The following is a 243,793-nucleotide window of genomic DNA, read 5'->3' as shown; positions in this document are numbered from 1 at the left end:
TGCCTCATTCATGACCTTCTGGCATTTTGGCCATTGTTCTACTTAGAGTAAGATGAACTCGTGGATACCATTTTTATGCATCTGTGTGCAGTATGAAGGAAGTTTGCGGTAGTTTCACGAGCCAATGCAAATGACGAAGTCTACAGGTACAGTAGCATTGCTCGTTAAACTAACGCTAAGCCAGCAGAGACATAAATTACATATACGAGTTCATCTGACTCTGGGTAAGTAGAATTGAAATGGGCTGAAATAACAGAATCTCACAGTCTCTCTTTAAACAATATCTAGAAGGCAAAGATAGAGCAGAATTATAAAGTAAGAATCTCCATGATCTTAAAGTAACAAATAACAGCAGACATTATTGTTTGTCTTCAAGTTGTGTTCATGGCTGAATTCCTTGACTATGATGGGGGCATTTGAGGATAGAGCCTCTTTTAGTGCCGTTATCAGCTAAATGCTGCCACCTTCTGATACGTTTTATTTAAAAGGCACCCTGCTTTATGTCTATGTACTTTATTCACTACTGGGTAGAAAAAGCTGATAAGCCTGTATAAATTCTGCAAAATGGTGTACGTACAGTTTCAAAATATATATATATATACATGTTTTACCAAACTGAAACATCAACAACCAACATACAATATCATCCATTGAATAGACATCCATGCCAGGTATTTTTATATATACAAAATTCCCATATAGACAAAATAACAAATGCATTGCAATTATCAGCAACTAAGTTGTCTAGTGAAATGTCTTCACTTGATCCCTTACATCCAAGGAGCGTAGAATTAAGTGTTCAAGTAGTTGTCCGGATATCACTCTACTTTCAATCTCTGCGTAGTGTCTGATGGTTTGTAATGGGTTATAATCTGTACCATTATGAATGAGTTAATGATCAAGAACATCAGTCCAGCCAGCCAAATGAGCAGAAAGGTGTTGTATCCCTCAAACTCCAGGTAGTACGCAGGGGCCAACCATATACCCTGAGACAAAAGAAGAAAACATTCCCTAAATACATTTTCCTAAGTATATTGCCTATACAACTTCAATGACAAGTAATTTTATATGATGCAAGCTATAATCTGACACATTATGTATTATTTTTATAAATATTATAATGACTAACTTTGGGGGAGTTTTTGAGCTACTATTTCATTTGATAATATTGGAGCCATGTTAGTCTGGTAATACTGAATAGAGTAAGTTAGATTGGGTCTCTTTTTGAAGCCCTTTATGTTCATATAATGGGACTAGAACCAGGTTTCCATCCAACCTTTTTATGCAAGTAAAGTACGTCGGATAAGAAATGTCACTACAGACTTGATGGAAACAGCTAAATTTTGTCGACAAAACAAAATACGCTAGAGAAAGTGGGATCTTTATTTGTGTCTGTAAAATTCAGTTGTGTAAAGTAGTTAAGTAAAAATAATTGAAAGTACTATATTAGGTAGTTTTTTAGGAGAATCTGTACTTTACTATTTAAATTTTTGACTACTTTTACTTCACTGCATTCCTTAAGAAAATATTGTATTTTTAATCCATACATTTTCCCTGACACCCAAATGTACTCGTTACATGTTGAATGCTTACCAGTACAGGAAAATGGTCCAATTCACACACTTATCAACAGAACATCCCTGGTCATCCATACTGCCTCGGATCTGGCGTATTCTAAACATACATGCTTCGTTTGTAAATGATGTCTGAATATTGGAGTGTGCCCCTGACTAGCCGTAAAAATTATATATATATATTATTTTTTTAAATGGTGCTCTCTGGTTTGCTTAAAATAAGGAATGTAATTATTTATACTGTTACTTTTGAATACTTAAGTATATTTTAGCAATTACATTTACTTTTGATACTTAAGTATATTTTAAACCAAATACTTTTAGACTTTTACTCAAGTATAATTTTACTGGGTGACTTTTACTTTACTTGAGACATTTTCTATTAAGGTATCTTTACTTTTACTCAAGTATAACAATTGGGTACTTTTTCCACCACTGGTCAAATTAATTGTGTGAGAAATGGCAGTGGAAAGACTATATGCAAATATTGATATAATAGCCGTCATATCGAAGTAAACTAGCTCTGACTGGGAAAAATGTTAGTGAACGGAATTAAGTCAGAAACTCTCATCTCTGTAGAGAACTTTCCGACCTTAATACATCTGAATTCATGCCCCCCCCCCCCCCCCCCCCCCCCCCCCCCCATTTTTCCATAATAGCCTCATCTCATTGTGTAGGGCAGGCTATACCCGCACTGTATCTACGAGCTGTTGGCTAGAGCGCATGTCCCAATACCAGAGGGAACATTCACTATATTACGTAACATTTTGTGACAAAACACCTCAGAGTTGAAAATGTGAGGAAAGCCCATTTAACTTGGATTTTTTTATTTATTCGGTACATGGGAATTTAATGTGAAATGAATGCTTTATGTGCACCACGTCAACACGCACAGCCTTTTATCTGCAACATGTCAATTTGATGGAAACATATCTGGTGGGAAAATGTACATAGTTTTTTTATTTGGATTTTAGAATATTCACATGAAAATCTGTCGCCAGTTGGACATAAATCTAGATACAATCAACCAATGATGCTGCACCTACCTGTCCTGCAAACCAGAGAGCCAAGAGTTCTACTCCTTGTTTTGGTGACAGGGTCAGTCGAGGTAGGACGAGAGGAAACAGACATAGATACCATAGGAAGTACTACAAAAAAGACATGACACAAAAAATACTATCAGCATCATAACATTCCCACAAGCTGCATTCCATGGATTTGATGTTACAGTATGGACGCCCTTGGTTTTCAACCAATATAATGCAACAACAAAAAAACACTGCACCAGCATGATACAGATTGGGGGAAAGGTCACATTCAACACAACAGATAACACAACACAAGTGTCATAACATTTAACCTAACATATTCTACCATCCATGTCATATCAGTGTCACAATACCATGTTAATGGGTTTAACGTTACTTAACACCTAGCAACACTTTCAAACATGATACAGATGGAGGAGTGTCATGTTCACCTGGGAAGTGCAGACTTTGTTGAAGGAGACAAAGATGGCGGTGTGGAGGAAGCAGCAGAGGGCCAGGTCTGTGTGGAAGGCCAGGGAGACCAGGAACAGCAGCAGGGCCTGGGGCAGGAAGGCAGCCAGACCCAGGGTCAGGCTCCAGGGGCTGTCTGCAGTCAGGTACAGCATGTAGAAGTAAGGGGAGAAGTTGTGGCGGATGTCCCTCCGCGTCAGGTGGTACAGGTAGGTTTCCTGGAGGAAGTCCCAGCCGTACCTGAGGACAATTGTATTGGTAACATGATTTACCATTAGCAAACAAGCATCAAACACATGACATAACAGATTTCACAACTAGTTTTAAGTTCCTCGGCATACACATCACAGACAAACTGAATTGGTCCACTCACACTGACAGCGTCAGGAGGCTGAAGAAATTTGGCTTGTCACCAAAAGCACTCACAAACTTCTACAGATGCACAATCGAGAGCATCCTGGCGGGCTGTATCACCGCCTGGTACGGCAACTGCTCCGCCCTCAACCGTAAGGCTCTCCAGAGGGTAGTGAGGACTGCACAACGCATCACCGGGGGCAAACTACCTGCCCTCCAGGACACCTACACCACCCGTTGTTACAGGAAGGCCATAAAGATCATCAAGGACATCAACCACCCGAACCATTGCCTGTTCACCCCGCTATCATCCAGAAGGCGAGGTCAGTACAGGTGCATCAAAGCTGGGACCGAGAGACTGAAAAACAGCTTCTATCTCAAGGCCATCAGACTGTTAAACAGCCACCACTAACATTGAGTGGCTGCTGCCAACACACTTTCATTGACACTGACCCAACTCCAGCCATTTTAATAATGGGAATTGATGGGAAATGATGTAAATATATCACTAGCCACTTTAAACAATGCTACCTTATATAATGTTACTTACCCTACATTATTCATCTCATATGCACATGTATATACTGTACTCTACATCATCGACTGCATCCTTATGTAACTCATGTATCACTAGCCACTTTAACTATGCCACTTTGTTTACTTTGTCTACACACTCATCTCATATGTATATACTGTACTCGATACCATCTACTGTATGCTGCTCTGTACCATCACTCATTCATATATCCTTATGTACATGTTCCTTATCCCCTTACACTGTGTATAAGACAATAGTTTTGGAATTGTTAGTTAGATTACTTGTTGGGTATCACTGCATTGTCGGAACTAGAAGCACAAGCATTTCGCTACACTCGCATTTAACATCTGCTAACCATGTGTATGTGACAAATAAAATTTGATTTGATTTGATCTGAACTGACAATGAAAAGCTTTTCATGGTCAATGACCAACCAATCTTTACTAGGAGTATCGACAACAACTCAAGTATGCATTAGCCCACTGAGCTAGCCCAAACTTACATGTTATAAAACAGGACAGTCAATCCACAGAACACCACTCCGGCCACACCGGCAAACAGAAACAGCTCCTTATTCAATAGCCTGAGGGGAAACCCAAGAGCTCTCCTCCACCACCCCACTCCCCTCTCCTCCGCATTCTCCTTTCTCTGTAGGGATAGGGCAATAGGCAGGGCATAAGTCACCGGGTAAATTTTCATGTGGACGGCCAGGCCGTACAAGATGGCTGCCATGGGGAGTTGCCTCAGCTCCAGGCAGAGCAGTGTGGCCAGAACCAGGGCTGTTAGGACCGACTCGGCGTTGCCTCGGCTGGACACACCGGCCGGTAATGGGTTGAGTAGCCACAGGGAGCAGACACGGCAGGCAGCCTCGCAGCTAAGTCCCCGCTGGCGAAGGATAAGGTAGATCAGGTGGCCTGACAGCACGTCACACGTGATGAAGAGAAGCTTCCCGAAGACATGGCTGAGGTAGACATTAGGGGTCAGGATCCATGCTAGTAGAGGGGTGTAGCGGTAGGTGGATCTGTGGTATGGAGATTGGCCCTGCAATGACAGGAGGACAGAATGATGCAGGTTACACGACATGTAAAAAGCACTGTTTGCTAAAGTGTAGCTTTGCAGGAACGCAAACTTATCACCAGCAGGGACTCACAGCTGGTAGGTTCTTTCAAACAAAGCAAAATTCTCTCAATTCTCTCAAATAAAGCAAAATTCTCTCAAATGAAGACTTGGGCATGGTAATAGAACATTGACAGATCCAACCAAAATGTTATCCCATTGATTCTCAAGCCAGTGGATCAAGGATAAAACTATCCAGAAGATACCGACCCTACTGTTACGCTTGTTTACACTGAACTGCATTGTGCTCGCAATGCAATCATGGTTACTTTAAGACACCGTGGAGCTGGCGCGAGATATGGGTCAGAAAACGTACATCAATACAGGGATGGGATATGCATCTGTACTCCAAATTTGACCTTTATCCACACTGCTCCATCGAGAAGATTGAAATACTGCTAGTTTCCGGAACACTGCCCTATTTCGAACTCATGCTAGCCAGCTGTAGCCACAGTAGCCATTATGGAATGGCAACATCACGTTGAACAACAAAAGAGATGATTGGTGTCAGAGGAAGGCCCTGAAAAGATTTGGCATGGGTCCTCAGATCCTCAAAAGGTTCTACAGTTGCACCATCGAGAGCATCCTGACTGGTTGCGTCACTGCCTGGTATGGCAACTTCTCCTCCTCCTACCGCAAGGCACTACAGATGGTAGTGTGTAGGGCCCAGTACATCACTGGGTTCTCACTGGTTCTCTCTGCTACCGCACGGCAAGCGGTACCGGAGCGCCAAGTCTAGGTCCAAAAGGCTTCTTATCAGCTTCTACCCCCAAGCCATAAGACTCCTGAACATCTAATCAAATGGCACATTGATTCTGTACCGGTACCCCCTGTATATAGCCACTCTACTGTCATTTTACTGCTGCTCTTTAATGATTTGTTATTTGTTCTTTTTTACTTCACACTTATTTTCTATTTTTTCCTTAACACTTATTTTTCTTAAAACGGCATTGTTGGTTAAGGGCTTGTAAGTAAGCATTTCACTGTAAGGTTGTATTCGGCACAAATACAATTTGATTGGCTGACATTGCCATTCCAAAATGGCTGCGGTGGCTACTGCTAGCTAGCATGAGGACGAAAAGGGTTGTTCTCTAAATTCAGATTCAAAATCAGAGACATCCTAGTACTTTGCAAGACAGGAAAAGTAGAACAGATCTAATTAAATATTCACGGTTGTGAAGAGAAGCCAAAGTGGCATTTTGAATTTATTTTCTTCCTATGAATTTTGCTCTATCTTTTGAACCGTTTTGGCTATACACTTATGACCCCATTCCTGAAAGCTAGGACTCTCTGAAATATCGATGTCACAAAAAAACAGTTTGGGACTAATTGCGTTCTGACCCCAGTGCAGCTCAGTGTAAACAAGCCTAACGGTAGGTTCGGTATCTTCTGGCAAGGAAAAAACACATTGGAATCAACACATCTCATGGCAGAACTGTCTGACAGGCATGTATATATTTATAATATTTAAGGAAATGGTAACTTACCTGCGTGATGAACTTTGACGCATCTGTAAACACGTGATAATCAACATCGGTGTATTTCACCACCATAGTTCTGTCCTGATAGACGCCAAAACTGACCAAAACAAGTCGTACGAGAAACGACACAGTGAAAAGTACATTTTTATTCATAAGCTTGGACAGGACACGTTCCATGATAGAAGCCATAGCGTTAGTTGTCCAGCCTGTTCGACAATAAGTCAGCTAGCAGCTAAGCTAGCTACTGTAATTAACGTTACACTATTGCTAGGTAGGTAATGCAAGGGATAAAGCCATGCCGTGTCATTTTCTTATCATGTAGCTAGCAAGCTGACGTTAGATACATTCACATCTTACTAGATCGCTTGCCCATTATCAATTGTATAATACTTTTCACGATTTGACTAGCAATAGAAGTTGCTGCTGCTCCTGTTGTTAACTAGGAAATGTTTTCTTCTTCGTGTGGCTTTCCCGGCAGACTAGACGTTGTGTTGCTGCCTTTCGTAGTTTGGAGTGCAGAATGCACATTTTGGTCCCAAAAAGAAAAGGGGAATGGGAAAATCCTAAATTGTACCACCATCTAATCCTGCACCTATACACTATCCCCAAAAACCCAGCACCCTATCCCGCTACTTTGGCCCTAAACGATCCTACACTAGGCTGTCGGCCTGGGAGGATGGCACCACCTCTCAAAACGCCCTGTAGATCTAGATTAAAATCTCTCACCCCAAAATATTTCTCTGCTGCTGCAACTACCACATCTATTTTATGTGATTTCCGCTGCATCAATGCAGTGCAGTTGATCACCATGGCTATAAACGCAATAAATCCAACCTTGCTAAAACACATCCTCTCTGGATCTCTCTCTTCAGGCCTACTCACTGGGGGACTCCCGGCGCACCCTTGCGCTATCCTCTAATCTCTTCACTGCCTCAGCATAGAAACTTTCAGCCCCACTCGAATTTTGGCAATCTCAACCTGTCTCACAGGGCACTTCGGATCCCCAACTGCATGGGTACAGACACAGTGTTTTCTCTACCCCCAACTGTACACTCCCTCTGACTATGCCCATCTGCACATTTATCACATCACGGGATCTCAATTCTACACGCTGCTGCAACATGTCCGAATCCTTGTCATTTAAAACTCCGTAGCGTTTTCGGAACATAGGCCCTCAGCATAGAAATATAGCAGTAAAGCAAATATAACCTAATATGAATTTATCAGCTAGAAACTCTGTGTCAAAGCTTAACAAGACAGACGGTATTGTCATTCTCATTTATGTCTCAACAAACGGCGGGTGTCACAAACACCAGGAATATTATTTATAATTTGTTTAAAAAAAATAATTTTACACTCAAGCCTACCCCACTAATCACCGATTTGAGCGGTGCCCTGTTCCGGAGAGCAAACCACGTGACTCGAAGAGCCCGATTCATCAAGGCGGAGGATGCACAAAAAATCTAAACAATTCTACTTCTCGAAACTTTCACAGATGTAACCATTCTCAGTTTGTGTCAAGCTCGGTAAAGGACAATGGGTAAAGCATCATTTATGTGTCAGCCAAAAAGCAGGAATCCACTCTTTCCAAAAATCTCATTCCCACTGGAATTCTGTCTATGCTTAGCTCCATTCCGTTTTATTTTTATCCTGAACAATTCCCCAGTCCTTAACAATTACAAGCTTATCTGTATTACCGTTCTGTACTTTGTCATATATTTGTAGGTTTTATGTGGACCCCAAGAAGACTAGCGACTGCATGAGCAGGAGCTAATGGGGATCCTAATAAACTAAACTAAATACCATGAACATATGCAGTGATACTCAGTAATGTTTGGGGCAAATACAACACATAACACTCTGTATTCAGAACAAAAAAGTGAATTGCTTTGCCACATTTTTTGCAGTATTACTTTAGTGCCTTGTTGCAAACAGGATGCATGTTTCGAAATATTTGTATTCTGTACAGGCTTCCTTTTCATTCTGTCAATTCGGTTAGTATTGTGGAGTATCTACGTCATTGATCGTTCCTCTGTCTTCTCCTATCACAGCCATTAAACTCTGTAATGTTTAACCAACACCGTTGGCCTCATGGTGAAATCCCTGAGTAGTTTCCTTCCTCTCCGGTAACTGAGTTATGAAGGACGCCTTTATCTTTGTAGTGACTGGGTGTATTGATACACCATCCAAAGTTTAATTAATAACTTCACCATGCTCAAAGGGACATTCAGTGTTAGCTTTAAAAAAAAAAATCAATAGGTGCCCTTATTTGCGAGGCATTGGAAAACCTCCCTGGTCTTTGTGGTTAAATCTGTGTTTGAAATTCACTGCTCGACTGAGGGACCTTACAGATAATTGTATGTGTGGGATACAGAGATAACTGACATAGAGGGGCTGTTTTGAAGCTACTCCCCCACTGTTGTAAAACATATTTTGGAAGATATAAAAATGCATTTCGTGTATATATTTGTTTTTGCCACATTTATTATATTACAGACATCGTCATTTTAAAATGTGAGCTAAACATACAAACATGTAGTATAATTTTTTTGAAATTAGTTACTGTCCCCACTACAACAAAAATACTTAAAATACATGTAATTTTGTCCTCTAAACATTTAATTGAAATGCTTTAGAATTCCATTCATTCCTAGAGGACTGTTTCTTCTGGGGAGTGCCAATATGGCCGACCAGTGGCTCCAAAGCCTCTCATTGGTCAATACATAGCATTAGCAATCCAGGGTTTATATACATCATTGATTAAGACACCAGTGCATGTGCACACACAGGAAATGACACACACACACCCACACACTTATGATATCTTTATTTCCTGTAAACTTTCATATAGTTGCTTAATTTGAAGAAAAAAAACACCAGTATAGTATCAGAAGACTAGGAGAGTTCATTATCAGAACACAAAATAAAAATATGTTTGAGGATAATTGCACTTCAGTGTGTTGAAGTAGGTGGAAAGTAGAGAAACATTGATCATGATAAGGCACAATGTGTTGTTCGTAACATCAGGCCAGGAAGAAATGTATTAAACCTAATTTCATCACAAATACACTTGACTCTTCAATTCTTTGGTAAGGCATTGACCTCAAAGCATATACTCAAGCACACAGATGGGGTATTGATGTAGCTGCTGCAGTATATACTATTAAAAGCCCTTCCTCCCTCCACTTGGAATGTTCCTTTTCCTACATAGCCCCTAAGGGGAGCAGTAGCGACCGTAGAACAGAATGCTCTGGGTGGGGTTGTGGCGGATGAAGAAGAGGAAGGGGTGGTCGGCGACAAATGTGGGCGTCCTCATGGCACAGCGCATCATCATGATGGCGGCCGTGGCGCCCGCTGCCTCTGTTCCCTCCTCGTTGACCTCCACGAAGGCCTTGTGAATCACCTTGGACAGCACCAGGTCGTTGTCGGGCGACATGCCCGAGAAGTCGCTTTTGCAGTGGTCGAAGGCGTCCGTCATGCCCATGCTGGCCAGCAAGTCCTTCAGGTCCAGGCTCTCCTCCAGCTTGAACTTAGGCAGACCCACCTGAACCTCCACAGTGTCCATCATGTCAGGCCTGGTCCACTCCACAAGGTTCTTGTAAGTCAGCTCCTTCTCCAGCTGCGTTGTGTGTGTGTGTGTGTGGGAGGGGGGGGGGCAAGGGGAAAAGGTCGAGACATTGACACGTATTTCAGTGTGTGCTAACCCTAAAACAAGCTTTCTAATTGAAGTTAACTTTATACTCCATGTGTATTGTGTTGGCCACAAAACCCATCTTGTTGAATGTAAAGGTGAGTCCTACCTTCTTCAGGCCAGTGGTGTCATCCTCCATCTCATTAGGTAGCATGATGAGCATGCTCAGTTCGTTCCCTACGTAGGGCAGCTCCAGAATCTGGCAGTTGGCCTCTGGGATGAAGGTCAGGGGGAACTTGGCCTTCTGATGCATCATTTTCACTGGCTTACTCTCCTTCTGTAGTCAATGAAAGGAAGGAAGTCACCAAATATTTTGTTAACAGTTTCCTTCTTGTGTGTAATTTGTGACTACAAGGCATTTTCACCATTGTAGCAAAGGTTACTCACCGTTACTCATGAAAGTGAAGCAAGCTAGAACATTACTCTCACAACAGACTCAGAAGGGATGACTGGAACCGACTACAGCAACAGTTCAGTGGAAGTCAGATCTTTTCTTTAGAAGCGCTACTCTAAAGTGGTGTAACTACACATTCATTGTGCAAACGGACACAGCAGAGAAAAATAAGTGTAAAGCCACTCCTCAGATCTTGTCGGGAATTCGTTCTATACGTCAAGCCGGTTAAGGTAAACACTACCTTGTTTAATTTGAACAGGGCATCGCTGGTGCTGCTCTCTTTGAACTTCTTCTCCCAGTTGCCCTTGAAGTAGATGGCATTCACCAACACTAGTCTGGTCAGTTGGTCGACAACCCCCTCCGCCAATAGGTTCTTGATTTTCTCTACAAAATACAGAGGCCATAGAAATGACAGAGGTGATGGTAACATTGTAATAAGGTGTAGTTACATAACAAACGGATACATCATGGACACCTAATGGATTTAAAATCCATATGAACACAATGTAAGTGATCAATTCATACTCAATCCAGTCCCCTTTGATTTTTACACCGAATTTGAGAATATTAATACTATTGTGCACATGGAGACAGCTTGCGGCATCTAACCACCTGCGGTCTGCTTCTCCACCCAGGCGTTAATGTTCTGCCGGGCAGCCTCCGCATTGGACTTGAAGTCCACAGCCTCCAGTTCGGCATTGTAGTGCTTCTTGGTGTCGCCGAGGAACGTCTGTCACATTTACCAGAGACACAAAAATCAACAGTCAATATCCTTGCTTTATCAAACCCTAAGTACCTAAAATAATAGTGTATAGTCTACAATGATGTACAGTATAATTGTTTGTACAGTATAATGATAGTATTTTACAGGATACTCTATCCATTATCTTTTTTGTTGACAACTCTCTTCGTCATAAGGCTATGTTCCAACGTGTAATGAAATGCATAATGACCTTTAACCTAACACACTGTGATTCATTAGTGTCAATTCAGATTGAGCAAACATATCTAAATCTTAGACACACACTTTCTCCACCCACTGTGTAAACAATGGGGCTTTACCTCAACAAACTGGTAAGACTGCTCGCCGTACAGGCGATTGGCCAGGCTCAGTGCGTACGGGGCTCCCTTCTTGTTCAGTTCACTCATGAGTTTGTTGAAGCCGACATGGACGCTATCTGTAGCTTTGTGGAGGTGCAGACACTGCAGACAGGATTAAAAAAATAACATTTCTAAAATGTGACATTGTGGTAGAATCTTCCTGTGGCATCCATGACATGCAAACCCAGAGCCCAAACACGACTCCTACGTTGTTCGGCTAGCAAACAAACCCGCCATGGTTTACTGTATTCATCCACCACATCACCAAATAAAGAAATGTTTTCAGGAAAAAGTGCCAACATTAAAATGCATCGAAACAGCATAACTTGTCATTTTGACATTTGGTGGTTGGACATGACCAGCACAGATTACGTTCATGTTGCTCGCAAAGCGGATAAGGAATTCTTTGTTTGTGTGTGAGTGTGACCAGACTTTCCTGTTTATATTTCCGTTTTCAGACGGCAGCTTATCAAGAGTTATGAAGAATATAGATAAATGAAAAGAAAGAATATGCTTGTGTTTCCTCAAGTCCCAAATGTGACTACTACACTGTGTACATAGGCTATAAGATGATTTGTGTACGAGGCTTATATCCCTTCACAGATGTACTGTAAATAAACCACATAGACAACAGAAAACACAGACCCCACAACAAGGCTATCCAAACCTTTTCCTGGAGAGCAACGTGCTGTAGGTTTTCGCTTCAACTAAAGATGAGCTTAATCAAGTTAGATACATCTGGGGATAGAGCGAAAACCTACTAGAGAGTAGCGCTCCAGGAACAGGGTTGAAGAGCCCTGCCCCACACCAATAGTAGTACCTTGTTCCCACCAAATGGCTACCTCACCAACAGCCCAATGTTATCTGGAAACAAGCGCTCTTTGAACCCCCTGGGTTACCCATTCCTTATTATATACTTCTATTAGCACCTTCAGAGCCAGCGGAAGCTGGGGCTTTTGTACTTGCTGGAGTAGTCCTGGGTCAGCCTTTTTAGAGTTGTCCGCTTTGACAAAGCAGAGGACCTAGTGGACGTCAGTATGAAAATTGGTTATCATTTTTGAACAGCATAGATGTGGGTGGAATACAACACCGTGTGTGTGCTTGTGGCTGGCGAGCTGTGTAGGTTCCAGAAATAATCCTTCAAAACGTAATGTAGGGTGGTAAATTAAGGCCGTTGAGTCCTTAACAGGTAAAGAAATTGAGACTACCCCTATCGTATTTGTTCTGTGAAGATTGCTCAATTTTTTTTAATATCCTTTATTTAACTAGGCGAGCCGGATTGCTCAATAGGAAGGTATGCATTCTTGTCCCACCCTAGACTCGCCCTTTTTATGACTTCAACTTGACATTGCTGCTATTTCATCACTACCTACATGTTCAGTATATTGCAGAAAGGCTTTATCACATTGGACAATACATTCCATGGTTATTATAATAAATCTGCTGGCTGACAGCTAAATGGAGGTTGTACAAATTAGACTTAGTCCACTCTTATGTATTATCTAAACTGTCAGGGCCTCGCCCCCTGATTATTGACTGTACGTTTGTTTATCCCATGTGTAACTCTGTGTTGTCTCACTACTTGGCTTTATCTTAGCAGGTCACAGTTGTAAATGAGAACTTGTTCTCAACTGGCTTACCTGGTTAAATAAAATACAAATATTTTTTAAAAATCCCATGACACCATAAACTCTTATCTGGCACCTACATGTCTACTAGCTGTACACAGATAATGGGAACCGAGAGACTGATAAGAGGGATTACTTTATTGCTCTCCAACAGTAGGGCTGTACTCAAATAAAGCCTCATCTGCTGACTAAAAGGAAGCCTTCAGTGAATTGTCATGGACAGGCTACCAATTTGTCAGCCACACCCTTTCCTATTCATTTCAGAAAACCCCAGTGAAAAACCTTTCCAGTGTAAGGGAGAAGCTATAGTCAATTTAGGTGGAGAACTGCACTGTTAAATAAATGACCCTGTGCTTGTGACTACATATAAAAAATCCAATCTAGCCTTGATGCAAGTTTACATTAGACAGGGTAATGACAAAAAGTAAAGGCTACATTATCCAACCTTTGTCGATAGTGACTAGTCCATCAAACTATTTTATGAAATATATCTGTATTCATTCCGGTACCACTGTGCTGTCCGTGCATACTAAACAGGCTAATCAACATAAGTATAGTTGCATAAGAGATTAATGTGTGAGAGTAAGATGATTATGTTTGAGTGTATCTGTTTTTGGATGGATGGGATCCCCGAAAATGGTTTACACTGACTCACCTCTGACATCTGGGTAGCAGTGTTCCCTCTGGCTCCCAGGGACACCATGGCCAGGGCAGAGGAGATGCTTAGAGGGGAGTAGAAGACATTGCCTGTTTTGTTGACCTCTGTGATCTTCTTGAATAGCTCCAGAGAGAAATTGGTGTTGGCCACAGACACTGATGCCATTGTAACAGGTGGGAAAGGCAGGCTGGCAGAGCTTTGGAAGAAAGGTTAAGAAGTTAGTGTCCGTGGGCACTGGGTTTTAAACTTCATTGTAACAGAGCAGTCATATACAGTAGCCTATATACAATGACATGCAATTATCGCGAGCGCTATCTTGGGCTAATGCGAAAGACTAAGTAGGCTAAAGAACATAGAATTAATGTAGGCTATTTATTAGTCAACTTGTCTAATATTATTATATACTTGCAGCTTATTTTGGTCATTAGATTAATAGCCTATTTGTTGCCCTAGAAAACGAAACCTTTGCTCACCAGAATATTATAAATCGACATTATCAAAGTTCTCTAATCTGCTTATTTTACAGGGCAAAGACATTTAAGGATTGGGGAGAAAATGACATCGCTAATGTTCTCTGGGTGTCACTGAGTAGACTGAAACCCCATGTCATTGATCCACAATCCGGAGGTAAGGCTGTACAGTGAAATAAGTATGACCCCAATGCAATTCTGAAGTATAATACATCCAGTGTAAATTCACTTAGCATGATCTATTCATGGCATAATTCTACTCTTTGTATTCATTTGCATCACTGTCAATGACATACTTTTATTTTGAAGGCTAACCCGCAAAGCCCACTATTCTATTGTGGCTAATCCTTATTGTGGCTAGCTTCACATAGATGGGTCCGACCATCATTAATCAAATAAGAATTGTTTTATAAATGAGGGTTATTTTAGATGATGAAACCTAACTATAGTTGGCTAGCTAACTATAGCTTCTGCAACAGATTGTCGTTTTTCTATGTTTTTTGGGAAGAACATTCTTTGCATCCATGAGCTAGCTAGCTTTTTTAATGACCAGCACTTTAGGTGCGCGAGACAACTTTACCAGCATCACAGCATACGGAGCGATGAATCGTTGGGGACATATGAAATACGAGTGATAGTGTAATCAACGTGATCCAAATCAGTCAGGTTTCAAGACTAGTCATTCAACTGAGACTGCTCTTCTCTGTATCACGGAGGCGCTCCGCACCGCTAAAGCTAACTCTCTCTCCTCTGCTCTCATCCTTCTAGACCTATCGGCTTCCTTCGATACTGTGAACCATCAGATCCTCCTCTCCACCCTCTCCGAGTTGGGCATCTCCGGCGCGGCCCACGCTTGGATTGCGTCCTACCTGACAGGTCGCTCCTACCAGGTGGCGTGGCGAGAATCTGTCTCCTCACCACGCGCTCTCACCACTGGTGTCCCCCAGGGCTCTGTCCTAGGCCCTCTCCTATTCTCGCTATACACCAAGTCACTTGGCTCTGTCATAACCTCACATGGTCTCTCCTATCATTGCTATGCAGACGACACACAATTAATCTTCTCCTTTCCCCCTTCTGATGACCAGGTGGCGAATCGCATCTCTGCATGTCTGGCAGACATATCAGTGTGGATGACGGATCACCACCTCAAGCTGAACTTCGGCAAGACGGAGCTGCTCTTCCTCCCGGGGAAGGACTGCCCGTTCCATGATCTCGCCATCACGGTTGACAACTCCATTGTGTCCTCCTCCCAGAGCGCTAAGAACCTTGGCGTGATCCTGGACAACAAACTGTCGTTCTCAACTAACATCAAGGCGGTGGCCCGTTCCTGTAGGTTCATGCTCTACAACATCCGCAGAGTACGACCCTGCCTCACACAGGAAGCGGCGCAGGTCCTAATCCAGGCACTTGTCATCTCCCGTCTGGATTACTGCAACTCGCTGTTGGCTGGGCTCCCTGCCTGTGCCATTAAACCCCTACAACTCATCCAGAACGCCGCAGCCCGTCTAGTGTTCAACCTTCCCAAGTTCTCTCACGTCACCCCGCTCCTCCGCTCTCTCCACTGGCTTCCAGTTGAAGCTCGCATCCGCTACAAGACCATGGTGCTTGCCTACGGAGCTGTGAGGGGAACGGCACCTCAGTACCTCCAGGCTCTGATCAGGCCCTACACCCAAATAAGGGCACTGCGTTCATCCACCTCTGGCCTGCTCGCCTCCCTACCACTGAGGAAGTACAGTTCCCGCTCAGCTCAGTCAAAACTGTTCGCTGCTCTGGCTCCCCAATGGTGGAACAAACTCCCTCACGACGCCAGGACAGCGGAGTCAATCACCACCTTCCGGAGACACCTGAAACCCCACCTCTTTAAGGAATACCTAGGATAGGATAAAGTAATCCTTCTCACCCCCCTTAAAATATTTAGATGCACTATTGTAAAGTGGTTGTTCCACTGGATGTCATAAGGTGAATGCACCAATTTGTAAGTCGCTCTGGATAAGAGCGTCTGCTAAATGACTTAAATGTAAATGTAAATGTAAACGTGTAATAACTACGTAATTTAATGACACGTTAAATTATGTGACGTACAGTCATATTCAGGTCCTGATTGGTCAACAAGCTTATTTGACACGCAAAGACCCATCCGTGTTCTTGGCTTCTGCCTGCCTCTGGAGGCTCGTCAAGCGTCACACCCTCATACCGAGTCTCCGACCACATTTTCGGATCAAGCATAAATGTGATCTTACGCACTTATGCCAGTAGATATAAATTGCACAATAATTATACATTTATGGATTTTATAAGGTAGGCTAATGTTTTGTCTTTATTCAACCCGGCCGCGGAGTGAATATAAGCTCAGGGACTGTGGGTAGAGTCAACATAACAGTACATAATTTCGGAGGGCTGGTTTAATAAAGAGTTTGCGTTGCCACTAGCCAGGCAAAATTAATCAGCTATCTAGTTAGCCAGCTACATTGATTAGAATGATCAATGTCCTGTCCTCTTTGATGTTACATTTATGGTTATAGCCAAGCAAACAATAGTTCTTATGCTAAATAAGGATCACCGATTTAAAAAAAAGAGTATAGTAATCGCAACCAACCTGCAAATCCGTCTATCAGAATGGCAATAGGGTTAACAATAAATTAGTCAGTGCCTTTAGATTGAGAAAATATTGTATCGCAGCTACTCACCAATGAATGTTTATTTGTCAATGTCAGGTAGTTCTCTTTCTCTCTACAGCCAGGTGACTTCAGTGGGTGATTTGCTACAGACAAGTTTCAGCTAACCATCTGAAATATGTAATATACAAGACAGACACGCCCTGTGTGTGTGTGTGTGTGTGTGTGTGTGTGTGGGGGTAGTCACTAGTTACCACAGCCAGTCATTAACCCCACCTATTTCTACCATTTCTCTTCTTAAAAACGGATTTTAAACCTAACCCTAACCTCAACGATAACCACACTTGATACCCGTATGCCAGACCTGAAATGAATACCAAAAAGCACATTTTTGTTTTCACGAATTTTTACAATATAGATAATTCTGACTTTATGGCTGTGGTAAATAGTGTAAACCCCCTGGTGGGCTATAAAGTGCTCTTCCGCATACCGCACTCTTCCGCATCAGCTGACCACTACGGCAATCAAGTGGATAAAACTGTACTGAAGTTCAAAGTACAAACAAAGTACATGTAAAAAAAGTGTAGGAACTAATTACAACAGACAAATAAACAAGAATGTTTGGGCATTTTGTATTTATTGCTGTTATTTCCAGGAAAACATATCAACAATTTGCATAAAATCCAAATTCGTTCTAGAAATATATTTGACCTTTCCAGTACACTAAAATGTAGATATCAAAGAATACAGTAAACATACACCTTAAGGTAACAGTGAGTGTACCCTCTACAGTACAGCATTTTAACCATATATGTTCAACATGTACAACTGGCAGGTTCATATATACAATTGTCCTCCGAGCTCACATGGTTCTTCAAATCATCCAGCCGATTAATGTAAAGTGGTCCACACATTTTCTTTCCTGTGTTCATGTCCAAGTTTGCCTCAATATTTTAAGTAATTGTAAGAAAGTTCTGCTTACATCAAATCAAGCAGAAGAGATTTAGAGTACTTCACCGGTTGGTGGAAAGCTTTCACAAAATGTTTGGAGACCAACAGTACTAGGTGTGACTATTCATAAAAATGGACATAACTTCTCATATAAACAAACAAGTGTGTACTGTAATATCCCTATATGTAATTTTAATGTGTAGACCACAAAGCTTAAACAGACACGAAAGAGCTCTAAATGATTGACAATTATCTCAAGGGATATGCTGTCTGAGAAGGCCAGGGATTGACATTGAGGCATGAAACGCACTTGCCCATCGGGCAAGTCAGGAGTATTTTTTTTGGTTGCCCAAACATTATGATCACTTGCCTGAAAATGTAAATCTATTTACAGGCAGTAAGTAAGTGCCACATATTGCCTGCCTTTCACCTACACATAGGAATCAGAATGATTTATTGAATCATTTATATTTTGGAATAAATATTCTAATTCGTACATCAGTTAAAAAAAAAGTCTCAGAAGGCTCAACTTGCCCAACAGAAATACATTGTTTAATAAGTGAAAGACAGACAATGGGGAGGAAATGGAAAGATCAGCTTTTGGCTACTGGAATTCTTTGCTGTTTGGTTGTTTTCTCACACAACCACACACACACACACACACACACACACACACACACACACACACACAAAAATAACCAGCCCCATGGGGCAACCTCAGCAGGCTCAACTAGCTTGACTGATCAGTTCACTTTCCCCAGGCAATATGGCAACCCTTAATGTCAATCCCTGGAAGGCTACCAATCCTGATATCCAATAAACTCCAGTCAGACACTTCCTTTAGTGTTCACACTTTTCATTTTCATACTCCACGTGAAAACATACATTTATAGTGTGTATGTGCATCGATTTGAGTACATTTACCAATGTACAAACAAGATGCCTTACAGTTAGATCTCACTGCTGCATTGAAGGAAGAATAAACATATCGACTGTCTCAGTAGGCTACATGACATCTGCCTTTGCCACCAGTCTTGTAGAAATGGCTAAAGAAAAAAAGTTATTTTCAGAGTTATCAATGATAGTATTATCCCTCCTAACCACTGATGCTTCACATGGCACCACCTTGTGGCTCGACTCTGCAGTGCAACATTTCCAAGAGAATACTGGATGGAGGGACAGCAGTGTAGCAAGGTATAGAGCTTCACTGCTGCAATAACATCTGTCTCTAGGTTTGATTTAGGACTGTTTCAGTGCACTTGAGAGACTTCAGAATTCCTGGTAGCTATAGTGCATGTTACCAAAAATAAAAAACACAGCAGCATTTAACTTCTACATGACAGACATGATGATTAAGAACGTCTTAATATGCGTTTCACATTATATCAAGAGGCAAATGCTTTAAGAATTTCCCCCCCGATACTGCCAGATTCCTTAACATTAAGAAATTAAACATGTACATTCAAAAACACTGCAGCGAAAAAGAGAAAAATAATATTTTTTTATTTTTTACATTTACTTTTTTGTTGGTTTGCATTCATCTTTTGTAGCTGTACAGTTAAACAATAAAAATCCTAGTCGAATAACAATGAGGTATAAATATACCGTTATAAAAGACAAAGTATATGAAACTCTAATCGAGATCACGCAGGATCCCCATGTATTCTGAGAACAAAATAATTTTACGAAGCTCCCATGTCTTTAAAAAAAAATGTTTTCTAATAATATAAGAAATAAGTTAGTAAACATGAGCTGCTGTCCTGTGCCAGTCTTCAGTGCAAAATACCAAAAGCCACTGGGGGATTGGTGAAGGGGGGGGTATGCGTCTCTGGAAATGAGACAGCTTCACCCTCAGCTGTGATGGGGATGTTGGTGATGTCTCAGGCACAAGTACTTAGGACCCTCTTCGCACATGCTCGTTAAAAAGGTCAAACTAAAAATGAGAATAGCTAAATTTTCAATCAAATTGTCGACATATATTCAAGCGAATATTCAAAAAATCTGCATAAAGAAAATATGCACATTTTCCCACATCAGTGCATGATGATGCAGTATACTTTTTAACTTAAGTTTTCATGTACCAAATATAAATCTAAAGTTCAATGTGTTTCCATCGTGTTTTCAACTCTACTGATAGTTTTGTCACAAACCGTTGCGTTAAATAGAAAATGTGACTACTCCAGTCTTGGCACGTGTGCTATCTAGCCAACAGCTCGCAGATACAGTGCAGGTAGGCTAGTCTACATGAAGAGATTATTATGGATAAGAGCGAGAATCTTTTTATTTGTTAAACGGCAGTCAAACATCGATATTCCTGTCACCAGAATCTGACCTCCTTTATTGGAAAGGAGCATCAAGACCACCGTGCACTTTCACCACCCTGTGAAGTTCAATATAAATGATTTCATCTGTAGCCTAATAAACTGCATTGTTTCCCCGAGTCATAGTGGGAGGACCACACCATATCATAGCGTGACTCCAAGTTTACTTCAATATGATGGTTATTATATCAATATTTGCACATAAAAGCGTTACCATCGCATTTTACCGACACAAAAAGATCCCACCTTGTCTAGCGTATTTTGTTTTGTCAACATTTGGAAAGTTTACCGACACATTTTCTGTTTCCATCAGGCCTGTCCTTAACTTTTTATCCGACATGTACTTTACTTGCCTAAAAAAGTTGGATGGAAACCTGGTTAGTGACAGGGAAACATCGAGTGATGCTCTCTTGAAATGGAGGAGTCTCTTTGACCGCTCGTGACAAACAAGATGGCGGAACGAGAAGACTTCTTCAGTCGGCGTTGTCTAGTGCTTCGGAAGAGTGGGAGGCGGCGTACTTCAGCCGAAAGCCACCTGAAAAACAGAGAGGTGGGCGTCAGTCGAACAAATAAGAAACGAGAAACAATGAAAATAAACACAGAGAAAGTAAGCAAAAAGACAAGGTTCCACTGAGAGGTCTACAAATTCCCAACCTGCACCTAATCGTATCCTCTGCGTGACATGTGTCATGTCATTTGGTCTGTGTTTTTCATTTTTAACTGTTCTGCTGTGTTTTGTCTTTGCCCTGCTAACAGAGAGTTTGGGAGAAATGTCCACAGGTCTCCCGAGATGAGAGAGCCCTTTACAGCAGCTCCTGGCTCTAAATAAGTCCTGAAAATGGAAATGAAGGTGGCTAATAGTCTGTTTTTGGGGGATAGGGGGGTGAGGAAGGTTACTGCAAAGGTGTGCCTTCCCAAGCTTGATCAAGGGTGCCCTCTGTGTGGGTGGGTGTAGGGTACTGGTGTGTAAGAGAGAGATCGAGAGGGGTGGGATCAGTCCTGAGGGCTGACCTCTACTTGGGGGGGAAGTGCTGCAGGGGGGGCGGAGGGGGCCGTCCGAAGTGGCCAGCGGCTGCCCCTCCCCGCTCCACCCTGCCCCTGGCGGTGGCGTTATTACCTTGCTGTGTTGAGTCAATGGAGGGCTGTATGCAGTCCTGTGCGTAGTGGCCACTGACCCCACAGTTGTAGCACGAGACGTTGGCGTTCTTCTTGTTGACGCCGACTGCTACCCCCAGTGCACCTCCGCCTCCCGCCCCCGGGTACCATGCCCACACTGGAGGGGTACATGTGCGGGTAGAAGCGGTTGTAGGGTGCCATCTGCTGGAGGCTGTAGCCTTGCTGTGTGCCCAGTAGGTGGTCAGAGTGGGAGTGGGGGTGCGTGTGCAGCAGGGTCTGGCTGGCGTAGGGGGCCGGGGCAGATGGAAAGAAGGGTAACTGGGCCTGGCCGTTGCTCTGGAGGGGAGGCTGACTGAGGTAGCTGCTGTTGCACAGGGACGTCAGCTGGAAGATGGGCGGCACACCGAACACCTGCCGCGGCGGCATCTGGTGGGGGAAGAAGAATGAAGGCGCTGTGTGGCTGTTGTTGCTGGTGCCGCAGCCTCCCCGGCAACCGCACGCCCCGCAGCACATGGGCTGTTGCTGGGGAGTCGCCTGCTGCTGCTGTTGTTGCTGCTGTTGTTGTTGTTGTTGTTGTTGTGGTGGTTGCACTTGTTGCTGGGCGACGAGGTTACTGGCACAGCTGGTGCTGTTGATGTAGGAGGTGGAGTCGCTCTGTGCCGTGCTGTGGGTGAGGGCAGGGCTGGGGCTGGGCACAGGACCGGGGTTGTGGGTGGGCACGGATGGGGGCACCACCGCTTGAACCTGTCCAGCCGTGGGCACTACCCCTATTCCGGCTACCCCTGCCCCCAGTGTTGCCATGTTGGAGGTGGGGATGGGGGGCATGGTGTATGGAGAAGGCAAGCCTGAGGGAAGAGCCATGCCCGGGTGCTTGGCGTGAGGGATGCTAGGCTCCCCTAGGGGTACAGAGGGGTTTAGGGGGGTGAGTACAGAGGGTGTTAGGGGGTTGGCGGCAGGGTCGGGGTAGGCTGGCTGCAAGGGTGAGGCATAGGGTGGGCCGGGGGCGATGACGCTTATGGCTCCAACTGGGGGGTGGTGGGCAGTGGAGGCCGTGACACCCTCGGAAGTGACAGTTGCCTTATGAGGGGCCGTTTTGAAGCGCTGGATCAGGGGCTGCCCGGCAGGGCTGCCAGGGGGGTGCAAGCCCAGGGTGGGGGAGCCAAACCCTGGAAGCAGCACGGGCACTGCAGCAAGGGAATCCCTCTTTTCTGTGTCCCCTGGCACTGGGGTGGGCATGGGCTCTCGGAGGACCAAGGGCACCTGCATGATCAGTCCTCCCACAACCTTGTTGTCTACCAGGGCCGCTGCCACCTGAGGAGGAGGCAGGACTGGCAGAGAGGCATCGGCGGGCAGTGCACCGTTGGGCAGTATGTAGGGCAGGGGTTGCATAAAGGTGATGGGGGGAAAGTTGGGGGGAAAGTTGGGGATGGTCTCAGGGCAGAGGGGGTCCCCAGCAGGCTTGGCAGATGCCAGGGGGTGGATGGTGGGCAAGCCCTCCCCTGCAACCTCCTGGCAGGGGAAGAAGGTGTCCGCTCTACCCTGGCTGCTGGAGTTGTCTGAGTGACTATCTGTATCTGCGTGAGAGAGAGAGAGAGAACAAGTCTTAGTGCTCGTATCCAAAAACCTACACAAGCACAAACTCTAATAATGGTGTGTGTGTGTGAGCGCGTGTCACCTTTGTCCTTCTCGTCCTCGCTGTCCAGGCTCTCTGGCCCATCGTGCTGGGGGCTGGAGGGGGAGCTGTAGCTCTCAGACGAAGTGTCTCCGTACACGTCCTGACTGGAGCCTCCGACTAGATGACCGTCTGGACACACACAACCTGAACATTAATGACACTAGATTTAATTCAATATCCTTTGATTTAGATCAAATAAAACATAAGTGTGCTAAGGCATTCAAATAAGCAGCTCAAAAGACTAAAAAGCTATGCCCTATAAACTTGTACAACACTGCTTTTTGTTGGTAAAATTAAGTTACTTACAAGCCTCCATTTCACCCAGAAAACAAAAACACAATAATCTTTTTTCTTCAAATAGCATTTGATAACATTTCAGAGTCGACTGGGACAGGAAGAAGACTGCAGGGGCAAATTAATTTCCATCGATTCCCACCTTTCCCTGACGATTGTCGCGTTCGCTGAGAAGCCAGAGGCACTATGCTCCCGTTCGTCAAGTAGGCCGCTCTTCCTTCTCCTTTCTTTCCCTTTTCCCTGGAGGAGAGACAGACAGGCGAGCGGTTAGTCACAAAAGATAAAGAAGGGAGGATAAGAGAAATTGAGGCCTGTGGCTTGTCACATTAGTTGGTAGCAAGAGGAGACAGCTCTGTTTCTAGAATGCTAGCTAGCGCAATGCTAAACCCTATAGCCCAAATAGAAATGTTTCTAATAAGTAGATAGGAAGGAAAACTCCTTTATTTGAAGTCTCTACTAGTTCTCAAAAGCGCCTGTAGCAGTTGTCTGCCTGGGCGCTTGGCAACCACCCCTTATGCAGAACCAGAACTGTGACAAAAAAAAAGGAAAACAGTTTACCGTAATTTCCGGACTATAAGCCGCTACTTTATTCTCACACTTTGAACCTCGCGGTTTATACAATGATGCGGCTAATTTATGGATTTTTCCAGCTTTCACAAGATTCATGCCGCCAAAAAACTGAGCACCGTCACATAATGTGACGTAAATCGAGCGCGCTCAAACTTCCCATCATTCTGATTACGGTAGTCATTTTGTCACCCTCATCAGGGCAAAGACACGGAGAAATGCATATGATGCAGCTTTCAAGTTGAAGGCGAGTTGGATGACAAGTGGGGAGAAATCCTTCACTAAAACGGGCCGCAGGCGAAGAGAAACGTATGGTCAAGTCTGCCAGTGGGTCCTGACAGCGTGGAGCATTGTCAAAAAATCCACTATCATCAACGGGTTTCGAAAGGCTGGACTGCTGCGTGTTGAAGGGGCAGCATGAGCTCAGCGGGGTATTTGCCTCCGGATGAAAGTGACGAGAGCGACAATGAAAACGATCCAACATTGGATGAAGCAATTCTGAGGCTATTCAACTCAGACACCGAAGGAGATGACTTCAGTGGTTTCAGTGCACAGGAGGAGGAAGATAGTGACCAATGACTTTCTTGGTAGGCTACTGTTTTAATTTTTGTTACAAGCCGTGTTTCCTTTAAAGGCTGTGTAAAGTTCATTTGTTTCAATGTACCGGAAGGCACCTGCGGCTTATAGACATGTGCGGCTTATTTATGTACAAAATACATATTTTGAATAATTCAGTGGGTGCGGTTTATATTCAGGTGCGCTTAATAGTCCAGCAAATACGGTACATATTAAACCATCTCTGGCTCGGCTGTTAGCATGCTAGCTAGCAAAATGCTATGCCTTCTCTGTCAGGCCCCATGGTGGGGGTTCCTGAACTCAGTCACACTGTTTTAGCGTTCGTTTCCCGAGCCTGTCGTACCTGTCATGGCCATGTTTGTCAGAGTGCTCAGTGCGTGCTAAGCACTTATCACAACGTAGCAACTGTATGGTCAGCCGGCTCAGTGTTGAGGCAGTATGTCTGAATCGGGAAGTCTCTTAAATGTCAGTCAATGTTAGGACCCTTTTAGAAGGCGAGTGATGGTGACTGACTGTCTTGCGATGATAGATTATGAGCAGATTCAACCGCAAGTCAGGTTTGAATATTGATACAGGATGCATCCCAAATGGCACCCTTTTCCCTACATAGAGCACTACGTTTGACCAGAGCCCTATGGGACCTGGGCATAAATAATGCAAATAATGCACTATATAGGGAATAGTGATCACCTGTCTGGTCCCAGTGCTCGTGGCTTGCTCTTGGTGGCAGGGTGGCTGCTCTTCTTCTCACTGTCCTGATTCTGCAGACAGGAAAAATATATATTCAGACAACGGAACATTCAATGATACAAGCCTGTATACTCAGTTAGCTCTCAAGGAGGTGGGTTGGTATATCATGTTATATTCCTCATACAACCACAGGAGAAAATACATCTACAGACTGTGTCTTTAAAACCTATAGCTCCAACAATACCATGTGCCAGAGCAGGAATGCCATAGTGCTGCTGCCTGTTACACAACTGTCACATGATGAGGGGCACACCCCTCCCACTGTCACATGATGAGGGGCACATGAATGAGGCGGTGCTGGACACCGACCCAGAGCTATAGTGGGAGGGGTCAAAGGGCACAGCGCTTCACTCTGGCTAACGCTGATAGCAATCCTATTGCTGCTGAGCTAGACATGTTATTACTGCTGCTGAGGGGTGTGACCTCACGCACACACACACACCCTTGTATAACTAACCTTGTGGGGACACACAATTCAGTCCCATACTAAATCCCATTTTCCCTAAACCATAAACCTAACCCGTACCATAACCTTAAACCTAACCCTAGCTGCAAACCCTAAAACTAACTCTAGCTCCCAACCCTAAATCCCCTAAAAATAGCATTTGACCTTGTGGGGACTAACAAAATGTCCCCAGTTGGTCAAATATTTGTTTGCTTACTATTCTTGTGGGGACTTCTGGTCCCCAAAAGTATAGTCACACACACACACACACACACACACACACACACACACACACACACACACACACACACACACACACACACACACACACACACACACACACACACACACACACACACACACACACACACACACACACACACACGACCGATCGCCATGATTCAAGAAGCAAAATGTGAAATATTTTTTAATTTTGTTATTTAACTAGGCAAGTCAGTTAAGAACAAATTCTTATTTACAACGACAGCCTGCCCCGGCTAAACCTGAAAGATGCTGGGCCAATTGTGCACCGCCCTATGGGAATCCCAATCATGGCCGGATGTGATACAGCCTGGATTCGAACCAGGGACTGTAGTGACTCTTGCACTGAGATGCAGTGCCTTAGACCACTGTGCCACTCGGGAGCCCATTGGATAAAAGCAGAGACACAGAGCTACAAAATGGTATATCATACACTGCATTTGAGGAACAATGCTGCTCATTACAGGCTAAAGTGGAGCAGTGGAGCAATGTGTCAGCCATCTTGAAATGTAACATGTCTGCCTGGTCTACATGAACTACTTTGTCTGTGTAATCCAGGGTTGTCAGTCAATGTTCCCGAGGAGCCATTTTCAAAGTCAACAACAAAAACAACCAATCAGAATGTACTGTATGTTCATACATTGTAAACAATGATACAAAACTATCTAAATAACAATGCCCCAATCGCTTAGCGTTAACTCTAAATTCATTGTTTTTTGGTCAAAAGTAGTGCACTATAAAGGGAATAGGGTGCCATTTGGGATGTAGCCTTGTTTTCCATCTGTCTCACCTGTTCTGGGCCCAGCCCCCCAGAGGTGTCTTGGTTGGGTTTGAGCGTACAGCTCTTCCTCCTCCAGTCTGGCAGGCCGTTGTGCTCCGAACCGTGGGGCCCCCTCCGACTGCTCTCCCCCTGGGAACTTTTGGCATTGGGAATGCTGGGAAAAGGAGAGGCGGAATGAGAATAATTTTCATGTCTTCAGAAACAAAACTATTGGCACTTGTTTAGATCTGCACTGGGGTGGTAGGGGCTACTCATTTGAAGGAGGAGTCACTCCTAACCACAGATCTAGGATCAGGTTACGCTACCCTCATTCATTAGGTGGGGAGATGGACATGTGACTGGTAAAACACTTCAGGAGAGCAGTCCCGTGTGTTTGCAAGGTGGAGGTCTTGGGTTCGAGCCTCGGTGTGAGGAAAGTAGTACTTGTTAAGGAAGCTACGTGACGTCTGTTACATTAAGACAATAGGGTGCTTACTTAAGGCTGGGGCTCTTGCTGCCATGTTTCTTCCGATGCCCCTGAACGTACGGCTCCAAATCTGAAGGGTAGAGACATTTATTTATTCATTTATCTTTAGTTGACAAGAACAATACGATTTTAAATCAACTTTTCAGTTCACAAACTAATTTCCATCTTTATCAGTCAGTAGCAACACGTTTTTCTGTGCTGTCCTCAGTGAGGAACGTTGTAATGCTTTATGACATAAGTTATTATACTAATAGGACATTAATTGGTTTAGCTAAGCCTGCAGTGAGTGTATGCACTGTGGCCTGTGATTAGCCTGTGAGCCCAGTGCACGGACAACGGGCAACATATAGCCTCGAAATGCAAGGGATGGAAGAGAGGAAGAGAGAGAGGGAGAGAGAAAGAGAGTAAGAGAGGGAGAGTGACAGAGAGATGAGCCAGAGGGTGAGAAGGAGAGACAGAGATAGATAGGTAGAGAGAGAAAGAAAGAGAGCCCAGGCTTTCCGAGCATCCGACCAAAATAAACAGAAGTTAGCAACATAGAGCTACTTGTTTGTCCTGGAGTACAGGACTTCCTCTCCTGCCCTGCCGAGCCAGAGAAAGAATCATGTGCATTCCTCCCTTCCCCTCCCCTTGCTCAGTTCAAACTAAATTAATAGACACCTAAAACAGAGATGTGACGCAGTATAAGTGCCTTATATTTCTGGTTCACACATGGTTAGCTGGCGAGCTATGTGACATAACACAGGCTTTTCACTGGAGTTTAGGCAAACCCTTGCGAGGAATAGTCTAGGCTAAAGGTATCTGCAACAACCCTTCTTCAAATCAACGACTCTCACTTCTCTTCCCACCAGTTAAGGTGTTGGCTAACTCAAAACTACTTAGTCTCCCAGAATACACTTTTCTAGATTCTGCCTCTGAACTGGGGAGTAAACAGGGTTGGGATGAGGGGAGTGGGCTTCAGGTTGACCTGGGTTAAGGGGTTAACCATGTTGGAATGAGTAGGGTGTGGGGTGAACAGGGTTTGGGGGTGAAGCAGGTTGGGTATGGGGTACTCACACACACCTTCCTCCTGGCTGGATGCCTCTGAGCAGTCCTCTTTGTATGGCTTCCCTAGGACCACAGGGTTAACTGGAAAGAGAGGCACACACACACACACAGTCTAATTCCACGTATAACAACAATGTTATGACTTGGCCTCCCGAGTGGCGCAGCGGTCTAAAGCTTGAGGCGTCACTACAGGCCCGTGTTTGATCACAGGCTGTGTCGCAGCCGGCCGCAACCGGGCGACCCATGAGGCGGCTGGGTTAGGGAAGGGTTTGGCAGGCCGGGATGTCCTTGTCCCTTTGCGCTCTAGCGACTCGTTGTAATGGGCTGGGCGGCGCACGCAGACTTCGGTCGCCGGTTGTACGGTGTTTCCTCCGACCCATTAGTGCGGATGGCTTCCGGGTTAAGCGAGCAGTGTGTCAAGAAGCAGTGCGGCTTAGCGGGGTCATGTTTCGGAGGATGCATGGCTCTCGACCTTTGCCTCTCCCGAATCCGTACGGGAGTTGCAGTGATGGGACGAGACTAACTACCAATTGGATATCACGAAATTGGGGGGAAAAATGTCATGACTTGCCCAGTCGAAAACTGCTATTAGTTTAATGTGAACTAGTACAATGACACATCAAGTCAAGTCTTTTAGACAACATCACAAGTAGGGGAAGTCGAGCTAGGAGAAACACTGCTGTTAATCATGGAGCACCTGATCGGAGCTGTCTCTCTATGGGATGTGTCACCCTCTCCTTCTCTCCTTTACCATCTGGGCCTTGTTGATCACTCAGCCCTTCTGTGTGGATCACTCTGCGGTGACACGGACACTCGATCGGGTCCCCTACACCTGCCTCTCCCACCTAGGTTGTCAGCCATCTGCTGTCACCTGCCACCGTCTCTCAGGTAGGGCAGGGTAACCCTATATAGGGCACTACTTTTGATCAGAGCCCATAGGGAAAGGGGAGTCATTTGGGACGTAGCCTCTGATGCCAGATGGCTTCAGTAGGAGACACAGTAGGGAGTGTAGGTATTGGCAACGAAGTAGCATTGACAAGTCAGTTTGATGTCTCTGATATTAAGGGGAAGTATGGGGAGATATGCTTGTTTCCCATGCAGCTACATGATGCATAATCATTAACATATCCTATCCTTCATAGACAGTAATTGCATTGCAGTAAGGTCACTAAGACATCCAGGCAACACTCTACTAAGTGGCAGGTAGCCTAGTGGTTAGAGCGTTGGGCCAGTAACCGAAAGGTTGCTAGATCGAATCCCTGAGCTGACAAGGTACATCTGTCGTTCTGTCCCTGAGCAAGGCAGTTCCTAGGCAGTCAATGCAAATAAGAATTTGTTCTTAACTGACTTGCCTAGTAAAATATTATTGGCAGTAACTGGTGGTGTTGGCCAATGGTCTATCAACACCTCCACACTCCCTCCATATCTCCTTTCCTCCCTCTCTTCCACTCTCCCTTCATCCATAAATCTAGGGCTAGCTGGACCCTCTAATAAAATCTCCAGAGTCACTGATGCGTTTTGTTACCACAAATTGAATTCTCCCTTCTTGTTTCCCCTCTATCCTGCTCTGAGGGTACGAAATGGAACCCGTTTCATTTAGGTTGTGGAACATTTGTGCCTAATCCATTTTTACAGTGCTGTTAAAGATTTGGCTGCTCAAAGGACGTTCCAAAAACAGCTAGGTTTATAATACAAAAGGTTGGAGAGGGATAAAGGGACTGACATTTACAGGATTAACCAAAAAGGAGAAAATGTAGTGTCAAATTGAGCCACATTAACAGCTTTCAGTGCCTCCTCTGATCTAATGCTTCCTGTTATGGGGTTGCACAATTCATCCAACTGAGAATATGACGAAGACTGAGTCACAAATGGCAGCCTATTCCCCATATAAAACACTACTCTTGTCAAAAGTAGTACACTACATAGTGAATAGGGTGCTATTCGAGATGCATCCATAGAGTGGCGGAGAGAAAGAGGATGGGTAAAAAGAGGTGGATTGATAGCCATTGGTCAGTGGTATTCCTCTGTAGTGCCAGTACAGTAGTCCTGAGGCTGACTTATGAGCTGCCATTTGGGACACATCCATGGTGACGTGGCCCAGTTCTGAACAGTACATCCTGTTGTTGGGCCTGCCAGGGCATCGTGCTGCCCGCATCGCTCATCTCACCTCACCTGGGTGTCAATGTACAGCTACTCTGCGGGAAGGCTAGGGAGCTGTGGGTGAGTCGCGCCCACACACACAGCCTAGAGCCCACCTCAAGGCATGTGTTTGTATATGTTCACGTATACAAACGGTATGATTAGAGTACGCACGCACGCACGCACACACACACACACACACACACACACACACACACACACACACACACACACACACACACACACACACACACACACACACACACACACACACACACACACACACACACACACACACTCTATCCACAGGGCCTTCTCAACCCCCCTCCACTCCATAGCAGCCCCAGTCTGTTGATTTTGGATGATTTAGGGGCCTTCCGAGAGCGCTTCTCCCCGAACAGGTGCCTGGGGGACCTATTTATCATCCTGCTGTCCAGCCTCAGCCATGGAGAGAGGGATGGAGCAACATATGGATGAGCTGAGCTTGAGGAGGACGGCAAATGTGCCATGATGTATCGTGATCCATGACATGATTTAGAAGAATGACGGCATGGCCATGGATGGTACTGTATGTCATCTGCATGCCCATGTGATTATGGGTGAGGGGACGATATTATATCGCTACTTTGACTCCAAGTTAGGGATGGGCACGGCTATTTGAATATCCGAACAGATGTTAGTATTCGATTACTTGCAAGAGCCTTAATCAAAATAACAAAGACATATTTTAAAAGGCTTTTTCTAAAATTAGCTAAATACAAGGATAGATAATGACATTCGGAATGTTAATAAAACAATAGTTTAGATTTTTTATGAGCGCGCCCCATGAAAAACATACAGGTAGCCTACACAATTTTCACTGTGTTGCTTGCAGTGTTTCCCCTAGGATTTATTTCAGCAGCGGTGGCAAAGTGGGGGCTTGGTAGTGGGTGTGGCCAATGGCATGCTTTTATAGGCCATCCTCTTACCCGACGACAACATTTTCAGTTTTAAAGCCAATTTCCTGGAATTCTACACATTTTGCCATGGCTTGTTCTTGTGCTTTCTGAGTGACTCAAACATTATAGCAAAATCAATGCCATGACATTCTTTGAATTTTAGATTCTCCCTGAATGTTTCGTTTTATTTTGGTGATTGCTAGTTCTCAAAGATGAAAATATATTGCTCCATTATCTTTTCTAAATACTTCATATCTGGTTTTAGTCATTTACAGTTGAAGTCGGAAGTTTACATACACTTAAGTTGGAGTCATTAAAACTCGTTTTTCAACCACTCCACAAATTTCTTATTAGCAAACTATAGTTTTGGCAAGTCGGTTAAGACATCTAGTTTGTGCATGACACAAGTAATTTTTCCAACAATTGTTTACAGACAGATTATTTCACTTATAATTCATTGTATCAAAATTCCAGTGGGTCAGAAGTTTACATACACTAAGTTAACTGTGCCTTTAAACAGCTTGGAAAATTCCAGAAAATGATGTCATGGCTTTAGAAGTTTCTGATAGGCTAATTGACATAATTTGAGTCAATTGGAGGTGTACCTGTTGATGTATTTCATGGCCTACCTTCAAACTCAGTGCCTCTTTGCTTGACATCATGGGAAAATCAAAAGAAATCAGCCAAGACCTCAGAAAAAAATGTAGACCTCCACAAGTCTGGTTATCCTTGGGAGCAATTTCCAAATGCGTGAAGGTACCACGTTCATCTGTACAAACAATAGTACACCATTGTAAACACCATGGGACCACGCAACTGTCATACCGCTCAGGAAGAAGACATACTCTGTCTCCTAGAGATGAACGTACTTTGGTGCGAAAAGTGCAAATCAATCCCAGAACAACAGCAAAGGACCTTGTGAAGATGCTAGAGGAAACGGGTACAAAAGTATCTATATCCACAGTAAAACTTGTCCTATATCGTCATAACCTGAAAGGCCGCTCAGCAAGGAAGAAGCCTCTGCTCCAAAACCGCCATAAAAAAGCCAGACTACGGTTTGCAACTGCACATGGGGACAAAGATCGTACTTTTTGGAGAAATGTCCTCTGGTCTGATGAAACAAAAATAGAACTGTTTGGCCATAATGATCATCGTTCATTATGTTTGGAGGGAAAAGGGGAAGGCTTGCAAGCCAAAGAAGATCATCCCAACTGTGAATCACGGGGGTGAAGGCATCATGTTGTGGGGTGCTTTGCTGCAGGAAGGACTGGTGCACTTCACAAAATAGATGGCATCATGAGGCAGGAAAATTATGTGGATGTATTGAAGCAACATCAAGACATCAGTCAGGAAGTTAAAGCTTGGTCACAAATTGGTCTTCCAAATGGACAATGACCCCAAGCATACTACCAACGTTGTGGCAAAATGGTTTAAGGACAACAAAGTCGCCATCACAAAGCCCTGACCTCCAGCCTATAGAAAATGTGTGAGCAGACTTGAAAAAGCGTGTGCGAGCAAGGAGGACTACAGACCTGACTCAGTTACACCAGCTCTGTCAGGAGGAATGGTCCAAAATTCACCCAACTTATTGTGGGAAGCTTGTGGAAGTCTACCCAAAAAATGTAGCCCAAGTTAAACAATTTAAAGGCAATGCTACCAAATACTGATTAAGTGTATAAACTTCTGACCCACTGGGAATGTGATGAAAGAAATAAAAGGTGAAATAAATCATTCTCTCTACTATTATTCTGACATTCACATTCTTAAAATAGTGGTGATCCTAACTGACCTAAGACAGGGAATGTTTACTAGGATTAAATATCAGGGATTGTGAAACTGAGTTTAAATGTCTTTGGTTAAGGTGTATGTAAACTTCCGACTTCAAGTGTATGTAGCGCTAGTCGGGTGTATCTGCGCCAAAACCCCTGTGTTTTTCACCCTATGGCTTGTTCTCCATCTTGTTCCCACAATAATAGCAGACTATTTTGTTTCAATAACTTGTTTCTGTTAATGTCCTGCTTGGTCAATCTAGCACACACTTTGATTACTGATAACTACTTTATTGAGGGAATATACAATACCACTGTGATATGTTGTCTCACCAGCTATCTTAAGATGAATGCACTAATTGTAAGTCGCTCTGGATAAGAGCGTCTGCTAAATTACTAAATAGCGAGTCAACATGTTTTCAGCACTTGTATCCTAATGTTCTCTTTTTGCAGCAGACATGCACTGAGTGTACAAAACATAAACACCAGCTCTTTCCCTGTCATACATTGACCAGGTGGAAGCTATGATTACTTATTGATGTCACTTGTTAAATCCACTTCAAATCATTGTAGATGAAGGGGAGGAGACAGGTTAAAGAAGGATTTTTAAGCTTTGACACAATTGAGACATAGATTGAGTTTGTGTGCCATTCAGAGGGTGAATGGGCAACACAAAAGATTTAAGTGCTTTTGAACGGGGTATGGTAACAGGTGCCAGGTGCACCGGTTTGGGAGAAAAACTGCGCCGCTGCTGAGTTTCCACGCTCGATAGTTTCCTGTGTGTATCAAGAATGGTCCACCACCCTAAGTACATGTAGCCAACTAGACACAACTGTGGGTAGCATTGATGTCAACATGTTCAAGCAACCCTGTGGAATGCTTGTGACACCCTGTAGAGTCCATGCCCCGACGATATTGTATCGTGAGGTCCCTTGCAATTCCCAGCCCTAATTCACACCTGAAATAGTCTAGTCCCCACCACCACCACATGCACTTTTAGCACTGCTCTATGGCACGTCTCTGAGCCTGTATCCCAACATATGTATAAACACACACACTTTCCGTTAGCCGGTAATAGCCCCCCCCCAAAAAATAAATAAATATTAAAAGCCGATAAATTGGATGCCGGCCAATTGTCTGGGCGAATTGAGAAATAATGCATTTTTATCCTATTCAGTGATCAAAATATCAGTTGATGTAGCGTGAGAGCTGCTGCTACAGCTCATGAAACAGCTGTTTGTTGCTGCTGGAGTGAAACATGTGCTTTTATAAGCCCAATCATTGCGGAACAATTGTAAATGCAATCACATGTAAAAAACAATGGCTGACTGGTAATTGAAGCGCGCTTCATTCGCTATTCAAGTGCATAGGCAACAAGGCAGACTTCAGAATGTCACACACCACTTTGCAAGGAGCTGGGGGCAGTATATGCATTTTGAAAACATATTTGGAACCTGTTTGAGGCACGTCTTACGCCCCATGAGCCTCTCGGTCGCTGCCGCCTGGGCTCGAACCCAGAATCTCTGGGGGCACAGCTAGCACTGCAGTGCCTTAGACCACTGCGCCACCCGCGAGGCCTGTGAAGTAATATTTTAAGCTAAATGTTCTGATCTGTTGCATGAGCCTCATTTGCTTTTGAATGTTTCTTTTGAGGGAAGTAGCCTAGATCTACTGGTTGTATGAATTTGGGATCTATCGTCCCACAACTGTCCCAGAGTCTGTTCGGAATAGGATATTTCTTTCTCGCACAGAACGACAAGCTGACCAATAGAATAGGTCGACTTTTCTACTATGGGGGATAGTAGATTCACATAGGCTAGTGATTTTGCTGTTCGTTACTCGTCTTTCCGGTTGAGAAAAAGTAAATGTGGACAATTATTCTATTTATTTATACCCCAGTGCCTTAGGCCGGAGTCTGGATTCAAACCAGGGTGTCTGTAGTGACGCCTCTAGCACTGCAATGCCTTAGACCGTTTGGACAGTTATTTTAACGTCTTCAAATTGCGCATCGGAATTTGGTAAGATGGAATGCACGCCATTGTCTCCTCGAGCTGCATGTTTTGTTAAGATGAATAACCATAAACTAAATGTGATTTCTGTCATTCTGAGCACCAAGGGTGGATGACCTAATCAGGTTACGCACCCAATGCATATGGGTCCGGTAAATTTCTTAAATGTCCGGTAAATTAAAATGCTGCCGGTCAAATGCCCTGGCACACACACGCACACACAGCTTACATCTGCCGCAGCTGGGGCTGGAGGAGGAGGACTCACACAGGAAGAAGCCACAGACCTTGCTTGTCTGTCGGAAAGCTTGTGGAGCCGACAGAAACTTCTCCCTGGCAAGAGAAAAAAAAACATTTTTGCAATTTTACTTCTTTGAAAAAGAGACCTTTGTATATGGGTGAAAAATATAAAATTACAAGTTAGCCGAGGCCCAAATTTGAACTCAAAGCTGTGGGGTAAAACGTTGAACCAATACACCGGATGAATCGGATACGTTGACTAGTAATAACTTGACTGTAGTGTCAGTGTTGACCTACATTTTAAAGCTGGATGGTGTTTTAATTTAACATGGAAGCACTGGGACCATACTCAAAAGGATCAAGGATCAGTTTAGCCTTTTAGATCATAATGAATAAGATTAATGGACAGGGAGGATCTGATCCTAGATCACTCCTACTCAGACTTTATGAATGTGGGCTCTGCTCTTTTCAACAGGATCCATTCCATTCCTCAGGGTCCGCTCCTCAGTTTACCTCATAATTTAGGCATGTAGTTTGTTGCCACGCAACCTCTCTGAAGGTAAAATTGCCAGCCAGATTGGGAGATCCGTGCCGTCACAACACAGCGGGATCCCAAATGTCAAACTGAAATTCTATCCGCTTCAAAAATGCATCAGAGTACAAATTCCATTAACTTTGCAATATCAGTGCAAAAAGGACAATTGATGAAAGAAATACTGAATTCATTCCACTGTTTGCTAGCGCCTGAGAGTGGGCCAAGTAGATAGAGATCATATAACTCAATATGTTTTTAGAATTATGGATGTGTAATTTTATGGCACAGTAGACCTGTTTCATCGGTTGCGTGGCTGTGTTGTCAGGTTACAGTAATGTGGTCAGATATTGGACACAAGGGGTGTGACTGGATGATCTGGAAGGAACACCAGCCGTACCCAGCTGATTGACGAGAACTGGCCCTGGCCTCTGGATATGAAACCAAAGCTGAACCTGTGTGTGTTTCAACTCTTCACTGACCAGGCCAACATACACTTTGCCATTTCTTTAATCCAATCATCAGGTATTCTTGAATAGGCTTATATAGCAAAGGATAAATGCTTCAAACTTGTGTTGTTTGTTCATTGTTATCCTTCAGTTGAGTTAATAGCCCTCTAATCTTTCATTTTCCATTAAAACGAAACTTACTAGAAGTGGTTTCCAGGAGGGGGCATTGTTGTCCTCACAACAAGACACTGCAACTCAACGTAACCAAGATGATGTTCCATGCACACGCACGCACACGCACGCACACACAGTCAGTGGAGACTGTAAGCCAGTCTGCTTATTGCAAAGGGTTTTGGTCTAAAAAAAAATCAAAAGGGAACTAGTCTGCTTGCATTCCTCTGACTGAGAACACAGAGGAGGACATTTTGTTCAAGTAATCATGCAGTCATGTTGTTACAGAAGAGCAGAGGGGATAAACGTCTAATTAGATCAACATCAGTGAGAGGGAACAATTGAGACACTCTCCTTGGAGACTGTTTCTCATTTCACCAACGAATGGTTCAAAGGAACTGATGAGAAATGGCCAAGGAGAATCCCTTGGGTGTAAGTATAGCCTAGGCTGAGTATATGGCATCACTGCAGTAGGTACAGCACACACTATTCTATATCCTTTGCCATTTAGCAGACGCTTTTATCCCAAATGGCTTACAGTCATGCGTGCATACATTGTTTACGCATGGGTCATCCCAGGAATCAATCCCACTATCCTGGCGTTGCAAGCACCATGCTCTACCAACTGAGACACAGAGGACTACAAGTATTTTACGTGTGAGTATTGATACTGCTCTTCTGGTCTGTTAAGAGTAGGCCTCCACTACATCAACACCTGTTTTAATTCACAATCTGAGTCGTCTGTCATGCAGAAGTCGGGACAACCTGGGGTGCCTACTAGTAGTTTGTACACTTTTGAATGCTGACATGAAATGTAGCCGACAATCAAATGACGACAAAAACAATGCAATGCAAGACAGGCAGGCCGGTAAGCAGAACTCACTTGAGGTTCCCCTCCATTTCCCTGATCTCGTACTGGTCTCCCTGGTTGAGTAGCCGGAGGATGCCCTTTTCAAACGACTCGGTGGACTGGTCCTTCGGAAGCTGCTTGACGGGGGGAGGACAAGTGAGTCAAGGTTTAACAAGTCATGTACAGTACCATTCAAACAGATACCTTTAAAACAAGAGTGAGACTTAGTTCATTTTAATTAAGTAATTCACTCTTAATTAAGTAACTATATAAGCTAATTAAGTAACTCATTCATTATCCCTGCTCATTATGAGTGGATGAAAATCCAGTCGATGCTATGTAGGAAACTTGGGGTCAATTCCATTTCAACTTAGTCAATTTGGGATGTGAATAGGTATAGCGAACAGTACAGATTGCAAGGCTGATCATAGCTTCATTTGGATTTCTAAAACATAAGTTAGTGATTTATACCTTCAGCAAAAAGCTTTCCAGTTCAAGATGTGTTTTGGTGACATTGCTGGATGAGGAGTCGGACCACGTTACCTGAATGAGAAGTGAAAAAATGGTTACATTATTATTCAAGGGATGTACTGTACATTGACAGATATTTGTAAGGAAATGCAGACACATTGGGTAAGGACACTAGGGAATGAAAATTAAATTTTAAAAAAATCACATCATAGGAATGTTTTTCCTCAAACAAACAAAATCTACAAATCTACCATTTTGGCTTTGCTGCTGACACCATTGGTGGTAGTAGAGATGATCAAGATAACAGCTAGAAGACAATAATAAACAGTGTCACCCAAGCGCTACAACACCACTGCTGTAAAAAACTGTTTGGTTTGATCAAATCTTCAGAAAAGTCTTGTTTGTGTTTCTACAGCACTGCGTTTGTGCTTTGCTGCTTTCCGAACCTAATGACTTGGACTCACATTGGTATTCTTGGTCGGGTTTCAGGGACTTTTCCTCAACTGTAAAGTCAGTTCAACAGTTATTTGGCCTACAACAGGATGTGACTGGGTCATAAGGGGTAAGGACAACATCTGTGGTCATTTAGCAACCGCGAAGTGCCGTGGAATTTTCTCCAGATACAACAATAAGCACCTCGTAAAGCACAAAACGTTAGCTATGCTCCGGCACCATAACCAGACTGGCTCTGATGAGGACATAAAAGAGGGTGACGGGCTGCCAGGGAAGTGACATTTCGGGTCATTACTGCGCTGCTGGTGCTCCTACTATTATAAAATGGGCTCTGGACTCTCCCATACAGCCTCAGGTTCTTGGTTCAATTAACGACTGATATTTCCCATCATGGAATATGAATGGTTTAAGCATATTTTTTTAATCTCTGGAGATTGGTGATATTACCATAATTTGCAATGGTTGTTTTCAACTTCAGGTAGGGCAAGACTTTGGTTGACGTTTGGAAGTTTGAGGCCTATATTTTTAATGATCAGCACGGTTCCCCCTAATAGGATTGACTTGACCCAAATAGCTATGAAGGTGTTTAGGCTCCTACTGCATCACTTTAAATGAGATCATGCACCACTATTACTGTAACCACCATCAATGACAGGTTTACAACCAGACGAAGACATAGCCTAAAAGCCCCAACTACTTTCCCACTTGAAATAAACTTTTTTCCAATGAAAAGTTAATGTTCTCCCCACCTTTAGACTATGTCTAATTAGATGCTAGTAATGACATGTTGTAACGTAGATTGAGATGTTACAGATCTCTAACTAACGTCACGACAAGCCATTAGTTGGACTAAACTTGATTTATAGGGCAGTTTATAGTGCAAAAAATGTGATTGTCATTTGTATACTTTTTGGATTGACATGTTAGACTTTTTCTGACCAATGCTGGTCTTTTAAAAACTCCCAGCGCAAACCAGTGATTGGTCTAACCAACCTTACTGAATGAACTACCACCCAACTGCAAGCAGATGTTCACTTCACATTGGGCATATTCCAACAGAACAGTCAAGTGCAACCAGACAGATACGCCAAGAAGGCAAAATGTGCCGTGGTTTGCTTTTCCAGTGTGGAAAGAGTTGACATGGTCAACATATGACCCTACCTGTTGTCCGCCGCCGAGCTACACTGAAAAAAAGAGCAATTTGAAGAAAGTGCCAAGAGCAGTGACAACGCCAAGTAATTTTGCTCTCTTGCACTGCTCTCTCTATTTTCTGTGAACAATTGAAGAAGACTACAATAGTTCAATTAACTTATGCTAAACTCTTGGAGGCCATGTTAGCACATAAATTGTAATAACAATAGAAAATAGGCTAGCTCGAACGCTAGCCAATGTATGAATCTGCTTTTGGGGCACCTATAGAACCACACTGCTGACAGTCACGCCTGCTACGATAAACATACACGCACACACGTACACGCTCTGGGCTGTGCTAACCGTTTGGCTAGTCACCAGCACTACAATAGAGCTGCTAGAGCAAACCCCCAGGGTGACAACAAGCAGGAAAGGAGAGCGAGAGAACAAATAAACAAGTAGCATGGGCGGAGGGGGTGAGGAGAGAGAGAGGAGATAGCGAGAAAGGAGAGGGAGCGATAGAGCGAGCAGGATTCTTTTCAAATCACTGCTTCCTAATTGATGTTGTCTTGCAAAATATGATTATGTTGTCGTAGGGGCTATTTTAGTCATTAATTTCAGAAGCTGTGTATTATTTCTGAAATAAAATGTCTGAAATAGTAGGTGGTACTTTTATTCTGTCACGATTCATGAGGTCTATGTTTCTGTTTTTGTATACAGTCGGCTATTTGTTTTGCAACAAGGATATTCATGTTCTCTAAATCTAATCTGGGAACCATTTGTTCTTTTGACAAATTGATCTAGTCAATTAGGCAACGTATTCATGCTCTGAACAGAAAACACACACAGCTTCTGCCCTCAAGACATTTATGGGAAAGCAAAATAAAACATAATACCAATCGGATTACTAGTTTGGAAAAACAAACGAGAGAGCAATGGCTTGATTTGGGTCGCCTGTTCCAACTTGGGTCATGTTCATTAGGAATGAAACAAGGAGGGATAGAGTACCTGGACTTCTCCAATAAGTATCTCGACAACAAAAAAGCTGTAGCATAAATTTGCTAAACATTGTCTATTGCGCATCCAAATGAATAGGACCCTGGGCATATCCTGTCTTTTCAGAATGATTCCCATGACCTAATGAGGTGGAGACTGACAGACAGATAACGCCCATTGGGAGACTTTGACAGACCTAGTCAGCATAGCTTAAAAAAGGTTACTATAAGCTTCACTCCGTTGATCAAATCAAATATTATTTGTCACATGCACAGAATACAACAGGTGTAGACCTCACAGTGAAACGCTTACTTACAAGCCCTTTTTTTATTTTATTTATTTCACCTTTATTTAACCAGGTAGGCTAGTTGAGAACAAGTTCTCATTTGCAACTGCGACCTGGCCAAGATAAAGCATAGCAGTGTGAACAGACAACACAGAGTTACACATGGAATAAACAATTAACAAGTCAATAACACAGTAGAAAAAATGGGCAGTCTATATACAATGTGTGCAAAAGGCATGAGGAGGTAGGCGAATAATACAATTTTGCAAATTAACACTGGAGTGATAAATGATCAGATGGTCATGTACAGGTAGAGATATTGGTGTGCAAAAGAGCAGAAAAGTAAATAAATAAAAACAGTATAAAAACAGTATGGGAATGAGGTAGGTGAAAATGGGTGGGCTATTTTCCTATAGACTATGTACAGCTGCAGCGATCGGTTAGCTGCTCGGATAGCTGATGTTTGAAGTTGGTGAGGGAGATAAGTCTCCAACTTCAGCGATTTTTGCAATTCGTTCCAGTCACAGGCAGCAGAGTACTGGAACGAAAGGCGGCCAAATGAGGTGTTGGCTTTAGGGATGATCAGTGAGATACACCTGCTGGAGCGCGTGCTACGGATGGGTGTTGCCATCGTGACCAGTGAACTGAGATAAGGCGGAGCTTTACCTAGCATGGACTTGTAGATGACGAATATGTAATGAGGGCCAGCCGACTAGAGCATACAAGTCGCAGTGGTGGGTGGTATAAGGTGCTTTAGTGACAAAACGGATGGCACTGTGATAGACTGCATCCAGTTTGCATCCAGTTTGCTGAGTAGAGTGTTGGAAGCCATTTTGTAGATGACATCGCCGAAGTCGAGGATCGGTAGGATAGTCAGTTTTACTAGGGTAAGCTTGGCAGCGTGAGTGAAGGAGGCGTTGTTGCGGAATAGAAAGCCGACTCTTGATTTGATTTTCGATTGGAGATGTTTGATGTGAGTCTGGAAGGAGAGTTTGCAGTCTAGCCAGACACCTAGGTACTTATAGATGTCCACACATTCAAGGTCGGAACCATCCAGGGTGGTGATGCTAGTCGGGCATGCGGGTGCAGGCAGCGATCGGTTGAAAAGCATGCATTTGGTTTTACTCGCGTTTAAGAGCAGTTGGAGGCCACGGAAGGAGTGCTGTATGGCATTGAAGCTCGTTTGGAGGTTAGATAGCACAGTGTCCAATGACGGGCCGAAAGTATATAGAATGGTGTCGTCTGCGTAGAGGTGGATCAGGGAATCGCCCGCAGCAAGAGCAACATCATTGATATATACAGAGAAAAGAGTCGGCCCGAGAATTGAACCCTGTGGCACCCCCATAGAGACTGCCAGAGGACCGGACAGCATGCCCTCCGATTTGACACACTGAACTCTGTCTGCAAAGTAATTGGTGAACCAGGCAAGGCAGTCATCCGAAAAACAAAGGCTGTTGAGTCTGCCGATAAGAATATGGTGATTGACAGAGTCGAAAGCCTTGGCGAGGTCGATGAAGACGGCTGCACAGTACTGTCTTTTATCGATGGCGGTTATGATATCGTTTAGTACCTTGAGTGTGGCTGAGGTGCACCCGTGACCGGCTCGGAAACCAGATTGCACAGCGGAGAAGGTACGGTGGGATTCGAGATGGTCAGTGACCTGTTTGTTGACTTGGCTTTCGAAGACCTTAGATAGGCAGGGCAGGATGGATATAGGTCTGTAACAGTTTGGGTCCAGGGTGTCTCCCCCTTTGAAGAGGGGGATGACTGCGGCAGCTTACCAATCCTTGGGGATCTCAGACGATATGAAAGAGAGGTTGAACAGGCTGGTAATAGGGGTTGCGACAATGGCGGCAGATAGTTTCAGAAATAGCGGGTCCAGATTGTCAAGCCCAGCTGATTTGTACGGGTCCAGGTTTTGCAGCTCTTTCAGAACATCTGCTATCTGGATTTGGGTAAAGGAGAACCTGGAGAGGCTTGGGTGAGGAGCTACGGGGGGGGCGGAGCTGTTGGCAGAGGTTGGAGTAGCCAGGCGGAAGGCATGGCCAGCCGTTGAGAAGTGCTTATTGAAGTTTTCAATAATCATGGATTTATCGGTGGAGACCGTGTTTCCTAGCCTCAGTGCAGTGGGCAGCTGGGAGGAGGTGCTCTTGTTCTCCATGGACTTCAGTGTCCCAGAACTTTTTGGAGTTGGAGCTACAGGATGCAAACTTCTGCCTGAAGAAGCTGGCCTTAGCTTTCCTGACTGACTGCGTGTATTGGTTCCTGACTTCCCTGAACAGTTGCATATCACGGGGGCTATTCGATGCTATTGCAGTCCGCCACAGGATGTTTTTGTGCTGGTCGAGGGCAGTCAGGTCTAGAGTGAACCAAGGGCTGTATCTGTTCTTGGTTCTGCATTTTTTGAACGGAGCATGCTTATCTAAAATGGTGAGGAAGTTACTTTTAAAGAATGACCATGCATCCTCAACTGACGGGATGAGGTCAATGTCCTTCCAGGATACCCGGGCCAGGTCGATTAGAAAGGCCTGCTCACAGAAGTGTTTTAGGGAGCGTTTGACAGTGATGAGGGGTGGTCGTTTGACTGCGGCTCCGTGGCGGATACAGGCGATGAGGCAGTGATCGCTGAGATCCTGGTTGAAGACAGCAGAGGTATATTTGGAGGGCCAGTTGGTCAGGATGACGTCTGAGGGTTCCCTTGTTTACAGAGTTAGGGTTGTACCTGGTGGGTTCCTTGATGATTTGAGTGAGATTGAGGGCATCTAGCTTAGATTGTAGGACTGCCGGGGTGTTAAGCATATCCCAGTTTAGGTCACCTAACAGAACAAACTCTGAAGCTAGATGGGGGGCGATCAATTCACAAATGGTGTCCAGGGCACAGCTGGGAGCTGAGGGGGGTCGGTAGCAGGCGGCAACAGTGAGAGACTTGTTTCTGGAGAGAGTAATTTTCAAAATTAGTAGTTCAAACTGTTTGGGTATGGACCTGGAAAGTATGACATTACTTTGCAGGCTATCTCTGCAGTAGAATGCGACTCCGCCCCCTTTGGCAGTTCTATCTTGACGGAAGATGTTATAGTTGGGTATGGAAATCTCTGAATTTTTGGTAGCCTTCCTGAGCCAGGATTCAGACACGGCAAGGACATCAGGGTTAGCAGAGTGTGCTAAAGCAGTGAGTAAAACAAACTTAGGGAGGAGGCTTCTGATGTTGACATGCATAAAACCAAGACTTTTTCGATCACAGAAGTCAACAAATGAGGGTACCTGGGGACATGCGGGGCCTGGGTTTACCTCCACATCACCCGCGGAACAGAGAAGGAGTAGTATGAGGGTGCGGCTAAAGGCTATCAAAACTGGTCGCCTAGAGCGTTGGGGGCAGAGGATAAGAGGAGCAGGTTTCTGGGCATGGTAGAATATATTCAGGGCATAATGCGCAGACAGGGGTATGGTGGGGTGCGGGTACAGCGGAGGTAAGCCCAGGCACTGGGTGATGATGAGAGAGGTTGTATCTCTGGACATGCTGGTTGTAATGGGTGATGTCACCGCATGTGTGGGGGGTGGGACAAGGGAGGTAACAGGGGTATGCAGAGTGGATCTAGGGGCTCCATTGTGAACTAAAACAATGATAACTAACCTGAACAACAGTATACAAGGCATATTGACATTTGAGAGAGACATACAGCGAGGCATACAGTAATCACAGGTGTTGAATTGGGAAAGCTAGCTAAAAACAGTGGGCGAGGCTAATCAGCTAGCACAACAAACAGCAGGTAAAATGGCGTTGACTAGGCAACTGGGCCGACAGATAAACAAACAAGCAGAATGGAGTACCGTGATTAATGGGCAGTCCAGCGTGCGTCAGCTATGTAGCCAAGAGATCAGTGTCCAGCGGTGGATGGGCAGGGAAGCTGGGCTGGCGAGTGTTATCCAGGTAAAAAAAAAACTAACAATGACTAAATAGCTTGTAGCTAGTTAGCTGGTTAGCGTCTGGAGGTTCTTGAGTGTGTCATAAAAATAAAATAAAAATTAAAAGTAACAGAGATTCCGTATCACAGTGGGTGAGGCAGGTTTACGGAAGGTATAAACAAAATCAAAATCAAAAAGAGATAGAAAGTAGATGGGTTCAGAGTGTTTGGGATGCGGTGATTCAGATGGTTAGCAGGCCTGTGCTAACAAGCTAACAGTTCGTAGGCCCGGGCTAGACAAGCTAGCCGTTAGCAGGCCGAATTAGCAAGCAGGGAGATAGCGAGGGCTAGAGAGTTAACCTTTGGGGGACGTCGCGATGGGGTGAGTCTGTTTATTCCTCTTCATGCGGTGACATCGACAGACCGGTCGTGGGCCCGGGTAATTGTAGCCCAGGAGTATGCTACAGGTGCTCTAGTACGCTAGGTGAGCTGGAGACACAGCGTTTCAGAAAGCTCGCGGGCCTTGGCCAGCAGATGGATCTTTGGCGATGTCGCAACGAAAAAGCCTGTTGAAACCACCTCGGACGATTATGTCGGCGGACCAGTCGTGATGGATCGGCGGGGCTCCGTGTCGGCAGTAAAGGGTCCAGGCCAATTGGCAAAAGAGGTATTGTTGGGCCTCTTCGGCTAGTCGGGAGATGGGCTTAGCTCGAGGCTAGCTCAAGGCTAACTGGTGCTTGTTTTGGGACAGAGACGTTAGCCAGGAGTAGCCACTGATTGCAGCTAGCTAGTTGCGATGATCCGGTGTAAAGGTTCAGAGCTTTGCGGTAGGAATCCGGAGATGTGGTAGAGAAAAAGCAGTCTGATATGCTCTGGGTTGATGTCGCGCTGGTGTCCTAGTTAGCTTTGGAGACCGCTAGCAATGGCTAACTGAGTACTAGCTAGTAGCTAGTTAGCTGGCTAGCTTCTGATGGGGGTTCCGGTTCTAAAGTAAAGTATAGAAAAAGCAGATCTGTACCACATTGGGTGATGCGGGTTGCAGGAGAGTATATTCAGCTCTAGTTGGAAAGTGAGATTAAAATATGTACGAAATATATACAGAAAAAAAAACTAAGAAAACTATACTTACACTAGACAGGACGGGACAAGACTAAACACACGTCCGACTGCTACGCCATCAAAGCTTTAAAAACAAGTGTTAAGTAAAAAATAGAAAATAAAGTAACAAATAATTAAACAGCAGCAGTGAAATAACAAGCGAGGCGATATACAGGGGGTACCGGTACAGAGTCAATGTGCAGGGGGCACCGGTTAGTCGAGGTAATATGTACATGTAGGTAGAGTTAAAGTGATATAAAAAGGGAGTAGCAGCAGCATAAAAGAGGGGTCTGGGTAGCCCTTTGATTATCTGTTCAAGAGTCTTATGGCTTGGAGGTAGAAGCTGTTAAGAAGCCTTTTGGACCTCGACTTGGCGCTCGGTACCGCTTGCCGTGCGGTAGCAGAGAGAACAGTATATGACTATGGGTGGCTGGAGTCTTGACAATTTTTAGGGCCTTCCTCTGACACCGCCTGATATAGAGATCCTGGATGGCAGGAAGCTTGGCCCCAGTGATGTACTGGGCCCTACACACTACCATCTGTAGTGCCTTGCGGTCGGAGGAGGAGCAGTCGCCATACAAGGCAGTGATGCAACCAGTCAGGACGCTCTCGATGGTGCAGCTGTAGAACCTTTTGAGGATCTGAGGACCCATGCCAAATCTTTTCAGTCTCCTGAGGGGGAATAGGCTTTGTCGTGCCCTCTTCACGGCTGTCAGTGTGTTTTGACCATGATAGTTTATTGGTGATGTGGATTTCTCAACCTGTTCCACTACAGCCCTGTCGATGAGAATGGGGGAGTGCTTGGTCCTCCTTTTCCTGTAGTCCACAATCATCTCCTTTGTCTCGATCACGTTGAGGGAGAGGTTGTTGTCCTGGCACCACATGACCAGTGGGATTTTTGAAGCACCGGACAGCTTTTGATAACATGATATCCTTACCGTTCCCACACCCATTTACAAGGGGGCAATAGCACTGCTTTTTTCTCTTTTTGTCATTTAATTTTGTGAAACAAGTAAGAGTTGTCTTCCCCTTGCTAGTAGTAGCTATCCTTCTTATCTTCCAACATCGCCATGTGAAATAATCAGATGAATAAATAAAAAATATATGCCCTTGTACTTGCCGGCATAACCTAAAAGCATTATCCCAGTTTGATATGCTGCTTGTGTATTCATTCCGATATCAGCTAAAAATAGAACGTCATGTTTTGGTCAACAACAAAAAAAAAGCACATGGCCTGCTAGTTGCTACAGCAGGTTTGACCATTTCACAATAGCCTGGAATCACTAGTCATTACTTTAAAACAAAGCACCTTTTTGGGTGGATACTTGTTGTTTGGTTTACTGTTTGAACAGTTGCTTAGATTATATTTGGTTAACAATGCAAAATAGGCTACTTGGATTAATAGCCTATACAGCCAATAAATCAAATCAAGGAACCAAGCGACAACATTGTCCCCACAGCTACGGAAGGAGTGATCACGCTCATCTAAATTTTCAGGTAGTACAACGAATGCCGGAGAGTATTTACAAGGAGACGCCCCTTTTGTGACAAAAAACGTCATTGCAACACTGCGCTACGCTCAGTACTTTCCCTCTCCGTACTGTGCGAATTTACCTTAAGGGCTCATTACTCAAGTGGTGCTTCTACATTTACAATTTGACAATTGTCATTTAGCAGACACTCTTATCCAGAGCGACTTACAGTAGTGAGTGCATTTTGTACTGGTCCCCCATGGGAATCAAACCCACAACCGTAGCGTTGCAAGCGCCATGCTCAACCAACTGAGCCACACGGGACTTCTACCTCTCATAAGTAAGCAATAAAGGGACTTATGACAATTAAGCCTTATTTTCTACTTACCCAGAGTCAGACGAACTTATGGATACCAATTTGATTTCTCTGTGTGTAATTTGAAGGAAGTTGAAGCTAGCACATCGTTAGCTTAGCGCAATTGCTGGAAGTCTCCAGGAACTACGAGCCAGCTCCTCTCAAAAGCAGGGAAATACACCTAACTACTCCAACGCTGGGTAGTTGGTCATTTATAGTCTTAACGCTATACATAGTAATCAATATTTTATACATTAGTTAATTTGACTGGTAATAAGAAACAATATTCTACCCACTAGGAATGAGCATTTAAAATAGTTTAACTACTCAAATAACATCATGACATTTTTTTTCAAAAAGTTATTTTTTTTTAAATGTACTTTGTTTAAACTTGGACACTTGTTTGCTGCGCAGCCTGCGTGACTGGGGAGAGAAGGTGCACGCTGCAGCAGGGCACGGTGGGGTGTGTGCACTAGTTAGATAATCTATGGCATTTACAAATTTGTCTATCATCCCATCAGGCAGTGCGTCTTTACTGCCTCACAATCGATGTAAGAAGCTAGCTAAGATAGCTACCTAGCTGACATTTGTCAAACTAGGCTAGTTGAGGGCATTTTGTTGAGCTTGCCATTCAACAACAACTCCATTCAGATTAAACCTGACTACCTGTCGGTTGCTCGTTGTAGCATAGTCCTTCTCATTTGGTCGGTTTCAAGTTTGGGCTTTGGCTGGGCCACTCAAAGACAGTCACAGATTTGTCCCGAAGCCACTCCTGCATTGTCTTGGCTGTGTGCCTGGGGTCGTTGTCCTGTTGGAAGGTGGACCTTTGCCCCAGTCGGAGGTCCTGAGTACTCTAGAGAAGGTTATCATTTAGGATCTCACTGTACTTTGCTCCGTTCATCCTGACTAGTCTCCCCATTCCTGCTGCTGATAAACATCCCCACAGCATGATGCTGCCACCACGCTTCACCGTAGGGATGGTGCCAGGTTTCCTCCAGAAGTGACACTTGGCATTCAGGCCAAAGAGTTAGATCTTGGTTACATCAGACCAGAGAATCTTGTTTCTCAAGGTCTGAGAGTCCTTTAGGTGCCTTTTGGCAAACTCCATGCGGGCTATGATGTGCCGTTTACTGAGGAGTGGCTTCCGTCTGGCCACTCTACCATAAAAAGGCCCGACTGATGGAGTGCTGTAGAGATGGTTATCCTTCTGGAAGGTTCTCCCATCTCCACAGCAGAACTCTAGAGTTCTGTCAGAGTGACCATCGGGTTCTTGGTCACCTTCCTGACCAAGGCCCTTCTCCCCAGATTGTTCAGTTTGGCCAGGCAGCCAGCTCTAGGAAGAGTCTTGGGGGTTCCAAACTTCTTCCATTTAAGAATGATGGAGGCCAATGTGTCTCGGAGCTCTACGGACAATTTCTTTGACCTCATGGCTTGGTTTTTGCTCTGACATGCACTGTCAACTGTGGGACCTTACAGACAGGTGTGTGCATTTTCAAGTCATGTCCAATCAATAGAATTTACCACAGGTGGACTCCAATCACGTTGTAGAAACATCTCAAGGATGATCAATGGAAACAGGATGCACCTGAGCTCAATTTCAAGTCTCATAGCAATGGGTCTGAATACTTATGTAAATAAGGTATGTTTAATTTTTTCAAATAAATTAGAAAAAAGTTCTAAAAACCTGTTTTCACTTTTCCATTATGGGGTATTGTGTGTAGATTGATAAAGCATCCCCAAAGAATGATGTTTCCACCTCCATGCTTCATGGTTGGGATGGTGTTCTTGGGGTTGTACTCATCCTTCTTCCTCCAAACACGGCGAGTGGAGTTTAGACCAAAAAGCTCTATTTTTGTCTCATCAGACCACATGACCTTCTCCCATTCCTCCTCTGTAATCATCCAGATGGTCATTGGCAAACTTCAGACGGGCCTGGACATGCGCTGGCTTGAGCAGGGTGACCTTGCGTTTTCTGCAGGATTTTAATCCATGACGGCGTAGTGTGTCACTAATGGTTTTCTTTGAGACTGTGGTCCCAGCTCTCTTCAGGTCATTGACCAGGTCCTGCCGTGTCGGTCTGGGCTGATCCCTCACCTTCCTCATGATCATTGATGAACCACGAGGTGAGATCTTGCATGGAGCCGCAGACTGAGGGTGATTGACCGTCATCTTGAACTTCTTCCATTTTCTAATAATGGTGCCAACAGTTGTGTCCTTCTCACCAAGCTGCTTGCCCATTGTCCTTTAGCCCATCCCAGCCTTGTGCAGGTCTACAATTTTATCCCTGATGTCCTTACACAGCTCTCAGGTCTTGGCCATTGTGGAGAGGTTGGAGTCTGTTTGATTGAGTGTGTGGACAGGTGTCTTTTATACAGGTAATGAGTTCAAACAGGTGCAGTTAATACAGGTAATGGGTGGAGAACAGGAGGGCTTCTTAAAGAAAAACTAACAGATCTGTGAGAGCCGGAATTCTTACTGGTTGGTAGGTGATCAAATACTTATGTCATGCAATAAAATGCAAATGAATTACTTAAAATCATACAATGTGATTTTCTGGATTTTTATTTTAGATTCGGTCTCACACAGTTGAAGTGTACCTATGATAAAAATTACAGACCTCTACATGCTTTGTAAGTAGGAAAACCTGCAAAATTGGCAGTGTATCAAATACTTGTTCTCCCTACTGTATTTGATCTATTCCAGAGCTAGCACATCTTGTCAAGTAATCCTCAAGCTCTTGAATAGCTAGCTCAGAGCTACAGCAAAATTGTGAAATTTCTGGGGTCCCTGAGGAAAGGTTTGAGGACCAGTGAAGTAGAGCACAGCAGAATGCAGTACATTACAGTACAGTAAAATAAAAAGTAAAGAAAATATTTTAAAACATTCATTCAGAACTGAAAATGAACCAGATTTCAGCATCTGGAAAATATTTATTTTCAACTACCGGAAAATTCATATATTCAGCAACCGCAAAATTATTTTCACCTTTAATTCAGAACCTAAAATTAACCCAAAGTCAATGTATTATAAACCAAATTAAACCATTACTGGGTTCAGATTTGTGGGAACACACTGAAAAGTAACTTGACACTGTTGATTAGTCAGCGCAGATTTAGATTAAAATTACTTGAATAAAATGTCATTGAGAGGGTGTACTGAATTAATGCATCCTAAACAGCAACGTGTCTTTCTCGAGTAATGATCTAGCTAAATTGTACATGTGTACATTCACTATAATGCACAGCTGATGCGCTACTTGCATGTGCATTGGCCAGGTTTAGATTCAATATAGCCAACTGTTTCTTAGCGAGACAATTCACTTGATCATCTACAGTTTGTGTTGGACCTTCCCTTGGTCGTATTCTCGCGGGACAGAAATCTCAGAGACCAATTGGTACACTCTGATTTACCACACAAAGATATTCCTGAACAACGTCTCTTTGCGCCCCAAATGGATGGAAATTACAAGTGTAATGGCTGTGCTCAATGCAATGGCACTTATAAATGTAGATCCTTCAAACACCCACAAACAGGGAAATCGATCCCAATCAAAGGTGTTATTACATGCTCCACCAAGGCAGTTATTTATCTTCTAACTTGTCCTTGTGATAAAAATGATGTGGGTAAAACAAAGCACGTGTAGCACCATTAGGTGCAAAAACTTTACTTATCCAGTTGCGGCCCACTTTTTGGAGGCAGGCCACTCGATTTCGTCTCTGCGTTATATTGGCATCGAACATGTCACCCTCCCTAGGAGAGGGGGTGATCTTGATAATTTATTGTTAAAACGAGAGGCTGCCTGGATCTTTAACTTAAAGACCCTTGCTCCCTTCGGTCTCAACGTAAACTTTGATCTGAAGCCATTCTTGTGATTATTGTGACTTTGCCATTGTAATTGTTTGTAAGCTAGATTCTAAAATGAATCTATGATCGTATGCTATCCATTTATGGTTTGTATGCTGTTCTTTATATGCCATTTTAATATTTGAGAATTATTCAATGATATTAGGTCACTCTTGGCCATGATTACAGACACCTGTGTCTTTTGACACTATATAAACGAGTCATCCTGAAACGTTGGTAATTCAATTTTTGCATCTGAGCTCCTAGAGTGTGGGGCTCTCTTTCATTTTCAAGTTTACTCCGCTAGCCAGCACCTCGCCTAAATAGGTGTGTGGTTATTTTTCTTCTAGATTAGATTCAATATAGCCAACTGTTTCTTAGCATGACAATTCTCTTGATCATCTACAGTTTGTGTTGAACAAATGTAGGCCAGCTAGCAGTGTTTGTGCTGAAACTGACATTGTGCTGCACACTAAGCTATCTAGCCAGTTTGACTATCATACCGGAGTACCTAGATGAGCAATGCCCATTGCATGTATTATAAGTTAGCAACGTGGCAGTTTCCCGAAGTTTGGTGTTGACTATTAACTTTACTTAGCTAGCTAGCTATGCTTTATGGAAGAAATGTTACTTAGCTAGCTAGGATATATTGTCAATATTGAATTGTGGTGCACAGCTATGGTATTGTCTTGTTGACTTGTAGTTACTGGCTAGTCGGCTAGCTAACTGGCTATAATAGCAGCCAAGGACGTTCACTAGCTTATTTGTTTGATTTAGTTTACACAGATGACTTCAGCCATATGAAAAACATTCCACATCCAAATATACCTAGCTATCTTATTTAGCTTGTAGCTTGCTTCTCATCTGACTGGTGTTAGCAAGCTAGCTACAGCTGAGAGCCTGCTACTAGCTAGCTGCTGATGTTGTGCAGCAACCGAGTTGCTGGTCCCCGTTTTAGAACTCGAGGCGGAGAGTGACTAGAGATGGGGAGTGTGTTGTGTACCGCCAATCAAGTTGATTTGCAAAGTTTCATAGAGATTGATGTTATATTGGCTTAGAAAATATATATTTTAATTTCACATTGAGCTTCAACAAATGCTGTACTATTGTGGGGGCAATATAAACCAATGGTGAGTTGGAACTTGGTCCAATAAGGGGTAAAAGGTGTAAGAGAGACACCTGGTTGGCCAGGCCATCCTGTGTGAGTTTAGAAACGGGAAGAGGGGGCCATCAGCCGTGGCATGCCACACCAGAAAGGCATGGTCAGGGAGACTGGCTGGTTGGCTATCTGTTTCCCTGGCACAAGTGCCTTCCATGCCAGTCTGAGATCACTGTCTTCCATGTGGACAACCATCACTGATCACAACCTTGACCATGGCATGTCTGGGTATGTGAGACAACCTTGATTTAATAGAAGAATTAGAACATAACTGAGCTGTATTACATTACATATCTAACATAACAAAACACATTCAAAACCTTGAGCCCTGGGTTCTGGCTAAGCTGGGGCAGGAAAGAACACATCCCCCTAACTTGGAACCCAGCCAGGACATCCCGTTTTGCACACAGGCCCGGGGGTGGGAGGTTACAGAGAAGGGGGTGGGGGTCCCGGCGGGCCCGGTAATCTGCTCCACTGAAGGATTGGAGTGTGGGAGGAGGGTCAAACAAGCACCTCTTTCATAGCCCCAATTATTAAATCATGTCATTAGGAAGAAGGGCTGTGGCTGTACAAGAGGGCAAAGGGGTTGCGAGAAGGTGAGCAAGAGCACACAGCGAGTTCTGGTGTTGAGCTCTTTAGGCCTAGAAAGAGTAACAGAGAGAGTGAGAGAGAGGGGGAAAGAGAGGGCTATAGCTGCTTATCCTATGAGCAAGCAGAGGCCGGCTAAAGATAAGTGCACACGATACCTCTGAGTCAGACCCATTTCCCCACCGCTATTTATTTAGAGGGAGTCCCCCTGCTTCTCTGCTCCTCTTTCCTCTCACTCCTCACTTTATGATCTACACATGATGGAAAGGTGCTGGCCAGGTCAACCCAAGTGGGAGTGCATAAAAAAAATGTTTGGAGGAGAAAAAAAAAAGGGCAAAGAGTTACATTAGCCTTCTGTTTAGTTGACTGTGTTCGCTAAGAAAGGGCATTGCCAAAGGAGTTGCCAAGGGAAGGAAGTAAGCTAGATTACTAGCCTTGGACACGATTGTGTCTAGACTAGTATCAAAAGCTCTGAGTGTAGGCCCATGTAATAAATAATGATGAAAAAATAATATCTCAGACTGGGATCATGTATGTACACGATCTAATACTTCAAAAAGTGTGGATGACACATGACCACAGGAACAACATCAGTAAAAAACAAGAAGTTAAAGGGGTGCAGATTTTCTCACAGCATTACAGCGGGTGGTGGGGGGGTCATCCGGTTTGGGTGCGTGAAGAGATATGTCCCTCGGGGAAGTTATGTTACCACCCCTATTGTGGGAGGCAAAGAACAGCCCTTGGTGGCTAAACCAATTGACCGTGCCTATAGAAGAAACATGGATATACAGAGCAACATTGCCTGTCCTATGCAATGATATGTATTGATATTTGAATAACACAAGTGAGACAGGAAGTATACAAACTTACAGTCACCTTGAAGTAATGACACACCCTATCAAGATGTTGAAGGAATTCCTCCACCACAGCTGACTATAAAATCAGCTGCAGTTATGTTGACAAACAAGTAGTTGTTGTTGCCAAGAACATGATCATCATTCCAAGTCTATAGAAGACTATGCAGCTTGCTTTTACCTCTGCTGTTACAGAGGAGTCATGTAATAGAATGTGTGAGAGTCCATTGCTATCTCTATTGACAACCACTCGGCATCCTCAGTGGTTACCACAGAACCAATATCAACACAAAGACGAGTGGAAATAGTCTTGTGCATGTGCCTGATTTGATGTTTGTGAATGTGGTGTGTGTTTTGCTCTATGGCTGAGAAGATGAACGCCCTGTCAGATTCTATCACTTCACTCTGAGGCGACACAATGGATGCTGTGCCGATGCCTGCATTCCATGCTCATTCGTTCAGCCTTATCTGGAGGGCACTACCAGGGAACCAGGCTGCATTCTCCTGCCACTGCCAGGCAACAGTAGCCATACCAAACAGCCAAACACCCACACCCTGGCCCTACCTAGCCTAGACTAGAGCCCTATATAGACCTAAACTAGCTCAGTCCCAGTCCCTCACCAATAGGCCTATACAGTCACAATCATTAGGGAAAGTTTGATTTGTAGTAAATTGCCAAAACAATTTTTGGAGAATGGAGGGAGACCAGATCAAAAGACGAGGAAGAGTGAGGTGCCCTAATACCCCAAAATGTTTTGTTTCGTTTCAGGTCAAATGTGTTTGTCTCAATTACGGACAGTAGTAAGAACGTATAGTTTTGACATAATATCACAACTTACATTAGGACTGACCCCATTTAGTCGATTGTTTGGTCGATAGGCTGTTGGTCAACTGAGATTTCTTTAGACGAGCAGGCATTTTTTTCATGGTGCACAAGACACCCGTCTGTTTCACGCCTGTCTCAGTGGACTAATCCATTGCGGAGACCACGGAGATGGCACAGTTCATCACTCTAAGATATTGTATATGGTTATATTATGTAAAAAATAATGGTGAAACAATAATAAATCTAATATTTTATAACAGTTGTGATTTTCCCCGTTGGATACGGTCGCTGTCCTCAGTTCTGAAACAATCTTCAGTGTACCGTAGAATTGTTCGCCTTCCCTATGTTTCTATGTGCACAATAGCAAAGTTAACCAGCATATTGTGATTGAGAACAATGCGGCGGAGGCCTAATTGTCTAAGAAAATCGAGGAGAGGAAACCCCAATTTGGTTTAGGTCTATAATCAATACCCTAACTGTTAAATGTGCCTGGCTTTAGAAAAATCTGCCATTCATACTGTACCAGTCAAAAGTTTGGAAACAACTACTCATTCAAGGGTTTTTGTTTATTTTTTACATCAAAACTACGAAAGAACACATGAAATAATGTAGTATCCAAAAAAAGTGTTAAATAAATCAAAATCTATTTTATATTGCCCCGCCCTATGGGACTCCCAATCACGGCTGGGTGTGATACAGCCTGGATTCGAACCAGGGTGTCTGTAGTGACACCTCAGCACTGATGCATTGCCTTAGACCGCTGCGCCACTCGGGAGCACCCCCGAGTATCACTGTTCACAATGGACGACAAAATCAAAATGTTTAGGCTTAAATTATCGTCTAAACTGAAAAACACTTCAGTTGCTAAATGAAGGATGACAAACATCATTTAAGCCTGCGACTTTGTGTTACGGAAACAGCTGCTTCTTTCTCATCAATATCACTGTTCACCGTTTACTCCTGCTTTAACAGGGTGTAATTTGCTTAATAGTGGTAGTTGAGACATACAGTTAACAGCATTAGGAAGCTAAATTGCTTCCCTTTTTTAAGCATGAGCCCCTATGCATTTAGTAGTATAAACTTAAAATGACTAAAACCATATTTAAAGTGTGCAGAAAAGATAATGGAGCAATATATTTTAAATGAGATCATCTTTGAGAACTATCAATCACTAAAATAAAAACTAAACAGTCAGGGAGAATCTAAAATTCCAAAAATGTCATGGCATAGGGCCCCCCCATTGATTTGGTTATAATGTTTGAGTCACTCAGATGCCTTAAGAACAAGGCATAAACCATGCTCGTGTCGCTCAACGGCCCCCCCCCCGCCCACTCCACTTCTCTCGCTCTCCCTCCATTGAAAGTAAATGGCTTCCGATGTTTCCCAGCGCGATGCCGCTTCCTAGCAATGGGAACTTGTGTGTGATGGAGCGGTCGGAAACGAAATGGAGTGAGTGAGACATAACGGAGGGGAAAGGGAAAAGACCGTGGCTTGGTTTCTTTTTTTGTTTTGAGTCGCTAATGCACACTAACAAATGGAACACTAGAGTCAACACGAGTGAATTAACGGTCATCTTTTGGACACAATTTCCCCAGCCCGACTGTTTAGATTACCTGCCCCGGGCAAATCGGGCAACCGTTAATGTCAATATAGGAGTGTAAAAGTGACTGGTTTCTCTAGAAGCGAGCCTTGCTCACATGGCTGTCCTGTGCTGTCCCAGGGGTAAAGTCCACAGAGGGACAATCAGTTGTTTTTCCTACCTTTCACAAGGCAGTTTCACTAAACACATAAAACCCCACTTACTGACCCAAGCTTTGTGAGACAAGCCATGGATTAAAATGGCTTATTTTACAAAGCTATAGGTTGAAAGGGCAGTGGTGTGGAGTGAACGGACAAAAATCACCACACACTGAATAAAACTGCCTTGTTTAAAACCAAAGTGGCCAAGCTTTTAGTCCTCTTTCTCTCGCACTTTCATTCCCTGTTGACTTGTGTGTGTGCGGAGTACAGGGGGTGCATTGCTACTAGCGTCAGTGCAATGACATGCTAGCTGTTCCCGCAGACTTCCAGTCGTTGAGCCAACGACTATCAATTTAAATGCGCGGCCCGCCATAAATATACATATTGGCAACAATTTAGCAGCGGTGGGCCACAGCTGCTAAATTAATATAGGGGAAACACTAGGAGCCTCTATGGGCCCTGGGCTGTGTAGTGTTGCAGAGGCCTGTTGTCCCCCTCTCTCTTGGTCTGACTGGCTTGGCTGCTAATGCAGTCAGTGGATGCCCTGACGCGGGTTGATGATGCAAGCAAACCCTCTGGTCCCCAGGCCGGCGGTAGCCACAGCAGGCAGGCAGGTCTGGCTAGCTAGTACCATGCCAAGCCAAGTTCAGGGTGAAGTGATGCCTTCACTACCACACCGCTAGGCATTTTTATTTATTTTTTATAACAATTCAGAGTCAGCCAGAGAAACATATTTTGTAATTTTGTGGGGATGACCACAGGCTACTGAAGTCCATATTAAAAGAGATACCAGTACTACTCACAATACAAATAGTCTCGTTGTTTGGATACCTGAAAGTAGGGGCGGCAGGTAGCCTCGTGTTCGGCCAGTAACCAAAAGGTTTCTGGTTTGAATCTCTGCGCCGACTAGGTAAAAAAACAAATCTGCCCATGTACCCTTGAGCAAGGCACTGATCCAGAGCGACTTACAGGAGCAATTATGGTTAAGAGCGTCCACAATTTACATAAAAAAAGCAAAGTAAAGTAGTCCAAAACAGACAGCAACCCCATGTTCTTTCTACTTAGCTTCAGTACAGCTTAGCAATTCCATTAGCATGTGCAAAATAATGGGAGTGGCAGGCTTACCTTGGTCTAGGTTCTGCTTGTATGCTCCAGATAGTAAGCCTAAACCATCTCACACAGCAACATTACACACTGAGCATTTTACTAGTTCTACTAAGGAAGCCAGGCTACATTTAAAATTACACTGTTAGGGTCGGACAAATCAGCAACCAAATGAAACTCCTAATTGTCAGTTAACTTTGGAAGGCAGACAAGTGAACACTGGAGCGAAAAGAGAAAAACATGGCTGTTGGTGGAAACGAGACAGGATACGTGTGGTGGGGGCATTTAAGCACAACAGCAATGACACATTTGCTCGCTCAGGCAAAAAGAGGCATAGGATGAGGAAGAAAAAGATTCATATCTGGAGAATATTAACAACAGCCGGGCTGATACCACAGGCAAAATCCTAACACCATCGTCTGCCCGACTGTCCGAGAGTCTTCAGCCGTCCGTCAGTCACTCATCTCTGCAAACACCCATCACTCTGCCGTAAGGTGAGGACAGCATCAGAGACAGGCTGGGGAGTTATGACACAGAGTGAGCGAGAGAGATAGTGTGTGTGTGTGTCTAGCACAGCAGCAGTGTTTCCTCATCCCTCATTAGAGGCTAAATCACATGATCAGAGCGGTGAAAGAGGGGTGGTGGGCTGACAGGGGCTTGGCATGGGGCCTGGCTTGGTTAGGCTCAGGCAGGCAGGCAGGCTAGACAAAGGGAATCCCCCAGCGGAACACCTCTCTCCTGCTGCTCCACTCTCTCTGGCAAACCCTGCCGCCTGTCCCTGCCCTACCATGGCACCACCTGCTGAGGTAATGGAGTCAATATACTGACAACAAAGACTAAAGTGACATACTGTATTATGAGGGTCAGTATGACGTAGCTTTAAGGGACATAACCTCTGCTGTGCCAGGATAAATACTTTGTGGACATACAGAGGCCATATGACAGGGACACTAGCAAGAGAGCTGACTGGCACAAAGGACACTCAACCATATCAACATTGAGGAAAATGCAAGTCATCCCCCTCCATACATAACATGGAAGGAGGGAAGGGCTTGTCAATGTTTCCTCCCTTAGTTTGAGCAGCCCCTGTGCATTTTTACGAGACAAACACCCAACATGGGGAGGGGAGGGGGGGGCGCCTATCTAGCTACAACGTATCACAAACAACACATTGACAAAAACAAGCCAGTATGAACCCTAGCTGGTTTCCTTGTTTGGTAGAAACATGTGACAGTACTGGTGCGAGGAGGTGTGTCACACACACACAAACAAACACACACACACACACATTTATAGGAATTTGTCGAATTCCAGTCAGCTCCAAGGTCGTTGCCCTTGTTCCATTGCGTGAGTGGCGACCGCGGGGTAACTGTTTACACACGAGCCCATGGCAAAAGATCAGGAGGGATACACGGTGGCGGTTTCAATGCTAGCCTGGCCCATTGCCCCTGATGACAAGTCAACAAATCGTCCCTCATCAAAAGCAGTTGAGCTGTAGCTCATGTAAAACTAAAACCAAGGCAAAAGCAGGACAGTCATTACCCTCAAATAATATCTTCACATGTATCAACATAGGCTTAGTCGATGAGTAAACCAACATGCCCCCGCACTAACAAAACACACAGTCACACACAATGAATTCCTCCTCTACAGGTATATGGTTTACACAGCATCGCCTTCAGACCGATTCAGGATTATAGTCTCTGACTGTTGTGGCCATGCCAGCGTTCAGTAAACCAGCCCAAAATAATCTGAAAAGGAAACTGGCGGCAGAGCTTAAAACTTTGTGGTCTTCCTGAGGCCAGGCTGTGGTGTCTGTTTAAAACCTGTTAAATCGTTCTCACCGGACCATGAAGGAAGGTTGTGACCAAGACGAGAAGTCCGCTAGGAGATAGAATACAGACCCACTCTATCTGGGTTTTGATAGGCTAGCAGTGTCCTCAATCATTTAGTTTTTCTGCATTGTATAAGAAACAGGCGCCCTCCCACATTAAAAATAAATAAATAAATACTATAGTGTATACTATGGTAGGAATACTAAAGCATTCACTGTAGTGTTTTTACGGACTGAAGTCTTTACTGTAGTATACTTAAGCAATAAGGCCCGAGGGGGTGTGGTATATGACCAATATAACACGGCTAAGGGCTGTTCTTCAGGCACGACAACGGAGTGTCTGGAAACAGGCCTTAGCAGTGGTATATTGGCCATATACCACAAACCCGAGGTGCCTTATAGCTATTATAAACTGGTTACCAATGTAATTAGAGCAATAAAAATAAATGTTTTGTCATACCCGTGGTATACGGTCTGATATGCCACGGCTGTCTGCCAATCAGCATTCAGGGCTTGAACCACCCAGTTTATAATGTAGTATTTACAGTTTACTATAGAATATATTACTATTTTTTTTACTACAGTATTTATACAGGTAATTAGTGTGGTGTTTCTGCGGACTGTAGTATTTACTGTAGTGTTTTTGGGGACAATACTGTAGTATTTACTAAACTGCTTTTGTTTTATTATCTTTGTCATGTAAGTGGGGTTTTCCCCTCGAGGAGAAATACTAAAAGAGCAAATTTTTCATAATCTATAGGTTGGTAGAACTGGGTTGTAAACAGAGAGTTTAGAGCTTCTGCTCTTTTCTATAACCTGTAGAGAACACAATATATGGTCTATACTTGGCATGTAGGCTTCTCACTTATAGGTGGCATAAATTGGGATATAGGGGACGGGAATTGGCACGGTTACATGCAAATTAAATACTGCAGTATTTATTATCGTTTAAAACTTTTTTTTTTTAAATGCTGTGTTTTCGCAGACTGTAGTATTTGTGAGGACATTTCTGTAGTATTTACCACAGTGATTGTTTTGGTGTAGTATTCTACAACATTCTGTACTAAGTACTACACATGCTTGAGGGATACTACAGTGTGCAGTATAGTATTCTACAGTATACTACATAATTGTGACAACTACAAATACCTAGGTGTCTGGCTAGACTGTAAACTCTCCTTCCAGACTCACATTAAGCATCTCCAATCCAAAATCAAATCTAGAATCGGCTTCCTATTTCGCAACAAAGCATCCTTCACGCATGCTGCCAAACATACCCTCGTAAAATTGACCATCCTACGGATAGTCGAATTCGGCGATGTCATCTATAAAATAGCCTCCAACAGTCTACTCAACAAATCGGATGCAGTCTACCACAGTGCCATTCGTTTCGTCACCCATATACACCCCCCCCCCCCCTCCATTGCGACCTGTATGCTCTTGTTGGCTGGCCCTCGCTTCATACTCGTCGCCAAACCCACTGGCTCCAGGTCATCTACAAGTCTCTGCTAGGTAAAGCCCTGCCTTATCTCAGCTCACTGGTCACCATAGCAGCACGCGCTCCAGCAGGTATATCTCACTGATCACCCCCAAAGCCAATTCATCCTTTGCCCGCCTTTCCTTCCAGTTCACTGCTGCCAATGACTGGAACAAACTGCAAAAATCATTGAAGCTGGAGACCCATATCTCCCTCACTAGCTTTAAGCACCAGCTGTCAGAGCAGCTCACAGATCACTGTACCTGTAACATAGCCCATCCAATTACCTCATCCCCATACTGTATTTATTTATTTTGCTCTTTGCACCCCAGTATCTCTACTTGCACATTCATATTCTGCACATCTACCATTCCAGGGTCTAATTGCTATATTGTAATTATTTCGCCACCATGGCCTATTTATTGCCTTACCTCCCTTATCCTACCTCATTTGCACTCACTGTATATAGATGTTTATTTTTTCTACTGTATTATTGACTGTATGTTTGTTTATTCCATGTGTAACTCTGTGTTGTTGTATGTGCCGAACTGATGTGCTTGATCTTGGCCAGGTCGCAATTGTAAATGAGAAATTGTTCTCAACTCGCCTACCTGGTTAAATAAAGATGAATAAAAATATAAATAATTATATACTAAGTACTGTAGTATATTGTACGTGTGATCATAAAAGCAATGGCCTAAAACGTGATTCCCAATAAGCTGAACGACATGACCACAACAGTCTCTCCAAACAGATCTACATTAGGGGCTTTCTACTAGTGCTAACAGATAAAGAGGGAGGTTTGCAGCTCGGTTTAATTTGGAGCCTGGCGGGGGAGCCAGGCATGGTGAAATCACACCCAGCACCAGAGCCAACTGGCTGGCCCACTCCCCTCAGAGCAGAGCTGAAGGAAGACTGCCGTGGGCCCAGACACAGCTGTTGAGTGGTGTCTTTGACACAGGGCTGTGCTCTCACTCTCCCTTTCCCACTTGCTTTTATTTATTCAACCTTTATTTAACGAGGCAAGTCAGTTAAGAACAAATTCTTATTTACAATGACGGCCTACCAAAAGGCCTCCTGCGGGGACAAGGGCTGGGATTACAAATAAATAACTAAATAAAATATAGGACAAAAACCCACATCACGACAAGAGACAACACTACATTAAGAGAGACCTAAGACAACAACACAGCAAGGCAGCTGCGCATGACATCACACAACAACATGGTAGCAACACATAACATTGTACAAACATTGGGCACCGACAACAGCACAAAGGGCAAGGTAGAGACAACAATACAACACGCAAAGCAGCTACAACTATCAGCAAGAGTGTCCATGATTGAGTCTTTGAATGAAGAGTGTCATAAAACTGTCCAGTTTGAGTGTTTGTTGCAGCTCGTACAGAGTGCAGTGATGTGTACTATAAGGAGCATTGGTGGCAAATCTGATGGCCGAATGGTAAAGAACACCTAGCCGCTCGAGAGCACCCTTACCTTCCAATCTATAAATTATGTCTCCGTAATCTAGCATGGGCAGGATGGTCATCTGAACCAGGGTTAGTTTGGCAGCTGGGGTGAAAGAGGAGCGATTACGATAGAGGAAACCAAGTCTAGATTTAACTTTAGCCTGCAGCTTTGATATGTGTACAGTCTAGTCATACTCCCAAGTACTTATATGAGGTGACTACCTCAAGCTCTAAACCCACAGAGGTAGTAATCACAACTGTGTGGAGAGGGGCATACTTCTTACCAAAACACATGACCTTTTGTTTTGGAGGTGTTCAGAACAAAGTTAAGGGTAGAGAAAGCTTGTTAGACACTAAGGAAGCTTTGTTATTGAGCATTTAACACAAAATTCGGGGAAGGGACAGCTGAATATAAGACTGTATCATCTGCATATAAATGGATGAGAGAGCTTCCTACTGCCTGAACTATGTTGTTGATGTAAATTGAGAAGAGCGTGTGGCCTAGGATCAAACCTTGGGGTACTCTCTTGGTGACAGGCAGTGGCTGAGACAGCAGATTTTCTGACTTTATACGCTGCACTCTTTGAGAGGGGTAGTTAGCAAACCAGGCCAAAAATCCTTCAGAGACACCGGCCCACAATAATTGAATGGTCTACAGTACACTATCAAAATAGTTGGCCAAGTCAGTAAAAATAGCAGGACAACATTGCTTAGAATCAAGGTCTATGGTGACATCCTTGAGAACCTTTAAATTTGAAGTGACACATCCATCATCTAAGCGGGAACCAGATTGCATACCAGAAGGTCCAAGCGTCTTCCACAGAGAGGAAGGATCAAGCTGATTCTATACCATTTTACAGAAGCCAGTTCATGAAGGAAGGCGTGCTCATTAAAGTTTTTTTAGCAAGCGTCTATGACAAATCAGGACAGGTTGTTTCACTGAGCAGCCATTACGAACACAGGCTGTAAAACAGTGATCACTAAGGTCATTACAGAAAATACCAGACTGATACCCAACAGGATTATTTGTGAGGATAACATCAAGAAGAGTAGCCTTTTCTGGGAGTTTGGAGTCATACCTTGTGGGATTGGTAATAATCTGAGAAAGATTTAGGGAGTCCCATTGCTTTAGGACTTGGTCAGGTGGTTTAAGCATGTCCCAGTTTAGGTCACCTAGCAGGACACATTCAGACTTAGTGTAAAGGGGCCAGGAGAGAGCTTAGGGCAGTTAGGGTACATGCCAGTGCTGATGGATGATGATAGCACCCAGCAACAGTCAACAAAGAGCTATTTGAATCTTTAATACGTAAAACCAGCAAATCAAATTGTTTGGGGACAGACTTGGTGGAGACAACCAAGCACTGAAGGTGATCCTTGGTAAAGATTGCTACTCCCCCACCTTTGGATGATTTGTCTTTCCAAAAAAAAAAGGTTATCACCAGAAGAGTTAAAATCAGTATTCAAAACACTCTTCCTTATCCATGTCTCAGTAATGACCAACCCAAACGTTCAATTCATCCATTTTAGGTAATAAGCTTCTAGTGTTAACGTGCAGAAAACCCAGGCTTTTACGAGAGCAGAAATCAGTGAAGCAGATATCAGAGCACAAGTCAGAATTGGGGCTAACAGTAGATGGGCCAGGGTGTACATGCACATTTCCAGGTATTATCAACAGTAATACAATCAAGGCACGACATAGGACAGGGATAGAGAGCTCTGCAGTGCTGATTTATGACATCTGAATGTGCATCAGATCATATTGTACAGCAATTTCATCAGGTAACATGAATACAAAGCCGGCGAGAGGTGGTTAGAATTGGCTGGAAAGCCACAAGTCTGTCTAACCAATAGAGAGTCAGAGTCCCGAGTGTGGGGACAAACAGTTGGGTAAAGAAAGTTCGTAGTCAACAAAGCATGCAGGAGTCGTGAGGCAAATAGCAAAATGCACAATCATTTTTTTTAACATAATGACTTGGGGGCTAGCCATTGTAAGATCAGAGTCACTCCCCCAACAGTGCCTGTGTGCTGGAGGCGAGCGAAAGCCCGGGAGGGGTGGGGATAGTGTAGTGGGGGTACCTGTACCAGACAGGGAGACAACCAGGGCAGACGGTGAACAGATCGCCAGGTGGAATCCAAGCAGCAGTGCAGCAGGCAACAGGAGTAGGTGTCACACCCACTTGGGAGAAGCTTTTATTTCAGGAGGCAAATGCCAGTGAATGGTCTCTGAACAGCAGGAAGGGGGCTTCAAGGCCTCTGGATTTGGGTGGGGTAGCCTGCCATTTGTTAGGCTCAAGGGCTTTGATACAACTTCAATTAGCACTGACGTGTGAAGCGAGAGGTATCTCTTTGTCCTAGCAAGCTTGGTAGCCTTAGCATTCAGCCCTTATAAAGTAAAATATATACATCTATTTTGATTCTTGGCTTTTAAAAGTAAAAAAAAAATTGCTTCAGACTAAGCATTACTCACTCAGTTCCAGGTTGGATGGTGTTTTCAGGTTTCTGTTTGTTTGCTGTATAGTTTGAGAATAATAATCCTTGGGTGTAGGAAGCATTCCAGGTAATTCCATCCAAAAATCGGGTTGTAGGTTTTGAGTTGTGATTTGGAGTGAAGATGATGTTGTTTATGGTAGCATACTGTATATGTCCCTGCCAAAGAAATCCAAGTTTGTCTACTCTAAATCGCTCTTTTCTTTTGGAAAAACATGCTGAAAAATGTGGGAGCTCATCTGCTCATGCATGACCTCTCCCCTCTCTCCCCGGTGTAGAGTATGTTTTGCTCTCTTTAAGTCACACTACAGGATGTTTAACCCAAGAGATCGCACCACTTTTATTTTTTTATCTACACAGGAGGGTGAGCGAGTCAGAGGGGGAAAAGAGAGGAAAGTAAATATGGAAATAAAAAAAGGGATATACATTTCTTTCAATATTTCAGGAGCCGAAGGGAAGAGTTGGAGAAAATATATCCTGTAACACTCCCTTCCCCTCCCCTCCCCTCTCCTCTCCTTCCTCAGTTCTTCTTTTTCCTGGAGTATGACTATGGCAATGCTTCTAGAATCATGCTATCAAATGCCACTGGCACAGGACACACTCACAGGAAACTCCACTGCACTGCACTGGCTGTTCCACAAGCAATGCAAGGTTCGATACTATGACCAAAACAGTAGTATTTGCGACAGTTTGACTTGGCAATGTGACAGAGTGATTTTTTTTCTACCTGGACACGTTAATTGTGAACCAAAAACTATCTTTTTACATTTTTTCCTTTTCATGATTTATTCAAACAGTAATGTGCAATTGGCCGAAAATAAACCAACTTTCTGAAGAGGAAACAATGGCACGGGATTGCCTGTGTGAGTGTGCAGTGCGAACAGGGCCTATACAGTCAGGTCCATAAATATTTGGACATAGCATGTTATAGATAGCATGTTAGAGTTGAAATTAAAAACATTTGATGGTATTTACATTCCAAATCGGGTGAACGTTGTAGAAATTACAAGCACAGTCCCCCCAAAAGTAATTGGACAATTGGCAGCTGGTCCATGGCCAGGTGTGCGTTATTCCCTCATTAGTTATTTTACAAGTAAGCAGATAAAAGGTCTAGAGTTGATTTCAAGCATGGCATTTGCATTTGGAATCTGTTGCTGTTAACCCTCAAAATGAAGTCCAAAGAGCTGTAACTGCCAGTGAAGCAAGCCATCATTAGAGCTAGCAAAAACATTTGGTGTGGCCAAATCAACTATTTGGTACGTTCTTAAAACGAATGCACTGGTGAGCTCAGGAACACCAAAAGGCCCGGGAGACCACGGAAAAAAACTGTGGTGGATGACAGAAGAATTCTTTCCCTCGTGAAGGAAAAACCGCTTCACAACAGTTGGGCCAGATCAAGAACACCCTCCAGGAGGTAGGTGTATCTGTGTCAGGGTCAACAATCAAGAGAAGACTTCACCAGAGTAAATACATAGGGTTTACCACAAGATGTAAACCATTGATAAGCCTCACAAACAGAAAGACCAGGTTAGAGTTTGCCAAAAAACAAAGCCTGTACAGTTCTGGAACATCCTATGGACAAATGAGACAAAGATTAACTTGTACCAGAATGATGGGAAGAGAAGAGTATGGAGAAGGGAAGGAACTGCTCACCGTATTCTTAAAATCGGCAGACTCAATAGCCTTGGTTTCTCTAACGACTCCGTCGCCTGGTTCACTAAGTACTTCTCAGATAGTTTAGTATGTCAAATCGGAGGGCCTGTTGTCCGGACCTCTGGCAGTCTCTACAGGGGTGCCACAGGGTTCAATTCTCGGGCCGACTCTTTTCTCTGTATATATCAATGATGTCGCTCTTGCTGCGGGTGATTCTTTGATCCACCTCTACGCAGATGACACCATTCTGTATACATCTGGCCATTATTTGGACACTGTATTAACTAACCTCCAGATGAGGAGGATCAACGCCATATAACACTCCTTCCGTGGCCTCCAACTGCTCTTAAATGCTAGGAAAACGAAATGCATGCTCTTCAACCGATAGCTGCCCGCACCCGCCCGACTAGCATCAATACTCTGGACGCGTAGAATATGTGGACAACTATAAATACCTAGGTGTCTGGCTAGACTATAAACTCTCCTAAACTCACATTAAGCATCTCCAATCCAAAGTTAAATCTAGAATCAGCTTCCTATTTCGCAGCAAAGCCTCCTACACTCATGCTGCCAAACTTACTCTCGTAAAACAGACTATCCTACCGATCCTTGACTTCAGAGATGTAATTTACAAATTAGCCTCCAACACTCTACTCAGCAAATTGGATGCAGTCTATCACAGTGCCATCTGTTTTGTCACCAAAGTCCCATATACTACCCAACACTGCGACCTGTATGCTCACCTTGGCTGGTCCTCACTACATATTCGTTGCCAAACCCACTGGCTCCAGGTCATGCTGAGTAGAGTGTTGGAGGCTAAGTCTTTGCTAGGTATATCTCTGCCTTATCTCAGCTCACTGGTCACCATAGCAACACCCACCCGTAGCACACGCTCCAGCAGGTATATTTCACTGGTCATCCCCAAAGCCAACACCTCTTTTGGCCGCATTTCCTTCCAGTTCTCTGCTGCTGCCAATGACTGGAACGAATTGCAATAATCACTTATCTCCCTCACTAACTAGCGGTCAGAGCAGCTTACCAAACGCCACAGCTGTACACAGCCCATCTGTAAATAGCCCATCCAACCATCTACCTACCTCATCCCCATATGTTTTTATGCTCTTTTGCACACCAGTATTTCTACTTGCACATCCCTGTCGACACATATCACTCCAGTGTAAATTGCTAAATTGTAATTACTTCGCCACTATTGGCTTATTTATTGCCTTACCTCCTTACTTCATTTGCACACACTGTATACAGATTTTTCTATTGTGTTATTGACTGTACGTTTGTTTATCCCATGTGTGTGTTGTTGTTTTTGTTGCACTGCTTTGCTTTATCCTGGTAGGTCGCAGTTGTAAATGAGAACTTGTTCTCAACTGGCCTACCTGGTTAAATAAAGGTGAAATAAATAAATGATCCGAAGCATACAACCTCCTCTGAAGCATGGTGGAGGTAGCGTTATGGCTTGGCAGTGTATGGCTGCCAATGGAACTACTTCCCTTGTATTTATTGATGATGGGACTGCTGACAAAAGCAGCAGGATGAATTCTGAAGTGTTTAGGGCTATTTTATCTCCTTTAGATTCAGCCAAATGCTTTAAAACTCATTGGACGGCGCTTCACAGTGCAGATGGACAATGACCCGAAGCATACTGCTAAAGCAATGCAATACTTTTTCAGGAAAAGTGGAATGTTCTGCAATGACCAAGTCAATCACATGACTTGAATCCAACAAGCAGGAACTGAAGACAGCTGCAGTTAAGGCCTGGCAGAGCATCACTAGGGAAGAAACCCAGCATCTGGTGATGTCTATGGGTTCCAGACTTCAGGCAGCCATCGACTACAATGGATTTGTAACCAAGTATAAAAACTCACAATTTAATTTATGATTGTTAGTTTGTCCAATTACTTTGAGCCCCTAAAAATGGTGGTGGTGGGGGCTATGTACAGTGGGGCAAAAAAAAGTATTTAGTCAATCACCAATTGTGCAAGTTCTCCCATTTAAAAAGATGAGGCCTGTAGTTTTTATCATAGGTACACTTCAACTATGACAGACAAAATGAGAAGAAAAAAATCCAGAAAAATCACATTGTAGGATTTTTTTATGAATTTATTTGCAAATTATGGTGAAAAATAATTATTTGGTCACCTACAAACAAGCAAGATTTCTGGCTCTCACAGACCTGTAACTTCTTCTTTAAGAGGCTCCTCTGTCCTCCACTCGTTACCTGTATTAATGGCACCTGTTTGAACTTGTTATCAGTATAAAAGACACCTGTCCACAACCTCAAACAGTCACACTCCAAACTCCACTATGGCCAAGACCAAAGAGCTGTCAAAGGACACCAGAAACAAAATTGTAGACCTGCACCAGGCTGGGAAGACTAAATATGCAATAGGTAAGCAGCTTGGTTTGAAGAAATCAACTGTGGGAGCAATCATTTGGAAATGGAAGACATACAAGACCAATGATAATCTCCCTCGATCTGGGGCTCCACGCAAGATCTCACACCGTGGGGTCAAAATGATCACAAGAACGGTGAGCAAAAATCCCAGAACCACACGGGGGGGACTTAGTGAATGACCTGCAGAGAGCTGGGACCAAAGTAACAAAACCTACCATCAGTAACACACTACGCCGCCAGGGACTCAAATCCTGCAGTGCCAGACGTGTCCCCCTGCTTAAGCCAGTACATGTCCAGGCCCGTCTAAAGTTTGCTAGAGAGCATTTGGATGATCCAGAAGAAGATTGGGAGAATGTCATATGGTCAGATGAAAACAAAATATAACTTTTTGGTAAAAACTCAACTCGTCGTGTTTGGAGGACAAAGAATGCTGAGTTGCGTCCAAAGAACACCATACCTACTGTGAAGCATGGGGGTGGAAACATCATGCTTTGGGGCTGTTTTTCTGCAAAGAGACCAGGACGACTGACCCGTGTAAAGGAAAGAATGGATGGGGCCATGTATCGTGAGATTTTGAGTGAAAACCTCCTTCCATCAGCAAGGGCATTGAAGATGAAACGTGGCTGGGTCTTTCAGCATGACAATGATCCCAAACACACTGCCCGGGCAACGAAGGAGGGGCTTCGTAAGAAGCATTTCAAGGTCCTGGAGTGGCCTAGCCAGTCTCCAGATCTCAACCCCATAAAAAAAAAATATTTGGAGGGAGTTGAAAGTCCGTGTTGCCCAGCAACAGCCCCAAAACATCACTGCTCTAGAGGAGATCTGCATGGAGGAATGGGCCAAAATACCAATGTGTGAAAACCTTGTGAAGACTTGTGAAGAAAACGTTTGACCTCTGTCATTGCCAACAAAGGGTATATAACAAAGTATTGAGATAAACTTGTTATTGACCAAATACTTATTTTCCACCATAATTTGCAAATAAATTCATTTAAAAAAATACTACAATGTGATTTTCTTCCCTCATTTTGTCTGTCATAGTTGAAGTGTACCTATGATGAAAATTACAGGCCTCTCATCTTTTTAAGTGGGAGAACATGCACAATTGGTGGCTGACTAAATACTTTTTTACCCAATGTATAAAAAATGGTTTTAATTCCTACACGGTTCATACAAAAATTGACACAACCCTTAAATTAAAGATGAAAGTCTACACTTAAAGCACATATTGACTGTTACCTTTCAAATGTGGCGGCATACAGAGCCAAAATGATGCAAATTGTGTGACTGTCCAAATATTTATGGACATGACTGCATGTCTACCACTTTGTGTAGCTGTTAGCAATGCTAATGATAGCCTAACCATCTTCGGGTCAATGGAAATGCAATTAAAAGTGAACTACAAAGTAGCCTGTGCCTACCTGGCAGAATCACAGTGGTGGAAAAAGTACGTAATTGCCATACTTGAGTAAAAGTAAAGATACCTTAATAGAAAATGACTGTCATCCAGCAAAATGTGTGTGAATTGGACCATTTTCTTGTCCTGCTAAGCATTCCAAATGTAACGTGTACTTTTGGGTGTCAGGGAAAATCTATGGAGTAAAAAGTACATTATTGTCTTTAGGAATGTAGTTCTTTAGGAAGTAAAAGGTCAAAAATATAAATAGTAAAGTACAGATACCCCCCAAAAACTACTTAAGTAGTACTTTTAAGTCATTTTTACTTTACTTTTTTACTGGACCAGACAATGTCGTTTTTATTGATCTGTTTGTCAGTGTCAGCAGAATAGGCTACCCTGTAATTTAGTCATTAAAAAAGATTCTGCTAATGTCTCCAGTCATATAGTGTAGTAGAATTGAATGAAATGTGTTTATCAAAAGCCAAGAAACATATCTACATGCTCAAGCATGCATTGAACAGTGATTGAGTTATATATGTTATTAGACTAAATTGTGACTATCCAATATACTCATCACATTAGGAAATTTTACAGAAGTCTGCAAATGCGCTAATGCAAATGTGGTAATGCAAATGCGGTGATCCTTTATCATAAAGGTGAGTTTTTATGGTGAAAATGTTCTTCCCCAAACTTGAAACTCACGCGCCACCTATGGCTACAGAAACACAGCTAGTCAAACAACAGTATGGCTGTTAAAGGGTACACCTGAAAACCTCTTTGGACTAGGGGGCAGTACTTTCACGTCCGGATGAAAAGTGTGCCCAAAGTAAACTGCCTGTTACTCAGGCCCAGAAGCTAGGATATACATATAATTGGTAGATTTAGATAGAAAACACTCTAGTTTCTAAAACTGTTAAAATAATGTCTGAGTATAACATAACTAATAAGGCAGGCAAAACCCCGAGGACAAACCATCCAAAACAAAAAGTTCAGCCTACCACTGTTTCCAATGGCTGTCATGTTTATTATGAGGCGAAATCCTCCCAGATTACAGTTCCTAGGGCTTCCACTAGATGTCAACAGTCTTTCATTTTAGTCTAGAATTTGTAGTTTTTCTAAGTGGCTCACATTTTAGCTGTAGTGTTTTCATGCGTGTGGATGAGAGCTCGTTCTTTGTTGTTTATCTCCGGTAATGAACATACTATTCTCTGTCTTAAATTTTATCATTTATTTACGTATTATGGCACCTTAGGTTTGATTATAAATGTTGTTTGACTTGACTTGTTTGGATAAGTTTATTGGTAACGTTTGGGATTAATTTTGTATGCATTTTGAATCCGCATTTTGGTGGATTATTGGATGAAGCGCGCCAGCTAAACTGAGTTTTTGGGGATATAAAGAAGGACATTATCGAACAAAATGACTATTTGTGATGTAGCTGGGACCTTTTGGAGGGCCAACAGAAAAAGATCTCCAAAAGGTAGGGCATTTATTATATCGCCATTTCTGACTTTCGTGGCGCACCTGCCTGGTTGAAAAATGTTTTTCATGCTTTTGAATGCGGGACGCTGTCCTCAGATTATCGCATGGTGTGCTTTTGCCGTAAATCCTTTTTGAAATCTGACAGCGGCAGGATAACACAAGAAGTTAAGCTTTATTTTGATGTATGACACTTGTATTTTCATGAATGTTAAATATTTATATCTCTGTAATTTGATTTTCGCGCTCTGCAGTTTCACAGGATATTGTCGAGGTGGGTCGCTAGCGGAACGCCTGCGCCAGAAAGGTTAAAGGGTAACTACAGAAAACAAAATCTACGTTTCTCAGGTTTTTTTCCCAGACCTCAAATTGTTCCCTGATGTGGTTTAAGCATTGTTGTAGACATAGATGGAAAAAATATAGTTTTCTAAAATTCTACCCTCTAGAGGATTTAGCAGAAAATAACACATGGCACTTTGAAATCTGCAATTCACTTTCTTTACTTTGCTGTAAATCTATAAAATCAACGTAAGAACACAAGAGCATGCTAATAAAAAAAATGGCTAGTCATGATTAGCCTGGTTCCGTATGGAATGCAGGCACATTATGGGACACAGGCCAGGTCATTATCAATGATCATGTTTTTTTTTTTTTTATGAGACAATTGGTGCGACCAAATCTTTGGTAGCATCAGTGGGACCAGTGGAAAAGGTAAGTTTAATACACTGCAATGACTGGGAACATACCACAAAATTGTATTCCCTGTCTGTCCTCCTCCGTAAGATCCCCTTCAACACGATCTTCTCTACATGCACGGCTGTGAGGAGAGAGGGAAGAGGATTAGCACATACTGTACAGTCTTATTGGAACTGCTTCACAGTAATAATAGTTTAAATATATGGGGCTGTGCATACAGTCGTAATTTTCTTCCCAATTGACTGTGAGGGATTTGTAACACTGTGGGGGTGGGTGTGTGTGTATACACTTGTGTGTTCTTCACTGGCTTACCTTCCCTTTGGGCCCTTCTGCTGGGGGGTGTCTGGCTGGCGTGGCGAGCCTGTGCCTGCGTCCTCTCACCCAGACTGGCCTCGATGGTGACTGCTGCTGGGCCATGCTCCTCTGCTTTCTGGGCCTTGTTGTGCTGTCGGAACACAAAGGGACTAGTGAGTAGAAAGCTTTCAACATCACAGCTGTACTCGGGCATTTAAGATGACATCCCACACAGCAAGGTCACCAAGATGAATCAAACTATCAAGCTCCCAGAACATCTGTCAGGTGTGAGCAAACGGCTATCTGGTCGAATACTAAAATGTTGCCGCCTGTGCCATTGTTGCAGTGGTGCTTTTGTCCATCAGGGACCCATGCCGTTGTTCATAAGTTGGTCTTTGAACACTTGCATAGGATAGGGGATGAGACATACAGCAGCCAGCCCTCCACCACACACTCACACAGCTTGGGTTGCAAAGGGTTGGAAACGTTCCGGTATGTTTCCATGGGAAGTTAAGCCCGGGAATTTGGGGAATTTTGCTTAAATTCATCGAAAAAAGTGAGCTTATAACAATGAACCCTTTTTGTGGGATACACAAGGCAATTCTAGGTCTTGTGGCATATTTTGGTTGAACTGTCCCCAATTCAATGGAAATGCAACCCTATGCATGCACAGTGCATGCTTCCATCACATGTGCAGCTGATTCTCAAGATCTTGCACACTAATGAGATGCTATTGAGCCCACACCAGTACACTGTCTGAGCCAAGGACTACAAGCTTTGTGGTAAGTTTTGATTACAATACTGGGTGGGGTGAATATATTTTATGACATACATGATTTTCTGTTAACTAGTAAATAGTATCCTACAGCAAAGTGTTTTTTAAATCATTTCTAACTTGTTAACAATTTCAGCTAGTTTTAGCTAGCTTGAGCCTGCTAACTGAGGAGTGTTAATTCACCCGTTTCCATACAGGTTTAATTTTAAAACATTTATCTTACAAAGGAGTTGTTTAATCTAACTGCTTAACTATTTCTGTACATGGAATTGTATTTATTTTTTTCCCCCTTAATCTTTACAGGAAAATGCCACGGGCACTATCTGATGTGTGGAGACATTTCACTGCAGTGAAGCTGTGCACATTTGCAAATACTGTCCCAAATCATATGTGAAGAATGCAACAAAGATGCAGAATCATCTGGCCAAGTACATAAAGTTCCCTCAGCGCTCACAACAAGCAACCTCTGACAAAAGTCTCTCCACTTCTACTCAAGGTGAAAATGATGAATCAGACACCTTATCGATAGCAACAGAAGAAGAAGTTTTTTTTGACTCAATGGAGGAACATAGAGAAATGCTGATGAATGTCTTGCTCGAGCTGTATATGTAGCTGGTTCACCTTTGGTGCTCAAAGGCAATGTGTATTGGAAGAGATTTCTGAATGTTCTTCGCCCAGCATACACCCCTCCAACCAGACATGCTTAATCTACTAATTTGCTGGATGCAGAGTTCAACAGAGTTCACGTGAAGGTCAAGCAAATCATAGAGAAAGCAGAGTGTATTGCAATCATCTCTAATGGGTGGTCAAATGTTTGTGGGCAAAGAATAATTCAATTCATAATATCCACTCCTCAACCAGTATTCTACAAGAGCACAGACACAAGGGACAACAGACACACCGGTCTCTACATTTCAGGTGAGCTGAAGGCAGTCATCAATGACCTTGGACCACAGCAGGTATTTGCACTGGTGAAAGACAATGCTGTGAACATGAAGGCTGCTTGGTCTAAAGTGGAGGAGTCCTACCCTCACATCACATCCATTGGCTGTGCTGCTCATGCATTGAATCTGCTCCTCAAGGACATAATGGCACGGAAAACAATGGATACCCTCTACAAGAGACCCAAGGAAAAGCTTAGGTATGCAAAGGGTCATCAACTTATAGCAGCAATCTACCTCACCAAGCAAAGTGAAAAGAATAAGAGCACCACATTGAAGCTGCCCAGCAACACTCGGCGGGGTGGTGTTGTCATCATGTTTGACAGTCTCCTGGAGGGGAAGGAGTCTCTCCAAGAAATGGCCATATCACAGTCTGTCGAGAGGATCCTCCTGGGTGATATATTTTGGGAGAGAGTGGTGAGCCTGAAACCTATAGCAGTAGACATTGTACGGATTGATGGAGACAATGCCATCCTGTCTGATGTTCAGTCTCTGCTTGCAAATGTAAGAGAAGAAATCCGTACTGCCTTGCTCACTTCACTGTTGCTCCAAGCAGAGGAAACTACAGTTCTGAAATGCATCAAAAGCTGGAAGACTTCTGCCTGAAACACTTACATGCCGCAGTGTACATGTCGGACCCCAAGTATGCTGGCAATAGCATCCTGTCTGGTGCAGAGATCAACAAGGCCTATGGTGTCATCACTACCGTGTCTTGCCACCTTGGTCTGGATGAGGGCAAGGTTCTTGGCAGTCTGGCAAAGTACACTTCCAAGCAAGGGCTTTGGGATGGACATGCAATATGGCAGTCATGCCAACATATCACATCAGCCACTTGGTGGATCTGAGGTTCTTTCCCCTGTTGCCTCCATCATCCTCCATATCCCACCAACATCAGCCACCTCAGAGCACAACTGGTCCTTGTTTGGGAACAAACACACCAAAGCACGCAACAGGCTGACCAATACAAGGGTTGAAAAATTGGTGGCCATCCATTTTAGGCTTTTTGACAACCAGCCATCCTCAACCAGGTTGGAAAGTGACAGGACATTGAGGAGGTGATAAAATATTTTAAATGTTGAAAGATAATGATTACATAATTCCACTCTGAAACCTTATAATTGTATGAAATTGATTAGCATCATAAAATTATAATCTGATGCGTGTGGTTTTAGTCCGAATTAACAATGCATCTGTATAGTGGAAAAACGCACTGTCTGAGCAAGGCGTAGCTTAGGATTTGAACTTGTATGTGTGTGCCGAAGAAGAAAAACGAGAACAATTAAAAACTGTTTGGACCGATCTGGCTAGGTCTCTGAGAAATGTATGATAGCATAGGGAGTACTTCTCAAGGTTCCCCTAATCTCGGGGGAATAGAACGGTCGGCTGGGTAGTGATACACAGTGGTGAGAACTATGGAGAAGGATAAAACTCACCTACTGTTTGGTGGTATGTATGTGTGTAGGATACCTACTGTTGGTGTGTATGTATGTGCGTAGGATATGTACTGTTTGTGTGGAAGTATGTGCGCAGCTATAAAATGGATGTCTTTGTATAATGGACTTCAGAACATTCTCGTGAATAAACTGTACTATCTTTTGGCATAGGCTGAGTCTTTGACTAATTATTATTAAACCCATGGTCTTACAGATCTCGGGATTGGTCAGAGCTATTGATTATCAGTTATTATCATTGGGATTGAACATTCCGATGACAGGAGGAGGTCCAGGGAGAAGACATGGAAGCATGAGAGGAAGACAGCCTAGAAACGAAAGCTTTGGGTATCATTTTACAGATGTACGCTGAAAATATTTTTCGGAGATGCGATGGATCACTGGGGATCATTCAATATTCCCTTTCTTGTTGTTCAGTGAAATCATCACATGTGAAGTCAACTCATTTAATTAAAAGTTCCATTTGTAAGTAAATTGTTTTTTAAATTTCTATTGGAAGGTTTTAATAATTTGCAAATATGTCTACTTATGATAAGGTAAAAGGTTTATGTTTCTGTCTCCATATGATATGGTAAATATATCCAATGCAAAAAAGCATCTACATTTAAATGTTATTAATATTAATTTGCATATATACCCACGGAAAGTTTCCACCTCTGAATATTCCTCAAAAAGTGCAACCCTAAACACAGTATTAATGTACTTCATTACATCCTTGATAGAATCAATTAGCATTTACATATTCATAATTGATCATGGGTTTTGCTGCATCAATTCCCAGAGATCTCTTTTTGCACGCACACGCGCCCTGCTTGCAGCCCATGAGAAGGGGTCAGGGCTTTGGTCCCTGGCTATCAGCTAGGAGGCAGAGCTGACAAACAGACTGACAGTTATGCCTCCGCTGAAGGTCATGGAAGAACAGAACACAGTTCAGCCCTGGCATATCAGCGCACCACAAGCCCCAACACAAGCCAGAGGAGAGAGAGGGGACAGATACAGTAATGCTATTGGAGAACTGGTACGAGGGCTTATATGATAATAGCAAAAGCCTAGTCCTGTATGCTTCAAATATACCAGGGGAAAACCAACCATAGCATTCAATAGATGGATAGCCTTAGTCCTAGATCAGTGGCACTTGAATGATGCCAAACACAACAAAACACAGCGACCACATCGGCTTCTGCTGGCTTGAAGCGTTTCCTCCCTCTTTACATTTGACATGGTCCAGGAACAACAACTGGCCTTACAAATGGGAGCTCTGATTAAATTTGGCATTAACTGGACATCTGCTGCTGCTGCAGTGGAGAGAGGTGATTCACCATGAGGCCATCAAAGTCTATTTCTGGAACGGGTTAGTCAGTGGACATCACTCTTTTTCATCCAACATGGTTCAGTGGAGATTGATGTAATGAACTGCATGTTGAACTGCAGAGGGAGTCCCTCTATGAGCCTGCTTACCGTTGGGTAAATCCACTTGAATTCTATAACTTTGACAGCACCGCTTTTGATATGAACAAAACTTTCCATAAATGTTTACCCATTGTAGAAGTACTCAAAGTGACTTTTTGGACCTAGATGCCAAAACATTCAAGAGATAAAGGTGCTCAAAGTTGACCTATTTTGCATACGCCACCATAACATGAGATACCAATGTCTTCATCAGTAGAAATTAAATGGTTGAGATTGATAACATTTAATAGCTTACAAACTGGGTTGTCAAACTATTTCAAATTTTGCGTTCAAGGTTAAAAATATTAAAAATGCATAAACTCATATATTTTTAATATTCACATATGCTGTAGCTTAGACCCTACTTACATCTGAGGTTTTAGTGTTGTGACCGCAATCGGTTGAGACAACATGCTCTTGAATACAGGGCGAGTGTTATGTTTTTGCTGATAAATGGACTAAAATGGGAATAAAATTGAAATGCCTACTGTCAAATGGTGCCACAAAGACAGTTGGAGGTCCACACCAGTGGAGGTTGGTAGGAGGAGCTATAGGAGCGGTATCAAACACAAACATATGGAAACCACGTCTGACTCCGTTCCATTTATGCCATTCCAATGACCCAGTCCTCCTTTAGCTCCGCCAACCAGCCTCCTCTGGACCACACATCAGAGAGTGTTGAATTGAATGGGAGGGAATATCCGTTGTTTAAATTATACTGTCAATCCATCAACAATTTCCTATTGAAATCATATAAAATATAGATCATTGAATAGACATGACCATTTAAGATCACATTAAACAGTGGGTGGACCGGCCGCCATCTTTGTGGTAGTAATTAGAAGTAAAAATGTGAATTCAAGTTAAATGTCAATGGTGTACCAGCTAAATTACAGTGGTCTGAAGGGATAGGTACATTCTATTTCTATTATTGAAATGACACCCACCCTGTATTCAAGAGCATGTTGTCTCTCAACCAATGGCGGGCACACCACAAAAACCTCAGGTGATGGAAAGTAGGGTCTAAGCTACAACATGTGAATATGAAAAAAAGATAACTGATGTGATAGATTATTCACGTTAAAAGTTTTTCACAAAAAGCTATTATTTATTTTCATTATAAAATAGTTTGACAACCCTGTTTGTAGGCTTTTAAATTATATCAAACTATTTATATTTTTCAACGATGAAGACGTCTCATGGTAGGATATGCTAAATGGATCAACATTGAGCTGAGCATCTCCTAAATGTATTGACATTCTGGTCCAAAAAGCCTCTTTCTGACCACATCTTCCCTGGGCAAAGATATATGGGAAGATTTGTTTCAATCAAAGCGGGACGCTGTAAAAAAAAAAAAGTAAATGAATTCAAATTCAAAGTTAGAAAATAACCCAAGTATGTGAAGTAAGATTTGTCTCTTCGACATCAGATTTGCAACTTTCCTGTTTACACTATCCTACCTGTCCTATACATTGAACACAGCAACACATGTTGGAGATTCACCCTCTTACCCAAGCAATTCCACCTGGTGTAGCCTAGGCAACAACAACAAAAAAGGCCAGTACTTGAGCAAGTACCTCATTAGTAAACTCCTAGGAATTGAGAGGTCCAATTGTGGTCACTCTTGGCTCAGAGTGACTGAACTCTCTTCTTTGCTGGTAAACTGCGGGGGTGGAGAGGGTGGATTGGGACAGTGTTTGCTATAACAACACATTACAACCTCACGCCATTTCACTTGAGCGCTAGTAGCTGTTCTTCAGATCATAATTGCTGTCTATGAGAGTGTAAGTCAATCTGAGTTGTGAGGTTGTGTGCTGCTGGCTTCAACATCTCTTTCTCCAAGTGGCTAAATATGACATCAGGCACACATAGAGATGTAACTATTTCAGTGGACAAGTGGGTCAACAACACTACAGTCAACATGGATGATTGCCCAACACAGAACTGTATTAAAACTATACTAGAAACACAAGTGGAAATAGGACGTGACCACGGGTTGTCACAGAAATGTTCAGTATATAGCCTATTCAAAGTACGGAGAAAATAAAATCATGGATGTGTCTGTTATTTTTATAGCCTACACAGTGACAAGTACCACTCCAATACAAATATAGGCCTGCAATCAGTATAAAGTCATAAGGAATTTGCTTTCACTTGGCCAAATAGCTTGTTTAAATCAGTAAAGGCAAGTAGACAAGGAGAAGAGAGGACACCCTGTTAAGATGCAGCACCCCAAGAAGGAAATCCCTCTCTGTCAACAAACTGAGACCCTGGCTGGCCTCCCCGTATCCTATATTCTGCAGTCGGTCACCTAATGCTCAGTTGGTTTCAAGCCCTTGGTTTCCAGCATGGTTTTGAGCCCCACACTCGGACATAACTTCCTTCTCCCTGCAGAGTCGCCAGGCCTGCAGTGCAGTAGGCCACAAGGCCAAATACCTTGCACGCAGCACAGCACATAACTCTTTGTGAAATGCCCGTAAAGACGAGCAAGTGTATTTCGGGGGGTTGATTCCATGGTGGCGTTTTGTATTGGAAGAGATGACAACCAGTCCCCTGTAAACACTATTAAATTCCTAACGTAGGGCATAGCGGCTGTTATACAACGGGTGGGTCTAATCCTGAATGCTGATTGGTTAAAAGTGCATTCCAGCCAGTGTCTATTCCACAAGTATGTTCAAGCACTCTTGAGTGGGGATTTTCCACACCTAGCGAGAATTCTGGATATTTCCATGAATATGTCACAAACTCTAAAAGACAAAATGAGATGTGCAGCCTTACTTAGGGCCATCAATGGATGGATCAATTCATAAGCCACAAAAAAATATATAATACTGTATTTCAAAAGGAAGAGTGCTTGTTGGTGCAAAAGCTGATTAATTTGAACAAATACGGCATCTTCCCCCATCTGTCAAATGTCAACCATTGAGAACTAGCCATACTCTTTCAGCCTTTTGTAAGACATTGGGATATAATACTCATTATTGTGGGGGTGATAGCCCCCCCTCCCTGGCATTGGTTGAAGTTCAATTTTAAATTAAAATCTTCCACCATCATATCTAAGCCAATATGACACCAATGTCAATGACAATTTGCAAATCAACTTGGAGGTAAACACTCTCCCCGCCTAGTCATAAGCCGTCCAGTTGATACAGAGAACTATGTACCATATTTTTAACACGTTCATTAGCATTGGGGAAAAAAACACAATTTCTTGCCTTGACCTAGCTCAATATCTAGTCGTTGGATAAGAAAGAGCCTACAGCATCCACAAAGTGACCACTAGACTTGCCACCTTTCAGTCAGAATAAGTTTGTAGGAGCAACAGTTTGAATAAAATGTATCGCTCTCAAGTGCTCAAAACATTTTGCTACCTTTTTGTAGAATTTATGACAATGCTGACATATTTTCAGTCGAATCTCAACGATTTCTAAAACTGGACCAAAGCACATGGGTTGCCCCAGCAACAGCAGCTAGCTAAACAACAGTCGCATGAGAGCTACAAGCAAAGGAAGCTAGCTATATTTTGCTATGGAAGGTTTTTCACATGGCTGAAGTCATCGGTGTAAACTGTTGGCGTTGACATGTTCGTGTCATCAAAGCACAAACAAATAAGCAGAAATAAGATAGTGAATGTCCTTGGTTGCTATTGCCAGTTAGCTAGTCAACTAACATTAGCCAGTAACTTAGCTAGCTAGCTAAAAGCCAACAAGGCTGAAACATTAGCTGCATGTACAGATCGTGCACTGGCACAACTCAATGTTGACAATATCCCCCATATCCTTCCACAATGCACAGCAAGCTAAATAAAGTTCATAATCACCAACAAACTTTGGGAAACTGCTAATGTATAATACATGCAATGGGCATTGCTCATCTAACAATTACTTTAGCTAACATTACTCCATACATACCCTAGTCATGTTGATTATGTGTGTATTCTCCAGGAGTGAGATTGCGAGATTGTTTTGTTAAAATCTCTACGGGGTCAGTGTGCCCCCCCACGGGACGGTTGGGATAACGGAGCGGAGTCAATCACCACCTTCCGGAGACACCTGAAACCCCACCTCTAAGGAATATCTAGGATAGGATAAAGTAATCCTTCTCACCCCCCCCCCCCCCCCCCTTAAAAGATTTAGATGCACTATTGTAAAGTGGCTGTTCCACTTGTGTCACTTCTCTTTTGTTCTGTGTAAGCAGAGTCGGGGTATATGTAGTAGAGGTCAACCAATTAATTGGAATGGCTGATTAATTAGGGACGATTTCAAGTTTTCATAACAAATCGGAAAATCTGTATTTTTGGATACAGATTTGGCAGATTTAAAAATATATATATTTTTTTACCCCTTTATTTAATCTTTATTTAACTAGGCAAGTCAGTTAAGAATACATTCTTATTGTCAATGAAGGCCTAGAAACGGTGGGTTAACTGCGTCGTTCAGGGGCAGAACGACAGATTTTTACCTTGTCAGCACGGGGGATTCAATCTTGCAACCTTATAGTTAACTAGTCCAACGCTCTAACCACCTGCCTCTCATTGCACTCCACAAGGAGACTGCCTGTTACGCGAATGCAGTAAGCCAAGGTAAGTTGCTAGCTAGGAGCTCAGATGCAAAAATGTAATACCAACGTTTCGACAGCCAAGCTGTCTTCATCTGGGTGTAATCACAAACACTGCGGGATGACTCGTTTATATAGTGTCAAAAGACACAGGTGTCTGTAATCATGGCCAAGAGTGGCCTAATATCATTGGTTAATAATCAAATATTAAAATGTCATACAAAGAACAGCATACAAACAACAAATGGACAGCATACGCTCATGGATTAACTACACAAGTTTACAAACAATTACAATGGCAAAGTCACAATAATCACAAGAATGGCTTCAGATCAAAGTCTACGTTGAGACCGAAGGGTGCAATGGTCTTTAAATTAAAGATCCAGGCAGCCTCTCGTTTTAACAATAAATTATCAAGGTCACCCCCTCTCCTAGGGAGGGTGACATGTTCGATGCCAATGTAACGCAGAGACGAAATCGAGTGGCCTGCCTCCAAGAAGTGGGCCGCAACTGGATAAGTACATTTTTGCATCTGAGCTCCATGAGTGTGCGGCTCTCTTTTATTTTCAAGTTTCTACTCCGCTAGCCAGCACCTCGTCTTAATAGGTGTGCGTTTCTTTTTCTTCTAGATCATCCAATGTGTACCTAACCATAAACATCAATGCCTTTCTTAAAATCAATACACAGAAGTATACATCTTTAAACCTGCATATTTAGCTGAAAGAAATCTAGGTTAGCAGGCAATGTTAACCAGGTGAAATTGTGTCACTTCTCTTGCGTTCATTGCACGCAGAGTCAGTGTATATGCAACCGTTTGGGCCGCCTAATTTGCCAGAATTTTACGTAATTATGACATAACATTGAAGGTTGTGCAATGTAACAGGAGTATTTAGACTTTGGGATGCCACCCGTTAGATAAAATACGGAACGGTTCCGTATTTCACTGAAAGAATAAACGTCTTGTTTTCGAGATGATAGTTTCCGGATTCGACCATATTAATGACCTACGGCTCGTATTTCTGTGTGTTATCATGGTATAACTAAGTCTATGATTTGATTGAGAAGTCTGACTGAGCGATGGTAGGCAGCAGAAAGCTCGCAAGCATTCATTCAAACAGCACTTTCGTGATGTTAATGTTGATTGCTGATGTACTATGGCATGCATGACGATAATCTTTTTCATGTTTGCCAGTTTGTCATGTTTAACTAGCTAGCTACTGAAAACAGCCACTGTGGTGTGAATGCTAATAGATTAGCACGCTAACCAAACCAAAGTTACATTAAAAGGGACAACTGCTAAGTTGAGAAGATCAGGACTTTTGCAATGAAAAGGCCAATATTGCTCCAAAGATATCATAACATGACCTAAACCAAAGTCCCTCAAAAGGATTTTATGATATAGGCCTAGATATTGTTTTTACCTAAGCCTTTGTGTATTACATTTCCTAATTGTAGGCTACTACCGTTATAGCACTTGAAGTGAATAAAATATTTTATTGTTGAAATATTAACCATTGTCTGCTTTATCAGATGGCCACATGTGCATGTGTTCCAATGTGAATTATTTAAGAGATGGGTGGATCTACGGCTTTAGTGGTTGTGAATGATGTTAAATGGGCGTAAACAAAGAACAGCACTGTAGCTGTTCAATGTGAAAGGTTACCTTTATTATACAATAGGCAATTTGACACTGTAAATGGTTTGCCTAATGGAGTAACTTGGTGGGATAATGTTCAGAGAATCCATTTGGGCAATTTGGTATAAGTATTCCTTTTCTAAATATGTTTCCAACGGATTAATGTAGAGCAAGTGTGACAATCAAAGTAAAAATTTTAATGCCTCTTTTCCTAAACTGGATTATATGTTTATCACATTTTAAAGCAGCATTACATCCCCATATTTCCTCCAACTACAACGTACGATATGCCATTTGGAGCTCTGAGTCTGTACTTTTATCCAATGTAAAAAACACAATTTCAAACATTTGGAACAGAAGATTAAAAAGAGATGATGGGTCACAAATTGGCTTTTTGGGGTGAAAAAAAAACAGACTGCTGCAACCTAATAGCTGATTTATGCTTGATATGTCAATGCTGTCTGAAGGCTCTGTATGGAGAGTGTGAAGAAGCATCCAGAAGCTTGTGGAGGCCAAATCGAGCTCCGCACCAGATCGCTGTGCACCTCCCAAATTGTGTAACAATGCAAAGGGCTCCCTATATATTTGATTTATTAGGATACCCATTAGCCGATGCCAATAGCTGCGCATTGACATGATTGGTTTAGGGTAGGTGGGGGGGTCCTGTATAAACAAACTCACTTCCTTGACAACAGCTCTGAGAAGCGCAAGAAGTATGAATGCCCCGACTTCTACAGAGGCCGTATAGCAGTAAATACTGTACTGCCACTGCCAGAGTGACCATGCAGAGTTCTTTAACGCAGCACACATAAAAGAAACGGAAACCCTGGTCTGAGATTCAACCTGATACACAACATCCGGGATTACCAGTTAGCCACTAGAATGGTTGTGGAAAATGGCGTTTCATAAGGAAAGTACGCATGTTCTCCCAATTTCATGAGGAAAAGTATGCATATTTTTCCTGCCTTCTTACCATTAAATAAAGTTAAGGGGGAAATTGAAGCCTATGTAGAATGTTTAAGATACGAATCGGTCGAATCTGTACTCCTAGTCAGAACCGTAGATATCACGTGATCTGGCTCAGGGGTTTCCCAAACTCGGCCATGCCCCCCTCCCAAGTGCACATTTTGGTTTTTGGAGTAGAACTACTAGTACACAGCTGATTCAAATGTCCTACTCACAATCGTGCTTTGATTATTTGAATCTGTGCTAAGGCAAACAAAAACGTGTACCCAGGTGGGCCCAAACTCTTCAGAGATAAAGTTAGTTAACCACTCATTTTGCAACCAGTTAACGGTCGTCACTAGTTACTACAACCACAGTCATAATTATGGCTAAACCCCGCCTATTTCTAAAATGTATATTTTTAAAATCTGATTTTAAACCCAACCTTACCACACGACTAACCTTAAATTTAGGCCAAAAAGCTTTTTATTTTTAATTAATGTTTATTAGTCTTTGTGGCTGTGTGGTAACTAGTGACAACCCCAGTTAACGTTATCTAACACACTAGTCAATCAAACTGCTAATCAATGTTACCTGGGCGTTTATTCTGCGCTGATTCTGCTGTCTCTCGTCCTCTATAGCAAGTTGAATTTTGTCCAGCTGTTCTAGAACTTTTTCTCTTTGATGAAACGGGAACGCTGGATGCAAGGAGGCCATAGTAAAAAGCAGCGCCAACTGTTCCAAGGGTCCGATCACTGCCTCCATTGGAAGCCCGCAATTCTGTTCTGTTCTCCCGAACGCTTTCCCGTCCACACACGGAGAATAGAACGGGTGATGTTGAGAGTCCTTGAAGGGCGAAACAGAATAGCCATAGTTTTTGAATAACAAGGAGGGATCCACATGGCTCAATATCCTAAATAGTATTCCCGCACACTCCCTGCTGTCAGATCCCAGAAGAGACAAGCAGACCAGCAGTTTGGAGCGCACGACAGGGTCGATAACATCTGATAAAATGGCCAGATCATTCGGATTGTTGGCCCTTATCTCGACATCCCGTAGAACGTGGTTATCTTTCCGAGCCAAGTCTTCCAGACAGGAGCCCAAAAACCGGAGCTCAAGTGGCTGGCACATATGCAGCAGTCCGCACATAAACTCGATCCGCTTGGCAGGATTTAAATGCAAACCAAACCATTCGAAAACGGCCTCTTTATCCAATTGAGATGGATATCCTGGGTGTCTGGAGGAATCTTCGGGCTTGTCGGAGACCGATCTTGGAATATGGAGATCGGGCTGTTCCTCGGCCGTGTCGTCTCCTCCTGCCTCCGCCGTTCTCATGGGCAGCTTCATTTTAAGCATTATCAGCTCGACTAGAAAGGCTTCAAGGCGTAAATTACCGGTACATATTCATCCTTTGATCGTCTAAACGTTTTTTAAAGCAGAATCAACGGAAGCAAATAACATTTTCTGTGTTTTGTAATAATCACAGTGACTCGGCGACAAGCTGTAGTTTTCTCCACTGTAGATCGCACTCTGGTGACATGTCAATCATTCACAAACTCCTCCTTCTTTCCATAGAAGCGTTCTGGGTCCTAAAAAATTATTGTTATACAAGTGTCATAACCTGAGTTTATCGTTTTAGTTTATTTATCTACAATCTAGGTAGAACTCAAATTTGTAGATAAAGTTACATTTTAGATATGTAATTTTGAATCTGTAGAATCTTATTAAATGACAGGCCTATATTATTTGATGGGCTTCTATATGTGCAACTCATCATCATGGGTAATGTGTTTACGAAGTACAAAGGTAGTCTAAAAATGTTTTATCAATGGCCCATGTTTTCAGTACTCAATTTAGTACAGTACACACTACAGTTTCATGTATCTACTCAAATGCTTGGGCCTAAAGTGAAGGTTAAAATTATATGTGTATTAAAATATATGATTTTCTGTTAATTTAGCTATTTAAGCATGGAAAGCATGTGTTGGTACCACTTTACATTACAGTGTGTTATTCCTATTGGCCTATCTCGAGATAAGCCTTCCTCTAGACATCACTGACCCTTAGTGGCTCAAAAATAACATTGCATAAGTAGTGCACATTGCATACCACCAAGGCATGAATTATGTTCAAATTTACAGTAGTTTACAGTAGTGTCTTTATCCTTGCCCTGGGGTCCCAAAGGGGTACATTTTTTATTTAATTTAATTATTTTGCCCTAGCACTACACAGCTGATTCAAGTGATCAACTCATCATCAAGCCTTGGTTATTGAGTGTAGTGCTAAGGTAAAAACAATAATGTGCACCCATTTGGGTTCCCAAGACCAGGATCAACAACAACACTGCTTTACAGCAGACCACTGTATGTGTAATATACTGAACAAAGACAAATGCAACATGTAACAATTTCAATGATTTTACTGAGTTTTACTGAGTTACAGAAATCAGTCAATTTAAAGAAATTCATTAGGCCCTAATCTTTGGATTTCACATGACTGGGCAGGGGCATAGCCAGTGGTAGAAAAAGTACCCAATTGTCATACTTAAGTAAAAGTAAAGATACCTTAACAGGAAATGACTCAAGTAAAAGTGAAAGTCATCCAATTATTTAAATTTAAATATACTTGAGTATCAAAAGTAAATGTAATTTCAAAAATATACTTAAGTATCAAAAGTAAAAGTAGAAATAATTTCAAAGTCCTTATGTATGGCAAACCAGACGGCACAATTGTTCTTGTTTTTTAATTTACGGATAGTCAGGGGCACACTCCAACACTCAGACAAAATTTACAAATGAAGCATTTGTGTTTAGTGAGTCCGCCAAATCAGAGGCAGTAGGGATGTTCTCTTGATAAGTGTGTGAATTTGAAAATGTTCCTGTCCTGTTAAGAATTAAAAATGGGGTGGGGAGGGGGGTACATAATTTTCTTTGGGAATGTAGTGGAGTAAAAGTTATTGTCAAAAATATAAATACCCTAAACAATAGATACCCTAAAAAAACGAGTAACTAGTACTTTAAAGTATTTTTTTCATAAGTTCTTTACACTTGCTTTACATTCCTGCAATCAGCATGCTCAATTGCATGCTCCCTCAAAACTTGAGACAATTGTGGCATTGTGTTGTGTGACAAAACTGCACATTTTAGAGTGGCCTTTTATTTATTTTTATTTAACCAGGTAGGCTAGTTGAGAACAAGTTCTCATTTGCAACTGTGACCTGGCCAAGATAAAGCATAGCAATTCGACACAACACAGAGTTACACATGGAATAAACAAAACATCGTCAATAATACAGTAGAACAAAAGAGAACAAAAAGTCTATATACAGTGAGTGCAAATGAGGTAAGATAAGGGAGTTAAGGCAATTACAAGTAATTACAATATAGAAATTAAACACTGGAATGGTAGATGTGCAGAAGATGAATGTGCAAGTAGAGATACTGGGGTGCAAAGGAGCAAGATAAATAAATAAAGTATGGGGATGAGGTAGGTAGATGGGCTGTTTACAGATGGGCTATGTGCAGTGATCTGTGAGCTGCTCTGACAGCTGGTGCTTAAAACTAGTGAGGGAGATATGAGTCTCCAGCTTCAGAGATTTTTTTCAGTTTGTTCCAGTCATTGGCAGCAGAGAACTGGAAGGAAAGACGACCAAAGGTAGGGGTAGGGGTAGCCAGGTGGAAGGAATGGCCGGCCGTAGAGAAATGCTTATTGAAATTCTCAATTATAGTGGATTTATTGGTGGTGACAGTGTTTCCTAGCCTCAGAGCAGAGGGAAGCTGGGAGGAGGTGCTCTTATTCTCCATGGACTTTACAGTGTCCCAGAACTTTTTTGAGTTAGTACTACAGGAGGCAAATTTATGTTTGAAAAATCTAGCCATAGCTTTCCTAACTGCCTGTGTATATTTGTTCCTAACTTCCCTGAAAAGTTGCATATCACGGGGGCTATTCGATGCTAGAACGCCACAGGATGTTTTTGTGCTGGTCAAGGACAGACAGGTCTGGAGTGAACCAAGGACTATATCTATTCCTAGTTCTACATTTTTTGAATGGGGCATGCTTATTTAAGATGGTGAGGAAGGCACTTTTAAAGAATAGCCAGGCATCATCTACTGACGGGATGAGGTCAATGTCATTCTAGGATACCCCGGCAAGGTCAATTAGAAAGGCCTGCTAGCAGAAGTGTTTTAAGGAGTATTTGACAGTGATGAGTGGAGGCCGTTTGACCGCTGACCCATAACGGATGCAGGCAATGAGGCAGTGATCGTTGAAATCTTGATTGAAAACAGCAGAGGTGTATTTGGAGTGTTTTTTATTTATTTTTATTTCACCTTCATTTAACCAGGTAGGCAAGTTGAGAACAAGTTCTCATTTACAATTGCGACCTGGCCAAGATAAAGCAAAGCAGTTCGACAGATACAACGACACAGAGTTACACATGGAGTAAAACAAACACACAGTCAATAATACAGTATAAACAAGTCTATATACAAATTGAGCAAATGAGGTGAGAAGGGAGGTAAAGGCAAAAAAGGCCATGGTGGCAAAGTAAATACAATATAGCAAGTAAAATACTGGAATGGTAGTTTTGCAATGGAAGAATGTGCAAAGTAGAAATAAAAATAATGGGGTGCAAACGAGCAAAATAAATTAATTAATTAAATACAGTTGGGAAAGAGGTAGTTGATTGGGCTAAATTATAGGTGGGCTACGTACAGGTGCAGTAATCTGTGAGCTGCTCTGACAGTTGGTGCTTAAAGTTGGTGCTTTAATGTAAAGCTAGTGAGGGAGATAAGTGTTTCCAGTTTCAGAGATTTTTGTAGTTCGTTCCAGTCATTGGCAGCAGAGAACTAGAAGGAGAGGCGGCCAAAGAAAGAATTGGTTTTGGGGGTGACTAGAGAGATATACCTGCTGGAGCGTGTGCTACAGGTGGGAGATGGTGACCAGCGAGCTGAGATAAGGGGGGACTTTACCTAGCAGGGTCTTGTAGATGACATGGCGCCAGTGGGTTTGGCGACGAGTATGAAGCGAGGGCCAGCCAACGAGAGCGTACAGGTCGCAATGGTGGGTAGTATATGGGGCTTTGGTGACAAAACGGATTGCACTGTGATAGACTGCATCCAATTTCTTGAGTAGGGTATTGGAGGCTATTTTGTAAATGACATCGCCAAAGTCGAGAATTGGTAGGATGGTCAGTTTTACAAGGGTATGTTTGGCAGCATGAGTGAAGGATGCTTTGTTGCGAAATAGGAAGCCAATTCTAGATTTAACTTTGGATTGGAGATGTTTGATATGGGTCTGGAAGGAGAGTTTACAGTCTAACCAGACACCTAAGTATTTGTAGTTGTCCACGTATTCTAAGTCAGAGCCGTCCAGAGTAGTGATGTTGGAGGTAGAGATCGGTTGAAGAGCAGGCATTTACTTTTACTTGTACATTTAAGAGCAATTGGAGGCCACGGAAGGAGATTTGTATGGCATTGAAGCTTGCCTGGAGGGTTGTTAACACAGTGTCCAAAGAAGGGCCTGAAGTATACAGAATGGTGTCGTCTGCGTAGAGGTGGATCAGAGACTCACCAGCAGCAAGAGCGACCTCATTGATGTATATAGAGAAGAGAGTCGGTCCAAGAATTGAACCCTGTGGCACCCCCATAGAGACTGCCAGAGGTCCGGACAGCAGACCCTCCGATTTGACACACTGAACTCTATCAGAGAAGTAGTTGGTGAACCAGGCGAGGCAATCATTTGAGAAACCAAGGGTGAGTTAGTTAGGATGACATCTATGAGGGTGCCCGTGTTTATGGATTTGGAGTTGTACCTGGTAGGTTCATTGATAATTTGTGTGAGATTGAGGGCATCAAGCTTGGATTGTAGGATGGCCGGGGTGTTAAGCATGTCCCAGTTTAGGTCACCTAGTAGCACGAGCTCAGAAGATTGATGGGGGGCAATCAATTCACATATGGTATCGAGGGCACAGCTGGGGGCAGGGGGAGGTCTATAGCAAGCGGCAACAGTGAGAGACTTGTTTCTGGAAAGGTGAATTTTTAGAAGTAGAAGCTCGAATTGTTTGGGTACAGACTTGGATAGTAATACAGAACTCTGCAGGCTATCTTTGCAGTAGATTGCAACACCGCCCCCTTTGGCAGTTTTATCTTGACGGAAAATGCTATAGTTAGCAATGGAGATTTCAAGGTTTTTGGTGGTTTTCCTAAGCCAGGATTCAGACACGACTAAGACATCCGGGTTGGCAGAGTGTGCTAAAGCAGTGAGTAAAACAAACTTAGGGAGGAGGCTTCTAATGTTAACATGCATGAAACCAAGGCTTTTACAGTTACAGAAGTCAACAAATGAGAGCACCTGGGGAGTGGGGCTAGGCACTGCTGGGCCTGGATTAACCTCTATATTACCAGAAGAACAGAGGAGAAGTAGGATAAGGGTACGGCTAAATGCTATACGAACAGGCCGTCTAGCAAGTGCGGAATAGAGACTAAAAGGATGCAGGTTTCTGGGCACGATAGCATTGATTCAAGGCATAGTCTACAGACAAAGGTAAGACAGGATGTGAGTACATTGGAGGTAAACCTAGGCATTGAGTAATGATGAGAGAGATATAGTCTCTAGAGACGTTTAAACCAGGTGATGTCATCGCATATGTAGGAGGTGGAACAACATGGTTGGTTAAGGCATATTGAGCAGGGCTAGAGGCTCTACAGTGAAATAAGACAGTAATCACTAATCAGGACAGGAATGGACGAGGCATATCAATATTAGAGAGAGGCATGCATAGCCAAGTGAACATATTGTCCCCAGCAGAAGTGGCACCTGTGTAATGATCATGCTGTTTAATCAGATTCTTGATATGCCACACCTGTCAGGTGGATGGATTATCTTTACAAAAGAGACATTTCACTAACAGGTATGAAAACACATTTGTGCACGGAATTTGAGAGAAACAAGCTTTTGTGTGTATGGAACATTTCTGGGATAATTTATTTCAGCTCATGAAACATGGTATTGTGTTGTGTTTATATTTTTGTTCAGTATACAGTCGTGGCCAAAAGTTGAGTGACACAAATATACATTTTCACAAAGTCTGCTGCCTCAGTTTGTATGATGGCAATTTGCATATACTCCAGAATGTTATGAAGAGTGATCAGATGAATTGCAATGAATTGCAAAGTCCCTCTTTGCCATGCAAATGAACTGAATCCCCCCAAAACATTTTCACTGCATTTCAGCCCTGCCACAAAAGGACCAGCTGACATCATGTCAGTGATTCTCTCGTTAACACAGGTGTGAGTGTTGACGAGTGTAACGTCGTTCTTCGTTTGTCGAAAGAGAGTCGGACCGAAATGCAGCGTGGTAGTTACTCATGACTTTATTGGAAAAAAGCGACACATGAAATAACGATACAAAATAACAAATGGACCGTGAAACCTATTACAGCCTATCTGGTGAAACTACACAGAGACAGGAACAATCACCCACGAAATACAAAGCGAAACCAGGCTACCTAAATATGGTTCCCAATCAGAGACAACGAGAATCACCTGACTCTGATTGAGAACCGCCTCAGGCAGCCAAGCCCATACAACACCCCTACTCAGCCGCAATCCCAATAATACAAAAACCCCAATACGAAATACAACAACATAAACCCATGTCACACCCTGGCCTGACCAAATAATTTACGAAAACACAAAATACTAAGACCAAGGCGTGACAACGAGGACAAGGCTGGAGATCACTCTGTCATGCTGATTGAGTTCGAATAACAGACTGGAAGCTTCAAAAGGATTGGTGGTGCTTGGAATCATTGTTCTTCCTCTGTCAATCATGGTTACCTGCAAGGAAACATGTGCCGTCATCTTTGCTTTGCACGAAAAGGGCTTCAGAGGCAAGGATATTGCTGCCAGTAAGATTGCACCTAAGTCAACCATTTATCGGATCATCAAGAACTTCAAGGAGAGCGGTTCAATTGTTGTGAAGAAGGCTTCAGGGCACCCAAGAATATCCAACAAGCGCCAGGACCGTCTCCTAAAGTTAATTCAGCTGCGGGATCGGGGCACCACCAGTACAGAGCTTGCTCAGGAATGGCAGCAGGCAGTTGTGAGGCGAAGACTTTTGGAGGATGGCCTGGTGTCAGGAAGGGCAGCAAAGGAGCCACTTCTCTCCAGGAAAAACATCAGGGACAGACTGATATTCTGCAAAAGGTACAGTGATTGGACTGCTGATTTGGGTAAAGTAATTTTCTGATGAATCCCCTTTCCGAATGTTTGGGGCATCCGGAAAAGAGCTTGTCCAAAGAAGACAAGGTGAGCACTACCATCAGTCCTGTGTCATGCCAACAGTAAAGCATCCTGAGACCATTCATGTGTGGGGTTGCTTCTCAGCCAAGGGAGTGGGCTCACTGACAATTTTGCTGAGAGAAACATCTCCCAACCAACCAGGAACAGTTTGGTGACAAACAATGCCTTTTCCAGCATGATGGAGCACCTTGCCATAAGGCAAAATGATAACAAAGTGGAACTGGGAACAAAACATTGATATTTTGGGTCCATGGCAAGGAAACTCCCCAGACTTTAATCCCATTGAGAACTTGTGGTCAATCCTCAAGAGGCGGGTGAACAAGAAAAAACACACACATTCACAAACTCCAAGCATTGATTGTGCAAGAATGTGCTGCCATCAGTCAGGATGTGGCCCAGAAGTTAATTGATAGCATGCCAGGGCGGATTGCAGAGGTCTTGAAAAAGAAGGGTCAACACTGCAAATATTGACTCTTTGCATCAACTTCATGTAATTGTCAATGAAAGCCTTTGACACTTATGAAATGCTTGTAATTATACTTCAGTATTCCATAGTAACATCTGACAAAAATATCTAAAGACACTGAAGCAGCAAACTTTGTGGAAATGAATATTTGTGTCATTCTCAAAATGTATGACTGATTAATCATATATCCTTGATAATCCCTGTATACATCAACAGAGCTACCGAGTGGCGCAGCGGTCTAAGGCACTTCATCTCAGTGCCAGAGGTGTCACATGGGACCAACACTTCACATGTTGCGTTTCAGCCTGGTTCGAATCCAGGCTGTATTACATCCGGCTGTGATTGGGAGTCCCATAGGGCGGCGCACAATTGATCCAGGTTTGGCCGTCATTGTAAATAATAATTTGTTCTTAACTGACTTGCCTAGTTAAATACATTTAAAAAAATACATAATAAAAATAAAAAGAATGGAATGGTATTTTGACATGACATTTTGACCATCCACATAGCTTTTGTAGCTGGTGTTGTTTGAAACAGCTTGAAGCCTGGCATTATGTTGAGCAGTAATCGAAAGCAAGCAACAGGGGGCAACATTTGATCAGGGTTCATCATCCATCCCTTTTGGTAGTCCTAAAGGTTAAATTGCTGAAATGTGCGATGTATAAGCATTATGCAGCTATGGCATGTATCTAAGCTATTACTGTAATGAAGTCAAATGAATGAAGCTCTTCCACTTTATATGAACACTATAGAAAAACTAAAAGCTGGTATTTGAAATCCTTTGCATAAGATACAGCAACATTTACAGTATTTTCAAATGTACTAATATACTCTCACTGATAATGGATCCAGTGACATTTACGTTGGTTTGTTTATTGATAAAATGAGCTGGTTAAGTATGTCCTTTCAACTGACATTTAAAGAGGTTAGACAACCAACAAAACCCAAATCCCCAAAGATATGTGCAGCATAACATTCAACTTAATCAAATGAGAAGAAAACGTTTGGGGCGGGGGGGGGGGGGGGGGGAAATGCTTTTGAGATGTTGTTTTTAGAATCTCAAAAATGACGCCATTAGAAGACACAGCTTTTATGCATATGGAACATTCTCCAGCCACTAGAAACATTTAAATACATATTTGAACTTTCAAATACACTACAATTACTATGACACCTCCCACCCACTGACAAATGCCAAACTCATCCAGTGACCTCTGACATAGATCATTTTCTCTTCATCACCTTCCACATAGTCAAAGTCTGAGTCTGAAGGGTTAAACATTTCTTGTCGTTGTTTTGAACTAAAATAGTTAATTTAGGGGGCTGAATGTAGGGTGGAGTCTATGGTATTTCAACAGCATGGCTCTGGATCTATGGATTTGGTCTGCTTCAAACACTGCAATGGGTATCTATTTGGTAAAGCGTAACCTACATTAAAACTCTAAAAAGTTTTTTCATGCACAGTGTAGTTGGTAGATTCTTTCTCTCATGAAGGTTTTCAGTCACTAATGAGCGTTTTTGACATACATTTAGGTTGAAACTGTGCAGGGGACAAATATTTGACCTAATGTTACATTTTCTTACACATTGGGCTAGTAAAGGTAAATGTGTGCTTGTTCTGTATCCAACCATTTACATAACAACAAAAAACTATCTACAGTTAGACAAGTTAAAATAGGCTACTACTGAATATAGTAGCCTACACAGACATTTTAAATCAAACATGTCATAAAGTGAGGTTATAAGTGTATCTTTCAATCAACAAATCACCAATGAAGATCTCTGTGTGTGTGTGTGTGTGTGTCAGTCTCTCTGTCTGCGTGTTGGTCTAATGAATGAATTTTAAGGTTATCCCACTCATTTCACAAAGTCTGCAGTCGGGAGTGACAGCAGCAACATGTGGAGCGTTCCATGAGACGTCACAGGCTCCCCGGGTATAAAGACCTGCGAGTGCGACACTTTCACTTGTGGACCAATGGCGAAGTCTCCCTCTAGTGACGATACAGAGAATTTCTATTTGTACAATAAATCATTTTGTCTTAAGTTGGTCTCTGGAGAGGGACAGTTTTTACTGTACTAGTCTCCTGGAATTGTAAAGGTAAGCTTTTCTTTTCAGATCTTTTTCATACTGAAATTATTAATGGCTATTCCAAAAACGACTTTGATTACTTAACATTATAGTTAATTACTAATAAAGTAATGAACTATTGTCTTGATTGATTATTATTTGTAATTGAAGTATTGATACTTTGAAACGTAACACTACTTAGACATAGACAGTGCAGATAACAGTGAATTGTCAACGCCTTGGAACCTCATTTCAGCCAATCAGATTGCACATTCCTCCGAACCCATTTTACAGATGTCTATTTGCGTTTTCAGACATTCTAACTGATGCAAGGATAGGCTACATGCTTTTGAGGAATGTGGTGATGGGAATGTAGCCTGATATCCCACAGGCACGTTTTCATTTGGTTTAATGTCTTTTCTGATGCAAGGTTCATGCGGCCTACAATGTATCATCAGATTCAGGGGACGGGTTGAATTGCAATGGTAGTCTACTACAACAGTAGCCTATCTGAGTAGCTGATGACTGGAGCTACTTTTCTTCACATTGTTCCTATGCTGGAGCAAGTATTGTCAGTGCATGGGCTACATTTAATGGGGAAGCCATGAAGTATGTAATCCCCTGTTGGGTGCAGGAAATTATAGGCTATATACTGTAACAACAGCCTATTCTTGACTTTTAGTTAGCCTGATACTGACTTGCTTGCTACTCAGTATTACATCATGGCTTGCCTCAAGGAGATTGGTGGCTCCGCACTGAAAGAGTAACATATGCTTGCCCAGTGGCAATGGCAATGATGAACGGACCTCATACCGGGGCAAAGGGGAGACACCTGAGACAGTTAAAGAAAATAAAAGTCACATTTTGTGGTGCATTGGTTTATTGCTTATCACGTACAGTACTCTGGCCTTCATGGTAATCTCTCTTGGACAGATTCTGTAGCCGACCAAATTCTGTGAGATTTTACTTCTGGGTTAACCATGATTATCCTCATAGTAATGATTTTAAGTTGTCCTTAAAGTGGGCCTTTCAGAATAAGCATGTCTTGTACCCCCAGAATCTGTATTCTGCAACTGTTGGTGAGGCAGAAAATAAACGTTGCAAATTCAAATCAAATCAAATGTTTATTTGTCACATACACATGGTTAGCAGATGTTAATGCGAGTGTAGCGAAATGCTTGCGCTTCTAGTTCCGACAATGCAGTAATAACCAACAAGTAATCTAACTAACAATTCCAAAAACTACTGTTTTATACGCAAATTCAACTGTCGCTGAGCAGAAAAGGGCAGACGTGCTACAAATATAAATGCCATATATCTGATTATACCTGTGTGGCCTTGCATCCAAACACTGGTTTTGATAAGACGCACATTACACATTGCTAAGGAGAATATACAGTAGTATGCCTTCCTCCAACCATGGCCAATGTGTCATGCAACTGAAATGATTACATATCCGAAATCTGAAGAAGGCTGTTCTGTAAACTGCAGAAGCCACATTTTCTGTCAGTGTAGGAACTAAATATGAAATGAGGAGTGGAGTGGATACAGATGGACAAATATAGCACCTAAAACGCAAGATATTCCTGCACGATATTTCAGGGACCAAATGAACATGGATGACTGATGGATATGTTCTTCAAAAGCTGACAACAACCTACTTGATTTATTTAACCTTGATTTAATGAGGCAAGTGAGTTAAGAACAAATTCTCGTTTACAATCCCAGCCAAACCCTCCCCTAACCCGGACGATGCTGGGACAATTGTGCGCCGCCATATGGGATTCCCGATCACGGCCATTTGTGATACAGCCCAGGATCGAACCCCGGTCTGTAGTAACACCTAGCACGGTGATGCAGTGCCTTAGACCACTGCGCCAGTCAAGGAACCCTTTCATGAAGTGTATTGCCATTCCTAGTGAATTCACTCAACAACAATGAACAGTGCATCACAAGAATATATATGAAGTCATGGGGAAAATCGGTTTGAATTATAAACACGGCAATCTCGGTTTATCAGTATTTTTAATGTAGGTCCTCCATGTAGCCCATTGTACTGTGCCAAGTCCCTGAGGAATTGCAGCAATCTGCAATCATTTTAGTAGGACTAAAAGCCAGCTCTCCCCTAGAACGCCCTTGTTCAATTGACAATGGGTTTTGCTGCATCAATTCCCAGAGATCTCTTTATGCACTCAGTCACTCTCTCTCACACACACACACACACACACACACACACACACACACACACACACACACACACACACACACACACACACACACACACACACACACACACACACACACACACACACACACACACACACACACACACACACACACACACACACACACACACACACACACACACACACACCATTAATGTAGTTCATTACATCCTTGATAGAATCAATTAGCAATTTTGTATTCACAATGGTGCCCCAGTGCGGTTTAGCTACCTTCATGTTTATTCATCCACATTGAGATGAGTGGAAGGAGAACGCTGAATAAAGACGTACTGTACGTGTTAATAAGATGATGTAATTGATTGTAATGGGAGTGGTTGCACTGACCGCACCAGTGATTCCCAAATGTTCCGTGAGGCTCCAAGCAATTCAGGTTCGAGGCTTGCCGCTATGCCATGCGTGTGTAAATCATCTGTGTAATGACTGATGTGTTTCACTAGGAGAGGCCCATGGGGAATTTATAGCTGCTGATGTTGTTGTGCCCGCCTGGATGGACGCAGCAAGGAAAGAAAAAGAGTCTGCTCTAATGCTTCGGCCTGTCTCAGAGGGACGTTTTTTATGCATAGCTCATAAGGCATTATAAACACACTTTTAATGTATTATGAAAAGGGCGTTCATAGGAAATGTTCCAGTTAGTTCTCATTGAATGGTGAGCATGTCAATGGGAGTATCTCAGTTCAGTATCTCATTTCCTCTCCATGTTATGGGTGCCTACAAGGAATGCAATTTGACCAGTTCAGTTCTTTCACATCAGTGTAAATGAAGAGAAGAAGACAAGAAGAGCTATTGAGTTTGACTGGTTACAACATCACTCAAACACAACATTATTTCTTAAACCATAATGGAGGCCAATCCATAACTGTGAACATCTTGAGGCCATCTTGCCACATTCAACCAATGTTATGGAGCCTGAACAGAATGCATCTTTCTTCACAACAGACGAATGCTGAGATGTTAACGCGTTTCCCATTGACCTGTCGAGCTCGCTTTTACTGATCGCTTTTGGCACAAAATGTGTAAGCTGAGAGGAAACAGGAAACCTCAGTCGATGGACAGATTATTTCATTTTCATGTGTGATGAGGAATTTCCACAAGCTATGGTAGGGAACTTGTGGATTTGGTACATACGAAAACACACAGATGGCCTTCAGTTGAAAAGTACCATTATACCACAACCGTTACACATCTGGAGGAAAATCTCAGGGTTCCCCACTATTTAGCCAGCCAAATACCCAACACCCTCACACTAAATGGAGAAACATATCAGCAGCTCCCACCATTGAAACCTGATGGTTATTTGGAGCTTATTACATCATGCAATGCAAGCAAACAGACACATGTGGCTGTGGAGAGGGAGAGGTGGCATGGCAGTATGTCATGTATACTGTGCCAGTGAAGTGAGGATTGATCAACAGCGAGTGTGCATAATCCCTAGCATTGTTCATTGTCCTTGCAAAACAGGACTAATGTGGAAAGTTTTATAATCAAGTGCAAAGATTAGGATGTCAGTCAGAAGATATTGGGTCAAGACAGGAGACACATCTACAAAGCAAATTTGCGATCATAATTTTAACACCCACAGTGTTAAATGTAACACTTTCTTTGAAATTATAGGTGACCATCTCAAATAGTGTTAAACTAACACTTTTCAAAGTGCTGATAAACTGACATCCCCAGAGTGTTAGGTCCCTAACACCACACCGTGAGTGTAGCAAATTCTGATTTAAATGAACATTTTATTTGAGCTGATGCTGTTACACTTTCTCAGTTTTAGGGAATAACACATGTATTATTATGTTTATTTTTTTGGGGGGGTTGTTTTAACACTTTAGGGTGTAAAGCCTTATTTGCATATTTCCCGGGGTGCATTTCGAGTGAACATTACGAGTTACCCACCCATGACTGTGTTTGTTAGTTAGAGACATGGTTGTTGCATTCATTAATCTTCAGTACTGAAGCCTTCAACAAGTGACAGCCTAAGTCAATGTTTTTGAGTATAAAGTAAACCCTTTACAACCAATCCTGTCATGTTTGTCATTTATTGTCATGTCTTGTCCCTGTGCTCCCCATGCTATTCGTTTCCCTCTGCTGGTCTTGTTTGGTTCTATCCTTCTCTCTCCCCCTCCCTCTCTCACTCTCTCGCTCTCTCTTCTCTCTGTCGTTCCGTTCCTGCTCCCAGCTGTTCCTATTCCCCTAATCATCATTTAGTCTTCCCACACCTGTTCCCGATCCTTTCCCCTGATTAGACTCCCTATTTATTCCTTTGTGATCCGTTCCTGTTCCGTCGGTTCCTTGTATTGTATTCACCATGCTGTGATTGCGTTTCGCCCTGTCCTGTCGTGTTTTTTGCCGTGATTGTGTATCACCCTGTCCTGTCGTGTTTTGTGCCTTCATCAGACGCTGCGTGTGAGCAGGTGTCTCAGTCGACTACGGCCTGCGCCAACCCGAAACCTGCAGTCTGTGGCCGCTTCTCCAGTTGTTTTCCCCTCTACAAATCTAGAGGATTTCAGTTATTCCGTTTTGAACATTAATAAACTCTGTTTCTGTTAAGTCGCGTTTGGGTCCTCTTTCACCTGCATGACAGAAGGAACCGACCAAGGAATGGACCCAGCGACTTCAGACGCTCGTTACACTGCTGTCGAGATCCAAGGAGCCATGCTCGGCAGACACGAGCAGGAATTGTCTGCTGCTCGCCAGGCCGTGGAAAACCTGGCTGCTCAGGTTTCCGACCTCTCTGGACAGTTCCAGAGTCTACGTCTCGTGCCACCTGTTACTTCCTGGCCTGCCGAGCCTCCAGAACCTAGGGTTAATAACCCACCTTGCTACTCCGGGCAGCCCACTGAATGCCGCTCCTTTCTCACGCAGTGTGAGATTGTGTTCTCTCTCCAACCCAACACATACTCTAGAGAGAGAGCTCGGGTTGCTTACGTCATTTCACTCCTTACTGGCCGGGCTCGAGAATGGGGCACAGCTATCTGGGAGGCAAGGGCTGTTTGCTCTAACTATTTCCAGAACTTTAAAGAGGAGATGATTCGGGTTTTTGACCGTTCAGTTTTTGGTGAGGAGGCTTCTAGGGCCCTGGCTTCCTTATGCCAAGGTGAACGGTCCATAACGGATTATTCCATTGAGTTTCGCACTCTTGCTGCCTCTAGTGAGTGGAACGAGCCGGCGCTGCTCGCTCGTTTTCTGGAGGGACTCCACGCTGTGGTTAAGGTTCCTTCAGATGTGGACTCTTTGATTGCTCTCGCCATCCGCATAGAACGACGGGTAGATCTTCGTCACCGGGCTCGTGGAAGAGAGCTCGCATCAACGGTGTTTCCCTGCTCCGCATCGCAACCATCTCCCTCCTCTGGCTTTGAGACTGAGCCCATGCAGCTGGGAGGGATTCGCATCTCGAATAAGGAGAGGGAACGGAGGATCACCAACCGCCTGTGCCTCTATTGCGGAGTTGCTGGACATTTTGTTAATTCATGTCCAGTAAGAGGCCAGAGCCCATCAGTAAGCGGAGGGCTACTGGTGAGCGCTACTACTCAGTCCTCTTCATCTAGATCTTGTACTACTATGTCGGTCCATCTACAACATGCAGTGCCTTGATTGACTCTGGGGCTGAGGGTTGTTTCATGGACGAAGCATGGGTTCGGAAACATAACATTCCTTTCAGACCGTTAGACAAGCCTACGCCCATGTTTGCCTTAGATGGTAGTCATCTTCCCAGTATCAAATTTGAGACACTACCTTTAACTCTCACAGTATCTGGTAACCACAGTGAGACTATTTCTTTTTTGATTTTCCGTTCACCGTTTACACCTGTTGTTTTGGGTCATCCCTGGCTAGTATGTCATAATCCTTCTATTAATTGGTCTAGTAATTCTATCCTATCCTGGAACGTTTCTTGTCATGTGAAGTGTTTAATGTCTGCCATCCCTCCCGTTTCTTCTCTCCCTACTTCTCAGGAGGAACCTGGCGATTTGACAGGAGTGCCGGAGGAATATCATGATCTGCGCACGGTCTTCAGTCGGTCCCGAGCCAACTCCCTTCCTCCTCACCGGTCGTATGATTGTAGTATTGATCTCCTTCCAGGAACCACGCCTCCTCGAGGTAGACTATACTCTCTGTCGGCTCCCGAACGTAAGGCTCTCGAGGATTATTTGTCTGTGTCTCTTGACGCCGGTACCATAGTGCCTTCTTCTTCTCCGGCCGGGGCGGGGTTCTTTTTGTTAAGAAGAAGGACGGTACTCTGCGCCCCTGCGTGATTATCGAGGGCTGAATGACATAACGGTTAAATCGTTATCCGCTTTCATCAGCCTTCGAGATTCTGCAGGAGCCAGGTGCTTTACTAAGTTGGACCTTCGTAACGCTTACCATCTCGTGCGCATCAAGGGGGACGAGTGGAAAACGGCGTTTAACACTCCGTTAGGGCATTTTGAGTACCGGGTTCTGCCGTTCGGTCTCGCCAATGCGCCAGCTGTTTTTCAGGCATTAGTTAATGATGTTCTGAGAGACATGCTGAACATTTTTGTTTTTGTCTATCTTGACGATATCCTGATTTTTTCTCCGTCACTCGAGATTCATGTTCAGCACGTTCGACGTGTTCTACAGCGCCTTTTAGAGAATTGTCTCTACGTAAAGGCTGAGAAGTGCTCTTTTCATGTCTCCTCCGTTACTTTTCTCGGTTCCGTTATTTCCGCTGAAGGCATTCAGATGGATTCCGCTAAGGTCCAAGCTGTCAGTGATTGGCCCGTTCCAAGGTCACGTGTCGAGTTGCAGCGCTTTTTAGGTTTCGCTAATTTCTATCGGCGTTTCATTCGTAATTTCGGTCAAGTTGCTGCCCCTCTCACAGCTCTTACTTCTGTCAAGACGTGTTTTAAGTGGTCCGGTTCCGCCCAGGGAGCTTTTGATCTTCTAAAAGAACGTTTTACGTCCGCTCCTATCCTCGTTACTCCTGACGTCACTAGACAATTCATTGTCGAGGTTGACGCTTCAGAGTTGGGAGCCATTCTAAGCGCTTCCAGTCTGACGATAAGGTTCATCCTTGTTATTTTCTCATCGCCTGTCGCCATCTGAGCGCAACTTGATGTGGGTAACAACTGCTCGCCATCCGCTTAGCCCTAGGCGAATGGCAAGTGGTTATTCCTTTTGTCGTTTGGACAGACCATAAGAACCTTGAGTACATCCGTTCTGCCAAACGACTTAATGCCCGTCAAGCTCTTGGGCGTTGTTTTTCGCTCGTTTCGAGTTTGTGATTTCTTACCGTCCGGGTAGCAAGAACACCAAGCCTGATGCCTTATCCCGTCTGTTTAGTTCTTCTGTGGCTTCTACTGATCTCGAGGGGATTCTTCCTTAAATGGGCGTGTTGTCGGGTTGACAGTCTGGGGAATTGAAAGACAGGTTAAGCAAGCACTCACGCACACTGAGTAACCTCCTTTTCGTTCCTGTTTCCACTTGGCTGTTCTTCAGTGGGCTCACTCTGCCAAGTTAGCTGGTCATCCCGGTGTTCGAGGCACTTTGTCTATTCGCCAGCGCTTTTGGTGGCCGACTCAGGAGCGTGACACGCGCCGTTTCGTGGCTGCGTGTTCAGACTGCGCGCAGAAGAAGTCTGGTAATTTTTTTCTGCTTCTGCTCCTGGTCTTGCTGGGTCTCAGTCTGTTCCCTGCCATCGCATCTCTCCTGTTCTTGTCCCTGCCCTTGCTGTGTCTCAGTCTGTCCCTAGTTCTCATTTTTTTTTTAGTAGTACCCTAGTTTCCCTTTTTATCGTTTTTCGTTACGGTCCTGAGGAGAGGAGTTGGGTTCTTTCTCGGGACGTGCTGGACCGTTTGATCTATGATTTCCTCCGTTGCTGCCAGTGTTCCTCCTCGAGAGCGCCAGGAGGCGCTCGGTGAGTGGGGGGGTACTGTCATGTTTGTCATTTATTGTCATGTCTTGTCCCTGTGCTCCCCATGCTATTCGTTTCCCTCTGCTGGTCTTGTTTGGTTCTATCCTTCTCTCTCCCCCTCCCTCTCTCACTCTCTCGCTCTCTCTTCTCTCTGTCGTTCCGTTCCTGCTCCCAGCTGTTCCTATTCCCCTAATCATCATTTAGTCTTCCCACACCTGTTCCCGATCCTTTCCCCTGATTAGACTCCCTATTTATTCCTTTGTGATCCGTTCCTGTTCCGTCGGTTCCTTGTATTGTATTCACCATGCTGTGATTGCGTTTCGCCCTGTCCTGTCGTGTTTTTGCCGTGATTGTGTATCACCCTGTCCTGTCGTGTTTTGTGCCTTCATCAGACGCTAAAGGTGTCTCAGTCGACTACGGCCTGCGCCAACCCGATGACCTGCAGTCTGTGGCCGCTTCTCCAGTTGTTTTCCCCTCTACAAATCTAGAGGATTTCAGTTATTCCGTTTTGAACATTAATAAACTCTGTTTCTGTTAAGTCGCGTTTGGGTCCTCTTTCACCTGCATGACAAATCCTGGACAAGATCACCGAGACACACTGACTGGCACACAGACATTGTGGAGCAAAAGATATGTTTACACATGATGACACTTTGACCTCTCCCCTCTCTGCGGCCCATGCAACTTAGTCTTGACATAGAACAGATAACTGCAACCCTGCCACAGTATTATACAAAAATAACATTCTTGATGAGAAGTAACTTACAAACATATGATGAATATAAAACATCTTACATATGTTACCAACAAATTCTGATTATTCCACGACATTCACAATTTAAATTCAGAATGAGTGCTATGGTGATGAACTTGTCATAAAAGACTACCTAAACCATCTAAATTGGAACAACCATTTCAGTAACGGGAGCAATAATTCCAACCACTTATATTGTATTAGATTGCATTGCAAAACTATCATCAGGGCAAAGGGTGGCTACTTTGAAGAATCTAAAATATAAACTATGTTTTGATTTGTTGAAAACTTGTTTGGTTACTACATGATTCTATATGTGTTATTTCATAGTTTTGATGTCTTCACTATTATTCTACAATGTAGAAAATAGTTAAAATAAAGAAAAATCCTTGAATTAGTTGGTGTGTCCAAACCTTTGACTGGTACTGTATATTAAAACAAACTGTTCTCAAAATAAACCTACAACAAAGCATGCTGCGAAATATGATAGAGGCCCCTCCCAGGTCTTTTTCACTCCCAAGAGGATTAACATAAATTAACTCCACACAGTTGAGTAACAACAACACCATGCGGTGTCGATTCCACTGTGAAACACTTCATTTTTTTTCACTGCAGGTGGCGTCAATTTAAATCCCACTAGTGTTAACACCACTATAATCGACACTCGGGTAGACATAACACTCACAAAATGTTTTACCTCAACACAACAGCCACACATTTGCTGTGTGGGACATAAATCCAGGGAAATGATGAAATGTTTTACCTCAACACAACAGCCACACATTTGCTGTGTGGGACATAAATCCAGGGAAATGATGAAATGTTTTACCTCAACACAACAGCCACACATTTGCTGTGTGGGACATAAATCCAGGGAAATGATGAAATGTTCTTGATGATGGATGTAACGTCGCTTCTCAGTGATTCATTCATAAACGAGCCACAATGTGTATATATATTTTTGTTTTTTTGTTTTAATGCCTGATTCACAGTTCTGGTGCTCTGTTTATCACCGATGGATCATTTGCAGGTTTAGTGGAACCATCATTGTAGTGAGATGGAGGGAAATGCTGCACACAGATGATTTACGAGGGAATTGACTTCCCGTGTCCCTGGGAATGTCCTGAGTGCCCTCTCCTAGGACCTGCAGTTACAGCCAGGCTGTAACATTTTACTACCTGTTCTACCATTTTACAAGACCGCTTGGAGAAGTAGTGAATGGAGGCCAGCATTGGACACATTTGTCGCTTCTTTTCTCTCTCTTTACCCCTGTGTCTGATACTTGAACTCAGGCCACTCCTTTACCTCAAAAGAACGTACCGTCTTGACAGCCTGAGAGTTACATATCCCTGTGACTCAGAACCCCCATGTCAACAAACATGTTATTCACTTGGTCTCAAGGCTGTTTGCTGAAATTCATGGCTCAGTACCATGACTTGAAGCCGAACAACTCAATGCTTGTTTGATCAGACTTAAAAAAGAAAAGAATGTCCATTGACATTCAAATGACATCGTAGTGGAGAAGGATTTGAAGTGGAGGGAGGAAGCAGTCTGGCCACGACTGACATCCGTCGCATAGAGAGACGTGTGTGTGTGTGTGTGTGTGTGTGTGTGTGTGTGTGTGTGTGTGTGTGTGTGTGTGTGTGTGTGTGTGTGTGTGTGTGTGTGTGTGTGTGTGTGTGTGTGTGTGTGTGTGTGTGTGTGTGTGTGTGTGTGTGTGTGTGCCGTCCCACCCCTGTCTTCAGACTGCCTGCCAACACACTGCAGCATGCCATGTTTATTTTCGTGTTGTGTTCTCTAGCGTTCTGCCTACATTGTTATTTTCTTTGGCTGAAGCCTGTGGTCGGTGGGGCAATGTTTCTAGGCTAAATGAAAGTGGGCTGGCCCCCACAAAAAAACAGACCACACGTCTTACGGTATAATGCAAAATGTCTCCCTTACCAAGATATTTTTTAAGAGTGGGGGAAGAAAAAAACAGATTTTAGGGGGAGAGGGAGAGAGGCTCTTGTTTTCAGCCCCTGGGCATACAAGTACAGTTTCCTGACACATGTTGTTTTATTCATGTCCTTTTTATGTACATTATTTAGAGTTTGCCTGGTTGCTCATCTGACGCATCTGTCCCATTACATTGCATGAAACAAAACAGAGCTGAGAAGCATAACATTCTCTCTTGTAAAAAGAGACAGCAGACTCTCGGAAGAACAGGCATATGAATGAGTGGGTGTACCACAGGCCCGTTCTAAACAGGAATGGTGTTAGGCATTTCGGTGACAGTCCAATTAAATTCACAGTACGTGGTGACTGCTGTTTTGTATTTTGATAGCGTATAGAGGGTTTTTACATGTGATTACGTTTGTAAAAGGTGACATTCAGGTCTGAAATGAGAGTTGACATGAAATCTCAGAACAGCTTACTTCAACATCTGCACATATCAAACTGCTGTTTGTTCTTCACGTTTCACATCTCCCTGACATTCTCTGATCCGAAATCCAATCTGTTGATTTACATACTGTAAATGATAAACATGCATTTCTCAACTGTGAAAGTATTCATTTCAGACTGTGAAGACTGGACCGGGACACCTCTTAAAGAACAATGGCATGGACATTAAGGTCACTGACTATGCTGCTGTTTCTGGCATATCTACAGGCAATAGAGGAGGAGGATATCAGAGCTGGTATGTACAGTATGTCTACATTCGGTATTGTATGTCTAATCTGTTCTGTAGAAAACATGCAGGTTAAATCTTGCATCTCAAAATACGAACATGGCCGGTCCTGGACGTTCTGCCGCCCTAGGCGAGACAAAAATCTGCCGCCCCCCCCCATAGGTTTGGCCTTGGCCTTTTTTTTATCAGCTAAAAGTTGGAGGAACAGAACATAATAGCAGCCCAATTAATAGGCCTATGCTACGAATAAACACCATTTTTAACACACCTGGTTAGTAGGCTATATAATCAGTTCAATGTCAATAACATAGTCTAATATTTTCAATCTGATTACGCTGATAAAATCAGAAATGCCCCGGATGTTCTGACAAAAATAATGACATCGTAGACATCTTGATGAATCTAAGCATGGCACTTTCAAAAGTTACCTTTCCACCCAGACAGAGGCTCTACTGACGCAGAAAACTGTAAGCTTCAACTACTGGCTACTCGTCCGTTGTATAACCAAACAACAGAAGTGCTTTTCCTTAAAGCTGCCTGGGTTTAAACAAACGTGTTTTCTTTTCAGAAAGATAAAAGCTTCATTAGTAGGGACACAATAGCAAAGTCAAGTGTTTTCATCTCCTTGAACATTATAGGCTGCAGCTCAGCTTGAGATTGTCATAGAGAGGAATCAATATATGCCCATATGCATTGGAGTCGCGTCTTTCCCAGGCATTTTAGATCTGGTTTCTACTATAAGGCATCACCGAGTTAAGCATTGTTATTGAACGCTTGATATAATCTGGATACATTCATGTATTTATTTCAAAATATAAAGCAAACAATGTATGTCCTTTTTGCCCTCTCTTTAACAAAGGGTATGTGATACCCTCACTCAATTTGAGCCCTGGTTTTAGTCACACCACGCCCTTCCCAGACACAAAGGTATTTCATCAGTGCATGCGACAGTATTGGAGTACTTGGCTATACCGACATATATGGATAGGATAATTGTGTCTGTCAAACAGGTAGGTTTACCACTTATTTATTGGAAGATGAAGAAATAAGCTCCAATTATCTTTAACCCCTGCATCGGAGTGTTACAATGTTGCTATCACTATGCAACCTACTACCTATAGTAGGAAAACAAGTTTCTTGTATATAACACCTGTTATCACACATAGCACGGCTCCTTAATTATTACAATTAAAATTAAAATATCGCTTTTATATAACACATTTAACATATATTTTAATATTTTTGTTAGGACTGTAAGACAGAGTAAGATCATTTGAACTTTGGAAACAACTGCTTTCATAAATGCAAGGCGGGCCTTGTTTCGCTGGAACAGTGTAAAATACGCTTTATGTCAATGACCCAGCCTTAACAAATGTAGTGTATTTACATATTGAATTTGATTGTCCGACATCAGTTTCAACAATTTATTTATTTTGTCTCCACCTAGTGGCTTCTTTCATCTGCTGTGTTTTCTCTCGGTAGCTGTCCATGGTCCTGAAATCAAACCATCTAAGTTTGCTTGGACACCAGCCTGATCTCCAGCTCCTTCCATATCTGGAAGCTATCTAGGTGGTCATGTGACTTCTCATGCGAGCTGTGTAGGTGGCACAGATTCTTCCAGTCCCTTGTTCCATCCCTGACCAACGCATATTTGCACTCGTGTGCAGCAAAAAGTTTGCAGCAAAACTTGGAATAGGCAAATAGGCTTGGAATAGGCTAACCTTGGTCTCTCCACTATCTCCCCGTTCGCCTTCCTCCTATTGTAGTGGGCCAACGAAAACTTGTCATTCTCCACATGGCTGATAAATTTCACCAGCGAATTTCTTTGGTTAGAGATTGTGCTTCTTTTCTCATTGATTTTTTAAATGTTCACTTCAAATTTCTATAGATTACTTTTAGCTACAATTATATCCACTAGTAGTAGCTAGCTAATGTTAACAGGCTAGGTTAGGCTACTGCCTTAATCACTAATAATTTGTCACACACACACAAACATAAAAAAATACAATAATCTAATTGGCAGAGTCATTTTTATTAATGTTTCACAATTGGATACTCCCATATAAACACACACATCACCAGAGCTACCAAGGATAGTGGGAGTGAACTTCGGGAGAAGCAGGAATGGGGTGGGGGCGGGAACTGCAGCAACACTATGAGCTGGTGGCTGGGGTGCCGCGGGGGTGTAGTAGCCGATCAGGCCCTGATTACGAAGGACATGTTTGGAGCTAAATATGGAAAGCTTTGACATTGTACATTGACATTGTACATGATCATATCTTATTTTTGAGGTGTGTATGTGTGTGTGCATGTACATTAATGTATCAATGACTGTGTGTGTGTGTGTGTACACCTGTGACCACCCCTCCTAGGCTGCAGCACTGCTGTGAATGACCTAGTCTACATCATAGATGGCTCGTGGAGCGTGGGCCACAGTGACTTCAAAAAGGCCAAGAGCTGGCTCGTCAACATCACCAGCGGCTTCGACATCAGCTCCCACTACTCACAGGTCAGACTTAGAACGAATATGTGTAACACTGCACCTTAAGTTGCCCGGTACAGTGTTACTGTAATATGTCACCGAAAGTGACATATGACAGCATAGTTGACAAATAACTACAATGGTTAAATTGAACTTTTTTGACATATTCAAATAAGACTATTGAACTAGGTGGCCGTGGTGCAGTACAGCGACACCCCTCGTCTGGAGATCCCCCTGGGGAAGCACCACGGTGGCCCGGACCTCATCCAGGCCATCGAGGGCATCAGCTATCTAGGCGGGAACACTCAGACGGGCCGTGCCATCAAGTTCGCCGTAGATCACGTGTTCCCGTCCTCGCAACGCACCAGCACCGTCAAGAACCGCATTGCGGTGGTGGTGACGGACGGAAAGTCCCAGGATGATGTGGTGGACGCTAGCGTGGAGGCGCGGGCGCAAGGCGTCATTGTGTTCGCCGTGGGAGTGGGCACCGAGATCACCACCTCAGAGCTGATGTCCATCGCCAACAAGCCGGGGGGGACCTACGTGTTGTATGCCGAGGACTACGCCAACATAGACCGAATCCGAGACTCCATGGAGCAGAGACTGTGTGAGGGTGAGTGAGTGTAAGATAGGAGGTGTACTGCTACCTGGAGGTGTGCTAGGATAGAGTTCCCCAAACAGTGGGTTTCTAAACTCGAGGGTGGGTTGCCGCTATTCCTTTTCCTTGATTTTGTTCATTTTCTTTCACCTGGACTTCTTTCACTTTTTGGGTTGCAAGAGTACAGAAAGCATTAATTGGGTCACATCTCATGCGGGGCCCCGGCTACTATGCCTGTTTAAGAGACTGGAGGTTTGCCCTGAAAGCAGGCTGCACCACTCACGCTTTTTGAAGTGGGAAGCCGCAGGCACTGGAGCCAAACCAGGGACATGTGGCGGCGTAAAGAAAGAGCATTAGAAAAGATGGTGGCAGGAAACAGATGTGATACGCTCGCTGTTGCCAACCACACTGCAGCTGGAGGCATTGTTTGACCATAAACTGCAGGGAAATTTGTCAACAATGTTTACGAAGCCATAGGAGCCCGTTCACTACTTACAAAGAGAAGCTAGTCAAAATGGGTTAATTATAATGTTTGGCATGCATGTTCAAATACAATCTAGATTGTATCTACGGTAGATATGCCACAACACACTGAGACGTATGTGATGTCATTTCCTGTCCAAAGAGTCTGTGTGTCCTACGCGTATCCCAGTGGCCTCCAGGGATGAGAAGGGCTTTGAGTTGATGCTGGGCATGAATATCCACCAGAAGACCAAGAAGATCCAAGGCTCTCTGGTGTCTGAGACAGCCTTCTCCTTGACCACCTCAACAGACATCACAGAGAACACAAGGTGGGTCTCCCCTTCAACCTCCACATCAACCATGGTCCTCAATTCCTTTGCTTAGCTATTTTGAACTCATACTTATCTCATATTATTGTTACGATCAATAATGACAAACCTCCTGGCATTGACAACTTAGATGGAAAGTTACTGAGGATGGTCGATGACTCTATAGCAACTCCTATATGCCATATCTTTAATCTGAACCTAGAGCAAAGTGTTTGTCCTCAGGCCTGGTGGGAAGCCAAAGTCATTCCGCTGCCCAAGAATGGTAAAGCTGCCTTTACTGGTTCTATCAGAGCGACCTATCAGCTAGCTGCCAACTCTTAGAAAACTGTTGGAAAAAATGGTGTTTGACCAGATACAATGCTATTTCTCTGTCACAAATTAACAACAGATTTTCAGCATGCTTATAGAGAAGGGCACTCAACATGGACTCCACTGACACAAATGACGGATGAGTGTTTAGAAAATGGCATAATAAGAAGATTGTGGGAGCTGTATTGTTAGACTTCAGTACAGCTTTTAATATTATTGACCATAATTATCATGTTGAAAACGTATGTGTTATGGCTTTTCAACCATAACACATATGTAGATTCAAAGCTATCTATCTAATAGAACTCTTTAATGGAAGCTTTTTTAATATTAAACATGTGATGTATGGTGTATCCCAGGGCAGCTCTCTTGGCCCTCCACTCTTTTCTATTTTTACCAATGACCTACCACGGGCATTAAACAAAGCCTGTGTGTCCATGTATGCTGACGATTCAACCCTATACCTGTCAGCAACCACAGCTAGTGAAATCATTTCAAAACTAAACAATGAGTTGCAGTCAGTTTTAGAATGGGTGGCCAATAATAAACTGTTCCTGAACTCTATAAATAAGAGCATTGTATTTGGTACAAATCATTCCCTAAGTTCTAGACCTCAGCTGAATCTGGTAATGAATGGTGTGGCTGTTGAGCAAGTTGAGAAGACTAAATTACTTGGTGTTACCTTAGATTGTAAACTGTCATGGTCAAAACATACAGATTCAATGGTTGTAAAGATGGGGAGGTCTGTACGTGGTAAAGAGATGCTCTACTTTTTGACACCATACTCCACAAAGTAAGTCCTGCAGGCTCTAGATTCATCTTACCTTGATTATTGTCCAGTTATATGGTCAAGTGCTGCAAAGAAAGACCTTATGAAGCTGCAGCTGGCCCAGAATAGAGTGGCACGTCTTGCTCTTCATTGCAATCAGAGGGCTAATATCAATAATATGCATGTGAGTGTCTCATGGCTATGAGTTAAGGAAAGACTGACTGCATTGATTCTTGTTTTTATAAGAAACATTAATGTCTTGGAAATTCCAAATTGTTTGCATAGTCAACTTACACATGGCACTGACACACACACTTACCCCACCAGACATGCCACCAAGGGTATTTTTACAGTCCCCAGGTCATGAACAAATTTAAGTAAATGTACAGTATTATACAGAGCCATGAATGCATATAACTCCCTTACATCTCATATAGCACAAGTGAACCGCAAACCTGCTTTCAATAAACAAATAAAGCAACACCTTACGACACAACGCCTCTCCCACATGTGACCTACTTGTTGTGCGTATGTACTGACATGTATGTGTAACAAACACACACACTAAATGTTAATGTTTTTAAAATGTATGTCAATTGTAAAGTATTTTGTTTATAATGTATTTTTTGTCATTTAGGACCCCAGTAAGACTAGCTGTTGCCATTGGCTAATGAGGATCTGAATAAAATCAACAAAATATAATATTATTATTATTATTATTATTATTATCATCCACTCAGTTACGGGGCATTGTTATTTCTGCTAAAGACGTGACAAGACAAGCTTGAATTCGAAATCTGACTAACGTCTACACCTGGGTAAGTCACTTGGACTACCTTCAGACACAGACACTAGAAGCCTGGGAGAGTCACTTGGACTACCTTCAGACACAGACACTAGAAGCCTGGGTGAGTCACTTGGACTACCTTCAGCCACATACACTAGAAGCCTGGGTGAGTCACTTGGACTACCTTCAGACACAGACACTAGAAGCCTGGGAGAGTCACTTGGACTACCTTCAGACACAGACACTAGAAGCCTGGGTGAGTCACTTGGACTACCTTCAGCCACATACACTAGAAGCCTGTGTGAGTCACTTGGACTACCTTCAGACACAGACACTAGAAGCCTGGGTGAGTCACTTGGACTACCTTCAGACACATACACTAGAAGCTTGGGTGAGTCACTTGGACTACCTTCAGCCACAGACACTAGAAGCCTGGGAGAGTCACTTGGAATACCTTCAGCCACAGACACTAGATGCCTGGGTAAGTCACTTGGACTACCTTCAGCCACAGACACTAGAAGCCTGGGTAAGTCACTTGGACTACCTTCAGACACAGACACTAGATGTCATGCTGGTAAAAGAGGACCCAAAAGCGACTTAACAGAAGCAGAGTTTAATAATGTTCAAAACGGAATAACTGACATCCTCTAGATTTGTAGAGGGGAAAACAACTGGAGAAGCGGCCACAGACTGCAGGTCGCTTCGGGTAGGCGCAGGCCGTAGTCGACTGAGACACCTGCTCACACGCAGCGTCTGATGAAGGCACAAAACACGACAGAACAGGGTGATACACAATCACGGCAAAAAACACGACAGGACAGGGCGAAACGCAATCACAGCATGGTGAATACAATATAAGGAACCGACGGAACAGGAACGGATTACAAAGGAATAAATAGGGAATCTAATCAGGGGAAAGGATCGGGAACAGGTGTGGGAAGACTAAATGATGATTAGGGGAATAGGAACAGCTGGGAGCAGGAACGGAACGACAGAGAGAAGAGAGAGCGAGAGAGTGAGAGAGGGAGGGGGAGAGAGAGGGATAGAACCAAACAAGACCAGCAGAGGGAAACGAATAGCATGGGGAGCACAGGGACAAGACATGACAATAAATGACAAACATGACAGTACCCCCCCACTCACCGAGCGCCTCCTGGCGCACTCGAGGAGGAATCCTGGCGGCAACGGAGGAAATCATCGATGAGCGAACGGTCCAGCACGTCCCGAGACGGAACCCAACTCCTCTCCTCAGGACCGTAACCCTCCCAATCCACTAGGTATTGGTGACCCCGTCCCCGAGAACGCATGTCCATAATTTTATGTACCTTGTAAATAGGTGCGCTCTCGACAAGGACGGGAGGGGGAGGGAAGACGAACGGGGTGCGAAGAAAAGGCTTAACACAGGAGACATGGAAGACAGGATGGACGCGACGAAGATGTCGCGGAAGAAGCAGTCGCACAGCGACAGGATTGACGACCTGGGAGACACGGAACGGACCAATGAACCGCGGAGTCAACTTACGAGAAGCTGTCGTAAGAGGAAGGTTGCGAGTGGAAAGCCACACTCTCTGGCCGCAACAATACCTTGGACTCTTAATCCTGCGTTTATTGGCGGCTCTCACCGTCTGTGCCCTGTAACGGCAAAGTGCAGACCTCACCCTCCTCCAGGTGCGCTCACAACGTTGGACAAACGCTTGAGCGGAGGGAACGCTGGACTCGGCAAGCTGGGATGAGAACAGAGGAGGCTGGTAACCCAGACTACTCTGAAACGGAGATAACCCGGTAGCAGACGAAGGAAGCGAATTGTGAGCGTATTCTGCCCAGGGAGCTGTTCTGCCCAAGACGCAGGGTTTCTGAAAGAAAGGCTGCGTAGTATGCGACCAATCGTCTGATTGGCCCTCTCTGCTTGACCGTTAGACTGGGGATGAAACCCGGAAGAGAGACTGACGGACGCACCAATCAAACGACAGAACTCCCTCCAAAACTGTGACGTGAATTGCGGACCTCTGTCTGAAACGGCGTCTAACGGGAGGCCATGAATTCTGAATACATTCTCAATAATGATTTGTGCCGTCTCCTTAGCGGAAGGAAGTTTAGCGAGGGGAATGAAATGTGCCGCCTTAGAGAACCTATCGACAACCGTCAGAATCACAGTCTTCCCCGCAGACAAAGGCAGACCGGTAATGAAGTCTAAGGCAATGTGAGACCATGGTCGAGAAGGAATGGGGAGCGGTCTGAGACGACCGGCAGGAGGAGAGTTACCCGACTTAGTCTGCGCGCAGTCCGAACAGGCAGCCACGAAACGGCGCGTGTCACGCTCCTGAGTCGGCCACCAAAAGCGCTGGCGAATAGACGCAAGAGTGCCTCGAACACCGGGATGACCCGCTAACTTGGCAGAGTGAGCCCACTGAAGAACAGCCAGACGAGTGGAAACAGGAACGAAAAGGAGGTTACTAGGACAAGCGCGCGGCGACGCAGTGTGCGTGAGTGCTTGCTTAACCTGTCTTTCAATTCCCCAGACAGTTAACCCGACAACACGCCCATAAGGAAGAATCCCCTCGGGATCAGTAGAAGCCACAGAAGAACTAAACAGACGGGATAAGGCATCAGGCTTGGTGTTCTTGCTACCCGGACGGTAAGAAATCACAAACTCGAAACGAGCGAAAAACAACGCCCAACGAGCTTGACGGGCATTAAGTCGTTTGGCAGAACGGATGTACTCAAGGTTCTTATGGTCTGTCCAAACGACAAAAGGAACGGTCGCCCCCTCCAACCACTGTCGCCATTCGCCTAGGGCTAAGCGGATGGCGAGCAGTTCACGGTTACCCACATCATAGTTGCGCTCAGATGGCGACAGGCGATGAGAAAAATAAGCGCAAGGATGAACCTTATCGTCAGACTGGAAGCGCTGGGATAGAATGGCTCCCACGCCTACCTCTGAAGCGTCAACCTCGACAATGAATTGTCTAGTGACGTCAGGAGTAACGAGGATAGGAGCGGACGTAAAACGTTCTTTTAGAAGATCAAAAGCTCCCTGGGCGGAACCGGACCACTTAAAACACGTCTTGACAGAAGTAAGAGCTGTGAGAGGGGCAGCAACTTGACCGAAATTACGAATGAAACGCCGATAGAAATTAGCGAAACCTAAAAGCGCTGCAACTCGACACGTGACCTTGGAACGGGCCAATCACTGACAGCTTGGGCCTTAGCGGAATCCATCTGAATGCCTTCAGCGGAAATAACAGAACCGAGAAAAGTAACGGAGGAGACATGAAAAGAGCACTTCTCAGCCTTTACGTAGAGACAATTCTCTAAAAGGCGCTGTAGAACACGTCGAACGTGCTGAACATGAATCTCGAGTGACGGAGAAAAAATCAGGATATCGTCAAGATAGACAAAAACAAAAATGTTCAGCATGTCTCTCAGAACATCATTAACTAATGCCTGAAAAACAGCTGGCGCATTGGCGAGACCGAACGGCAGAACCCGGTACTCAAAATGCCCTAACGGAGTATTAAACGCCGTTTTCCACTCGTCCCCCTCTCTGATGCGCACGAGATGGTAAGCGTTACGAAGGTCCAACTTAGTAAAGCACCTGGCTCCCTGCAGAATCTCGAAGGCTGATGACATAAGGGGAAGCGGATAACGATTCTTAACCGTTATGTCATTCAGCCCTCGATAATCCACGCAGGGGCGCAGAGTACCGTCCTTCTTCTTAACAAAAAAGAACCCCGCCCCGGCCGGAGAGGAAGAAGGCACTATGGTACCGGCGTCAAGAGACACAGACAAATAATCCTCGAGAGCCTTACGTTCGGGAGCCGACAGAGAGTATAGTCTACCTCGAGGAGGAGTGGTCCCCGGCGAGCCCGGCCAGTAAGGAGTGAAATGACGTAAGCAACCCGAGCTCTCTCTCTAGAGTATGTGTGGGGTTGGAGAGAGAACACAATCTCACACTGCGTGAGAAAGGAGCGGCACTCAGTGGGCTGCCCGGAGTAGCAAGGTGGGTTATTAACCCTGGGTTCTGGAGGCTCGGCAGGCCAGGGAGTAACAGGTGGCACGAGACGTAGACTCTGGAACTGTCCAGAGAGGTCGGAAACCTGAGCGGCCAGGTTCTCCACGGCATGGCGAGCAGCAGACAATTCCTGCTCGTGTCTGCCGAGCATGGCTCCTTGGAACTCGACGGCAGTGTAACGAGCGTCTGAAGTCGCTGGGTCCATTCCTTGGTCGGTTCCTTCTGTCATGCTGGTAAAAGAGGACCCAAAAGCGACTTAACAGAAGCAGAGTTTAATAATGTTCAAAACGGAATAACTGACATCCTCTAGATTTGTAGAGGGGAAAACAACTGGAGAAGCGGCCACAGACTGCAGGTCGCTTCGGGTAGGCGCAGGCCGTAGTCGACTGAGACACCTGCTCACACGCAGCGTCTGATGAAGGCACAAAACACGACAGAACAGGGTGATACACAATCACGGCAAAAAACACGACAGGACAGGGCGAAACGCAATCACAGCATGGTGAATACAATATAAGGAACCGACGGAACAGGAACGGATTACAAAGGAATAAATAGGGAATCTAATCAGGGGAAAGGATCGGGAACAGGTGTGGGAAGACTAAATGATGATTAGGGGAATAGGAACAGCTGGGAGCAGGAACGGAACGACAGAGAGAAGAGAGAGCGAGAGAGTGAGAGAGGGAGGGGGAGAGAGAGGGATAGAACCAAACAAGACCAGCAGAGGGAAACGAATAGCATGGGGAGCACAGGGACAAGACATGACAATAAATGACAAACATGACACTAGAAGCCTGGGTAAGTCACTTGGACTACCTTCAGACACAGACACTAGAAGCCTGGGTGAGACACTTGGACTACCTTCAGCCACATACACTAGAAGCCTGGGTGAGTCACTTGGACTACCTTCAGACACAGACACTAGAAGCCTGGGTGAGTCACTTGGACTACCTTCAGACACAGACACTAGAAGCCTGGGTGAGTCACTTGGACTACCTTCAGCCACAGACACTAGAAGCCTGGGTGAGTCACTTGGACTACCTTCAGACACAGACACTAGAAGCCTGGGTGAGTCACTTGGACTACCTTCAGCCACAGACACTAGAAGCCTGGGTGAGTTTTTGAAAACATCCAGATGATTTTCCGTCCAGTGGCACTTCAAACCTCTTTGACACATGTTTGTGGTGGTAAAAAGTGCACAACATCATCGGCAATAGTGGAATATTCTAAATCCTTTCTTGGCAGCCTGAAGGAAAACAGTGTAAAATGAACTGACCAGGAAAATCTCTGAATCCATAGTTTTTCCTAGACTGGTCACTTGATAATGACACATTTTGTACTCGTCATACTTTGCAGGCTTATGATTTCCCCTCATTTTTCAAAGGTTACTTACAAGTCACCATACAGATGTTGACAAGAACTGTATTCATGATTCAGTTTTCTATTTGTTATTTGACTATTTTCTCAGGGAGATCTTCCCCGAGGGTCTGCCTCCATCCTATGTGTTTGTGGCCACGGTCCGCCTCAAGGGTTCAGCCAAACAGGACAAGTTTGACCTGTTGAGGATCCTTTCTAAAGATGGCGTCACCCAGGCAGCAGTGACACTGAACGGAGCGGACAAGTCTGTCACTTTCACGACCACCAGCACCACCAATGAGGAGCAGCTGGTCACCTTTATTGTGCAGGGCATTGGGGTTGGTATCTTTGTGTACTTGTGTACATTTTTGTATACATGTATACATATTTGCACATGAACAACGTAGACCTCTACTACTGTCATAGCCAGAATGGAACATGTTTTTTTAAAGAGCGTACTGTATACCACACACAGGAGGTTGGTGACACCTTAATTGGGGGGAACGGGCTCGTGGTAATGACAGCGGAATGGTATCAAACACATGGTTTCCAGGTGTTTGATGCCATTCCATTTTCTCCGTTCCAGCCATTATTATGAACCTCGCTCTCCTCTCAGTAGTCTCCACTGATACCACAGTATACTGAAAACACTATATCAGACTTTTCAAAGCCAGGACTTTTTCTTGGTCAGGTGACATTATCAGGAAAACACACCGGATCCTAACTGTGATCTTGTACAGAGGTGATGGTAGGCATGCATTCTGCTGGCGTCGGAATGTAGTCTGTCAATGATCATGAACATGACCCTCCTATTTCTGATACTTTTAATGGACTGAATTGCAGTTTAGACTCCAACACGTTCTCCACTCAGAACAACATGCAAAGTTAATTCATGTGGATGCCATGTCTAAAGACCCTTTGGCAGCTTTGTGTTCAAAGAGAGCGTGCCACGGAAAAGCGGGATAGTGCCATAAGTACCTCCATGGCACTGCTCACCACTCTGACTGGCAGCATTGACAACCTGTCTAGAAGCTTGGGTGCCACAAGTACTCCCACTCCTAGATGTAGCTGTTATAACTAAGAGTACACTTTAACATTTACACTGGCAATGTGGACACATATGTTCAGTTTCATGGCCACTAGTGAGAAACGTGATTTAGGCCCACAATTTGTGGTATGGATGCAACCGCAAGTGAATTAGAGGCCTATGGTATTATGGCGGTCACATCCATGTCACTATCGTTCTGATTGACCCTTTTGTGCCACCATCCATTACAGAGTTTCTTTGATGAAGACTGGCACCAGCTGAAGCTGCTCGTGAGGCCCCGGCAAGTAACCGGTTTCCTGGACGATGAGGAGATCCAGGAAGTGGCGCTACTGGAGCCGGTGGAGCCAATCTACATCAACGGCAAGACGCAGGTCGCCAAGAAGTTTGGGGCGGAGACCACAGTCCCTGTGAGTAGAAGGAACAGTGTTTGTTCTACGGCAAATTGGCAAGGGATGTGACTATAGGCTTACTACTGCTCCAGTATAATTACTTAGGTTGGCACTGTATATTTACTGGGGCCTTACGTGGGGCGTGCACGGCTCTCACAACGCATTTGACGAAAGCATTTAGCAGATGTGGTTTTCTATGTTGGACTAAAGTGAAATAGGACCATTGCATTTGGATGAACAATGGGTGAAATTGTTGTTTAGTCTCTTTCAGAATTTCAGTGTTGCCTGACTTGTTTTCCTTTCTTTTTTTAACTGCCTTTTTAAGGTGGAGATACAGAAACTGCGCCTTTATTGTGACCCTCATCAAAGCGAGAGAGAGACAGCCTGTGAAATCTACTCTGTGGTGAGGCACACATTACAATGTGGGGAAAATCTGTTCATTTCCCCAACTACTCTCAACTCCTTACTTATTTAATGTTATTATGACCGACGGAGAAAATGTAATAGCATCTCGACAAAGAAGTTGTAAAGTGCAGTTTGAAGTGCAATTTACATAAACTGGGTATAAGGGTATAGTGATATATATTTTTATCTCTTTTTTCTTTCACAGGATGATGAGAGGGTGAGTGAGGACTTGTTGTCTCTGCTCTTTTTAACCATTTAGTGTCTGCATTAGAGTGTCACACTTCAGTGTGTATCTGTCCCAGTGTCCCCTGGATCGTGAGCCCACAGTGGAGGAAGTGGAGTGTGACTGTGCTAATGGCAGCCCAGGACCACCTGGCCCTCCTGGACCTATGGTACAGTACAGCATCACTCACTCTGGGGGTTACCCTCTCCCACACACATACAATATACCAAGACACACACTCTCTCTGCCCCTCTCTCCATCTCATTCTGTCTGTCTGCTTCCTGGGCTTCGTTGTAAAAGAAAATGACATCTGATAGATTGGTTAGTCTCCTCCCCTCAGGTAGCTTTTGACACCAGAGCTTAAAACGTTTCAGTTATCAGCGACAGGCACTGCAACTGCATCCTGTGTGATTTATTACATTGGGTCCATTCTAGAAGTGTGTCGGCAGGAATCACTGTCGATCATTAATCATTAGACGGGGCCATCCGTTATTACTGCAGTATTTATTTGGACAATCTTTCATTCAAAACAATACAAGTTAGAAAAGAAAGGGAGAAATCACTCCAACAATGTTTTTTTCTGATCCTCCTGAGTATATCCCACTTGCGTAGCATGATCAATCACGCATTCACATTTGTTGTGGAGCCCGTAAAGATTTTAATGCCATTGTGACTGGCTGTACAGGGTCTCCGAGGCGAGATAGGAAGAGCAGGACCACCAGGCCCTGACGGTAAGCCTGTGAGTACACATCAACCAACGTCTCATATCTTCTTTATATTGCCTGAAAACAACAGTACCCATCTCCCATCACACCTACCTCCCACAGATGTTGGGAGAAGTTTTGGGGGACTTTTGGACCTGTCATTTGACATCACGGAACAGAGAATCACAGATAGCCTTCCCACTTAGGCAACACATTATACACTACATTATACTGACCCTGTGATTGCTTGTTTTCCTCCATGCCTGCCTTGTGTTTTGTCTAGGGAACCCAGGGTGAGCCTGGTGGGTCTGGAGAACCTGGGTTTCCTGGCGAGACGGTGAGCATTTCTTGAGTGTCTAAAACTGCTAACTGTAACACTTGTAACACTCAGGAATAATGTATTTTTAAATATGAATAGTACTGTTTTTTTAATCAAACCGTTACGGTTGTTATGCTAACAGTTAGCATATCCATTCAGTTTAATGTGGTCCGTGCAGGAATCAAACCCACCACAATAGTAGCCAGTATTACCAAAACCATTGCAGCCACCACTGTTCTGAAAGCTCTGAGGAAAGCCCAGAGACTGACACCTAAAATATGATGCTAGGAAGAGCAGCGTGCGACTGTCTCTTTTATTAGCAACCGCTGCAGTGCCATTAATATATGTTTAATAGCATGATACATCTATTAAATCCAAGAGACATACAATAGAAGTGTTTGTTTCTTATTTATTCCTGACCCACACAGGGTGAATTGGGCCAACTAGGACCCAGCGGGGCTCCAGGTCTGACAGGTGGCAAAGTAAGCTCCTCCTCCTCTGTGTAGATGTGCATGACTTGGATTTATATATTAGGGTTTGAGTTTTGCATAACACTCTAACATGCTCCAACTTTGTGTCCATGAAGGGCGAGAGAGGGGATCCAGGACTGCCGGGGAAACCGGGCCCGCCAGGACCAAAGGTGAGACTCCCAACCCGACTTTCACCCACTGTGCCAGGGGACGAGAGGAGCCAACCGGCCCACACCACCACCACAGCCCTGTCTGAACCACCACAATGGTGCTCTGTATACCAGTCTTGTTCTGTCTGTTCTGGACTAGTGTTTTAAGAGGGTTTAAATAGATGGTCAGGTTCAATGGAAACAACACAGTCTAACTGCGTTGAAGTGCAGGCCCTTTGAGACCAGATGGGGAGGAAATGGAGGGATTTATTTTCACATGTAGCATATCAAAACCTTCAGAAAATGGGCAGAGCAAAAAAAGTCAACACTGTAATACACTACAGATGCCAAGAGTAGTTACATTTTTCATCAATGCCTCACTGTGCGTTGTTAAATATTGTCTTTTGTATTCAAGGGTCCTGCCACCTCACAATTAAACCTGGGCTCTGTTGGAATTCCAGGGAAAAAGGTAAGGGAGGAAGAGTTTGGGCCTGGGTCTGCAGACCTTTTCATAACAATAGATCTATAATGGTTCATGAACCGAAACTTTGCCTGTAACAACATGTCTTCTCCATTGTCCATATAGGGACTTCCGGGTGAGAGGGGACAAACCGGACCTCCGGGTGAGATTGGACCAATGGTACGTTCTGGTTTTGACTCTTTGTTTATCTATGATCATCATCTGACCAATATGGTCGGGAACCTGGCTTCTTAGTTAGATCTTGTTTAAAGCTCCCATGTCTACATAGCTGCTGATAAAATAGTATGTGTTGCCTGCTTCTACACCCTAGACGATTACAATGATTCTTATTTAAGTCCTTCACAAACAAATTCAAACCTTCAACTCAATCCCCATTACTAACAGGGTAATGCTCAATGCTAAGATGCTCAAACTGACAGAACTAATAACTACCATGCACTGCATGAATAAATAAAATAAAATAAAATTGTATTGGTCACATACACATGTTTAGCAGATGTTATTGCGGGTGTAGGAAAATGCTTGTGTTTTCAGCTCCAACAGTGCAGTAATATCTAACAAGTAATATCTAACAATTTCACAATACACACACATCTAAAGTAAAAGGAATGGAATGGAATTAAGAATATATAAATATTTGGATGAGCAATGTCGGAGCAGCATAGACTGAAATACAATAGAATAGAAAGCAGTATATACATATGAGATGAGTAATGCAAAATATGTAAACATTGTTAAAGTGATTAGTGTTCCATTATTAAAGTGGCCAGTGATTTCAAGTCTATGTATATAGGGCAGCAGCCTCTAAAGTGCTAGTGATGGCTATTTAACATTCTGATGATCTTGAGATAGAAGCTGATTTTCAGTCTCTCGGTCTCAGCTTTGATGCACCTGTACTGACCTCGCCTTCTGGATGATAGCGGGGTGAACAGGCAGTGGCTCGGGTAGTTGTCCTTGATGATCTTTTTAGCCTTCCTGTGACATCCGGTGCTGTAGGTGTCCTGTAGGGCAGGGAGTTTGCCCCCGATGATGCGTTGGGCAGACCGCACAACCCTATGGAGAGCCCTGCAGTTGTGGGCGGTGCAGTTGCTGTACCAGGCGGTGATACAGGCTGACAGGATGCTCTCAATTGTGCATCTGTAAAAGTTTGAGGCTTTTAGGTGCCAAGCAAAATTTCTTCAGCCTCCTGTGGTTGACGAGGCGCTGTTGCACCTTCTTCACCACACAGTCTGTGTGGGTGGACCATTTCAGTTTGTCAGTGATGTGTACACCGAGGAACTTGAAGCTTTCCACCTTCTCCACTGCGGTCCCGTCGATGTGGATAGTGGGGTGCTCCCTCTGCTGTGTCCTGAAGTCTATGATCAGCTCCTTTGTTTTGTTGACGTTGGATGAGAGGTTATTTTTCTGGCATCACACTCCCAGGGGCCTCATCTCCTCCCTGTAGGCTGTCTAGTCTTTGTTGGTAATCAAGCCTACTACTGTTGTGTTGTCTGCAAACGTGATGATTGAGTTGGAGGCGTGTGTGGCCACACAGTCATGGATGAACAGGGTGTTCAGGAGGGGGCTGAGCACGTATCCTTGTGGGGCCCCTGCATTGAGGATCAGCGAAGTGAATATGTCTGTAAACACTCCAGCCAGCTGGTCTGAGTATGCTCTGAGGACGTGGATAGGGATGCCGTCTCATCCGGCAGCCTTGCGAGGGTTAACGCGGTTAAATGTCTTACGTCGGCTACGGAGAATGAGAGCCCACAGTCTTTGGTAGCTGGTCGGTTTGGTAGCTGGTCGGACAGTACATTTCTGTACTTCTAATTCTCTCTCACTGCAGTGGTTCTGAGATGCACCTGACTGCATAACCCACAGCAGGTCTTTGACTCTGAAACCGTTTTGATTCCCAGGCTAGCCGTTCTTACCTTCACAGTGGAGACACCACAGTTCTTTTGTAATTCTCTCAGATATGGGAGAAAGTGTAGGTTACAGCAGAGTGGGTTTGCTGCTTCCTCAGTCCTCTCTGTATGTCTATACACCAGACAGCCTGTTTGAAGTGGGAGTGGAGGGGCTAATTTCTGTAATTGTGTTTGATTTGGGACGTGAAGAGGGGGAATTTGGTATTGACCTGTTCTGCTCCGTTTCTTCTTTTATTTTCCTTACAGGGGGGACCAGGAGTGCAGGGCAAAGATGGAAGGATTGGGCCGGTGGGACCAAAGGTGATTCCTATCCTCTACTTCCTGCTCCATTAACAATGGGCGGATCTTAACTTGATTTTTGTTTATAGAGGCATAGGCAGTAATGAAAGGAAGCAAGACTCATTCTGTTTCTCGTTAGTTAACAGTGTAGTTCCTGTGTCATTACATGAAACAACATACTATCCACGCAACTACATTCACTACATGGTGCTTTTTCTATGATGTACCGTGTGAAAATATGAGGTACAGTAGGATCATATAGGATAATGTGCTCTGCACCAGATGCCAAGTGAATCATATTCTAATGCCTTCTTTGGCCTTAGATGGATGGATGGGAATGGTGCTACTTTGATTGAAATTCAATCCCATCAAGCCTCTCTTGGCATCATTTGATTCAATTAAGCGAAGGACACAGGATTGACCACATCTGAAGTACGTCAAGTTGTGAAATAAGTTAAATACAACACTGTGAACTTGCAAACAAGAAAGCATGAAGGCTCGCTGTGGAGATTCACTTTCGACCATTCTAGGAAACAAAGTTATGTGCATGTTATACCAATTGAATTCCAGCCACAAAGCAATTTGGCAGTTTTCCTGTTATTATAATGCAATTGCGACCCAAGAAACACTGTAATTCCAACATGCCCATCGGTCTGTGTGTGGGTTGAGCACTGCCTCAGTAATAACAAAAGGTTGTGTTCACACTTTGAGTTTCTAATGTGAACCACATGTCGGGTGCTATTGCACAGTTCCATTGACACAAAACAGAATTGCAGTCCGGTCATATTGTTAAACATGTCCTATTAGACCCAAATGAGGCCTTTCATTAGAACTAAAGGACCAGAACACAGTGGTTAAAGACCCATGTCAGGGATGTGTTTCATCCTGAAAAGCACCTTGAAAAGTGAGTGAGGGATTTGTAACCAACAAGCTAGAAGCCTGTGATTGCCCTGGTCCTGGGGCCAAGCTAGAAGCCTGTGATTGCCCTGGTCCTGGGGCCAAGCTAGAAACCTGTGATTGCCCTGGTCCTGGGGCCAAGCTAGAAGCCTGTCATTGCCCTGGTCCTGGGACCAAGCTAGAAGCCTGTGATGGTCCTGGGACCAAGCTAGAAGCCTGTGATTTCCCTGGTCCTGGGACCAAGCTAGAAGCCTGTGATTTCCCTGGTCCTGGGACCAAGCTAGAAGCCTGTGATTGCCCTGGTCCTGGGACCAAGCTAGAAGCCTGTGATTGCCCTGGTCCTGGGACCATGCTAGACGCCTGTGATTTCCCTGGTCCTGGGACCAAGCTAGAAGCCTGTGATTGCCCTGGTCCTGGGACCAAGCGAACGTTCACTAGTGGCATTTTCTCAGATACTGCAAGAAAAATAAATAAAGTGCATTTCACTTGATACTGTTGCAGGGACCATTGCACAGCCTAATGATTTACAGGAATCAGTCCATCTGTATATACAGACGGACAGAAAGGGCTATTCTCATACAGTTGACTCCAACATGGAAATTCAAATCTGTTTATTGGGTTAGTGACTCCTAACAAAGATTGTGTTTGGATGGAAAAGTCAGAAAGAGTGTTTTCCCCTCTACCTTTCAGCCCATTGTAATAGTTGGTCAAATGAATGAATCACAAGGCAGTGCAGACTCAGTGAGACACATCTACGTAATGTTATTTGTGCTACCGGATCTTATACAGTTTGTTTTCTAATGAAAGAGAGAGACATTGTTGAACTGGGTTGTACAGATTGATTAATTCACTTGTTGTACAGATTCATTCACTTCAACCCATCTGGACACAATCAGTGCACAATCTTGACTTGCAGTAAGTCATCACATTGAAATGATGATTTAGTGATCCTGGAAGTCAGTGTAATTATGTATAACTGTGTGTGTGATTATTTAATTTTTGTGACACATGTTGGAGAACTATTGTAACAAACCAATGGCGTGATTCAATCAGTTAGTGTTGCTTTACACTGAGATCCACTGGTGAATTTGAAACACTGATGGTGCGTATAGAATAGTGTGTGTGTGTGTGTCTTTCCAGTCTCAGGCAGTTTGAATGAGACATGCACTCACCCCCATTGACAGTTCAGGTGGCTTGGGTCCTGGGTCCTGTCATGGGGTGTTTCACATTACTGGCAGAGGGCCACCCCCCCACTCAGCACCCAGTCCATGCCAAGCTATAGGCCTGTACCTGTACTATACTCACAACCTCCTGTTAACAACATGTCTAGCTGCTGCACTGTAACACACTGCATGCCTGTGAGGTCATGGCTTTACCATTAGCCTGGCTGTTGCCCAAACACCTGCTTGCTCACTGACAGAATGTAAATGAATGTATAAAGTCAATATCCATGTGTATATCAAGTATAAATGCTACCATTATTAGACTTTTATTTGTGAGTTTATGTTTTTAAGAATCTCCATGGGTTAGTTTTCATTTTACTATTAGCAAATCTATCTTTTCTGCTGACATTAGGAATTATACCCAATACTGAAATTGTACTATAATTATACCCACAGGAGGGAAGTGAAATCAATCACCACAAACATCTCATGAATGGGATATATCCACGAGTCTGCTTGGGTTGCATTGTGTGATATGTTTCATGGTGGCTGGCTCGTTCTCAAGGTTTTTGCAGGACAAGGTGAAATATTTTCACTCCAACCATTTCTCCAGTGGACTCACAAACCTAGCAAAATATTTGCTCTGGGAGCACACATTAAGAGTGTGTTTGCTGTGTGTTACACTGTGTTGTGGGTAAAAACAAGACCATTTTCTTCTCTGCAGTCGAAATATACCAAGTTGGGTGAGTTAGCAGCACGGTATCCTGGGCAGGGTGTGTATTGATTTTGGTTATGGTGTGATTATCACTGAGCTAAGGGACAGAAGAGACACTGACAGGGCCAGGTGAGATCCCGGGACACTGGTGCCACAGCATTGGAGCATCACACAAGCAAACTTGACTGGGCAACCTATTGTTATGCCTAATTCCATAGCATCTAGATGGCAGGCAATTGTTGTAGGGTACCTAGGCTTTGGTGAAGGATGTTAGTCTTCAACCGGTAGCAAAACTTAACCTATGCCAATGTGACGACTTGGTATTGAACGCAAGTGGTCTTTGTGCTTTAACATCGTGTTAACCCTATGAGCTAAAGCCTCTGCTTCCCATCTGGGAGTTAAAACAAGCCCTCAGGCAAGGTTACTAATTGGACAATCATGGTACACTGAACTACCTCCGCTACTCCAACATACCTCAGGAGGAAAACGGTAGAAGACATTCAAGACTTTGGCTTTGTTTTTACTATCTTCTCCTTTTTATTGGAGATTTCCGCTAGAACAATGTTTACAGAGGGCACCTCTAGACCTAGCTTCAGCAGACGTATATCTTCCCCTTATCGACCAGGATGGCAGATTTACTCCCTCTTTTGTCCCATCCCTTCTCAGGTTAGGGTCTCTGAATTCCAACAAACAGTTTAGCCTGCTCTATGGAAGTGCCATAGCCTAGGTACCAGTATGTTTAGCTAACATTCCACTCCTTGTACGCCATGTCACAGAGGCAAAATGGACCCCACAAATCCGATGGGGCACAGCTATAGGCCAACTTCATAAAATTGCTAGGTGGCTAGTAGTATTACAGAGAAATAACAACAAAAAATGACTGTACCCAGAATAAATGTGCCCTGCATCTCTCATCTCTAAATTATGACAGTTGGCAGACCCAAAATATCTTAGGGCCTGAAACAAAAGCACAAAATAAATTCTATGTATTATCATTATCATTTAGTAGAAGTAGTTTCTCTGTCTAGTTTACTGGTTTAGAAGCCTCCAGGAAAGTTGGTCTGAGATTAAAAAACTATACAATAACAGAAGTGTTTAAATATAATGCAATTTTTTTTTGCCCTAGGAAAACACATGCACACATACACGAGCATGCACACACACACACACACACACACACACACACACACACACACACACACACACACACACACACACACACACACACACACACACACACACACACACACACACACACACACACACACACACACACACACACACACACACACACACACACACACACACACACACACACACACACACACACACACACACACACAATTAGACAAGCACATTTTAATCTCGACACTATCCACACTTTCACAGACATATAAAACTCAAATTTGTTGTAAATATCGTTGATTTACACAGAGTTGTCCTTTAAACAATACTGAAACCCGGGCTGCCTATTCCAATTAATGTCAATGAGGCCTATACTATAGACTTATACGACTTTACAGAAGTATAGACCAGGGCAATGGGCAATTCCTCCCACAAAAACATTTTCATAGTTGGGGATAAAATATACGATTACACTATCCCTGGTCTAATTTCAACAATGTCTTATTGAGGCCCTCATGTTGAAGCCATTGAGCATGTTTTTCTTGTACTTGTATGCATGCTCAATGCATACATTATCAAAAAGGCAGACTTGAGTATTTCATGAAGGATTGTCTGTCTGTGTGCACATATTGGATGAATCTGTTTGGGTCCTTCAGGGATACTTCAGGATTTTGGCAATGAATCCCTTTATCTACTTCCCCAGAGACGAATGAACTTGTGGTTACCATTTTTATGTCTCTGCATGCAGTTTGAAGGAAGTTGCTAACTAGCTTTATCGAAATTGCTAACTAGTGTTAGTACAATGACTGGAGGTTTATGGTAACTGCTAGCATGCTCGTTAGCATTGGCTCGCAGAACTACAGTACCTCTAACTTCCTTCATACTGGATGCAGAGACATAAAAATGGTATCCATGAGTTTATCTCACTTGGGGGAAGTAGATAAAGGGCTTCATTACCCTAAATCCTGAGGTATCCCTTTAACCAGGGAATTAATCTGTTACGGTCTTTAACCAGGGGATGTGTAGTGTAGCAGATGGGTAATACATGTGTATATGTCTACTCTCAGCACCACACACACACACACACACACACACACAACACACACACACACACACACACACACACACACACACACACACACACACACACACACACACACACACACACACACACACACACACACACACACACACACACACACACACACACACACTGGCTAAAGCCCCAACATCAAAGATTCCTTCCCCCGCTGCTTCAGTAGCCCACACGTACAATAACAGGACCCAAGATTTCATCCTTGAATTAAACAAGTTGGCAGAATGTAAGCCACGCTGTAGCCCACTCTGTTTTAGGCTAAGCCTCCCAACAGGACTAGTGCAATTTAGATTAGCACTCGAGGAAGCTCAGTAACACTACAATGGGATTCTGACGTCATTCAGGAAAAGGTGCCTCAAATGAAACTCCCGTGTTCATTGTTGCTAGCTGAAGGAGGACATTCTATGAGCATTGCTTTGAATGCATTTACAGATGCTTATGTATCTATGAGGTTGTTGTGTGGAACCACAAGCTCTTACTAATACTATTGGCAGACAATGGAGGGCATTATATCTATAAGTGGATGGCCTATATATAATGGTTGGTGGTTGTCTAACCTAGCTAACTTCGGATGACTGCACTAACTGTACGCCACTCTGGATAAGTGTCTGCTAATTGACTCAAACGTAAATGTTATAGAAAATGTTACCGCATGATACCTCAACAAAACTGAGGGTGTTAATTACTTTGGCAATATGACACACAGAGTCCCTAAAAACAGGCTTGTAATTTGGTAACTCCCCATGTTACTCCGTTGTTGAGATTCCAGTTGCATATCGCAATACATATCTGCTGAATGTAATTTGGTAACTCCCCATGTTACTCCGTTGTTGAGATTCCAGTTGCATATCGCAATAAATATCTGCTGAATGTAATTTGGTAACTCCCCATGTTACTCCGTTGTTGAGATTCCAGTTGCATATCGCAATAAATATCTGCTGAATGTAATTTGGTAACTCCCTGTCATGTTTGTCATTTATTATCATGTCTTGTCCCTGTGCTCCCCATTCTGTTCGTTTCCCTCTGCTGGTCTTATTGGGTTCTTTCCCTCTTTCTATCTCTCTCTCTCCCCCTCCCCCTCTCACTCTCTCGCTCTCTCTTCTCTCTATCGTTCCGTTCCTGCTCCCAGCTGTTCCTATTCCCCTAATCATCATTTAGTCTTCCCACACCTGTTCCCGATCCTTTCCCCTGATTAGAGTCCCTATTTATTCCTTTGTGTTCCGTTCCTGTCCCGTCGGTTCCTTGTTTAGTATTCACCATGCTGTGATTGCGTTTCGCCCTGTCCTGTCGTGTTTTTGCTGTGATTGTGTATCGCCCTGTCCTGTCGTGTTTTTTGCCTTCATCAGATGCTGCGTGTGAGCAGGTGTCTCTGTCAACTACGGCCTGCGCCTACCCGAAGCGACCTGCAGTCTGTGGCCGCTTCTCCAGTTATTTCCCCTCTACAGACTAGAGGATTTCTGTTATTCCCTGTTTGGACTTAATTAAACTCTGTTTCTGTTAAGTCGCTTTTGGGTCCTCTTTCACCTGCATGACAGAAGGAACCGACCAAGGAATGGACCCAGCGACTTCAGACGCTCGTTACACTGCCGTCAAGATCCAAGGAGCCATGCTCGGCAGACACGAGCAGGAATTGTCTGCTGCTCGCCATGCCGTGGAGAACCTGGCCGCTCAGGTTTCCGACCTCTCTGGACAGTTCCAGAGTCTACGTCTCGTGCCACCTGTTACTTCCTGGCCTGCCGAGCCTCCAGAACCTAGGGTTAATAACCCACCTTGCTACTCCGGGCAGCCCACTGAGTGCCGCTCCTTTCTCACGCAGTGTGAGATTGTGTTCTCTCTCCAACCCAACACATACTCTAGAGAGAGCTCGGGTTGCTTACGTCATTTCACTCCTTACTGGCCGGGCTCGAGAATGGGGCACAGCTATCTGGGAGGCAAGGGCTGATTGCTCTAACAAGTTCCAGAACTTTAAAGAGGAGATGATTCGGGTTTTTGACCGTTCAGTTTTTGGTAGGGAGGCTTCTAGGGCCCTGGCTTCCTTATGCCAAGGTGAACGGTCCATAACGGATTATTCTATTGAGTTTCGCACTCTTGCTGCCTCTAGTGAGTGGAACGAGCCGGCGCTGCTCGCTCGTTTTCTGGAGGGACTCCACGCAGTGGTTAAGGATGAGATTCTCTCCCGGGAGGTTCCTTCAGATGTGGACTCTTTGATTGCTCTCGCCATCCGCATAGAACGACGGGTAGATCTTCGTCACCGGGCTCGTGGAAGAGAGCTCGCATCAACGGTGTTTCCCTGTTCCGCATCGCAACCATCTCCCTCCTCTGGCTTTGAGACTGAGCCCATGCAGCTGGGAGGGATTCGCATCTCGACTAAGGAGAGACGGAGGATCACCAACCGCCTGTGCCTCTATTGCGGAGTTGCTGGACATTTTGTTAATTCATGTCCAGTAAGAGGCCAGAGCCCATCAGTAAGCGGAGGGCTACTGGTGAGCGCTACTACTCAGGTCTCTTCATCTAGATCTTGTACTACTATGTCGGTCCATCTACGCTGGACCGGTTCGGGTGCTACATGCAGTGCATTGATTGACTCTGGGGCTGAGGGTTGTTTCATGGACGAAGCATGGGTTCGGAAACATAACATTCCTTTCAGACCGTTAGACAAGCCTACGCCCATGTTTGCCTTAGATGGTAGTCATCTTCCCAGTATCAAATTTGAGACACTACCTTTAACTCTCACAGTATCTGGTAACCACAGTGAGACTATTTCTTTTTTGATTTTCCGTTCACCGTTTACACCTGTTGTTTTGGGTCATCCCTGGCTAGTATGTCATAATCCTTCTATTAATTGGTCTAGTAATTCTATCCTATCCTGGAACGTTTCTTGTCATGTGAAGTGTTTAATGTCTGCCATCCCTCCCGTTTCTTCTGTCCCTACTTCTCAGGAGGAACCTGGCGATTTGACAGGAGTGCCGGAGGAATATCATGATCTGCGCACGGTCTTCAGTCGGTCCCGAGCCAACTCCCTTCCTCCTCACCGGTCGTATGATTGTAGTATTGATCTCCTTCCGGGGACCACTCCTCCTCGAGGTAGACTATACTCTCTGTCGGCTCCCGAACGTAAGGCTCTCGAGGATTATTTGTCTGTGTCTCTTGACGCCGGTACCATAGTGCCTTCTTCTTCTCCGGCCGGGCGGGGTTCTTTTTGTTAAGAAGAAGGACGGTACTCTGCGCCCCTGCGTGGATTATCGAGGGCTGAATGACATAACGGTTAAGAATCGTTATCCGCTTCCCCTTATGTCATCAGCCTTCGAGATTCTGCAGGGAGCCAGGTGCTTTACTAAGTTGGACCTTCGTAACGCTTACCATCTCGTGCGCATCAGAGAGGGGGACGAGTGGAAAACGGCGTTTAACACTCCGTTAGGGCATTTTGAGTACCGGGTTCTGCCGTTCGGTCTCGCCAATGCGCCAGCTGTTTTTCAGGCATTAGTTAATGATGTTCTGAGAGACATGCTGAACATCTTTGTTTTTGTCTATCTTGACGATATCCTGATTTTTTCTCCGTCACTCGAGATTCATGTTCAGCACGTTCGACGTGTTCTACAGCGCCTTTTAGAGAATTGTCTCTACGTAAAGGCTGAGAAGTGCTCTTTTCATGTCTCCTCCGTTACTTTTCTCGGTTCCGTTATTTCCGCTGAAGGCATTCAGATGGATTCCGCTAAGGTCCAAGCTGTCAGTGATTGGCCCGTTCCAAGGTCACGTGTCGAGTTGCAGCGCTTTTAGGTTTCGCTAATTTCTATCGGCGTTTCATTCGTAATTTCGGTCAAGTTGCTGCTCCTCTCACAGCTCTTACTTCTGTCAAGACGTGTTTTAAGTGGTCCGGTTCCGCCCAGGGAGCTTTTGATCTTCTAAAAGAACGTTTTACGTCCGCTCCTATCCTCGTTACTCCTGACGTCACTAGACAATTCATTGTCGAGGTTGACGCTTCAGAGGTAGGCGTGGGAGCCATTCTATCCCAGCGCTTCCAGTCTGACGATAAGGTTCATCCTTGCGCTTATTTTTCTCATCGCCTGTCGCCATCTGAGCGCAACTATGATGTGGGTAACCGTGAACTGCTCGCCATCCGCTTAGCCCTAGGCGAATGGCGACAGTGGTTGGAGAGGGCGACCGTTCCTTTTGTCGTTTGGACAGACCATAAGAACCTTGAGTACATCCGTTCTGCCAAACGACTTAATGCCCGTCAAGCTCGTTGGGCGTTGTTTTTCGCTCGTTTCGAGTTTGTGATTTCTTACCGTCCGGGTAGCAAGAACACCAAGCCTGATGCCTTATCCCGTCTGTTTAGTTCTTCTGTGGCTTCTACTGATCCCGAGGGGATTCTTCCTTATGGGCGTGTTGTCGGGTTAACAGTCTGGGGAATTGAAAGACAGGTTAAGCAAGCACTCACGCACACTGCGTCGCCGCGCGCTTGTCCTAGTAACCTCCTTTTCGTTCCTGTTTCCACTCGTCTGGCTGTTCTTCAGTGGGCTCACTCTGCCAAGTTAGCTGGTCATCCCGGTGTTCGAGGCACTCTTGCGTCTATTCGCCAGCGCTTTTGGTGGCCGACTCAGGAGCGTGACACGCGCCGTTTCGTGGCTGCTTGTTCGGACTGCGCGCAGACTAAGTCGGGTAACTCTCCTCCTGCCGGTCGTCTCAGACCGCTCCCCATTCCTTCTCGACCATGGTCTCACATCGCCTTAGGCTTCACTACCGGTCTGCCTTTGTCTGCGGGGAAGACTGTGAGAGCCGCCAATAAACGCAGGATTAAGAGTCCAAGGTATTGTTGCGGCCAGAGAGTGTGGCTTTCCACTCGCAACCTTCCTCTTACGACAGCTTCTCGTAAGTTGACTCCGCGGTTCATTGGTCCGTTCCGTGTCTCCCAGGTCGTCAATCCTGTCGCTGTGCGACTGCTTCTTCCGCGACATCTTCGTCGCGTCCATCCTGTCTTCCATGTCTCCTGTGTTAAGCCCTTTCTTCGCACCCCGTTCGTCTTCCCTCCCCCTCCCGTCCTTGTCGAGAGCGCACCTATTTACAAGGTACATAAGATCATGGACATGCGTTCTCGGGGACGGGGTCACCAATACTTAGTGGATTGGGAGGGTTACGGTCCTGAGGAGAGGAGTTGGGTTCCGTCTCGGGACGTGCTGGACCGTTCACTCATCGATGATTTCCTCCGTTGCCGCCAGGATTCCTCCTCGAGTGCGCCAGGAGGCGCTCGGTGAGTGGGGGGGTACTGTCATGTTTGTCATTTATTATCATGTCTTGTCCCTGTGCTCCCCATTCTGTTCGTTTCCCTCTGCTGGTCTTATTGGGTTCTTTCCCTCTTTCTATCTCTCTCTCTCCCCCTCCCCCTCTCACTCTCTCGCTCTCTCTTCTCTCTATCGTTCCGTTCCTGCTCCCAGCTGTTCCTATTCCCCTAATCATCATTTAGTCTTCCCACACCTGTTCCCGATCCTTTCCCCTGATTAGAGTCCCTATTTATTCCTTTGTGTTCCGTTCCTGTCCCGTCGGTTCCTTGTTTAGTATTCACCATGCTGTGATTGCGTTTCGCCCTGTCCTGTCGTGTTTTTGCTGTGATTGTGTATCGCCCTGTCCTGTCGTGTTTTTTGCCTTCATCAGATGCTGCGTGTGAGCAGGTGTCTCTGTCAACTACGGCCTGCGCCTACCCGAAGCGACCTGCAGTCTGTGGCCGCTTCTCCAGTTATTTCCCCTCTACAGACTAGAGGATTTCTGTTATTCCCTGTTTGGATTTCTGTTATTCCCTGTTTCTGTTAAGTCGCTTTTGGGTCCTCTTTCACCTGCATGACACTCCCCATGTTACTCCGTTGTTGAGATTCCAGTTGCATATCGCAATAAATATCTGCTGAATGTAATTTGGCTTTTTAATTATAGGGTATTATCCCTAAGCATGATCTGTTTACATGCTTTTGATGATTTGTTAGTGTTAATGCCATACAATTACATATGGAACACGTGCATTATATATTCTTTGTGGTTGTTGCCCTATTCACGTAGAAGACTTGTGGAAGAGGTTCTGGAAGAAAGGAAATGCTTTTTTTTAAATCAGGAAATGTTTGTCTCATAACTATTGGCATACATACACAGCACTTTTCTAAAACGGAATACTCATCTCCCATTCTTGTTATCCACCTGCTTACTCAAAACTCTTTACCATTCCACAAATGGGCAACTAGTCTCAGTTTCCTGAACCTCTAGCAATTAGGAAAAAGTCCTGTAATGTGTGTAGCCGAGTGCTCCGGGGAGTGGTGCTGTCACTCCTAGTCCCAGCTTTAGTTGGTTTGTGTTGAGTGAAGTTGTCACACACCTACACTGGGATAGAAAGCGCTTTTTGTGTTGTTGCTCGGCGGTTGAGCGTCGAGACAACACATGCAGTTTCAGCTCTTACGATGTCTGTCCAGTCTCCGTACATACAGGCAACAGTAGGAGGCAGTGATTTTTGCCCATATAAACCACGTTCCAGGTCCAGTACGTCAAAAAAACCATGAAGGGGCTAGCTAGTCACTACACAGAGAGCCCTTTCTAATATCTTGTAATGCCACCCTAATATGATTGTGATGCAGCATTTAGCTGCCAAAATCAATGTTTGAGCCCTCATAATTAAAAGGCATTGACAAGCAGAAGCCTAATAATGGGAAGCTGGCTTCGTGCCGTAGCCACCACTGAACACACTGCACAGTCAAACAGTGTAGCTGCTTGGGATTACGAAAACAAACAGCAGGCTTCACGAGACAGACTTTCTGTAGGAACTTCTGGAATAATACCTTCCATCAATAACTGCGGTGCAAAGCAGTGTTTTACATCAGGGAGCTCAGGAAAACACAAACACAACTAGCAAATACGAACGGAAATTTCATCCTGATTTAATTGTAAATCAAGGCCCTCTGTGTGGGTTTTATTTTCCGGCTTAGCCATTTAAGTGCGGTGCTGTTTGAAGGGAGAGGAGAATGGGGAGTGTATTCAAGGTTATGACTTCAAAGTTTCTCACCCTTGCTAATGTATGCAACTTTTTAATGAGTACAGTCAATCTGGTTCCCTTCATTACTTTGGAGAGGATACAGAACAAGTCTATGGAGTTTATGCTGAAGGAAAAAACAACTTCCATTGAAAAGTACATATCAGTTACATCTACAGTGCTATATTTAGGCTTACTTTCTATGGAACTCACGTTCCCATTTCATATTTTCCCATTTTCCCATTTCATATTTTCCCATTTCCTGTGACTACTTTATATTTTACAACCAATTTGGACCTTTCTTTTCTGTTCTCTTGCTTCCAATTAAAATAGACTATATACAGGGTACTACTGTATGTTTGACATATGTGTGTGTAATTTGTGTCACATTGCATTTTTCCCAAGTGGCTGGCGCTTGTTGACAAATTGCTGGTTTGGAATGTTCTCTAATATTTTAGAACTGGTTGCGATCAGATAATATTCAGAAAACAACAATAAGTAAAATTGGCTCCCCAAGAAGGATACAAAATGGATACAACAAACCTATTCCAGATGCCCATTGTGCCAAAACAGAAGGTTGTGTTCATTTTCAGTTGTTTCATTTGTAAAACAGGGAGCACAGTAAGCTTAGTTTTTCAGAGCAACTGTATCCTCATTTGAACTGAATGGCAGTAAAACATTAGTTCTTTACAACTCTCAATTCACGATACCCAGCCACTAGCCATTATTTATGTCCCCGTTTGTAAAGACAATTCTGGTCGCTAGAGTTTTACATGGGGTCCTCCTTGTCTTTTGAACCAGAAACTCTGCACTTGTCTTTTTTCTAACAGTTATAGCATACAAAGATGTATGTCTCTAATCCCGTTTATTGGTACATCAGGGCGTCTTCTTGTTGTAATTACAGGGTTTGGTGGCATGTATGTTTTTAAGTGCGCAGCGTGGCAGGACACTTCAAAAGAAAAAACATAACAGGCAAAGCTTATTCACCACTTTCCTCACCCTCACCACCCTACCAGTATTGTTTAAATACATGTTCCATCAGCCAGTATACTTAGTGCAAAGTCACATTCATGAGAGACATTGTATGTCTACAATACTGCTGTAACAGTAAACAACCACCTGGCTAGCTCTCTATTTGAGCAAATGATAAATATAGTACCACAAGGACTGCTCTCGCACTTAGATGAGAATAAGGGCTCTTCTCTTTCTTTCCAGGTAAAATAAAGATAACTAAGATAGAAGCATGAGCTGTGGTCAGCCCACCGGTTGTCTGGGACATGCACATGGGATGCTAACTGCCTTTGTACAGTGGAACCATATTGAGACTGGACAAGGGAACAAGAATAGAAGGTCCCCGCCACAACTGCTAACATGTGTAACTTACCAAGAGGTGATTCATGGTTCATGTATTTCAGTCTCACCTTACCATCTACAGTCTAAACCAGATCCACCTCTTGGCTCAGAAATAATAAATAATAAAGAAGGATTACTTATATTATTCTTTATATATATTTGCATAAATAACCCTTGTTTTTTTTGAAAGGTTTTGAGCTTTTCCTGAGATAGGACAGTGAAGAGGAGACAGGAAAGGTAGAAGAGTTTACCAGTCAGAAGGGCGTGGGTCCACTCGAAGTAGCCTAGGCTGTACATGTGTGCCCAGGTCTGTGGCTTTAACTGCCGGACAACAGAGGTCACAGGAATACTGATATCATTGTAATGATTGACCTCATCTCCCACTGCTTCATGCAATGCGACTCACTAACTTACATTCCTTTTGAGCTGCATGTGGGATCCAAATGAATTGGCAACTTGTCACAATTTTACGCTGAGGTTTACGTGCTGTAACTATATAAGCATTCTGATTACTAGCTGTGCACGTGAGCTGTATACAAAGGTGCCGAACAATGAAGGCGATCTAACGCTGTTTCAATCTTACTTTCAATCTCTCTCTTCCTTTCTTTCACAGGGAGACAAAGGAGATATTGGAATGTCTGGTGCTGATGGACAACAGGGGGTACCGGTGAGTCAGTCAGCACTTTAGTAGCTGAAGTGTGTGTGTGTGTGTGTGTGTGTGTGTGTGTGTGTGTGTGTGTGTGTGTGTGTGTGCTGCAACCTCCTCTCTGCATGAGACCAAAGAGATCGGATACTGCTTACAGATGCACTTCTCTGACTCTCACCAAGTAGAAGTCCCAACATTATTAATTACATTTGCTGGACACGACTTTCATCAATAAGTCAAGAATACATTGTTTTTGAAGTTTGTTTTAATCTGTTGTAAAGAAATGTGTAATCTGTTGGGCAGAAATGGTAATGCACACATTACCATTGGTGATTCGTAACATTGAATGCACATATGAAGTAGATACTACTGGCTAGTCGCAAAGTTTTAGGCACATACAGTATAGATACAGGTAACTGCCAAAATAAAGGAAACACCAACATAAAGTGTCTTAATAGGGTGTTGAGTCACCACGAGCCAGAACAGCTTCAATGCACCTTGGCAAGTGACTGGAATTCTATTGGAAGGATGAGACACCATTCTTCCATGAGAAATTCCATAATTTGGTGTTTTGTTGATGGTGATGGAAAACGCTATTTCAGGCGCCGCTCCAGAATCTCCAATAAGTGTTCAATTGGGTTGAGATCTGGTGACTGAGAAAGCCATGGTATTTTTTCTATACGTGACCCTAATATGGAATATTAATTGCTTACTCAGGAACCACCACATTTGTGAGGATGCACCTGCTTTCAATACACTTGGTTTCCATTATTTTACCTGTATAGCCATTGGCTATGTCTCACGTACTGTATAATACACACATGTATTGTAGTTATAACCACTGGCAATGGTGGTTGTCACCCAAACTGAATGTAGCAACAAACGTAGTGCCTCCAAACAAACACATTTCCCATCAACTCAGCAGAAAAACCTATAACCAGCAGCTGCTTTACAAGTGACTTCGTAAAGATCCATGAAAAAAGGACATTACGACTTTTTTGTGGCACGCAACCTCGTATTGGTGCCACACCAAGCGCTTGGCCACAATGTTTGCTGACCTCAGTGCATGCAATATAGCTCCACCCACCAAATCACAGAGTTCTCCAACTAGTGTACCTCTTGAGAGGAGTTGCCATAACAACAGTGGAATATAACAGCCTAACAGGCTTCCCTTTTTGCATGTAATGAGTCTTGTTGATGCTGGGGCTGGATTGCAGCATCAAAATCATCCTGGGGGATACACTGCAGTCTTACCACTGTAGTGTTTATGCTTTCTGAGCACATTTGAATCGTAAGTCAAGTACCTCGAATCCTCGCTTACATCATGCATTGGTATCAATGGAGTAGTTGTGTAGATTCAAGTGATGAGCATCATGGATCTCAAGCTCAAATGTGTCCCTTAGAGAGTGAAGCTAATCTCGAATGAGAGAGAATGGCTTTGAACGGTTCTATCAGATGTATTGGGCCACTCAGGGGTTTGGGCCATCTCCAGGCTTGTTTGCCACAATGGTAATGGCCATCGTGAGTAAATCCACAGTGGTCTTGATGTGGGATCACGACCATCTGTCTCCATTGAGCTTCATCCTTGTTTGCTGCAAAGAACAGAACCTGGGATTGACTAAACTGAAGTGCAGCAGTTGATTGGGTGAGGTAGATAATATGAGTGGCATGCATGCATGTTGGGAGATTTGTTAAGCGTGTTGATAATAGTTTTGAGAAATTGCAATTGGATAGCATGCGGTTGAAGATTTAGTTTGGCTACGCTAGGGCCGACCCGCCCCTTGGACAGGATTAGGCGGACCAGATTGACGAGGGCAGCATTTTCCGAGCTAAACTGAACAAGATGTACCCCCAACAACACATAACACCTCACATCTTAACAAATCTGTCGTTCTGCCCCTGAACAGGCAGGTAACCCACTGTTCCTAGGCCGTCATTGAAAATAATAATTTGTTCTTAATTACCTGACTTGCCAAGTTAAAAAAAGGTAAAATAAAAAAAATACTTAAAAAACGTAATTCTGCACAAAGACAATGGAAACTTCTCTCACCCAGTGGCATATGGGCTATTTAGGTGAGTGCAAATGCCGCCCCATGTTAAGCAGTGGTCACAAGTCAGGGGCGCAAAATGTATCTTGTCCATGCCCAGCGCACTTCTCCAGGGTGCTGTTGGAGAGATGCAGCGCTGCGGCACTCCAACAAGACTCAAGTAATGTAACATAAATCATGTAGCCAGTAGTAGAAAGAGTAGGAGCCTATGTGGTTTTCCAGTAGCCTACAGACTGGAGACCATATTTATGACAATGTTATGAGACATTGTTGTTTATACATCCAAATGTTTATCCGATCAAATAGACTAAATTACTTCCTATCAAATAAAAATGTGCTTTGATTTGAATATGACATGTTAACAAACACCATATTCTAAAAACAGGCCAGGTACAAATAAAATGGACAATATAGACTGAAATTAGGCTACTTGCGACTGCGTTCCGGGAGTTCCCCTCTGTGAGCTGAATTGTCAGGAGTCAGTGATTTCAACTGTAGGCCTATTCGTTGACTTTTGACAAGCTGATCATAGCAAAGAAGAAATACCTACTGGGTAAACACATTGATTCTCATTTCAAATAGGCTCAAAATAACTCATGTGGATAGCTGATATGCAGATATAAAATGATTAGTCTTAAGCCTTGGTCTGAAATCAGGACTCGGCTAATAAATCCAATGTAACTGCCTGTTTTACAAATGGTACAACATAGATTAGCCCAAAGGCCAGCAGATGGTGATATTGAGTCATTTCATCTTACTGTTCAAACACATTGTATGCAGCCAGCAATACACTCGTATTCTCCGTGGACCGGTTTGTACCTAAAACATTCTCCATTCAGGCTGCAAACACATCGATTTCCTCCTTAACTAGATTTAATGGCGAGAAGGTGTAAAAACAAAAAATGGAGGAAATACATTTTTATGAAACACCATTTTCCATCACCATGCTAGAGTGGCTAATGCCTAGGAATGCTAGTCCTGGATGTTGCTATCGCGTTAAGCTCATCAGGTTGCAGCAGTCTTATGTTTACCCCTGGTTAAAAGCAGGGTGCAACATCAGGAATTAGCATTAGCCACTCTGGCATGGTGGTGGAAAATGGTGTTATGTCAGAAAGTATACACATTTTTCCCTCCTTCTCACCACTAAATCTAGTTAAGGAGGAAATTGATGCCGTTGTAGCCGGAATGGAGAATGTTTTAGGAACGAACCGGTCCATGGGGGACACAAGTGTATTGCCAGCTGCATACACTGCGTTTGGACGGTAAGATGAAATGTCTCAATATCACTATCTGCCAGCCTACACTATTCTAGTTTTTTGGGGATAGGAGGAGGCCTGTACGCTACCCTAAAATGTTAAGTCACACTGCTGCAGAGGTCTCCATTTATTTGGTGCAAACGCTTCCAGCCATAGGCCTACATTCAATAAACCAGGATAAAAGTCTGGTCTGGTCGTCATTGTCACCCAATTTATAGACTGTACACTCTTAGAGAAAAAGGTGCTCTCTAGATCCTAAAATAGTTATTTGGCTCTCCCCATAGGAGAACCGTTTTGAGAACCATTTTTGGTTCGAGGTATAACCATTTTGGGTTTCATGTAGAACCCTTTCACAGACGGTTCTAGATGGAACCCAAAAGGGTTCTACCTGGAACAAAACAGGGTTTTACCTGTAACCAAAAATGGTTCTCCTATGGGGACAGCAGAAGAACCCTTTTGGAACCCTTTTTTCTAAGAGTGTAATATTAGACTGCTTTTAGCAAGTCCCTAGACTCGCTAAAACATACAGAAGTAGGTCTAGATTGCCATTTTGGAAGGGAGATTGGCAGGGGCCCCATTGCCTTTAAATTCATCAAAGCATACGCCCTTGCGTGCTTAGGCACTCTCCGCACCTCGAAAACAAAGTAGTCAGCTTGTCCCAATCTTTTCTCACCAAGCTTCCTCTTTGCATGCTAAGGCATTAAAACAAATGGAAGCCCTTTTTCATCAATGTGGGCCTCTTCTGATCAAATGTGTCATTAATGCCGAACAGCATGCAGCAGTGTGGGATGTCGTGTTCCTGTTTCCTCTCTTCTCCTCTTCTCCCTCTCGTATCCCTCTCTCTTCCTCTCCACCTTTTCCTAAGAGTGTGGGCACTCCAGCAGCCAACCCCTTGATGATCTGGATGCATTCCACTGTGGGTGGAAGTGGTTGTGCTCTAGCCGGTTAATTACAATGGAGACAGAAGACACTAGGGGCAGGGAAAGGTGCAGCAGTGTCAGATGGCGCTTTCTTCCAACCCCATTCATTGGGATTTTGTTTACTGTGCTGCGGAAGCAGGTTCTTGTGTTTGTGTGTGTGCGCGCACGCAGGTGTGGTGCTGAGAGATTGCAGAGTAATAGAGCCGCTCAATCCAGGACCCGCTTCAAAATAAAACACACCTTCAGTTGGGACGGGGCCATATCTTATCAGTGTTTTCTTAGGGTTGTTTTGGGAAATGTTTGATATAACAGATGCTGGTTTCTTTTCAGAATGATATTGCCCATATTTACCCAGGTATGTTTTGATTAATGCAAACAACGGCTACACCCCTCTGTTTTTTGTGTTTGCTATTAAAAATGGTAAAACTCTGCAAACTATCGATTTTACCTGCTTGATGCTAGAGTACGCAGTCAGAGCTCAGCTTTTTATCTTTCCATGTGGTATAATTGTAAAGTCCTCCAGGGAAAATGGAGAACGCAGTCAGAGCTCAGCTTTTTATCTTTCCATGTGGTATTTGAAAGTCCTCCAGGGAAAATGGATATGTATTTTCAGCAGGTCTGTAAAAACAGTATCCCACCCAGACAGCTCCATTGTTTGCTGTAGAACTCTTTATCTAAAATGGGAACCGGTATATGTATCTGCCTTGTAAATACATTATTACATGAATCTATCAATAAGTCACACCTCAAGCACAGGAAGCAGTCACTAAGGTATTCTATTGTCATTCACTTTTGCGCTGTGGCTTTGCAGTACTAAGAACAGAATTTATCTCCAGGGGTGAAAGTAGAATACATTTCTTCCCCGGTACGGGACCTACCAAAAAATGGTATGGGTCTAATCATAGAATTACATAGTGTCACACCTGGTCCCGCTTCCCACTCGCAACATACAATGAGAATACCAAACATTAGGAACACCCCCCCCCCCCTTTTTCCCATTCGTCGGGACATGGACTCTACAAGCTGTCGAAAGCGTTCCACAGGGATGATGGCCCATGGTTGGTGGACGATTCTTGATACACATGGGAAACTGAACGTGAAAAACCCAGCCGAATTGCAGTTCTCGACAGAAACCTGTGCGCCTGGCACCTACTACCATACCCCGTCTAAAGGAAATTAAATATTTTGTCTTGCCCATTCACTGTCTGAATCCATGTAACAATTGTCTCCAGGCTTTAAAATCCTTCTTTAACCTGCCTCCTCCCCATCATCTACCCGATTGAAGTGGATTTAACAAGTGACATCAATAAGGGATCATAGCTTTCACCTGGTCAGTCTGTAATGGAAAGAGCAGGCTGGAAATACACAGAGTATGCTTTGTATACTTGCATTTCCACCCTCCAAATGTCACGTTCTGACCTTTATTTCCTTTGTTTTGTATTTATTTAGTATGGTCAGGGCGTGAGTTGGGTGGGCAGTCTGTTTGTTTTTCTATGATTTGGGGATTTGTATGTTTCGGCCTAGTATGGTTCTCAATCAGAGGCAGGTGTCATTAGTTGTCTCTGATTGAGAATCATACTTAGGTAGCCTGGGTTGCACTGCTTGTTGGTGGGTGATTGTCTATGTTTGATTGCTTGTGTCATCACAGTTCTCATTTAGCTTCACGGTCATAATTTGTTTATTGTTTTTCTATTCAGTGTTCAGTACTTTCTTTAATTAAATATCAAGATGAACACAAACCACGTCGCGTTTTGGTCCGCCTTTCCTTCAACAGAAGAAAGCCGTGACACCAAACAGTGATGAAAGGAAAGAAACATCCATTACAAATCATCACAAAGTGTCATGACAATAGTTTACGATTGTCATTAGGCCAGAATCCACTGCTGTCCGTGTGAGTCTCAGTGTCAGCCACTCATCTCTTCCATGGCAAACTTTCCGTGTTCTCGTCAAACCACATCGCATTTTGGAGCGTAGATTATGAAAAGTGGTGTAATAACCTACCGTTTTTCTTCACATTTAGTTTGAATTGTTTTGATAAGCGCATGTTTTACTGGTCGTACCCCCTCTACCTCTGTGGTTAGGTTGATTCCATCTAAGCCAGTGGGTGGCGAGGGCATGGCTTTACAATGGCCCTCTCTGAAATTCTAAGCACGTGGTGTATTGGCACTCTGTTCTCCTCTCCTGTGTGTAATTACTTAGCAAAGTGCATGAAGGCCCCGCTGGCTGTAAATGAGGTGAATACAGCGTATCGGACCCCCAGCGGAAACCAGGGGGAAGAGACGCGGGATCCATTAAACCAATTTAGAATGCAAAGAAAACAATCATCACAGCGCATCTGGGCATGTGTTCCAAAGGTCTCCCAATGCCCTCCACCGTGGCTCATCATGGCCTCATTGGAATGGATGACTGGCATGTACTGTATGCAAGGCAAGCACTCCACACTGCAACAAGTGGTTTGCCATGCCAGATTGTTTTATTCATCCTGTCCGATGTGCCATTCTAGAAATGCCTTAATGGCGGTACTGTAACTAGAGGAGGGGGAAATGATGAATTGACTACTAAGCCATTAAACTGGGGCCCGCTTTTCTTGTCACTCATTATGCCACTGCTGTGTCAGCTGACCTGCTGTGTGTGTCATCTCCAGGGGATCCGGGGGCTTCCTGGAGGGGCGGGGCCAACAGGACCTCAGGTAAGACTTTCCTATTTGCATGTGAGTAAATAAAAAGTATTTAAAGGCAGCCTGGCACTGTCAATCAAATGTATTTATAAAGCCCTTTTTACATCAGCCGATGTCACAAAGTGCTGTATATAAACCCAGCCTGAAACCCCAAACAGCAAGCAATGCAGATGCAGAAGCACAGTCACTTTGTTTGGTAAATCTGTATGGGGCTGGAGAAATGTAAACACTTAAATTCATAGACAGAGCTACGGATGCAAGGACAGTCTTTAAGCCACATGTAAGAACAGAATAAAAAATAACGCTGCTACTAATATCCAGTCAATAACTGTAATAATAGGGGATCAGAGATAGATTGAAACCTGAGACCATATTAGAGTAAGTAAAGTTCCCGGCCTCAAGTCAATACAAGGAGGATTTCTGAGGCACAGAAGTAATTAGATGGACTACCTTGCAGGGGAGGCAGTGCATTCATCTCTTCTCATCCAACAGGGAGAGAGGGGAGCACTTGGGCAGAAGGGATCAACAGGTCCAAAAGGTCCACAGGTGGGTGTCAACATCTGGACAAGGACAAGCAATCCCAGTTCAATGATTTAACCGATTGCACACATACTAGGGTGGCAGGTAGCCTAGTGGCTAAGAGCATTGTGCCAGTAGCCGAAAGGTCTCTGCTTCGAATCCCTGAGCCGACTAGGTGCAAAATGTACCCTTGAGCAAAGCACTTCACCCTGTAAGTTGCTCTGGATAAGAGTGTCTGCGAAATGACTCAAATGTAAATGTAGTAATGAACGAGTATGTTTATGACTTTATTTCAATTGCAGTCATTTTCTCCACGGGAGGAATTACAATACACATCGCGTACTGTAACATGTCTATTTAATTGTCGCTGAAATGTAATTCTCTCTTCATTAATTATCCATTATGCATTAAGAGAGCTCTGACAGTGTTCCATAAAGGGACTATGATTAGACGAGGTGATTGGGCACCCTCCACTGGTGAGTAAGTAACAGCTTGTCCCTATTCAAGCAGAGCCATCGAGCTGTGCATCATATGGTGTTCCATTGCTGCCCTCTTCTGGTTCAATGAAGCTGCATAACTACACTTGTTACTAAGTTAGAGCAATCATCTACATTTGAATTGAAGGTTTTCTTCCCTCAAATTTGAATGAATTGTACTGTTTAGTAAAGACATGGTATCTACACTGAGTTGCAGTTCATGTGAGGAAATCAGTCAATTGAAATAAACTCATTAGGTCCTAATCTTTGGATCTCACATGACTGGGAATACAGATATGCATGTTGGTCCCAGATTTTTAAAAAGGTAGGGGTGTGGATCAGAAAACCAGTCAGTATCTGGTGTGACCATAATTTGCCTCATGCAGCGCAACACCTCTCATTCCCATAGAGTTGATCAGGCTGTTGATTGTGGCCTGTGGAATGTTGTCCCACTCCTCTTCAATGGCTGTGCGAAGTTGCTGGATATTGGCAGGAACTGGAACATGCTGTCATACACGCCAATCCAGAGCATCCCAAACATGCTCAATGGGTGACAAGTCTGGTGACTACGCAGGCCATGGAAGAACTGACTGTGACATTTTCAGCTTCCAGAAATTGTGTACAGATCCTTGCGACATGGGGCCGTGCATTTATCCTGCTGAACTATGAGTTGATGGCAGCTGATGAATTGCACACTATCTCTGTGTATTCAAATTGCCATCGATAAAATGCAATTGTGATCGTTCTCCGTATCTTATGCCTGCCCATACCGTAACCCTGCTGCCACCACGTGGCACTCTGTTCACAACGTTGATATCAGCAAACCGCTCGCCCACACGATGCAGTACACGCTGTCTGCCATCTGCCTGGTACAGTTGAAACCGGGATTCATCTGGGAAGAGGACACTTCTCCAGCGTGCCAGTGGCCATCGAAGGCGAGCATTTGCCCTCTGATGTTGGTTACGATTATTGTCCCCAGCACAATGTTCAACCGTGTAATGGTAATGCTGTTTAATCAGCTTCTTGATGTGCCACAACTGTGAGGTGGTTGGATTATCTTGGCAAAGGATACATGCTCACCAACAGGGATGCAAACACATTTGTGCACAAAATGTGCGAGAAATAAGCTTTTAGTGTGTATGGAACATTTCTGGGGTCTTTTATTTCAGCTCATGAAACATGGGACCAACACTTCCCATGCCGTGTTTATATTGTTGTTCAGTGCAGTTTTTAACTTCACATTATTGACCCTCGTACAATTACTCACACACACTTGTGGTCTGGGATATGGTTTTGAACACATTACATTACTGTATATCAGAGATTAACGTGCAAATAGACCGGTTGCAGTGAATAATAACAGTAGTCATCCTAACATGAACAAAGAGGAACAATAGCTAAGTGTATTTGCAGATGGGTAGGGTTAAAGCCTCTTTGCACATCCCCTTTTTTTTTTAAATGAACCAGAATGGGGCATCTGCCATCTAATTCCCTCTCAGTGGTTGGTGACTAAGCTGTCACGCATCCTGTCACACTGCCTGCAGGCCAACTGTCTGTGTTTTTATATGCCCAGGGAATTCAAGGCCCCCAGGGAGACCCTGGAGCCAGTGGACGCGATGGCCCAAAGGTTTGTCCATCACCCATTTTAATTGGTGATTATGCTAATGCTGCAGCTTTTCATCCCCAGTGTGTGGGCTCTTCTCTACTCTCCGAATGGCTTACTTATAATACTAGAATTATCTCTCCCAATGTGAGATTTATTTACCAAAGTGCGTTTAGGGTGTAAAAGTAATTCTAGTCTTTCATTTTGAGTAAATAGACTATTGTCTTGAATTTCAAATAGCCTTCTGTTTTTACAAAGGAAGCTTCATCAGCTCTGTGTTTGTTGGCAATGCTGTGTGTGTGCATGTGTGTTTGTGCGTGTTTGAGTGTGTGCATGTGTTTGTGTGTGTGAATGTGTGCGTGCGAACGTGTGTGTGTGCGTGTGTCAGTGTTTAATTCCTATGTGTCTGTATTCAGGGAAGCGAGGGGGAGCGAGGTTCCGATGGCTCTCCAGGAATGCCAGGCCAAAAGGTGAGAAAGGCACCAGAGACGCACTCCGTGATCGATTAGACTATGGACAGACAACATACATCCACGGTTCAGTAAAAAGCTGAGGGATGGGGCTAGAGAAATGCAACCACTCTCAAATTCATAGACAGAGCTATGGATCCAAGGACTGACCAGCCAAGATATCAACATGATAGTTTTAACCATGTCTTGAGGCTGTAGAGTGTCTTTACATTTACTTTGTTTACAAACATTGGAGTTAAACGAGCATCTATTTTGGGTTCTGATGGGGTATGACCGTTGAACTAAACTCATGAGGCATTTAGAAGTTATATTCTTCAAGAATCAATAGGTACATATCATTAAGTTATAAGTACAAAAATGTATGTAGCAACTGCAGATTGACCCGGTAAACTGACCCTAGCGCTCTGCCTACAGACTACTTCCACCCAGAGCCTGCGCTAAGAAGACTTACCCCAGCTATTTATCATGCTTTTTTCACTCTTTTAGGGCACACCAGGAGAGGCAGGCTTCCTTGGGTCCCCGGGCACTAATGGCCTACCTGGGTTCAAAGGTCCTAAGGTAAGGGCATCAGCATGCACCACCAAAGACTTCAGGTCTCAATTAATATTTCCTTGATTCCTTTGCACCGTCTTTCCTTGCTTCTTTCTCAAAAAGCATTAGACAAGAAGGTCTGAGGGGAGGGGCCTTTGACTTTCTCCACTACGGTTGAGAAGGAGACAAGGAGATAGGATGCAAAGAATCACAGAAAGACGAATTGAGATTGAGCCCAAATCTCAGCTAACATAACAGTGTTATTGCCTGTAGGGGGGCCTTTTGGCTTAATGAGGCAGTGTGCGGCTCTAAAGACATGATTTATGAATGATTTATGGATCTCGGTATCAGGGAGCTTGTTCATTTGCCTGTTTTGCAGTAAGCGCTGATGTCTTTTTGCATAATGCATATTTCATTCCTCTTACGTGTTGTCATTCAGACGCACTGAGAGCTTGTCCTTCAGACTGTATGCAGGCACGCCCAGACGCCTACTCGTTGGTTATTACAGCCACATGTTATACACTGTTTTTCAGGGAGAAACTGGAGAGGCGGGTCCCAGAGGAAGTCAGGTATTGTCATCTTCTCTCTTGTCTGTCTCTGAAACAGGGGGTGGTTCAGTTCATTGTCATTTATTCTTGTCATAGTGACATTTAGTTATTGGGTTGGTGGATGGTTGTTTGCAGTGACCTATAGAGCTCGCCATACACAGCACATAAAATAAGGACAAGTGATTGTCTTATTATCCAAACAATCAAGTTCATACTTAGAACCATGTACTCTACTGTACTTAGAACCCTATACTGCATTTACAACACTCCTTAGTGGCACTGTGGTTGGGAGTTCAATCCCCGGCCGAGTCATACCAAAGATAAAAAAATGGTACCCAATGCGTCTCTGCTTGGCACTCAGCATTAAGGAGATAAAGTAGATTGGGGCTAAGGCTCTGCGATAGACTAGAGTCTTGTCCAGGTTGTGTACTACATAAAGCTGCTGTACGCTACAGAAACAGGAGATTGGATCCTGCTCCTATGTGCTTAGGTAAGGCTACTTTCTTTACCCTGTAGGCTCCTTAGAACCCTATACTGCACATAGAGTCCTACACTATATTTAGAGCACTGTACTGTACATACTCATATCTCTCCAGGACACTGACAAGAAAATAATGAGTGTTAGTCATGTCTTAATCACGAGGAACAAAGCTTTCCTGCACCGAAGTCAGTCCCTCCCTTAAGGACCCTGTGCTGTGACTACAGAGTGTAGTGTCTTTGGCTCTGTGCTTTGATTTGTGCTTCCTATAGCCTTACAATCACAGCAGGACGACCGTGATAGAGGCAGACTTCAGAGCAGAGTGGTTGGAAGGGAGGGAAGAGAGGGGAGGTAGGGGAAACTCAGGTGATGTGTTTTTTAAAGGTCAATGAGACCCTTGCGTCTCTCCTTGGCTGTGAATACTAATGATGACCTTTTAGTGGCGAGTGCTCTCCTATACCCTCCTATGATGCCTCCCATCTTCCTCCCCTCTCCCATCATCCATCCCCCCAACCCTGTATCTTGTTCCAGGGCGAACGAGGCACCGATGGGGCCCTTGGGAACCCCGGCTTACCAGTGAGTGCAGTTACCTGACCAGGGCACTGGGTGGCAGTGGATATCAAATCAACTTGAACTACAAAACGTTTTTATTCCTCGGTCTTCACAGAGCCCCCCCCCCACCCCCCCCCCACCCACCCCCTCCACAGATGGCGCCTCGGCCAATATCAGGCACAGTGGATTTGCCTGTCACTTTTACATAACACTATTTATGGGTAAACAATTTGTAGTCATAACTTTCCCTGTGGCCATTGCACTGGCTGTGACTGGTGTTTGATATACAACAGCATTAGGCCAACAGTATGTCGGTTTATAAGAAATACAAAAATGTACCTCTGCATCAACTGTTAGTAAGTAAGACAGCAGCAAGAAAAAATATTTGTACTTTTATCAGAGCGGACTGAATGAAGAGCTTCTGAAAGAGAGCGTTTCTTTGATATTCAAGCAGAACTTTTTTAACAGGCTCTTTCTCTCATTTTCCTCTCCCTTCTCTGCCAGGGTGAAGCTGGACCCAGGGGAGGCAAAGGACAGGTTTGTAGAATTACACTGCTGCATTAGCTATAATCCATTCTGCCTCATTCTACACCAGAGACCAGATCGTCTCTGAGGAACACTACTGAACACATCATACCATGAAGCCTCCGACATTACACCCTCAGGGTCTAGATAGGTAGACATGACAGTAAACCTACTGTGAAATCCATATCACATCAGGCCCTTGAACACCAAGTTCAACATTCACATTTTAAAAGATGCATGTCGGCATTTTTACGCTATGATTTCTTTGAACACCTATTCTGGAACGCTTATTCATTTCCTAGTCTCAAGGCAGATATATTGTAGGCTATAACAGACATTTTAAACGCAATCGAGCTCTGTATGCAAAGGTCCTATATACTATCTTTAGTTATATACAGTTTGTGACCATATTTCTCCTCACGATCATCAGAAAGGCATCACGGGGGATATCGGTGTCAGAGGCACCGATGGGAAGAAAGGGGGCATGGGACACGTGGGGGCCGCTGGCCCACGGGGATCTCCCGGCGAGGACGGGTTGCCGGGGCAACCGGGAACGCCGGGCTACCCTGGGAAGCCTGTGAGTTCTCTTGAATCCTGGCCTTTCTCTAAAAGCACCCTGTCCGTTTCTCCATACCTTCGCCATCCAGACATCAACCGTCTTACCCGTTTGGCCTTATCTGTGTCTAACAGGGGAAGCCTCCCTCTGACGACCACATGATGAAGCTCTGCGGCGATGTGTTGCGGAGTAAGTACCTGTCACCACCCGCCCAGTGGTAGCTATGCAGTGTCAATAACTAAAGTGCAAATTGAAGTAAGCTGGAAAGCGTGCCGCTCGTTGTTGACTCAGCAGCTTAAGACTGTAGGGATTAAACAATACACATATTGAAATGTAAATTGAGTGTAGGGATCTGACTACGCCTTAGAATCCATGTTCAATATGAATATGTATTGGTTAGAGAAGGAAGGTAAAATGGTAACATCCTTACAGCATCATATTACAGTTAATAGCAATATGTTTATCTGGTGCTATTAATATTTTAGCTGTGGTAATACGTGGGCTATTTTTCCAGGTGTACTCAAATAAAGAAGTTTAAATCATGAGACATATGAATGACTGATTAACATTGATTTGATTGAACCAAATTGTGCTTGGGCCCTCCCAGATCAGCTCCCCCAGCTGCTGCAGACACTATCCCCTCTCAGCAGATGTGAGCCGTGTGAGACGGTGAAGGGACCCCCGGGACAGCCTGGAGCACCAGGACTCAAAGGTTCCTCAGGAACCCCGGGCTATCCCGGTAGAATCGGCTCACCAGGATATCCAGGAACCCCCGGCATGCAGGGGCCCCAGGGAGTCAAAGGTAACACACCTGTACAGAAACCCCAAAGACTCTACTGAGTGTTTGGTAACGCATTCATCTACAGGTTCGGATAAAGGAATTATGACATGGTGACACATGTGGAAATACAACATTACTCCCCTATAATTCACCTATGAACCACATACTTTTCCAGAATTATAGATGACTAATTAAGATGACTACATTTATATAATTGGTTATAAGGAGCAATAGCTGAACACCATAGCTAGTCTTGTAAAGCACTTTGCTGCCAATTCTTTTATTTTCCCTTTATTTAACCAGGTAGGCCAGTTGAGAACAAGTTCTCATTTACAACTGCGACCTGGCCATGATAAAGCAAAGCAGTGCGACACAAACAACAACACAAAGTTACACATGGAATAAACAAGCGTACAGTCAATAACACAATAGAAAAAAGTATATATACAGTTTGTGCAAATGGCGTGAGGAGGTAAGGCAATAAATAGGCGAATAGTAGCGAAGTAATTACAATTTAGCAAATGAACACTGGAGCGATAGATGTGCAGATGATGATGTGCAAATAGAAATACTGGTGTGCAAAAGAGCAAAAAAGTTAGTTAAAACAATATGAGCATGAGGTAGGTAGATTGGATGGGCTGTGTACAGCTGCAGAGATTGCTTAGCTGCTCAGATAGCTGATGTTTAAAGTTAGTGAGGGAGATATAAGTCTCCAACTTCAGTGATTTTTGCAATTCGTTCCAGTCATTGGCAGCAGAGAACTGGAAGGAAAGGCGGCCAAAGGAGGTATTGGCTTTGGGGATGACCAGTGAGATATACCTGCTGGAGCTCTTGCTATGGGTGGGTGTTGTTATCGTGACCAGTGAGCTGAGATATGGCAGAGCTTTACCTTATCAAAGAGTTATAGATGACCTGGAGCCAGTGGGTCTGGCGACGAATATGTAGAGACTGCCAGCCGACGAGAGCATACAGGTTGCAGTGGTGGGTGGTATATGGGGCTTTGGTGACAAAACGGATGGCACTGTGATAGACTGCATCCAGTTTGCTGAGTAGAGTGTTGGAGGCTATTTTGTAAATGACATCGCCGAAGTCGAGGATCGGTAGGATAGTCAGTTTTACGAGGGTATGTTTGGCACCGTGAGTGAAGGTGTCTAGCCAGACACCTAGGTATTTGTAGTTGTCCACATATTCTAAGTTAGAACCGTCCAGAGCAGTGAAGCTATTCGGGCGGGAGGGTGCGGGCAGTAATCGGTTGAAAAGCATGCATTTAGTTTTACTAGAAATTAAGAGCAGCCACGGAAGGAGTGTTGTATGGCATTGAAGATTGTTTGGAGGTTTGTTAACACAGTGCCCAAAGAAGAGACAGATGTATACAGAATGGTGTTGTCTGCGTAGAGGTGAATCAGGGAATCACCCGCAGCAAGACCGACATCGTTGATATATACAGAGAGAAGAGTCGGCCCGACAATTGAATTAAATACAATACACTACTGTAAATAAATTGCAGTTCAATGTATTTACAGCTTCATAGAAAGTGTTACCTACTTGAAGTAACAATGGAGTATGTTATGTTAGCAGGTGAGCTAGAGTTATGTTGCTTCTATACACAGTATAATGATTAGAAATCATCTGTAGGTGACACTGGACCAAGAGGACTCAAAGGCACCAAAGGAGAGGGCCGTCCAGGGTCACCAGGCTCTACTGGACAGTCAGGTAAGCTAACACAATGGCGAATTAACCATTGGGTGCTAACGACATGCTAGCTTTTGATTAGCCGTACACCCAGGGATTAGCACCTAGGGATTCAGAGATTGAAGAGGCTAAAGTGGCTAGTTAGCGGTTAATCATGACTAATTTGCCCCTTCTATCAGCGATTGGAGTCTTCTAAAAGGTATCCTCCAGAGAGCATAAAATGCTAGCCCGCTTGCTATACTGACACAAATGTTCTTCTAGAGCCTCATATCCCATCACTCCATATGAAACCATCACCATTGATTATTCGGAAACATGAAAACACACTGCTCGTTCTGTGGAGTCATATCCCCTTACAGTATTTCTTCTTAATGACGGGCAGGAGTTCAGGGGCCTCGCGGATCGGATGGCATCGGACGCCCGGGCACTCAAGGGATGCCTGGGAAGTCAGGAAGTCCCGGAATGCCAGGGAAACAAGGGTCATCAGGACTACCAGGAGTGTGTGACATGTCTTCTTGCTACCAGGCCTACAACCTCAGGAATGACCCCTACAGCAAAGGGCCCAACTTCTGAGAGGACTTGGTGATAATTGACTAATTGAATCAGGTGTGCCACTTTAGGGATACAACAAATATGTAAAAAGACCTCTGGTCCCTGAGGAGAGGGTTGGGAAACCCTGTTTTAAGGCTTATGGGTGTCCACTTTGCTGTTCAGTAGAAATATTTGTCCCGATTAACTGAAACTAGGTCTACGTATATTGAGACATATTCTTGATTTCATATACTGTATGTTTGTAGGTTTCAGGATAAAGGATATAAAACCTATGTTTTGGACCTTTAATGGTGATTGTCCAAAGAGAGTCATCATCGTCCTTGGTACTGTAACACTACCTCCTTGCTGGACACAAGGCATTACATATAAGTACACCAGTGAAAAATGTTTTGTAAAACCAGGGTATGAAACATATTTTAAAAATGTTATACCTTAAGATGTTGTTGTCAAGCCCTCCATATGTAAATATTTTACAGCATGTCAAAATGTAAATATGTTGTGGGCTGAGGTAAACACACAGTAACTGCTAATTAGTACAATAACAGGCTACCTGGATTCAACCACAGAATGTGCTAATATAGTAAGTGCCTGGTGCATTTTTACAAGACAACATTGTGAGAATTTTGGCTTAAAATGTATCCCAACTACAAAAACTGTACTGTAGATAATATATTAATTCACCTTGTGCCTTTATAAACCCATACCATAAATGAAATTAAACCTCAGGAACTGCTTCAAATGTGTTTTGCATATCTTTGTTAAAACATGTTCTTTGTTTGATATAGCCAAATTATTCATACTGCATTGTCCACACTTCATGTACATTTTTTACATTTTACTTTAAATATCATACTATACTTTATTAAAATACTACCTACAGTATACCTCCTGATGTAACTACAGGGGCTACATGATGTGTTATACCTCCTGATGTAACTACAGGAGCTACAATATGTGCTATGCCTCCTTATTTAACTACAGGAGCTACATGATGTGCTATACCTCCTTATTTAACTACAGGGGCTACATGATGTGCCATGGGAGATGACAGATGCTGACATGTGTATGAATGGTTTTGGTGTTGTTTTTTCACATTTAAAATATTGTAATATATTTTCAGAGGCTTTTATGTATTTTATGATATCCAAGTTTCCATCTTTTACATCAACTGTTATGTGGTTATATGGTTGGACTGTACTGTATATGGGTGATTCTGCATGATTGGTGCAAAAAAACATCTAAGTATTCAAACTTAGGACATGTATTTACTTCATGATATGTTCTCATACAATCCAAGGCAATAACAAACATACAGTTACATTTAATATAGTACAACGTCATTGTTTATACAGCTAATCATATTCAGAGGTGGCTGGCTCAAATCTTGACTCCTAAACTTCATGTTTGAAAATAAAGCAAATCATGATTTTTGTAATTTTTTAAACACTTATTTCAATAGAAAATCTTGAGTTGTTCTATTACTACATTCAAAGATACTGATTTAATTAGTAGTTTTGTTTATTTTTAAACGTCTTTAAAAAAATAAATGCTTTTGATATCACTACTGAAACACTCACAATAAAAGACGAGAATGAATTTGTCTTAAGCCAGGGTTCCCCAAACTTGGTCCTGGGGCCCCCCCTGGGTGCACTTTTTTTTTTACCCTAGCACTACGCATCTTATTCAAATAATCAAAGCCTGATGGTGAGTTGGTTATTTGAATCAGCTGTGTAGTGCTAGAGCAAAAAAAAACGAAACCCCAGGATTGAGTTTGGGAAACACTGCCTTAAGCCACAACCCTACAAATATAACCAATGTTGTCTGCAAACATTTTGAAGAAAATGAGTTAGCAAGTTGGTAAATCTTCATGTATTTTTTACAAGGTGTCACGACCGATATATCAATAAATATGTGAAGTAAGGTTTTTTTTTTTTTTTTTACTATTTCCTACATGGTAGAATAATATGGAACACATAAGGAATCATGTAGTAACCAAAAAAAAGTGTCAAACAAATCAAATTATATTTTAGATTATTCAAAGTAGCAACCCTTTGCCTTGGTATGCAATCTGGTTTCTGCTCAGGTTATGGATGTGTCACTTCAACCTAAAAGATCCTCAATGATTTCACCATTGCCCTTGGATTCTAAGCAATGTTGTGCTGCTATTTTTATTGACTTGGCCAAAGCTTTTGATACGGTAGACCATTCCATTCTTGTGGGCTAAGGAGTGTTGGTGTCTCTGAGGTGTATAAAGTCAGTGTATAAAGTCAGAATATTTGCTGTCTCAGCCACTGCCTGTCACCAAGGGTGTACCCCAAGGCTCGATCCTAGGCTCCACACTCTTCTCAATTGACATCAACAACATAGCTCAGGCAGTAGGAAGCTCTCATCAATTTATATGCAGATAATACAGTCTTATACTTAATTGGCTCCTCCCCAGATTTTGTTTCTTAGTGTCCAACAAGCTTTCTCTGCCCTTAACCTTGTTTTGAAAACCTCCAAAATAGATGGAATATGAAAATGTATGTCATTTTTGTTTTGTTATTAAAGGTTAATAGATGACGTTATTACGAAAACATTGTAACGTGAAGAGTTTTCCTCGAAGATGTTTGATGTTTATATATCGTACGTTGTATGAAAATATCCAAATCAAAGAGAATGTTTTGGGGAAGATGAAATGTTAAGTTAGTTGTCTAAAATTGGATTTGAATCTAGAATTATCTAGACCTTGCCTCATTAACTTGGTACGTCCAGAGAATTGCCCTAAAGGCGGTTAAGCCCACTTCTGACCCAAGGGTATAAAACCTGTGAGTATAGAATTTACAGGAGGACTACGTGACCCCAGCTGCAGCAAGGTCTAAAAAGTAAACGAACCCAGAACGCAACGCAAGTTTTAGGACAAAGAAATCCTTTTCTACCCAAGCTACGGATGAGTAGCTGTGTCTAAGCGAGTGAATTCAAGTCGAACCACCTAGCCTCCATCTCCCATCGAATCGTGGTATCTAAAGGGTTTCATTTCTATGCTGTGAGCTCTGAGCTGTCTGTCCTCAGAAGACGCCTTCCAGAGCAAACGGTGAGGGAACAGACTCCTCAGCCAAAAGGACACTGACATGGGGAGGACGAGCAGGGACACATAAGAGCGGCAGTTTGGGGCAAGGTTAGGGTTAGAATAGCATAGCTGACAAATTCACCCAAATGTATATTTCTCTTGTGTAATTTCTTTTTTTCTCTCTCTTTTGAAATCCCCATTGCGGGTAACACAATGTGTTGGCCCATTATACTAAGTTCTAATCAATAGCCTATAATGTGTTTTGTCTATGTGTATCTTTTATCATCATTTTAGGTTTTTAGTAAATAAATATTCAACTAAGATTGGTGTGGTACGAATTTATTGGTGAGACCCGGGTCCGTGCAGATTCACTGGCTCTACGACGTTCAGAACGAGATTGGTAGAGGAAACTGGTTAATTAGCTGTTGTAAAATCGATATTCTGATATTCTTTGAGTTAATTTGGGAAATAGAAACTCAATAAAAACTAGTTTTCCCATGGTGCCCCAGGTTGAGTTAATAATTGCTTGATTCAGTTAATCACGCAATTAGAATCTTGTAATCATTCGATGAGCAACAGTCATCACATTAACTAATACAACATCACGACATAGGGAATTCAGGTAAATACAGTTGTGGACAAAATATATTGCCACACTTGCACTTTTCTTAAATACTTCAAAATTTCTTCTAAAATAAGTTGAAATTGAAAACCTTTGGTCTCCACACTACGTTATTGGATTTTCAACATTGCAGAACGAGTTTAATCTAGAAAATAAAGACAAATGACATGGACATAATTTTTTGGCACCCCAGAGCTAGTACTTGGTTGCACAGCCTTTGGCCAAGATAACTTCTGACAAATGCTTTATGTAGCATTAATGAGCTTGCTGCACCTTTTTTTACTGGCAATTTGGCCCACTCTTCAGCAGCAAACCCTTTGAGGGGTGGATGTGATTCAGATCTGGACTCTTCTTTGGCCACTCCAGAACAGTCCAGCGTTTCTTCTTGCACTATTTCGGGCTGCTTTTTGATTTGTGTTTGGGGTTATTTTCCTGCTGGAAGACCCACAACCTTCAATGGAGACCAGTGGAGGCTGCTGAGGGTCGAACGGCTCATAATAATGGCCGGAACGGAGCAAATGGAATGTCGTCAAACACCTGGAAACCATGTGTTTGATGTATTTGATACCATTCCACTGATACCGTTCCGGTCATTACCAATCAATAAACCAATCAAATGTATTTATATAGCCCTTCTTACATCAGCTGATGTCACAAAGTGCTGTACAGAAACCCACCCTAAAACCCCAAACAGCAAGCAATGCAGGTGTAGAAGCACGGTGTCTAGGAAATACTCCCTAGAAAGGCCAGAACCTAGGAAGAAACCTAGAGAGGAACCAGGCTATGAGGGGTGGCCAGTCCTCTTCTGGCTGTGCCGGGTGGCGATTATAACAGAACATGGCCAAGATGTTCAAATGTTCATAGATGACCAGCAGGGTCAAATAATAATAATCACAGTGGCTCGAGGGTGCAACAGGTCAGCACCTCAGGTGTAAATGTCAGTTGGCTTTTCATAGCCAATCATTCAGAGTATCTCTACCGCTTCCTGCTGCCTCTAGAGAGTTGAAAACAGCAGGTCTGGGACAGGTAGCACGTCCGGTGAACAGGTCAGGATTCCATGCCGCTGGCAGAACAGTTGAAGGTTGTTGGTCTTCCAGCAGGACAACAACCCCATACACACGTCAAAAGCACCCTGGAATGGTTCAAGAAGAAGCACTGGACTGTTCTAGAGTGGCCAGAGAAGAGTCCAGATATGAATTACATCCATAACCTATGGCAAGAACTGAAAACAGAAGTTGGTAGAGGGCACCCCTCAAACATTGAAGAATTAGAGCAGTTTGCTGCTGAAAAGTGGGCCAAATTACTATCTACAAATGTGCAGCGAGCTCATTGATGGCTAAAATAAGCATTTGTAGGGAGTTATCTTGGCCAAAGGTTGGCAATAATTTTGTCCATTTGCCTTTATTTTCGTCATATAAATTGTAAGCTTAAGTTTACAAAAATAAAGTTGGTTCTGCAATGTAAAAAATTCATTAACAAGGTGTGGATACCAAATGTTTTCTTCAATTTCAACTGATTTTTAGAAGAAATAGAGAACGTTTTTAGTAAAGTGCAAGGGTGCAAATATATTTGTAGGGTATATATATATATATCCACCTGACATATGTTGGAAGACGTGTGCTGAAAGTAGGATACATGGGACACACACAATGTTTTTTTCCCCAACCCCCAATATGCGCCACTTCTGTAGAATAGAAAGATAAAATCTAAAGGCGAGATGACAAAGGTCTGATTCAGAGGGTTTTATGCATCACACCCGGCTGACACACATGCATACACACACACACACTTACCTCCCCTGTGTATTTCCTAACCTAGGCTGAGTCTTACTTGAAGACAAAGAAACTTTTACATTTACTTGCTGCAAGCAAGCAAACAAGCCAGCCAAAAGTTTTGGGTAAGTCAGCTAAAATGGATATTTTCCTCTCTCAATTACTGCTGATTTAAATAAGTTGTTTACTGTAAGAGCTGGCAATGTTTTGACAGGTTGAGAGTAAACACACCAAGCAATGGAAATGGACATGAACTCCTCGTTTGGGGAGACAACAGCGGGCTACGTGGACTACAGCTCAGAGACGGACGCTCCGCTCTGCAACAGAGAAACGAACCACAACTTTGGGGTCAAACTCTCCACCTTCTACCTGCTGATTTTCACACTGAGTGTGGTGGGAAACAGCTTGGTCCTCTATATCATCTGCAAGTTCGAGAAACTCAACACGGTGGGGAACATCTTCCTCCTCAACCTGGTGGTGTCGGACCTGGTCTTCATGTCCAGTCTGCCCTTCTGGGCCGTATACCACCACAAGTCCAGCTGGATCTTCGGCCGGGTCTGGTGTAAGATTGTGGGCAGCGCCTACTTCCTGGGTTTCTACAGCTCGATCCTGTTCCTCACCCTCATGACCTTTGACCGGTACCTGGCAGTGGTCTACGCCGTGCCGTCCACCAGGCTACGTCGGAGGAGCTACGCCCTCGCCTCATCCGCCGCTGTGTGGGGCATCAGCCTCCTGGCGTGCATCAAGCCGTTTCTACTCTACGACCAGGCCGAGCATTACTACCAGGGGTTGGTGTGTGAGGAGGTTGGTACCCCAGAATCGATTGTCTCTGAGGAATTGGAGCTGTCGGGGCCATACCTCCAGTTAGGTTTGTTTTTCCTATTTCCTCTCATTGTTGTTTTTTACTGCTACGTTAGGATTGCCGTGACGGTCATCTCCTCCAGGATGACCAACAAGTACAGGACGGTGAGACTCATATTTGTCATAGTACTGCTGTTCTTTGCATGCTGGACTCCTTATAATGTGGTGGTGATGCTTCAAGCAGCTGAAGTCGACTGTGTGAAACTCCGTAAGCTTGACTATGCGCTGCATGTTACTCGTATGGTCACATATCTGTACTTCTGTATCAATCCTGCCTTCTACACCTTTGTGGGGAGAAAATTCCAGAACCACTTCCGGATTCTGCTGCAGAAACGTATGCCGTGTTTAAAGAACCATGTCTCAATCAATGGTAGCCGGACACTGTCACATATTAGAAACCCTCAAGTGGGCATAACTAGTCAGACAGATGTTCTGGTATGATATAGGAGCCCTGTGGCACAGGAATGCACATTAATTCATGCCTAGGAGTCTCATATTAGTTAATGAACCTTGAAAAATGTATGTTGCTATTCACCACTGTGCCTCTGCCTCTGCATTGCTTAGTATTTGGGGTTTTATACTGGGTTTCTGTAAAGCACTTTGTGACAACTGTTGATGTAAAAAGGGCTTCATGAAATACATTTGGTTGATTGATTGAAAATAAATGTGTTTATATAATGTTAATTGTAGATGTGAGTTACCCCCTTACTGTGTAAAGTATTTGAATGCTTCGGTTGTAATAAAGGCACTCTATAAATCCAATCCATCATTAATGCTCCATTATTGTACAATTTCAATAAAATGTTATCAAGAACTTGGAGACAAGTTGTGACAGGACAAGTTAAGACATGACTTAATGTGTCATAACAATGTGCAAGTCATTCTTTTCTATATTTACTCTCAGTCAAATTTTTACATTTTGCCTCTGGCTAACATTATCTGGCAATGTAAAACGTTGCTGTTTGGAAAATAAACATTACTCCTGACTCAATATGCAGGGTGAGTAGCTAACTTCCTTCTTCCATTCACATCTACATGTTTGAAAAATGGAGTGAGCATACCATGTTTCACTAATTATGTAGTAACATATACCAGTTAACAAACACTTTCCTCCAAAGCAACATAGTCATACATGCATACATTTTTGACATATAGGTTGTCCCGGGAACCAAACTCACCATCTTAGCATTGCAAGCGTGTGCTCTACCAACTGAGCTGGAGAGGACCTCCACACTGTTGGTTGAATTTATCTGATGCTACAGTTAGTTTCAACCTTTTGGGGAGATTGTGCAACAAATTAGGACAGAATAGAAATATAATATCTAAAAGGCGAGATGACAAAAGGTCTGATTCAGAGGGTGTTATGCATCACACACGGCTGACACACACGCACACACACCTACCTCCCCTGTGTATTTCCTAACCTTGGCCTGAGTCTTACTTGAAGACAAAGAAACTTTTACATTAACTTGCTGCAAGCAAGCAAACAAGCCAGCCAAAAGTTTTGGGTAAGTCAGCTAAAATTGATATTCTCCTCTCTCAATTTCTGCTGATTTAAATAAGTTGTTTACAGTAAGAGCTGGCAATGTTTTGACAGGTTGAGAGTAAACACACCAAGTAATGGAAATGGACATGAACTCGTTTGGGGAGACAACAGCGGGCTACCCGGACTACAGCTCAGAGACGGACGCTCAGCTCTGCAATAGAGAAGCGAACCACGACTTTGGGGTCAAAATGTATCTTCCATGAATGCCAAAACCACATACATTATATAGAGTACAGTATGATGTTGGTTATGTGTTGTCTCCCTGTCACTTTTTAACCCCCAAAATAATTGTCCCTTGGATAAATAAAGTGTATTGACTTGAATTGAATAGTTTGTTTCAAATTGTATGTCCTCCATTGTGATTGCTTTAGAATTCTATGGTACTGTAGAATTATTTAAATTGATATTATTATTTTCTAAGGGAATGTTGTGTAATTCTGATTATCTAGCTAGCAATTGCTACAGTAGTTAACTACTGTGCTCTCTTCTGATTGGTCAGATGTTGGTTAATCATTGGGAGAGAACAGGAAGTAGTTGAGTTGATGCATGGCTGTAGATGTGATCATCCATTGTTTGTCTACACAAACCAAGTTAATATCAGGAATAAAGGTAAGACCCAAGTGCAGACTGTGTGAAGTAACAATGTTTATTGTAACCACAGGGGCAGACAAACGACAGGTCAAGGCAGGCAGGGGTCGATAGTCCTACACTGGGAGTAAAGGTACAGGACGGCAGGCAAGGTCAAGGACGGGCAGACTGGTCAGGCGGGCAGTACAGGGTCAGGGCAGGGAAAGGTCAAAGCCAGGAGGATGAGAAAAAAGAGAGGCTGGGAAAAGACAGGACCTGACAGAACGAACGCTGGTAAGCTTGACAAACAAGACGAACTGGCAACAGACAAACTGAGAACACAGGTATAAATACCCAAAGGATAAGTGGGGAAGATGGGCGACACCTGGAGGGGGTGGAGACAAGCACAAGGACAGGTGAAACAGATCAGGGCGCGACAGTTTCCATCTAAACGAGTAAAGTACATGTCGGATGAAAAATAGTCCTGATGAAAACAGCCAATTTGTCGGTAACCTTTCCAAATGTCGAAAAAATAAAACACGCTAAAAAAAGGTGGGATCTTTTTGTGTCTCTGCAAAAACACTTTTGCGGGAAAAAGCAGTGGAAACTTTTTTGGGGCGTCTTATTCTGGTGACATGATGGTCAACGCTTGGCTGCCATTTTACAAATCAAAAGAATCTTGCTTTTTGTCCATAATAACCTCATGTAGGCTATACCCGGATTGTATCTGTGCAGGTGCCAAGACCAGAGTGGACACATTCTCAAAAACAATGTTCTGACGCAACCTTCAGTAGACTTGCAACGGAAACCCATTTAACTTATTTTTTACATTTAAAAGCTATTTTTTACATGCACTACATCATCATGCACAGCCATCTAACCGCAACAGGTCAAGTTGATGAAAACACATCTCTGGTGGGAAAATGCACATCTTGTCTTTATGCTCAACAGTCCCACACGGGACCCACTAATCCTGAAGAAGTTTTAACCTGTTCAGGATACCACGGTTTACTGCCCCTTCTGGAGGATTTGGGTACCCATATAAAACAGGATACATTTTTTTCAAAAGTTGCTAATATATGCATATTAAAAATATTATTGAATAGAAAACACTCTAACGCTTCTAAAAACGTTTAAATTTTGTCTCTATGTAAAGCAGAAGTGTCAGGGCATGCATTCTCCCAAAATCTCTCTTGTAATGGAAAAAGCTGCCCCTACTTTGACGTCATCTTTAACGCACTTCCCAAAAGGCTACCGCTCTGGGAACAGTTTCTACGTGTTCAGTGTGAAGGCTGCCTTCTATGAGGCTTGCCAGTGTGTGAATCGCGTGCTCACGAGACGTTGAGCGTGCAGAAAGGTCTCGGTCATGCCAAAAAAATAGTGCCCTGTATGCGCGCTATGCTCCCGCTCTCTCTTTTCTTCATGATCAATGACAAGACGTGTGTGTTTAGCTTCGTCCTCAAAATTGCTGTACACCTTTATAACATGTTAAAGCTTAATTATGAACATAGTTTGACAAGTTTACTCGACATATGATATATATTTTCGACGTTTTGGTGCGCACCCACTTCAATTTTGCCTACATTTTTACCAAAATCAGGCTATTTTGAGAACCGAAAGACGCAGACTTGAAAACTGAACGCTAATTTGGTGAGTATAATCCCTTACAGGTCTTCTGATGGAAGAACAGCAAAGGTAAGGGAATATTTATGTGTTAATTTTGGGTTTCTGTCGACTCCAAGATACAGGAGTCATTATGCTAATGTGGGAGCGCCGACTCCCTATTATAACCTAGTAAACGCAAAATGTAATGTTATAAATAAAAGTAACACAGCGTTTGCATTTAGAAGAAGTGTATCTTCCTATACATATGTAAAACATGCATATTTAGTCAAAGTTTATGATGTGTATTCCTTGTTAGCTGACGTTATCTGCCGGAGCTATTTAATTTCTCCGGACATTTTAGTAGCATTTTTTGAACGATGCATCATTGTAAACAGAGATTTATGGATATATATAGCATATTATTGAAAAAAAATGAATGTACTGTGTAACATGTTATATTACTGTCATCTGATGAAGATTTCAAAAGGTTAGTGAAATGATTTTTCTTTTAATCCTGCGTTTGTTGATTGCATATTTTTTCCTACTTGGCTATGCTAATGAGCTATGTCTGCGGTGGTGGTTTGACATAAATATGTGCTATGTTTTCGCTGTAAAACATTTTAGAAATCTGACTTGCTGGCTAGATAAACAACTTGTTTATCTTTCATTTGAGCTATTTTACTTGTTAATGTGTGGAGGTTAAATATTTTTAGGAATATTTTTGCGCATTGTGCGTTATGGTAATGAGCTTGAGCTGTAGTCACACTACCCGCACAGGAATATAACTCCCTAACAAGTTTTAAGTGCTTGTAAGTAAGCATTTCACGGTAAGTTCTATCTGTTGTATTCGGCGCATGTGGCAAATACAATTTGAGGAGAGTCTTCAATCCACCATATAAAGAACCCTTCAACTACAGTATCAAATCACTCTTCTTTTTTTCTCTTTTTTTTGTTGTGGAATTTTACCCCTTTTTTTCTCCCCAATTTCGTGGTATCCAATTGTTGTAGTAGCTACTATTTTGTCTCATCGCTACAATTCCCGTACGGGCTCGGGAGAGACGAAGGTTGAAAGTCATGCATCCATCAAATCACTCTTACAACCAGGGAGGAAGTTGAGCAACAGGGAGAAGAAGAATTATTTGTAAACTCTGCATTGTTGGGAATGGTTTGTAAGCAAGCATTTCATAGTAAAGTCTAGACCAGTTGTGTTCAGCGCATGTGACAAATAAAAACGGTATTTGATTTGATTTGAGATAGCTGCCCACAGACGTCAATTCAACATATAGTCCACGTTGATTCAACATAGTGTCATTGAAATGACGTTGTGTTTTCATCAGAAAAGTAAAAATAGCATTCCTGCACATTCTATATGTTTAGGTAGTCCTTTCCTGCAGTCAACTGACCAAATTGCCCTTTAGTGGCTTCATGGGTGGAATTGTATTAATACTGTATGTGTCATAATTGCATAATTAATAAACATTATTTCTATGTCAAATGGTTGTTATATTTCAGTCTTCTGTGATGTACATAAAGTGCAATATTGAGATGCAAACTCAAAATGGAATACATTTCAACTCTTTATCTGACATGGTACAAGTGTCTTCTTTTTGTTAAGCCCATAACCATGTGTGTGAGATATACTTTTGTTCCAAAGTAGATTTGTTTAAGACTACCAAGAAGTCCACTGCAATAACAGGTTGGTCCCTTTCAAGTTTTTGGGGGTTAAATGAATGCTACAGTCTACGCAACACACCATTATGCTTTCGTTCCTTATTGTGCCGTGAATAAAAGCCATATAGTTTCTCATGAGATACTCCTATACACAAGTTTACTGTAGATAACATTTATTTGGTTTAAAAATAGCATTCCTGCACATTGTTTGGTAGTCCTTGAGTCAACTAATCTGCCCTTTAGTGGCTTCATGGGTGGAATTGTATTAATACAAGGTTTTAGTCGAAATAACCTTTTTCTAAGAGGTCACTTCAGGCAGGCATAGTTCATATAGGCAGAGTGCATATTCAATATAATAACAGAGAACATTTTCAGTGAGGAGATTATATGGTCTGTTGGGGTTCTTCAGTGAAAAGACAACTCATGCGTATGTGCATGAGACGTGTGCATGACATGGCTTAGTAATGTCTCAGGTCTACATTGCTGCTGTCTGTATGCAGTCTTCAGTCTGGGAGGAAGAGGACATCTAGTGGTGAAGTTAACATGAAAGGGCCTTTTAAATGAGGACAATTAGAACATTTTTAACATGTATCTACAATAGAGGTAGAGGACATGATTTCTGAATTCTAAAGCAACCCCTTGCACCTAATACAGGCACTTCATGAAGGCCTAGATCTGAAAACATTGCATTAGAATTAGGAATGCCAAAGTAGCAATAGCCTTATCCTTCCCTCTGATAGGCTGGATAGATTTCTCTGACATATTGGATGAACCTGTCTAATCCTTTTTGATCTTCAGAGGTACATAAGAGAGGGCTAGAGATTGATTTGAAGTTCATCCTGTACACAATGCACCAATTTCACTGAAATCAACTGTTCAGAATTCCCAAGTTGAGACATGAAGGTGATGAGAGAGAGTTTGTGGCAGATCTATCAATCTCCATGTATCCCTATAAAACAGGCATTTGTTTATGTTCTACAAATTAAGTCATGCTCTGCAATTGCTGATGCCTGTCATCCTACTACCTCCTATGAGCTTTATGTCTTGTGTTTTGTTTGCCGCGAGTGCTGTGCTATATAGCAAATTGGGTCCGTTTTAGCTTTGGCCTGCTAATGCAACATGCTAGTAGCCTCCACTATTCACATTGCCATGTCGTTGCTAACTCTATGCATTTCGTTATTCATTGCTTACACGTACAGTGTCTGTAAGAGAAGGATTGCAATAGGGATATTTACACTCTGACCTCAGCGCCCATCACTCTGCATTGTTGTTAATATACCTTTCGGAACAGAACTACCGTTCAACCACACTTCCCCCAGAATATAAGTCAATAAGTGGAGGTGTAAGCAACAACAGATGCAGACAAAAGGCCCATCCATCGAGTTTGATTAAAACCTATTCCTCTTGGCCAGGAACATAACATTTTCCTACAAGGTCATAACTTTTCTCACCGGTGAACACGCAAAAGGAGATCTCGATTCACGTTCATGTGGTATTTCATCCTTACTTTTTAATCGAACTGTCAAGCGTCTGGTTTCCTACACTTGTGAGGAATGTGACTTAATTATGGGGTTAGGGGTGCGTGTACAATGCCCTGACTTATGATACCCCGGGGGTCTGTAATACCCTTCTTTTTTAGACGGTGTATATCCAGGTTGGCTGCAGCTTTTGCTGTGTCTCTCCTCTAAGCTGTTTGGGGTCTGAGGCTTTAGATTGGGCTGGGCTTTTTAAGCAAGGCGACTGAGAAATAAGCATACACCTAAGGGTTGTTAAAGCAATTTCCTAACTGCTACTTCTCACTGACGGAGCAGTATAGTAGGTTGACTGTTATAAGATTTCACTTTGCCACGACCAAATTCAAACGACACCATCACCGGATGATGCGTCAGACGGCACCAGCACAAGCCCAAAACTCCAAAGGAAAACCCATACAAAACCCATTACCCCTTGGGGACAATAAACTTGTCTACTACGACAACTACTTCGACTGCTGCCATGGTTTACTTTTCTCCTCTCTGGTATTTGAGTCACCAGTAATATGGCAGACAGCAAAATCAAAGCAAATAAGAAGTGTGCTGCATTGCTGCACATTGCCGAGTGTTGATATTTCCTTGTGTTTACAGATGGGGGTTTGCACAGTCTGGAATACTTTCTCCTTTCCTATTCGGACATCTCTTCCACTGTATATAGTATGCCTGTGCACATCCACATTCAATTGAAATTACACAGTCAGCCCCTCTCTTTTCTTCTCTCTCTCTCCTCATGAAACCAAGATGTCTACATCTTTACCTTCATCCTCTTCGTATTGGGCATCAAATGTCTATTGCTGTCATTACAGCCTCTCCCTTTGATCTGGTCTCAGGACCCCATTTACCCAGCATACAAATACAGATGTCCTCTATCCCTCCAGTGCATAGTATAATGGTATTACCATTCAAAGCACATCTCCATGCATGACATCATATTGATGTTGCCTGCTATAATACAAAGGCACAGAGAACAAGACATACACTCCCAGCTAGCCCCCTCTGGGTACTCTACACAATACACAGACACATGGGGCTGTGCATTTTATTTTTTTGTAGGGGGTAGATCAGCTTTAATATTTCAGATAGATTGTAGCTTCCATCAATGTAATTGCCTGCACCACTTCCAATCCCCAACATGTATTTTTTGCCGATATATACACATACATATACAGTGGCAAGAAACAGTTTGTGAACCCTTTTTTCAATACATAGATTTCTGCATAAATTGGTCATCAAATGTGATCTGATCTTCATCTAGGTCACAACAATAGACAAAAAGTCTGCTTAAACTAATAAACAATATGTTTTCATGTCTTTGTTGAACACACCACGTAAACATTCACAGTGCAGGGTGGAAAAAAGTAGGTGAACCCTTGGATTTAATAACTGGTTGACCCTCCTTTGTCAGCAAAAACCTCAACCAAACGTTTTCTGCAGTTGCGGATCAGACTTGCACAACGGTCAGGGGGAATTTTAGACCATTCCTCTTTACAAAAATGTTTCAGTTCAGCAATATTCTTGGGATGTCTGGTGTAAACTGCTCTCTTGAGGTCATGTCACAGCATCTCAATCGGGTTGAGGTCAGGACTCTGATTGGGCCACTCCAGAAGGCGTATTTTCTTCAGTTGTTGATTTACTTCTGTGCTTTGGGTCATTGTCTTGTTGCATCTACCAACTTCTGTTGAGCGTCAATTGGCGGATAGATAGCCTAACATTCTCCTGCAAAATGTCGTTGTTACACACGCCTCTTGGAGGAGGGAACGCAACACCCTGCTACAACTCAACATAGAGTGACGAGGTATGGGATTGCAGTTGCGGGTAAGGATGACAAAGGCAGAGAATTTTACCATTAGTAGGGAATTTATTTCCTTCACACGGTAACTTGGGGAAAAGGGGCAGGATGAAACCAAAGCAAAAAGAGTTTAAGTTAAAGCCCCCTCTCCTACCTACAGTTGAAGTCGGAAGATTACATACACTTAAGTTGGAGTCATTAAACTAATTTTTCAACCAGTCCACAAACTATAGTTTTGGCAAGTAAGTTAGATCTACATTGTACATGACACATTTAATTTTTCCAACAATTATTTTTTCGACAGATTTCACTGTAACACAATTCCAGTGGGTCAGAAGTTTACATACACTAAGTTGACTGTGCCTTTAAAGATACACTTCTTGTTAATCCCACCACAGTGTCCGATTTCAAATAGGCTTTACGGCGAAAGCACCACAAACGATTATGTTAGGTCAGAGCCAAGTTACAGAAAAACACAGCCATTTTTCCAGCCAAAGAGAGGAAAAATTAATCACGAACCTTTGATCTTTATCAGATGATACTCATAGGTCTTCATGTTACACAATGCATGTATGTTTTTTTTGATAAAGTTCATATTTATATAAAACAAATCTCAGTATACATTGGCGCGTTATGTTCAGTAGTTCCAAAAACATCCGGTGATTTTGCAGGGAGCCACATCAATTTACAGGAATACTCATAAATGTTGATGAAAATACAAGTGTTATACATGGAACTTTAGATACACTTCTCCTTAATGCAACCGCTGTGTCAGATTTAAAAAAAAAAACTTTACGAAAAAAGAGAGAAACCAAAACAACCCAAACAGATATCCGCCATGTGTAGTCCACAGAAGTCAGTAATAGCATTTTAAATACTCACTTACCTTTGATGATCTTCATCAGAATGCACTCCCAGGAATCCCAGTTCCACAAATGTTTGATTTGTTTGATAAAGTTCATCTTTATGTCCAATTACATCCTGGTTGTTAGCGCGTTCAGCCCAGTAATCCAAATTCATGAGAAACATGTCAAACGAAGTATAGAATAAATCTTTAGGATGTTTTTAACATACATCTTCAATAATGTTCCAACCCGGAGAATTCCTTTGTCTGTAGAAATGCAATGGAACAGAGCTTGCTCTCACGTGAACGAGCTCATGGCACTCTGCCAGACACCTGGCTCAACCAGCCCTTACTTCACAGTAGAAGCATCAAACAAGGTTCCAAAGACTGACATCTAGTGGAAGCCTTAGGAAGTGCAACATGACCAATATCCCACTATCTTCAATAGGGAATGAGTTGGAAAAATGACACCTCAGATTTCCCACTTCCTGGTTGGATTTTTTTCTCAGGTTTTTACCTGCCATATGAGTTATGTTATGCTCACATCATTCAAACAGTTTTAGAAACTTCAGTGTTTTCTATCCAAATCTGCTAATAATATGCATATATTAACGCAACGTAACGTAAACAACACTGCTAGCTAGCCAGCTAGCCCCCGAATAGCAGCACTGTCTAAACTATTACACTCAACGGAACGACTTGATTAGTGTAGTGTCAACAACGCACCCACTGCCAGCTAGCCTACTTCAGCAGTACTGTATCATTTTAATCATTTTAGTCAATAAGATTCTTGCTACGTAAACTTAACTTTCTGAACATTCGAGACGTGTAGTCCACTTGTCATTCCAATCTCCTTTGCATTAGCGTAGCCTCTTCTGTAGCCTGTCAACTATGTGTCTGTCTATCCCTGTTCTCTCCTCTCTGCACAGACCATACAAACGCTCCACACCGCGTGGCCACGGCCACCCTAATCTGGTGGTCCCAGCGCGCACGACCCACGTGGAGTTCCAGGTCTCCGGTAGCCTCTGGAACTGCCGATCTGCGGCCAACAAGGCAGAGTTCATCTCAGCCTATGCCTCCCTCCAGTCCCTCAACTTCTTGGCACTGACGGAAACATGGATCACCACAGACAACACTGCTACTCCTACTGCTCTCTCTTCGTCCACCCACGTGTTCTCGCACACCCCGAGAGCTTCTGGTCAGCGGGGTGGTGGCACCGGGATCCTCATCTCTCCCAAGTGGTCATTCTCTCTTTCTCCCCTTACCCATCTGTCTATCGCCTCCTTTGAATTCCATGCTGTCACAGTTACCAGCCCTTTCAAGCTTAACATCCTTATCATTTATCGCCCTCCAGGTTCCCTCGGAGAGTTCATCAATGAGCTTGATGCCTTGATAAGCTCCTTTCCTGAGGACGGCTCACCTCTCACAGTTCTGGGCGACTTTAACCTCCCCACGTCTACCTTTGACTCATTCCTCTCTGCCTCCTTCTTTCCACTCCTCTCCTCTTTTGACCTCACCCTCTCACCTTCCCCCCCTACTCACAAGGCAGGCAATACGCTCAACCTCATCTTTACTAGATGCTGTTCTTCCACTAACCTCATTGCAACTCCCCTCCAAGTCTCCGACCTAACCTTGTATCCTTTTCCCTCTCGCTCTCATCCAACACCTCCCACACTGCCCCTTCTCGGATGGTATCGCGCCATCCCAACCTTCGCTCTCTCTCCCCCGCTACTCTCTCCTCTTCCATCCTATCATCTCTTCCCTCTGCTCAAACCTTCTCCAACCTATCTCCTGATTCTGCCTCCTCAACCCTCCTCTCCTCCCTCTCTGCATCCTTTGACTCTCTATGTCCCCTATCCTCCAGGCCGGCTCGGTCCTCCCCTCCCGCTCCGTGGCTCGATGACTCATTGCGAGCTCACAGAACAGGGCTCCGGGCAGCCGAGCGGAAATGGAGGAAAACTCGCCTCCCTGCGGACCTGGCATCCTTTCACTCCCTCCTCTCTACATTTTCCTCCTCTGTCTCTGCTGCTAAAGCCACTTTCTACCACTCTAAATTCCAAGCATCTGCCTCTAACCCTAGGAAGCTCTTTGCCACCTTCTCCTCCCTCCTGAATCCTCCCCCCCCCCTCTCTGCAGATGACTTCGTCAACCATTTTGAAAAGAAGGTCGACGACATCCGATCCTCGTTTGCTAAGTCAAACGACACCGCTGGTTCTGCTCACACTGCCCTACCCTGTGCTCTGACCTCTTTCTCCCTCTCTCTCCAGATGAAATCTCGCGTCTTGTGACGGCCGGCCGCCCAACAACCTGCCCGCTTGACCCTATCCCCTCCTCTCTTCTCCAGACCATTTCCGGAGACCTTCTCCCTTACCTCACCTCGCTCATCAACTCATCCCTGACCGCTGGCTACGTCCCTTCCGTCTTCAAGAGAGCGAGAGTTGCACCCCTTCTGAAAAAACCTACACTCGATCCCTCCGATGTCAACAATTACAGACCAGTATCCCTTCTTTCTTTTCTCTCCAAAACTCTTGAACGTGCCGTCCTTGGCCAGCTCTCCCGCTATCTCTCTCTGAATGACCTTCTTGATCCAAATCAGTCAGGTTTCAAGACTAGTCATTCAACTGAGACTGCTCTCCTCTGTATCACGGAGGCGCTCTGCACTGCTAAAGCTAACTCTCTCTCCTCTGCTCTCATCCTTCTAGATCTATCGGCTGCCTTCGATACTGTGAACCATCAGATCCTCCTCTCCACCCTCTCCGAGTTGGGCATCTCCGGAGCGGCCCACGCTTGGATTGCGTCCTACCTGACAGGTCGCTCCTACCAGGTGGCGTGGTGAGAATCTGTCTCCTCACCACGCGCTCTCACCACTGGTGTCCCCCAGGGCTCTGTTCTAGGCCCTCTCCTATTCTCGCTATACACCAAGTCACTTGGCTCTGTCATAACCTCACATGGTCTCTCCTATCATTGCTATGCAGACGACACACAATTAATCTTCTCCTTTCCCCCTTCTGATGACCAGGTGGCGAATCGCATCTCTGCATGTCTGGCAGACATATCAGTGTGGATGACGGATCACCACCTCAAGCTGAACCTCGGCAAGACGGAGCTGCTCTTCCTCCCGGGGAAGGACTGCCCGTTCCATGATCTCGCCATCACGGTTGACAACTCCATTGTGTCCTCCTCCCAAAGCGCTAAGAACCTTGGCGTGATCCTGGACAACACCCTGTCGTTCTCAACCAACATCAAGGCGGTGGCCCATTCCTGTAGGTTCATGCTCTACAACATCTGCAGAGTACGACCCTGCCTCACACAGGAAGCGGCGCAGGTCCTAATCCAGGCACTTGTCATCTCCCGTCTGGATTACTGCAACTCGCTGTTGGCTGGGCTCCCTGCCTGTGCCATTAAACCCCTTCAACTCATCCAGAACGCCGCAGCCCATCTGGTGTTCAACCTTCCCAAGTTCTCTCACGGCACCCCGCTCCTCCGTTCTCTCCACTGGCTTCCAGTTGAAGCTCGCATCCGCTACAAGACCATGGTGCTTGCCTACGGAGCTGTGAGGGGAACGGCACCTCAGTACCTCCAGGCTCTGATCAGGCCCTACACCCAAACAAGGGCACTGCGTTCATCCACCTCTGGCCTGCTCGCCTCCCTACCACTGAGGAAGTACAGCTCCCGCTCAGCCCAGTCAAAACTGTTCGCTGCTCTGGCCCCCCAATGGTGGAACAAACTCCCTCACGACGCCAGGACAGCGGAGTCAATCACCACCTTCCGGAGACACCTGAAACCCCACCTCTTTAAGGAATACCTAGGATAGGATAAGTAATCCCTCTCACCCCCCTTTAAGATTTAGATGCACTATTGTAAAGTGACTGTTCCACTGGATGTCATAAGGTGAATGCACCAATTTGTAAGTCGCTCTGGATAAGAGCGTCTGCTAAATGACTTAAATGTAAATGTAAATATATTAGCAACTGGGACTGAGTAGCAGGCAGTTTACTCTAGGCACCTTATTCATCCAAGCTACTCAATACTGCCCCCAGCCATAAGTTAAAGGGTGTGAAATACTTGTATGTTTAAGGAATCTTAATTATGTGATTTTTGTTGTTTTGAATTTGGTGCCCTGCACTTTCACTGGCTGTTGTCATATCGATCCCGTTAGCAGGATCTCAGGCCAAAGAGGTTTTTAACAGCTTGGAAAATTACAGAAAATTATGCCATGTCTTTAGAAGCTTCTGATAGGCTAATTGACATAATTTGAGACCAATGTAGGTGTACCTGTGGAAGTATTTCAAGGCCTACCTTCAAACTCAGTGCCTCTTTGCTTGACATCATGGGAAAATCAAAAGAAATCAGCTAAGACCTCCACAAGAAATTATAGAACTCCACAAATCTGGTTCATCCTTGGGAGCCATGAACCTGAAAGGCCGCTCAGCAAGGAAGAAGCCACAGCTCCAAAACCGGCATAAAAAAGCCAGACTACGGTTTGCAACTGCGCATGGGGACAAAGATCGTACTTTTTGGAGAAATGTCCTCTGGTCTGATGAAACAAAAAAATAACTGTTTGGCCATAATGACCATCATTATGTTTGGAGGAAAGGGGGAGGCTTGCAAGCCGAAGAACATCATCCCAACTGTGAAGCACAGGGGTGGCAGCATCATGTTGTGGGGGTGCTTTTCTGCACGAGGGACTGGTGCACTTCACAAAATAGATGGCATCATGAGGCGGGAAATGATGAGGATATATTGAAGCAACATCTCAAGACATCAGTCAGGAAGTTAAAGCTTGGTCGCAAATAGGTCTTCCAAACGGACAATGACCCAATGCATACTTTTAAATTTGTGGCAAAATGGCTTAAGGACAACAAAGTCAAGGTATAGTGAATATTTATAATGCTATTTCTGGAGTGGCCATCAGAAAGCCCTGACCTCAAACCTATAGAAAATGTGTGGGGGGGGAACTGAAAAAGCATGTGCGAGCAAGGATGCCTACAAACCTGACTCAGTTACACAGCTCTGTCAGGAGAAATGGAACAAACTTATTGTGGGAAATTTGTGGAAGGCTACCCGTAACATTTGGCCCAAGATGAACAATTTAAAGGCAATGCTGCCAAATATTATTGAGTGCATGTAAACTTCTGACCCACTGGGCATGTGATTAAAAACATAAAAGCTGAAATAAATAAACTCTCCACTATTATTCTAACATTTCACATTCTTAATATATAGTGGTGATCCTAACTGAAGTAAAACAGGGAATTGTTACTAGGATTAAATGTCAGGAATTGTGAAAAACTGAGTTTAAATGTATTTGGCTAAGGTGTATGTAAACTTTCGACTTCAACTGTATCTTAACACCACCTGGCGCGCTAACCAAAATACTGGGGATGGTCCGCCCAGGTCTTCCCTAGTGTGCATAGACATAGGAAATACTACGGGTATATGTATGCTCGCAGGCCTCTTTCCTAAACACTCCCAATGTGCCCTCCCCTTCCCCCCTGGGAACAAATGAAACAGAACAAACTTAAAATGAACAATTTCACTAATCAAAAAAACAGTCCTATGGCATACACAAATGTCAACAGGACCAGCTACATTATACTTTTCAAAAATTCATACAGCCCAACAACGAAACATAGAGCTTTTTGGTATGGCCTCTCTGTGCAACCACCAATACATGACATACCCAGAAGCTCCTAACAAAGGAACACTGGCTTTTAAATCTGCAGGAGTCGGTAATTGAAAACAGCTATATCTCCTGACGAGAGGGCGGGGTCAGAGCTCCAATCATCGATGGGGCCGACGAATCAGCTGCTTTGGATTTCAGGAAGCCATCCTGAAACACACACATACAAACAAACCCACAACACAGAAACATAACAGTCTTGGGAATGAATGGGAATTAATTTTCCCGTCAATGATAGCAAGCTGTCCAGGCCCTGAGGCAGCAAACAGCCACAAACCATGATGCTCCCTCCTCCATACTTTACAGTTGAGATGAGGTTGATGTTGGTGTGTTGTGCCTTTTTTTCTCCACACGTTGTGTGGTGTGTTCCTTCCAAACAACTCAACTGTAGTTATCTGTCCAGGTGCACTTTGCTGCACGTCTGAAGTTTGCAAATGTTTTTTTTGCTGCACGTATCGGAGACTCACAAGCAGTGGCTTGTTCTGTGGTGTCCTCCCATGAACACCATTCTTGTTTAGTGTTAATATCGTAGACTCGTCAACAGAGATGTTAGCATGTTCCAGAGATTTCTGTAAGTCTTTAGCTGACACTCTAGGATTCTTCTTAACCTCATTGAGCATTCTGCACTGTGCTCTTGCAGTCATCTTTGCAGGACGTCCACTCCTAGGGAGAGGGGCAAAAGTGCTGAACTTTCTCAATCAAGACTTTTAGAGATACTTTTGTGACCCTTTCCAGCTTGCTCAACAATTCTTAATCTTCTGATATCTCCTTTGTTCGAGGAATGGTTCACATCAGGCAATGCTTCTTGTGAATAGCAAACTCAAATTTCTCCAACATCTCCAATCTCGTCTCATTGATTGGACTCCAGGTTAGTTGACTGCTGACTTCAATTCGTTTTTGGAGAAGTATTTAGCCTAGGGGTTCACATACTTTTTCCAACCTAAACTGTGAATGTTTAAATGATGTATTCAATATAGACAAGAAAAATACAATAATTTGTGTATTATTAGTTTAAGCACACTATGTTTGTCTATTGTTGTGACTTAGATGAAGATCAGATCAAATTTGATGACCCATTTAGGCAGAAATCCAGGTAATTCCAAAGGGTTTGCATATTTTTTCTTGCCATTGTGTATATATATAAATATATATATATACACACACATCTTTATGTTTTAATGTATTTCCTTTATTACCTGCCAACCCTACCACCCCTCCCTCAGTTTGAGCAAACTATTGAACAACAACGCTTAGGCCTGTATTTCCTGCTTATACATAAATTACTATATACATTTTATGGACAGTCTATTTTACGATAGTTTTATTTAGTTTGTTTTTAACTCTTCTCCTTCCTCGACCCTCAACCTCTCCCATATATTTGTGATGTCCATCCGGTTTGATTTCTATTTGCCATATCTTTCAAACTGTGCTCTTTCCCAAATGTTCTTAAAACCTATATACGTTTTACGGGCACATTATGTTTTACATTAGTTATCTTGTTGTTATTATTCACAACGTTCAGCTCCATTCATCTCCTCCCATCAATCTTTTAACACCATCCATATTGGATTTCTATTTGCTATATATTTTTCAACTGTGCTGTGATGTTTCACAAAAGTTCTGAACCTTTCTATTCCCATTGTTCCCACAGATTGTAAATTGAAAATAAACATTTTTGCTAAAAGTAGTTTTATATTATTGATCGATTGACTATGACTTTTCAGACCACCCAGTAGGGTTAAGCTCCAGGTAAATATTGTAATTCTTCATCCATTCCTGTACCTGTGACCAAAAACAAGCTACACATGGACAGTACCAAAACAAATTATCTAATGATTGTGCCTCTTCGCAGCGAAATCTGCAGAGCTGGGAAGGTTGTATCCCCCATATAAATTTGGTTGGTTGCAAGAATTCTGTATAATAATTTTCTTTACATGAACATGCTCTAAGAGTTTAGAAGCTTTGGAAAGCACATTGCCTAAACCTGTTTCATTACTACCATGTTGACTGCTATCCCTTTAGTTTGTCAAGCAGCCTCCTCCTTCCCTAACCATATGAAGACTGCAGGCAGCCAACGCTAGGTACCACTGGGGGGTAGGGGACGTGCCGGCTCCTCAGGCATAGTAATTATCTGTCTGTTTCATTGTTGAATGTGCTGCTGACTGGGGCCTAAGGGAGTGGAACTTCTTTTTTTCAAAAAGTTTCTTGGGAACGTCTTATCTTCTGTTCTGACTTTGTCCAGAATCACCTCTGCTAAAGGGGATGAGAAGATATTCTGAGACTGACACTCAACTGAATTGAAGTTAATGATCATTTTGTTCAGCCTTTCGTTGTGGATTTTGCTGATCATAGAACTGAATCGCTAGACAGATCATTTAGCTCATATTCATTGTAGATTATGTAAGGAATTCATTCGCTGGGTGAAACCTGCACTGTGGGGAAAAAAATACATAGTAAAGCAAATTCAAGTTATGTGGCTAACCAGTGTTTGCTGTGTGAAACAAGACATTGATGAATAGATGCATTTTGCAGCACAGGGGCTATATAGGTCAATTTCGCTCCAGAGCAGAATACTTCCCTGACTGAATCTGGGCCTGAAGTGTGACATGTTGAGTGTCCCACAGTAAATATATTCCCCTGTTCATTTAGACTTTGCTGGAATACAGGTGGCACTTGCTCTCTCATTTTTGCTTTTGTTCTGGTGAGTCTGGGCTGATAGTGTAAAGACTTTGTTTGCAGCCACTCACCCCCCCCCCCAGGCTGCTGAGTGGAAGATGGCTCATAATAATGTCTGAAATGGGATAAATGGAATGGTATCAAACACGTGGAAACTTGTTCTCCCCAATTAAGGTGCCACCAGCCGTATATAGGGAGAATTGGTGTCTGGCCCCACTTACTATAAAACTCTGTCCTCAGCAATTTACTAGAGGGCCAGAGGGAGAACCCACATTTTCTCAGCTCCTCTCTGCATTTGCTTTTAAATGACTCTTGCACAACAGTGTGTTGCCTAAACCAAATAGCTGATTCATGACTTTGCTACTTACAGGCAGACATTACCATATTATTTCAGTTATGGACTATCGGATATGAAATTATGTTACATGTTTTCTCAAATGTTAGAGTGAAAACCTTTGGATGATAAAATGTAACTTTCTCACCTTGCAAGCTGATTGATAACTTGTACAATTCCCTTCCATTCCTGATTCCCTTTTATTATGTGCTGAAGGGTCATCGCTACTTGGTAAACACAAGGACAAAGAAGATGAGATTGAAATGGAGGAAGGTGGAGTCACCACGTGATGCTGCTGCCCCTCAGCTTTTTGACTGGAAGGTAACTGTCAATGATGTATTATTGATATGTACTATTAGGCCTAAATTTAAGTTAGATCTATGTTTTCTCCCTCTCTCCCTTTCTCTCTGTCTGCCTGTCTGTAGGACACTGGTGGACTGTCAGCTCTCAGACCTTTGTCAGGAGGACGACACTATAGACATGTCACCTGTGCACCAGGAAAACAATAGCTGCCCCCACGGTGACAAGGATAGGCAGATGCTGGAGAGACTGGACATGCTGCTGAGTCTGCAAACAGGGCTGATGGACAATCACACCCTCGCCCTCACAGGACACATACATATTCACTCTTGCCATCACGTCAGCATGGACCAACACTCCTGTGGAACATTTCTGACGTGTAGAATCAATGGCCCAGAGAAATTAGGCTGTTCTGGAGGCAAAAGGGGTCCAACGAGCTACACAAAGTACTCAAACATTTGTAAAATAAAACACTAATATATCTTGATTACATGAGTATTCAACCCCCTGAGTTAATACATGTTAGAAACACATTTGGCAATGATTACAGCTGTGAGTCTTTCTGGGTAAGTCTCGAAGAGGTTTGCACACTTGGGTTGTACAATTTGGCCCATTATTCTTTAAAAAATTATTCAAGCTGGACAGCCATTTTCAAGTCTTGCCATAGATTTTCAAGCCGATTTAGGTCGAAACTGTAACTAGGACACTCAGGAACATTCAATGTCATCTTGGTAAGCAACTCCAATGTTTAATTAGCCTTGTGTTTTAGGTTGTTGTCCTGCTGAAAGGTACATTTGTCTCCCAGTGTATAATGACACAGGGCGAGACCCAGATGCAGACACCGGAGGCAGATGGTTTGAGTCTCCGATATTTATTGAACAACAGGGCAGGCAAGAGGCAGGTTGAGGACAGGCAGAAGTTTATAAACCAGGTCAGAGTCCAGAAGGTGCACAGTGTCTGTTCGAAAGCAGACTGAACCAGATTTTCTTCTAGGATTTTGCCTGTGTCAAAAAACTCCCTTGCCGATAACAAGCATACACATAACATGATGCAGCCACCATTATGCTTGAAAATATGAAGAGTGGTATTCAGGTATGTCTTGTGTTGGATTTTCCCCAAACATAACGCTTTGTATTCAGGACATAAAGTACAATTCTTTGCCACATTGTTTTGCTGGTTTTCTTTAGTTCCTTATTGCAGACAAGATGCATGTTTTGGAATATTTGTTATTCTGTAAAGGTTTCCTTCTTTTCACTGTCAATTAGGTTAGTATTGTGGAGTATCTACAATGTTGTTTTCTCCTTTCACAGTCATTAAACTCTGTAACTGTTTTAAAGTCACCATTGCCCTCATGGTAAAATCCCTGAGTGGTTTCCTTCCTCTCCGGCAACTGAGTTAGGAAGGAGGCTTGTATCTTTGTAGTGACTGGATATATTGATACACCACCCAAAGTGTAATTAATAACTTCACCATGCTTAAAGGGATATTCAATGTCTGTTTTTGAATGTTTACCCATCTACCAATAGGTGCCCTACTTTGTGAGGCATTGGAAAACCTCCCTGGTCATTGTGGTTGAATCTGTGTTTGAAATTCAGTGCTCGGCTTAGGGACCTTAATGATAACTGCATGTGGGGGGTACAGAGATGAGGTAGTCATTCCAAAATCATGTTAAACACTATTATTGCTCATGCAAGTTATTATGTGACTTAAGCACATTTTTACTACTGAACTTATTTAGGCTTGCCATAACAAAGGGGTTCAATACTTATGCACTCCAGACATTTCAGCTTTTCCTTTTTAATTAATGTGTAAAAAATACAATAAAAAATACACTTAGTGCATTACATAGTGCATAGGTACTAGTGAAGGGACTCCTAGTCTTCACCCAGTAGTGCAAATTGTCAATGGTCATTTCCCTTTTCTTAATTAGTTCTGAATCTCTGTGTATTAGGCTAGTGGCCTAGTGTAAAAGCCAATTATTGTAATTATATGCCTTATTCTTATAATATTTTGTCATTCCAGATCAATTTCAATGACAATATCCCTGAAATAAATGTTGTATATAATGTTATAATTTTGATAGAATAATGTAAGTTGCACTTTTTTCAGGTTTGAATGAGAACGTATTCTCTTATCCTTATTCTTTCAATAACGTTCAAATTGTATTAATATTATAGAAGTTGTTTGTCTTTCCTTATCAAATGCCATTTGTAATATGTTTCGGTGAATATATATGTTTAATATATTATCAGATAAGAAAGTGTCTGATCACAGAACATTCCATAGAATTCTAGAAAAATACCACCGGTCACTAAAATGTCTGTAAATCATTCACAGTAAAAGTTATTACTAGTCTGATTTCAGATTATCAATCCTTACAAATAAGGAAGACTCAATATACTCTAAGTGTTTCTCTGTCTTCACTAGGAAGTTGTGTTAATGGCAATTGTTTGGGACAAAAGTGTATAAGATACATATTTTCACAGGTGTTTTTTCATGACTGATTTGATTGATGTGGTGCTATTGCATGTCATATCATTTGAAAGGGCTGTTTCTCAGCTTTCAAAATACACACAATGTTTTCATACATGGTTTTGACACCAGCAAAATATGCTCATTAATGTACGCAGAGGTCATGGTCTCAGTAAATTCAGGAATACCAAAACTCTCCTACTGATTGATGCAACAATGCCAAGATGCTGGTTTACAGCTACAGTTAGCTGGTGTTCTAAAGCCTAGTGTTTCCATTCCCCTTTTAATCAATCAACCATCACCCATCTTTGTACAAAATGGCACGAGTTGATGGGATTTAAGATTCCACAACAGACGCTTCATGTGGTGCAGCACACGATGTGTCAGCCGCCGAGTGATATGCACCCGGAATTCATCAGTATATGTCATAAAACACGAGTCATTACCGCCCATGTCCATATAATCCCCTTATGAAATAATTGCGTCATTAAACATTGGTCTTAACAAGAAGTGGCAACTCGGGCCTGACTGCATGACCGATTCGACTGGAGTCAGTGGGAGACACTAAATGATGGATCAATATTGAGCCATAATAGTGTTGTGTATGGATAGGACACAGAAGGGGGACTGTGAGCGTATAATTACATATGAAAATGTGTCGGCCCCAAAATAAAATCTCTACGCACAGATGATATTTTTTTATGATAATAATATACGTTTCCTTTTGTTCGTTTAACCAAAGGCACGAATGGTACATCATATTAATAGATCTGTTGTTTAACTTCCTGTATTTTTTGTTGTTGTCATGGCTTCATGACTAAGATGCCCATATAACGCTCCCTAAGACTCACATAGTATTACACCCAACATTAGAATTAGATACAACAATGGCGTGTTGACAACTAGCTCACTACATCACCTGTAACAGCCATGCATCAATTCCTTATTCACCCAAATCCACACACTATAACATAGTTGGGAGCTGGTCTGGGATCAGGACTTTTAGATAACATGATACTTTGTTTACTTCTGTACCTTGTAATTTTGGTGTCTGTGTTGTCAGTCTGTGGTATTGACTATGTGGTGTAGCACTTATGTGGAAATTTTATAATTTCTAGTGAAATAACAAAACAGGTCGTCTCTTAGAAAACATCAATCATCAAAGATTTCTTAAAATACCAATCCAATTCGGCGTTCTTGTGCTCACCTCTGTCAAAACTGAAATTGAAAGCCATTGTGTCCAATTAACCTTTGAAACTTTCTGTAAATGTATTTCAAATTCTGCAATTAGTCTCCACAGCTCCAGGCAGCGCCCCTCTGTCATTCTCACTACGTCAATAACTGAATGGCTAAACATGTTGCGTAAAAAGTCTATGCAAACTGCCACAGTGAAAAATAAACTGTGAATGTACTTCCTTTTCTCCCCTGATGTTTAATGACATATTGATTTAGCAGTATCTCCGATGTCGTACCGCATGTCTTATTGTTAGCCATTAGCTTTTGTGGGTTTGGTTTGTATTTTGTCTCGTGGCACATTTGTTAATTCAATTCCGACAGTGTCATTGCTTTAATGACGTGACAACTGTTGCGCAGTAGGATTAATAGAGGTCAAAGGTCAATCACCTGCACTTTTTCAAATCAGCTCTGTGATTTAATATGTGGCTTTTTTGTAACCATTCATCACTCCAGCATACTGTAAGTTCATGCTAATAACCATTGGTAAACCGTATCTGCTGATGAAAAGTCTCTGCTGGTGAATGTTTCAGCATTTAACAACTTCGCTATTACGAAGGTCATTTCTGACCAAGAACATGGCACATTAAATACTGTATTAAAAGTTGTCTGTTTTAAGTGTGCAGAGACTTCTTTCTACAGTTTGTATACAGCATAAGCCTCATCATCCTCTTGCACCTTAGGAACGTTGTTGTGTGTGCAGCAGATGCAGCTGGCCGTGTTCTAGTCTACCTGTCTTTCATTGTCTCATCCTCTCCCTGTCATGAATTACCTCGCCACTATGGCAACTCTTCAGGTCAGAAGGATGATGCCGGAGTTTCTGACTTTGAATTCCGAGTTGGATGACCGTTCAGAACAATTTTTCCCAGTTAGAGCTTGAGATTTCCAAGTTCCCAGTTGTCTTGAATGTGGCAATAGTCCTTTCAACTGCATTAGGAGATACCTTAGACAAGCATTACGTCTGTGTAAAAAAATAGAAGCCAATCCAACAGAAATACATATAAATCAGGTGGAGTGTTTAAAGTGCTAACTTCTCAAGGTCAGTTAAGAGCAGTGCAGCAGTGCACCGTGGGGCTGTGGGGAGCACATTTCTCCACTACCCTTTTCTCTGCCAGACAGCACCTTTCTGATGGATAGATCAGTCACGCTGCAATGCGCTATACTGCACCCTCCTGCTGGCACCATACCTCCCTCCCAGACCCCCCCCACACACACACACACACACACTGTAGCCAGTCAAACTCCCAGAGAAAAGGGATGGATGGTGTGGGACTCAGAGGAGAGGTGCAGAGTCTGTCACAGGAAGCCTTGTAGAGTCCAAAGCTTTATGATGCACTACCAATTACACTGCCCCCTTTTGACTTTTATGACTGAAGACATCGGTTACCTCTGTTTTCACGCCCTGATTAGTATTATGATTCGAGGAAATGGTTGGATCACAGTGTCCAAAAGGGTGCTAGATGTAGCAGTGTTGTAATTCCTCATTATGTCTCACGCATTATGATGCTAACCCATCACTCTCTAACAGGAGGGAGTGCATTCATCTTAGCTGTGACATATTCGTTCTCAACAAGTACAGAGACATCACTCACGCTTCTCCTATACAGCCCTCTCTCTCTGCCTGTGAGGCTATGACAGACATGTCTGATGGGCCATGTATATATACGCATTCGAAGAAATGGTAGGTGCTTTGTGTTTGTTTTGCATGGCCACTGATGTGATTGATTTGCATTACAATTACATCGGAGTGGATGGCGACGAGATGATATGTCCTTTTTACAAATTGACAGCTGGTTTCACACGTAGTTATTGTCATTTATTGTACATTTGTACATATTGCACAATTGTTTTGAGCTACTGTAACCATCTATTCATACTTCGAACTTTGCCTGCTTTGATAGAGTCATAACAGCAAAAATGTACCACCAATTGTACTTCGAAACAGGAAGTACTCTAGAGGTTGACGAAAGCCCACACGTAAAGGATGCATTGACTCTGACTGTGAACCCCATTTCTTACTCAGTAAAGGAGGTACAGTAAAACTTTTATGCTTATCTGAACTGAATTACATTTAGCTTTTTGCAATTCGGTTTTTATGAGCACTTGCATTGCACCGCTGTGATCATTCCAATGAAAATGAAGGGTAATTGAATGAATAAATCAAGTGTGAGCACATTGAAGCAGTTTGCACTCAGCATTCATGACACAGGCAAACACACACGTACACACACAATTTATATATATATATACATTGTGTGTGTGTGTGTGCGTGTGTGTGTTTATGTCTCTGTGTGTGTGAGCTGGTCTAGGAGCTGGGCAAGCATCCTGACATTGATTTATTAATTTGCTTCTTGCAATAACTGAGGATATTGTTAATGGCCCCACCCATAAATCTAAGTTATTACACAAAATTCATAGAGGGAGTGCAGCACCGGGGGAAATTGACATCGTGATGCACGATCTTGACTTTTCCATCGGCGACCTGAGCTGAAGAGCGTGTTGTGAAATTCTCTTTGCTTTGTGAAACCGCCGTAACCAAGTAAGCCGAGTTCAGTCCATCTCCTCACGCTCGCGAGTGTACCGAGCCGCATATCGAATAGAACCTGGTAAGCCCTGTCTCTTCGGCAACATACATCCCGACGATGAAAAACGTAAATGTCACTTCACGGCAAGTTCCACTTTCCAAAAGGTTACTGCTGAATCTCAATGAATTGAAATGCAAACTGAAATAAAAAATGAAAAAATAATAATAGTATTTGTCATGAGCCAAATACAACTGGTGTAGACTTTACAGTGAAATGCTTGCTTACGAGCCCTTCCCAACGATGCAGAGATAAAAAAAATATATTATTAAAAAACTAGTAACACAAGAGGAATACAATAAAAAAAACACAAGAATGGAGCTCTATACAGGAGGTACCAGTACCAGATCAATGTGCAGAGGTAGGAGGTATTTGAGGTAGATATGTACATGAATACAGGGTAAAGTGACAAGGCAGAGACTGGGGCAGAGACTTAAGCACAGAAGGGAAAACAAAACCAAATCATTGAATCCAGTTCCCTTGTATTTCACGTATGAGACATCTTATCCCCACATTACCCAATACTACAAATCAAGGTCATCATTAGTGTGCTAACAAAGGCTAAGAACCATTGCTAGAATCACCCAATCAATCATCTTTTTACTTTTGCTTGGCTTAGCGATCGCCTATCGCCGTCCCCTTTAGCTGAAATTCTGCCTGGCCGCTATCTCTGTCACCATGATGAAGTACACAGCTTTGAATTAAAGTTGAGATTGATCTCCTTCAGGTACTGTTTTTTCCCTAGGTAATGTATCACATATTTGACACTCCTCTTTGTCTTGTCTTTGGGGGTAACTGGGCCGTGCTTTGCTCCCCTGTTGCGTTTCAGGGTGTCTGTAGTGGCAGCTCTGCAGTCATTGTTGTTTGCTCATTCCTTCCAGTTTGAGTGGCATATGGGGAAATGGGTCCAGAGAGCATCAAATGCTCTCAAGTCCTCCTGAAATGACAGCATTTGTTTTCCCACCATCTTAAAGTGCTCTAGAACAGGCCCTTTGTGAACATTGTTTGTGAACATTGTTGTTTAAATTGTGCGTTATTGCTTTTTGAAGCCCCCCCCCCTCGTTCACATGCGCAGCATCTAAGAACTGTTCATGACACGTTCACACCCCTCTTGTTGGTGGATATAATTTAGCAGGTTTAAAGATTATTTCTTGCAATTCTACACATTTTGCCATGTGTAATGTGTATTCATGTGATATTTGAGTGACTCAAACATTACAACTAAATCTATGGGCTAAAAAAACCTAGCTAAAGAATGTTAGCTGACATGAGCTAGTTTATCTGGACATTTCTGACAAAAGTAGGCAATGACTTACATGACAGTTTAAAAATTGCACATTGTGCATTCTACTATTACATCTTCCAAGAGTAAGTTCAAATATTTTTAAAATAACAGTTTGGGAACCACTAATATGTCATTTCAGCTGCCCAAACATGCCACTTGGTTTGTTAAGCTAAGGACTGGGGTTGGTGAGTATGTATCATTAAAGACCACCGAACAGCAGGAAATCCTACCGATGTTGCCTGGGCATTGCCACTACGTGGATAATTGTATCTACAACCCTTAACTGTTAACCTTGATTAACATTGGTTAATCAAGGTCGTGGACAGCCGAGCAGCAACCTCGACGTGCATTGGTGACTCAACACACAGTACAGTCGCCACTCCACAATGTTTAAAACATAATTTGTCCGAAAAATCCAAAAAGACAGATGGTAAGCTTTGAACAAAACCCTCCACCAAGCAGAGTTCAAAATCTCTTCCTGACGGCCATAGGTACCGACCAGTCTGCCAAATATCATTACCGGATTTCAGCGGAAGCATTTCCAAATCGCAAGCCATGATGTATTCAGTACTGCAGGGCACAGCAGAGGGATAGAAAGACTAAACTGAATCAAGAAAGCCTGGGGTTGTTTGTTCAGTTTCAGTGTTGTACACAACCCTTGTCATTCCAGGAATGATTGAGCCTATGATTAGAGAAATGAAATATTTTCAAAGTTAGGGTAAGAGAGCAAGGCTAGGGGTTGTGTTGCTTGTATTTCCAATGATCTATGATCATTTTGAACATTGTCGAGAACTCAACGATAAATCCTTACATTGCTAATGATGCTGACACAAATCCCTCACTGCTCAAAACGTTCTCTCTCATAACACAAGGAGAAGGGCTCCCAATGCGTCATCAGAGGGTGGAATCAGCAAGCAACTCTGGATCACACAATGTTTTCAATTGGCCTCATTAAGTCCGACACTCAAATTCACAAAGTTGTTTTCTACTACATTGTACTTCCTGCAAACCATTTGAAGAGAACATTTTTAAAGGAGCCAGAGTCAAGCAATGAACATCTAGCCTGAAATCAATTTAACAATGTTATCCTAGAGGTAAGAAGTCAATGAGCAGTGTAAGCAATGATTCAGGAGCATTAAAATGAGTTAAGTGCATGGCAAACCTCAAATTCATGTTCCGTAATTCATGATGCAATTACAGTATTAGTTCCACTTTAAAAACTTTGTCACGCTACCCAAATTGTGCCGCAACATTATCTTACGCTAAAGGCGACCTGCAACTGCTGAAATATTATCTGTCGAGAGGGTTTATAGAGTTATCAACCTCAATGTTATTATTCTCTCAATGTCTGTAGGACAGAGTACTTCTTCAGGGTGATCTTTTGATGTCAATTCCTTCCTCACATAACCAGATTTTATGGTAAAGTGGAATATTCTCAGTCACTGACAGTGTACAGTACCTGGCTTATTAATGAAAATTACATTCGGTACATGTCACCCAATGACAAGTCAGGCCCCCCTCAAAGAGATCTCTGTGGGTTATAACAATTACTCAGTTTAATATGATTTATTACTGAGTCTTCTGAAAATACGGTATATCATTGAGTTTAGAGGCCTAAATTAAACCACTGGTGATTACTCATTACTTGCATCATTAGTAGAAGTGTTGGTGATGAAGGCAGTCCAAACACTATTATTTAGGGAAACAAAACAAATACATGTTGAATAACAGCTATTTTCTGAAAAGCTTTCAGATCTTGGCTCTCACTTGGAGTTATTGACATCAGCCTGGGAGGGAAAGGAGCAGGGCACATTGAGTTACTGATCTATTGGTATAGCCAAGTGCTTATCTGTTCAGCTTAATGGAAGATGCAAGCTGCACATTCCCCAAAAGACGAAAAGGTGAATACAATAACCAAAAAGTGGATTAAAGGGTGTAACCTTTCGAAACCCTTGAGCTAGAAGCCCCCAGGACCACAGCTATAAACATTTGAGATTAAAGCTGCTCTGAGATAAATAGATACAAGAAGAGACAAAAGGCATACTTGTTAGTGGTTTGGTGAAAACTTCAGAAAATTGCACTGGAAAAATACAAAGGCAACACAGGTATGTAGGCAATTATTCTTTCTATAGCTCTCTGAGTAAAGCCACTTGAGGGTCACTTAGGCCTTGGCTAACCTAGAGAGGCTGAGTTGAGGGTGAATGTGGATTGAGACCAATGATTTATATTTACACTAGATGACTAACAAGGAGCACTTTTTTAAAGCCATGGCACCTCCATCTTGGCACTATTAATGTCCACATTTGTTTTTGACACATTTATTATATTACAGGCACCTTAATGCATACTTTTAGAGTATATGTGAGGTAAACATTTAAAAAATGAACAAATATATAAACTGTTTTAATTTTGAAAGGACTATTGTTATTGTCCCCACTACAAAAAAAACTTAAATGCATGTAATTTATCCTTGAAACAGTTCAATTAATATTTAATTTAACTGTTTCAAGGACAAAATTACATGTATGTTAGGCCTCATGTTTACCTGGAATTGTTCCTTATTGTAGGCTACTACCACTTTTAGTCTTAATCTTTACTACACTGCTCACTGTTCATGTCACGATCGTCTAAGGTGGAAACAGCAGACCAATGTGCAGCGTGGTTTGCGTACATACTTCTTTAATATAAGATGTCGCCAATAAACCATCAACCTGCCACCAACGTATTGCTCACAGGCAACTATACATGGACAACTACCCACAAATACAGGTGGGGAAACAGGCTGCCTAAGTATGGTTCTTAATCAGAGACAACGATAGACAGCTGCCTCTGATTGAGAACCACACCCGGCCAAACACACAGAAATACAATTCATAGAAAAAGGGACATAGAATGCCCACCCAAATCACACCCTGACCAAACCAAAATAGAGACATATTAAGCTCTCTACGGTCAGGGCGTGACAGTTCAGCACATGACCTCACATGTGTGAATCCTTAAAGAGATGGGTGGGGCAGACTTAAGAGGGTGTGAACAATGCTGAATGGGTGTCGACAAAGGAGAGCAAAACATTCAAAGGCCCTTTTCTCAAAAGTGAGTTTACAAGTTGATCAACTTTCAAAGCAGAATGACTTCCCCATTGTTCCTCAATTGCAGTGTATGATCTACCATTTTGTAGCTCTGAGTCTCTACTTTTATCCAATGTAAAAAATAAATAAAAAAAAATGCTAATTTTGCTACATAAGACCGATTTGAGCTGGTCAGTCACAAATGCTGTAGAGTTCCATTCATTCAATGGAGGACTGCTCCATCTGGGGATGGCCGATATGACTGACCGGTGGCTTCAAAGCCTCTCATAGGCCAATACATAGCATCAGCAATCCAACCTTTATATACACCATTGGCCAAAACCCGTCCTGTCTTTTCAGGTTCTGGGCTATTGCTCAGAAAGAGCAAAAATCATGTTGAAAAATAAAACCTTGATAACACTGTGTTGAAAGGATTCAAATGACAAAACCTGGCTTTCATCATTTCCCCCTCAAAAGCTTTTTGCTGTCAGACCTGGCCTTGTTTGTCACATAAAAAAGTGCCTTTAACTTTTGCGGCACTTTAGAAAAGATGGATTCACAGAGGACCATGGATAGTGGAAGGTAAAAGCTGCTGCAGTGGGCCACTGCTGCGATGGTAATGTATTTACTCTGCCGTGCCGCCATTTCCCTAATGTGCAAGGTAGAGCCCAAAATGTCTAAGTAAACCTTTGGGCTTAAGTGAATGTTGGCAAAGGGGGCTCCTTCTCTGTGGGAAACACCATTATAGCCAGTGATGCATAAAGAGGAGCTGGAGAGTGTCTTAGGGAAACTCAACAAATAATAAGAGTGCATGGTGCTACTTCCTGTATGTGGCAGCTGCATCTATGCCCCATCTACACACCAGTACAGGAGTATTGGGTTCAGAAAAGGTGAAAGAGGTGTACTGAAAACAGTATGAATGTCTTGTGAGTAAAACATTTTTTTTTTTTTAATTTAAGCTTTATTTAACTAGACAATTAAGAACAAATTCTTATTTACAATGACGGCCTACCCCGGCCAAACCCTCCCCTAACCCGGACGATGCTTGGCCAATTAATGAAGCAGACCAGATACATTGGCTTGAGCCTGATTATCATCTTGGGGTACAATACTAACATGGGGATGATGGGGTTATGGGAAATATGATGAAAATGTCCTGAAAAACCTACCCTTTGTGCATATGGAGCAGCATTGAAAGAACAGACAGAGAAAGCTTGTTATGGCCTCTGTTCTCTTAGCTCTGATCCAACTTTAATTACATTGAAACTGACCCTTTGCCTCTGTGTAATGAACTGGAGCATAGCTCGTAGCGCACAATTAACCATGACCAATACATAATTCATGTTGGAACATGGTAAAATATGGCATATTTGCCAAGTTAGATGCTGGGTTTGTGTTGCATCCACAGTCATTTGAAGGCTGTAGTATGCTTGAGATGAACCTGATGGGAGAAACAATCTCTGACACCTCTGCGTCTGAGGCAGTCCTAGATGATAGAACACACTGTGTATATGAGTCATTAAAATTGTCGATGCTATCCCTGATGCCAGGCAAAAGGTTTCATTAATCCCAGCAGTGAGAGACCTGGAGTTGTCAAGCATATCTGAAGATCGGGAGTTCAATTTTACGTGTCCCATCTATGCTACAAGAGACCCTTGTACATTTTGATAGTAAATAAAAGGCCCCATTTGTGTGTCATATATTGCAATCCTTTTTCATATGCCCTCTTCAATTCTAAGTAATGCAAGTGCTCACTCAGATAAGGTAGTACAACTCATTTAAAAATGCACATAAGGCCTTGATGGTGCTATTTTCCCCTTAGCGTCGGGGGGAAAATAGCAGTAGGCCTTGTGCCTTGTATTTCAGTAGGCCTTGTGTGTCGTCTCCACTTGGCTTTTATCCCACAGCGATAGACACGGTGAAACATCGGGATCAGGTCAGAACTGTGGCATGAAGCTGTAATTATTAGAGATCCATCATCGGTGGATATATACTTTGCATTTGGGAAGGAGTTAGGCAAAGCAAACATTTAAAAAAAAATTACTTCCGATAGCAATGATAGAGAGAATAGAGAGAATATTAGATTCTGTTTTAGTTGCTCACCAGAAGGGGAAGTCATTAGCATTAAGACAAATGATTCTTTAGCCTGATGTTTCATTGCGGGAACACTTGGAGCGGCTTTATACACTTCCCCTAATGAAGCAGTGCATCAATTAGTTTCCAAGTCCAGGCTGCTACATAGATGTGAAGGGAGACCCGAACTTCATAAGCTCTGCTATGACTTGCGCCAGCATGCACTGTCAGTCAATGGTAGAACCCATTTATTTGTTTTAAATCATTTAATATATAATAGTCCTGTTGGTGCACATGATACTTGAGGACACATTTTCCTCTGATAAAGCATCAGTTTCAGTATATTTTCCGGTGCCCATTGTAGTGATTGAGGGGAATCACAGCGAAAAGGGCTAACCAGGTGGGAAGATTAAATCATACAATGTATGTTGGTGGTCACATTTTGATGAGGGCTGCAACCCCTGCAGAAAAAGCGAACACAGGTTACAAATAACATGAATAGACACTGCCATAGATAACGTTGACTAATACCACGTGCTGCCGGAGGGGGATGAACTACCGCGCTCTATGATCAAACATTTATCGACTTTTCTCTCTCACCAGGGAATAAGCTGCTTCTCTTGCTCGCCCATTACTCTAAAACCCAGACCTTGGGCTTACCGCCGCGGCATATTTCAACAGACCTGATCATATTTTACTACTTAACGTTGTAGCACGATTTCCATAGCATAATTGCCTCAGTGGGTAACCTCATCAGTCGCCCGTTCTGCCCCTGTGAGCCCCAGCAGCATGGCATGGATCATTCCTGCCAGAGTGAGCAACCGGGCCTGGCATCAGTATGTGCTACACGTCGTCTTTTAAGGTGACAGTCTCAGCGTATCTCTGGCTCCTTCTCTTCTTCACTTCCTAAATTTATGCCCTGCTCTGGCGTTTGCTCAGCAGGAGTCTCAATATATCCTTTTACCGTTCAGAGTAAACACAGGAAAATGGATGCATTTTTCCTTGTGCACACATTATCTAACCCTCCTCGTGAATTAATTTTAAATGCCCTGGCTAAACTACATGGAGAAATGTAATAAGAAACAAAGTGTGAATCACCAAAAAAAAGGCATGGCCCAGAGATATGAATCAAATGCAGCATGATGTGTACTGGCACATATCATCATATTTGGAATGTTGCAAGAGCATAAATCTCACTGTAACATGGAAGAAATGTATGCTGCTCATCCCCTGATAACCATCATTCCATGCCTCGCTGCAGATAAGATCTTCAAACAACTACATATACAGCTTACCTGTCAGCGCTCCCTCAACTCGACTTCATCTGGAATTATTATAGCTCCGGAGCCATTTGAGGCTCCGAGGAATTACATTTGAACGAATGGTCCAAACTCAGACCCTGGTTAATAGATGTAATCTGGAATGAAAGAGCACAGGGTTGGTTGAGTTGAACATATCTCACAATGGATGTTACATAAAATTGTTTAAAAGACACAAAAATACATACTGTGACACTGACCCTTTTGGAGCTATTGATGTAAGGATAAGTGTGGTGGAACTGTACCTTGAATTCTGGTAAAAGGACTTCACAATGAAGACTTTACCCAAGCCTATAGTGGTGCTGCAATTGTAGTCATGTATGAAATGTCACAATTGGATAGAAGCAGCCTTCAAGTAGTTCATAGAAATGCCATAAAATACTTCCTATTTTTGTATTTTGTTCTTACATGGAAGCCATGGAGAGCCACTGTCATGAATGTACTAATGCTCAAAGCTTTGACGAGACAGAATACAGCGAGGACATTTCAAAAGTGTGGGTCAATCATTTCAGCAATTCGCAATTGCCAATATTGCGTTTGCCTGTATCTGTACGTTTTATTGAGGCAAAGTTACCGTAGACTCAGCTCAATCAAGGAGATGAATGAATGATTTCAACAGTTGTTTTGTTGTTGCATTCATGCATGTTTTTTTTTTGTATTTATTTTTAAACCTTTGCTATTGACATTTGATATCTTATTAGAATGTAATCTTAGGGCCTGGAGCTTTCTGGTCAGGTCTAAGATAGCCCTAAGATCTACTACATTAAGTCTACATTCATGGTCAAGAGTTCATGTTTCTTCTACAGTCAGTATGTTGTACATCTATTTGGATGTTGCATTAGATGCACGGTCAATCATTAGCAGAAGTCTTCTGGACATTAAGAGGGAGGATTTCACGACTTCATTAGATTTGTGAATTCCCTTGGCAGCGATAAGTATGGTGACCCTGTTCTTTCTTCTGTCTTTCATGTATAGGATCAAATACTTTCAATTGTAGAGGGTAAAAAGTCATGCATCTATAAAACTTTCGCTTTGATGAGCTTAATTTATCTCAGAGAGGAGGACATTAAAAGAGTTGGAATGTCATAATACTTTGCCCTTCCACTTGACAATCTAGGCCTATCTGGACATTTCTCCTGCATTCTGGGCATTAACTGATAGCATTTTTTTGGGGGGGGTGTGATTTAAGGCTCCTCACCAAGTGCCTTGAATCACAAATTAGTCTCCGACGACTGAAACTCCATTAAAGTTGGATCGTTATTGCTGTATTATTTAATGCGGCGAGCGCATTCACCTTCAATGGAGCACCCCTTTGATGTCCCACGTTCAATATCCCCCCCCAGATCTAACACGTATATTTTCAAGGATCTTCCTATGAATTGTGCAATCATTATCATCATATTTCTAGGACTTTGACATAAAAGTGTCCGGTGAACATCCCTCAATAAAAGTGGTGGGCTGGCTAAACATTTTAGCTGAATAATTGATACCTCTTTGTGAGGTTACAGCTCTAAGCGGGCCTCATTTACTGTAAGTAAGTAGTCCAGAGTAACACTATGTAATAGCAATATAAGTATGGCAATCCTCGTACTTGTGTGTGGCCTACCTAAGACAGTGGTTTTCAACCCTCTCCTTGGGGACACCCAGCTGTTCCATGTAGCACATCTGACTCAACTTGTCAACTAATTATCAAGACCTTGATAAATTTGCTCAGGACTACAACAGCAATTGTGAAACATCTGGGGGTCCCCCGAGGAGAGGTTTGAAACCAACTGGCCTAAGATATCTACTGTACTGTAGCGGGTGTCTACAAATTTGTATTGTACAGTCTAACAGGCTCTTATTATCAAGGGATACTGATGAAGAACAAAGCATTGCTCCTTAGAGGACCTCGTCATAGCTTCGTCATGGTGGAATCCTATTATTGGGTGCTTGAATGGAGGAGGATGAAGTTGCCCCTGTACGTCCCCTTTGGATTTGGAGTGTGTAAGCTGATCCTAGATCTGTTCTGTGCCTAAGGGGGCAATTTCTACCCGAACCTGCTTGGATGAACTTAGGCAGAAGGTATAAGGGGAGTACTGGTGTCTATTCAAAAGACAGGCAGGTTAGTGTATCTGGCATAGTGTCTGACCTTTATTGCTCTCTCTTTGGCATTTATGACAGAGCTGTAAAGGTTATCCACCCTGCCAGCGTTTCACAGACAAGCAAGAAGCTTCCTGGGACCCGAGCAAGAAGGAGGTTTCCAAGAAAGACCATAACTAGTATACCATTCATCTAGGATTCCACGAATGAGAATGAGAGATAGGGAAGGAGAAGTGTTTCTAGCTAATAGATCAATTATAGACGGTCATTATCTGTAATTATTAGCACTTGCTGCGCTGTAAGGTAGCATTACGCTCCTGTAAGTCATGCTTGTAATAATCTCTTGTGGATGAATTCACATGTGAACAGCGACTTTGCACAAATTTTACTTCTGGGTAACCAAGATTATGCTTGTAATAGTTAATTCTCAAAAAACACTTTAATTCTCACAATCAATGTTTACATCCTCAAAATGCAGAGGATTAAAAAAAATGTGTAACAGTTCTGTATGTTCCAATGTGATGAAGACAGATGCATAGGCATGTCTTAACTGTGAGGTCAATGACAGGCATTAATCAATAAAGCATTGGCGACCGTCTGTCGCGCGGCACCTGTTGTGCCCTATAATCACTGTCACATGACTCCTTTATTCACCGCACAATATCAATATTCAGAAGAAGTAAGAATTCCCCACCTTCAAAGTGAGTATGCGCAGAACAACTCAAAGGAAGGAAAAACAAGCAGATAGATCTATGGTTTTGACGTTCATCACATTGGTGCTGGCTGGAGAAAAAATAAAAACACCCTTCTCACTCTAGAGAGGCACCAATCCTGGCTTCATCTCGTCTTTGGCACTCTGAGATGAAACGTCCCAACATGCTTTCATCAATGTGGGTGTGTTTTTTTTTAGGAAGGGAACTCTTACTATAAACACTTCGGAGGGTATTTTGGGTTCTGGCTGCAGAGAAAGTGCAGTGAACCCTGTAGCATCAGAGAGAGGATGTCTTTGTAGTAAGCCATCAGGCAAGCTGAATAATGACGGGTCAGGCTTTTCTGTGGTGCGATGTCAGGCCTTTCTGTCATGGGATAGAGGAAGCTCCCTGAAGAGCAGACTTCTCATCCTGAACTGGGGGGGGGGACTAGAGTGGTGAATCATATTGTGGGAACACAGGGAAAATATGGTATTCATTGACAGTACATGGATGAGTAGATAGGTGCAACTGTTTTTGACCGTAAGGCTAGGACATGAATGAAGATGCTTGCTACTGGATACACACTGCAGTTTACCTAGCCAGTTGCGCTGAAACAGGGAAAATATGTGTTGTTAAAATGCTTGACTCAGTACAATGCCCTTGTGTTGAAGATGTCCAAGACAGCTTTGCTAACATCATATGGAAATATTAATTTTACTTGAATGAACTGAAGACCATGTTTCATCGAAATGTTCTGTATTTATTTTACCATAATAGGAACTGTCTACAGAAGGGCTGTTTTCACTGGGTAAAATGGCCTAGCCTGAAGTTTAGCAGCGACAGAGTTGACAGGGTGAATATTGATAGTTGGTAGACAGAGAGCTGAGGGCAGCATGCATAATAATTTCTCCTCCAGTGCCATTGCACAGACTCTTAAGCCTAACCAATACAAAACACAGTGCTATTTAGCGTTTTAGTGATTTCTTTTGGGGATTCTCGGGCGATGTTTCTTTTCATGCACTCGAAACAGCTGATAAAATAGTTTACCCATGTCAATTGTTTACTTAAATGCGTACGGTGCTCATTGCTAGTAACACTATGAAGACAGTTGTTTTGAAATGGAGACACCCACATCAAACTTACATGAAAGAGGGCAACTTTGCATTGGGGAAGAACTATGGCGCTGGTACAAAACAATGAATTATGCATGAAATGTTTAAAGAAACGCTTTTAGTTTAAGTGATTCGAGAGTATTGGTAATAGTCTCAGTGACTGTGCCCTTGTTGCAGATTTTTCTTTGAACCATGAGATGCCACAAACACTTTGGCATTAACATGCCTGAAGGATTTCCCCATTTTGTGTTGATTCCATCAAGTGGAGCATCACAACACAGTTGGAACCACTTTTAACATCCTGCATGCGATGTCTCTATTTAGTTGTACGGTGCACAGTGTATAAGTTGCTGACCACAACCAGTGGCTCCACTGTGTGCACTGTACATAATCATCCAGTTTATCAGACTTCACTCTCACGTCTTGTTGGGAGCAACATGAAGTTCTAGCATCATTAATATTAAAGTCTACTTCTTAGTGCTTCGCCACTGACTGTTATTGTTGTCTTTGAATCTCAGCTCCTTGTCCCCTTTGCACAAGTCACAGCTTAGACAAATGGATGAAAAACAGGATTCAAAACCAGAATCAGCAGATATCAAATTAAAAGTTCTTCAAGAAAGAAAATCAATTGTAACCTATTGCAAACTTCATTAAAAAAAGAAAGTATCTTGCGAAAAGCTACATACCATAAAAAAAACTTGACTTTCACAGCCTTTCTTTAATGCCTACAACACATGCTTTCATACGCCGGCTTGAGATAGATCACACAGTCAGAATCTCATTTTGTCTCCTCTTTCATCTGAAGCACAATATCAACTACAAGGAGAACATGAAAGAAGAACAAGCACAGAAGTTCCAGAACAACAGATGTGGACACAAAACAACACATTCACAGAGCTGAAGTTTCATGTTTCAAATGTGCGGCCACCTGTGATCTCTACTTACTGTGCTATACATCACAGTCAGCATTCAAAATTATCTCTTAATTGATTTATTTCCGGGCCTTAGCGGAACAACCACTTTGATGAATCTAATGGAAAGAAACATCAAAATGCACCCACAAACAAAAACAAACCCGCTACCTTATTTTACTTTTATTGAACCTTTATTTAGAAAGGGCTTTCAAGAAACAATGTGACTATGTCTCAGTCCTCATTTTAAGTGATTACAAAACCGTCAATGGATATGACCTTGATAATATTTCGGTTTACGTAGAATATTTGGCAGAAGTAGTTGAAGGCATAAAATGATGGTTCAAATAGATACCATGAGACAGTTGTAGAACAAAAATTGATTGAGCTGAACTCCCTAGCTTTAGAACTCAGCCAGCCTGCTATAAGATTCAACATGTCAATCCTTACCGAAAGACTGACAGACGAGACGGTTTCATCCAACCAATTCCATTAGCTTGCTAGCTAGTTGGATAACCTTAACTGACAATGTTCGCAAGCAGTAAATGAGGTGTATCTGGTTCGCTAGAAAGCTGGTTATAGCTAGCTCACTTAAGCTAGAGCGTGCCGTCACAATGTTCAGCTGCACTTTAGAACACAATTCTGTTCTTTCAAAATGTTTTGGCTCATTTCGTGGTGATCGTTTGATCAGGTCGGCTTTAAGATGTCTTGCAACTTGCAGACATAATTCTCACATTGCCCAGTACACTTTAGACCAACAGACTACAATCCACTTGATTTGAACTAGACCATTGATCTCACATCTTCAGTTTGAGAAGTTTGCTCTGTCTCTTGACAACAGCACAACAAGTCGGACCATGTGGGATTGCCATTGATTATGCCTCAAATCAGAAGACCTATATCTCTATCTGGGAAAAACAACCAATGTAACCAATAACCATAATATATTTATTTAGGATAAATAGTGCAGAATTCATCAATAGAGCAGATTTTTCTGTTGAAAGCTTAAATATTTCATTAGGGCCTTTCCTGGTTTATGCTAGCAGACTGTTGCTCAAATACGCCATAATATGTCTCTGGAAGTTGGTAATAATTACATAGGTCTATTCTTACAAGACAATCGTTGAAAATAGATGATTTCTCAGTGCAGAGATATAAACAAAAACCAATGAATTAAGAAAAACTGAATGCTGCAGATTTTCATAGTAAAACCGATATTCATCTCAAAAAGACATCAAATGTGTCATTTGTCCTCACTCAATATTTGCACATTGGCACATCTGGATAATTCAATCCCTTGTGGCCTTGTGGCAATATCCGTATTTCAGCACTTAATTAAAACCCTCATTGGTTTAATTTACTCTGAGTTGTTTGTGTTCATTTGTGCATAATGACCGGAGAGGGCTCTAGGAAGCATCCACAAACATAAATGTTGAGTGGAACTTGTTGTTGGAAGCTGCTGTTGATTTGTTCCACCTGTGAATTTCCCGGGGGTCAGAAACTAATGAGACAGCTAGCTCATCAGTATCCTTTCCCTGGGTACACGTACCGTCTGTTGCGGGGGAACCTCGATGAGGGCAATGAAGCTGTCTCGGATTCCTTCATAGTTGAATGTGTGTCCTGCTGCACTGACAGATGAAAGCCGGTACTGACTCAAGGCGTGTCTTGTGATGTTGTGGCCAGGGATGGACTTCAAGAGGGGTGCAGACCCCCAAATCTGGGAAATATGGCTGGCGTGGTCTACAGCAGGGTGTTAACTCTGAAGGGGGGAATATATCTAGCGAGTGATGCTCTTATACAGGACAATGTACTGCAGCAAGAAATAGGTTAAGAGGAATATCGAACTGAAGACTTGCTCATTGCCTAATGATGCCAAGACATCCAATGAATGGCCAACTTGTGTCATAGACAATTACAATATACAGTAAACCAACATACAGTGGTTAACAACCACAAATGACTTGTTGTTCAGCTGGGTGATTCTCATAACCAATTCAGTTACAGTGCTTTCAGAATGTATTCACAAAAATCGTGACACAAAAATCTATTTTGTGTCACTGGCCTACACATTATACCCCATAATGTCAAAGTGGAATTATGTTTTTATAAAAAATGAAAAGCTGAAATGTCTTCAGTCAGTAAGTATTCAACCCCTTTGTTATGGCAAGCCTAAATAAGTCACATAATAAGTTGCATGGACTCACTCAGTGTGAAGAAAACCTGGTTCAGTATGCTTTCCAACAGACACTGGGAGACAAATGTACCTTTTAGCAGAACAATAACCTAGAGTTTCTAGAGTTTCTTACCAAGACGATGATGTTCCTGAGTGGCCTGGTTACAGTTTTGACTTAAATCGGCTTGGAAATCTATTGCAAGACTTGGAAATGGCTGTCTAACAACCAACTTGACAGAGCTTAAAGAATTTGAAAATTAATAATGTGACGCTATTGTACCATCCAGGTGTGCAAAGGTTCTTGCATTGGAATTATATTGAATTGTGCTTACAAACGGAATACACCGGGCATGTGTCTGCGTTCGCCATTACGCAAATGATCATTTTGTCCACCCACACCAGACTCGATCAGGACACGCAGGTTGAAATATCAAAACAAAATCTGAACCAACTATATTCATTTGGGGGCAGGTTGAAAATTATTAAACATTTATGGCAATTCAGCTAGCTAATTTGTCCTGGGCTATAAACATTGGGTTGTTATTTTACCTGAAATGCATAAGGTCCTCTACTCCGACAATTAATCCACAGATTAAAGGTTAACCAAGTTTGTTTCTAGTAATCTCTCCTTCTTCAGACTTCTTCTTCATTGAACTTTATATGGCGATTGGAAACCACTTGAAGGTGCATTACCACCACCAACTGGACTGGAGTGTGGACCTCAGTTCATCTTTCAATAACCCATGTGGGTATATGCTCCTAAACACCAATAAGGAGATGGGAGAGGCGGGACTTGCAGTGCATCAAGCATTACAAATAGAACCAAGTTCTATTTTAGCGCCTGACTACGTAGACGCTTGTTGAAATTAAATCAAATGTAATTTGTCACATGCGCCGAATACAACAGGTGTAGACCTTACCGTGAAATGCTTACTTACCGTGAAATGCCCTTAACCAACAATAACCCTTAACCAACAATGCAGTTTCTTAACATTGAGTTAAGAAAATATTGACTAAATATACTAAAGTGAAAAAAAAATAATAAATAAGTAACACAACTATAACAAGGCTATATACAGGGGGTACTGGTACCAAGTCAATGTGCGGGGGTGCAGGTTAGTCGAGGTAATTGGCAAAGTGACAAAACAAAGTGTGAAATCACAGGAAAAACAGAACTCTGAAAGACGTGTGTCACAAAACAAACAATACCTCACAGTGATGGGGTGCAAAGGACCGAACTAAAGTGTCTGATAATGGCATATGTGTGTGAACAGGTGATTGGAATTCAGGTGATTGGAATCTGGAGAGTGAGCTGTGTTCAGGGGATCAACGTGTTTGAGGGTGTGAGTTGGAAGCAGATGTTACAGTACCCCCCCCCCCCCTCCACGGGCGGCTCTTGACGGCCTAGGAAGCTGAGCGGGGACCGCCCCCGGGGGCATGGAGCTGGGTGGTCGGGACGGTTACGGTGGAAAGCCAGGATCATGGCTTCGTCAAGGATGTCCTGGGCGGGGACCCTGGACCGTTATTCGGGTCCGTACCCCTCCAAAACCACCACTGACACGGCCCGCTACCAAAACCTGCGGACTATCCTTCACCAAGTGAGTATAACATTTAAACGTGTTAACCCTCGCAAGGCTGCAGGCCCAGACGGCATCCCCAGCCGCATCCTCAGAGCATGCGCAGACCAGCTGGCTGGTGTGTTTATGGACATATTAAATCAATCCTTATCCCAGACTCCTGTTCCTGCATGCTTCAAGAGGGCCACCATTGTTCCTGTTCCCAAGAAATCTAAGGTAACTGAGCTAAACGACTACCACCCCTGTAGCACTCACTTCCGTCATCATGAAGTGCTTTGAGAGACTAGTCAAGGACCATATCACCTCCACCCTACCTGACACCCTAGACCCACTCCAAGTTGCTTACCGCCCCAATAGGTCCACAGACGACGCAATCGCAACCACACTGCACACTGCCCTAACCCATCTGGACAAGAGGAATACCTATGTGAGAATGCTGTTCATCGACTACAGCTGCATTTAACACCCTAGTACCCTCCAAACTCGTCATCAAGCTCGAGACCCCGGGTCTCGACCCCGTCCTGTGCAACTGGGTACTGGACTTCCTGATGGGCCGCCCCCAGGTGGTGAGGGTAGGTAACAACATCTCCACCCCGCTGATCCTCAACACTGGGGCCCCACAAGGGTGCATTCTGAGCCCTCTCCTGTATTCCCTGGTCACCCACGACTGTGTGGCCATGCACGCAACCACCTGAGCCACTGCCTGTTCACCCCGCTATCATCCAGAAGGCAAGTTCAGTACAGGTGCATCTAAGCAGGGACCGAGAGACTGAAAAACAGCTTCTATCTCAAGGCCATCAGACTGTTAAACAGCCACGACTAACATTGAGTGGCTGCTGCCAACATATGGACTCAACTCCCGCTACTTTAATAATGGAAAAAATTGATGTAAAAAATGTATCACTAGCCACTTTATACAATGCCACTTCATATAATATGTTTAGATACCCTACATTACTCATCTCATATGTATATACTGTACTCTATTCCATCTACTGCATCTTGCCATCTTGATGTAATACATGTATCGCTAGCCACTTCAAACAATGCCACTTCACATACTGTTTCCATACCCTACATTACTCATCTCATATGTATGTACAGTGAGGAGAACAAGTATTTGGAACACTGATGATTTTGCAGGTTTTCCTACTTACAAAGCATGTAGAGGTCTGTAATTTTTTATCATATGTACACTTCAACTGTGAGAGACAGAATCTAAAACAAAAATCCAGAAAATCACATTGTATGATTTTTAAGTAATTCATTTGCATTTTATTGCATAACATAAGTATTTGATACATCAGAAAAGCAGAACTTAATATTTGGTACAGAAACCTTTCTTTGCAATTACAGAGATCATACGTTTCCTGTAGTTCTTGCACACACTGCAGCAGGGATTTTGGCCCACTCCTCCATACAGACCTTCTCCAGATCCTTCAGGTTTCGGGGCTGTCGCTGGGCAATACAGACTTTCAGCTCCCTCCAAAATATTTTCTATTGGGTTCAGGTCTGGAGACTGGCTAGGCCACTCCAGGACCTTGAGATGCTTCTAACGGAGCCACTCCTTAGTTGCCCTGGCTGTGTGTTTTGGGTCATTGTCATGCTGGAAGACCCAGCCACGACCCATCTTCAATGCTCTTACTGAGGGAAGAAGGTTGTTGGCCAAGATCTCGTGATACATGGCCCCATCCATCCTCCCCTTAATACGGTGCAGTCGTCCTGTCCCCTTTGCAGAAAAGCATCCCCAAAGAATGATGTTTCCACCTCCATGCTTCCTGGTTGGGATGGTGTTCTTGGGGTTGTACTCATCCTTCTTCTTCCTCCAAACACGGCGAGAGGAGTTTAGACAAAAAAGCTTTATTTTTGTCTCATCAGACCGCATGACCTTCTCCCATTCATTTACATTACATTACATTTAAGTCATTTAGCAGACGCTCTTATCCAGAGCGACTTACAAATTGGTGCATTCACCTTATGACATCCAGTGGAACAGCCACTTTACAATAGTGCATCTACATATTTTAAGGGGGGGGGGGGGTGAGAAGGATTACTTTATCCTATCCTAGGTATTCCTTAAAGAGGTGGGGTTTCAGGTGTCTCCGGAAGGTGGTGATTGACTCCGCTGTCCTGGCGTCGTGAGGGAGTTTGTTCCACCATTGGGGAGCCAGAGCAGCGAACAGTTTTGACTGGGCTGAGCGGGAACTGTACTTCCTCAGTGGTAGGGAGGCTACCTCTGGATCATCCAGATGGTCATTGGCAAACTACAGACGGGCTTGGACATGCGGTGGCTTGAGCATGGGGACCTTGCGTGCACTACAGGATTTTAATCCATGACGGCGTATTGTGCTACTAATGGTTTTCTTTGAGACTGTGGTCCCAGCTCTCTTCAGGTCATTGACCAGGTCCTGCTGTATAGTTCTGGACTGATCCCTCACCTTCCTCATGATCATTGATGCCCCACAAGGTGAGATCTTGCATGGAACCCCATACCGAGGGTGATTGACCTTCGTATTGAACTTCATCAATTTTCTAATAATTGTGCCAACAGTTGTTGCCTTCTCACCAAGCTGCTTGCCTATTGTCCTGTAGCCCATCCCAGCCTTGTGCAGGTCTACAATTTTATTCCTGATGTCCTTACACAGCTCTCTGGTCTTGGCCATTGTGGAGAGGTTGGAGTCTGTTTGATTGAGTGTGTGGACAGGTGTGTTTTAAACAGGTAACGAGTTCAAACAGGTGCAGTTAATACAGGTAATGAGTGGAGAACAGGAGGGCTTCTTAAAGAAAAACGGTCTGTGAGAGCCGGAATACTTACTGGTTGGTAGGTGATCAAACACTTATGTCATGCAATAAAATGCAAATTAATTACTTAAAAATCATACAATGTGATTTTCTGGATTTTTGTTTTAGATTCCATCTCTCACAGTTGAAGTGTACCTATGATAAAAATGACAGACCTCTACATGCTTTGTAAGTTGGAAAACCTGCAAAATGGTCAGTGTCTTAAATACTTGTTCCCCCCCTGTAGGTGTTTTTGTCCAGGTGGGAAGGGGCAGTGTGGAGTGCAATTGAGATTGCGTCATCGGTGGATCTGTTGGGGCGGTATGTGAATTGGAGTGGGTCTAGGGTTTTGGCATGATGGTGTTGATGTGAGTCATGACCAACCTTTCATAGCACTTCATGGCTACCGACGTGAGTACTACAGGGCAGTAATCGTTTAGGCAGGTTACCTTCACTTTCTTGGGCACTGGGAATATGGTGGCCTGTTTGAAAAATGTAGGTATTACAGACTCAGTTAGGGAGAGGTTGAAAATGTCAGTGAAGACACTAGCCAGGATGGGTCGAGCATGCTTTGAGTACACGTCTTGGTAATCCGTCTGGCCCTGTCGCTTTGTGAATGTTGATCTGTTGAACCTCTTATGGTTAGGGGAGACGCTAGTTTCTCAATGCAGAGCGCGAGATTCAAATAAAATGCTATAAAATTCAAACTTTCATTAACCTGTTAAGTCGACCCTCTACTTTTTAGAACATTCTGTTAAAAATCGCGCAACATTTCAGCACCCTCCTACTCATGCCAGGAATATAGTATATGCATATGATTAGTATGTGTGGATAGCAAACACTCTGACGTTTCTAAAACTCGTTAAATCACGGCTGTGACTTTAACAGAGCGTGAGTTTCATCGAATAGCGCAGGAAAACCTGATCACTGAAAATGGAAATAAATATCCTTGCGCTTACTTCCAGGAATTGTTCAAAGTGAACCGAATTACATGAGACCGAGGTTTCAGCGCCTACAGCTACCACACGTTGTCTAGAGTCTTGTCATTTGATTCGCAATTGATTCTTGGTCTAACCGGTTCAAGGGAACTCCTTCCCTCCGTTCTCCGACCGGATGTTTTGGTCGAGCTCTCTCGGCCATGTTTTTTTCCAGACGACACCTATAGAAGTTACATCGCCTCCTGATGAATTGTATCGCTTATTAAAGTGTACTAATACCTAAAGTTGCATTACAAAAGTATTTCGAAGTGTTTTGTGAAAGTTTATCGTCGACTTTTTGAATTTTAAAAAATGACGTTACGTTATGAAACGCTCTTTTTTTCCGTTTATCATACAGTCTACATAGAACGATATCTAGGCTATATATGGACCGATTTAATCGAAAAAAGACCCAATAGTGATTATGGGACATCTAGGAGTGCCAACAAAGAAGATGGTCAAAGGTAATGAATGTTTTATATTTTATTGTGCGGTTTGTGTAGCGCCGAATATGCTAATTATTTTGTTTACGTCCCCTGCGGGTCTTTTGTGGTGTTACATGCTATCAGATAATAGCTTCTCATGCTTTCGCCGAAAAGCATTTTAAAAATCTGACTTGTTGCCTGGATTCACAACGAGTGTAGCTTTAATTCAATACCCTGCATGTGTATTTTAATGAACGTTTGAGTTTTAACTAATACTATTAGCATTTAGCGTAGTGCATTTGCATTTCCAGAGCTCTAGATGGGACGCCTGCGTGCCAGGTAGGAGCAAGTGGTTAAATCACATATGTAAGATACTCAATTAAAGCTACACTCGTTGTGAATCCAGCCAACATGTCATATTTAAAAAATGCTTTTGGCGAAAGCATAAGAAGCTATTATCTGATAGCCTGCACCCATCTGCACCAGCAGTAAACAAAGGAGCTAGCATTGCAGGCGCTACACAAAACGCTAAAATCAAATCTAAAATATGCATTACCTTTGACGAGGATCTTTTGTTGGCACTCCAATATGTCCCATAAACATCACAATTGGTCCTTTTGTTCGATTAATTCCGTCCATATATATAGAAAATGTCAATTTATAAAGCGCGTTTGATCCAGAAAAAGACAGCTTGCAAAAACGCAACGTCACTACAAAATATTTCAAAAGTTGCCTATACTGTAAACTTTGCCAAAATATTTCAAACGACTTATGTAATACAACGTTCGGTATTTTTAAAAGTTAATAATCAATCAAATTGTAGACGGGGCAATCAGTATTCAATACAGGAATGAAAACAAACCAGCGCTGCTGTTCACGTCTTGCGCAACTCACAAAAGTGTCCCCAGTTCCAAGTTGGCCTACTTCTTCATAGAACAAAGGAATAACCTCAACCATATTCCAAAGACTGGCAACATCGCGTGGAAGCGGAGGAACTGAAAATGGGTTTCTATTACATATCCAATGGCAAAGACAATATAGTGAACAGAGAGGGATTTTTTTTTAACAGTTAGTCGTCGGGGTTTTGCCTGCTACATAAGTTCTGTTATACTCTCAGACATGATTCAAACAGTTTCAGAAACTTCAGAGTGTTTTCTATTCACATATATGAATAATATGCATATCTTATACTCTTGGCATGAGTAGCAGGAAGTTGAAATTGGGCACGCTTTTTTTCTACAAAAGTTTAAATTCTGCCCCCTAGCTTTAAGAGGTCTTGCTCACATCGGCTACAGAAAGCGTGATCGTCCCGAACAGCTGGTGCTCCCATGCATGCTTCCGTGTTGCTTTCCTTAAAGCGAGCATCCAAGGCATTTAGCTTGTCTGGAAGGCTCGCGTCACTGGTCAGCTCGCGGTTGGGTTTGCCTTTGTAGTCCGCCTTTGTAATATTTTTCAAGTCCTGCCACATCCGATGAGCATCAGAGCCAGTGTAGTAGGATTCAATCTTAGTCCTGTATTGACACTTTGCCTGTTTGATGGTTCGTCTGAGGGCATAGCAGGATTTCTTATAAGAGTCTGGATTAGTGTCCCGTTCCTTGAAAGCGGCAGCTCTAACCTTTAGCTCGGTGTGGATGTTGCCTGTAATCCATGGGTTCTGGTTGGGAAATGTACATCGATGCACTTATTGATGACGCCGGTGACTCAAAGACCAATGATTGAGAGCTTTTGAAGTGACAGGTTTGCCGAAATCTGTAGCCTGTCTCTGTCTTGGCTGCATTGTATCAGCACAATGGACATCGCCCTGCACACTAAAGCAAGGCCGATTTCGTAATGAATATAGACAAGATAGATAGGGTAATTCACCTATTTCAAACAGCCCATGTGAATGCAGCCAGACACACAGCTGTCTTACCAAAATAATGCAAACAAAATGCTAAAATTAGTAGCCTGCATGCACACAAAAATACTTTATATCAGTTTGGCTTAGAATACCAACACAACTATGAATGCGAATTAATGAATGCGAACAACAAAACAGCACTACCAAGTAGGCCTAGTAAACTAAATATGAAATCAATAAAGGCATGACATAATCTATATTTAGGCTAGTTACATTAACAGAAAACAAACACAGTAAACAAAAGGTGAATGGTGTTGCAAATAACCAAAACATACAGCCTGCTATAGTGAGATGCAGCCATGCACAGATGTCTTGACAAAAGTGGCGATTTTAGCATATACATTTTGTGGGTGCAAACAACAAAACAATGTTGGGTATGCATGCCAGCAAAGCTCTACGCAACACAACACAACACTGAACAATACATTCATTGCACTATAACGGTGACAAATGGTGCCCACAAACATTTAGGCCCGACATAAAGCTGTCCCAACAGCAGAGTCTCAACAGCAGTCCCAACACCTTACCACGACTACACCTGGCTATCAGCGGAGCCTTGTCAGGCAGCAAAACAGTTCATTCAGCCACATTTACTGCATAAAAAAACGTAGCTGATATGGCTGACTTGCTTCAACAAATGTAGTTTCTAATGACAATTGAGATGTACAAACTATGGCATAAGGGGACGACAAGCGGATAAGAGGTGTCGTGTCTTTGGCTATGCCGGATTAAGTGATATGACATGCTATTATATAAAATAATTTCTCCGGAATTAATATTACCTGATTGAGCTAATCATGTAAATGTAATTAAGCTGTTATCTCCCTAATAAACTCTTATCGACCTATTCATATTTTACATATTTTACATTTACAGGCAATATTAATCGTCACCTTAATTCAGTCTCATCTGAAAGTCGTAAATTCTTGGTTATCTTCACGAACCCTGGCTAACAAGTTGAATCAGCAATACACAATTGGGTTTAATTATTTATTTACGAAATACCTAACTAATCACACAGAATTACACATACACATAATTAATCATAACTTGATTACAAATTACGTCATAAAGGAAAATGTCCCTAGCGGGCGGAACAGATATGACAGCTTGTAGCACAAATGAAAAGGGGCCGGGTTTGAGTGAAAGAGCGGGAAGACTGAGTAACAAAGAAAGAAGCTGTGTTATTGTAAATACAGTATCTTATGTATTCTAAATTACCGCCCATTTGGAAAAGGAAAATGCAATAAATATTTACTCTGAGCTGCGCTTCAGTAGGTTGGTGGTAGATGGAAGGCCGTGTTGCCAAACCGAGTCCTTTGAAGAATGTCTCTGGTGGTCAATTGGATACGTTGTAGTAATGTCGTTGTGTGATATACGGGATACTCTGTCTGTTCCTTCCTAACTCTCGTTTGTAGCTGCTGTCGCTAACTCAACGGCTAGGAGGTATCACTTCTGTAGTGAATAAGAGTTCAAAGTTCATATCATTCGCAACCAAAGCTCGCGCTGATGTTGGCTTCGTTCTGTAGTTATTATCTGAACCATTCTGACATCGGATCGTCGTCCTCACATCCTCGGAATAGGAGGTTATATTTTCGTCAAGGCTTTAAATAGGAAGGGAGAGGAGGGTGTGTTTGAAAAGTTTTATTACCCATGTCCCTTCACAGGGGCGGGCCACTGATTGAGCAGAGCCCTAACCTTATGAAAACCCAAATCTCACATTTTAGAAGCTAAAATCACATTTAATCCCATCACGAATAAGTTGAACAACAATTCCATGTGAATCCGATAACTCTGATGTGTAGACTTTCCACTGTAGAGTTTATGTCATCTTATCATTGATGAGAATGTCTCAGATGACAACCGAACTGACATCATATTCATGAAGTACCACCGCATATGTTCAATTGGTTGGATTACCAGAATATAGTTAATTTCCTCCAACCTTCTGATGTTCCCAGAATCTCTATGTTAACCAAGGGATTTGCAAATGTAACATCAGCAGGGTAGAGAGAGGAAAAGGGGGGAAAGAGGTATTTATGACTGTCATAAACCTACCCCCAGGCCAACGTCATGACAGAGGCAATCGGTAATTTCGATTAAGACATTAATGAGCGAGCAAGGACGGATTTAGTCAATATAACTATTTGTTCAGCACTTTTGTATGTACAGAGACATAATTCAGAACATGGGCCGTTACTTACAGTGTTATCCCTGTACACCAAGTCAGAACTGTAAAAATAAATAAAGGGGGAAAATAAGCAGACAATGAGGCTCTTACGACATTCAATGATTACATTTTTCTAAACCAGGTTATAGGCACCATGTGCACCTCCAAGTCAGAACAGTAGGTCGAAATTAAGAGGGGAAAGTATACCAAATTATTAGGGTTAGGCACATGGGCTACTTACAGTTTACTACACAACCTACATTTAGTATCACTTTCTTAGCTACAGTATACATATCTCCCTGGCATATTACATAATTTATGCTGCAGCGTACAATATATTTTTGGACACACCATGTGCTGTGATCACTTGAACAGGAACGTGGCGCGGCAGTCCTTCATAGGCAAATTTTGTCATCAAACTTTGTCATCAAAGTCTGGCATTCTCTGGCTTTATGGTGCTTTCAAGACAACGCGGAAAAAAACAAGGTCAATTCATGATGACAGTGAAAATCTTCAGGTCGTAGCTCTAGAAAGAGACCAGCGTTTCCGACTTGGTTGACCGTTCAAAATGTATTATCCCAGTCGGGGGCTCTTTTCTTCTGAGTTCCCAGTGGTCTTGAACTCATTGAAGTTAGATTTCCCAGTTCCAGTTTGAGTGCAGCAGAAATCATAATAGATTGACAACATGGCCAATGTTGAATGTTTATCATTTTAAGCTAGAGACCCTTAAACCCAGATTTGGGACCACACACCCACTCCACTGAATAGTAGGCTAGTGACTTTTTTGCAATGCTTGCAGTTAGCCACTGATTCCTTCCAAACCACTCACTGTTGAATTTGCGATTTCCAACATGTTGCATAATGGCCGATGAGCACCGATACGTTTTATCTATAATTTCTCTTCATTATTTCTCTTCATATGACAAGGATTAAAAAGGATTTGCCAGTAAACTATCGACTTGATTTTGGAAGTATGAGTCCAATCAAAGCTACTGTAGATATAATGTGATTTTGATGTCGTTTTATCTGTGTCCAATGACCTTGATCCTTCTTGGATTGACACTTCTAATGTAACTATGACAGCACCCAAGGGGCTTGCATTTTCGAGCGCTACCCTTAGATTTGGCAGTGACTTAGTGTCCCCATGAGTGACAGAACACTGAGCACGATACAAAAAGTGTGGCGCAGCACACTAAGGCACTGCATCGCAGTGCTAGAGGCATCACTACAGACCCAAGTTTGATCCCGGGCTGTATCACAACCGGCTGTGATCGGGAGTCCCTTAGGGTGGCGCACAATTGGCCCAGCGTCGTCTGGATTAGGGGAGGGTTTGGGGGATGGTTTGGCCGGGGTAGGCAGTCATTGTAAATAAGAATTAGTGCTTAGCTGACTTTCCTAGTAAAAAGAAATACAACCACAAAAACCAATAGACTACCAAGAAAGCCATAATAGAATGTATCTATTTCTATGAAACATAGCGATATGTAGCTTTACCCAGGGGACTCATTTTGGTTCTTGCATTGGAATTATATGGAATTCTGCTTCTATCATGCCACAATAAACATTAAACTTCAAATGCAGACACCTTTGAGTGCTTTTGACCAAGAAGTCACAGATTGGTGCGAAATCTCCGCTTCGCTCGATCAGCACCATGGACAGCGCCCTACACACTAAAGCAAGTCTGTTGAAAACCTACAGTGCGTTCAAAAAGCACACTTTTCCCATATTTTATTAAGTTCAGCCATATTCTTATTTTTTTCTAATCAATATACACACAATACCCTATAATGTCAAAGCGAAAACAGGTTTTTAGAAATTGTTGCAAATGTATTTAAAAATAAAAAACTGAAATACCTTATTTACATAAGTATTCAGACCCTTTGCTATGAGATTCGAAACTGAGCTCAGGTGCATCCTGTTTCCATTGATCATCCTTGAGATGTTTCTACAACTTGATTGGAGTCCACCTGCGATAAATTAAAGTGATTGGACATGATTTGGAAAGGCACACAACTGTCTATTTAAGGTCCCACAGTCGACATTGCATGTCAGAGCAAAAACCAAGCCATGAGGTCGAAGGAATTGTCTATAGAGCTCCGAGACAGGATTGTTTCAAGGCACAGATTTGGGGAAGGGTACCAAATAATGTCTGCAGCATTGAAGGTCCCCAAGAACACACTGTCCTCCATCATTGTTAAATGAAAGATGTTTGGAACCACAAAGACTCTGCCTAGAGTTGGCTGCCTGGCAAAGCTGAGCAATCGGGGGAGAAGGGCCTTGGTCAGGGAGGTGACCAAGAACCCGATGGTCACTCTGACAGAGCTCTAGAGTTCCTCTGTGGAGATGGGAGAACCTTCCAGAAGGATAACCATCTCTACAGCACTCCACCAATTGGGCTTTTAAGGTAGAGTGGCCAGATGGAAGCCACTCCTCAGTAAAAGGCACATGACAGCCCGCTTAGAGGCACCTAAAGGACTCTCAGACCATGAGAAACAAGCCTGAACGCCAACGGTCACATCTGGAGGAAACCTGGCACCATCCCATGATGCTGCCATCACCATGCTGTGGGGATGTTTTTCAGCGGCAGGGACTGGAAGACTGGTCAGGATCGAGGGAAAGGTGAACAGAGCAAAGTACAGAGAGATCCTTGATGAAAACCTGCTCCAGAGCGCTCAGGACCTCAGACTGGGGTGAATTTTCACGGGGTATTTTGTGTAGATTTATGAAAGGAAAAAAACGATTTAATCCATTTTAGATTAAGGCTGTAACATAACAAAATGTGGAAAAAAATCAAGGGGCCTGAAAACTTTCGGAATCCACTGTATGCTGGATTCCATTCCATACCCTTGATTTTTGCTGAAATTATGTCACAAGATTTTGATGATTACCAACCTGCTAGATTGATAATTACCTCCTCAGATGCTCTGTGGAACTTCTTCCTTGATGGCCTGTGGGTCTTCCTGAGGAATTGATCATTCCATTCTTCTTGTAAGATTCTTCTTGTAAGATCCCCCTCAACTGCGATTAGTCGAGCTTTCCTCAGGTGTAGCATGCTTCTTCTGTGGTGACTGAAATCGTTTGTCAAAGTGTAAAATGAGTTGTAACTTGTAGCTGTGGATGTAACTTGTAGCTGTGGATGCCCCACTCTTATCTTTTCGGAGAGTATATTCCATCATAGACAGAGAAAAGTCTACTGCCCCCCTCCCCTCTTGACTATTTCATGTCCAATGTCCCCCAGAGTGGTTACCGGTTTGAAACAAGGAACTCAATGATGTCCACAATCGCCGACAAATACATGTGTTTTCTTGCCAACTGCCCATCATCAAGTGTTGACACGGATGTTCCCATAGCACTTCAAACTTGTTTTTCTTTCCACAGTGCAATGCATTTCAAATGCTCTTCGCTTTGACCTAGCGTATCATTTGGTACTATCAATAGCATTCTTCCAGTTTGAATACGCAGGTTGGGCGAAGGCCTTGTCTGCATTAGCACTGGACAAACTGCCGCATCTGCGGTAACCGAGTATTCCAGCCACTCTCTTTCTATGAACCAGTTGCTATTAAATTAACATTTTTGGACAGAAAACCTGCATCTAGGGTAGGATATTAGGATAACTTCGGCTGGAACAGCCGGAAGTGGTGGGGGCTGTGTAGCCATTATCCTGTCGGCGCTTGTGGAAGGTAGGGTGGGTAGGCTCTGCATGCAGAGCTAGCTAGAGCTCGGCAGCATCATCGCCGGTGGGCTTGGTGGCGGCCTCGTTGGTTTGATACTGCTGATACTGCTCATCACTCTCCTTCTCCTTTTGGATTTGTTTGGGTACTTTGGCGAAGCCAATTTCTGATATTGACCACGGCAGTGGCAGATTATCTGGTTTGAGCTAGCTAAATAGGCCAAAGCTAGTAACACTAACACTTTTTACAGCTAGCTACGAAGCTAACTAAATCTGTAGTGTTGGGGCGTGAGGCAGAGTTGAGTGAAGCATCTTCAATGGTAAACTTGACCACACCCTAAAACTGAGGGAGCAGAAGTTTCAACTGAGGTGGCTAAGCCCCCTTTGCTCCCTCATGGAGCTGGGCCCGGTTAAAATGTTTCATTTATTTGACATGAGATTATGTTTTCACATTAACTTCACATAAAATCACGTGATCACATGTGAAATCCATGTTGTTTTCCTTAAGGGAAAACTCACTGTGCTTGGCTTCTGCTTCTTTAACTTGTTTTGGGCTTGAATCTTATTTTTGTGTTTTTTATATAAAATGTTTTCTCAAAATCTCATTACCGTAATGCGTCGTGGTCAATTCTGTAGGACTTTACATGCATTTAGTTTATAAAAAAGAACTAACATGCTGTACTTAATTAAAACCAATGAAATGTTTGTTTTTAATGGTACATATCATGTTTGTATTTGATAATTGTCCTCGTACACCTCATTTAACCATTTTAGTTTATAATTACCTTAACTGTGTAATACTATGATAATGAGAGCTGATTAAAATTAAAATATACTAATTCTAATAAATGTTATTTTTAATGAAATATCTTGTAATAAGTCGTGTATTTTAGGCAATTAAACAATTTAGCCACATTTTAACCAATGTTTTTTCTAACTTTACAAGTGTTATAGTAATGAGAATTTTTTTGTACATGATCTTGGAAAATGTTTGTTTTTTAAATCATTAAATATAAATATTTGAGATGTTTAATTTAACATAGACAACGATTTGAGATGGTATATTATACATTACAAAAAATATATATATATATTTTCAAAATTTTACCATTTACCAAGAGTAATACCATGTTCGTGAGAATCACCCAGCTTATGAAATGCTCTGTGAAAAAAAAATTGTGAATGGTCATTTCAAGTAATTTCCTCAGCATTAGCATACAGAATGTGAAATAATAGTGACAATAAACATACATTACATATGTACATACATTGTATATAAAATATGTAGGTGCCGGATGAAAGATAAACCCTGTTTTGTGTTGGTTTCTCAGTCGCCCTACTCTACCTCACTTTCATGAGAAGCCCAGAGAGGAGAAGAAAACAAAAGACTGTAGGCAGTATATTTGATCAAGTCAGACAGCTTTTACTCAGCTTAGTAATATTCAAAGAATTCTACCGCTGCTGGAATAAGCATTTGCAATGTATTCATAAGTAACAAAACAAATACACCAAGGGATATCACAAGCATCAGGAAAGGAGATGGAGCAACAGAAACCATGGAAAATATAACAGCCATGAGTCAGCTTCATGGTTCAGCTGCCATACATATCTGAATATGGAATGCTTCCGGATAATTGCATGCCATCTTACATACACAGCTTTATAATGGAGGACATAGAACCCAAGGTCACATCTCCTCAACAAACTTGGAGTCATTTCCAAGTCTTTGTAGGCAAGGTATAGAGACCTCCCCTACCAGTGTGTTGCATTCCGCCGCCGTGTTTCTTTGTCCATCTTTTTGGAAGTTTCTCTGCATCTCATTTAGAAAACATCAGTCTTCTGAAGAAGTACTCTTATGCTGAGCTGCAAATGAGGCATATTTCTATGATAAGTGTTGTAAAATTAGAATGAAATTTGATTGTGTCTCTGTTAGGACATGCACATTTGCCGTAATGCACTAAACAAGTTAGAAATGTATTTACATTTTCATTCAAATGACAGCCAGGTAATTAGTAAACATGATGAGGATATTGTAAGGACCGACAATGGAGACGAGAAGCAGGTACGGGGAGTCAACATTTAGTTTGGAACAGATGTAGAACAGGACAGGAACAGCGTCTGAACCGGGTAACATAAGGACATATGACAATTCATGCAGCAGCGTGGGAACCGAGCTGGGGAACTGACAAATATAAGGGAGGTAATAAAACAGGTGATTGAGTCCAGGTGAGTCAAATCATTTGCTGATGCGTGTGACGAGGGAAGCAGGTGTGCGTAATGATGGTGGCAGGAGTGCGCAGTGTTGGGCAGCCAGGCGCCCCCGAGCGCCAGGGTGAGAGAGTGGGAGCAGGGGTGACAGGTATCATTTTTTAGTTCTTGTAAATTAAAGTTATGTGTTAATGGAAAGTGTTCCTGTAATTTGATTCAGAGTTAGGTGGAAAGTCATAACTTGCTAAAGATAATTATTAGGCTCCACATAAAAGAGATATAAAACATAACCCACTTAGTTTTAATTGCTTCCCAAGGCTAGTCTTTTGTGACATTTTCTAGTTCCTTCCACTCAGAGCAATACCTTACCAGTAGTGAAGGATTTCCTTGTTTCACTGCCACAGCACAGTGGCCTTGGAGCGCCACTTTACAATACAGATTCATGTTAATAGCATCTGGACGGCAGGGGTGACAAAGAAAAAAACATCTTGCAGTGTTTGTAAAGCTGAAAGTATTTATTTATTTCCGCCGAACGTTTATGCCCAGCTTCAAAACTGTCACATGGATAAAGGGCCATGAATGCAAAGGATGAAAAACAACACCTTTACAATAGCCGGTGGGTGAATTGTTTATGAGTTTAAAAGGTCCTTTGTCTCTTCTTTTTCATTCAGCAATGCTAATGCTCGCCGTAGGTGGCTGTTTCTAAGTAAACAAACCCAAATCATAGGTTGTTCACTCTCTGGGCCAATCAACCGCTCTCAAGGTAACTGAAGACTGAGGGAATTTGATCATTATTCCTTGGTGGCATGGTTTGACGTAGGAAAAATACTTCTGTAGTATTAAGGTTGATAGAGGTTTGTCAATATACATGGAATTCTTATATTTGATTGATTCACTCTCTATTTGTACTTATAGCCAATTAAAGCAATGATATTACTGCCACACACACACACACACACACACACACACACACACACACACACACACACACACACACACACACACACACACACACACACACACACACACACACACACACACACACACACACACACCAGTAAACTCTTGTAAACGCATAGCAATATATTGATATATCTATCCTTCTATGCCTTTCTTGCTATCCTGTGTGCTGAATCCCATTCTGAGAAGGCTCCTGAAGAGGTTCATGCTTCCGGGGCCGTGGCTCCTGTGTTGGGATGTCCCCCATCGGTGTCTAGGTTAGCCCAGGGATGTGTTGGATCAGCAGCTTCCTCACAGACCCCATTGGCAGCCTATCATATAGCTATCCTAGCTGTCAGTGTGATTTATTGTTGTGCCAGATCAACCTGAGCAGCACTGCTGCCCTAGGATGCTCCCCCTGGGCCAGCCCCACTGAACTCTCTGCACTCACACAAGAAAAGGTTGTCATGTCAACCCTGCCTGCCTTGAATGATTATGGCCATTCCATCAGTGCATACAACAATATAATATATGGGAAAGTCTGATAATGGGAAAGTCTGATAATAATAGAATCTAATAAATATGTTTTGAAATCTTACAAATCTTAAGATACAATGGTACAACTTTATAATACCTCCACGTAATAAAGCATTTATAATGGATTAGTAAATAGTTTATTCATAATTTATTAGTCATTACTAGCACATTTGTAAAGGTTAGCAACCTAGATATTCACACACTTATTATCAACTTTCAAAGTATTTAATAATGACTCATAAGATCATTCATCAAATGTTTAATATAGGTCCTTATAAAGCAGTTACTAATCATTGGGTAAGTATTTTTCTGCATGTTATGTAAACAGATTACTTTTATGAGCAGCGGAGCAAAATAAACACATCATTTTTCAAATAGGGTAATATTATTTGAGATACTTTCAGAATCATATCTCTACTGGGCCTGAGTTTCCATGATCCGGTCTCGACCTGTTTCTTCATTTAGTTATTGAGTGAGCGAAGAACGGCTGTTTGGAGAAATGTCTTGAAAGCTGCCTCCATAAAAATATATAAAAGGCACACCTCTGATCTTTGCCATTGATCACTTCTGTGATAGCAAAGCCTATAGAGGGCTTTCCAGTCTAGTGGAAAGTGGGCCCTCTACACATCTCTATTGGTCAGTGTAGGTACGGTCTATAACCAAACCAATGTTTTGCTTACAGTATATATGGCTAATTGAGCAGCCCATGAGATAGTGCAGCACTTGCAGACTAGCACAGGAAAGCAGTGCCACAGATGAAAGGAGAAACTACTGATCAAGTAGCCTATCTTTGGTAGAGTGTGCGAGGCTCCCCTTGCTTCCTCCGATAGTCAAACAAACAGTGTTTTTTTTAAATCATAAAAGTAACGCAAAGTAATATTGTGTAACGAGTAATATGTAACTAATCCCAGCACAGGTTGAGTGACCAGTATAATTTCTCACAAAAACATGGACATGCCATTGTCACGGTTTTCTTGCGGTGAAGGAGAGTCGGACCAAAATGTGGCGTGGTTATTTTGATACATGTTTAATAACCGAATAAACACGAACTGTAATGAACTTCGTCTGTTGTTTGTAGAGAGTCAGACCGAAATGCAGCGTGTAGGTTACTCATGACAGAGGGGCAGCTCGGGACAGAGGGGCAGCTCGGGACAGAGGGGCATCTCAGGACAGCAGGGCATCTCAGGACCGAGGGGCAGCCCGGGACAGAGGGGCAGCCCGGGACAGAGGGGCAGCCCGGGACAGAGGGGCAGCCCGGGACAGAGGGGCAGCCCGGGACAGAGGGGCAGCCCGGGACTGAGGGGAAGCCCGGTACAGAGAGGAAGCCTAGTACTGAGAGGAAGCTCAGTACTGAGAGGAAGCTCAGGCAGGTAGTAGGCTCCGGTAAATCCTGGCTGGCTGGTGGAACTGGATGATTCAGGTTGTCTGGCCGATCTAGAAGATCTTGGCAGACTGGCACTTCTGGCGGATCCTGGCAGACTGACACTTCTGGTGGATCCTGGCAGACTGGTGACGCTGGGCTGACTGGCGGCGCTGGTGGCGCTGGACAGACAGGAGACTCCGGCAGCGCAGGAGAGGAGAAAGGCTCTGACTGCGCTAAACAGGCGGGAGACTCCGATAGCGCAGTAGAGGAGAACAGCTCTGGTTGCGCTAAACAAGCGGGAGACTCCGGCAGCGCAGGAGGGGAGAAAAGCTCTGGCTGCGCTGAACAGGCTGGAGACTCCGATAGCACAGGAGAAGAGAACAGCTCTGGTTGCGCTAAACAGGCGAGGCGCACTGGAGGCCTGGTGCGTGGTGCTGGAACTGGTGGTAATGGCGCGAGGACACGCACAGGAAGCCTGGTGCGGGGAGCTGCTACCGGAGGACTGGTGTGTAGAGGTGGCTCTGGATAGACCGGACCGTGCAGGCGCACTGGAGCTCTTGAGCACCGAGCCTGCCCAAGCTTACCTGGCTCGATGCCCACTCTAGCCCGGCCAATAGGAAGGGCTGGTATGAGTCGCAGCTGGCTCTGCACCCGCACTGGAAACACCGTGTGCTCCATAGCATAACACGGTGCCTGCCCGGTCTCTCTAGCCCAACGGTGAACACAGGGAGGACTGGTGTGTGGAGGTGGCACATGATGGGCTAGACCGTGAAGACGTACTGGAGATCTTGAGAGCAGTGTAGGCACAGGACGTGCAAGGCTAGGGATGTGCACAGGAGGCCTGGTGCGTGAGGCTGGCACCAACTTCACCAGCTGACTAACATGCACCTCAGGTTGAGTATAGAGCGCTAACTCAGGTGCTATTAAATCCCCGACACGATCCGTCGGACGAATATTATATCTATAGCACCAAGCTAGCAACTCCCGCATTACTCTCCACTCCACTTTCCCCATTAACTCCTTCACAGTCTCTGCTTCGCTCACCTCTAACACTGTCTCTGGTTCAGGTCTCCTCCTTGGCTCCTCACGATGAACAAGGAGAGTTGGCTCAGGTTTATCTCCTGACTCAGCCATACTCTCCCTAAGCCCCCCCCCAATAAATTTTTTGGGGTGACTTTCCAGTTTCCAACCGCGTCGCCGTGCTGCCTCCTCATACTTGCGCTTTCCCCCGTTACCTTCGGTTCTCGCTCTGTATAACCGTGCTTTCCTTTTCGATTCCATATGTGTATAGCCCTCTTCGCATTGCTGTAGGGAATCCCAGGCGGGCTCCTGCACTCGCTCTGGGTCGGCCGCCCACCTGTCGATTTCTTCCCACGTCGTATAATCCCTGCTTCTGCCGTCCATATCGTCCTCCTTCAGATCCTGCCAGTTCACACGCTGCTCGGTCTGTGAATCGTGGTGGGTGATTCTGTAATGATGTTCGTCTGCTGTTTGTAGAGAGTCAGACCGAAATGCAGCGTGTAGGTTACTCATGACTTTTAATGAAGAATAATGCGGTACATGAGATAACTGAAAATACGAAAACAACAAACGAGTGAAACAAATACAGCCTATCTGGTGACTAACACTAAGACAGGTACAATCGCCCACGAAATACAACGCGCACTCAAGCTACCTAAATACGGTTCCCAATCCGAGACAACTAGAATCAGCTGACTCCAATTAGGAATCGCCTCAGGCAGCCAAGCCTAACTAGACACACCCCTACTAATACACACTCCCAATTAATACAAACCCCAATACGAAATACAACATATAAACCCATGTCACACCCTGGCCTACCCAAACAATTAACAAAACACAAGATACAATGACCAAGGCGTGACACGAACAATACAAAAACAATAAACGTAACATGAAAACCGACACAGCCTATGCTGGTGCAAACTAACACAGAGACAGGAACAATCACCCACGAAACACTCAAAGAATATGGCTGCCTAAATATGGTTCCCAATCAGAGACAACGATAAACACCTGCCTCTGATTGAGAACCACTCCAGACAGCCATAGACTATGCTAGATACCCCCACTAAGCCACAAGCCCAATACCTAACATAACCCCAAGAAAAAACACACCACAATAAACCCATGTCACACCCTGGTCTGACCAAAATAATAAAGAAAACACAAAATACTAAGAACAGGGCGTGACAGCCATTGGTTGAACTTTCAACAGTATCTGATGCTCCTTCGAGTTGCAATATGTAACTTTTTGGGCAACCTGACCAAATGCACATAGAAATACAGTGGCTTGCGAGTATTCACCCCCTTAGCATTTTTCCTATTTTGTTGCCTTACAACCTGGAATTATAATAGATTTTTGGGGGAGTTTGTATTATTTGATTTACACAACATGCCTACCACTTTGAAGATGCAAATTACTTTTTTTTATTGTGAAACAAACAAGAAATAAGACAAAAAAAAAAAAAACTTGAGCTTGCATAACTATTCACCACCCCCAAAGTCAATACTTTGTAGAGCCACCTTTTGCAGCAATTACAACTTCAAGTCTCTTGGGGTATGTCTCTATAAGCTTGGCATATCTAGCCACTGGGATTTTTGTCCATTCTTCAAGGCAAAACTTCTCCAGCTCCTTCAAGTTGAATGGGTTCCGCTGGTGTCCTTAAGTCATACCACAGATTCTCAATTGTATTGAGGTCTGGGCCTTGACTAGGCCATTCCAAGACATGTACATGTTTCCCCTTAAACCACTCAAGTGTTGTTTTAGCAGTATTCTTAGGGTCATTGTCCTGCTGGAAGGTGAACCTCCGTCCCAGTCTCAAATCTCTGGGGAACAGAAACAGGTTTCCCTCAAGAATTTCCCTGTATTTAGCGCCATCCATCATTCCTTCAATTCTGAGCAGTTTCCCAGTCCCTGCCGATGAAAACATCCCCACAGCATGATGCTGCCACCACCATGCTTCACTGTAGGGATGGTATTCTCAGGGTAATGAGAGGTGTTCTCAGGGTAATGAGAGGTGTTGGGTTTGAGCCAGACATAGCATTTTCCTTGATGGCCAAAAAGTTCAAGTTTAGTCTCATCTGACCAGAGTACCTTCTTCCATATGTGTGGGGAGTCTCCCACATGCCTTTTGGCAAACACCAAACGTATTTGCTTATTTTTTTCATTAAGCAATGGCTTTTTTCTGGTCACTTTTCCGTAAAGCCCACCTCTGTGGAGTGTATGGCTTAAAGTGGTCCTATGGACAGATACTCCAATCTCCACTGTGGAGCTTTGCAGCTCCTTCAGGGTTATCTTTGGTCTCTTCATTGCCTCTCTGATTAATGCCCTCCTTGCCTGGTCTGTGAGTCTTGGTAGGTTTGTTGTGGTGCCATATTCTTTCCATTTATTCATAATGGATTTAATGGTGCTTCATGGGATGTTCAAAGTTTCGGATATTTTTTGTAAACCAACCCTGATCTGCACTTCTCCACAACTTTGTCCCTGACCCCTTTGTCCCTGACCCGGGTCTGACCTTGGTCTTGGTGCCCCTTGCTTAGTGGTGCAGCAGACTCTGGGGCCTTTCAGAACAGGTGTATATATATACTGAGATCATGTGACAGATCATGTGACACTTAGATTGCACACAATTTATTCATAATGGATTTAATGGTGCTTCATGGGATGTTCAAAGTTTCGGATATTTTTTTGTAAACCAACCCTGATCTGCACTTCTCCACAACTTTGTCCCTGACCCCTTTGTCCCTGACCCGGGTCTGACCTTGGTCTTGGTGCCCCTTGCTTAGTGGTGCAGCAGACTCTGGGGCCTTTCAGAACAGGTGTATATATATACTGAGATCATGTGACAGATCATGTGACACTTAGATTGCACACAGGTGGACTTCATTTAACTTATTATGTGACTTCTGAAGGTACTTGTTTTTATCTAGTTTTTAGTCTGAAAATTCTAACATAATGTTACGGTTTTCTTCTGTCGAAAGAGAGGAGGACCAAAATGCAGCGTGGTTATCTTTATACAGCTTTAATAAAGATGAACAATATACAAAACACAAGAACCGTGAAAAACTGAAACAGCCCTATCTGGTGCAAACAAACACAGAGACAATATCAGAGACAATAATAAACACCTGCCTCTGATTGAGAACCATTCTAGGCTACCATAGACTTACCTAGACTACTTCACTAAACCACAATCCTATAACCTACAAAAGAAAACCTAGACAAAGCACAGTCTAAAAATTCTAACATACGCATTTCTTGGCAGTGACTTAGCTACCAAAACTAACTTGTGAATATAAGTCTCTCCTTAGAGCAGTCTAATCTTGGTTAAACTATTTGGTCAGCTGCATGATTAAGTTCTGGATCTCTGCGTGTTACAAATGGGCAGTTCCGGTTTGCAAAGTCTCCACCCTCGTAAAACGACTAAACATTATTTTCAGAATTTTCACTCCCCCAATAAGAGATTTAAATGATTATGCAGTAATTTCAAATTAAACTGTCTTTGACCTGTGGAATTGAAGTGAACTGTCTGGACGATTGTATCCAGTCCTGCCCCTTACCAGGATGTAAGATTTGAGTGAGTGCAGTGTGTGAACCCCAAAACACTTGATTTTCATTTCTAATCAAACGCTATTGATTCACTTAAGGGTTGCATTGATTTATGTGACACCCGCAGCTGAAATATTCAGAGTGTGAGGGCAAGCGTAGGCTTTATTGAGCAGGAGGAACCATTCTTTTTTTTCCGCTGACAGCAAGGTAAACCTCCATAGCCTTTACAGTGGATCAGGGCAATTGATTTGCAGCACAAATTATTCCCATCTACTAAATGAAGCCTTGGCATAGAATGCTGGTTGCAAGGTTATTCACCAGTTTCTGCTTCCTGCAGACATGACTTGGATATGTACTCAGTGTCGCTCTGACAGAAGAATATCAAGCCATGCCTTGCTTCCCTTGATTCACAGGCAATTAGATTGCTGATGTATTAAGTTATCTATTTGTGTTCTATTTTGAAACTGTATCGAAATGTGTTGCAGTACAGTGTGTAGTCGTTCAACATGCAGAGAAAATGCAACCTTCATGACTAACAGTGAAAATGTGGATTCATTGTGGATTTTTATCTTATCTTGATTACTGTCCAGTCATATGGTTAAAGTGCTGCAAAAAAGGACCTAGTTAAGCTGCAGCTGGCCCAGAACAGAGTGACACGATTTGCTCTTCATTGTAATCAGAGGAATAATATTGATAATATGCTCCCAGTTTCTCTTGGCTAAGAGTTAAGGAAAAACTGACTGCATTGCTTCTAGTTTTTACAATAAACATTAATGGAAATTCTAAATTGTTTGCATAGTCAACTTACACACGGCACTGACACACACAATTACCCCACCAGACATGGGTCTTTTCACAGTCCCCAGGTCAAGAACAAATTAAAGGAAATGTACAGTATTATACAGAGCCATGATTGCATGGAACTCCCTTCCATCTCATATAGCGCAAGTGAACAGCGAACCTAGTTTCAAAAATCTAATTAAGCAACACCTCACGAGAGGCACAACGCCTCTCCCACGTGTGACCTGCTTGTGTGTATGTACTGACATGTACAGTATGTGTAACTGATAGATGCACACATACTCACACACACACACACACACACACACACACACACACACACACACACACACACACACACACACACACACACACACACACACACACACACACACACACACACACACACACACACACACACACACACACACACACACTACATGCTAATGTTTTTAAATGTTTGTCATTTGTAAAGTATTTTGTCTGTAATATCTTTTTCATTATGTGTCGGACCCCGGTAAGAGTAGCTGTTGCTGTCGGCTAATGGGGATCTTAATCAGATCAATCCCCCCACACAAGTATTATTGTTAAAAAAAAAATATATATACTATGAGACGTACAATTGTACAATTCACAATGATTATTGTAAAGACCAGTGCAGTGCTGTGCAGCCCTATTCTAATGGAAGGTTCAAAACACTCAATGTCAGAGTAGTTTTTTCAAGTCAAAGATATGAATAATAAGCACCATCGAAAATACTCTGAAAATCAGATTTCTCTCTCTGCCTTCCGGAACCTCAGATGACAAGGCAAGATGAGTTTAGTAGTCAGTTGGCCTCTCATAGCAAATCCCTTAGATTATTTTTTAATGAAGGCCTAATCTTCAATGGATGGAGTGAGTCTGTAGGACACCAGGCCCACAAGAATGTGATTGGCACATTCAAAGGGAAAGAGTAATATCTTATCCAGACTTCAGTGGGAGGAGAGAACAAACGTGTGGCTGAGAGAATCCAAGGAGTGTGTAGATGGACACAGAGCTCAAACAGACAAACAACCGATAGAACCTGTATCTTTACCAAAAATGTTCTCGAGTTGAGGTCCAGTGCCGTGGAGGTCCTCCTGTTCATTGCTCGCTTTGCCACATCCTTTTGATAAACAAGACAAAAGGTTAAAGGGGACCACCTCGTCGCATCCATTTTTTTCATCAACCAAGCCTTTCAAACAATTGTAGCTAACAGTTTACAGTTGAAAACCAAACCTTTTTTGTGTAAATTTACAATTTACAAGAAATCAAGACTGAAAAATGCTGGCGTTGAAGGTTAGTGCATCCACGGTGTAATTGCTGTAACACCTCATGGGAGACTATGGGAGTAAACTTTCCTAAATCGATGGGAGACGGCCTGGCCTCATGAAGCCAGTAATCAGTGGGTCTGCCATGTGTTCTCCCATGCTTAGCCTTCCCCGTCTCTTTTAATCAACACTTCACCGCCGAGATTTACAAGGTCTTTCATCAGTAAATGGTGGATATTTTTTCTCTACATTACCTACTGGAAATAACACAAAAACAACTAGAGTATAGTGGCAGCCGAGGATTTTCTATGTGTTGGAGGATGTCAATAATGAAAATACCTTTACTGCTTCCTCAACACAGCTCTTCCTCATATTCCTCAGACATCTGAGAGAGTTTGGCTTGCATTTATTGCATTACACCGCATACTGATATGGAAGAATCATTTATTGACCTTATTGTGCAAACAGCCAGATGACATTGGTGACAAATTAAAATGTGAATAAATCTCCACAGTGTAAAAGTTCTAGACCTTAAATAAAAGGGACCATACTCTTCCATGCTGGGCGGCACATAATAACTGTTGTCATAAATCATCCATACTGAGACAAAATGTCACCATGTACATAGAACATTCTCTTGGCCTTACAAGATGAGACTTCCCACTGGGACAACAACTGGTTGAATCAACATTGTTTCCACGTTTATTTCAACCCAGACAATCAATGTGATGACGTTGAATGAACGTTGACAACTCATTGGATTTGCAAAACGTCATCAACTTAAGGTCATTTAGTAATTTTTTCACCCAACTTTGAACCTAAATACAATGACATGATGATTTTTTTTGGGAGGGGGGGGATTTCACGTTGAATTCACATTAGTTGACAATTTAACCAAATCTAGATTTTGAACTGACGTCTGTGCCCAGTGGGTTACTACCGTCATCCAGAATACATTTGACATGCACTGATATATGTATAGAGCTTTCTTGCTGTTACTACAGCTAAAGTTTATGGGGACGGGGAACGTCTGAACTTGGGATGCTCATCCGTCAAATGGTCTACTAAGGATTAGGATTAGTTTACTTGTGGAGCACATCAGCCATAGATGGGTGATCATACATCGACAGCTATCAGGGAGAAATGTCTCCCTCGCTCTCAGTGGTTACGTGACAATGCTATAATCCAAACAAGGGCAGATGTTTGTCTAACATCAAAGCTGATGTGAATCAATTTATTTTTCCTTACCTTTAGGTCAGAGTTGAAATAAAGCCAATGACTCAGGAGGATATGAATGCCATTTCAATTCCCTTTCCACAGGTTCGTGCCCCACTACATCCAAAACTGAGTGATACAGTTTTCCTGGAATTCCTTCTCGAACCAAAATTGACATGAAATTGTATGCAAAGACACCAAAATAATAGTTTGAACCATGTTTTGGGGCTATATAGGGTTTGTTTACATTTACTTTGTTTACAAACATTGGAGTAAAACAAACATATTTTTGGCTTCTGATGGCGTATGACTAAGGATTTTATAAGTTATATTCTTCAAGAATCAATGGGTACATTTTAACTTACAAGGCCTGAATGAGTAGGTGTGTCCAAACATTTGACAGGTACTGTATATACAGTTGAAGTCGGAAGTTTACATACACCTTAGCCGAATACATTTAAACTCAGTTTTTCACAATTCTTGACATTTAATCCTAGTAAATATTCCCTGTTTTAGGTCAGTTAGGATCACCATTTTATTTTAAGAATGTGAAATGTCAGAATAATAGTAAATAGAATGATTTATTTCAGCTTTTGTTTCTTTCATCACATTCTCAGTGGGTCAGAAGTTTACATCACTCAATTAGTATTTGGTCGCATTGCCTTTAAATTGTTTAACTTGGGTCAAACGTTTCAGGTAGCCTTCCACAAGCTTCCCACAACAAGTTTGGTGAATTTTGGCCCATTCCTCCGGACAGAGCTGGTGTAACTGAGTCAGGTTTGTAGGCCTCTTTGCTCGCACACGCTTTTTTAGTTCTGCCCACACATTTTCTATGGGATTGAGGTCAGGCCTTTGTGATGGTCACTCCAATACCTTGACTTTGGTGTCCTTAAGCCATTTTGCCACAACTTTGGAAGTATGCTTGGGGTCATTGTCCATTTGGAAGACCCATTTGCGACCAAGCTTTAAATTCCTGACAGATGTCTTGAGATGTTTCTTCAATATATCCACATAATTTTCTTGCCTCATGATACCATCTATTTTTGAAGTGCACCAGTCCCTCCTGCAGAAAAGCACCCCCACAACATGATGCTGCCACCCCCGTGCTTCATGGTTGGAATGGTGTTTTTTTGGCTTGCAAGCCTCCCCCTTTTGCCTCCAAACATAACGATAGTCATTATGGCCAAACAGTTATATTTATGTCTCGTCAGACCAGAGGACATTTCTCCAAAAAGTACGATCTTTGTCCCCATGTGCAGTTGCAAACTGTAGTCTGGCTTTTTCCTGGCGGTTTTGGAGCAGTGGCTTCTTCCTGGCTGAGTGGCTTTTCAGGTTATGTCGATATAGGACTCGTTTTACTGTGGCTATAGATACTTTTGTTCCTCGAGCATCTTCACAAGGTCCTTTGCTGTTGTTCTGGGATTGATTTGCACTTTTCACACCGAAGTACATTCATCTCTAGGAGACAGAACATCTCTCCTTCCTGAGCGGTATGACGGCTGCGCGGTCCCATGGTGTTTATGCTTGCATACTATTGTTTGTACAGATGAACATGGTACCTTCAGGCGTTTGGAAATTTCTCCCAAGGACGAACCAGACTTGTGGAGGTCTACTATTTTTTTCTGAGGTCTTGGCTGATTTCTTTTGATTTTCCCATGATGTCAAGGAAAGAGGCACTGAGTTTGAAGGTAGGCCTTGAAATGCATCCGCAGGTACACCTACAATTGACTCAAATGATCTCAATCAGCCTATCAGAAACTTCTAAAGCCATTGTATCATTTTCTGGAATTTTCCAAGCTGTTTAAAGGCACAGTCAACTTAAGTGTATGTAAACTTCTGACCCACTGGAATTGTGATACAGTGAAATATACGTGAAATAATCTGTCTGTAAACAATTGTTGGAAAAATTACTTGTGTCATGCACAAAGTAGATGTCCTAACCGACTTGCAAAAACTATAGTTTGTTAACAAGCATTTTGTGGAGTGGACTCCAACCTAAGTGTATGTAAACTTCCGACTTCAACTGTATATAAACTCAGTAAAAAAAGAAACGTCCTCTCACTGTCAACTGCATTTATTTTCAGGACCCTGTCTTTCAAAGATAGTTCGTAAAAATCCAAATAACTTCACAGATCTTCATGTAAAGGATTTAAACACTGTTTCCCATGCTTGTTCATTGAACCGTAAACAATTAATGAACATGCAACTGTGGAACGGTCGTTAAGACACTAACAGCTTACAGACGGTAGGCAATTAAGGTCACAGTTATGAAAACTTAGGACACTAAAGAGGATTTTCTTCTGACACCAAAAGAAAGATGCCCAGGGTCCCTGCTCATCTGCATGACCATGCCTTAGGCATGCTGCAAGGAGGCATGAGGACTGCAGATGTGGCCAGGGCAATAAATTGCAATGTCTGTACTGTGAGACACCTAAGATAGCGCTACAGGGAGACAAGACAGACAGCTGATCATCCTCGCAGTGGCAGATCACGTGTAAAAACACCTGCACAGGATCGGTACATCCGAACATCACACCTGCTGAACAGGTACAGGCAACAGCAACTGCCCGAATTACACCAGGAAAGCACAATCCCTCCATCAGTGGTCAGACTGTTCGCAATAGGCTGAGAGAGGCTGGACTGAGGGCTTGTAGGCCTGTTGTAAGGCAGGTCCTCACCAGACATCACCGGCAACAGCGTCGCCTATGGGCACAAACCCACTGTCGCTGGACCAGACAGGACTGGCAAAAAGTGCGCTTCACTGACAAGTAGCGGTTTTGTCACACCAGGGGTGATGGTCGGATTCACACTTATAGTCAAAAGAATGAGCGTTACACCGAGGCCTGTACTCTGGAGCGGGATCGATTTTGCAGGTGGAGGGTCAGTCATGGTCTGGGGCAGTGTGTCACAGCATCATCGGACTGAGCTTGTTGTCATTGCAGGCAAACTCAACACTGTGTGTTACAGGGAAGACATCCTCCTCCCTCATATGGTACCCTTCCTACAGGCTCATCCTGACATAACCCTCCAGCATGACAATGCCACCAGTCATACTGTTCGTTCTGTGTGTGATTTCATACAAGACAGGAATGTCAGTGTTCTGCCATGGCCAGCGAAGAGCCCGGATTTCAATCCCATTGAGCACCTCTGGGACCTGTTTAATTGGAGGGTGAGGGCTAGGGCCATTCCCCCCAGGAATGTCTGGGAACTTGCAGGTGCCTTTGTGGAAGAGTGGGGTAACATCTCACAGCAAGAACTGGCAAATATGGTGCAGTCCATGAGGAGGAGATGCACTGCAGTACTTAATGCAGCTGGTGGCCACACCAGATACTGACTGTTACTTTTGATTTTGACCCCCATTTGTTCAGGGACACATTATTCAATTTATGTTAGTCACATGTCTGTGGAACTTGTTCAGTTCATGCCTCATCTGTCTCCTCTTGTTATGTTCATACAAATATTTGCTCCTAATTAATTTACTCATAGTTAATTAAGTTTGCTGAAAATAAACACAGTTGACAGTGAGAGGATGTTTATTTTTTTGCTGAGTTTATATATATATATTTAAAAAAAAATAATTAGTTATAGTATTTTGATATTGATTACTGCACTTTTGGGTAGAACTGGAAGTCTTGTTCCCCGAAGAACACTATCAACCTAATGGGGAAACATAGCTCGGGCCAAGGACTCTCCAATCTAGAGATATGCAGTGCCACATCCCACCAGCAGTGATTACATTTTTAGCTCTGATATGGCATCAGGTTCTGTTTAATATATCTGATAATGGGAGCACAATGTGCTATTATCTCTCATTGGAAATGGCCTGTGGTTCCGTGTGTGGAGAGGTATTGTATCTTTGCAGCAATAACACAGGGGCCAGGAGTTATGGCTTGGCGCCACAACTGAATTGATTGTTATTGCTTGAGACTTCTTTATTCTAGACTCCGTTCAAGGTATTGGATACAATGCTTGTCTGGTGAATGGAAATGATCTGGCGGCTTACAGAATTTGTATTCGCAGAGGGAGAGAAGGGAAAAAGCAAATAGATAGAATCCACCCAGCAGTAAGTTTCAAGGTTAGAAGGCAGCATTATAAACACAGTATCGTTTGGTAACTTAATGTCTGCATGTGAAGCTGACTTACACTCTAAAAGATTAAGAAATAGATGTGTTACTGGTTATATAACCAGCGCACATTTGCATTCAAAGCACACCTCTATGTGTCAGAGGTACTCTATAACAAAAATGGAAAACATTAAATCGCTCTGTACAGCTTGCAAGATTTATTTTTTTCCCCCTGCACCCAATTTAAAATGAGGAAATGTCATCCTATCAGTGTAGTTAGTCTCGGTGTATCTGTCTGTGCATATTAACAATTTGTTTGACATTTACTTTTATTTGTAGCCGAGAGACAGGCCGGGGGTGTGCTCTCCCCAGGTGCAGCCGAGGCATCCACTCAACCAACAAACCTGTGCAGTCAAGCCTTTCTGAGAGAAGTCATTCCTGCAGGTGAGAAGGCTCTGAGCAGTTTGTGAATGCCTCCTGACAGACTGCAACAAATACTCCACACAATTCGTTTCACTATTGTTCCACAGCAGTGTTTCCCAACTCCAGTCCTCCGGTACCTCAAACAGCATTCATTTCTGTTGTAGCCTGGGACAAACTTACCTCATTCAACTAATTTAGGGCTTGATGATTAGTTGGCTAATTGAATCAGGTGTGCTTGTCAAGGGATATAATACAAACGTGTACTGTTGGGGTAGTTGAGGACTGAAGTTGGGAAACTCTACAGCATGAAGATAGCAGTGTACCATCCATCTGAGAGCTAATCAGAAATGCTAGGCCCTGCTCTAACCAGATTGGTATTGGTTCAGAATGTAGTATTCAGAGCCATCTGTGGCAGTCCTAAGAGTACTGTGTTCCTTCATAGCAATAATTTCAGTTTGTTTATGCTGAAGTCTCAATAATATCAGTTTGTTTATGCTGAAGTCTTTCTCCTTCTATTTTTAACTTTGTTCTCAGAATGAATCAAATGCAACCAGGTCATTTAAATTCTAGCCTCATTATAGGCTGGAACATATAGATAGAGAGGTCCAATTTGCATTTAGATTGTTTCAGGAGAAATAAATTAATCAACACTTTTGCACACAGACACACTAACACTATCTCTCCTTTCCTTGCTCTCTCACTCAGACGCACAGCCTGGCACACAAGAGTTGTTATTCGTCAGTCATTAAAAAAAAAGATTTGTAATTCACACCTACAGAAACTCTCTGAAATACTGTATACCCAGATTTGAAGGAAACATGTTTGGAATTTCAGTTGTTTACATGTAATTTTTTTAATGACGGAACTCAATGGCAAGACGCACCATTCACCAATACATGGTTAGGGAAGAGGAGGGGAGTGACTCATTCCAGCTAGCCGCACGTACAGAAGGATCCATTTGGAGAAGGGCTCCATGTTTGTGTCAGGGACTGATTGAGAAGCTGCTCGGCTGAGGCACTAAGGTTCCACTGGTGTTATTGCTGCCCTGCCGAGACCAGAGGATGCTGATTACAGAGGCTCTAAACAAAGCCTGGCACAGTACGACAACATATCGTTGCTTCTGGATGTAAACTGTCATCTAAATTTTAACTCCACAGAAGCCTGTAGCGTGTAGCTAGACTGTTTTGTGTTTGAATGACTCAGGATTTATCCTGGTAAATCCTTAATATTATATCCAGTAAGATTTTGGTTTATTGACCTGGGCTGCAGTAAATCTGCCCCTCAAACAAGCTCCGGGGAGTGCCATATCTCTCTTTTTATGTGTGTAAACATAACTTGATTTGCAGCAGCTGGCACAATTTCCTATGGCTAGTACAGGTAGGCTGTCTTTTTGTCCATCATCATTTTAGTGTCTTAATAAGTAGTTATGACTTACCAATGGCCTAATCCCAATTTTAAATGTGTGCCTGTAACTCTAAAAAATGTTGGGGTAAATGATGCATCATTGTCAATAAAACGTTTAGTTATGCACTTATATCCCAAGCTAAGCTTCTGTCTTGATTAAATACCTGTTTGAGATTCGGGGTTTCATGCTTGGCTTTTCCAGAGTCTCGTGGATCAATTAGATTGCTGTTCTAGTGTACTTTTGCAAATTCATAAGGGGTTGCAGGGTGCCTTTGCTTTTCTGTCACAGGTAGTTGCCATAAATCAAGAGAGATGAGAGGACAGCTGGTCTGGCATGCCACAGCCCATCAGGAGAATCCCTTGGCACCAGAAGAATTGGTAGAAAATATAGCAAAGTAAAGGCAAAGCTCATGTACAGTAGCTTACTGAGTAGGGTGACGACTTATCTAACTCAGTATCTCCCTCCTACCCAAGCTCCAAATGTACAGTACCTGATAATATACTGATACTGTACCCTTAGCGATAGGGACTTTAGAGAATTCTTTCCTTATCTGACCGGGTGAAACTCACAGCACATGGCGAGCTAGCAGTATTCTATAATACATCAAGCAAATGTTCTTTCCCCAGGTAGGTAATGTAGAGACAAACAACCCCCACATGGAATTCTGAGTGCTTGCTCTTAGGGATGTTTTAATGCATCTCTTTATTTATTGAGGGAAATTGATCTATTTATATATAATGCTCTGACACATCTCTCAACGTCTACTTTACTAATCAGATATAGCAGCTGTATAGGAACCGGAAGGCTCACATACATTAACATTGACATTTTAGTCATTTAGCAGACACTCTTATCCAGAGCCACTTACAGGACCAATCAGAGTTACGTGCCTTGCTCAATGGCACAACGGCAGATTCTTCACCTAGTCGGCTCGGGGGATTCGAACCAGTGACCTCTTAACCACTAGGCTACCTGCCGCCCCATTAATGTAAAAGTAATGTAATGTGCCGAACCTGAGTACAATGAATCGCCTCGGTTGCTTTGGTTCTGTTTTTCACAAGAGAACAGAAACTTCACGCGTTATGTCTTATCTTGTAGGCCTATGGATGTATGCATCAAGGGTGGAGCACTCTGAGTACCACTGTGAATAGATGCTTGTTTGTCGTACAGTGAATCAATGGAAAACCTACAGTAGATTAGGAAAAAGAATGACACAGCAGGAACAGTATACTTACATTCCCACTCTGTACATATTCCAGTAGCTAATCATTTTAGTGCGTGTGTCTTGTCTTAGTGTAGTTCTATAGTTTAAAAATAAAATCACATACACCAGACAGATGCAGTGAAATGTGTTGTTTTACAGGGTCAACCATAGTAGTATTGTGCTACAAATGAGGTTTAAATGCCTTGCTAAAGGACACATTGACTGATTTTTCACCTTGTTGGCTCAGGTATTCGAACCAGCAACCTTTCGGTTACTGGCCCAATGCTTTAGACGCTAGTGCTTCACCTAACTTGATCCAAGAGGTTAGCCTTGTCAGAACAGTCAATATTTTGAGAACAATTTTAGAAGTAAAGGTAGAAGTTACAAATATTCACAGGTAGCTCCTTAAACACAGCAAAACATAAGACGTGTGCTCTTGCCACTAAGATGACACTAAGTCTTTCAAGAGGGAGGGAAAAGCTATATTTCAGCAAGGCTAACTGTTGAGACCCTATTATGTGAAACAACAACTAATGAGTAAATTTGTGTTAAGGGTGTGGAGAGACAAGAGTCCAGGTGTTGACGTACATCCATTAGTAATGCAAGCTCCCTCTTAGTATATCTACCTGTTTGCTCATCTTTACTGCAACACCAAGGGACGTCGGTTCGATTTCTGCTGCTGTCACCCATACGTAAAATGTATGCACAGATGACGTAAGTCACTTTGTGTCACTCCCTGACCATAGAGAGCCATTGTGTCTTTATGGTGTAGTAGGTCAGGGCGTGACTAGGGGGTGATCTAGTATATCTATGTCTATGTTGTTTCTAGTTTATTTTTCTATGTTGGTGTTTTGTATGATTCCCAATAAGAGGCAGCTGGTAATCGTTGTCTCTAATTGGGGATCATATTTAAGTAGTTGTTTTTCCCACCTGTGTTTGTGGGATCTTGTTTATGTGTAGTTGCCTGTGAGCACTCCATTGTCTTCACGTTTCGTTCATTCTTTATTGTTTTTGTGCGTTTTCAGTTAATAAACATGTGGAAACCATATCACGCTGCACCTTGGTCCGATAATTCCTACGACGAACGTGACACTTTGGATAAAAGCGTCTGCTAAATCACATACAGTACCAGTCAAAAGTTACTCATTCAAGGGTTTTTATTTATTTGTAACTATTTTCTACATTGTATAATAATAGTGAGGACATCAAAACTAGGAAAGAATTCATAATTCAATAATTCCACAAATGAACTTTTAACAAGACTCACCTGATAATTGAAATTCATTCCAGGTGACTACCTCATGAAGCTGGTTGAGAGATTGCCAAGCATTTGCAAAGCTGTCATCAATATATATTTTGATTTGTTTAACACTTTCTTTATTACTACATGATTCCATATGTTGTATTTCATAGTTTTAGTTTTGATGTCTTCACTTTTATTCTACAATGTAGAAAATAGTAAATAATTAAGAAAAACCCTCGAATGAGTAGGTGTGTGCAAACTGTTGTCTGGTACTGTATATGACTGGCTGACAATAGCATACATGCTACATTTTCGTTATGCTAAACATTCTAAATCACTTTGTGATCTAATACAAGCAGTAGGATCTCAATGGGTCTCCTGTAAAGGTTTCCCACTCTCATGCAGACCAATAAAACTTGTTTGTGGGTATTCATTGCACTTTGCTCTTGCCTCCCCGATTCTATTAATTTCATCTGGTCATATACAAGCAAGAGAGAGTGGGTAATATATTATTCTGAAAGGAAAACATTAGCAAATTATATTAATTCTGGCATGAGGGGTTGGTAGTAACATGAATCTTTTGGTCTATATCAAGAGGTCATCATGCGTCCACTCCACTAATCCAGTTAATGAGCCTCAAACATAGTATAAACTAAATTATAGGCTTGGCTCGGTTTCTTTACACACAACATAACACAGCAGTAAAAAAAAACTCCTCCACACACTCACATGCATGCAAATGTGCACATGCACGCATGTGTAGTTGCACACACACACAGACAGTTGCACACACACACTCTGATACACGCAATACTGTTCAATTATAATTTCAATTTCCTCTCCGTGGAGGATTGGTTGATACCATTTCAAATTCATGCATCCAAATTTGATATATAAACAACTCCAGTTAACTACAATACATAAAGTTTGTTTGAGCCACAAAATCACAAAATCTGATTTTAAACCTACTCCAACCTTAAATTATGACCAAAAAGCTAATGTTTATTTCCATGAATCTTTACAATATAGACCATTTTGACTTTGCAGCTGGCCTATCTAAGGGGAAATCTCTTTACTGCAGCCCCCAGAACAAGATTCATGACAATAAATGTCAACCTGGATGCAATAACGCAGATGAAGTTGTTTTTGGAACAAAAAGTGAGAGTGTTGACAAAGTGACCAAAATGGAATCTCAGGGACATCTGGTACAGTCGGCCCCTTGAGTGTGTCTCTGTAAAATGAACAGAAAGCATAGAATATTGATACCCATGAATGTAGAAATGACAAGGGATCTGTAATTATCTCCAGGCATTTTCACAGTAAACGTATCTTTTGAATCATGTTCGAGAATAAAACCCATTGAGGTTTTCTTTGAGTGCGTGGCATGTTCTTTTCACATCCCTGGCCTGTCACTGTATTTAGTCAACAGCCCTTTGTGAACAACCTTGCAGTACAGTCATAAGTAGCTGGCCTCCAATGTGCTCGAGCTCACTAGAACTTCCGACATTGATGTGAATCATTACTCTGACCAAATTCTTTGTTCCTGGCATTGATAGAGAGTTCATGAAACAGAGCTGTGCAGAAAATTGCACCAGTGCTCCGCATATTGTCTCAATGAAAACAACTTGCACAATAACATATGGTTGAACAGATGTAGGTCCCAAGGTGACTTTTCTGGAGTGATGTTTCCACTGCCTAAGGTTTTCTAATTACCCCATGAACTCAGCCTTGGCGTGCACTGCGTGTGACATTACGTTTCAAATAAAGCATTGCCGTTCACCCTCCACAGAGCCTGCGGAAGCTTCTCAGCACGTTTCGATGAAACACGTCTGGTTGCGTGACTGTAAATGTAACAAAAGTCATTTAAAATTCATCATATTTTGCCACAATGAAAGCTCAAATTCATCATTAAGTCATTTGTCGCACACTTTCCAGCTGTCACTGTCTTCAGGGGCAGCCGTGGATGTTTAACTTCTGAAAGCGAAAACAAAGAAGATTTTTTTTGACAAGTGGCTTGAAACGCCTTCTGAGATTGGATAAATGTAAAAAAAAAAAAAATGATGTCGGCGCGATTCTGTTTTAGTTTAAAGTGAGTCAATTTGTTGAGAAACGGTTTGAAAATTGTTAAGACAAAATAATTATGCATGAAAAACCACCAGCACTGCTGCATGGAGTTCATGTGCTACTTTCATGATTTAATTGTCACGGGCTTTGAGATGAACAGAACCAAGGACTCCCACAGAAGCTACAGTGGAAGGGAACCTCCCATAAGGCCGTCACTCTCTCCTTTTGACAGAACATCTTTTGACTTTTGCTGTGTGGTTTGGAGCACTGACATTAGGAACACTTTTAAAGCATTTCGACAGGTGTTGCACATCTCTGCATGTGGGCAGTGGTGTTTTTTTTCTCCCAGAGTCAAATGATGCTGCAAAGTCCTGTCATGTCGATCAAAGTAATTTGTACCCTGTGGCCTTGGCTACCCACTGCATGCCCTCTATAAGAGAGGCAGTAACAGCAATTTGTTCCTAGATGTGGTACATTGTTTTAAATTTCACCATTCTCTGTCTTCCTGTAATCTTGTGCCAATAAAAAGTTTGAATCAATAATGTGTTTTAATTAACAATATCCTCCCCACGTGTGTCATCTTAAAGCATACCTCTGCCTACATCATGTATGAACTGCTAAATGACTTAAATGTAAATGTAACTCATTCCTACTGGGTGCACAATGGTTGAATAAACGTTCCTTCCACATCATTTCAATGAAATTACATTGAACCAACGTGGAATAGATGTTGAATTGGCATCTGTGGCCAGCGGGTTGTGCCAATAATGTGTTTTAAACCCAAAGGATGGTTCTACTTCTAACTCAGTAGGACACCTGCACAGTCCAGGTATTTAGAGGCCTCCGGATGACTATCCTGACAGTTTTGTCATCGTTTCAGTTAGAGGCTAATTTAGAATTTGGTTGTGTGAAGATTAATCGCTCATCTCTCCACCAGAGGAGGTGAGAAACGACAGGTAGTCACTCTAATTATCTGCCGCCCTGTCAAATATGTTAACCGCGGTGGGAAAACAATGCCAGTTCAATGTCAGTCATGTGAGAAATATGGGCAATGATTTATTCATTGCAACCACAACTCCTGCACATTCAAAGTGATTACAGCAAATGAGTCACCGGATAAAAAAAAACCCAGAATGGCATCAAAATGAATGTCTCCTCCCCCTGTTCCACTCCAAAGCTTGACAAAGCTATTGAGCTGCCCCTGAATGCAACAATACCTTCTGCAGTACAGTTGAGGTGAAGACCCAGACACACTATATCAAGGGAAGAAGATTAGGGTAAATCCGCAATTGAATCCTGAGTGAAGCTTTTCTTCTGACACATGTGGCTTTAGAACCTCACCTCATCCACGGTTCTTAGACCAGAAACTAAACAGAAAAGAGGCTAACTTAACTGAGACAAATATCATCACTGGTTAGACAGCAACTGTATTTACAGATAATCTGGAATATGAGTTTTACAACGATTTCTCATTTAGTTTCATTTTTGATCTACTTTGCAGGTGCAGGATGACCCTTCAAAAAAATGTGCCTTACGCAATAACAGTCCAAGACACTTTATGATGTCACCAAAGTTTTCACATCTGCTGTTCAGAATTGCTCATTTGGTCTCATAAGACCGTGTCTAGCTTTTTCAATGTTTTATATTTTTGATTCCAAGCACCCTTTTTATTTGTTTACACAACAGGATTTAGAGTTGAGCACGTTGTATTCCTTTAGCGTGTCTAGAACTGACAGCTAATGCAGCTCTTGTATTCAGATCATTGAGTTCCTCTCATGGAGTTCCGAACACAATGCGTCTGTCTACACCTGGATTTAAAATGTGTACTCTGTCCACTTTGTGTATGGATTTCCTTTTCCTGACACATTCTCTATTCAAATGCCAGTAAGGATTAAGCAAACGGTTGGAAAAGTAAAAGATGACTATGCCGCATAGATAGCTAGTAAAGCTAAAGGGATAGCAAACGGGTTAGCATAAACAGCATAAATAAGCGACCTTGAGCTCGCATTTGACTGTCAAGTGTAGGAAGGGTCATGTTAGCCATTTACCCTGAGCAGAATGTAAATCTCTATATTTACGCATTTCCAAAGATGCGATATCCACCATGTCAGGCATCTGCCTCCACAATGGTTCATAATTAATTTGGTCTCCCAGCTCTACACGATTAAGCCAGAGCCTATGAGACAGCCCATAGTAACTGGCTATGGCAGATCTTCATGGGCGATGTGTGTGTGTTGGACAGCGTTGACCTTAATCGCCAGTGCAATGTCTGAGCTGACTTCACTGCCGTGTAACTTTGCCTGGCTGCCGTGTTCAGAACCGTAATGCTGGATGACAGTGAGGGTTAGTGTGCCAGTGTCGAGCGATTTACGACCAACTTGTGCACACTGACCTGCCCCAGCTAAGCTCACAGCTTCAGGGAGAGACCAACACAAACAAATTAGGCCTGGTAGAGGGAATCCACTGTAGCTGTAACATAGGCATGTGCATAACATTCTTCATGAACTATTTATCTTGCACACACTATTATGCAACATGTATAACACGCATATGCTGTACTTTCAGAATGTCTAATTACAGAGCACTATTATCAAGTTTGCAGACATGAACAAATGGTAGTAGTAGCAGTAGCAGTAGCAGTAGCAGTAGCAGTAGCAGTAGCAGTAGCAGTAGCAGAAGCAGTAGTAGTAGTAGTAGTAGTAGTAGTACCAGCAGTATAAGTAGGTTAAAACCATTATTTGAGAGCTAATCTCTGAACATAAGTCTGACTTGCTTGCAAAAACATATTTGAGAGCTTCATATTCTTGTCATTTGCAAGTGGTTGTCACCAACCATATCTCTATTTGGCTGGCTTCAGATAAGAATATGATAGTATGGCAATGATTGAAGACTCTCCTTTCCTAAAGGTCAGTGATCAGCACAATCCATCATTCTGTCCTGCACCCTAATGGTAAATGTGGGGCTGTAGAATGTAGTTTGGGTTGAAAAGGACATGTGACATATCAGAAGTACATTTACGTTACATTTGACATTTTGCAGACGTGCTTATCCAGAGCGACTTACAGGAGCAATTAGGGTTAAGTGCCTTGCTCAAGGTCACATTGACCAGTGACCTTTCGGTTACTGGCCCAGCTCTCTTAACCGCTAGGCTACCTGCCAATCTACTTGCACATGCATTCACAATTCCCAGCCAACTCCATCATAGGAGGACGTTTGGAAGCATTGGATTCTCAGAAGTAACAGGCAATGCCCCAAACCACTACAACATGGCTCTTTAAGGGATAGCTGTCAGGCTCTACAGTTGACAAATTCACAAAGGCACAAATGATGTTCTGTTTCGACTACACAGAAGCATGTACCCTACATGTTATTTCCTTTTCTGAGACCATCTTGTTCTTAACATAATGCTTTTTTTCTTCCAAAACACTGCGTTTTTGATAGGTCAGTCTGCCCTAGCCCTGAGTTATGGTGGTTTGATGATGAACAGTACATGTTACCAAAATCAACCGGTAGGAGTATTTGAAGGACAGGGCGTAGCCGCCAGTAGAAGCAATCAGTGGAGGCTTTACTTGGCCTTAACATGCCCCGAGCTGCTGTTTTCAGGCTGCCAATGTCAGGCAGATTGTTCAGGCTATCACCATCACAGCCAGGGGGTTATTCTAGGACCTCACTACTTTCCAGCAGACTGACTGGATCCTTATTAAAGTCCAATAACGCTGTGCCAAAGTAAGCAACCTTACAGAGGAGCTCTTGCCAGTTATACAATCCCATTTACCTCAGCGGGAGCCACATCCACTTAATCAGCCAGCACTCCTTTCAATCTAGGCCAAACAAAGAGTCCCAGTAATGCCTCATCCAAATGTGTTAGGATTTGATTCCTAAGGGAAAGAGAAGACACAATAAAAGTCATGAGGGTTAATGACACTCCTGAATAACAGTGAGAGTGGGCAATTTGATACAATGTTTTCCAAGAGAGGACTCCGAGCCTGATTCATTATGAATATAAACAGGCAGCATCGCTTTGGCTATTAAAAAAGACTTAAGCCAAACACAATTAGAGGGCATTGTCATGCAAATGCTGGGATATGTATTGTTCTCTTAGGGAACACATGTTTAATCTAATTAAAGTGAACTCTAGGTTGTTGGTCCATTGTATTTCAAAGAAAAAGAATCTGAGAGAAGCACATGAGCTATATTGCGCAGGACTGACACACTCCAGTTTCTCATTATCACTTATCAACGTGAGTCTTTATGAACTGGTTGGTTAATAATGGTTGTAGTTGTGTGTCAATACCAAGACAGCTCCAAGTGTTTAGCTATAGGAGGTGTAATTGGACCAAGGTAAATCTCCAAGAGCAATGACCTCTATCAACGTTGCTACTCTACATGACCAAAAGTATATGGACACCTGCTCGTCAAACATTTCATTCCAAAATCATCCGTATTAATATGGAGTTGGTCTCCCCCTTTGCTGCTATAACAGCCTCCACTCTTCTGGGAAGGCTTTCCACTAGATTCTGGAAAATTGCTGCAGGGACTTGCTTCCATTCAGCCACAAGAGAATTAGTGAGGTCGGGCACTAATGTTTGGCGATTAGGCCTGGCTCGCAGTTGGCATTCCAATTCATCCCAAAGGTGTTTGATGGGGTTGAGGTCAGGGCTCTGTGTAGGCCAGTTAAGTTCGGGGCGACAGGTAGCCTAGTGGTTAGAGCGTTGGGCCAGTAACTGAAAGGTTGCTAGATCGAATCTGTCGTTCTGCCCCTGAATAAGGCAGTTAACCCATCATTGTAAATAATAATTTGTTCTTAACTGGCTTGCCTATTAAATATAATAAATAAACATTTCTTCCACACATTTCTGTATGGAAGTCACTTTGTGCACAGGGGCATTGTCATGCTGAAATAAGCAAGGGCTTTCCCCAAACTGTTGTCACAAAGTTGGAAGCATTGTAATGTTAAAATTTCCATTCACTGGAACTAAGGGGCCAAGCCCGAACCATGAATAACAGCCCCAGACCATTCTTCCTCATCCACCAAACTTTACAATTGGCACATCCTGTCATCCGCCAAAACCAGATTCATCTGTTGGGCTGCCAGATGGTGAAGCGTGATTCATCACTCCAGAGAACTTGTTTCCACTGCTCCAGAGTCCAATGGCGGCGAGCTTTACACCACTCCAGCCGACGCTTGGCATTGCGCATGCTAATCTTAGGCTTCTGTGCGGCTGCTCGGCCATGGAAACCTATTTCATGATGCTCCCGACGAACAGTTCTTGTGATGTTAGGCAGTTTGCAATCGAGGACAGACTATTTTTACATGCTGCGCACTTCAGATCGTTCTGTAAGCTTGTGTTTCCTACCACTTCACGGCTGAGCCGTTGTTGCTCCTAGATGTGTAGACTTCACAATAACAACACTTACAGTTGACCGGGGCAGCTCTAGAAGGGCACACATTTGATGAACTGACTTGTTGGAAAGGTGGCATCCTATGACGGTGCCACGTTGAAAGTCACTGAGCTCTTCAGTAAGGCCATTCTACTGCCAATGTTTGTCTATGGTAATTGCATAGCTGTGTGCTCGATTTTATACACCTGTGAGCAACGGTGTGGCTGAAATAGCCGAATCCACTAATTTGAAGGGGTGTCCACATACTTGTGTATATATAGTGTTGCTTTATCAATCTCTGCAATTAGGAAACATCATGGTACCAGAGTAAAAGGTTATTATACGCCCTGAATGATTGTCAATCAGGGCGTATTGTCAATGTAAATAATCATGTTTTGCTACTCACCAGAATACCACCACAGGGTGCCAAATTCTTATGAAAAACATCCAAAATGTTTTCAGTTGAAATAAGTGATTGATGCGCCAAAGTACATGCCCAGCTCTGTTTCCTCTCTGCGTGGAGGCTTACATGCAAGCCGCATTAACATCAAAGAAGTCGCCCCATGTGAATTACACTGGGACTTGGAGTGTTTGTCAAACAGTGTCTCCTTTTTGTATGCTCTGTGTGCTGGGGATAATATTTTTCAAAGTGTGGGCTCATCAGTACTAAAGCAGGGACATTAGGCCTTGGTAACTGATGCAATATATTTGCTCTGGTTAATAATTGGGTTTTTGAAGCTATTGTTTACCCAAGTGGCCGTAATGCATTCTTAGCAACTCAGACCGCCGTGTTATCAGATAATCCCTGTTTGGTCGTCGTGAGAGGGCTACACTCCTGAACGTTGATTTAACCTCTTCACATGCAGAGACTATACGTGTCTCAACAAAACAAATGTGATTGATCAACGTCAATCGCCTGAATCACACAGTAAAGGTAATTTTGATGAGGAGATAATGAAATTAGTTAGTTCAATTTGATTACATCGTGGCACGTGTGGTGTGTAAACACCTTTGATCTGCTTACTTTG

The 243,793-nt window shown here is 43.0% G+C and overlaps 5 protein-coding genes across 10 annotated transcripts; 2 read left to right on the top strand and 3 right to left on the bottom strand.

Annotated features, from left to right (window-relative positions):
- Positions 1 to 646: 646 nt before the first annotated feature.
- Positions 647 to 7,912, bottom strand: pigm (phosphatidylinositol glycan anchor biosynthesis, class M). 2 transcript variants are annotated; one of them, XM_046355909.1, is made up of 6 exons: positions 7,445 to 7,912; positions 6,569 to 6,659; positions 4,468 to 5,006; positions 3,055 to 3,313; positions 2,621 to 2,722; positions 647 to 986 (listed from the first exon to the last, which is right to left on the bottom strand). In XM_046355909.1, the coding sequence occupies exons 2-6, from the start codon at positions 6,632 to 6,634 to the stop codon at positions 819 to 821; spliced, it is 1,134 nt and encodes a 377-aa protein (XP_046211865.1). In that variant the 5' UTR covers positions 6,635 to 6,659; positions 7,445 to 7,912; the 3' UTR covers positions 647 to 818. The 2 variants fall into 2 exon arrangements, with proteins under 2 accessions (XP_046211865.1, XP_046211864.1); XM_046355908.1 differs by having other exon boundaries at positions 6,569 to 7,911.
- Positions 7,913 to 9,372: 1,460 nt separating this feature from the next.
- On the bottom strand, positions 9,373 to 17,350 carry LOC124039684 (leukocyte elastase inhibitor-like). 2 transcript variants are annotated; one of them, XM_046355910.1, is made up of 8 exons: positions 17,192 to 17,350; positions 14,032 to 14,230; positions 12,678 to 12,770; positions 11,710 to 11,850; positions 11,260 to 11,377; positions 10,889 to 11,031; positions 10,363 to 10,530; positions 9,373 to 10,181 (listed from the first exon to the last, which is right to left on the bottom strand). In XM_046355910.1, exons 2-8 carry the CDS (start codon positions 14,197 to 14,199, stop codon positions 9,777 to 9,779), a joined length of 1,236 nt encoding a protein of 411 aa, XP_046211866.1. In that variant the 5' UTR covers positions 14,200 to 14,230; positions 17,192 to 17,350; the 3' UTR covers positions 9,373 to 9,776. The 2 variants fall into 2 exon arrangements, with proteins under 2 accessions (XP_046211866.1, XP_046211867.1); XM_046355911.1 differs by lacking the exon at positions 12,678 to 12,770.
- Positions 17,351 to 20,584: 3,234 nt separating this feature from the next.
- LOC124039682 (zinc finger CCHC domain-containing protein 2-like) lies at positions 20,585 to 86,232 on the bottom strand. Of its 3 annotated transcripts, none has more exons than XM_046355905.1 (14): positions 85,287 to 86,232; positions 72,957 to 73,089; positions 72,695 to 72,765; positions 37,935 to 38,006; positions 37,497 to 37,597; positions 35,454 to 35,554; positions 28,379 to 28,450; positions 27,332 to 27,392; positions 26,866 to 27,010; positions 25,310 to 25,380; positions 23,619 to 23,716; positions 23,183 to 23,326; positions 21,509 to 23,081; positions 20,585 to 20,926 (listed from the first exon to the last, which is right to left on the bottom strand). In XM_046355905.1, the coding sequence occupies exons 1-13, from the start codon at positions 86,046 to 86,048 to the stop codon at positions 21,523 to 21,525; spliced, it is 3,390 nt and encodes a 1,129-aa protein (XP_046211861.1). In that variant the 5' UTR covers positions 86,049 to 86,232; the 3' UTR covers positions 20,585 to 20,926; positions 21,509 to 21,522. The 3 variants fall into 3 exon arrangements, with proteins under 3 accessions (XP_046211861.1, XP_046211863.1, XP_046211862.1); XM_046355907.1 differs by having other exon boundaries at positions 23,183 to 23,311; XM_046355906.1 differs by having other exon boundaries at positions 28,385 to 28,450.
- A 9,183-nt stretch (positions 86,233 to 95,415) lies between these two features.
- Positions 95,416 to 158,095, top strand: si:dkey-225n22.4 (collagen alpha-1(XXI) chain). Of its 2 annotated transcripts, XM_046355902.1 has the most exons (31): positions 95,416 to 95,559; positions 106,957 to 107,075; positions 109,439 to 109,575; positions 109,738 to 110,161; positions 110,772 to 110,937; positions 118,283 to 118,508; positions 119,449 to 119,625; positions 119,933 to 120,010; positions 120,218 to 120,229; positions 120,315 to 120,404; positions 120,921 to 120,974; positions 121,223 to 121,276; positions 121,687 to 121,740; positions 121,845 to 121,898; positions 122,293 to 122,346; positions 122,464 to 122,517; positions 124,509 to 124,562; positions 138,507 to 138,560; positions 145,408 to 145,452; positions 145,933 to 145,986; positions 148,009 to 148,062; positions 148,455 to 148,508; positions 148,995 to 149,066; positions 149,573 to 149,608; positions 150,597 to 150,641; positions 151,122 to 151,154; positions 151,573 to 151,719; positions 151,833 to 151,887; positions 152,306 to 152,500; positions 154,115 to 154,192; positions 154,554 to 158,095. In XM_046355902.1, the coding sequence occupies exons 2-31, from the start codon at positions 106,994 to 106,996 to the stop codon at positions 154,742 to 154,744; spliced, it is 2,883 nt and encodes a 960-aa protein (XP_046211858.1). In that variant the 5' UTR covers positions 95,416 to 95,559; positions 106,957 to 106,993; the 3' UTR covers positions 154,745 to 158,095. The 2 variants fall into 2 exon arrangements, with proteins under 2 accessions (XP_046211858.1, XP_046211859.1); XM_046355903.1 differs by lacking the exon at positions 145,933 to 145,986.
- A 2,055-nt stretch (positions 158,096 to 160,150) lies between these two features.
- Positions 160,151 to 161,990, top strand: LOC124039159 (C-C chemokine receptor type 3-like). Its single transcript, XM_046355058.1, has 2 exons — positions 160,151 to 160,291; positions 160,381 to 161,990. The coding sequence occupies exon 2, from the start codon at positions 160,404 to 160,406 to the stop codon at positions 161,466 to 161,468; it is 1,065 nt and encodes a 354-aa protein (XP_046211014.1). The 5' UTR covers positions 160,151 to 160,291; positions 160,381 to 160,403; the 3' UTR covers positions 161,469 to 161,990.
- The last annotated feature ends 81,803 nt before the right edge of the window (positions 161,991 to 243,793 follow it).

Source organism: Oncorhynchus gorbuscha, linkage group LG07, assembly GCF_021184085.1.
Source record: "Oncorhynchus gorbuscha isolate QuinsamMale2020 ecotype Even-year linkage group LG07, OgorEven_v1.0, whole genome shotgun sequence".
NCBI classification, from domain to species: Eukaryota; Metazoa; Chordata; class Actinopteri; order Salmoniformes; family Salmonidae; genus Oncorhynchus; species Oncorhynchus gorbuscha.
This window is presented reverse-complemented; position numbering and strand designations above follow the sequence as displayed.

Bases quoted from the DNA above. Each gene is read 5' to 3' on its own strand.
- pigm (XM_046355908.1), bottom strand. From the start codon at position 6,751: ATGGCTTCTATCATGGAACGTGTCCTGTCCAAGCTTATGAATAAAAAT. The intron at 5,007-6,568 runs GTAAGTTACCAT...CTGTCATTGCAG, and splicing joins CGTCAAAGTTCATCACGCAG to GGCCAATCTCCATACCACAG. The intron at 2,723-3,054 runs GTGAACATGACA...TCTTTTTTGTAG, and splicing joins ACAAAGTCTGCACTTCCCAG to TACTTCCTATGGTATCTATG.
- LOC124039684 (XM_046355910.1), bottom strand. From the start codon at position 14,199: ATGGCATCAGTGTCTGTGGCCAACACCAATTTCTCTCTGGAGCTATTC. The intron at 12,771-14,031 runs GTGAGTCAGTGT...GACGTCCACTAG, and splicing joins CTGCTACCCAGATGTCAGAG to GTCCTCTGCTTTGTCAAAGC. The intron at 10,182-10,362 runs GTAGGACTCACC...CACACAACGCAG, and splicing joins ACACCACTGGCCTGAAGAAG to CTGGAGAAGGAGCTGACTTA.
- LOC124039682 (XM_046355905.1), bottom strand. From the start codon at position 86,048: ATGCTTAAAATGAAGCTGCCCATGAGAACGGCGGAGGCAGGAGGAGAC. The intron at 72,766-72,956 runs GTAAGCCAGTGA...CTCTCCTCACAG, and splicing joins CAGAAGGGCCCAAAGGGAAG to CCGTGCATGTAGAGAAGATC. The intron at 23,082-23,182 runs GTGACACGCGCT...TCTCTCACGCAG, and splicing joins CGAGGACGAGAAGGACAAAG to ATACAGATAGTCACTCAGAC.
- si:dkey-225n22.4 (XM_046355902.1), top strand. From the start codon at position 106,994: ATGGCATGGACATTAAGGTCACTGACTATGCTGCTGTTTCTGGCATAT. The intron at 118,509-119,448 runs GTTGGTATCTTT...CATCCATTACAG, and splicing joins TTATTGTGCAGGGCATTGGG to AGTTTCTTTGATGAAGACTG. The intron at 152,501-154,114 runs GTAACACACCTG...AATCATCTGTAG, and splicing joins GGGGCCCCAGGGAGTCAAAG to GTGACACTGGACCAAGAGGA.
- LOC124039159 (XM_046355058.1), top strand. From the start codon at position 160,404: ATGGAAATGGACATGAACTCCTCGTTTGGGGAGACAACAGCGGGCTAC.